The following is a 288,358-nucleotide window of genomic DNA, read 5'->3' as shown; positions in this document are numbered from 1 at the left end:
CAACGCTCGAGCTATAAGAGGCATCATACAGGGTGTACCAGCTAACGTTAGCCAAGCTGTTGAAAAAAAAAAAAAAGAAAGCTTTAAGAAAAACATGGCGCAGGGTACGAATTTAAAAGCTATACGATGCTCGTCTCGTCGGACCTCTGCCAATCTAACATCGCAAGTCTTACAATCGCATTTTTCATCGCGATTTCTTAATATTTTTTTAACAGCTTGGCTAATGTAAGCTGGGACACACGGTATAGTGAGTGCAGAGTTTCGACCAACTAGTGTCGCATGCACGTAGTGCGAGGAGGAGCACAGCGCACTGGTAAACGCCAACCATCATCAGCCCATTTTTTAAGAATATCTACTGCGGTAACGTTTACATAACGTTTGCGTAACGTTTCTACACAGGTTGCACTGCAGGACGAAGGCCTCTCCCAGCGATCTCCTATTACCCCTGTCATGCGCTATAGCCGATTCCAACTTCCGCCCGCAAATTTCCTAATTTCAGCACCCCCACCTAATTTTCTGCCGCCCTCGACTGCGCTTCCCTTCCCCCCTCGGCACCCATTCTGTAAATTCCATTCCATTCCATTCCACCCATTCTGTCCACCGGCCGGTTATCTGCTCTACGCATTATGTTGCCTGCAAGCACTGTAAACGCCAATATATATACCGCAGCTCCATATAGGTTCATTGCAGCCATATAAAATCACCTTTCCTATATTCAAAGATCCACCGAGTCCCGACATCGTGCGAGTCGGGTTTCAAGGGAAATCGAAACCTTAGCGTGACACTCACCCCGCGCTATACGGGTCACGTGGCTCTGAAGCGCACGGCAAGAAAGGCTCCGCGCGCGCGCGCCGTTTCTACGCTATTACGCGATGAGGCGCGCCACTCCTACGCTATTACGCGATGAAACAGCTTCGTATATTTCTGCCTGGCTTTCTTTCTGCCGAGCGCGTGAGCGGCCCCGGAAATGTGAAACGTCACGCCATATCGCCGACGTGCTGCATATACCATATATACCGTCGTCCACGGAGAAGCGCAGTCTATCAATTGTTGGCTTGCCGACTGAGACATCCGATGATGCAGCAGCCTCTAACACGCGAGGTGCTTTTAGCTCGCATTGCGCGGGGTTCTCCAACTTCCACGTAGAACTGCGAAGGTCCATATATATAATGCATATACAGTACAGACATTCTGTGCGCGACTGCGTGCTCACGCCGCGACATATACTGACGGCCGACTGACGCAACGAGCGACCGCTCCGTAAAAACGGGGACAGTCGCTAATAATAACAAAAAAACATCAACAACCTCAGACTGAAATTAAATTTTCCACTGTTGCAGCAGAAAAAGGAAAAAAAAAAGAAATGAAAAGCCCTAATTAAACATCCAGTCGACCCACGGCAAAGTCTAAGCACATGGAGAGGTCTTCAGGCGCACATATTTTGGGTGCACCCGAATACCGCCACGCAATTCACAGACTGCAATAAAGTATACCGACTTCGTTGCATGCGGCAGCAACGTGGAACGTCGCCCCAAAGGGTGTCCCAACTATCACGCACCAGGATTTTTTTTAAAATATATGCAAGTGCCACGTGGCTGGATATAACCAAGGTAGTATACGTTGTAGCCCGCTTAATTGCATTAATAGTATTGATTGATTAATTAATTAGCTTCTAGAATATTATAATCCAATGAAAAGTGTCAATGAGAAAATTTTAGGGCAACATGAAAAAAAAAAAACTCCCGCTACAGTTTTTGTTGCTCAATACGTTGTCGCGAAGACAATGTAACGCGGCCTTCTTTGCTGTCTTTCGGGGAATTTTGTGGGGTCCTTGACGCGGGGCAAACCTTTGTACCTCGACGGCGCCGCGGACAGTGCTGCCGCGCGGCCGCCGCCCCCGCCGCACCTGCCGTCACACCTGCACATGTCGCGTCGTCTTCTCACGCTCGGCTGTCAAAGGCCAATTAGTTATGGTCAGAGCGCTTTTGTGCACGGAGTGTTGACGCGACCATTTCTTGACCCCTTGAACTCTGCCGCTTATTGGATGATGTCGGCTTGCCTGATTGGTCGGAGTAACGAAGTAGCCCATTGGTGGAGAAAAGTGTCTCTTGGATGCTGGGGAAACTTATTTAAGGAATAGTTTGGGGTAGTTTAGGGTGAGCAAGTAGACAGCAGCAGACGGCGCATCTTCACCAGGGGGCCGGTCAGGCAGGCCGACGACGACGGGTATGACATCGTTTTGCTTGTATATATTTTGTACAGTTTAAACTTAAGGTAAATACCAAGAGAATAAATCTAGTTCAAATGCTACTCTCGTCGTCGTCCCTGCGGATTTGGACTTCCCCTGCCGGAGCTCATCCCCATTCTTCCGTCTCCCTGGTGAGTTGATGCGTCAGATATCTCACAGCTGCGTCACTTCGCTACAACGTGCTACATGAGAGTTTTTCCGAGCGCGAAAGAAGTTCGCGAATACACGCAAAATTACCGCGCGACTGGCCGCTTGGAGGAACTCTGCGGTCTGCTTATGAGTGCCTCATAATCATATCGTGATTATGGCACGTAAAACCCCAGAATTTTTTTATTATTATTATTTCTATACCTTGCCTTGCCCCCTCCTGCTCGGGTCACAAACAAGGCCTGCGGTATGCGCTGCGAGTAAACGTACCATGACGCATCGCGCTACCGAACACGAAGTTGCGCGGGTTCGACTCCCGTTGAATAACCTCCCGTCGCGCTCCCGCTGGATCACACTTTTTTGAGGCGTAAGCCTTTAGCGGCTCACGAGTGTCCGTGCACAGTCCGTGGTGGACGCAGGAAAGCGATGGCCAGCGGCGAGGGGAGGAGGCGCCATGTTAGTAGCGCTGTGCGAGCGGGCGCGTGGGAGAGCGCGGACTTGCGCATTGGGGTGCGCGCACATAGGCGACAAACCTTGCAGCCGTATGGCTGTGATTGCATCCCATGCTCGCGGTCACGGCGCCGTCCGTCCGTTCGCAGAACAGTTCAGACAACAGCAGCAGAGGCAGTCGTAGATAGGCTTTCGCCTATCGCAGTTCAGCTCAGCAAAGTGCCCGTAGATTTCTTTTTTTGACACCTTCAGGAACCCGTGAAAGCTCAAGAGAGTGCTGACGCTGCAGTTTGCCCGCGTTGCTGGCAGTTGGGATTTCGTTAATCGGACGTCACCGCACAGGGTCGCCGGCGGCTACACGCTAGCGTATACACGCACTTGATTATGCGCATGCGCGATCGAGATTTCGCGACCAACCGCCAACTCGTCAAGCTTTCCGCTTTGTACCATTACAAAGCTGGCATCATTCCACACCACACTAAGCCAGTGTGCTTTATATATATTGTCGAGCGATTTTCACCTTTATTTTTTGTGCTTCCTTCAATTTAGACGCCTGCAAGCTTCATTTCGCATTCATAATCCTCCGCCCTGGTGGTGCAAACACGAAATAAACTTTTAGCGAACAGTCCAGGGCCTCGTAATAATTAAAAAAAAAAAGGTTCGTACTCGGTAAATCGCAGGCATGCGACCCCGCACACAAACACGCAAATGCAACTTCCTGCGTTAGCAATTTATTTCAAACAAACGACCGGGATATTTCTGGAAGTTTCCATCCTCTGGCTCGCAACACCGCGTGAGCGCGTCGAGTGGACGCAGCTTACCTCCACCATTTCTTTTTCTTTTCTTTCTTTCTTTCTTTTTCAAAAGCAAGTGCCTCGCTGGAAGTCTGAAACAGCTGCGCAGGAAGAGAGGCCTCCCGAACGCTGCTGAATCGTCGGAATAGACTGTCCCGCCGAGGCTCGCAATTACTCTTCTTTTTTTTCCCCTGCTTATCGTGATGCAACAATGCAGCGCCGGAACGAAAGGCCAGTTTTCATTCACAAATGAGACAGGAGGCCGCACAGCTGCACAAGTTGTAGTGACACCGCAGTGGGATCGAGAACCGTTGGGTTCCACTGAAAATTGTACTGTGAACCGCAACAGGCGCCACGTGGATATATATATATATATATACGCAGGAAAGAGACGACGAACTTTTTGGGAGACTTCTTTTACTTAACGTTTTCGGCTGGTGGACCAGCCTTCGTCAGAGTACAGTAACTGTACAGTACAGGGTTACTGTACTCTGACGAAGGCTGGTCCACCAGCCGAAAACGTTAAGTAAAAGAAGTCTCCCAAAAAGTTCGTCGTCTCTTTCCTGCGTATGTTACGTCGGGTCCTGCGTGCTGAACTTTGAAGAAAACCTATATATATATATATATATATATATATATATATATATATATATATATATATATATACTCTGACGAAGGCTGGTCCACCAGCCGGAAACGTTAAGTAAAAAGTCTTCCAAAAAGTTCGTCGTCTCTTTCCTGCGTATGTTACGTCGGGTCCTGCGTGCTGAACTTTGAAGAAAACCCCTATATATATATAGTCATATCATGAGAAGCCAGCAAACACTGACACCAAGGACAAGATAGGGGAAATTACTTGTGCTTAATAAATGAAATAAAGAAACGATAAATTAATGGAAATGAAAGCGGATGGAAAAACAACTTGCCGGTTCCCACCTGCGGCAAGTTGTTTTTTCATCCACTTTAATTTCCATTAATGTATCGTTTCTTTATTTCATTTATTAAGCACAAGTAATTTCCCCTATCTTGTCCTTGGTGTCAGTGTTTGTTGGCTTCTCATGATATGACTATATCTATCTATCTATCTATCTATCTCTATATATATATATATATATATATATATATATATATATATATATATATATATATATATATATATATATATATATATATATATATATATATATATATATTCGTTGTTTCTGTGAGGACCTCTAAGTGATATTTAGAAAAAGATCACGTCTGGCAGCTAGACAACACAATTCTAAACCCTGGGCTGTATTGCTCAAACAGGCGGACATCATTTGCACGGGAAATCGAAATGCATAATCGACTGATTAACGCAAATCCACTAATTAAGGCTTTGACTAATTACCTTAAGGCACATATCGGAATTTCTCGATTGTAACCAGGGAGACAGGAAGGCGGAATTCAATAGGAAGCAATCTTCAGGATGACGCTACTTTCGAACTTTGATGCGACGAAATAAGTTTGCCAGCTAAATTCGAGTTTCAATGCATAAAACGATGTTCTATTTAAAAAAAAAAAAAGGTAATTGAAACAACAGTGCATTTTTACTGCAAGTACGATGGCGCATATCTCGAAAACGTCATCCAAAGAATTATTTTCACGTGGATATTCTTTGCAGGCTCACCAGCTATAATTGGTAAATTGCAATACGTGCCAGCACGTAGGGCAATTAGTTAAGAACAGAAGTAGTCATTTTTGTTGTTGTTGTTGATTAGTCGATTATGCATTCCGATTTCACTTACATGCAATTCCCGCCTCTTCAAGTAGACCAGCAGAAGAACTACAATTGCGCCATCTGCCACAGGAAATTTAAAAAAAAAATGACTTAAAAACTTTCGCAGAAACACCTGGTACATTTACCGCACGTTCTCCTATCACCACGTGCATCGATATCTGTCCCAGCGGCTGTGACGACAGCGGCGAGCGATGAGCAGCGTTTCTAAGACTTTGGTAGGTAAGAAAAAGAATTTATCCAGTTTATCGGTCAGGCTAGCGGGCAGCGCAAAACGATGTGGGGTCAAGTGCTGCGCTTGAGCGCTGCTGTCAGCCTTGAACGTGTCGGGTCGCTGACACGCGCAGACGACGGCATATAGTCTCAAAATGTCATGGACTTATTGCAGACATCGATCACCTGGAATTAAAACACATCTAACGATAGTTACATATGAACTTAAACAGCACACGCTTAAAACGTGGTGGCACACGCCACCGCCCCACTTCAAAGGGGAATTTACTTTTACGTTGATCATCATCGTCATCGCCGATGGGTGTGTCGTAAAAGCGCCTACGTTCGCAGACGACACTGTCGAGTTTCACACGATACCTAAGTGTCATTCAAACGTGCCGAGAAAACTGAGCGCTGTGTTTCTAAAGTCGCAAGGTTCAACTCTTGGTTACATCGAAGATGTAGCCGAAAATACGACCCACGTGACGTTGGAGCAAGTGTTGGTTCCCCCACAAAACGAGAACCGCAAATAGTTTCAAAAGCGACGCGGTTCTCGCTGCGCCGGGACATGTGGCGAACACATGCGTCGCCGACAGCGCGCGTGTCATGAATCCCAGAACGATGCAGACGGCACTGCGAGAGGAGCACACCCATCCGGTGTTTCGCATCCAGAGGCTTTCAGTAGCAACGCGACCAGAAATCGTTGCGTCGAGACGCTGTACGCACATAAGGATCGCTGTCAACTTGACCTCTAATAAGGCTCACATCAACAAGAGCTCTGACATTGAGGAGACTCCGTACGCCTTAATTCTTAGTGACACCGTATACCAGCACGGACTGTACTGTGCCGTGCTGGAAAGCTGCAAGAGTCGCTGTGGAGCATCGTTTATGTGTATATATACAATATACGATGGTGCTGGGTTTCACCGGAAGCGCATGCAGCTAGCTATCCGTTTGTGCGAGTCGAGTTAACGCGGCCGCCAGACGGAGGCGAAAAGAAAACAGCAGCACGCAAACTCACCTGTCGTAGAGGCGGTTGTCTGCCTCGCAGCGCTCGTCGCGACGCTCCATCCACTGCTTCCCGTGTCGACAGGTGGTGAGCAGGAGCACGTCTCTGCCGTTGTTCAGGTGGTGCAGCGCGTTGCGCGTGTCCGACCCTATGCCGTAGACGTAGCGCTTGCCTTTGAACACCAGCAAGTAGCCCTTGTCAACGGGGCCCGCGCCCTGGATGGCCGGCTTGCCCCCGCGCTCCGGGTGAGCCCTCGGGAACAGCGGCAGCGCGATGTCAAAGCCCGGCCGGAACGCCGACTCCGGGATGCTGCTCTTGGCGAGCATCGCGAGCCCGATGTCGAGCCCGAGCTCTTCGCTGTAGTCGGGCCAGGTGCCCGAGAAGAGGTTGAAGATCAGGTGGTTCTGACCGCCGTTCCACAGCGGAGAGTCGGTCAGCCGGGCCGTCCGCGCGTAGTCGGGACTGAGCGGGTCGCGATCCAGCGTATCCACAGCTGGCACAAACACACATGCTTCCGAGGCGTCCGTGGTCGCGTAGCTAGACTGGCGGATCACCCTCAAGATTCGCTGGTAGACCGCCGACGCGGGCGGTGCGTCCGACTCCGAGGGATAGACGTACACCTTGAACTCACGGCCGCGACACCGAGAGAAGTCAAAACACGAGTGCATGCGGCAGCGACGGGAGTCCGGCGGCACCGTGGCGGAGTCCGTCGACGTCCCGCTGCTGCCGCGGAGAGCCTCGCGCAGGCGCCGCCGCGACACCGACACGTCCTCGACGTCGCCACTGTCCGCGTACGGTCGCAGGGAACCGCTCCCGTACGTCTCGCGTCGTCCATGGGCGCTGAGTACGAGGTGTCGGTAGCAGAGAACCACCAGGGCCGAAACGCAAGCAGCCAGTAAGAGGAACAGGTAACGCTTTTTGGCTTGCATCAGGGGCGAACACCGGGGGCCCCCGGCGTCCCGGTTCGCGCGCGCGGCACCCCAATACCGCAGCCGCCCCGGCTCACGGCATCCCAGTTGTCAGCGGCGGCCCACACGGCCTCGAAGTCCGAGCGCGAGACGCCGCCGGAGACGACGTCGCAGCCATCTTGACGGCGCTGCTCCTCGCCGAGCGAGCGGTAGCTGCTGGCGCGCGCAGACGACAACGCCGGCGCGGACCGTTCGCGACTTTTTGCTCGCTTGCCGCTAGGGGCGACACCGTCGAGGCCGCGCCGCGCCGTCCCTGCAGCACAGCTCGTCCGTTCGTTCGCGCAGGACGTCAAACTGACGGCAAAAATGCGCGTGAAATGCTCAAATCACGTCACAACAGCGGCGGTAGCGGCCTTAAATAAGCTAGCCTGCGGCCGCAGCGGTGAATGTGGGAACGAAAAAAAATAGAAAAGGAATACCTCATCTGGCGGGACAGCACACGTAGTTCTCGCTAATAGGCCGCGTTTCTTAGCTTCTAACAGCAGGGGCACCGCTACGGTGATGAGCTCATTTCTCGCCCTTGAAAAAGTCACGAGTGCCAAGGCGTCGGTTATCTTAGTACACCTCTTTTCCTGTAGACACTACTACACTGTGCCTGCTGTGTTACCCGAGGTGCTTGACTCGCGTATCGCTTTTGTCTTGGGCTGACAAAGATGGAAAGCGAGAGCACGAGTTTCCGCTCTTTGTGCCAAGTCGCAGAGTATCGGTTTCAGTCTAGACGACGTGCATACGGCCTCTCATATATGGGCCACAGATGCGCTTGCACTAGCTACAGTACAATATGCCACTAAAGGCACATATTGGGATCGTCTTTTGAGAGTGCATTCAAAGCGCTCCGATGATCGCGTAAAATGACGATAAAGCTGTTATTGCGGTGGCAGATGACTTTAGCAGCATTAGTCCGAATTTGTTAACACTACGAGAGCGTGCTTATGCCCATGATAAAGCTTAATTACACTGTTTATGACATTTCATGCTTTGCAGGGGTGCTCAGAAACAACCAGTCGAAAGTGGCACAAGTAATGCGTATGCAAGCTAGTCCATTAATGACTACCGTACCATGCAAGTCAGCTAACGACACAGTTTCATGAGATACTCCATTTATTTCTCTTTTTTCCCCCCAAGTACAAAATCCCCTACGACTAGAGTTTCTCACGCACACACACATATTTTCTTCACTCATGCGTACATGCAACCTCTCGCTAGAAAAAAAGAGAGCACACAACTTTGACAGATATCACAATGCTATGATATCGCACAACTATGGCACACATACGAAATAAACACACCGCAATTACATGTTGCCAAACACCTTTAACAAGAACTTATGTCAACAAGAAGTGTATATGTCAACGTCGATTATGCTGAAAACCACACACAGTGCAAATCAAGCATGTGGTCATGATTACAGTAAAGAGCACCACTTTTGACACTTTTGTTGCTCAGCTTCCCAAGTCTTTGTTGCATTTCTGGTAAAGCATTACAAATCTTACAACAAGGTTTGTCCGCACAGTAGGCATGAATAAACAAATCACAGTACACTGAGCCTCGAAGCAAGCAGTTCAATAAAATTCACGATGCGGAAGGACTACTAATAAAATCAATAAACTTATACTGTATATTTATTTACCTTAATAAAAGCAAAACTGGTGAAATAACTATAATAATGACACTGTACTATGAACATTTTTTAATACAATGTCCATGTGTGACCTTGATAGGTCAGGCACTAATTTGCTCAATAGATAAACTTGCTTGTGAAACATCATGCCTGATATTTGATCTGTAATCTGTCCTGCCAACAGCTTGTGGACCGACAAAACTTAAGTATAAACAGGATGGACGCAGGGGCTGTTAAAGCTGAAATAGAACATCAACTTGTTTCAGACTAATCATCCTTGTTTTTATCTAAAGTTCAAGAAGTCACTGTTAACCACTTTAATATTAACGAAGCACTTGCACAAAAGGTGCAGCTGAACTATGTAAAAATGCACATGCATGATAATTCACAGCCATCACACAGGCATTACAAAACCTTGTAAAACTGTCGCCTCAGCTTACTGCTTATTGTGGTTTAAATGCTTCCCTTGAGGAATGAAGGCTACTTCTTACAGAAATTCTCCCACAGTTAGCAATTATTAGGAAGTCCAAATGTCTAAAACAGCCAGAACACAGTAATTTAACAAAAACAAAAGGCAGATTCAAATTAAAATGCACAGCTCAGACAGACACCCATATTGAGTAAAATGGCCTGTCAAGTCAGCATTAAACGCACTGCGACCAGACTATAGGCGCCGCACGAACGGCATTTGCCCTTTGGCATCTCAAACAACAATTTAATTAAACTTCATTAAGGCAGTGTTGCACAGGAGGAAAGGAAAATGCTATCAAAATTCAGAAACACACAGCATCAGAGCCATAACTTTACAGACTGGAGAATCAGAAAAGGGAAGGGAAAGAGAAAAAACACAATTATATTTCAAAGTGCTTTCTTATTAAAAAGAATGTCCAGACATTCAGATTTGTTATGCAATTTACGTGTCAACTCAAGGCATGGAGAAGTGAGTTTATGTGTTGGTTGAAAATGGCTCGGATGACCGAGGAGACCAGTAAAAAGCCTTAAACAATATAGGACACTGCCTATTCCAGCCATTCTACCTTTCGCCAATGTCTCTATAAAAGAGCCACAGGAACTTTACATTAATGCAAGTCACTTGCATTACAGCATTTCTCTGCCTATGTGTTACAATAGTGTGTTGAACTTCTTAAAATTTTATCACAAGAGTAACTACAAAAGCAACAAGCCATACTATGGTATCCATTTGCTACCACAGTTTCAGGGACCTTGGTGTTTACAAGCACAAGGCCCTGGCAAGCTTTCGATATTTTCGCCACAGAAATGAAGCGGGTAACACAGACAGTGGGGATGCCACAGTTGCGTGGCAAAGCAGAATCACCGCAGATTTTGGACGTTTTTATACTGCAGATAATTGCACAATATGCAAAATCAAATTTCAGCAGCAATACAGAAAAGTTTATGGATATCTGCATTTGTGACAGACTAAGAGATTCTCTTAGTTCAACTTGTTATAATAGGTACAGCTTACCTCTTAACTGAGACTAACTTGAAACACAGCTTTTTTTAAAATTTTCGACATAGGAATATGGGACCGCAAGTTTCTTGAGGGCCGCAGGCGTCCGCTGCTGCCCAAGGCGCTAATACAAAATCGGCCATAGCTTGTTACTTTGTTCAAAACGTTTGTTCCAGCCAGTGTGTTCATTAAACATACATCTGCACTGTGACATGACGGCATTAGCTGGAATGCCTTACTTTAATATATGAGTAACAAACCTGAGAATCATCATAGAGTCCTGAATTATTGGAAAATCATGTGTTCAGAGATGCTAAGCAAGTCCATCTTCTAAACAAGCCATAGTGCTGCAAACTGAAGGGCGTTCCTATTAAAGGCACATCCATATAAACAATGTTACATTACACAGAACTCGACACAGGCAAGAAACGTGTGAGCACTTAGAATGCACGAACTATACAAATGCTGCTGAAGACTCACAGCAATGGAACACCTACAGCTCTAGTAGTACACTGACCAGGCATTGCTTGAGCACAGTATTATTCAAGCACATCCAAACAATATTGCCTTGCCCAAAAAAGCTGTTCACTAAATGAGTTGTCTGTAGCAAGGATGTAGGCAGTGACTAACATCTTGCAAAACTGTCAACCTAAAAAACAAGGAATGGCAAGCAGCTTGCTGTGCTACGAAAGGGTCTCAACCAAACGTTGCAGTGCATTGCCGTTGTAAAAGAAAAAGGCAAAAAAAGAAAGAGAGGACATTGAGACACATAGAACACCTAGCGCAGAAATACAGTAAATTATTTAGCATTTTGCAAATCATGCATCATTTCTATAGACAAAGAGTGCAACTCACAATGAACTAGTGTCTCAATCATTCATCATATGCGTGCACAGGCGCAGAAGATCGTTATGAAATCTAGCTAGAAGAGCACAAAACAAATGCAAAAAAACAAAACAAGCTTGACAGCTGCACACCAAGCAGATGCTGTACACGACACGTATCAAACGACATGGCAACATACACATTTTACTATCTTAAAAACTTTCAGCACACATACACACACAAAAAAAAAATACCTCTTTTTATGCAGACGCTTTCTCCCACTGTGCCCAAGGCAAGCAGAAAGATCAAAATTTTTAAAAAGACACTTCTATACTAAATGTTTCACAACTCGCGCTCAGTTACACAGACACGCGGCTACGAACTAGCCACGCCATTCTACGCACAGGAACAACTGGCATGATCTGAGGTGGTACTTTATCACACAAGTTTTGCAGTTGCAAGTGGGCTTTACACGCCACACTGCTGGCAAATTGGACTAGCTTCTGAGGTGCACCCGTCCCTGGCACACTGCACACAACCTTTCAGCCAAGAGGTTAGCTAAAGCAGCAGCTTACAACGAATTCAGTGCATGACCGGGCATTGTGGGATGACATCCTGCTAGGGCTGCTGTAGAACTCAAGCCCATAGGCAAGGCTTAACTGGTTCAATGCAACCTAGCATGCAAACACAGCCTAGAGGGGGTTTCATATCGATTCTGTGCTCTGTCATAAGGCAATGAAAGGAATGAAAACAGCATTCAAAGAAATCATGGTACAGCCGAACCTCAATATAGTAAACACGAATATTCAATTCGATTTTCAATTGAGCTTTGTTCAACATCCACCAGATGTTTGGAGCACCGACAAAAAGTCTAAGAAGGCCTGACTGGGTCCGTGCATACTACAAATTATCTGGCATCATGAAATAAACCTGAAATGTTTCTAGCCGATGCCAGCGTGTAATGAACATATGCTTATAATGAACATCAAATATAAGAAGGCATTTTCACGTCAGCTGAGGCTTCGTTATGATGACGTTCGACTCTATACGTAGCTATGCGCTGCACATAAATTTGCCAAGTATAATGTGGCTAATTTAAGTGTAATGAAGAGCATTTTATCTGTGACCCCATTTTCACACGTCGGTATTACACAATACATGTGAGCACATCGAATGTATAGTGACAGAGGTGAGGCAGTACGAACTAGTGCGATCACAAAGAGCTGTGAGAGTGCAAAGTTCAAAAGGCAAAAGAAAAATATTAATTACTATCATAATAAATAAGCACAGCTATTCACTCGCAGCTATTTTCACTCTCGAGAAAAAGAGAACAGGTGCACATACTAAAAAACCCTTCAAAGTGCATTTTTCCTGCTGCGAATGCATTGACCTTGACTATGCGTGCAGCCTTGATTCTTCAACAGGAAGCAAAGCTCTCGCACAAGGAAGGGCATGCAGGGTTTTGTCTGAAATTTCAAATTTTTTCGTGCGGTGCAACAGTCTGCCACTTTGAAGACCTGATCGCCAGCATGTCATCTGTGCACGGCACTTGTCTATTTGCAACGACCAAACTTAGTACGGGGTCCTTTATATACAGTACGGTGGTTACGTGCCAAAGAAGAAAGTTCGAGTTTATCTGCGTTTTGGCAAACCCTATTTCTGTTTGTGCGCTTTATATGCCAAGGCTCTGTGCTGCGATTTCACAAGCTGACGAAAACACGCAGGGCTGGGCAAAGATACTTTGCACCTGAATCATGATACGATACAAGGTACTTGGGCAACAAGTATTTGAGATACAGATATAAGATACGACTGTGATTATTGTATATGATACGATACTTCCCATTTGTATCCAAAGATACTTTGATACATTCGCAAATTTCTTATTACAGATCTATTTAATGCAGCAGCAAACGAGTATGAACGAAAATGTTCGCCCCTTAAAATTCTTTAACTCCGACAAATCTTGTTTCATTTGAATGAAATACCTGTTAGCATATAAAAAATTTTTTCTTTTTTGCTCAAGGTATAATATTTTTTTTTTTCGAAACAATTTAATGGGGTTGCCTTAGCTGCTTAACAACAAGAAAGCTCTTCATATGCTGCGACATCAGCGGTTTTTGCTTGTCACTTTTGCAGTTGATAGGAGTCGCTTCTCTGCTTTGCGGCCAGCTAGTGGGTCGCCATCCAATTACAAGAACGTCAAAAAGAAGCCTCTGCACGATGGCGCAAATACCGTTGTGGAATTTTACCCCGTACTGTAAACGTATTACCGTTTGTAGAGACGGCGCGAGCGCCACCGCGCGATTCTGCTCTACCAATAGGCACGCGCATACCTCATCACTTACCCTCACAGGAGGGCTCTGGCGGAAAGATAAAAGAATGTCGCTGCCTTTAGTTTTATTCAGCTAGCTTAATGGCAGCGGCGTCACCTTGAGAAGCTGAGTCCAGTCAATGTTTAGTTTCGCACGACGATGTTGTGATAGCCCCCAGTATCTTGTATCTTAAGACACGCGATACATTCTTTCATGTATTGGAAATACAGATAGTGATGCACGTCTTCCCAGACGTATCATGATACTGGTACAACATACCCAAAGAATATCTAAGATAGTATATAAGATACATGCGTCTTCTATACTGCCCAACCCTGAAAACATGGCATTTACAATCCACAGGTGTGCATGAATTCCACCTTACATATTAGCATAACTCAGAGAAGAAGGTAAAGAGCAGGCAAAAATGTTATGTGCTTATATATAAGAACTAAATTTTTTTTAAAGCGAATAACTTTCTTTGGCTCCTTCGCCTGTTCTTGTGGTCGGTGGAGGTTGGACTTTCACCACTTCTACAAAGGCACGAACAAGTATGGCGCATGCATTTGCGTGATTGAGTTGCAGCGTGCATTCTTTGCTGAACATTAACTACTACAGCTCCTTGAGACACACATGCTGTCCACCTATATTACGGCTAGAGACGTGCTGTTTCTGTTCTCTGTGTAATTATGCAACAACGCTACCTAAATATCCTCAGTGCAACAAAAATATACCATCAACAGTACCGTTCCTTTAATAAGACAAATAGCTTTTTTGAAGCATTCAGCAAGCCCACTTACATTCACAATCCTCATCGACGGTTCCTTGACAATTAATTCTAACATTTCCTTTCGTTTTGGCATGAGCCCAACAAACAATTTATTTGCTCTAAATAGTGTATACCCTTCTAACAAGTGTCGAATGTGCCAATGTTTGTGCTTCACTATTACTTCGATATAATGAGCCATTAGTGTCCGATTTGTCACCAACGGTGTCATGAAAGCGAAGTGCCAGTTGCAGGTGAATGGCTGTGCAATTGCCCCCTTCCACCAACGCCTATGTTGTCACGTGTTGAATATTCAAGAGGGCCTGTTACCATAATAGCCGAACTGAACAAAATACAATGTGATACAAAACACACATGACTATGCACGAACCAAAGGAGCACGCTTTTGTGGCACCTCTTGGTTGACTCGTTCAAGTACAAACATTCGTCATAGTGTTTTTTACATTCTACTCAACACAACTGGTTGTATTTTGTACAAACTAGCCCCGTTCTTCGCTCTACTGCTTCGAGAGAGGCCGACTTTCCACACGGGCAGCCATTGAGCCACACTAGCATGCACCTTGGCTGGAATGGGTGGGATGGATTGGATTGGCTCCTCCTTCCAGGAAAGTCGGATGGGGAGACCCCAGCAGTGGTCAGATGCTGCCCTCAGGTATGCACCCTGTTTTTCAGGCCTCCATTAGACATCCCTGTGCGATGGTTGCCAGTCAGCGGCTTCACAGCCACTGATGGTCGGGGGCGTGTCTCGAAAAGCGTGTCTGAATCCGAATCCGAAGCCATCAAGCTCGTTGTCAATGTCTTGCCTGCATCAGTGCAAAACATCACAAACAGCTTTAATGGAGCAAAAGGCCCTGTTAATCTGCAGTTATTTCAAAAAAAAACGAACAAACAAACAAAAAGACATGGAGGCAGAGGCTCGCATACACTCTGCAGCCTTACGGTGATCATCACAGAAACTGTAATGAACTGTGCACATTTGAAAATTGCAAGGTGCGATACGTATAATGAAAATGGCCTGAAAAGGTACTCATAACCTTGAGTGGGAGATTTCGGAGCAACCCTCGTATTTAAATAGATGAATGCATCGATGTGCCTATATTTAGCAGCTACTGTGCCCATTAGGTTGGCATAAAACATATAAATAAAGTCAATTAAAATTTTAGTATCTGTAAATTATCAATATTTCACTTTAATTGTGATTTATTTGATTTTTTTTAATACATAGATGCAAGACTTTAGACATGCAATGGTAAAACTTCAACTAGAAACCGCCAACATTACAGACACTGCACAGCAAATAAATGCACATTAAAATTAAAAATAATTTCCACTCGGCCAAATAGTACACACAACATAAGCCAGGGCCAAAGATTCTCTTATCAATCAAGACATTACTGCTAACTCAGGAGCATACTTTAGGTTATTAAACTTTTGCACTAATGCAATATGCACTACATGCACAAATTTGCTGAAAATTTGCTAAAATTTGGTTACAAAAAGAAAAATTTCCAGTTACTCCCCTCCCCCACAACCTAGCACACTATCTCGCAAACCATATTGCCCAGAAACTATATCCCAAACTTGCAGCACAAAATGAAATTGTGAAAACTTCAGCTGACAGGGGCTCTTTCTTTGATAGCTATGCGAGCACCAGCCTACCTTTCGGTATGAGGTCCAGACTGTCCTTCTCAATGTCACGGGAATCCTTCAGCAGTGTGTAATTCCTCTTGATTCTTGGCCGCCGGAATTGCATCCTGTTGGGGAACAATACGTTTACCTGTGAACCTTTCTGCAGTACCTTTTTTTTTTTGCTTGCTTGTTTGTTCTATCATGTTCAATGGTCATACCTCACAGTGCAAATAAAAAAAATGAATTAAATTCTGGAGTTCTATGTGCCAGAACCATGATCTGATTATGAAGCACGCCTTAGCGCGGGACTCTGACTTAATTTTCACCACCTGGGGTTCTTTAATATGCACCTAAACCTACATACATGAGCTTTTATTGCATTTGTCTTGATTTTGTCTAATTAGGGTTCTCCCCAAACTAACATATCAGTTGATAAGCACTGCAATTAAAATCGAGAAATGATAACATTTTCTTCCAAATATTCTGATGTAGTATAAAATTTTATAGCATTCGCTACAAAACTTACCACCACCAAAAGAAATGAAAAACAATAAGGCTTCAGTCATTTTCAAGAGACAGCTGACAGCAATGTCAAGGTTTGGGGCCTGTGCAAAAATGAGCCATGACTTCCCATTCCTAAAGAAGTGAAAATTTGATTTAAACCTTTGACTGCCATGTCCAAGTGTACTCATTTTGTGTTTTCAGTGCGCTCCCTGCCTCCCTGCAAGCAACTCGTGCAAAAAACATTTCGTACCCGTCACGCCATCTATCGAGAAGATGAGCAAAACGAGAACGAGGTGAAAGCAGGAGCCAACGTTTCAACAAGTGGACTTGTCTTCTTCAAGCTTTCACCTCGTTCTCGTTTTGCTCATCATCTTGAATTTCCATCTCCTTCCTTCCCCATGTTTTCCCTGGGCATCTATGAAGAGGTCATCTAAGCACACAGAAACCTTGTAAGTTAAGTTTCTAACTGCAGGTGGTGCAAAATGGCTCAGTGCTCTGTTGTTTTGTCACGACAGGACAGTCATGGCGAACCAGTGTGATAGGTTTGTCCCCGCTTTGACAGGGGTACGAGATTTGAGACTACTAGATGAATGGCGAATCGGAAGAAACCAACAACGAAGAACCAGTCTCTATGTAACACGAAATGTTCACTGAGTCAGCAAGAAAAAAAAGGATGTCCGGAGTTGAGTATCGAAAGGGCAGTTGTGGACATGACCAACATGGCTTGTCCATCCGTCCAGACTACGAAAGATGAAAGTATTTATGAACTGTTCACAAGTACTGAAATTGAAAAAAAAAAAAAAGAATGGCGATGAAAAATCGCCTTCTACGAAGCATGAAATGTCCGCTGGTCCAACACACATAAAAAAGCTGGCAGGGGCTTAGTATAAGTCGGAAAAAGAAACTTGGCAGTAAAAGCCTTAAAATCCAACAAGAAGCGCACACCAGAGAAACTATCCCTGAAAAACCAAGCACCTGCTACCACAGCCTCAATTCAGTCCAGCAAACACAACGATGACTGGCAGAATTTGCAATGGCAGCAGCTGCAGCAGCACTGCGTGCTGGCAGCCTGAATAAGCTAGGCAGGCCTGAGCGGGAAAAAAAAAGAAAGGAACACCTTTGACAGAGTGAATAAATATCAGTGTCAAGTGGCTACTGGCATACATAGGTGGCAATCTGTGGTGCCAACCCTGGTTTGTTCTCCATCCAGGATTACTACTCTGGACATTTTCAAGTTCTGGCACATTGTCAAATCCCTGTAATGGTGGCATTTTCAACCAATCAAAGAGCCACAGAGGGTTGCTATGGTTTCTTTGATTGACTAAAAATGCCACCATTACCAAATTCGACAGCCTGGCGGTATTCAACGATGCCCAGAGTAGTACCTGAGGTGCATGGTAAGGCATCTGCTTTTGCCATCCAAAGGTCGGCCCCGACCCTACAGCCGGAGTTCATCTGTGTCATCCCTGTTTTGCATATTTTTGTATTCAACTTGCTTGGAAGAAAATTTTGCAAATCAAGTTCTTTGAAAGCTCGTTCTTTTTGCTTGATATGACAAAGACATTTTTTTTCCTTTTGTCCTTCACTTCATTAAGAGATAAAATAAAGGAGAGGTATGAATAGTGAACCGCTTTCTAAGGACACATTGTAATCTTTGATTTTTCACGTACATTTCTTTATCTGTGCAGTGAAGCTATGTGAACAAATACAAATGCTAGCCCGCTTGCATTGCATCCTATATGCATAACTCATGTCCCTCGTCCTATAGCACTTGACACTTTACAAAATGGGCCGCTGTCGACCAGCCTAGTTTCTCCGACTGTTTTCAAGTCACCAAAATGCCTTGACATAGCTGCTGCTTCGTGAAACTCTGCTTGAAGAGACATGCGGCTCTGGTCGAAAAACGTCACACTGCTCAATTTCTGGACACTGCCTCTGCAATTGGGTTGAGCGTGTTCACCTTGAACAGAAGCAGGCCAGGCCCCACAGGGATGTGGACAGGACGCTTAGCAGCAGGAAGGCAATGATGATGACATACAGGACACTCCAGTCTGCAAGGGGAAAGGAGCGGGCGGGGGCAACTACTTAGCAACCAATTTCAACATGCAGGCTCGATATTCATTAAGGTAAGCACACGTTGTGCACAAAGTCCAGGTAAATTCGAAACCAGTTTTTGCTAAAGCTTGCTAGACTGTCGTGTGAGGAGAGAGTGACGGCATAAGCGAACCAAGAGCTCTAAGTAAGAAGAGGCAAGGTGCAATTCTCGGAGGCCATGCACGTGGTTGACTGTAGTTGCCAGGCTAGGTGACTGTAGGTGACTGTAGGTGACTAGGTGGTGTGAGTGTGGCGGCGAGGCAAAAAGGAAGGCACAGGCAGCGCAAGAGTTGGTGTGGTGCTGTGTGCACGAATGGACAGCATGGCAGAAGAGTCGCGGCATTCAGGAATAAAGTGAATGCTTGTGACGAGTGTTTGTGAATATTGAACTTTTTCTGATCCCATTTAGAAAGCAGACATACATAAAAGAAGTTGTTGCTGCTGCTAGGTTGAAAATTCACATAATTAGTAATAAATTTTGGTGAAATAATTCCCATAAGTCCCAAACCTACAGCTGGGTTATACAGTAGAAGATAATGTACGATATTAGGGGGTTCTGGATTATTTTCAAGGAATCTGACTTCTTTCAAAACATGCGTGTGAACCTCAAGTAGTGACCACATTTGCCCACCAATGTAGCAATCTCAGCAGTAGAATGCCAAAAGTACTGAGCCGCCACAGAAAGCGGGCGAATCTATTAAATGTTCTACGGAACTTGCCAAAAACCACGTGCTAGCATGTCACAATAATAAACACCGAACTTTTGTTGCTGCACACTGATAAGCGTAAAAAGAGCAATTTGTGCAAGCTTTTAATAGTATAAAGCAGGTGCTTTCAAATGCAATAGTGTGTGCTTTCTATTAGGGGAACAAATTATAGGAATTTTTTATTATTATTATAGTTAATGTTGTTGTTGTTAGCAAGTTTTAGCTTGTCAATAAACACGTGAACCTTCATACAATACTGGGTTATCGGAGACATGAGCCACAGCAACAATGATGGCAGTGACGCCTTGAGGCACTGTGTCCAACCACAACATGTTAGACACATTTTTGCGTTACATGAGTGTTCTTGTAAAAAAAAAGTGTAAAAAGTCTGTGCACAAACGATCACGTGACTGCCGAAAATTTACACCAGCAGCTATGTAGAATATATAGCTGGTCACTGCTATAATAGCTCCAAGTCTTCTCTGGTTAAACTCTGTACAACCTGCAAGGATTGACTGACAGGCTAGTCTGTTCATTAGCACAGAAAGAACAGCACTTCAAGACAGGACACAAAGGAGGAACCACACACACTGCGCTGACTAACAACTGCGTGTTATTATCTCGCTGAGCCTTATATACAGTGCCTATATACTGCCTTAGTACACTGTATATAAGGCCTAGAAAGATAATTAACACGCAGTTGTTAGCGCAGTGTGTTTGTGGTTCCTTCTTTGTGTCCCGTCTTGAAGCGCTGTTCTTTCTGTAAGACCAACCTGGCCGCTCATATTTAATTTTCCGGTAACCCAGGTATTCTGCAAAAGACAATACGTTTACGGACAGCCTAAAACTCTCTATTAGTATTACATTCTCCACCTACGTTCTCTACAATGAGCAGCTCAAAAGCAACATGGAGTAAATTATGTGGTACTCACCGCAGTTGCTCTCACGGTCCCCTAGGCTGGCACGGACAAAGTCCTCCATCCAGAAAGCTTCGCAGACACAGCGCTTGCTGTACATGTCACATGTACCGTGCCCAGAGCACTCATTCTGGCACACTGCACAGAATTATCAGGGGAAAAGAAATGGGCATCAAAACGATGTGGTATGTGAATATGTGCACACACGCACACACAAAAAAGAACACCAAGTCATTTGTGTGCAGGCTTAACCATCAAAGAAAAGACACTGCCTTGGGTTGGAAGCTATACAAGGCCTAAAGCTTTCTTCTTTTCAAGCCAACAAAATGTACCTTCATAGCGGTAATACTAGATTTGCAGTACTATAAACCATGTAGGAGGATTCGGGCTTTTTGACAGAGAGTACAGTGGCAAGGCTTCAATATACATTATGCTGTGATAGCAATTATATGGACACTCCAAGCACATTATTGCCGTCGGCATCACCGTGAGGTTCCGTATAAAGTCCAAGGGCAATAAAATTGTCACAGCGCACCATATGCTGTATGTGCGAGTGAAAGGGCGTGAGGGTGAGCTGGTGATCATAGCTCAATCTCGCGCATGCAAGGGAGGAAAGCAAGGAGGAATCATGCAGTCTTCCGTCACGCACAAAGCTCCGGGGTGGGGGGGTTCTACTGCGGGCAATTCTATCTTGAAAGCCATCTGCAATGTGGCAGAGTCCGCCTTGCACTTTGTTTTCGCGGCTTGGTTCACGTTGATGCGACAGGCAGCACGAAGGTCAATTTGCTCACTGCTGCTGCCGCACTTTCTCACTCCAGCATTTTGACAGCGAGTCTGCGCGGTCATCGAGTGAGATGTGTTCATGTTTGCTTGTGCGTGCGTGACACCATGCTTGTTAATTTATTTAGTATGGCTATGTTCACAAGTTTATACGGCCAATAAAACTATTATCCTTATTTGGTATAGCTGTCCAATAATTTGCTATCGCAATCGATGCTTCACCTTTTGGGCAAAACTGTTACTTTTTCTTTTACTCAACAGTTTTGCCTTCTGCTCAGCTGTGAGGTCATTCAGGAAAGGAATATTTATGCCACTGCATATTTCTTTCTTTTTCTCACAAAATATGTTGGCACACATCCCTGTTTTTGCAACAGTGCAGCCACGTGCACCTTAGTTTTTAAAACCGAGACATTTAATCAATTGCAATTAATGCTTGACTAATTTTTAAACCCGAGGTGCATGTGAAGTGTTGTGCAATGTGACATTGCTGAAACTTGCTCTCACCAACTGTGTCCACCGAGATGACATCCCAGTCAAGCAGTGCACTGTGCGTCCGCAGCCTCTGCTTCAGTCGAGCAACCATGAGGGGACCCCGACACAGCACCCAAGAACCCTTGGCATTTTCCTTCTCCGCCACAAAGATGATTCGGACCCTGCGATGATCGGTCATGGGAGCGAACAAAGCCACTCTCAATCATAGCAGATGTCATGCCACTACGGAGGAGACAGGTATAAATGGCTACCTCCACTAAACTACTTGCTCATTTGTAATCGAATTTGATACACAAGCAACATTTGGGAGCCAATTTTGTTTATTCCATGTTTGGGTTTTGCCCTTACACATTTTATCCTGAGTAAATTGGAAACATGCATTGTATACTCAGGCACCAAACCAAACAAACACGCTTCCTCAGTGGAAGCCATAGTGGTGCTACCAGGGAGGTGAAGCCACTATGTATTTCTTATAACTGCAAGAGGAATTTCACCGTAGGAGTATAGATGGCGCCACTGCTTCTTTCAGTTAGCAAATCTGCTGTTTACATACAGCCTGTCCTCGAACTAAATATATGTCTCATTTATTGTGGACAAAACTGCCAAGTACTGCTTCTAGGCTTAGCGTCAAACGACACACATTGCCAACCCTTCTCATGCAGAATAGTCAATCATAACTACTGTCTCCCTGAGAAATGCGACGTTCGGTACAACAGTCAAACTCGATGAACAAGTGCAACTGGCAAATTAAATCATGCAGGAATCGCCTTTCTTTTTTAAACTGCTGTGTACAAATCCAGAACCTGCCTATTTCATTATGTGGTGATGGCTAATGCAAAGATTTGGCTGCAGAAAAAGGACAAGGTTGAGATGCACTTCTGAAGTCTCTTAACATGAACATAGAATCAGAGTGTGCTAAGCGCATGTCCGCTAGAAGGGTCAATAAAGTCGGCACATAACGAGCAACAAAACGCGACTTATCCAATTCATTCCATTTCAGAGTTGCATAAAAATCTAAACACAGGTACCAAAGAAAAAAGAAAGTGAAAGAGAGAAAGAAAGCAGACTAGATAAAGAATAGTAGTAAGACTAGACGGACTAGATTATGTTGTGTTTCCTTAAGTTCACAGTTCTTTCTACACAGCTTGGCATCTACTTTCCTGTGCCATGTCCATGCGCAAGCCCAGCACGCATATGCACACTTCATAAGTTCCTCAACGTTTATAAGCTTGAAAAGGACTTTGCTACAGGAGATATGTGTGTGCTAAGTGGGTAACACACCTAACATGATGTCTGACATTAATAATGTTCATAATTCAGAAATGTTATGCTTGCTCTACGTATCACCCTTAATGTGGCTCATTTCAATCGAAATTAACTCAATATAGTTTTCACAGGACTTTGGGAAACATTGTGAATAACGGCCCCGTATAATACTTTTGAGCACTTGCTTAATTTAAACAGATACTACCTTCGGGAGTCTTGTTGGTAGTTCAGGTCCACCAGGTGTACTCGCAGCGACTCTCCGTCGTGCAACAGCAATTCAAGCTGCTTCAACACCGTGTCCTGTAAGAATAAAATGATTTCTACATCCATCAAGTGCATCACCTTGCCTCACACAAAGGTGAACCAAATACTTCAGAGTGCTGCAATGTTTTTTTCTTGATTATCCTTTCCAGCATGCATAGCTGACAGGAACCATGTTTCTGCCTCTATAAGTGACATTCATCATATTTCACTAGTTCTGGGAGCTACATTTGTTTATGACATTTAATTATGTGTGCCTTCCAACATATTTAGGGGCACATAAATGTCACTGCTCTTTTGGAGTGTCCTCTCAAACATGTTTGCAGATGAAACATACGCCTTTTCACCGGTACTTTTCACCGGTACTTTTCACCGGTACACAGGCACAGCAGCTGGAAGATCAAGTTCACAATTTTTCAATGGATAAAGAGCACTAAGCCAATGCATGGCAATGTTCACCATCTGCTTACCAACGGCAACAACTGTTGCTGCCTGCGTACACATGTTGCTGCCATATTTCTTCAGGGTTAATGGGCCTAATGAAAAACTGCAATTTCTAGACCAATGCGCGTGACATTTTCACGTTAAAAAAAAAAAAGCAATAAACTGAGTCCCCCTATATGTACTCAAAAGGAGCAGGGGATGAAAATATGGATTTTCAATGGTATCTTCATGGGGGGACAAAGGGTTAATATTGAGAAAGACCAAACACGATTCTGGTTATTTGGAAGCTAGTGGTGGGTGCACAGAGTAGTGAAACTAAGCAATGAGGCAAATCAGTAAATGGAGCTAGTTGGTTAATGCTGCTTCTTAAAACACACTGAATCGAAGAGCCCAATCTGAAGAAGAATCACAGAAACACAGGCGAATGCAGAAACACAGATTTGGCGTGCCTTAAGAAGCAAGCGAGGAGCAGCTCAACATGTTAGCAAATACCAACCAGCTGCTCCTGGGTGAACGTCTCGATGTCGACATCCAAGAGCAGTTCCACCTGTTGTGCCAGGCTTGGCGTTGGCTTCACAATGAGGGACGCGGTGTCTTGCCCTGTTGCACCTTGGGCATCGGACACAGTCAGTGTGAACATGTATCGGCCAGGGATCAACTCCGATAGACGCAGAATCGGCGAGAAGCTAGAGTTCTCCAAAATGTGCTGCAGCGAAAAGACGGCACACATCCTCGGTATGAGTACGCCTGCATTTTATGAAAGACGAAAACACTACCCGTAAAGTTTTACATCTTTTAGGGCACAGTTTTGTCACACAATTGCCATCATTGTAGCAGACATCTCTTTTTACCACGGTTGGTGTTTTTGGAATACTTTTGCAGCATTTAGTGTCAATGACAGAAATGCAACACACATTGCATGACGAAAGAGCAAGCTAAACAGATAATGATTAGTGTTGTGGGACAAAAGTTTTGAGAATAAAGAAAAATGAAATCCACAGGCAGCACTGATTCTCAAATTAGCACTGCTGCCCAAGCACTAAGCAGGCAGCACCCTCCTACAAAAAGACACCTAGCCTAGATGACAAATACTTTATTTTGTTTAACACCATTCCAAACAGAAAAACAACAATAGAGAAGCAGTACGAAAAGTGGGGGATATCAGCCACAAATGCTGCCTTGTCTGGTGACTGAATCCAAACAATGGATCACCTAAATCAGAACAAAGTTTGATGTACATTAGTTTAATTCTTATTAAAGAGGCTGTCTGTGTTTTAAGGACTTCCTATTTTGCAGCTATCATTCAAAGTGTCTAAATGTGTGGCGGTTTCTTCGGTAAGACAAAAGAAAATTTTAAACAGAATTTTTTAGCTGCATAATATCTCCTTAAAGCTGTGCACGAACGCCCGCAACCCTGAATACTGGACAGGATGACAATGCCATGCTGGTAAAGAATGAGAAACTGGAAGTCTTTATGTGGGTCCTTCAAGAGTGGATCATGCAGTACGCCATGTATGAGCAAACCTAGAAAAGAAGCAGCATGTCTATTGCCTCTACAGCTATATGCTGTACCCTTATTAACCCCTAACAGAGATACGGACAGCGTTTAAACAGTTCATGATGCAGTAATTGTATATAAGAGACCAGAATAAATAAGCTTTGAGAGGAACTCTTCAAGAACCTAAATGGTGGAATAAGGAAGTTTAAAGGTAGTAGTTACACTTATGATACAGTTGTTGGCAGGGGCCAAAAAAAAAACAAACAAATAAACGGGCATCACCTCACACTAGGTAACAGCCTGTAGGTTGCCGTCAGGATGGTTACTTTTGTCTATACTGCAACACTGCTCTCTAAGCGCAAGGACAGAATTAGTTTATAGTACTTTTATACCTACTGTGTCAATAATAACTGTGTATAAACATGAAGACTGCCGTTTAAAAAAGACTTTCTGCTGTAATTGCAGAGAGTTCCAGTTGCCACTAAAGCAGTGGGAAACTCTACAGGCACATAGAATAATAAAGGCTGGAAAATTTACTTGCGGTTATTTCATTTTCCTAGACTGCAAAACGATAAATGCAAGCAGATTTGAGAGACACAACCTACATTTCATAAAGCCCATTCTTTTAACTGAGGAAAAAGCCAGGTGTAGATATGAGGGGCAATAACAAATCAATGCAGGAGTTATGTTTTCGACATCCATCCAGCTGTTAACATGCACGTTTGAAGCCAGCCTGAATCCAAAGATCTCACCCCCGCTGCCAACGATGAAGGCTCTCGTGTCCAACGCCACGAAATGATCTCCACGTCATCCGCCGACCGCGACCCATTAAGGGAGACAACATCCACGGGAAGGAAAACGGTACGGTCGCCGCCAGCGTCGGCCTTGGGTGGAGCATTTTTGTCTGCAAATGAGCGCAGGCAATTATCACGAGCATCACTCGTGCAAAAGCTGGTTGCAAAGTGGAAGAACAGCACAGCCGACACAAATACACAGCGAGGGTCACAGAATAATGGCTTCCTAAGCAACAGCAAACCAAAAACTAAGCCGCGATGCAAACTGGCCGAATAGAACTAACCTTCAACACTCGGCCTTGGTCAGTCAAACTCACTCCTCATGCAAAAGTGCCTAGAAGACAGGAATTCCCTATACAGTGCTATATCAATATAATATGGCTCACTGTTTAAAAAAGAGTGACAATAGAAACACATCACCATATATATATATATATATATATATATATATATATATATATATATATATATATATATATATATATATATATATATATATATATAAAAGTAAGGCCACCAATGACAGCTCACAAATAAAAATATGACAAGCAATGCAAACATCACCAAAACCTAGCATCCTGCTCTCGTTCAAGACAAAATGAGTTGTTCTTTCATTTGAGCAAGAGTATTAGTTGATTGCTTCCCACTTTTCTAAACTAAGAGTTGCAAAATGGCTTACTCTGGGTAACGATGATGGAAACGTTGTCTGAGCTGGTCAGATTGTTGGCGTCCACGACTTCCAGCTTGAACACATACTCTCCCGGACCAAGGTTTGAGACTTTCGTCACTGAACTGTTAGGCTCTTGAATCAGGCTTGGCTTGGGGCCCCTGGTTAATGGGATAGTGGTTGAAAAGGCAAGAAAGAGAGACACAATATGCTGAGGCTTCAACACAATGGCACCCTCCACACAAATGACTCAAGAGTATGCTCTGGAATGCCTAAATGCTACAAACAACCAACATGAAATCAGTTTAGACAGAAAATAAATTCTCTCAAAAGTTCATTATAAATTTTTTTTTCAAATCCAGAAGAAGAAGGTCAGAATTCCATGCTTAAACTATAGCACCCATATGTCACAGGGGCACAATGGATTTAGAACTATAATTTTTTATTTTAGCTGTTTTGGCACAGGAAAAGTTCTCAAAATGTGCTAGGTAATGTCCTTGGTTCCTTTCAAAATGCAATGCACTTCTTCTTTAGTGGTACACAACTAACTGCTAGCTCTTAGCAGATGCTGTCAAAATCCATGTCTTGGCGAGATGGTGTGGAAACTTCTGGGCACCATTGCCACCCATATTTTGCCTCCGAGGGCTCCTCTCATAGTAAGAGTTGCCATTTTGCTATTTCAGAAAATAATTTTCTCATTGTTACTTTCCTCTTTGCATCCTTTTAGATGAAGCTTTTCAAAGCCCTGACTTCATAAATGAAGTGCATGCAAAAAACAAAAACAAGAAGAAAGACATAGTCACACATAGCACTATATGTGTCTCCGCCTGTGTTTTTTTGGTCCTCATTTTTTTGTGCGCTACATATATGAAGTCAGGACATACCACCTCGCTCAAACCACGACACTTTTCAACTCTGAGCACTGACAATAAACTTAACGTTATAAAATGGAGAACACATGGGGGAAAAAAGCAAGGAACAGTCACTTCGAAGGAAAGGTACACATGGAAGCATGCAAGAAAACCAGATGAAGAGCTGGAAATGATCTTTGAATATTAAAATTATTTATTCTCGCAATTACAAATTGCAAATGCAGATAAAATGCTAGTTGGTGGCACAATAGGAAAAAAAGAATAAATTCCGATGTTACATAGTATATTCAGCAAGAGGGACACTCAGGTGTAATTTGAAGCAGATGCGTGATGTTGCATTAAGTTTACAAATGTTAATGAGAACTGAGCTTAATGATCCTCACACAGTGGCAGCCATAAGCAGAGAGTGGAAACCACAGCGCGAGCAGTGCGGGATATTGGGCCTAGTTGGCATTGCATGGCTTCTGAACTGCAAGGCAGCACAGCAAGATGAGGCAACACAAGTGACGAGATGTTATTTGTTCACAGCTCATCATGCATCCTCTGTCTTGGCTGAACTGGCATAGATTAGCTAGGTTGTGGCACCCAACAACCACTTTCGTTGCCTGCCTTCCAACCTGTCCTCATATTGCTACACTGTCTCGCACTTTAGAACCCAGCATGGGCTGCTTGTAGCTTTAAAAAAAATTTAAATTATGGAGTTTTACGTGCCAAAACCACACTTTCTGATTATGAGGCACGCCGTAGTGGAGGACTCTGGAAATTTTGACCACCTGAGGTTCTTTAACGTGCACCTAAATCTAAGTACATGGGTGTTGAGCTGCTTGTAGCTGACTTGTTTCCTTGCTGCGCCAATGCCTCAGAAATACACAGTTTTTTTTTATGTGACACCATAAAAAAGGCAGACAGTCAACAGCCACAAGAACACTGGATGAAAATCCCAAAATATGGCCTTACTGAATCTGGCTCCAATGCCACGATGTGATGCCCACGTCGTCCGAGCTGTGGCTGCCGTCCAGCACGAGCGGCTTATCGATGGGCAGCGAGACGCGGACGTCCTTGCCAGCATCGGCCGTCGGGGCCTGGTTGGAAGCTGGCTTGACAAACACGTGCACCTCAGCTGTTGCCGTCTGATCGGCCGTGTCGGTGACCTTCAGAAGGAACTTGTACACGCCCACTTCCATGTTCGACAGGTGCAGGTATGGGCTGGTGGTTCCCTGCACACACCACAAGTCAATTAAAAACACAAATAGCAGCAGCAGCAACCGTGCCAGTCTAACAACATGGGAAACATTTAAGGCATGCATTTTCACTTTTGACATCCAGAGCCACACACCCTTTCAAGGCACAGTTTCCGTGCGAGTGCAAGTGCGAGTGTTCCAGGCAAGTGCGAGTGTTCTGTGCAAGAGCGAGTGCAAGTGAGAGAAATCTGGCATGCGATCGTTCGACCATCGTGCAAGTGTGGGGGCTCTGGAATGATGTCTCGGTGACCCTCTTGCTGTACCAGAAACTCAATTCATGCATTCGGCAAGTTTTGTTAGCCCCTGCTCTGTCATAGCTCGGCAAGTTTGCATTGTTGTCCTGCTGCAGTGCAAGAGCAGATAAGTGTGCTGATTTCCTGCACGACTTTCGTGAACAATCTTATGATGATGTTATAATGGCCATTGTCCTGCAAGATGGCAGAGCTTATAATTAAAAGCAACTGCTGACAAGTTTGCAACTCCCCGGCATTTCAAGTAGCAAGCAGAAAGCAGAATTTTAGAAACTTCGTCACTGAATTGTGCATTTCTGTAGCTGCGCGTTCATTGGGGGCTGAATGATAAGCAATGCAAACTATGACATTTGCACTTCCCATAATTTCCATCCTGCGTGAAGTGCTACTGGAAAGAGAATCCCAAATAACATCAGCACCGTGTCCACCATTTGGTGCCATGTGCATAGTGTGAGAGCTGGGTTTAGTTTCAGTGCAGGTTTTCTCCTTCGATGTTCAAGCATCCTTGAACATCCAAGTGTGCTAGAAAGCCCCATAACACCGAAGACACAAGATGTATCAGCATATTCTCTGCCTGCGCATGATGATGATACAAGGAGGACTTCGCAACAGACCTGCATGATGGCAGCGTCAAATGTGGTGCCAGTCCTCAAGTTGCCAAAAATCATAAGCACACAGACTTTACCTAATAAGGTGATTCAATTTTGGTTTCATCACAGATATTCATTCTTAACTTGTTACAATATCCACAAAGCGCATGTACTTTTCCAAAAAAGAAGCCTAAACCATAAAAGAAAGCAAGAGGTGACATCGGAAGACAATAATAAGTTGCTTCTGCAGTACCGAGGCAGCCCCTGTATACAACAATGCTATTTAACTCGCCTGGAACTCCAGCAAATCCAGCAAATTTTTCGTCTATATGTAGTGGACGCTTGGAGAGTAACTCCTTTGGCAGTTGAGCTCAAAAAAGTGACAATGATTCACACACACACACACACACACACACACACACACACACACACACACACACACACGCACGCACGCACGCACGCACACGCACACACACACACACACAGGAATCACAAAGCACTTATTTTCTGGCTAAGTTTAACAGTCCACTCCATAAGAAAACTACAGTGAGTCAAGGAAAACTCAACAAAGCTAACTGCATGAAGAACATACTTCCATGTCAACGTGCTTGTCTGTGTCGGGGCTTTTTGTCCATTCCCAGCTCTTGATGCCCTTGTCGTCAGTGCTCAGGTTCCCATTCAGCGTCACTTCGTTATTGGGCATGTAAACAACAGACTGTGGTCCAGCATTGGCCGTTGGTGGGTAGTCCATCTCTGCATTCAATCATTTGTTTCCTAACATTGTAACATTAATACTATTTAAGAAAAAAGAGGTGGACTTACAATAAAAAGCAGCAGGCACCAACATGTGTTGCTGTTCGAAGTACAAAACCTGATGGGATACTACAGTTTGACTGTTAGTATTTTGTTTCCTTTTATATGTGTGTGCGTGTGTGTGTGCACGTGCATACACATGTGCATGTGTGTGTGTGTGCGTGTGTTGTTACACTGGGGCACAATGAAGTAGGCCAGGCTAACTTGACTTTACAGTAAAATCAGTTTTGCTCGACAACAGCACAGGCATTTATAGTAAGAAACTGCAAAATGAGTACAATTTGATTGCACACTTTCACTTTTTTACCTTTGCATTAACAACCAACAAGAGTTAATAAGCTGGTAGAAGAGCAATTTACTAATACATAACTTTATGATTATAATACTTGTCATAACACTTATTTTTCACTTTAGCATTTCTAAACTTCCCAACATCACTTTTCAAGATCACCCCACAGAGGCCTAAGAGAAACACCAACAGTTCAAGAAAGTTCCCTAACTGGTTTACAGTGTTACAATCTGAAAACTTCTCTATGCAAAATCTTATCTGACACACGTACACTAATTCACGTGTACTGTTTTCGTCATCATACTGACTGCTGTCATTGTTACTGTTCCCCCAGTTAACGAGCCTTTATGTTTCCTGCTTCTTTCACATCAGAACATGCCATAGGCCACTAGAACCCTCAGGGTTTAGCCACAAGAACAATGAAGTAGGACAACACATGGTATTCATGCCTGCTCGGAAATATGACGTACCTTTTAGCACAGTCACATTTGCACTGGTAGTGTTTGTGATACCATCAGAGTCTGTCACCTTGAGCCTATTGAAAAAGAAAAAAAAAATTCAAGAACCTCCAGTTGAAGCCATCCAAGCTTTCACATAAAAGTTATCAGAACATACAATACTTACAACATGTAGTTGCCTTCAAAAGTAAAGAACAAAGAGAGACCTTTACGATAACCCCAAAAGTCCATGATAAAGTAATAGTTTGGTCCTATCCTTTTCTCATTAATGTTATTATCAGATATGACAATATATTTTTCTTGTGCTTCACATAATGTTCCAGCTTCACATTCATTCCTACACAAGACCTTCTGAACTAACTCTAAGTCAACATTTTTTTTCTTTTTAGAAATAAAGCGCAGACTGCACTCTCATTGCTCCATTAGCTTCTAGGTGGTGAAAAAAGGTGCATACATGAACTGGTAGAATCCGGGAATGAGGTCTTTCAGCTGGACTGTTGGAGTGTCGTTCAGCTTGGGACTGTAGCCAATCGGAATAGTCACTGGTTCCCAGTGGTACTGCACTATTTTGTCGTCATCTGTGCTGACTGCACAAGAACATTAAAACCCTTGCAGAATGAGCAGACCCCAAGAAACAAACAGACGCATAAGCCTGACAAATAAGACTCGTTCAGTAATCATCATGTCATGACACCAGTTTTTCAATACCAGTCGGTAGGCATCATGTAAGCACACACCCATTCTAAGCATCGAAGAGATTGCCAAGCACAAATACACCAACATATTTTTGCCATAGCCATCAAAGTGCTTAGAGAGCTAGCCTGAAAGCTGTGAAAAATTAAAAGCTTAAGTGGTCTTCGTACACAACACTGAAACAAGACAGAAAATGAGGTGGCTGCCACACATGTCCCAAGTGCACTTTTAAACTACAAGCTCCATTTGTTTGCCATGCAAAAATTGGGTTTTAATCATAGGAATTATTATTGTAGTTAGTAGTCTTCTATCTTGGCTGTAGAATGGCAGCACTTAGCAGACTTACTCATACTTTCAGCTGTCATAGAGGCACATAGAGAACTTGGCTCTGTTCTCACAAGTTGTTCGGGAAGCTACTTGAGTATGGTTTTTTTATTACTGTTTTCATGGTTACGCAACGCAAGGAAGAATATGCCGGCAACGTCTGTCATATCTGTAGCTTCCAGGTTTGTACTTTAGGTGTGCACTATGCATTGCTTAATTATATACATTCGAGATTAGCCAGTCACAGACAGTTGTTAGCGGTGAGAAGCACACAGTAGACTGAGGTTGCTGATGTCATTTTGAATTAGCCCTTTGACAGTCAAAGATGCAAATATACAGTGCCGCAAACAAGTCCCAAGCGGTCGGTGCTGCATGTTTACGGGGCCGTCTGTATGTTTCAAAAATTCGCCAATCTTTCCTACTCTCTGTTACCCAGCAGGTGCTGTCACCCTGTGTGAACAGTGGTTACAAAGACTTTTTTTTCTTCCCCAGTCAGTAGCCTTTTGGGTTCCTTAAACTGGCACGTCCCCAACCGCTCGTGCATCCGCACGTGCGTGGGCACGTGGCCGTTATTTTTGGTTGAGTCTCACTGGGCTGTTTGTTGGTCGCACTGGAAAAAACTGATATCTGGTTTCTATATCTCTCAAAAGGCCAGTACTAGATGCTTGCTTGTTTATTGATCGCAGGGGTGTGATTACATCCATTCAGGGGCGTGCGCTGGTATATACAAATGTGACACCGTATATGGACGATGCTGCCCTACCTGCATTTCTTTTCTTGAGATTCGCAGAAACTGATTGCCCCCTCGGCAATGGGATGAAGGAATACTGCAAGTTTCTGTCTCATTTGGTCTTTCTTACGGATGCACAACCATAGAGTTTTCTTGCGTGCACTCACATACACAGTTTGATTACACTATTGACGCACATGCCGGTTGCTCTTCTGCAAGTTAGTTGAGTGGCAATTCCTTTGATGCAGACTACTGCCTAAGTGTCGAATAGGAATATATCTATTCTATTGTATCTACTTTTTTGTTTTCGTTATAAGTATTCATACAAGCCCATCTGTATTCACGAAAAAACAATGCATATTTAGTTACGAAAAGTACTTTTTGTCAATTCATGGTTACTAAAACTTTTTTATTTTTCAAGCTCATTCTTTTTGAAATAGATCACTCTGAAGATATTATATCTGCAATAAAAAAAATCGGTCCTGGAGGGACGGGGGGGTTTCATTTGGCAAAAAAAAATTGACCCTCAAACGGTTAAAGACAAAGTTCCATGTTTGGTATGTCAGCTCTGCTTTCTCCCTTTATGCATTTTTGCCCTCAGTGATGTAGGTAAATGTGGAGAGAGAGAAAGCGACAAAAGATAGGTTAGCAAGACTGGCAATCCTGTTGGCGACCCTGCACAGGGAAGAACCATTGGAGATAGAAATAAGAGAAGGGCAAGGGAAACCAAACTTGCTCTCACAGTAAAAGATACAGCATCTGTATAAGCAATTTCCCAAGTCTGTCAATTTTCAAAATGCCATTAATGCAGGCGCAGCATTGAGGTAGTTTTATTCTATCTATAAATACCGCAGAGTCAATTGAGTCCAAGCTGGTATAAACATGCAGAAAATGTATGTGATACTGAGAAACAGTGGGGACACAAGCGCTGAAAAACAAGATTACACAACTCAACAGCTGAACATTTTAACAAAGCTACATTTCCCTTGTCAGCCACTTTCTTCCAGTAATTCATTTCGTTCTTGAATAGCCTTGGGGGAAGTAGTAGTTTGCATATGCTGAATATTTATGTACGACTATTAGTGGGACAGTGTACCCGGGATATACGCAGAGCTAGGCACCCAGTGAGCTTAATTCACTCTGAATGAAGAGACTGACATTGGATGTTGAAGCAGAGGTAGTGACAACATGGGCTCTACGACCTGTGTACATGTACAATGCTCGCACATGGAGGAACCTGTCATTCAAATGAGCAAGAAATATGAATTAATGAAGGCTACCTATTCCCTGCCATGTGCAACACAGCACTGTTGCATTGCACAAGACACCTGCTGGTATTTGAAGCCAAAGTGAGTCATCAACATTGCACAAGCAACGAGTGAAATTCTACCAAGTGTTCAAGAAAGTAGATGTGATGTACAATTAGGTAAAGCTCCTTGGTTATGCCTACATGTGATAATGGAATAAGTATGAACTGCGCATTTTCATGGGCAGATCAGGCAGCTTTGTCAATGAGACAACTGTCGGCAATGCCACAATGACTAGGCAAGGCAGCCATTATCACACAGACTTATAGTTATTACACAGACTACAGCATCATGTTCTTCTTCAAAAACCTGATAGTAGATCCCGTTATGCTTGACACTAATTGCTAGTTATTCCCACCATGTGGTACTGTCCGCAGGCTTGCTGCTTTGGGGCTGAAGAATGCTGGCTATACATATAGAAGTTAAGCAGAGAAGTCATCACGAGTGACTCTCCAGTCTTCTCACTCAATCTTTCAATAGGCAATGCTCACCAATGGGTATCACTAAATTAAAGCAGCCCTGCAGATGCTGCTAACCTCTCCAAGAACTGTTGGGGGTCTGAAAGACCACAGTTTCAGGGAAACTACCCTGGAGGCATAGAGGAACAACTTCATAAAAGTTGTTGATAAAGCAAGAAGCCAGAAATTTAAAGATGACAACTGGCATGTCTTGTTTATCGTTCAGTACTAGACAACAAAGAAGCACTAGGAGGTAGCAATAATGACAGCCGATGGAGACCGTGATACAGCTATCACTAGTGAGACTTTGGCACACAATGTGAAAACCCGTGTACAGCCTGTTCTGACCAACACGTACTACCCTCCATCAGTTGAAGAATGCAGAGTTTGGAAACTGTTAATGTTGTCTAAGTACTTACATGAGCCATCCAAGACAGTGTCCTTACTGGGAAGCTTGACAGTGACATTGTCCGGCTGAATGATGGCCACAGGAGGTTTGTTGATGCGTTTTGCTGCACAAAAAAAATTTGCTGGAATTCATGCGAAGCAAACACTCACAGAGACTGGACTTGCAAAAAAAAGAAAGCCAAAGTTGAAATTGAGAACAAGAGCATGTTTCAAAAGAAGAGATCTTGACATCGACTACTAGTAGAGTGTCAGATATGTAAAAATTGTCTGCTAACAAACATTTTTGCAAATGAGCTCAATGAAATGATAAGGCAATCCTTAATGATTACACTAGGATAGTGCCAAAAAGCCGACACAGCAGTGTATGATGCACACAAAGCTTTCAGATCTTTCCTTTACAGACTAGTGAAGTGAAAGAGTTGCAATGCAAGTGTTTACTTTCTGCCAAAACATGAACGCGTTGCATTCAAAGAATTTGTTTTGCCCATAACGCAGAGTGCAGTGATGCGATAGTGTGTGAAATCTAATGTGCTGTAACCCTAGACTGTTTTGTGCGATGTTGGTTGTAGCGAACACTCGCAGGCACAAGTCAGCAAGCTCCTTTCAAGAAATAAAATAAGCTTGAGTCGTATTTGTTTATGAAAGTTGCATCCACGGGTGGTGAAGTCAAAAGACTTGGCGTTTCTTCTTCCTCTTACCTATCTGGAATTAGTCGCTCATCTCAACCAAAACAACCCTTTCGCTTCTTATTGCTGGGTTCATTCAGCTTTTGTCAAATTCATATTTCATATTTAGCCTCGAAGAAGAAGAAAAGACGACGTCCATGCTATCCAGTAAACTTTAGAAGAAGCCAAGCGTTAGAAGAAGACTAATGAAGATGAAGCAGAAGTGCTCAATGATTGTCACTACATGAACAAGAAAACTTAATTTAGGAGTGCCTCCACAACTGAAAAGGCGAACTGCTAGAACATGAAGGCATGGATGCAAGCTCTATCCAGTACATAGATGTTGTACAAGCATCAACCAATCATGGCAAGCTGCTGGGTTGATCGCACTCTTGGACCAGGATTCTCCGCTGCTGTAGCATCAGCAGAATGGCTAACAGGTAGAATCCTGGACTTCCAATCTCTTGGTCATAAGTTCAAATCCTCAGGACACAACGAGAATTAAAAAAAAAAATTTTTCTCGCAACGGATTTTCGGATTCCAGTGACTTGACGGTGGTGAAAATGAAAACAAGCAGGGAAGTGAGCTCACAACAGCTATAGCTGGAAATTGTCTGGTAAAACAAAACAAAAAATAAAAAAATAAAAAAGAAACTCTGCAACTCACGTGGCAGAACTGTCACATTGGTTGTGGCTTCACCGTAGGAGTTGTTTCCCGTCACTGCAACACGGAATGTGTAAAGTCCCTCTCGCAGGTGTGACAGCTTCAATGCCTGGGTGTTCTGGTCCTGCATGACGCCAGTCTCCTCGCCATCGGGGTGTGACACCAGTGTCCACTGATACCGAAACTGGTTCACTGAAAGGGAAAGTCAACACTGTCATCCCACTGCCATGCATCATTCATTTACTTTATCGGTGTTCATTTTCGCGGGATTATCACTTTAAAAGTCTTTGCACTGTGCAAGATGCAGCTACAGTAACCTGAAATTTCTTGAACATTGTTGCAATTCACTAGTAAAGAAGGCATATCTGACCAGATGGCACACGTGTTGCAAATAGTATTGTACATTCTAATGGGACAGGGAACACGAAATGCTCGCTTTCCTGTCCTGTTGTTTTTCTTTTCATATAGTTTGTTGCGTTTTGTACACTACAAGAAAATACACAGCAACTAGCTCAGCAACAAGCAGTAATAATCCCGGTATTAAGAAGAAAGAGATGAAATACATAAGTATCTCATCGCTTTCTCTCTTTAGTATCTCGTCTCGGTAAGTGCAGTGGCAGCATTAATTTTGTTGTCGAGAGTTCGATGGAATACCGTTCGACCAAGTGAAATCCTCATAAGAAGAGCCGATCACAGACCAGAGCCAAAACAAATTGACTTTTGAAGAACTGTAAGTTTATTTACATTGTGAAAAACAGACCTGCACACAGATCTTGAAACATCTATTTGTTTGGCTGTGGTCAGTGACCTGCTTCGTTCATTACGTCAGTTTTGTAGCATACCGAGCCTCTCTTCTGCCACAAAACATTAATAAACCTGGCACCAATAACATATTATCGATGCCATCTGCATTTTACACTTAGCCACGGACGAAGACAGGTACCAGTACGAGTCCTGTACCACCATCTTGAAAGGGAAAACTACCATCCACCTGGCTGTAGCACAAAGAAACAAAGCTACAAATTCAATATGGGTTTCTGAGAAACCCGTATTGAAGTTGCAGCTTTGTAGCTTTGTGCTATAGTCAAGCAGATGATAATTTTCCCTTTCATGAAACTTTCTCCGACTCGCTGGTTTTTACACTACATTGGATAAACTATGCACCAACTCATCCAAGAGAGTATTCTGCTATTCCGCAGAAAGAACTCATTTGCTGTATTGCCATCCTGTCTACGAATGACATGACTAATGCAAAAAACAGAATTTTTATTTGGAAAGGTGCCTCAAAAATAGGCGTGAAATGCTGACCTAAGTGAGGAAAGGTTGAACACGGGCAAGGAATAAATGCTCTTTAACTGTCCTTGTTATTAACAGACAGTGGCCTTCCCAGTTGTTATGTCAATGGCATGACAACTGAACCATGGCAACAACACAGAGTTCACGGAAGCAACTGCCTTTATAGCCCGCCAAAGCACCAGTGTCTGAGCGCTGGTGCAAACTTTAACTACACAACTTAATTTACGTACGTTACACATTACCCTACTGTTTATTTATTCGCTATGATGTTTTCTTCCAGCAAAGAGGCAATCTCAGTAGTTAGTGAGGCTCTGAAGAACTTCCAAGTAGAACCACGCTCCAACATAGGAAACACTCAGCTCCTCCTCAAGTTACTCACTATGAAGGGCTTCATTGTACTAGAGAATTTATCAAGCCGACTTTGTTAAGCGCACAACAGGTTTGATAACTAGAGAAAGCAAAACTTCGAGGCGATTTCTGCAGAGGCCTTTAGCGACATTCGCGACTGGACTCACCATCTCCACCTCCTTGGAGAGCATATGCCGAGAGAACCACCTCATTCTCAGGAAGGTGAAGTTCCTTGTTCTCCCCGGCTGACACAATAAGAGGATAGGGTGTCGTCGTGGTTGGCGAGACGGCAGCCGCTGTTTTTGTTGTGGACGATGATAATGGGGGTGTAGTGGGAACAGCCTGCAAATGGTGAAAAACCAGTGAGAAAAAGTATATGAACTGCCCGGCTTGCCGAAAAAGCTGAATTTATTCTTAATTCAGAGGCATAAACTGAAAATGGCAAGTGCACTGTAAAGTCCGCAATTCCAAGATCGGAGGAGCAGTCCTCAATTTCAAGTTACATTTGTAGGCAGAGAAGAAAATTGGGTTTATCGTGGAATCTTTAGTCCAATACTTTTGCTCAGGGGAGTAGATCTGGGTGATTGCAGTAGCATGATAGACAAGACATTTGATGGAAAACAACTTTCTTGCGAGAAAATGAGAAATGTCACTGTAACAGACGTAACTGAATACACTACAATCAGACTGCACTCTTCTGACAGAAGTTGTAAAACAGATGATTGCAACAGCTAAATATGTCAAATATGAATGCCAGTGCATAGTCTGTGAAAATTCGAACCTATCACAGAAAGTTTTTGTAACTATAGCACATAGCTCAAAGAACATAACAAAAAATGAGCACACTAAGTAAAAGACAAAGTAGAAAATGAAACAACAATTGAACAAGTCACAAACACTGGGTGAAAACTGGCAGCTATTGACTGATCACTTAGCAACATACAGGAAATGGGTTTGTAACCTAAAAGTTCTGGGGTATGTATGCTTCAAAGATTGTTTCCAAATTTTGCAGTGGTATGCCTTGCATTCAAATGTGCACAGTGAAAAAAGAAAGTTAAAAATCCACTGCTGACAGATTCACAAATTACATGCTTAGTCGACTCATCATAAATGAGCAACCGGCAAATGAACCGATACCCCTCACTAAATTTCAGTGCAGTGCACTCGAAGCTCTTCTGCAGAAGACTGTCTTTTCTTCAGTTCCCCAGCAGACGCCCACGTACCTGGTTGCTAAGGGAGATGTTCCGGGGTTCCATGCAGGACCCCGAAACCGGATCCCGGCTGAAGCCCTGCCGGCAGCGGCATGTGCCCGTGCGCCGCCGCTGACCAGACGTGACACATTCCTCGTTCTTAAGACACTGCTGCAGTATCCCGTAGACACACGTGCGCCCAGTGTCCCCCACCACCACTTGATTGGCGGAGACCTTCCAGTTGGCATGCAAGACATGCATACAGAAATTAGACCAGCCAGACCCGTGCAAGTGATGCACGAAACTCTTCATGGTTTTTCCTTAATATGTTGACGAAACGTGCTGACATATGCTCACTCTATATAAAATAAGGCTGCAACGCTCGTCAAAAATATCAAGTTAGCTGTCCATAGCAGCTGGATCGATTAACTCGCAGCATGAAAGCTGCAGGCAAAGCCACACCTTGAAACAGTAAAGAGAGACAATGTGCCACTCATGCCATCACACAGTTGTCCCGTTAGTGGCATGTCGACTTCAAACCATCGAGGCTAACTTTATGCAGTGTTGAGGAGGCCACTCAGGTTATTTCCAATGCCAATTATACCTCACTTGTTGACTTTTACTAGCATTCTAGAATCCATACAACTTCAAGGGTGAACTTTTGATTCCAAGCATGTAGCTGTAGAAGCTGCATCTTGTGTTTCACAAAGCAGTTATAACTGTTCAAAGTAAAAAGGTCATCTAAACGAATGGATAGCCATATACTCGACAGCAATATGCAAGGACTATTGTGACCAGCATTCAGTTTCTCTCCAAAATTTGTCCATCTACCTTTTTTTTTTCATCTGTGCACCTGTCCTATGCAGTGCTGACTACTTTTTGCATGCAAAACTTATGTCCAGCGTAGTAGGTCATGCAGCTGGCTCAATCCACAGCAGCAAAGAAAAAAAAACGTTCGAAAAGAACAACGTGGGAGAAACCATACCAGTATACTTGAGCTGTTCAGCGCTCCTTCGGATGAGTCCCCATTTCCTTTGCTGCTTTTCCAACCATGCGATTTAGATAATCTGAAAAAAAAAAATAAAAAAATGAGGGATGTTGAAAACCAAAAGCATATCAGCCAAGCATGTTGCTACAAGAGATAAGTGTGACATTTACAATCACGTTTAATATCAGCTGCAACACAGGTCACAGAGGTTCCAAGGTGGCACGATGGTCCCGACATGCTATACATATGCCATATATATATATATATATATATATATATATGACTGTACATATGCCAGTGCGCAGATAACACAGCAAGACAAGACAAACAGGAGTCAAACAAATATACAGGCTTACGTGTCTTCATCAGAGTTTGGCGTTGAATGAGTGGTCCATTCATGTGAAGAATCTGATGAGCCTTTTTCTTCAAGAGAGAAAGAGATAAAAAGAAAAAGATGTTATAAGTATAGGCACCTGCAGTGGCAGAGAACCATGTATAAATCAAGTTTAATCTAATCTCGTAAATGTGCTACCGACTAAACACTTTTAAGTGTACAATCAATAACTCAAAGCTAAGACAAGCAGAGAGTAAGACAATAATCACTGAAAGAAGAGAAAAGCAAGTCTGTGCCGTTCTGGGTTCTCACATAACAAATCAATCAAGGGAGGGCAGCAAGGCAACAACATCTGCAAGTGCTAAAAAAACCTACAGCTACTGAAAAACGAAACATTTACATGAAAATAAGTAAAGCAAGGGAGGTGCAAACACAGATACTGCATGCTGACTGTTAAAAAAAAATTTACAGATGGCAAGGATGAAGCCAACCTCTCTCAGGCAGAAACAAAAGATGGGGCAGCAAAAAAGGAAAATAAAAAAAGAAAGCACGAGGAAGTAGCAAACATGTATTCAATAGGAAATACAGAATTTTTCAGCCACCTGCTTCTGAGCTTAAAAGGAAAAAAAAAAGGGGAAACAGAATAGCAATTCACGTGACGCAGAACACAACAAAAAAGTGTGAGTGCCTGATCACACAAGTTACCAGACAACAAAGGAACCAAACAAGGAGGCCTACAACGAGAAAGCCAGCAACATAATGCACAACTCCACAAGGAAAGTATGCAAGAAGTTGAACGAATTGGACTGTGTGTAACCAAGGAAGAAGACACAAACTGAAGAAATTCAAGTGGAAAGCAAGAAAGCTGCCAGGCATAAATGCCTGTTGCCAGGCGGTGAGGACCAAGTCAACAAACATCCGCACTTCTGCACACAAGTATCTCACGCTCTGATGCGTACTACAGACAACCGAAAACATTGAATTGCTCAACAAATGTCCTCAACAGATCCAGACACCAACCATGAATATGTTTCAAATAAAGAAATATATGCAGGGAATGTTAAACCAAAATAAAAACTCAGCATGGAGATAAACAGAACAGAATGCACCGGCATGCCCAACATATAAACCAAGTCCTCATCTGCAAACAGTGAGCACATATGTAATGCAACAGGAAACTCAGGAATTACACCGAACAAACTAAGCAAATGAAGATAAAGGTGGATGCAAGGCAATCAACCCGCCCCACAAACGAACCAAGGCTAGATGAGACCATTGCTAAAAGTTTCAAAGCCACTGTCCTGCCACCACACAATGCCAACATAGTATTCAAGACATTAATATGATGTTCTTGGAACCAGACAAACAGAACACAGTAACAGAGAAAACACATTACACAAAGACAGCGAAAAGTACTATTAGCAGTGCTGAGAACGGTCTTCAGCGACGTTATAACCGAAATATTTGTATTATCAAGGAACTCAGAAGTTAAATTCTAGTGTAGGGCAGCAAAGAAATGATCCTTCCACCCATCGCAAATGTGCTACCCTATATGAACACTTTTTACTTCGTTTCCCTGTGTTCATGCAGCCAAAGTTCATTTTTGCTCAAGGTGGCGTTCGGACCACTGAATGACAGCTGCAGTATTGCATGCAGCGGCTTCGAAACTTTTCGCAAACTCTGTCCGTGTGACTGCCGCAGTGACTTACGCGGAGGACGCACTATCACCATAAAGCTAGAGTCAAACTTGGTGCTTGGCCGATGCTGAGGTTGGCACAGAGCTGCTGAGTGGCACCGTACGAGGAAGCATGAACTGCCGTGCAGAAAAACGAGGTTACACAAAGCGCCCTGCTCGCAGCAGGCCTTGGTGCAGTCCGTAAGGCTCGAGGCGTGCGCGACCTTGGTGAACCGGCCCGCACTGGCATTGCCTCGCGGAGTCACATGCCGCAGCAGCGTGAGCTTCGGGAACAGCGAGTCGGGACAGAACCCGCCACCGGCGTCGCCCCCACCGAATTCATCCTCGTCTTCTTCCTCTTCCGCTGCCAAGTCCTCACCCTCGAGATCATCTAGGGGTCGGGTGAGTTGATACACAACAGGGGCAGGTAGGAGGAAAATAAAAGTGCAGTCACCAACCAGAATGCGCTGCTATGGAGAGCTATACGTTTTGCACCAGGCAAGCATAGACAGAGGTATTCCAGACCCATGGGCAGCAACTTAATTGCAACATACAAGAATATTCTCAAAGAAATGAAAGGTATCACCAGTAACAGCATGTTTTCCCTCCAAATGAAAGTTCTCTGAGCATGCATTGCGTGCCTGCAGTTTTCTTGCATTTTATGCTGTACCCGATTGTGTAGCCGGGGGGGGGGGGGGCACAACGGGTACATGACCTCCCCCCCGGAAGAATATTTCTGAGTATAGCACTGGCTGTATTCTCTGGTAGTAAAACCTCCAGCTTACAAAGAGAGGGAGCATGTTAACATTTCTTGCACTATCACTGTCTCCCAAGTGCAAATGCTATAATTTAAATATTTGTTTACACAATTTTTTTCATATCATGTTCACAACACTTTGATTGGGAATTGAAAATGACAGGTAAATAAAATGAAATACTTCACAAGCCTTGAAATACCAAGGTGTGAGGTATCAGCAAACACCCAGGTATGAACACACATAAAAAGCATTTACTAAGCATAGTTAACCAGTTTGCATTTTAATAAGCCACAGACAGAGTTCAAAGAAATTATTCACTGGGATCACAAGCAAAAATTGTACATTTTATAATGCCCCATTCCATTTTCCATTCCTTTTATTATGCATCCCACCTGCTGATTCCAGGGATAACAGTGGCATGTAATTGTCTGAGCTAATGACAAAAGGCAAAAAGAATGGAAAATGAAATAAATCATTAGAAAGTATAGCCCGTAATGTATGAATGAAAATCATGATAAGTGTTTTTCATTAACACTGCTATGTGATTCAATAAAGAGTGCGAACGTGTACATTCAGCATGCTGGCAATAAAAAAACCACAGACCAACTAACACAAAATACCTTAATATGGATCTACAGAGTTTTGGTAGCTAGACATGATACAGTAAATGATTCATGCACTTATGAGCAGATTGCCAGTTACATGACATTTGCACATGTATACTGAAACAAACAAAAGCAAGCCATGGAAATCAACCACAATTGCAGCCACGACATAATTAAAATAAATTGCCTATTCAATTTTTTACTTCTGCATTAAGATAGCCTATACGAAGAACTATTTGGGAATGTGTAGTTATTAAAACCAAACCCTCATTCAGATCGGTACTGACAGACAATTCCAAACACAACCATATCTTTTCGCTATATCCATTATGTTAAAATTAAGTTGTGACGTATATTGCTGTACTAAATGTGCAACACTGTACTGATTACAAACTTTATAGTAAAAGTCAGGATACGCGTGTGAGTTGTCCAGCAATCAACATCAAACATGCCGAGAGCTTCCAGAATGACCGACATGACGTGCCAAATAACGCGAACGAAAAAAAGAGAACAACTAAAGGAACTTCACGTGAGAAAACACAGAGAATAAACATGTGTGACCACCAAACTCACTGTCCAAAGTACTGCTGACGACAAGCAGTGACGAAAGCCAGATGATCTGTAGAACTCTACTCCGGCACCTCATGTTCCAAAAAAGCATTGTTCTTGCTAGCCAATGTTCACATCGACATTAAAATAGCGATATCACTGGTTATACTCATGAAATGAGCTCCACTTCCTTCGCTTCACTTTTGAACAGACGACAGTCCTGCAAAGCAGAGGAGGATGCACGCGTTAAATTACCGAAACGTACGTAATGTAGAACACACATAAGCAGCTTCAGCAGACTCAGCAACTCAATAGCTCACTGCAGAGAAGACTTCATTTAACTGAAACTTAAAACACTGCACGCAAGCAAAGAAATAAAGTTTTAAAAAAATGTTCCCAGTTGCTGCGTGCTGGTATAAGCGAGCCAACAGCAGCACCTTCTTCGAATATTAGCAGAAAAATACTGAAGCAGTGCCAGAAATAGAAAAATACCCAAATCTCTCGCCATATGGGAATTGGGCGCGCACTCGAAAGTGTACCAAGGACGCGAAAGACACACCGCTAATACCGGATTCCTTCTACTATATGCATATTTTAATTGCGGCAGCGGGCGCTCACCAAACCGCGATAGAGTGGAACAAACGTTCTTTTGGTAAAACGCACTCAAATCGGAATTTCTGTCTGCTGGGCACGAAAACGACCGCAAGAGAAAATGATGCGGTGGAGTTCGCAGCTCTAGGCTGCTGCGATAAGTGCCAGTCAACATGGCAAAACACTCGACAAACGGCAACCGCAATAATTGTTCCCATGCTGCGCTGCGATGCTGCATTTGCTTTTGCGCGTCTACCACGTAGCATTTGTGAGTGAAAGCGGTTAGCTCACCGTTCACGGCTTCAGAAGCTGAAGAAACTTCTCGTTCCTAAACATTAGCTTGACAGAAAGCGCAGCAGATGATCACCGCACGGCTGAGTGAAATCGCTATGAATGCTTTCCCGCAAAGCTTTCCTTTGCTTCTTGCTGCACAAACCGCACAAAGCAAATATCGAGCACTTTCACTTTACAGGCAAATAAAATTACCTGTTTGTTGGATAATTCGACAGTATATATTGTCGTTGCAAAATGACAGAACATATATCAGTCTTACCTTTGGAGTCTCCAGCAGCATCGGTAGTAGCAATATGGCAGCCTCCATGGGAGATACGTCAATCGAATGGTCAACCGCATGCACCATCAGGTAGTACTGGTAGTAAACCATGTGACTGTGTTCTTTGGTTACGTGCGAAAAGTTATCTCAACTCCAGAATAAGTGTGAAGCATCCTTCCATTGCAAAGTATGACCGAGACATCAAACAGCGGGTTGAAAGGCCACTACGCGCGGACGCTCACGCAAGAGGAAGCCGCCAAGCTCGCGAAGGATACGGTTTTGGTTTCAGAGTTCAAGAGACTCAAGCTCGAAGCCGAAGCTCAGAAAAACTGGGACCTCTTCTACAAGCGAAACGAAACTCGCTTCTTCAAGGACAGACACTGGACTAAGCGAGAGTTCGAGGAACTCGCCGCCAGCGGTTCAGACGTGCCGGGCGTTTCGGATAGCGGGACGCCGGTGCTACTGGAAATCGGCTGCGGTGTCGGCAATTTCGTATTCCCGCTCATCGAGGAAAAGACCAGCTATTACATATACGCTTGCGATTTTTCACCGCGCGCTGTCCAGTTCGTGAAGGCGCACTCCTTGTACGACCAGCGCGCTATCAAGGCTTTCCAGTGCGACATCACCAAGGGGCGCCTCGTCGATAATGTTCCTCGCGAAGGCGTCGACGTCGTCACCATGATATTCGTCCTGTCTGCCATTCAACCCGATAAAATGAGCGAAGCGCTGAGGAACGTGCACGAAGCGCTGAAGCCCGGGGGCCTTGTTCTATTCAGGGACTACGGCTTGTTTGACCAAGCGATGCTGAGATTTGCCCCCGGCCACAAAATAGACACCAATTTCTACGTGCGCCAAGATGGTACAAGGGCCTTCTACTTTTCAGAGCAGTTTCTAGAAAGGCTGTTCTTGGACGCCGGCTTCGAAGTAGTGAGCAACGAATACGTGTGTCGTGAGACGGTAAACAAGAAGGAAGGCATATGTGTGCCTCGAATATTTGTGCAGGGAAAGTTCAGGAAGCCACGAAACACATCCCAAGAAGAAAGTTATGTTGCCGCAAGCAGCTGAGGTGTCAGTGCTGTTGTAGAGAGATATAAATGCGTTAGAGTTCAAGTAATGACATTTATTAAATTTTCATGACGAAGTGCATGTGTTGAGCGGATTTGTTGATCAACGCAAAGTATGTTAAGATTGTGAGAAACTTGAAATTGTGAAGATGTGGTGTAACTGCTGTCAGTGTTGGTGTAGGCCAGGTGTTCCCTAGCTTTATGGCCTTGGGGTGTTATAAACGGACTATGATGATGATGATAATGAATTGTGGCTAACCCCTTGTAACAGGTGGGTTATTTTAAAGCACCCTAGACGGAGAAAATATATATCTGGCAAAAAGGCCAGCATACAGCCAGCGTACCAGACCAATCTGTACTTCAGGCATGCGTGTGTCTGTGATCCTGTGGAAAATAGGTGATCATAGCGGACACTGTCATATGCCTTTGATACGTCCTGAAACCACCCATAGAGGCTTCTCGACTTCTTGCAGGCTGCTTCCACTGTTTGAGTCAGCATAAAAAGATTGTCCTCTAGGCGCCTGCCAGCTAGAAACCAATTTTGTAGTTCTGTGACCGCATTGTCATTCTCTGCGCATGCACTCATCCATGTCTTCAGGATTTGTGCGAAGATACAGTGCAAGATGCTTGTCACTGCCAACAGTCTGTAATCACAATACAACAAGAGTTAGTACCCTCTATCCAATGAAGTCATGGGTGCGACATGCCCGACTACGCCTGGGGGGCTTTTGGACATCACAGAATTAAAACATGTCTGCCTGTAGTGCGTTCTGCATGTGTTCTTCACCAGCGGTAATCGAAGCCATCCAATGCGTCCCGGAGCGCGTATCGCAAATTCACGCATAATACGGTGTGCCCCACCTGTCCCCCCAGAGTGCCTCTGAATCTCCCAACTCCACACACACACATGCTTTTTCCCACCGATGTGCTTATCCAATGCCTCATGATAATTGTTGAAATGAATGAATTGAACAGCTTAAAAAATTGGAGGACGCTTAAGCTTCGCATTCAAGAGTGGAATGCGACAGCGTTCCCGTCAACCCGCCAAGGGGTGTAAGACAAAGGGCTACGGCGCAGAGACTACGCGCCCCGCATCGGATGCGGTGAGCGTCCAGCAACGCAGCGTTCGGCGCGACAACGAAATGTGCGCCTGAGCAAGCAACGCACGCCTGAGCCTTAGAAACAGCTCGTTTCTAAGGCAACACCGCGTTCACTAGAGGCGCTTTTGTACCGCTTTGAAGCATCGAACTCGTGGCTCAGTGGTAACGTCTCCGTCTCACACTCCGGAGACCCTGGTTCGATTCCCACCCAGCCCATCTTGGAAGTTGCTTTTTATTTGTGAAGTGCCAGCCGTGATTTATCGCTCACGGCCAACGCCGCGGACGCCGACACCGGCTTTTCTGCGACACGAGCTCCTTAACGCTATCGCGTTAGAATGAGAACAAGGGAATGGCGCAAATTATCTAGTAATTTAAACAGGGGTAATTAATAATCCACCTAAGAAGGGATGTGGTCAGATTCGTTTTGGCCACTCATGGAACCCAGTTCGGGCACTCCAAGTTTAAGCAAGAGGGGTGGTCATCTCCACTGAACGAGCGACTCACATGAGCTCGACAGCGACAGTAGCAGAATTATTGGCAACTTTACTGGTCTGCGCATCTACTATATAAAGCTATCGTAATATATTTTTTTTCCTCGGACAATATATTAAGCACAATTTAAAAAATGGACTAGTACACTGGCAAATAAATTGCCTCTGGACATTTCTAGCTAGAGTGGTGCACCGAACTGCCACCTCCATTGCATGAGTGACCCAAATGTGCTCCCAGGCAAAGTTAGTGCAATTATGGACACCTCCACTGGGTCTGTACGTCTGTGACGCGAGACTGTCGACATATATGACAATAAAAAAAAAAAAAAACTAGTATGCAGGCAAACAATCACCTCTGGGCATTTCCAGCTAGAGTGGTACAACACTTTCCTAGAAATTCTACTATGTCACTGTTGTCAGGATTGCTGTCCTTAATTTTCTTGAATGTTTCAGCAATGTCACTCTGTAAAAACCGCACACCACGAATCCTGTCAGATATCACAGACAGCAGTCGTTGGTTGTGAAGGCACGGTGTTATGTGTATGTCCTCCAGTAGGCCGTGGTAACTCGTCAGCGCTACTTTCAGCACCGCATTAAGTCCCAAGGCATCGCCAAGATCAAGTGAACTGGCCTGTGAAGCAGGAAGCGGGAAACTTTCACTGATTGTGAACTTGGGTGTTGTTCCAAATATCCACTTCCAGCTCTGAAGCTTTTCACACATGGCATCGATACCTGGGAAGTGTTCTTCTAATGGATCAACAAAGTGGAGAACATGATTCTCTGCTCTGTTTGTTGCTTCGTCTTGATGCTGGCGGTTGAACCTAGTAGCAAGCGAGGCCGACAGGGATTCCACAGTCAGACGAGGGCAAAGCTCTTTGATGTTCTTGACAGATGCTCGCACGCTTGGACTTGCCTTGCTCTCAATGTTACTCTAAACAGTAAAGGAAGAAAAAAGGTAAAAAAAACAACAACATTATGCTGTCTTTCATAGTGCACAGCAAATCTCAAGTATTACAATGATCCTAAATCGTAGATTGCCTAGCACACATTCTACAATTGCAGCTTTTGTGGCTGTACTACAATCGCTCCTCGCTTAGAATGATGTTGCCTAATATTCTTCAGTATATTTGAAATGCACTCTATTGCTACTTCATAGATGTACAGTAGCTTCGAGGTCACATCAGAATGTTCTTGAGAGTTGCTTGCACCATATACAGTAGAACCTCGATATAAAGAACATAGTTATAACGCATTACTGGTTATAACGAAATAAACCTAAAATATTTCTTGCCAATATCGCATCTTATGAATACTTATAAACGAATATCGGATAGAAAGAATATATTTGCAGTGGAAGCAGCATCGTTAAAACGAGGCTTGACTGTTTACAAGGCTGCAGATGTACATTACGTCATTAGCATCTGCACAAAAAAAGTGCTACACATCTGCAGCCTCTTAACTGGACATGACATTTAACAAAGCTAGCAAATATTACCTGAAGCTGAGACATAAGAGATGCAGACAGACTGGCAACTTCCTCCGGAAGGTGCACAACATTCATCTACATCAAAGGGGAGGGGATTTGAAAGGCACGGGAAAGGTAGACTGAGGAATCGCAAGTAGAGTCGAACCTGGTTTTAATGGGAGTTTCATCCTACACAAAAATATCTTGCTTATATCCGATGTTCGTTATATGCATAAATTCGTTACCTGCTGGAAGATATTGTTCAGAAACATTTTAGATTTACTTTAATATACCCATGTTCATTATGTCGAGGTTCACCTGTAATAGGAAGAGAAAAAAAAGACACCAACAAGTTCACCAGGGGTGTTGAAAATGACACCAGGTAAGTCAGTAACTCGAACAGAGCAGAACTGTACGAATATGAAATCGAATAGCATGTGAATAACATGGCGACAGATGACAGGACAAGACTGTACAGTGCATATGTTCCGTCGTTCTTGTCTACACTATTTGCCATGTAGACTCGCAAACATGATTGGCAGTGAAATACAAATAGCTCTTATAATGACCTTAAAAATATGTGCTCCTTAGCACTGCGCAAAGCTGAACAATTGGCAAGATGACTTACATAGCGTCCTCCTAGGACTTGATGCATCACAGTGGTGTTCGCATTGACAAGCACTGTGCAGTGATGGTACGCCTTTTGGTGGCCTATCTTGGCAGCTGTGCCAGATACCTGTAGAAGGACAAAAACATGGTTCCCTTGATAACTGATTCCCAACTGAACACAGACTCACACGAGACTTCTTTGTACACGCTCCATAAGCTTGAGCACGGATGACCAGTTGCGCATTAACAATTACATCTGGGAACCTCAGAAATGTGCAACCAATAAGTATATTGTTTTCTTTCTAAGGGCTACTGAATGGAACAAGTTTATTCATTTTGCTAATGAGGTTTCTAGCCTGCACTTTGTTTATTATAATGACTCCCTAAAAAATGAGAGTTCGCTTTTGCAAACAACGCTATAGAGTATTTTATTTGAGTTTGGTGTCCTGATCCCGAGAACACACTTTAGTTTCGCCTGGACACTGTCCTGTTACCGTTCGGTCTTACTGTTTAGACTAGCTTGAGGCTTCAGCAACTCCACTTTTCCACTCCCATCGGCTCAGCGTCGACTAACTACAGTAATAAACCTTTTTTTTTTCTTTTTCTACAGCAACAGAGGTGAACTTGACTATCGCAGCTCTTCTTGCACTCGAGCCGTGTCACCTTGAAGGCGTTTTGGACGAGCACGTCGTCCCGGCAGTTGATGGTGCACTGTACACCCCAGACTGCCTTCAGCGTGTCGGCGATGAACTGCAGGTTTGCCTTGCGGTTGTAGCCGCGCTTGTGGCCCATGAAGCAGCAGTTGAGATTGCCGGCATCGTGGTAAACTGTGCCGCCGCCGCTGTTTCTCCTCGCCAAGGTGACACCGAGCCGAGCGGCCGTGCTGAGGCTGCACTCGACCCACGGGTTCTGGTGACGCCCGATCACCACCGCCGGCGCGTTCCACCACATGAGCAGCACGCCTGGTGAGCCGGGCGAAAACGCGGCATTTTCGTAGAGCCACTGCTCCAGAGCGAGATTGCGGTAGATGCACCGCGACGTGGACACGAGAGCCCTGGCTCGGCTGTCGTCACTAAGAAACGCCGGCGACGTGGACAGGGAGGTGTAAGAACGTCTCAGAATGCGAGCGACTGAGACGGGAGTCCTCATCTTCGATAAGCCGATCGCGAGTGAACCAACGAAAGTTGGCGATAGCAGCAGGCGTGCTCTCCCTCATGGGCGCTGCCATTTTGGTTCGACCTTGAGACGTATGCGCACGGGTCACATGGGCTTTGTAGCGAAAATTGATCCCCGTATTATTCGCATAAAAGCCAATCAAAAAGAACTTGCATGTTACAGTCTGTCTTGTTGAAATGCATTTGACTGCTTTGGTATTATTAGAACACCATTAGTTTTGAAATCTGCTGGCTAAATGCATGGCCAAAAGCAAAACTAAAACTTGGCGCGGCGTTTGAGTAGAATAGTAGCAATAGTAGTTTTATCAACACGGACACAGTTTTGAGAGGGGCTTTTTTTGCTGGCAATAATTAGACATAGCGTTTTAGAGCCTGCCTGGGGCTGCAGGCACTGAAATTTGCTACTGCTTCGTGGGCCGAAGAATATTTTGAAACTTATGCGGCGAATATGCTTGGTGAAGGACAGGAATGATAGACGTCTGTCACGAGGTCAGATAGGTCGTGTTATAGTTTATATATATATATATAAGAGGTTGCCATAACTGTTTTGGTAGAAACGCGACCGTTTGAAATCGAGCAAACACTGTATTTATACTGGAAGCAAGCAAGAAAAATGCGCATCACGATGACCAAGTACACAGCATGGAGAGAAACAGAACTTCTAGTCAGTCTTTCACACAGCCACTTTCGATTGCGATCGAGCCCGATCCGGATCGAAATTATCGACCGCATTGCGTAAAAGAGCCAATCGCGATCGAAAGTGACCGGGCCGAGTGTGGCGAGTCCACCGGGTCGTGCAACAGAGGCGCCAGAGGCACAGACAGTCGACGCTGTGCGTCACTCATCAGGTTGGTTGGTTGGTTACAAACTTTATTTCTATTTACGAGAGAGCCGCGAGCTGAGCCCTAAGGGCCCAGCCCTTACAAAGTCTAGGGGGCGGTCCCTAGTCCGGGACCACCGTGGCTTCTGCAGCGGCTTTGGCTCGGGCAGCGGTGACCGACTATCGTATCACACGATGAGCACGGTGGAGTCAGAGAACGGCCAGATGCCCTTTCTGCGTTCGCCATCCAGAGCTTGGGCACGGCACTGGACGTACGCCGTGCCACCTGGTTCGGACGTCCTTGCGATGTTCGCCAACCGCAAGCTACAGGATAAAAAACTACGTGGTTTCGTTCCCAGGTAGTAGCAGGACGATGCGAACTTGGGTTAACTCGGCAGGCCCGCTGCTCCCGCACCCGAACCATATTGTCCATCCTGCCACGCTCGCGGTCTTTCTCCGAACTCCTAGCACGCGGCCTAACTCTCTCGACCTCCTCCGTCGTATACCGCGATGTTTCATTCGCAGCCTGTCCAAAGTTTGTGTTTGTCCGCCTCGATGGGTGACTCATGCTCACTATATATGGGGGATTGGCCAAGAATCGGGTGAGTTAAGAAAATCGTTAGTCGAGTCTAAAATGCACCACTGAGAAATTTCGAATATATAAAAATAATGAATTAATAAGCCAGATACAAATTAAAGACAGCAGTGAAATCGTTCCGATCCTCACAACGGCTGCACCAACATCCCTATGATAATGTACATGCACCTGTGAGCAAAAGTATACGGACCATACAGCCGCCAAAAAACATAATTTCTTTGTAATTAACATGCATAAATGGAAACTGACGAATGTACTGGAAAAGTCATAATGCCAAGTATGGACTGCAGTCTTTCATTTCAAGTTTCATTCACAGACTGGAGAAAGCTTTATCGTGCAGTCCCTGGTCCATATACTTTGCTCTCGGGTCTATGTCTTATAGCAGAGGCATCCAGTGAAAGAATATCGGAAATATTACATTCAATCCAGCACTATGAAATTGTCCTTCTAAATTATGTATCATTAATGATGAAAAACGACGACGGGACAAGAACTATCCTCACCACAGTACGAGCACAAGGAGGAGGGCATCAGACCAGATTGATGCAGATAATAGTTTAATGTAGGTATTTGACATTGCAATTTGTCCAAAGTTCGGCATGCCACTTCTTCATCTTCACATCATAAGAAGCCAACAAACGAAGACAAGGAAAACATAGGGGAAATTACCTGTACTTAATAATTGTATCAAAGAAATGATAAATTAATGGCAGTGAAAGTGGATGAAAAGACAACTTGCCACAGGTGGAGAATGCTCCCACGTCTTTGCATTACGCGTGCGATACTGAATTAGGTACTCGTGCGAGAGCATCGCATGCGTAATGCGAAGAAGTGGAATCATTCCCCACCTGCGGCAAGTTGTTTCTTAATTCACTTTCACGGTCACTAATTTATCATTTCGTTCATTCAATTATTAAGTACAATTCCCCCTATGTTTTCCTTGGTGTCTTTGTTGGCTTCTCATGATATGATTAATAAAAATCGGGCCCCTCGGTTAACCTCCTTTCTTCTCGTTCACATTCACTTCACTCACAGACAGCGATGCCAGACAGCAATGTCGTAGCCACGGGGTGACACACCGATATATAGATGGCCTTTCAAGCTCCCCTCCTGGCTACACCACTGCCTGAATGAATATCGCACAGACAGTACATCTGCACACACGACAGTGTCTTTATTTGAACTATGAGGCACAATGCTGCCACAGCCATTTGACCACGACCCTACTTTCCCCTTGGGAGGCATTACTTCCCTTAACGACTAGACAAGGACATCGCCTAGACAGCACCTGCGATCGTCTCTTACTTTTCGTTTTTGTCAAGCTCTTGTGCTGACAAGTCATGGAACACACTTCAACTCACCCAAAACATGTTCCTCTACTTTAATTGGGGGTAGGAGAGCACTTCATCGCTTGGCGCTCTGTGGTGGCAGGAAGAGGGTGAGGAGAGTGCAGGAGGAAGCATAAAGAGGGGCCAGCCACACCCACTCCTCGCCCCCCTTTGCAACGGCCCCTTCATATGCCTGTGATGCCGTCGCCATGGCCAGCCAGGTCCGACAAATCGCTTGCAATCGACTGTCTCTTTGCCATGTTCAGGAAATATGTATTGGTAGTCTAGGTGGTCGGCCATTATTACAACGGCAGCGCACTTGAGACATTGAACATACGCTCAAACACGAGCGCTGAATCACGCCTCACACAAGCATCAGCAATCATGTTGGTGCGATTTAGTGGTTGTCCATGTCTCGACAAATGCGGAGACATGCACAGTGGAATGATCACTGCCTTGTGAGGTACCAAAATCTCAATGCCATTTTGGTCGCTCACATCAAGACGCCAATTTCTTGCCAGTCTCTCTTCTGCTCTTCTCGACGCCTTTGTGTTGTATCAGTTTGTCCAAAAAACTGCTTTGTCGTTGCAGGGGATCTAGCGGATCTTGTGCAAACTTTCTGAAATTATGCAAGAGTTCGCTCCAACCGGCATACCGTCCCTGCCTCCGAACACAAGCAGCAATGTTATTTGCATCCCCAGACTCAAGCCCAACGTCCCCTCACCATACACACTCCATAGCTTGCACTGGGATGGAGCAGCCGCATTGGGAGAGTGGCGTTGTAGTGAAGAGAACAGACAGTACAACATGGGCCGACAACGAAAATTGTTGCTCCGTAGTGGGCTGCCTGATCGCGCATGCATCAACTGCCATTGTAGATACACTCCTATATTTCGCATGTAAACCTGTTTCGTTCTCAGTCACCACAATATGAAGCAAGGCTTGGCTTCTCTACATAAGAGCAACTCCAGAAGCGTAACTGCGAAAGATAGGCACACAGTGTAATGCTGCAATCAAGTTTTTATTCTTGCTTTCATACACAAATGTGCTAGGCACATTTGACACACTGGGAGCACAGACTGGCAGGTCATAAGTGGTTTCAAGAGGCATGGATTACTAGACAAGGACAGAATGCTAGATTACAAAATTTGTTCATCATTGCATAAGTTATAATTCTGTCCCAATTCTCCTCGGGGTCCTCATGTTCAAGTAATATCCAATGTTGTGCACATTTTCCTTACAAACCTGTGTCAACATACGTATCTCCCAGCTCATAATGTCCAAAATGTTGTGGCCGACATATGGGGCCCATAAATAAGTAGACAAAGGTACAGCCATGTGATTAAAAAAAAAAAAGAAATTGCGCATTTTTGCAAGATATTCAAAAACGTATAAAAAGGGGGGGAGGACAGGGGCTGAACACAGGAGTGATAAGCAATACCGCACTGACTGCTAAAGTTATTATATAATAATTATTATTTTTGCAGTCTTCTCTCACCAGCAATCATACCAATATTTCAGGAATGTGAACAATGTTCCATCCCACCCAAACGACACCATCAGTGCCTTCAGACAGTGTACCAAATTTCTTGTGAACATTCCTCACTGAAAGTGAGAGCTCCAATGTTTAGTGACCAGCTTACTTTAACAAGACATGCCCAAACATGTAAGAACAGCTCAAGATTCTAGTGAGTTCAAACAATCAGAATACAGACAATATTTGAAACAACCGATCATCAATCCAGAAAGCCATACTTTCAAAGTTGGTACCCTTGGATAGGCGAGTCATTTATGAAACCTTCACATTCCAAGACAAAACATGTAAATGTTTTAAGAAACAAACGTAAGCAATCTAATCAAAGCCAAACTTAGCTTTAAACATCCCAATTAGAATGTAGACACTTAAAAAAAAAAAAAAGAAACCTTGATGGACCCTAATCATCCTAGCAATCCAACCATTTAGAGACCAGCAGACTTGTGCAATCCCAGGTGTTAGCCGATCATTATGTCATTATAACATTAGATATTTGACGCGCGTCTCGCAGGTGAGCAGTGAGCTACTGGCTTTACTCAAATATCGGCACAAACTGCAGAATGACAGCTTCGTGCGGCTCCAAGATGAACTCGTTGAGCTTGACCTTGGACTGCACCACTTTGTTAGAATTGGTGCTCTTCACTTCTATGTGCCCGGATTCGGGCACGTGACTGCTCGCTTCAGCAAGGTTCAACGTCACCTGCACAGGGGGAACACAAGAATGCTTGGACGGTGCCAACCAAAATGTGTCACTTCTGTTCTCAAGAATCAAACGTAGTATCTTGCAGAAGTTTAACCTCGAATCTAGAAGAAAACTGAGAGATTTGTTTCTTCCCTGAACTGTTGCAGGTGCCAGTATCACCAACAAGAGTTTCGAACACCCAAAAGCAACAGAGCCCTAAAATTGCTTGAAAGTAGCAAAAGCACATTTCTTGTACTGCTAGGATGACTTTGTTTACAAAGTTACTGTTCAAATTTCATACATTTTGATGTTGCGCACATGCATTTATTGAGGTAAATAACTTTTTTTTTTAAACCAAATATGTGCCAAGGCATGGCAACTGCTGCCATCTGAAGGTCTTGGAGTTTTCAAGACAAGTTCTGCTCCATTTAATTGGCTCAATTGAAGAATAACTTAATGGCTACTGAAAGTGACTTTAGGAAGTGTCCACTTGGAGATCTAAAGTCAATTCTACACTGGTGAGGCCTTTTGCAAGTTCTCCAGGCATTAGAAATGTTTATGACAAGGAAAAATTGCCATACACCCTACTATAGCAAGAAGCTGCAAAGCTTTGTGCAGCAGCTGGGGGGTGGATGGCAACATTCCGTTTCATGAACCTTCTTCCCATCCATCTTGCAGGCTACTGCAAAACCTACATGCCGGAAACATTTGCGTCACACAAATTACTGGTGTCGGGACAGGCAGTCAATCAGCTGTAGGTGTCGTACCTTCTCGTGGTCTCCGTTGACCACGACCATGTAGCCCGGCGTGCCCTTGCGCACCCTGAGCATGACAAACACTGTGCTATTGGCACCCAGCACAGACGCCACCGTGCTGCCCAGCCGGACTGCAAGCTTGTCCCGCAGCGCGGTCGAATGACGCACCACCTCTAGGTGCGAACTGTTGCCCGTCTGCGCCTGTAAAGCAAGGCAGCATGCTCAGCGGCAATGCGCACAACACGCCACGGACCTCTCAACACCGAGAACTGAGCATGCAGAGCTAATGTGGTGCATGCGAGAGGTGTTAGTGTAATGAAGGTACGTGCTCCAGATCGCAAAGCAACAGCCGTGCTACAAGATACCACACTGGAAAGTAACAACAGGGCTGGTATAATGTAACGATTCCTTTCGCACAATTCTGTTCTTTACTAACCATTCACCATGGCTGGCCAATCAACAATTTAATGGGTGTGATCACTTCTTGTACCACTGAAGCATGAAACGTAATGGCACTGTAATAGGATTGTTACATTATGCTGGCTCACTCCAAGACAGTTACTCCAAGATGTGTAGATGCGATTGGTTAACCTGAATACCGAAATTCTGAACGCATGTGTATGAATTTCTGTACGAATGCTGCTGTATGGGTGGAAGAAGCACAATCAAGCTGCAATTGAGCAACTTTTTATCTTGCCACCCGTTTTCGCTAAATGTTGTGCGCATAAGACAAAAATAAAGCTTAATGTCTGTCTGTCGATTGATTGACTGACTGATTGCGTATGTATTTTCGATTTAGCGACCTGGATTGCCGGGGACTTCTTAAAGTGTTGCTTTCAGCCAATGAGTGTTGGCGTATGCGGCGCCTTGGACATTCCTGCGCAGTCCGGGATGACAAACTGGACAGACCGAAAGTTGTCGCAGCTTTCAGCTAGTTGGTGCGCTATGAAGGAACAAAGGGGCACCCACTCCCTGTCAATTCACGCTAATCCAAAGACGCATACCAGACTGGAGGGCTGTATGCCAAGGCTGTCCACCTGGGATCACTTAACGTACACTGAAAGCCCAGTACACATCCATTTTTGCATTCTAACCCCGTCAGAGCTGGTCAAGGCTGACGACGGCCACGTTGAAGGCAAAAATACTTATTTCTTTTATTTGCACAAAAAGAATTACAGAAGAAATGAAAACAAGAAATAAGACAAGTTATATTAACATAAACAGTTGTTGGCTATAGTGTAACCACTTTTCTAGACAATGAGATTTCCCAAGTCTCATTCTGCGCAATTAGATAAGGTAGACAAGTAAGTACACAGTAAAAGCAATCTAGTGAACATAAGCGCACGAGAAGACAGCTTGAGCACATGGCTAAAACTTGTTGTGCCCTTCTATTACTCAGGTGTTAAACAATCCAGTTCAACTGTTATCAGGCTTGACTGCAGCGCCAGAGTAGTTAACAATCGCTTTAGGCTCCACCACAGTGGAAGCCTCCACGGACAACCCGTAGCTGCGGATCTGTGGGCCAAGCATGCGCCAGGATTAGATTATGTGGAGGCATTTCCGACATGGGGGCTCACTGACCTGCTGCAGAGTGCGCAATTCAAGATTGGCACAACATGTTTGTTAGCCACATTGCAATCGCAGCAGGCCCCTGGTGACAAAGGCTAAACGCAATCAGGTAAGATTCATTGATGCAAAATTTAGTGTGAAATTTGATAGGTACAGGTACAGTGCTCAGTGAATGAAACAAAAAAGAACAAGAAAATAATAATAATAATCGTAAAAAAAATAAAAAATAAATAATGGCTACCATGCGGCCAGAGTATCACATTTAAATCACCGTGTACTGTACATGCTCTCATGTGTAAATTTTTAGCGTGAATAATGTCAGCTTCTATGCTATGCAGACATGTGCCCAGACTGCAGTGTGCACCCTGATACTACGTCGCAAGCAGATTGAATTTTTGAAAAGTATGTATATTTATGCCGAGTACTTCAGCCATCCCAAACAGCCATCATGATGAATCGTGCACGACTCTCATAATATATTTAGCTGATCAGTGGGACAATCTATCGTAACATCCTGTTATGCAGTGAAATCCTGTTGGTACATATCTAACGGAAATGTGACATATATACAAACTAAATGGTCATATATACAAACTAAATTTGCGTCTGTTTAGTTGAGCTGTCACCAAATAAAGACGATCAAAAAAGAAAAGCGATGCCACCGCAAATGTTACCTAAGTTACCACAAAAAGTTTTTTTTTTCTCTTTTTCATAAGACAGTAAAACTTCATCACAACAGATCTGCGTTCAACGTTAAAATAGCTTCATTACATCCGATGTTCGTTATAAGCATACATGCTTTCCCCCAAAAAATTACCTAAGTTTAACTATTCAGCCCAAAAATTACACAGACTGAAAGCAGACCACATGACTCGATAGTCAACTATCAACCGAATGTTTATTTTGAAGGGAAGGGTTAAGGAAAACAACAATAATGGATAATAAGTTCTTGAAGAGGGAGGGCATAGGTAGCATTACAAAGGCACCAGAGCCCAATAAACACCATTTGCAGGGAAAAAAAAAAAAAGATAAGCATGGACTTCTTGCTATCCTTTATTATCCTGAAAGGATACCTGTTTGTCATGCAAGGATATGGAGGGCTGGTTCGCATGTCATCCCATTCTTTATGTGCGCTATGCCTCACTAATTTCTCTCGTCTATTACATCCGATAGGTGACTACATCGAGACTCAACTGAATGTAAATTATGCACAGGCGATGCTTCAGTGTAAGGAAAAACAGCTTTTCACAGACGCTAACGACCTCTGCAGTTCTTACCTCCACACTGATGCCAGGAGTGGCTGCTCCTTCCTCAGACCATGGCATTGGGCATGGTTTTGCCTGTTGGAAGCAAAATACGACGGGGAGCGTGGTCCACATAAGTCTTCATTTCGCCCAGAACAACGGCTCAGCTAACACAGTACCTAAGCATTGGCAAGGTAGCCAACATGATGCATAGGATCACTCAAGTGAACAATTTTTTTCACTTCTACTAATAACTTGAGATCAGGACACCTGTGTCAGGCATAAATATGAGTTTTCCAGCATTGAATAAGAATCATGCTGGCAGCCCAACAGCTGTATGCATCAATTAAAAAAAAGATGCTGCAAGTTCTTTTTGGCATTGTTTTATGTACACAAAGTAAGTTACAAGGTTTGTAGCAGCTTTACGGAAAAATTCAAGGGACAAAGCAGTTTCAAGGATTAAAGCATCATAGGTACGGGCAGCTTGAACATAAAATGCTGTATTAAACAAAGAAATGTTTTTTTAAAATTTATTATTCCACAAGAAATGAAAAAAAAAAAAGCATGCTCACCAAGCCTTTCTCGCAAGCCATCACCAGCCACCACAAATGAGATGGCTTCCTACCACAAAGATGCAAAGCAGATTGGATTGGCTAGACTCTTGGCTTGCATAAACCTTGCGGTCAGATACACAAATAAAATTCCCTAAGCCTATTTTTAAGACCCTCTTGAAATTAATTGCATTCAAGGCCTTGAAAACGGTAGTTTCACATTCAGGCGTTTCGAGGACTACCACGGATCTTGCACTCGTAGTCGTTGAGCCAAACTTCTGGTTGCTGCAACACCTGGAATACTCCTTTGCCTGATGCTGGATTAACCTTTTCTTGTGCTGTTTGTTACTTTTACCACCCTTTTCTCCAAGTTCTACCGTCGCTTCCACAAACGTGCCTGGGATAGCCGACACAACTGTGTTTGTTGTGCCTTGTATGTGCCGCCCACAGAATCGCTACCAAGCCCCCGCCAGTCGCCTGAACAACTTACGCTGCACTCCTGTCCGACTTCATCGCCGTTGTAGAAGACGGGCGTGCCTTGCACCAGGGCCGCCACCATGTGCAGGCCATCCAGAAGCACACCGGCACGCTCCACGAGGCGAGCAGAACTGAAACTGCCCAGCTGCACAGACGGAACGCAAGCACCGAATGGCCTCAGCTAACTGTATTAACATGTACATTTAGCATTTATTATGCTGTAGACCATGTTCATCGCTTCGCTCTGTTCTCTTGCAGATGAAAGAACTGGTAACGCATCTCGTGGCCCTGCTGGCTCGCAATGTTGAATAGCTTAAAGTCAGAGATTCAAACCATGTGTGTTTACTTTATGCCAAACTTGGCAGACACTTGTTTTGAGCATTTTGTCTTCTAGGCACTTTCTGTTTCTGTCATGAGAAGAAATCAACACAAAATAATTGAAGTAAGGCCTGTTGTAGTTGGTGCACTTGTACACACTAAGGCGTTCACTACTGAAATGGCAGTTTTTTTGTTTGGTTTATTACCAGCAATTGCAGTAAACTGCTCCACATTAGCCGTTGATGCAGATGTGTCTGCAGAGTTGGATTTTCACCAGAAGTAGACATAAATCGATTCAGCTCAGTGATTTTGCAAAAATGACGACAGGCATGTCTTGAAACAGCACTGTAACAAGAGCAGCCTGCGAATTCTTAAAATATTTGAGGCGCTACCACCTACCCTCCAGCAGTCGCATGGAACAGTCAGCTAAATTTTAAAGTTTTGGAAGAGTTGCAGCCTCACACTGTTGCCGGGAATATGACATGTGACCCGAAAAGCACAATGCAATTCTGGCATGTCACGGTCCTGTTTTGCTCTACCCAACCGTGCGCCTGTGGTAAGGCTTGCAATCATCAAACGATACTTCCTGGCCATGCCCACTCGAGTCCGATTTCACAAAGCACTCAAACAAAATGCTTCTGAAATTCGGGCACCTTTTGGTTTATATACTACATTCATAACAACAAACACGGGCCTTGGTCAATAATTATCATAGTTACTTGGTCGTGACACACGCTTGTTTTTTTTTTTTTTCAGAAAAATCCCCTAAGATAGGCCTCGCCACTGTTAAAACCAAGTGCGAAGCCAATACTGCAATAGGAGGTGCGCAAATCCCAACCCGCCCAATCTTTAATCCCGCTTTCCTATCTCAAAGGCCACGCTACACCGTACTGCAGGTTCTAAAAACTGCAGCAAGCACTGGAAGTTTGTCATCATTGAACACCACCTACAGCTGGCATCCACATCGCACTTCCAGCAACCTCAGAGTTCTAAATTTTCTTTTTCCTTGCAAAAACAAATCGCTATTTCTCTGGTGAGGGAGCAAGCAAAGGCGTAGTTCCTAGCATTTTACTAAGCATGAAAATTACGGTATGCATTGCGATCAGTGGCATTGCAGCTTTCATTTCTAGGCACGAAAAATTGGCCGCACATTAGTACTGAGTAACTGTGCTACTTGCTTATAGTGTCACGTGTACTTGTCTTTATCGGGTGACACGTTTCACCGCCTAACAAATGTTATCACATAGCGCAGGACGTGCTTGCATGTGTCGGAAGTTTCTGGAATGTTATCGATGGTTCCATCCGCTGTCTGTTGTCGCCGAACCTTGCGTAATCTGATTGGATGTATGCGCGACGCGAATGGCGTAGAACTTTGTGGAAGGCATGCGGGTCCCAGCGATTACTCTGGAACATTCGTTGACTGATCTATAAAAGTCGACATGCTTGACCCGCTGATCAGATTTTCGACGATCGCCGACCGTGTTCGCTGCTATTGTTGTGCTATAAGTGTAGCCTGTTCTGTGGGCACAGGTTTGCCCAATAAAAGTTAGTTTTGTTGTTCACAGTATTGCTACTGTGTTCTTCAACGTCACCACCACGTGACAATATTAAATAGTCAAAACCCCATTATTAATCTTGTTGCACAAAGCCAATGAGGCCAAGCAAAGGCCACCAGACCATGCTGAGTTTGCAAAGAAAAATTTGTAATTGGTAGCATGGTGCCATCGCTGCAACCCACCAGTTCTAACTCAGTCGCAATGTCTGCACCGTGACAAATCTCACCACAAATGATGGCCACATGCCCTCTGGCGTCGCATTCAGGGTTCCCTGCACAAACACTCGGAGACTGGCGGCGTTGGACTTGTCGACAAGCCGCTCGAAAGGTTTGCTCAGCACCAGGTCGGCTGCACGCTCGTCGGCCAATCCATACAACTGCGAGGCTTCAGATGCTGTTTTGTCCACTTGGACTCCAAGCACCCTGGACAGATCGAAGGAACAGAGCTTTGCACAAAAGAGGTTGAAACTTGTTTGACGAATTCATTAAACGATACAGTTAGAAGCTTGCCTAATTTTCTTTTTTCTTTAAACACACATGCATTTCTATATATAGGCCAGGATCTGTTACTCTCATGCATTCATTTAGAGCACTCACACTTGCTTTTACCTTAGTAACCAATTGTCTGCGGAAAGGGTAGAGATTAATAGGGTAATAAAACATGATGTTAGTTTATAAATTAAGGGCATAAATTCATAAATAATTTTTTTTAAAGTGAAGGTTCCCTAATTTTGCAGGTAATTAGCACACGAAAGTTACCCTAGTGGCAGGAGCAGACTGATGACTGATCACATTAGGTTTCATAACTGTAGCAGCTTGTAGGTTCCATAATTATTTTAGTACCCTGCATATGCATGTGTGTATGTATGTGTATGTGTGCACACACACCCAGGGCGTTCCAGCTATCATGCACTAGGTTAAAGAACAACAACATATTCTATGCAAATGAAACCAATGGAATATTATTAGAATCTTCCTAAAGAAGGCTCCAGTATTTGTGCCTTATTATCATATTAGTTTCTAACTAGTAATAAACTTTTCAATAGCAACAGTTACAGCAGATATGTCAATACCAGGTGTTGCACTTGTCTGTGTCACCTTTTCGTGTCCCGTGTCCACTCTTGCGCTAGTCACTTCATCATCAGGTTAGAATGCGTTTGAAAACTTCAATTTCAATTGTTTGCGGCGTGCTAACATTGGCGTGGCTCCTTTTCACTATTTAAAAGAAAGCCCGCGAGACAACTTTAAAAAACCAACCTGGCTTTGCACTTATGTGCGTCATAGTGTGCAGCCAGTGCTCACCTGTGCTCAGTCTCGTGGGCGCTGGAGTAGTTGCCAAGAACCTGTCGCCATTCCTTCAGCATGCTCAGAACATCTTGTTCCGTGGCGAGGGTGGCCTGCTTGGCCGTCTGACAAGGAGGCAAATGTTTTAGAGTGAGCGCTTCTCTCCACTCTCATTAATACTAGAACACTGAGGGCTCAAAAGTATTCTTTTTATTTTGTTTAATTTATGAAGCTACACTGCGAGTACATCTCTTAAGAGGCACAAAGTGGGACCACTGTGCTAATTACTATAAAGTCACTGTCACAGACATCGGCCGCCGAACATTCTCGTGTACTCGTGGATCACCAAGAAGCAAGTCCCTACCGCCACGATCAGACCTCGCACCCCCTTTCGCAGTCACAATGACTTGTAAATGAAGCACCTGTTGCAATTTCCACATACTGGGGCAGTATTATTTCTGCCGAACACCGACAGATCTCTGGCAAAAGCTCAGAATCCTGAAGGAATCCAAAAAATTCCCCCATCCCAAAGAAAACATTTCCGGTTACTCAAGCCTGTTATGTCAGGTTGGCCATTTAGGGCTTAATGCAAAGTAGGCTGTTGAACTGCTGTGATGCTACTACAGCGAAACATTGATATGACCAAGTTGTCCTTGCAGTGAAAGACTTTGTTAAAACGTGAATATTTTAAAGTTTCAGCAGTAAAAATAATTTCACAAATTTCGAGAACATACCACGTGGATAGTATCCTGTCAGTAGGCACTCATAAACGACTTGCAAGAAGGTCTGCCCTTAATAGCGCCATTATGAGCGTCAACGCATGCGGTGCAGATCGCACCGAAAGCAATGCGTCGGTGGGGTGCCATATATCTTGGACGACATGGCTGACCCTGCTTAGTGACCACAGCAGTTATCAAATGGTGCCCACAAATTAAAAACAAAGGTGTAAAACAATACAGGTATTCATCCCAAGAAAAAAATTAAATAATAATAATAACAATAATAATCGCAGCTCTGCCAGAAAGGCGAAGCATTGATGGCGATAGTAAAGGTACAACTACTACTCGAAGTAAGGTTTGTAGTTTTATGGGTGCACGCATGCTCATAAAACATGAACAGATCTCACTCGATGACCACGAACACTTACTGTCGCAATGCGAGCAAAAGATTTGCACCAGGCCTTGGAAACTTGGCATTACGGGACCGCCAACACTACAATCACAGGAACACCACACGCATCAGGGCACAAACTGTCCCGCTTGCAGGTTATCGATTAATTTCCTGCAGATTACTTTCAAGATACAGCGTGTGTCCTGCGCATGGACCGCCGTGCACAGCAACAACAAAGGTAGAGGAGGAGGTACTAGGGAAAGAGGGCAGACACAAGCGTTTCTGCATACCCCCCCGTGCATGCCTGATCATGTTACTAATAAAGTTACCACTAACACGCGTTCACCCCCTTCCATGGAAGAAATCATCAGCTCTCATGTATGCACACCCTGCAGACTTTGCAAGTTGTTTATGCACGTGAGAGATGGAGCAGCAGTGTTTTCTGCATACCGCGTCCCGGCACGCTCGTTTCGACGGTGTTTTTGTCATTCAATCTTTTCACATGGAAGGACACTTGGAAATAACTTTTGCCTTGGCCAACATTGTTGTAGTATTTTTGTTTTGCTAGATTTACCAGCTATACAGGCTCCAAGTACATGCTTGAAATGGTCTAAAACTTCCAAATCAAAACCACATCCCGAAATTACTTTGTTAAATCGTGGAAAAAGACGCAAGGCTTTCAATGTGACTAACACTGGGCAATGGAAATAGTTCATTACATTGCAGATTTCACTAAATTGAGGTCTGCTATATCGAGGTTTGACTAGGTCATTTCTGCTATGTCTGTGAGAGCTTTGCAAGTTGCAGCTCAGGTTATCACTCTAGAACCATCATTTGAACATTCATTCTAGGAATAAACAATTGCTTGTTTGCTCTGGTGAGACTGACAAGAATGTAACAACATGCTCAGACAAAGCCCGCAGACGTTTGTTTTTTTCCCACTTTACACTTTCTGATACCCTGTTTTTACTATTTTTCAGCTTGGACACCAGGTTGTTACCCAGCTTACCAATAAGCTCTTGCATGCATACAGTTGGGGCGAAGTGCAGGTAGTTACTCTGAGTATATAATGGCAAACAATGACTGAATATAATGGCAAGTGCGCCTAGCAGGAGGCCTAGTCTCATAGTTGTGTCCAATCGAATTCAATCGCCGAAATAGAAAATAAGCAAAAATAATGAAACCAGCCACAAAAAGACATGCAACTTGACACATCAAGAATTTGCATTACGCAACTTACAGAGGGGTGGTCCAGGTAAGTGTGGGTCACCAGGAAACCACTCACACCTCGTTCAAGCCAGAAGCGTAGCACACCCTGCAATGACAAACCAAAACACAGTGTGCTTTCACATGTACTGTAGCATTTCTTATCTGCACGATTGACCAAGATATGTTGATGTACTGTAGCATTTCTTATCTGCACGGTTGACCAAGATATGTTGATCATAAAAAAATTAATTAAATTATGGGGTTTTACGTGCCAAAACCACTTTCTGATTATGAGGCACGCCGTAGTGGAGGACTCCGGAACTTTTGACCACCTGGGGTTCTTTAACGTGCACCTAAATCTAAGCACACGGGTGTTTTCGCATTTCGCCCCCATCGAAATGCGGCCGCCGTGGCCGCGATTCGATCCCGCGACCTCGTGCTCATGTTGATCATAGGAACAACCACGAAAGTAGCATTGGAGATGCCCTGGTATTATAAATTTGTACTGCAAGAAGGATCACAAAAATAACTATAGCCAAATGGACTACTATTCCAGGCTATGTGATTGTTCTGAGTGATCACAGGGCAGGGAAGCTCCAGATCAACTTCACTCACCTAGGGTTTTTAAGCAAGTCCAAAAAATCTCAGACCACAGCACATTTTAAAAAATAATTTCGCTGTCTACCTAACTATACTGATACGATACATAGGAAATCTTCATCCTGCCCCATTAAAATGTGCCTGCTGCCAGATTAAAAATTATTCAGCAAATTTCTGTACATCGGCACTGCGCCACTGCAACTACGAAAGAAAAGACTGAGCAATATCTCTGATTGCAACTTTGCCGTCCACAGTGCTTTCATATTCGCAGTGAACACGCAGCAACCCAGACAAGAAAATAAAATGCGCAAGTTTATGTGGAACGAAAGCCACATCATTGAAGCAGGAAACAGGGCAAATCGGTAACTTGGAACATCAACCTCTGTGTATTGATAGTTACTACATTTGCCTGGTCAAGTATGCAGCTGCATGATCTTAAAGTTTCTGCAATTCTGCAACATGAGGAAGCAAGCAAGTTGCGTTGATGACTGTGCATGGATGAGCAAAAGTGCACAATGTGTTCATTGCTGCTAAACTGGTACATCTTATCTATGTTCTGCGCGCACTGTAACCCTGGTGATATGCCAAGTTGTGCCAAGATGTACCAGTTCCTTCAGTCGCTGAACTTACGGTGAAAAGCTCCAGAGTCTTGGGGCTCTTCCAGTTGACATCGGCTGTGTCAGAGGAAGTCTGATGCAGGTAGAACATCTTCCGGCCAGCGTCAAAGGTCCACGCGGAATCACCAGACGCCATCTGCGTTACACCAGTTTTCGATTATTTGCAGCACATAAGCACTTAGGAATCGCTAGAACACACTATCGTCAAACGCTAGTGCAACCCATGTGCCATTTGTAAATCAACAACCTTTAAAACATTGTGCGCACGCAGAGGATGCTAGGAGCATCTCCAATGCATATGCAAGACAAAGACAATAAGGGCACACGGTGTTGTTCAGTCAACGTTGCACCCGCTAATCAGCCGAAATGATTGCCCAGGCAGCAGCCGCTGCCTTTATCCTATCCACAAGACATACGGTCAAACCTTGTTGTAAGGACACTGATTATAATGAACTGATGGATACAACATACGTAATCGTAATTGCCCTTGAAGTTCCCATAGAAACCCACACTTAAAATCTTGTTTTAATGAAGCAAGAAATTTCTCATAAATGGACATATTTTGGCTCATAACAAAGATAATTTCATGCCAATTAGGCTGAAATCTGGCGGCTCGTAATACCACTGGCAACCTGTCCAAAGCAGTAGTCAACATTTAAAAACTCCTGCAAAGCAGGAGTTAAAAACTCCTGGAACCTGGCAATGTGCCAAGCAGGCTGTACACTGCCGAATCGGCGGCAGTGCCCATACTCTGCCACTACTGCCTCGCACACTGCATTCTCCAGAGATCTGTGAACACAGCAAACTGCACCTCGGTTGAAGGCCTGTACTTCACTTTAACCTTTTTATAGTGAAGCCACACCCGACACGAAAATGCCATTGTTATATCCAATAGCACTCATTGCAAGCATGTATTCGTACATGTTGATATCACCGAGAAACATTTTGAGTCTACTTTATTATATTCAATAATTCGTTGAACCTGCGTTCGTTATATTGGGGTTTGACAGTGTTGAACTAGAACTAAAGGCAAACAATAGACCAAATGGCTTGCAGTCCTCGGAGGAAGGATTCAGTACATGCCGCGGCTGTGAAAAATTATTGAACGTGCACAGTAAAGGAATTTTCCATGTACCGAGATTGCATAGTATAACATTCCATTTAGTTTTCTGTTCTTTTCAACCTTCATCACTAGCTCAAATGAAGCTGCACTGACATTATCGCAGGGATCTGCCATACAACAGAGTGAATGATAAGAATTCAAAATGAAATGGACAGCTGCAAAATATGACCTCTGCTCTCATGTTCTCAGTGACTGCTCAGTTTACCGGCAACCCGTGAACATGCTGGCCAGGTGCTGCAAGCCTCCGATTTCATGCAAAATTCGTCACAGGAAGCCAAAAGCGTAAATATTGTTTGTTGTTTAGAAGCATCCGCCAGGCCTCCGATTTCATGCAAAGACCGTCACAGGAAGCCAGTGTAAAGAAATGCCATATGTACGTTGTTTAGAAGTGTCGGACAGGCCTCAGATTTCGTGCAACGCCCGTCACAGGAAGCCAGCGTAAGAACATTTTTGTTGTTTAGAAGCGTAGGCCCACAAGCAGCAACAAGCACTGCACAAAAGCAAAGGCTCGCAGTACTCTGTCAGCATGCTCACAAAAAGCTACAGGACCTGTTATGTCGCTACTCCTGGGCACACAATAACAGCAAAGATGAATTCGCATTAATGGCAACAGCTGCATTAGAGAAACGAATGGTCCCACTGACTAAGGCACAGAATAAACTATGTGTTCCAGTCCTTCAGCAGTGTGCCGCGGGCTTTTGCATCTCTTCACCCAGAAGTAACTTCCTGCTCAAAGATTCAAAGGCGACATCAAGCATACAGAGAGCAACGGCTTGAAGCCAGAACTCACCATGCCTTCTGGTGGCGCAGCCTCTTCGCCCTGCTCCCAAATGAAAATGTCCTGGAATCCCTCCTTGCCCTCACTGCTGTCTTGGAACCACTGGTGGTCTCTACTAGTGTAGGCAGGGTTGATCTCCAAGACCACATGGAGTTCTGCAATCAGAATGTTGCCACATCAAAATGGTGCCGACAATGCATGGGCAAGGCAAGTTTGGACCTGAGCAGCCAGTTGCCCTTCTGCTATCTTTCCACTCTTTACAACTGTTAGCAATTAGGTGTGATAGGAAAAAAAAAAAAAAAACGAAAGACACAGGAAAGAACAGCTGCTGAACAGACCTTTCTCCTTGGTAGAATTGAGCAAAGCCTCCACGTCGGTTAATGAGCCGAGGCTTGGGTCCACAGCCAGGTAGTCCTTTGTGGCCCCAGTTGCATCCTTGGAAAATATGTCACTCAGCAGCAGAGTGCCCATTCCAAGCTCTTTGATGTGCTTCAGCTTGGATGTCAGTCCTGAAGTGTAGAAGAATTAAATCACTATATCACTCTCTAAAACTGCGGTGTACGAGCATACCAGAGAATAGCAACTTAAAGGCTACAGGAGTCAATCTAATCTACAGCATTCAATCAATCTAATTCAGTTCAATCTAATCTACAGCATTCATTTCAATATATATATATATATATATATATATATATATATATATATATATATATATATATATATATATATATATATATATATATATATATATATATATATGTATTATTTTTTTTTCGTTGAGCACAAGACTTCCATCCTACTGAGATACAATCTGGCAATTCTGTGAGCCAAATCAAGAAGCTCAAGTGATCATCACATGGTAATCTTGTATAGCTGCCTTCATACTAGTGCCCACATGTGTAACTACACATAAATGAGCTCTAATTGGCTCGTGTTAAAATTCACCTAAGCAAACCTGTTGCTCCTGCCATGGACAGAGGTTTGAGCTCTAATTTCAAACTGAGTAAAACAGGAATTGCCTACCATTACCAGCAATTATTACCTGCATATGCTACCTGTCCCTTTAAGGGCAACGCTGTTTCTATTAGTGAACATAGAAGTGAATTTACATGCTAGGAATTTTCAAACACCATTCTTCACACTCAATGCACTTCAATAAAGGCAGGACAGCGACCAAAACTTTCACAGAGCGTCTACATAAAACTGTTCCCAAACCTTAAAAAAAAAAAAAAAAAGCTTTATTTATTGTGTGTCCTGGTCAGATAATATTTTAATCACATAAATTATAGCATGGGCTTCTTTAAAGAAGAAATTAACTAAAAGTGGCATGCATAAGAATAACTTGCCAAGGCCAAGACTGCAATAGAAAACACTGCATTATCACAAAATTTACACAGTGGTACTCACTGTCTCTGCTGTACCATTGCATCACTGCTTGCATTCTCAGACGATAGGTTCGTAAGATTTATTTGCATTGCATGTGTTGCAACGTTAGCTTTCGAAGCTTGGATTAATTTCTTACTAAGTTTCCACATCTCAACGATGTTAATGAAAGGCCAGCAATGCTCTGTGTGTTCAGTACAGAGTGCAAGTGTGATCAGCGTGAGCAGAAATGATTAATCAATTTCAGCCAACGGCTGTGCTACGAATTAGGTGCCCCATTATTTTCTCCAGTCATGAGAGCTGAGTGTGCGCTACAATTGAGGCTGTCCAAGAGTCATGTAAATGTAAATATGTCATGTAATGCATTTGTAAGGGAAGTCTTCACCCGAGTCTTTGTGCACTATTCCAGAACTGCTGCAGAGAAAATAAAGTCTGCTTCCCTGAACCAGTTTTCAAATGCGAGTTGATTGATCACATCTGGTTTCTGAGTTCTCTCAGTAAGCTCTGAAGTTGCTGCAATCTCGCAGTAGCAAGGAAAATAATGCGTTTAGTATGAACAGTTGCCTTCACATGCACCACCCAAGAGCTGAGTTTGCTTATCACAGAACAACTGCTCCTATGCTGTAAAAGATGTTGTACCAACCACCTTGTCTACTACATACTACACCTGTATGTTACACCTTCAGGGCATATGGTGCTCTGCGAGAGATTTACGATATGCTCCTGCATGCTAAGAGGCAGTGTGTGCACGCTGCGAAACCCCGATCCAGCCGACTCACCCGCGATATCTCCGCGACCATCATTGTCGTCGTCGGCATAGGAGCCCACTTCCACATTGTAGACAGGCGAGCTCTGCCACCACGCCAAGCGTGGTGGTGGAGCACACCGCGGTGTCAGCACAATGATGGCGACGGCACCCACCAGCATGGCCAGCCAGAGGACCCAGAAGAGCACAAACATGGTCATGCGCAGCCGCACCCAGAACGGGTCGTTGGCGTACTTCATGAGCTCCTCCTTGCTCAGGCCTACAAACTGGCTCTGCAAGTAGGAAGAGCAAGACACAGGACAAAGTATGAGTCAACCTCTCCGGAAGGTATTATACTTGAAAGCAAAACTGTTGGCCAATGTGATGGGAATTCTATACCCCTACATTCGAGAATGTTCGTTCACTCGATACTCCAGCTCCACCTACGAGAGTGGATTGCAGCGCCTGCACCTCGACAGAACTGAACACTACACTTCATTGACATTCTGCGGCAATATGTGGTGTAGTCTCCAAATCCCGGCCCCCCGAACGGCCACCTTGGTGCCATGAAAGCCAATCTTGAAGGCCATGCTTTTACCTACTGCAAGTGGCAGAAGAGGTTCCTGGAGTCTGAAGTATGTCACGGTCAACCATGTTTTGGACACCCATCTAAAGAGAAGCGTAGCATCTTTATCAGTCAAACGGCGATGCTGTGCACAACTAGGTGGAGACTAGGTGGAGTGGAAGAAGAGGTTCGAATCGAGGATCGTTTGAGAATAAAGGGGTTACTCTTTCATGCATGGTGGCTAGCTGAAATTGCCACCCCTTTGCCCGAATGGTCGTCTTCATTACTTAAGTCTCAACAGTAATCTCGAGGCCTACTGCATGTATTTTTGGGCATCACTGACCTTATGGCTCTTCCCTGATGCCTGTACAAGCACATTTCTTGTTAGCTCGACAAAAGCTGCAGACTGTCTCTTGCATCCCTAATGTGAAGGTGGTGCGAAGGACGCTAAGAGTGTGCAGAACTTAGTGTTGCTCCCTCTTTGAGGGAACATGAAAACTGTTCGTGGAGTTTCAGCAAAATGGCTACATATGTTTGCCATCTCATATCTCCATTGCTCCTGATCGAAAATTTCATCTTTACTCGAGGATGGTTTCTTATAGTCTCTCACTGAGTTTGAAATAATATTAGGATTTATTATGGAAACAAGTTTCTGTGCTTGAATGAGTTGAGGCCTTGCTAATCTCCTAAAGATTACACAGTGGATTTCCATTATTTCAACTCCAGTTAATTTGATTTTTCATTTAATGGTCCCGGCCGGTGACCATGCACTTCTATGGGCCTAAACTTTTGTTATTTCAATCCTAAATTGGCATTCGCCAGAAAATTTGAACTTGACCAGTCAGCACACACGCTTCACCCTATGGTCACCCTATGGTGACCTTAATAGTGATCCCTTTAGTGGCAGCGCCTGCGTTAGCAGTGCACAGGGGACAGTCAATGCGTTGAACACATATCTCCCATCAAAAGTGCCTATTTTCAGCCTGCCCTAAGAAGATTTTCAAGCAATAACTGTAGCTCACAATGTCTGATTAAAGTATTAGGCCAATTTCAATGCACGGCCCTCTTTTTCCCTGGGAAAAGTGAGCCGAAACTGGCCTGCGTAGTGCATTCTGATATGAAACCAAAATTGCATAAAAATGCTGTATTGCGGCGAAGCCAACTTTGTGCAGCTGACATTAGACCCTTCCTTACCCACGTTTCTTACTAAAATATAGGGTGCACATTATATTTCTACTTTGTTTAGTTGCTATAATGTCATTTAGAACATTGTTTTCCAGTTTCAACATATATAAAGCACGTGTACTGGCATTTTATTTGGAGGCATGTTAAAATTGTGCGAATACTGCCAAATGAATCAGCAGCGTGTTTGGGCTTCTTTTCTGAACCTTCCTTAATTCGTTCTACCAGATAATTAGATCAATTTCGTCAGTCACATCAGAGTCGAATCAACAGAAGTCTACTGTAACAGCAAGCCTTCCCCTCGTCCTGTAGTGCTAGAGTTAAGGAGAAACAGAAAAAGCCTGACTACACAGCTCAGAGACACAGGTTGTTAGATCTTGAAAACTGTACAAGCTGAAAAGACGATGGCATGTATATTTATTTAGGATACCTCACAGGCTTAAGTGTCGCAGCACTATTGCATAAGAGGTGTACTGTGCGCAGATAGATATAGAAGCATTTTTCGTATGTGAATATGCAGAACATTAAAAACAGAAAAAGCAAGTGAACATAGTACACTATAATTATATTCTTGGTCACTAAATAAAGCCTTCTGTAATATCTGTACCTAATACAGGTTGCATAACATGGGCTCTGTCACACAAAGTTCTACTACAGCTGCACACTGACCTGCACAATTTAGGTCTGGCAGCAGCACACACTATGATTTCAGCTTCAATTGTGGCTTAGGTTTCTTGAGCTTCAAACGCTGTGGCAACACACATTTTTACCATGCGCTTCAACTCTCGTCAAGCATGCTGGAAACTATAAACCTAATTGTAAATTTACTGACAGCAGTCTCATTTATCCAGTACACACATATATAAAGCAACAGCTGCAAAAAATCACTGGGTCTCATTTGGCTCCCCAACAAAAGAAATTAATCTATGATGTGGGAGTGATAGTGTGATGCAAATGGGTCACGATCTTGCAGGCTGACAAAGTTGTTCATACCTCAACACCTTGAATGTCAATCTTGGCATCGCCATTTCGGTCCTTTCCATCAGCCTTGCTGTTGGTGAAGGTGATCTTGGTGCCATCACCTTGGGCCACCAGCTTTTCGGTGACCGCTTCGTCCCTCTCGAGGCCATCCTCGTTGGCGTGGGGTGGTTTATAGTTCTCGTTTTCAGCTGTTTCCATGATGCCTGCTTTTTCACGCAAATTTCCTCAGCTAGCAATTCAGCACTTACTGCGGGAAAAAAGAAGATGATTTTCACAACAACAGGTGAAGCACAATCTTTTTCAAATTTTGATTTGGTAGCTAGAGAGCGACTTCATTTTCCTTTGGATTTGTGAATTACAAGGTCAGATCACAAAGACGTCTAGGATTCACAAATGGTGCAACTGACATAGCACAAAGCTCCTCAGTAGCTATTTTTCGTTACAAATAATGCAACCATAACAGACAAGAAACAAATACAGACAGGCATAATGCACTCAGGATGGTAAAGCACCAACTAGCCTGGTATGTTGCTCTGTTGGAAAGTTGACACAATGGTTCATTGCAAATGTTAGGAGAGAAAAGTCATATTAACACGAAGTCGTAACGCTACACATTAAATACTTTTGTGTTTTAAATTTTACACCTTTATTGACCAGAATGGCTTGTATTATGGGTAATGGCCGGTGCACACATAAATGCTAAACTGGCCTGCAATGTGCATGTGAATTAGCTGTCAGGTGAGAATTTAAGAATCTTATTCCTGCATTCCCAAGCTACAAATGCCCTGTTCCAGCATCTGTTGGATTCGCTGATCAGCTGCCGTACTATTGCCTTTCCTTATGAGATAGAAAGAGTAACTGTGCCCATCTGCGCAGAATTTCTAATTACAGACGGGGAAGAGTACCATCCATTTAACAATTTTCTACTGGTATACAGTGATGGTGATGTTATGTGGCACACAGGAATGTTTTTGCTGTTTACTAATAATTCTTTTTGCTTTCAGTAAAGAACATACATTTAACAAGCAAGCAAGTTATTTTTTGTGTAGAAATCTGAAAGGTGCACAGGGCCTAATATGTTTGTAATCCATGTAGTTGGGTGCTTATACGAATGCTGGTCACATTTACACAAATACAGACTGCTCAAACAAAATAACCATATCTTAGCCAAACCTAATGTTACCGTTTTACACAAGCATGCGTTCAAAATTCCCAATTTTCTTTCTCTGATTGCAGCTTTCCTAACTCAGTAGATTCTCTGTGGAATCACATCACTACACAAAACTAATTTATCTGGCCCCATCTGGAAACGTTTGTTCAGGTAGTTCAGTAGCTGAATGCTGCAAGTTTCTACAGCTACACAAGTGCCACATACGTGGGCATAAGGGCCAACGATGCAGATATCACCCAACCTCACTAAGATTCTCACCAGAAAACAAAATTAAATACTGTAGGAATGACATGCTCAATTTCCAACTCACTCAAGCTATGAAATGCATGTTATATCTGAATAGGTTTAAGATATTAGTCCCGTCTACGTTTTTTAATGCTACAGTGCGGGAGTGTAAAGGTACTACGCAGCTGTTCTCCGTTTTACAGGGTCAATTCGGAACGCGCAGAGAGACGAAAAAAAAAAAAATAAGAGAAGCATTGCAGCACCTAGTCACGAGACGGTACAGATTGCCCAACTGGATGGCTCTCTAGCGAGACATACGGGCAAGAAGGAAAACCTAAAGTGGAAGCTTACACTGCAAGTGGAGCTCTTTTAGCTGATATAGTCATTCTTTTTAATATAAATGTAACATTTCAGTCAAGCCACCAGCTGAACCCGGCATACCTCAATGCATTCCAAGGGCGTAGACCTTATTTGGTCTTAGCTCTGCGTATACTCCAATGAAGTTTATGCTTACGAAATTTGCATGCGAGAGAAGCGTTCGGAACAAATATATATGCACGAGCACGAGCGTGTGGAAGCTCGGAAAGCTTCAGAGACAAGTCCTAACATCTACGGCCTCACTATGGAGCTCGATCGTCGTAATTATAACGGTTTGGTAACATCACTGATACCATCTTTAGCTCCAAAGAAAAAGCTAAAGCGCGGAAATGTATGGCGCACTCACCACGGCAGGTAGATCTTTAAGCTTGTTTAAGTACGACCTCGCTTTGAAGCCAGCCGGTGGCCGCCCTGAACCAGTCGAGGTCTACAGCCGTCTACGCGGGCCACGGAGACAACCCAAGGATTTGCGGGCGGATAGGCGGAGAGATGGGGGAGAGCAGCAGCAGCATGAGAGCACACCCGGCGTCTGATGCAATCGTCAGCGCCAAAAGTTCCCTAGGCGCCTAGGCTACGTGCTTCGAATGCATATGGTATACAACCAGAAAGCAACCAAATAACTAAATGTCGTACACATCTACGACGGCCGTTGCAACTGCATATTGCCATTTACACGATCGCGAGATGCTTTCTTCGAGCCAACGGCGTGAAGTAACGTCAAAATGAACAAAAGCACCACACGTGGTCGCCCCGCAAGAGTTCGAGATCTAGGGAACTAAGCGGAAACGACCTTTTTAAAACCGCCGTGCAAGAACGGTGCAGCTCTGCAGACATGATGCCGAGCCGCCTGTAGCACCTGCAGTCAGCCGTTCGGTGGGCAGTTTCACATTGCATAAAATCGCATTATTGGGCAGCGGCTTATCGTGATCACCGCCTATCACGACTAGCACTGGCATACGATCCCCCCCGGCGCGTGAGGCTGGCCTTGCGGGTTTGGCGGTGCGACCCACACTGCACGCTTTTAGTGAGCGGCATCACGGAACACATGCAGCGTGCCTCTTATCACCGGTCATTCGAGTACGAGCGGGCGACGGTCCGGCGTTAGCTCTATCAGAAACCCTATCGCAGCTCCCGGCGGGCGCGCTATGTCGCCAAGTGGACCACTTAAAGGTGAGCCGTGTTGTCGACAGAGGAAACAGTCGTAGCATCTAACGATCGCCGAGAAACAGTCGCGGGATTCTGCAGCGACTACCGTTCACATGCAGTTAACTTTACTATGAAGCATGGTTATATACTTTTCAAAATACAGAATCATTTGCTTGCAGGTGAAATATCTCATCCTTAGCATATTATATACAAATATGAGTCGCTGAACCTATAGTTTACACTTTGACAAACTCTAGCGATAACAAGTGACAATAGTCTCTAAACCTCACCAGACTGCATACTTTAAGCGCAATAAAATATGGGGTGGAGGATCAGACAGATTGAACGCTATAGTGCTCGGCCTGTCTGGTCTTCCTTTCATTTGTCCCCACGGTTTCTTGCACTTCAAGTCAAGTATGCACTCTCAAAAACTCCCCCAAATTTCAGCTCTTATAGGTTGACCAGACTTGCACAGTGGATTACAGCTGCCTGCACATTTTTGCAAGCCTGGTATGTACACAAGCACATATGCGAGGTGACACAGAGCATATACCACATATTGTGCTGAAGAAAGAAACTTTACATATTTATACTTGCCACTGCTTCTTTGCAAGGCCTCACCACTCGTGCTGTTGCTCATCCATGAGCTGTTCCTGCATGTTCATACTTGAAGCACATGGAAGCATGGGCACGTCAACAGATTTACACGCAGGCCATTTCCTCTGCATAACTTCTGCAGTAGTCATGCGAAAGGTTTTGTTTTCCCTATACATTCCAAGCATAATCTTCATGGCCGGCTACTTAATTGTACGTCCCTTTAAGCTAGGGCTGCACGATAAAAGCCCAGAAAAGGCCAAAACCAACTTTCCTTGGAGCCACACATACTTCAGTGAGAATTAACATTGCAACTTTTGCTTGCGGAAAGGCAGTCTACGTTTGGCATCATCGCACTTGTTGCTGTCTTCTGCACATGTTGTAACATCACGTCAGTCGTTGAAGACAGAAGGTGGCTCTTGTTCAGAGGCACCAAACATAATGTCTGCTCACACACATAGACGCTACCGAAGAGAGAACCCAGAGGGGATTGGACGCATAGAAAGCTTCACTAAAAAAAAAACACCATCCACATTTAAGTTTTTAAGTATGAGATAGATTTCTAAATTGTGTCAATGAAGAATGGCAAGCTGTTTGTATCGGTCTAGTACAAAGCCTTAAATGATGTTGCTTGCGCAAATGTTACTATATATATACAAATGATCTTCCAGATATGTTGCTCTGTGATTTGCCAAGGTTGAAAAGTAGGGTAATCTTGCCAATCAAAAGCGTCGGTTTGCTGGCACCACCACCTGCAATCATTCAATATGCTGGGAAAGCATGCATTCTATTTAATTATGAATGCTGTTTCAGCAGTGTAGTTTTGCAATTAGACATAGCTTGATGAAGATGTTCAGTGGTCATGCGCCCTTCTTAAATATTTGTTTCGAAAGGAAGATTCCACACCCCCACATCTGTTTGCTTGTGTTTGATGCCAGCAATAGTTCATGGCATGTATATATTGTGTTAGGTGGAAGAATAGTTTTTCTCGTATTGCGACATGCTGATTGTAGCTCCAGTACACCATATTGTGTAGGCTGCTAAAAATCCACTTGTGGGTCACATCCAGCTTGTGGGCCATATATTGCACAGCCCTGCTTTAAACAGTTATACCATTTCACCAGCAATTCATGTGAGAAGGCGTTAACTGCATGAATTTTGATCTGTCCAGACCAGAAATGTACAATGGTCATTGGATCCTTAAATTGGAGTTCCAAGCAGAATGTGTCGTGGCACCACGATATCACGGTGCCACAATATGATCAATATATCACAAGACCATGATATCAATATATATGGTGGTACCACAATGTAAATATATCGCAAGACATTTATGCAGAAATGATGATATAACAATAATTTCTGCTGGAGCAAATATAGCTTGAAAGAGAGATGGACACAGTTGGACACACTGACTTTATAGGTCAATTGGAAGTGTCTAAAACAAGAGCACGGCCTGGTGAACTTGCTGCATTTTAAGCGCCTCACGACCAGCAGCCAAGAGTAGAATATCTGTTTCTTTGTTTCGTCACATCATTTGCCTAGTGGAACTGTAAAATTATTCACTTGTAAAAGCATTAGTAAGGTATAGCAATTTTTGGCACACCAGCATGGCTAGCCCTGGCTGTCTCGTTTGAATTTCTCTTTGTGGCAACTCTGGAAGCATACAAGTTTATTCTACAGTATGAGAACCACATGATGGGAATGCTAGACACTGTCTTGTCCCCTAATGCTTGTCTTCGCTGCCTGTCTCTTGTGTCATCTGGAATTTGGCTTCCCCACATGACGCTACTGAGATGGTGGAAGTTGGTGTGTATAATTGCACAGCTACAATGAGATAGCCACGAGTGTCGAAAACCCACGGCAGCAAGATAATTGTAGTGGGCAGAACTGTGTCCCAATGAGACCTGTGAATCATACTGCTTCTGCCTGAACACGTAGCACACCCAATATACCAGGTGTTTCTGCAAAGGCTAAATAATATTTAAAAATAACCTGTGGCAGCTAGTGCAATTCTAGTCCTTAAGCCGGTCCACTCAAAAAGGCAGACATTACTCGCACGATGACTTGAACTGCATAATCGACTAACTAACAGAAAAGTCAGGAATTAAATTTTTAACTAATTACCTTATGGCACACATTGTAATTCAAAAATTACAGCTGGTGAGACTGCAAGGCATATCTACTTGAAAAGAACTCTGTGGATGACACCATTTCCCCCAGATATTTGGCATCAAATGTGCATTTGAAATGCGCGGTCGTTCCACTTACTTTTTCAACAAAACACTGTTTTATGAATTGAAACGCAAAAGTAACTGGACTGCCAATGTATTTCTTTCAAATTTCGGAAACTGGTCTCACCCTGAGAATTCATCTCAAGTAGATTCGCCCTGCAAATGCCCCAGCTACAATTGGTAAATTAGAATATGTTCCACAAGGTGATTAGTAAAACGTAATTGGAAATTTTTTGTTGACGAGTCACTTATGCATTTAGATTTTTCGTGCAAATAATGTCCACCTGTTTGAGCAATCCAGCTTAAGGATTAGAATTGTGCTATCTCTCACAGGCAATTTTTTGGTTAAGTATTTGCAGGAACACCCACTATATAAAAGCGACACATTTACATGTTCGTTTTAGAAGAGGACTGCACTGTGCATACATCCACAAGAATCATTAATGGTTACATAATCTTACAAGATACATAACATAATTATGAAAGGAATGGAACAGCATTAGCATAGAGACTGCATCTCTGTTCATGTTGTATCGGCAGTCTCATTCATTTATTCAATTATTTATCAGCCATTACATGTGCAGCAGCATCAAGGCATTGATTATTATTGCATGGGAAAATTCATGGCTTTCAGAGGTCATTGAAAGAAGAAAGCTTGAACGTACAAACTTAGAAACGGTGGGAGATAAAGAAAAACACAAGTTGATAATTTAGGCGCACAAACAAAACTTGTATAAACAAATAACTGCTTTCATGTTATTGTATTCTCACCGTTCGTTTGCAATTGTGCTGTCGCAAACCACACTGCAGTGAACAAAGGGGTCATTAGGTGCAAAGCTGCATGCTTTCTCAATCCTAAGGCAGGAAACATATATCGTGTGAAACGGCTTGCTACTGAAAAACTAAGTATGCGCAGTTGGCATCATACGTATCCCAAACACTCCTTAACTAAGCACCTTTTCGCTTCTCCTACGGTTGGAGCTGGATATTTCTGGTTGGGCTGCCTTGTGCATGCTAGCGTAGCGAGACTTCCTTTCAAAGCATTCAATGCTTCCTCCTCACAGCCAGCACTTGTTGAAGTTAAAGTGCTATTGATGTGTCTTTGTTGTTTGGGTTAAGTCTGATGGCGGCTGTGCCTGCTCAAGCTGCAAGAGGTCATCCCGAAATATGGTAGTCCAAAATCTTCCTGCTGGGCCTCAATAGTACATTGGCTAAGCTAAATTGTCACTCTGTGGGTAATATTTCTGTCTCAACATCAGCTTTGCATCTGCAGCTTGTCACCCTTTTCCAAACATGTATCCCTGCAATGTAACATAGTGTTCTAGCTTATGCTAAGCATAAAGTCTCCACGAATCAAGGTACAGTTTCATTGCTTTTTTATTAGCACAATGTGTAGGTTTCATGCCAAACAATGCAAACACATGGTCATGAGATAAAATGGCCCACTGTAAAGGCAAGGCAATTATTTAAAAGCTGCAAAATCAGTAGGGCAAAGTTTGTACTGATCTACCATTAAAAGCTGCAAAATCGATCGGGCAAAGTTTGCACTGATCTACCGGATATTTATATTTAAACTGCTTTTCATTAACGCAGTGTGTAGGCTTCATGTCAAACACACTGCCCAACACGCAGTCACAAGATAAAATGGCACACTCCAAAGACAAACTGAGTCTCTGAAAGCTGCAAAATAAGCTGCGCAAACTTTGTACTGATTTATCGGACTTGTTTCTTCTCAGGCGAAGAACGAGGAGTAATCCTTGCGCATCACACGTTTAAAGCACAGGGTGTCGAGGCACTTGGTGCCCGGAATGACTGTGAGAAGGATGCGAGCTCGCGTAATGTCACGCAAGTTCTGTCAAAACATAATGCCACATACGCCGAGCATTGCACTAAGCTTCGATCACATCAGCTGGCGAAAGCCCTCTGCAAGATTTCCTGGCACTCCTTCTGGTGCACTTGACCCACCCCTACAGCAGGGACACCCAAGTTCGTGCGACCAGCATACTTGATCTGAGAGGGGGGGGGGGAGAAAGAAAGAAAGAAAAAGGGAAATTGCAATACACAGTTTGTCAGTACAGTCAGAATCCTAGAAATCTAAAGAGGCTCGTGTCATAACATGGTTGTACTGTGGTGAGAGCCAAATCAGTAGTGTTGTAATGCAAGTTGTTCAGGTAATAATGCGAGCACATTCTGGCACATACTGTAAGCAGCACTGCTGGCAGACCGTGCATCACGCTATGCAGTCAAGCCATAAATGGCTGCACAAGAGGACGAGGACAGTTCCCTTGGAAAGATTTTGAAATGTGTGCTCTCTCTAGCCAGTGCCATTGTGCGTATGTTATTTGTCCCAACCGCAGTGCTACTAGATGCTGAAATTGTCACCAGCATTGAACACGCAGTGCACACACCAGTATTCTGGTCTATACATAAAGATAGGAGCTTTACGGAATATCAGGTTACTGGAGCCATGGACAGTAGTGGCAATGTTGGTAGCGACATCTTGTGACGCTTTGTCCAACTACAATGTGTTGGAAAATATTTTCTATTTCGCAGGCGTTCTCATTAAACAAAATTTAAAAGGACTGAATATTAATGATAATGTTGCTACAGACGCCTTACAACAGCAGTCAAACCAATTACGGTAGGTCATTGCAATACTAACAGCTCTGTGCCCATCTGGTTAAAGAGCGTGCCACAGATGGTGCCACCAGTGTGGCTGTTCCCGTAAACGTAAGCCAATATTTCGCAAAAGATAAAACGACCAAGGACGAGCTAAAACTCCCTATAAATGTCCTTTTGGCAACCCATTGTCTTCATGGCCCAATCAGTTGAGTGCTCGTCTAGGAATGAAAAGAGCCATAGTTCTGTTCCAGCTGATGGCCCTTGGTTCAGCATTTAATTTAAAATGATAAATGCATAATAAGTATCTATGCTGGTTACACATACACACATATAGTTCTAATGCATAATGAGCTATTGCACGTAAACGATGGGAATATGTGAAGTCGGCTTCACCCCCACAGAGCCCCTTCTTGCAGAGCAGCCAACTTTCAGGTACACCAGAGAAACACTTGAGGTCAACTTTTTACTTAGCCCTGTCACCAGTACCACGTGCACACTGCTGTCTGTAAAATCCAGTATAACTTGTTGCGAGTGAATTGGCTGCAGGTGTGACCACTGCAAATAACTTGGCAGAAAGACTGTTCTCATAACTCTCATAAACTACCACACACAGAGCCGAAGATTTCTGGTGAAAAGGCACTCGGCCACACTGTACATGCATTTGCAGCCTTTTACTCTTGCCCAGGGGACATACCTGCCTCCCTAGAAGATTCTGGAAACGTGGCTGTACAAAAAACCATGGCCCCATGTTTCTGTGCTCCTCTTGGCACCAGATGAACTCTGCACAGGTCATTGTTAAAGAATAAAGCTCCGCTTGGAAGAACAAGCATGTTGAACTGTACAAATCACAGTAAACTGGCCTTTCTTTTTACTCAAATCTAACAAACGTTGGAGCTTCTGTTCGATTTGTCATCCTGAACTGCCCAGGACTATTCAAGATGCTGCGTAAACGAACACTCATTGACTGAAATCAGTATCTTGAATTGCCCTGGGCAGCTTGCGATGACAAATTGAAGGAGCTCAAGATCATTCCTGTGTCGTGGATAAGCCTTTGAGTAATAGACCAATATTAAAGAAAATAGAAAAGTGTCATGCCACGTCAATACACAAAGTAAAAATGTTGCACAAAAGGTCAAATGCACACACAACAAAACTGGGTTCCATGGTAGTCTGGCCTTTACAAACTGTCATTTTTCTTGTAAAATGACAAATGGTATCTCTCATGATTTTTTAATGTTTGTTGAAGCCTTCATAAATAAACTTCAGAAAGCCTTCATGGTGCTTATTACTGCTTCATTTGAATTCGTGTGGCCAATTACACAAAAGTTTGAGATACCACAGTATTTGTTGCAGCTGGTATCCTTTCAAATAATAACAAAGAAAAACAAACATAACAAGAAGCATCTAACAATCAGACATAGTATTGCAGTGAGGAAATAGTTACGGTAAATGTTATAGCCCCTTGACAGTTGGGCATGTGCTGTGGCAAGTTAGCATTCCAGATAGTTGCTGTAGTAGGAAGCAAATCTATGTGTGTACGCACCTTTTGCCTGAGTATACTTGGAAAGCTCTTCCGCAAGTTCTTTTGCCGGAAAAGGGCACAGAGCCTGAAAGCAAAGTTCTTATTCATAAAGTTGGTGAAACAAACAAGATTAATTTGCTCTCAGAACACAGCACCTCATCAAGTTTGCTTTGCAAAAGTTTGCTTCACTTAGTCAAGCCCACCAATAAAAGCATATCACTTACAACAAACTCTCTCATGATATAAGCTATTTCGTATCATTAGGCAAATTTTGTGAGAAGGCTGAAAGAGGACAGCCAGACTTCACTTTGGTTGGACTGACTGGAGCAAACTGTAAAACAGTGGCTTCACGACAACCCGATGAGGAATGGTTAGAATGAATGTTCAATGGTTAGAATGAATGGAACAAGCTCTAAAACAGTGCCATCACAACTCAATGTGGACACTTACATACACACAGAAGCACAGTAGGGTTGGAGACAACAGAATTGGCAGAAGAGCATCTTCTAGGTGCAAGAAGAGAAAAGACCTTTGGCGCTGTTTTAAATTTTAGTCACATAATACCTTGTGTACCTAGACCCATCCTTCATTTAACCATCTCCACAATTTTTCTTCCTAAGGGGTGGGAGCCTATATAAATCGTTCCACGGTGGCTGCTGCTTGTCTTGCCAAGGACAACAGCTGCGCGGTCACTATAAAGCTGCTCGGTCATTCAGCAAAATCATTTAGCATAGTCACTATACTAAGGCCGCTGTCTACTTTTTTCCCATTTGGTTCCTTAAATTCAAACATAGACTAATTTGTTGCGGCTTGCTGCAGCGGCTGGGGCTCACAAGATGTTGAAGAATCAACATTTGGGCGAGTTGGTGCTGGTTGAACGTCTTGAAGGGGCAGTTCAAGACGACAAAGACAAAAGGCAGGAAACACACAGGACGGCGCTGAATTGAATTCGTGTGGCCAATTAGATTAAACTTTGAGATACCACAGTATTAGTAGTAGCTAGTATCCTCTTAAATAATAATAAAGAAAAACAAACAAACATAACAGGAAGCCTCTAGCAATCAAACATAGTATTGCAGTGAGGAAATAGTTACGGTAAATGTTATAGCCCCTTGACAGTTGAGCATCTGCTGTGGCAAGTCACCTTACCATGTCATTGACAAGTCATCCCACCAGCACTGTCCTGTGTGTTTCCTGCCTTTTGTCTTCGACATCTTGCCCTGTCCCTTCATGATGATCACAAGATGTTTCGTTTCTCCATACCTACATAAGCTTGTAGCAGTGTATGCACCTTCTTTATGGTACTTTGTCTTGCTACACTCCAGTCCGCTGAGACTCTCTGCTTCTGTGGCCTCTGCTGTCACACTACTGATGGATGGCAATCGGTTACTCAGGATGAAGGATCAAGTACAGGTTACCACGAGCAAAAATCCAACGGAACGCTGCTGTTCTTTTTACCTCTAGACGGATGATGGCGATGTCATTGTCTCTGCCTAGTTCAGCCCGGTGCTTAGCCAGCGCATAGTAGTGCTTGCCACTGCACAGCAAGACTCGGGAGGCGTTCAGCCTGGGCTCCGGGTCCGAGAGGACAGGCCTGAACGTCTTTCCGGGTGCCATGTCTTCGAGGGAGGAGGTGGCCTCGGGGTGACGCAGCAGAATCTTTGGAGAAGCCACCACCAGGGGCTTGCGGAAGTTCCTCACCATCTGCGGATTGCACCAGACCACGCAATTACAGCTTGGAGTCAAACACTTTCAACTTGCAATCCCTTCCTAATCCTACCATACACAGACCAGTGGGAAGTAGCACTGTCCAGCTCAAGCTTACACGATCAATTATGGCTGGTGGAATGGGCATGACGGGCGGTGCCTGCTGCTGGACTTCTAGGCTGAGGAGTCGGCTCATCGGCAGGTGAAGACCACCTTCTATACCCAGTTCTTTACCTCTTAATGGTGTAATAAAGTTTACTGCTACTGCTACTACTACTACTACTACTACTACTACTACTACTACTACTACTACTACTACTACTACTACTACTACTTCATATTTACTGTTGATAATTCTAAATTGCAGATGCTGATGCCCCTGTATATTTTTTCTTTATTTCCTGTATTTTTTATTTTTTCGATTTATTGTCTTGGTTTATTACCATTGATGTAACCACTCCTGCTTGGGCCCGAACAGGACCTGCATTATTTGTACTACTACTACTACTATAGCTTGGAACCACTGCCATATCTGGCAAACGAGCTTATTTCCATAGTACTAGTCTGACCTTTGTCATTTATGTGAAAAGCACATTAAAGGGGTACTAATACGATGTTTGTTACTTTTCGCTTTTTTTGTTAAGTTTCTGTCTTGGTCCTAAAAACCACAAAAAAAAATAGTGGCAGCCCTCGGAGTGGCCTTAAATAATTAATATAATAACTTTCTACAAATAACTTTTGATTTCATTTTGCAGGAGATGTGTGTGTGCGTTACGAGATCATGATACGGAAGTGTCACGTGGCAACACGGCATTGCAATGTTCTGGTGTGTGTTCTGGCTCCGGTTCCCTCATTTAAGTACGCTGCTCTAGTCTTTATATAGGCTGTGACAGGAGTTGGGACATTACGCACGACTACACACAAATGCATGTTCACAAAATTGAAAAAAACAAAAAAACAAGTGGAAACATCTAAAAAGTTAGTTACTGTACCTGTCTCCTCAAAAGGTGGAAGTATTGAGCTGGTGTTGTGGGATTCACAAAACCAAAGTTGATATCATCACCGTCCACGGCATCTTCTTTACTGTCAGTCATCTGAAAGCACAGAGGCAAGCCATGAGCCAATCCGCACAGAACGCGCTGAAAAGGCCAGCAGGGCAGACAGAGATGAGTAAAATATTGTGCTACACTTGTAACGAGCTGCTGTGCGACTGGGCAGAAGTGTTGCAGCTTTTAGGATTTTGGGCTGTAAATTTTTCTTTTGCTTTTGTGCACTGTGACATTGTGTGAAAGCAGAACGTCACTCTTGCCGCGTTCCTCTGAACATTACATATTATGGTACAATCCTGCTGTTAGAGTTTATTCATTGTTTTACTAAATGCTATCAGCATAGTTGAGTGCACTTTTCTGTCAAGTGTCACATACCTCCGAAGAAGAAAATAAAATTATTAACACCAGTGCTTTGCGTACCAATCTGTGCTTAAATAGAGAGAATTTGTAGTAGTTGGCTTACAAATGGTATACACTCCATTTTGCCAATAAAGTGTAACGAAAAACTTTCAATTTAAGTTCCACAAACAAATTAAGTGCACTCTACCTGCAGGAACCTCTCAATGCGGCATGATGAATGCTCAGGGCCTGCTCCATCAAAGCCGTGTGGCAGCAATACAACCATTCCACTTTGTAGGAACCACTTGGCTGAAAGCAGATAACAACACCACAAAGCGCTTGCTCATTTATAGTTGGAGCAACCTTGGTTCACTGATGTCGTAGAGGTTGGAATGAATAAAAGAGAGAGAGAGAGAGAAGGAAGAATTGCTTTACCTTAAGCTTAAAAATTAAATTCTGGCATTTTACGTGCCAAAACCACAATCTGATTATGAGGTACACCGTAGTGGGGGTTTGCGGATTAATTTTTGACCACCTGGGACTCTTTAACGTTCACCTAAATTGAAGTACACAAGTGTTTTTGCATTTCCTACCCACCAAAATGCAGCCACCAGGATCGAAACCGCAACCTCAAGCTAAGCAGCGCAACATCGTAGCCACTGCGCTACCGCAGTGGGTAAATTGCTTTAGCTTGTTAGGGTTATATGCTGAAGTATAGAAAGACCTATTCTGGCACGCTTTTCCTTATTTGAAAAATCACCTTTAGTGCATCTGTTAAATACAACAACACAGCTCTTCTCTCGTGTATCAATTTAACACCGCAACACTCAACGTACATTATTCGATGTGGCAAGTTTGATACCTCAAAAAGATGTTTTCGTGGGAAACATAACACAAAAGCTGCAGTAGCATTTGACATACTGGAATGAAGTTTTGGTTATGGATCGCTCAGCAAGGCAATTATGGAGTAATTAATTAATATGTTAATAACTTTTTACTTAAATACCATTTTATTGTTTTTTGGCATGAATGTGCTCTCTATGACCGGAAATGAAGGTTATCAAGTTGTTTTAATTTTCATTCATCTGAAATGGGCTTCCTAGGTATAAGCTGTCATCCCACTGCAAAAATGCAAGTTTTGTTTCATTTTATATCTTAGCTTCCTTAACTGTATTAACTTAGAACAACTCCCTGGTGTGGGTTTACAACTTGGCATTATGGCAATACAACCTGTATTGTCACGAACCCTATCTAAAAGCAAATATTACACATAAGCTTCACCCCATTTTGTACTTCAGTTTCTGAATCTTTAGTGTGGGTTATATGTGAGGCACTGTGATATGTCTGAACTTGTCTGTTACCAAAATCAAAATAAAACAAATGTGTGCATTCAATGTCTACATCACGAACGGATTATGCAACCATGTCAAGGAAGGTGGTCTCTGCGAAGAAGACAAGCTTGTCATTTGTGCAAGAGGTCTACCATGTGTCTTTCATCGTGAATTTAAGGGTATGCCTTAGCCATGAAACAATCAATGCAGGGAAAATGCATACGCGATAGAACATGGGAGTGGTGCAACAAACTACCCTACGTTGTTTTGGTTTCATGACATATTGAAACAAAGCAGTCTAACAAAGTTGACAGTTGGATGAGTTGGTGACCGATCATCTTGACGTATGAAGCAGCGCATGGAAGCATGACACAAAGGAGCAGAATACACAGACGGGACAGCCTCAGCACTCGCAACCATTAATTTTGAAAAAAGCAGAGTTAGTGTACACACATGAACCGGAACACCATGGTGTGATGACAAATGGCACTCTTTGGCAGAAAAGGAATAAAATATTCCTGTTCGAAAGCAATCCTATTACCTTTTTTGCTGGTCTTCCAAAAATGACACTTTGGTGGTGCTCTCGTGTGTGTATGTTAACTCCGCTTTTTCGAAATAAAATGTATCTGTGAGTAGAGTGGTTACACTGTCCATTTATTTTGCTGCTTTGTGTCGTGTTTTCATGCTCTGCTTCATATGTCAAGATGAAAAGCAGTCCAAGATACAAAGTTTCCCTGATGCCCACCTTAAACTGACAAGAAAAAAATGAATAAAAATACCCCAGTTTACATGTACTGTTCCCCACAACATGATATTGAACTAACCTTCACCGGATGTAACAAATGTGTCAATGACGACTTGTGCACTATTGTGGAAGTCGCCAAACTGCGCTTCCCATATCACAAGGGTTTTCGGAGTCTCCAGGCTGAAGCCATACTCGAAGGAAAGCACTGCTTCTTCCGACAGGGGACTGTTCACAACCTGCACAACAGAAGCAATTTTACTGGGAGCTACCGCATAATTGCTGCATTTTGAGCTGCTTATGCAAAGCTCTCTATCTTAGCTACGTGGCATGCCCGAGTATATATCCATCTGACCAATGATGCATACTGCTGGTTGTCCTTAAGATAATTTGTGCATGTGAAACATCCACGGACTCGTTGCACCATCTACTCAAAAGTTGGTTAAGCCAATATTTTACTGTAGGTTACGTTTTTTATAAGACAGATAGCTTGAGAAAGCTTATCAACTGTCAGTGTTGCTTGCGTCTCGTTTTCCAACATGGCGGACTGACGCAAAAAGCCTGCGCATTTTTTTTTAACTGTGCAGAAATTCAAGGGCTTCTTATGACCTCTGATTCAGAGGACGTCGATGTTGATAATGAAGCACGTTTAAGGGATAATGACAGCGACAAAGAGGACATCGTGCCTGAGAAACACTAATAACACTCATTAACAAAATTAGCATAAGTCCTAAATCTTGCTTGAATTTTCAGATTTAAAAGAATTTTATAAGGTTCAGCAAGATATATACATATATCATGCTTTCCAATAAATCAGCACTGTGGAGTCATCTTTGCCTTTATCCATGTTTGTGGTGCAATAAAAAGCTTTTATGGTAATATAAAAAGGAAAACGCCCTACTTCGTAATGCCCTTGTGGACCACGTTCAGGTGGGAGGTTCAGGTTGTTGAGGGGAACCAGGCGTTGCTCGTTGGTACGGTCAACAAGGATGGCGTGTCGTTGGCTGAATGTGCCACGACCGACATCCTGGCCACAGATGCGAACATTGAAACCTGCCAGCAGAGAAGGCAAAGGGCGGCACCGTTGCAATAACGGTGTTCAAATGATCACTGCTGAAGAAAATTAAGCCACTTCAAACAGGCTCTTTGTGTCATAAATTTGAAAGTTCTGGATGGACTTTTTCATAGAAGTGGAAATTTCTAGGGCTGCGATTTAGTAGCGATGCCTTCTGCTCGATTCTACGCCACTCTTACTGTTCACGGCCGGCTGATTCTTTATTTTAACTTTTCTATCCCCTGTCTTTGCTCTTCACCTACATCTTTCTCATGGGCACAGGGCAGTTCAGATGTCCACCTAGAAGTGAGACAATTACAATGCTTGTGGATCTTCATTTCTCGTCCCCTTCGGTCCTCTTTACAACAAGCTACTGCTGTTACTACAGATTCCATTGATAAAGTGGGTAGGGCGTCGTTCTGACCACTGACGAAGCGCAAGAAGCGCAAAAAAGGAATATCGTGGAAAAAAGCATTACCCCAAAATCCTGGCTTAGGGTGAACTTCATCATTGAAAACCCGACGACATTATTATGTAATATTGTTATTTGCACAAATTTTTCCCTCTGAGCAACTTCTATGCTAAGCTATGACTTAGAGCAAGTGCACTACTGTAGATTAAATGTATAGTCGCAAGCTAAAGTTTGAAAACCAAAAATGCCGTGAAAATGTTTTTTTTTCTTCGCAGCCTGGGCATGCTGGCTGAAATCGAGCGGTGCAGCCAACAAGCGTGTGTTTGACCAAGCAGTTACATGCTACGAAGCTGTGCTAGAAGAAATTGCGTTTTTTCCGATACCGTGGTCCACAAACTTTTGCTTGTGATTGCACTTTAAAGAATCTCTCAACAAACACCATTTGAAATTGTTGTCATAGTATGCAGAAAGCTGTAAAGCGCTATCCGTGGAAAATGTTCTGCTGCGACAGCTTTAAAGAAGGGCTTAAGTAATAGTGGGGACAGAAGCAAATAAAATGTTACTAGGCAATGGCATGGGGATCCAAGCTGCACTCTACGCAGTATGGGCTTGCTCTCACTGTCTTAACCAGTGCCTGCAAGTGAACATCGTTTCCCTGCCTTCTCCCATATTGGAGCTGAGAGCCCATGTGATGTTTACAACACAACCCCAGCATTAATTTCATTACCCGCTCTCTTTTCCTTGCCACGCGGTGCATTTCAGGCAAAGTTTTGCACATTTGACATTTTACGAAAGTCCCGAGCTAGTTTTTGTTGCTGCTAACAATTCGTGTACTGTAGTAGGACTCCCAATGTGAAGGCAAGAACTGTCATCTCTGCAGGCGAGGAGATTGGCTGCTCTCGAAAGAAGGGCACAAGAACGTTCAAATTTTTAGCTGTTTTTGTGTGTAACATTAGTGCAAAGTAATTTTCAGACACGATCATGGCTATGCGACCTACACCCTGAGCTTTTTTGTTTGCAATGCTGGAATCTGGCGAGGAGGCCTGAAACATTCTTAGAACATTCAGCAACCCACCCTGATAAAGCAAGGAACCCAGAGCGAGTGCTTCTGCAGTGGCCCATTCAAGGCCTCTGCCTTCTTCAATTTTACGAAGCCGTTCATTGACGAAAACTTTGACAAGGTGAGGATGAACTGTCTGGAAGAAATAAAGCAAGGCATTCATAAGAAATTGTGAAAGAAGGTGGTGACTAAGGACGTTCGCTCATGGTATTAAAACTTACTGCTTCAGGAGGCACTTGCACCGACCTTGCACCCACATACTTTAGCACATTTGGGTCTACACCCGTGTCCCAATAGGTGACAGCTGAAGGAGCCTGGGAGATGCCACTCCACCTGCCTTGAAACCTGCTGAACTAAACATAAGAGGTGGTTTACACACATGTGCCATTAAGCTGGTTAAGGACATACTTCAAAAACATAGATGTGTGCCATCAAAAAAGATTTTGCTCTTAGCACTGCTCTTTTCTTGCTCAAATGATGCAGCAAGACAGAATTTTATGGTACGTATCATTCAACGTAACACTTGGATACATGAAATAGGTAAAATATAAGGTAAGGAATGTTCTACAAACTCGCCAATGAAGTGAATCGCTCTACCCAGCGATCGGCGGTGGACGTACCGGTGGAGTGTGACTTTCAATCAGCTTGAAGTGTTCACCCAGGAACGCCATGTGGTCGGTCACAATTTGCTGCTTCTCAGTGGCATCGAGGCTCCCCTCTTCCTGCACCAGCAGAAGCATGCATGGTACTGACTTCAAGGGTGCTGCTTTCGATTAGCAACAAGTGAATACATGTAGCTAAGCACTAGCCAGCTTCAAGGTGCGGGAAATGTTGATACTTCCTACAGCGAATATATTAGCCCTTGATCGACGAGTGTTTCCTACAGGCAAAATACCAGAAAAAAAAGTTTTTTTTTGCTGAGTTTCAGTATTGAGTAAGAGGTTTCTTGCTACATGTCTTCGGCCAACACTGAATGACAGGCAGCAAGCGCCATTTGTTGGTTTATGAGCCAGCAATGCAACCTGCTTCAGAGTCTTGAATCGGTGCTTTGAAACATTATCATCAATGATCATAGAATGAAAGTTGCCTTGCGTATACCTAACTCAAATACGCAACTCCACCTTTGTGCATTTCTTTTAGCCAGCAATCTGTAATTTTTGTTCCTCACATCACATTTCATAGGCTCCACGTTAGAGGTCAGCTATGAGTTTGTGTGGATGCAGTGGCAAAAGCTGACGGCATGGTGATGATGTGGTCAGTGTTAAATGTAAATTGAAGAGCAGCCAGCAATGCAGACTGTATGGAACCCCGAAGTCACCACATGACTGGGCCGTTGTTGAGAGCGGGCAGGCGGTGTCAACCATGAACCATCACTAATAACAGCCAGCAAACAGACTCCTGGCGCTTCCGATGAAGTGTCTGCAGAACTCCCTTAAACAACTTTCCTGCCTTTGATGTAGCAGTTGCTCAGATTAGCATACTACATCTGTGAAGGATATGTCACTTTGCTATGTAAAAGAAGCTTGAATTTTACTGAGCTGGGCTCTTTTACTTTAACCACGTGTATTACAAAGCACTGATCAGCACCATGAGTAGCAGGGGAACCAACAGGCTCCATTATTTTTCTTAGATGCAATCTTACGAAAGCAACAGACAATTAAGCCAAGGGGAAATCAACTGTGGCTTTAACTCCTTCCTTAGCATGCCCATTGAGCGTGGGTCATATATGTCCCATATGCGCTGTGCAAAAATTTAAAGGGGGCACTGAACCACACCTCAGTCTTGGTGAAATAACATAGTCCGCGGATAGCACACGCTGCTGTGAACATCTCAGTCAAGTTTCGCTGTCATATGCGGTGCAAGGATCTCACAAGCAGATTGCGAAGTCACTTTTCTCTCAAATGCTCTCTTTTCAACAGATGGCCCTGTCCTCACTCTCTTCCAGACACACTATTTTGCCATCGGACGCATTATTTTGTCATTCCCTTAAACAGCTGCTATTGGCCAATAGCTGACATCACGCTGCGGTCGGCTACATGGCGCAGATTCTGCTGCCACCGCGGGGTGCCGCCACGAGTTCACTGGTTAAGCGCACTGTGGCTTGCTGAGGACAACCACATTTAGCTTATGTTCAGTGTATTGTAGGCACCAAAGACGGAAGTCGTGGTGTCTACGTTAACGTCCAAATTGAAATTTGAACTGCGCGCCACGGTGAAATTTAGAAGGCAGAGCGTTGTGAGCACACCCCACTGCGCCATAGCCTTCGCAGTGCAAGGCATTGAAAAAGGAACGAGAACAGAGAGGAGGCCGTGTTTCACTGCCAATAACTCCGCTCCTGCTGAATGCATTGAAGTACTTTTTGCGGCAAAGTGTTTCTGAAATAGTCTATTTTCACTTCAAATGCCTTTCTTCACTTCGATAAAAAGTGGGTCAGGGCCCCTTAGTGGCCCTCCTATGGACTTGCTTTTCCACCTAGTTTATTGTCTAAGAACTAAATCTTTGTTTCCTGAGTAGTACGTCTTCTTCCCAAGCGGCGACGAGTTTTAATGGTGGTACAAAGAGAATGGTTCACATCATTTGATTGTGAAGATGGCAAACATTTCGGTCGCCGGACCTTTGCGCGAACGAAGCTGTTCTCGCGGTTCTGTTGAATCCTCAAGTGATTTTTTTGATGTACCTAGCAGCAGTGACTCTGAGGACGAATGGAGTTCATCAGATTTTAGTTCGAACGACGGAGGAGACCCTTAGATCCACTCGGCAGCTTCCACTAGGTGGAAAAAATTTTTTTTTTGTAACTCATATTCCTTATGACTTTTCACGTGTTATAGGCAATTGATGTGAAAATACTTTTTATGGTTCAGGTTTATTCCCTCGCTTCTTCTTTTTATGTTACCAACACAACAATGCAAATGTTTTATTTATTTGTCAATAAATTATATTTTTCACAAATAATATTACATATTATGCCCTAACATTTGTGTTTAATATTAAAATATTTAGAAAGTACAATTATTTAGCTTTTGATTGATATATAGCCTGACATTGTAGCCATGATAATATTATTTTAATAAATCATTATGGCCAATTTTCTCATGGTAAGGAAAGAGTTAATTGAAATGTGGAAATTATAATATAAAAATGATTTCTATGCTTAAAGAGATGTTTTACTTCAGCTGATAGTGGCCCTGGCTGAGTTGCACTGGGTAACGCTCCCACAATCGGACCTTGTACACATGCACAAACACCCAAGAAAGTGGATGTGAAAACGCCTCTCAACATAGCTCAGTTGGTAGAGACTATAGCACATGAAATATGGGAGATGCAGGTTTGGCTCCTACTGGCAGCAAGTTGTTTTTTTCGTAGACTTATTTTCCTTTACGTTATCAATTCTACATTTCAATGAAAATCCACACGTAATTTCTCCTATGCTTTGGCTTCAAGATCTGTTGGCTTCGTGTGGTTAGGTCGGTGTGTAGGGAAACGCCAAGTCCCAATTGCCAGGCACTTGTGACAACGATACGTGTTGGCTGTCCACAAGTTAATTTTGCCTATTTAGTCTGCGTGAGGCCTGCATGAATAGTCTTAACCACATAGCAAGGAAAATATGTGTATAGGAACTGCTTTCCGGTCATTGACAGCATGCCTCGAGTGACTCGGAATGCGTCGCGTGCTAGCATCACATCAAGTGGCTGAAACGAAAACTTCCTGATGCCAACACATTCCAATGGTAACAATAAAATCTTAGCATCTCCAAGTTAAAGATCACACAACTAGGCCTAGCTTTCCAATTCTCCCTAATCCGTGTCTTTCTCTATGTGCTCTTGTATGCTCTATATAAAATTAGACTCTCACGGTGCTCCTAATCAGAGGTTCCTTCTCTTGATGAAATGGTTCTGTGCACAGGGCAAAGAAAGAACAGGCACACAAAAACACGTACTCATGAGAGAGCTGTTTTTTCCTGTGTGCTTGTCCAAACAAAACATGGCTCACCTGCAGTTTCTTCGCATAGTCGTTCGGGATGCTGTCCCTGGCATGAATTGCATCATACATGAGTGGGTTGGTGAACGTGGGGTCATCCATCTCGTTGTGCCCCCAACGTCGAAAGCATAGCATGTCCAGAAGAACGTCATCATTAAACCTCTGTCGAAACTCCATGGCCAGCTGGGTTGCTAAGGCCACAGCCTGCAATAGGAAAGATTTATTATGGTGTTGTTGAGGCAGCAGTGCTAGGAAATTTAGAGCTCACTCAATCAGCATGGTTATTTGCAAAAAGGGCAGGGAAGAGAAGTAACTAACAAAAGAGCTGGCAGTCAACAGCCAGGCAAAGTATAGGTGATTTGAAGCAACTTTATTTGTATAGGGTTTAAGTCTAGTTATTTAAATGGTAGGAAATGCCAGAAAGGTTTAAAAAGAAGAAAAAAAAAAACGAGAAAAGCTTTGTGGCCAGTGACACCAGCCCAGTTCAAAAGAGATGCTCATATGATGGTGATGATCATGTTCATAATTATCTCACAGAAAAATGGACAGAAAGTCGAAGAAACAACAATGCACCACCCATGGGATCTGAACCTGCAGTTTCGAAGACGGCAACAGGAATTTTGATGTGAAGCACTGTAAATGGCATCACACCTCGTGTCAAAAATATATCCTGAACACATATGCAACAAAAGCCTGCATAAATAGCTCTGTACTTTTGTTAAACAATGACTATATGTCTGGCACTGTTAAACTTTTTGTTTCTGAGACTGCTGGAAAAGTTGTGCATACCTCTGGATCATCGCCATTTACATGTATAACTGGAGCATCAATCATCTTCATGATATCACTGACATAAGCTGATGACCTGTCATAAAAGAAAAAAAAAGAAACAGTCGTTTTCAGGGCACATAGCAGAACGCGAGGAAATCTGGGCTGCTATTTTGTAGCGATGCCTTATTCTAGGCTAATACCTTTTCACACAACTCGCATTCATGAATGGTTGTGTGCAACACTTGCCAACCCAGGCAGAGCGTCTCTCTGGCCACTCAAAAAAGTGAAAAAGTGCATAGAAAAAGGCACCGCTACTATAAAACAGCGGCTCCGCATTCCAATTCAGAATATGATAATCCCAAAAACTACAAGCTTGCTCATCCAAGTGTGCATATGCATGTGTTCCAAATGCACTTCCGATGCGACGCACTAGCCAAGATGCAAGCACGTTCCGACTATTTTTGACAATGACAGTGGGGGAAAAGAGTTTGGGCTGTATGTGGGTCTCTTAACTGCTCTGAAGCATTGTGGGCAGCTGAGCTGTCCCTGCGATCTATTAGTGTTCTTCCTGGAGTAGGATCGACCACCGGGTTGGTCGGCTGCAACGCACACTTGGCTAGCGGCACCGTTTATATGGTTATCAGTCCCCTGCGCTGTTCTCCACTAGGCCACATTACATTCATCACTTAGATTGCTCAATACACATCGGATTCACATGATATTACATAACACCTTAGATTACACATTAGATTTTTGCCAGCCCTAGATTGTTTGCTACCCTAGATTGTTTGCTATATTTATCACCTGTGACAACTAGGCACACTAGACACCACTGTACCCTCATTCGCTTGCACCAATTCTCACCAAAACAGATCTTTCTTTCTTCTCGTAAATGATAGCAGATTGGAACCAACTGACTGAAGCATAGCTCCGTGACCTGTAACATACAAAACTATCTATTCTTATTTACACAGTGTTTTGTTCAATTCATGTATTTTGTAACACCTTCCCTGCTTGGACTTCATGGTCCACAGTACCTCTATAAATAAATAAATAAATAAATAAATAAATAAATAAATAAATAAATAATCAAACAAATAAATGTCTGCTAGCGATAATGAATATTATGAAAGCAATAATGTTCTACTGCTGTTTCACTCGCTCTATTTCCTAACATTTATCTGCGTTTGTGGCTTACACTGAGAAAAAATAAGCCAGAGCAATTGCCACAGCACCTCACAAGGTAGGAAACTAGTCACCTGCCATAGGAGGCTGGTGTGGTAAATCCAATCTGGTTGTTGACCACTAAATGGACGGAGCCTCCCACGGTAAACTCTGGCAGCCGTGACATGGCCACAGTTTCCATAATGACGCCCTGGGCGGCAAAGGAAGCATCGCCATGGATCTGGACGGCCAGCGCTGGAAAGTGGCCACCCCAGGCAGCCTTGGCGTACTTCGCGGGATCCAAACTTTGCAGGCGGGCTCGTGCTTTTCCCACTGCCACGGGACTCACACCCTGATCCACAGCGAGAAAAACGAGGCAGCGATTTGTGCTCGCACATGCGCATGGTGTTTGGAGGAAATGAAGTGAATAATAGGCATAAGATGGTAGGCATGTTCAGATTAAGTTTTCTGGCAAATCTTTGGTGCAAAAGGCTGGATGCATTTTCTTGCTGGTACGGCTAAAAGTGCTTGTCATACTGCATACCTGCCAGTCTATGAACATTAAAATTGATAAATAGCCCGTGGAATGCAAGGCTGGCAGGGAAAATTGGTGAGGAGATGAACAGCTAGCCTTCTTCCTTAAAGCTTGCCTTGAGCATTCACCTTTTGCAGGGCACATACACGCTTTATTAACGATAATTTACTTTTACATGCAACACTCAAGCAGCAGCAAAGATGGATCAACAAAGCCTGACAAGGAACACCTTGTTCTTAGGTAACAGTGTTAGTAACCTTGCTGTTAATGATTTTGCATGATTCAGGAACTTTTCTGCATGAACTTGCTCAAAGCAAGTGCCCCTTTGACATTCTTTCACCACCTGAACACTTTCAATGGAAAGTTTGGGGACCGATAAACCAACGGTTTCGTGAACATAATTTATTTTTCTTAAAGCTTTGTGCAACATTCGCAAATATGAGCCCAAATTTGCAAAGTTGATGGAAAATTCGGGAGAGTTGGCAGGTACAATACTTGGTAGGTTTGTTGTGAAATTACGGTAGTGTTTTCATGTGGCGTGAAGCACAGGAGGATGCCACTCCTCTTCAGACTATAAAAGCATAGCAAGACAACAAACGAAAAATGAAGTCATGCGGCTAAGACTGTCCATTTCCTCAATGACCTGTGTTTACCAATTTCCTAACTTTCAAGCTCTGATGTGAGAGAGATGAAAATGCAGCAATGCAGTGGATGCTAGCAGTTACTAACCGGCACAAACTACAGAAATTTCATAATGCAGCTGTCTTCCTACTCATTATCACAGCCTTTGTGGCAACAATAGTGCTGCTCCATAAAGCTACAGTGCACTTCATCCCAAAGAACAACAATGCTAAAGAAAAAGCAAAAAGAGACAAATATCTTTATGAGTGCAAATGTTCACAGTACTTGAATAGCACCGCAGAGACACATAATACATGCTAGCATAAGCCCCGATAACTATTCAGATTACCTCCAAATGTGATGGGTTTGGCAGCAAAGTCGCATGGACGGGACCAGGGTAACCTTGCAAATCCACAGATGTGCCTGCAATGAATGGAAAACATTGCTGCTGCAAATCAAAGACTCACACCTTCAATTTTGACGCCTTACTCAGGTGCGAAAGTACGTCTCCAGAACCCTTGATGCCAGCAGGAACTTCAGGCATGCCTTTCATCTGTGAAAACATAGAAAGGTGCGGGGAGAGGAGTTAAGGAGAAGTATGGCATGCAAATAGCACTACATTTAAACGATCACATGTACAGAGACCTGTTTCTCTGAAAAACAGTTGTAAATATTTTATAAACCGACAGAAAATTAAATCTGCATGTACACAGCTTTTCCTGGCCTTCTCCTGTATTATGTCTGCATATCACTTAAGCTATGCACTAAATATGAGATAAACATCAACCTATGCTACATTCGAATTCTTTTTAAATGTGATAAAAGAAGAAAAAAGAAGGGGGGGGGGGGGAGAGCAAAGACAACAGTAGCATAGGAAAATTTTGGGAGCACTTTTCCAGCAGACTGCCTGCATCCAATCAATGTATATGGATCAATGTAGCAGCCTGAGGTATTTCTGAAGGGTTTGGAGTGACATCTCCTTACTCTGCCACCTCTATGCCTGCACCACTGAAAGGCAAGCATGGAGAGGGGTTTTCCAAGTAACATGGAATATAATTCATATGTCAGTCTCAATAGCTGTTCAAAAGGAATAGTAAGAAGCTTGCTATCTAAATGCAGTGTAAGAAATGAATGCAGATGCCTTCAATGCAATAATTTATTATTGTTTTCTTTTTTGATCTCATGTCTGATATCTTCTTCTTCCAAGGCCTATAGCCATGCCCTATTCACAACAAAGTTGCAGTGATAAATTCAGCAAACATATACAGGAGTTTACGAGTAAAAGAAACCACCATTAATGACTCTGTGATGGTACTGTTAGATTGTGATGAAGCTTTCCTTGATTTTGCATAACAGGATGTTATGTTATTTCATAACAGTATTGCTGCATGGAAACATTCCTTTTGTTCACTGCTGTTAAGCCCAAACCCCATGAGACCGATTTTGTGCGCGACAGCGATTTGCAATGGCTTTGAGCGGCAAAACAGACCGTTGCGTGAACAGATAGCTCATTTTTGTCTCTCGATTGCTCAGTTCTGGAAATCTGGAATTCATTGTTCGTCCCGTGGAAGTGCTATGAGCGACTAGCCATTAGCGCGAAGCTGGAACTAGGTGTACATCAGCCAAGTATTACTGATTGTCGCACGGAATGAGCAAACAACTAAATTTTGATATGTGCGAGGATAAGAACCTACTGCAAGACCAGAAATTTTTTACGCCGCTCTTTACAGTAAAACACATCAACTTAAATTAATAAAGCATGCATCATGGCATTTTCGGCGTGAATTTGCTACCCTCATATTGGCAACACCGGGAAGACGTCACTCCAAGTCATCACCCGCATAGGGTAGGACTTGTAGGCGACGGCCATCTCCATCACAGCGTTTGTCGCAGTTGCATGCAAGATTTGCATGGGGTTTGTGCTTTAACTAAATGTATTGAGCGATGGCAAATGGAATGAGGAATAGCTTTTCGCATCTGGACACTTCATACCTTCTGAAACACTTGGACTGGTGGGAAGTGCAGGAGTCCTGTGAGTAAGTTAAGCCGACCCCTGTGAGGCATGCCCACAACGATGTCTGTTACTCCAGCTGCGAATGTTAAACGCCACAATGTATGCCCATGCTGTAACCTTTCTCAACAAGATTAATTGCAAGATTGAACTAATTAAGTGGTGCTCACTTTTTGGTGCTTGGCAAAACAGTTCGTAGAAGAAAGTCATCATGCTTTCGGCACCTTCTCCACCGTACCTTTTCACAGTCGAAAACTTTGCTGCCAAGAAATTATCGAAGACCTGAAAGGTTGAAAAGAAATTTCAATGTACTGCATTACGGAAATATCTGTGTATATCTATTCTCTGCATATCATGCCCCTTATGGAATACCTCCTTTCTAGAGTGTCTTTAAGGTCACTCAATGACATGAAACAAAAGGAAATAACATCAATGGCACATTACCTGTGACTTCAGCAAGATCTCTGCCATTTTTTTGCGCCTTTCAATAGGTGGTCTTCCTTGACTAATGAGACTCTCATAGCGATCTGCAAGCCATGTTCTTCTCTCTTCTTCCTAAGCAAGGGATAATGGTTAACGAATGAACATATATTCATAGCTTGTTTCACTTGCAACAGTGTATAGTTAAATATCCACATACCATGTGCATGAACTCCATGCCAAGTGGACCACAGTAAGCTGCTCTCATGTTTTCCACAATACTCTCAACTTTTTGTCCAGATACAGTTTCTGTAGGAGTGAGGTTGTGTGTTTGCAGTTCGAGATCCTTGACATACCTAGGCCAGACATAATGTACGCAGTTAGCATAAACACATTTCAAATGCTAAAGCTAGGTGCTCTTACTGTGTTGAAGGTCTTGTGTCAATGGGGTTGATGCTTGCAATTTTATGGCCATGCCTTCTGTATGCATTGATGAGTGCATAGATCCTCTGATCCTCTTTAGCAGCTGTATCTACAACTGGAAAGTTAGATGGAGTACATAACGAGGCTGAAGTGAGCAATGACAGCTGCTTAGCACTTTTAAGCTTTGTAGCAAGCTAGAGAGTATGGTGACATTTGCTTTAAACCATGAATGTGCGTAACTGAACTAAGTTAATTGCCATATAATGGGTTATACAAGTGCAATGTCCTTGAAAATGTGAGACTGTCAAAGCTTGGAGTATAAGCGTGCTATATATTGCACCATGCATGCAGCAGGTCTTTGATAAAAATATATTGTTTTAAATAGTGAGATTGAAAGCTAATTAACATGTTATGCATATTACATGTATATACTTGTGTTTCCCAGGTACAACTTTGAGCTATAAAGGATAGTTCAGATTAGAAATTAATAATGCATTGCACTGGCAAAAGAGACTGCAATATGTGTTGGGTATGAAAGTAGTGTGTGTGTGTGTGTCTGTTAACTTGGAGCTAGAATGCTATAAGTACACGCTACTCGAAGCATTCTGCAAAAAGTGATAATAAATTTGCTCATTCTCTTGTGAACCCGTGAACTTAATTAGCAACAATACAGACGCTTTTTACGCGTACACGTTTTTCACCTGTGCTTACAGTCACGACAGGTGTAGTACAGAAAGAGGCGCAACATATAATGCCGCCCACAAACGAAGCGCGCCGCGTGCTTCTCGCCGGCGGGAAGGTCGCACTATCGGTCATTAATTTCGAAGCGCTAGTCAGAGCTTCGCGAATCCGCGCGGTTCGCCCATCATGTCGGTACATACGTGACACCTGTTGCGCACGCGTCCATAAACGCGCGTGGCGGATATACACAGTGTTGCAGGTGTTCTATACGTACGATCTTTGGAGAAGCCCCCCGTGTAGTTCATTCGCTGCAGCCTGAAAACGTGCCATCGCAGCAATCGTCTGCTTGCCACGTCTAGGCGCGCGAATCGGTTCATGATGACTGCTTGATCACTCAGTGGCTCATTCCAAGTCGCTTCAGCAGGCTGGTCAGCGAAGTCCCGGCGTGGCGTCAACGACCTCTTTTGCGGCCGGGGAGTCGGTCACCACTATAGCAGTACGGGAGCTGACGATCGTCGTCGGCCGCCGCCGCCGCCGCTACACGGCTAGTTTTCCCTCTCACACACGTATACTACCGCAGAAGGAGGCGCGCGTCCTTGGGAGCGCGCAACCAGTGCGGAAAGCCGCAGCTTTCGTTTCTTGTCCTGCGATCGGGACGAACCTTATCAGCGCACTTATCTTTATTTGCGTTGTGGCTTTTGAAACCTCAGCTCCCGAGGGTGGAGGTGGGCTTCCATTGTCTGCGGTCGCTCGCTCAACGGCGCGGCGGGCTGCAGCAGCCTCTACAGCTGCACGCATCGACATAACTTGGGCACCCACAGATGTATGATGTTCGGCGCATGTATTCATGATTGCCGGAGTTCTTCCACAATTTTTATATGCAACGGGGAAAAAAATTGGCTTGCGGCTGCTCGTAGGCGAACGATAGGCTGCATATACATAACGGGTTTATTAGCGGGTCAACCGAATGAAAGGACCGGTTAGCGTCAGCACACGCGAGCTTCTGCGGCCGCAATCAGAATTTAAAAGCTGCGATTAGAACTGACCAGGCGTCACGTTTGTTATAACCGTTTTGACCTGACAGGTAACGCCCGTGGCAAGTATGAAATAACAAGAAACATTTAATCACATGAATTCTATACACAACTGTCCTAACAGTGGCAGCGCAAGAATGACACGGTACAGAACCAAGACAACCACAGAGCACGCGTCATTTCTTTCCGGCTCATTTCTTTTTCGCTAGCACTACGAACTCCACTCAAAAAACGTCGCTCCACTCTGCACCTCCGTAGTACGTAGCTACCGTAGCCGTACAATCCGTACGACCATAGAATAAAGAAGTACGACTTCGGCGCGATCCTCCTCTCCACAAACTATGGTTCTGCGGACGCCGCTCACTGGCGCTACTTGTCGGTTCCTCAGCCAACATGGACGATGGCAGTACGGTTTCAGCAAAAAGGGACGAAATTGGCGTTTACTTGCCATCGATCTGAGCCTGAAAGGTGGAAAAGTACCGCAAGTTCAGGATGGCTAATGGCGAAGAACTATTCCTCCAGTCCCCACTAGCTGCGTGGGTGAGTGATCTAGTTTTGCGTGGTGCCGTCTCACGATCGCGATCTCGGGGGGCTGCTGCTCGAGTTCGCGAAAAGAAAGTACATAAAAAAAAATCGCATGTGATCGAAATCGAGACCTTACGTGCTCCTGAGGTCGGAACAAATGCCTTCTTTGGCAAACCAAGTTCTTGCACTTCTGTGGCCGCGATTAAAAACTAGAGCAAGTTGCTCCTGTCACAACGGGCTGTCAAGTTTAGCGTCAGGTGCAGGGTTTGTTTATGTTGTTGTATACCCATTATTTCTCCTTTGAGCTACGCGTGCGAGTTTTGAGAAGAAACTGAAACGAGCGCAGCATTGACTTCTCCAGGCGGGATTATGTATGCGGAGCTCTGTTTCTGGTCGGTGTAGTTGCACAAGAAGCTGGTTCCGAGTTACCGACGTGGTGCGACAATTAAAACAATGGCTTCTTTCAGGCGTGGTTTTTATTTATTCTTTTCTTTCTTGAAGGCACCTTTGCCGTAGGTGTGCGACAAGCACACGGTGCTTTTCGGGTTTTGCAGGCTTTTATGCCTTTGTCGAGCACGGTCGCTGCACTTCTTTCGTTTACAACTTTCAGTTCCAGTTGATCATCATCTCGCCGCCTTCGTTCTCCGCGGTGCGATCTGCGCTATCCTTTCGCTGATGCATTTTACTGATTGTTCCTTATGCAGCAGACGTGCGTTTGGACTGCCTTTTAATGCTGTGAAAAAGAAATATAGTAGCGGTCGGATGTGGTTTTTAGACAGTGTTCTTGGCTTATGCGAGCGGATGATGCTTGCGCCGTTTCACACGCATCGGCACCCAAGTTGGGTACGCGACTTTCCGAGCTACAGGGCCGCCGCCTTCGTTTTTTTTTTTTAAGACAACGCGATTCTCCGACCGATGAGTTAGCGAAAGGGTCACTTGCTAGGCGGTGGATTACGCCTGGGCAGTGGCCTGGGTTAAGTTCACGCTTGGCTGAACCACTCGCGGTTTTGTTTGGTCTTCCTTTTTCGATGGCGCATAACCACTACATTGGGTGATTGGCCAAAAGTCAGATATGGCATTAGAAAATTCGTTTAGCTATCACTAAAGACAGCGGAAATGCTGGAAAATTGAAGGACTAAAAAATAACATATGAACAATGTATCAAGAAAATTGTTTTGAAGCTAATAAAAATTTATCCACGGCTGAGCAAACATTTCTATGAGAGCATCGAAGAGAGAAGGTTGCCAGAAAAAGAATATCCATAATGAAAAGATTTACTCAAGGTGTCCAAATCGTGAGTGTCGAAGAGAGCAGGCTGCAAGAAAAAGAATATCCATAATGAAAAAATACAAATAAAAAAGATGGTGTCACAATAAGAAAAAAAAATTGTATGTCTCATCCATTGTCTCATCGTCTCAACAGAATGGGTTTGGGTGGAAGGTGTCAGACCAGCCTAGTGGTGATAAAACTTTGAGACACATGTATCCAACAATGTAATTGGGTAAAAATTGCTTCAAATTTTCGAGGGTAAAATAAATTTTTGCGCCAAGAAGATAAGTGTGATGCTCAATGAAATTAGCTATTGCTGGGTTTTAAAAGTTTCTTCTCATTCTTTCTTGTGACTGCAGCATGTGGTTGTGTCAGAGCACATGGTCAGAGCGACTTGCAAGATTAAAGTGTTAAAGGAGCACAAAAAAGAAATAGAGAAGAAAAGAAAATGCGATGCTTAAAACAGATGACAGCATTGGCACATCGTGCACTTTCTCTTCTCTTCTTTATATATATATATAACGTTTCGGCCGTGCCACGGCCGAAACGTTAAAACATTAAAGATGCAATTATCGTAAGTGTGCACCTTCGCTTCTTCAACTATATATATATATATATATACATTTTCTTGAATGTTTGATTTCTTAAGTATAATGAACCAACTTGCCATACAGCTGTTCAGTTTACATACCAAATTGTGCTAACAACTTATTGAACGTAATGACCGCAAAGAGATGAAATGAGCAATTTTTACGAATGACTGCTAAAGCACTTCACTGCCAATTAGCTCTGTAAGGTGGGAAGACAGTCTTGTTATTTTAAGTGTGTTGGAGGTGGCCACAGCTAATGCCATTGAAGATGCTGTGCTGGGACCAAACAAGGGATGCCGCTGAATTTTCTATGCATTCTGTTTAATGGCTTGAAAGGCAGACACCTCTGAGAGAGCATGACACACACAAGCATCTGTGTGTGTTCGTGCATGCATGTGTTCTGTTATCTGTGTTGTGTCTGCTTTTTGTACCGTAGCGTTAAAAAGAATGCATAGAAAACCACAACTTGCCCAGGAACAAGTCTGCTGAGGATTTCACTAGAGTTAATGTTTCAACAAGGGGGCATGTCTTTTTCGGGGCCTCATCGAAGCCAATTCTCTTGTCGAAGCATTAGCTCCATGGAAATTCATTTTTTTGATCGCTCTTGATTACTTCTCCTTGTAATATAATATTGGTGTACAAAAATTATAGTGCTAGAATCTACAAAAAGGTGAAATTTTTGCAAAGCCTGGGAACATAGTCTCAAATTCAGAGCTGCAGTCTGAACTGAGAGCAACCAACACACTCTTTCATTCAATTAAAGACTGTAAACTTAGGGGAACTAGAACTTTTTTTGCAGGGTCTGCATCATATAAAAATTTGATGTTGACAGCACATATGTAAAGCTATGCCGTCCAGTAGCAAGGGCATTACACAGCAATAGCTGCAATAGTATTGCTGAATTAACAAGACCAAATCCTGACAACCTTTAACACATCCTAATTATTACTGCATATCTTGGCCTTGCTTTAGTTCGTGTGCTTGTATATACAGTCAGCTTTACTAAGCACTCCATTGAAACTGAGAAATTTATTGTTTTCAGTTTTGTTTGTGGACTTGTCAATTTGATGTTCCTTTCGTAAAAGTGGAAATGCATTGAGTTTATAGCTCTGTAGTGACAACAGAGCGCAAAAATTTATTCCCTTGCTTTTGAGCCAGACTTTCTTACTCCAGACACTTTTCATGCCAGTAAGCAGTCTTTCATTGATGCTATTTGGTATGCTATGGTAAAGTGGGAGGCGTGTAACAGTATTATGAAGGAGACCATGGGCTAAGACCTGCTGCATACAAAAACTATGAAGTTCTCATTCCACTGTTACTCATAGCTTAATTATGGAGGACATTGCTATGCTCACTCTGCTTAAATAATCCTTTGAATAATCCACTTGTGCAATTTAATAGAGCTATGTGACACTACAGCAAGTACACATTCATGTTCATGTAACTTGCTGCTTTGTACAAGGATAAAGCATTGGGCCAAGTCAGCTGTGATGAGTGTTATCCCTCTCCTTCTGCTGACAAGCTGTACAAGTGTTTGTTATGCCTTAAGGTTAGGAATCAAACACTTCCCAAACAAACATATTTTAACTGAGATTTGCAAACACCTGTTGCATATGTGCAAAAATGAAAAAGAAAAAAGGAGTTCTACAATCATCTTTACAGCTGTAGCTCCTACGCAACTACAGTAGATCTACTTTGCAATGTCACATTTTATTGCACACAAAAATTCATGCAGAAGTGTGGCATCCAATGACATCTGAGACCAATGTAAGCTTCGCCGCTGTTCTCTTGTTTATGGCTTTGCATGAATGCTTGTCTTCACAATTGAACCAGGTAACCTGTTCCTGTTGCTTCAATGAGAGTGCACATTTCAGGGAGCATCTGGAGAAGTAGAAATCTCCGACTGATTCTCTGACCGATGAGTTAGCGAAAGGGTCACTTGCTAGGCGGTGGATTACGCCTGGGTTAAGTTTACGCTTGGCTGAACCACTCGCGGTTTTGTTTGGTCTTCCTTTCTTGATGGCGCATAACCACTACATTGGGGGATTGGCCAAAAGTCAGATATGGCATTAGAAAATTTGTTTAGCTATCACTAAAGACAGCGGAAATGTTGGAAAATTGAAGGACTGAAAAATAACATGTGAACAATGTATCAAAAAAATTGTTTTGAAGCTAATAAAAATTTATCTATGGCTGAGCAAACATTTCTATGAGAGCATCGAAGAGAGAAGGTTGCCAGAAAAAGAATATCCATAATGAAAAGATTTACTCAAGGTGTCCAAATCGTGAGTGTCGAAGAGAGCAGGCTGCAAGAAAAAGAATATCCATGATGAAAAAATAAAAATAAAGAAGAGATGGTGACACAATAAGAAAAAAAAATTTAATGTCTCATCGTCTCACTACCACTGGTGCATAAGATTTTGGTGATGATATGGTATCGTGGGGGGGGGGGGGGGGCGCATCAGTTATACTGGAAGCTTGTTATCAAAGCTGTTGCCCTGAAGGGTTTGCAGTCAAGGTTTGAAGGGCAGATGTGTTACAAAGTCTTTCTGAAGAACCGAGACATTTGTTAATTCAATAACTTTGGAACTACACAGTTTCATTTGCTTTACTGGAAAGTGTTTAAGAGGCCAACATGTTTTCATGGTCTTGCAGGTCAGCTCACAACAAGGAGAGTATTGAAGCCACCTTATATAATCAGGTGGCTTCATCATAACTGTGGAAGGCAGCCTATAGACAGTGCAAGCATTACAAGCTAGCTGTTCTTTTCTGTGTTGCAGGTCAAAACATTTTACGATGATGATGGAAAGCCATTGGACTTCAAGCAGCTCTGTGATGGCGTCTTTCTGCACACCGTCTGGCTGCAGATGTAAGCAGCTCACCGTTGTTCTTTTGTTCTTGCTGTACTTAGTGGAAAAGTAGCTGAAAAAGGCTCAATGTTTGTTGAGCAGAGAACTTGAGGAAAAGGGGCAATTGAGGCAATTTTTCTTTTTGTCTTTGCATCTTGCACATTGCAGTGACGCCCATCCCATGTACTCCGGTGTAATAAATCCAGCTACTGACATGACTGCTCGACTACGAAATCTCAACATGTTGCTGCACAACATCAAAGTGTTTTACGAGGTAAGACTTCACTTTTTGTGGAAAAAGCAGGGACACAAAGCTAGGATGCAGCATAGGTGCCGTAAGTTAAAGAAGAGTATAAAACTTCCCTCTGTTTCGTTCCCACTGCAGCCAATACCAGAGTGTTTTAGTGTGACAGGAAAGCACTTTGTTTGACCCTCATCAACATGCTTTGCAGCCCCAAGCTCAAGCACTAGCGATGAAAGCTTTAGTGTAGTTCTGCATGTCGCACGTTGCAAAAGATTAGATTGCCATATCCTTGTGACAGCGAAATGAAATACTCTTGTGTGCTCATACGAAATAACTTGCTGTCTCATTGTTGCCAGTCATGCTACCAAAATTGTGAATCTCAGAAAAAGTATTCGCTTCTACGCAGAATAATTCAAACTAAAAACACTACAAAGACAAGTTCATTTGTGCCACCCTGCGTCATGGTAGTTATGGCGACATGTCCTTCATTAGACTTGGAAGTGCTTCCAATCAAAAAGAAATGTCACGAAGAGCATTAAATTAGCTCACATACTTCTTTTTAAGTGAAGCAAAAGCCAGTGCTACCAAAATTTTTCTGAGATTGAACTGAATAGTATGCTTACTACAAATGTTTGTGTGCATTAAAGTTTGTCACTAAAATCTTAAAATTGCAGCCACCAGCAATGCACAAAGCTAGCTCCGCATTTTGTTATAGCACTGTGGGATTCTGATGTTACTTTGCATGTTGCGTGCTGCTGCTTTATGACATAAAAAAGCTCTCTATCAAGCTTCTGTCATCCTTTTATCAATATTTCATAACAGGCTGTGCATCGATGAGTTGTAAATCATAGAAAATTGTAGAATAGGTGAAGTGTTCTCTTTGAGCAGCTGTGTTAATTTAATGCATCAGTACTTTCTATGTTTACCTCGATATTGCATGCATAAAAAAAATTTACAAGTACTGTTAATTCAACAGATATCTTGTTGTTTGTGCAACAATTGCTCGCCTAACCTTATAACCCTGTTCATTGGTGCAGGAGGTCCTGGAACAAGTGCTAGTTATGCACCTGCCTAATGTGGTCAGCATTGCCAAAGCAACCTTTGATGGTAGGTGACAGCTGAGATGTTGCTCAGTATCGTTACCTTCTAGAACATGTGAACAAAATTTTAATACAGCATGAAAATCTTGTTTCAGTGAATCATGTTTTAGGCATTTACTGCTCTTTTCTTTTTATTTTTGCACCAGGAAGTACTGAAAAAAAAAGCCAATATCAGTCCCAGTTCTTTTTGTGATGTAAGGTACAGATGAAGACTATTAACAAAGAAAATGGATCTTTCAGAAAGTTAGATAAGCTGAATATTTTTGGAGGTGAACCTCCGCGACTGCTGCACAGCAGGAAAAAAAGAAAAAAAATGTCTGGGAGCTTAAGTCATGGGCACAATTTAACCCTTTCAGACGCCACTTTATCCTGTTGATTGAAGACTTGCTTTCACCACATTTCTTGCATCTTCAGAATCACAGAAAATGTACAGCTGCAGAAAAGGTTAAGAATTTTCAATTGTTTAGTGAGTTTTATCAAGTTTACAAAAGTTGGACTCCATGCGAAAACTCATTACGGGAAGATCAAATGTGAGACCATATACTACTTCATGTTTTGAAAACCTTGAAAAGCACCTATTTGTCCTGCCACTTGAAAATTATGTCTAGTGCATGACATTCTGAAAAACAATGAAAGAAATGAACCGCTACATACAACATACTGACAAGAGTAAAAACACCCAACCGTTTACCTCCCGACCCATTTTGCTAAAACTTTCTGCACATTATTCAATATTGCAGCGCAGTTCCAACAATAAGTGTTTCAAGATGTATGAAACACATTTCAAATATCATTAATTTCATCAGTGCTTTTGATATTCATGCACTACCCTGCTGTGCACAATTGTGTAGACAACGTCTCAGAGTTAAACCCCTACACTCGGTACATGTGACTAGTCATATTATAGCACCCTGTGACACTCGCAATGTGCTCTACGTTCGTCTGGTACCAATTGAATGCTTGGAGCACATTTGTTTGGTTAATTCAAAGTGGCATGCTCCAGCTTGGAGTACTCATCCTAGTAGTGTGACCAATACCCAACAGAATTTCAGTCACATGGCTGCTGCAGTTTCTGTTGCGACGGCGTCTGAGGTGGGAGTTATCCATGGGGCCTTGCGTGTCCACCCTGTTTGTTTACAGCAGAAGTTGCTAGTGGTGTGTTTCCATTTTCCGATTTCAGTTGCTCTGGCGAGCAGCTGTACATATCGCTTGGGCAGGCTTTCTCTGGCCTTGATCTTGAGCAGGTTTTGCATTGTTGTGGTCCAAAGAGTATGGTAGGAGCCAGTCAAACATGCCATTAGTGCACACACCACATTTTACGTTACTTTCACAATGTGCAGATTATGGAGGCTTATTTCACTTTATATGTAGAAGCTTTATGCACTTCATGTTGGCTATTTGCAATTTTCTATGGTGTTAGGCTGCTGAGCACGAGGTCGCGGGATCGAATCTCGGCCACGGCGGCCGCATTTCGATGGGGGCGAAATGCAAAAACACCCGTGTGCTTAGATTTAGGTGCACGTTAAAGAACCCCAGGTGGTCGAAATTTCCGGAGTCCTCCACTACGGCGTGCCTCATAATCAGAAAGTGGTTTTGGCACGTAAAACCCCATAATTTTTTTATTTGCAATTTTTCCAACTGGAACTTTACTGTTTGCCAAGGCCCATATTGCACATCTTCACGGGGCAAAATGTAGGCCATGAAGAACTTATCGTCGTCGTCATCATCATCATCATCATTATTATTATTATTCGAACTTGTTTGCGCAGACAAAAACTTGGTGGTGGCCACAACAGCAAGTGCATTTCGTGGTTGCCAAGTTTAACACTTAAGATGGCTTTCATTATTTCAGTATTCTATATTATCATTACGCAGTATGGCTGAAACTACATCTTGCAACAATCTAAGAAAATTTGTTTTTGGCATCTTGGGCAAAGAACAATATTGAGAGTGTGCTGCATCTGTATGCAATTGCGGCAGTAGAGTGCATCTCAAGTGAAAGCAAAAGGAAGTTAGGTGTGATGCAAGTGGAATCATCTTTTGCAGAGAGCAGTGAGCAGGAGCTGAGTCGTCTGCTCCTGCTAATGCTGGGCTGTGCAGTACAGTGCGGCCGTAAAGGACGCTTCATTGAAGCCATTCGAAGGCTAGACTTGGCCACCCAGGCCTCCCTGGCCGAAGCAATCGCCTCCATCACCGACAATCCAGATTCAGTCTGGACGAGGGACTGGGGCCGACTGGAGACCCTGCCTGAAGCTGACCGGCCGCGCATGTATGCCACTCTAGTCCGTCATGTAGCCACTCTCTCTCGACAACGAGACAGCGCAGCACAGGTTTGTGTGAACTGAGCAGTGGAGTTAGTGCGTTGACTGCTTTGACTGCTTGTTTTGCCTTTTCCATTATGCTGTGTGAAGCCTTTGCTGGTTTTGAAAATGGTAACGGGCACTGAAATGCTCACTGTGTCTTCTTCGAGATACTGTATATGTGGTCATGCATTACAAGTTGAAATACGGAAAATTCCAGCTTTCCGCGATTATTTGTACTCCTGCGTTTAATTTTCTTCAAATACTGAATGATTGCTATCATGAACAGCTATCATGAAATAGCTTAGCATTGAAACCTTGCAAGAATGGCGCAAGGTGTGGCAACTCCATTTCCTCTTTGCTGGCAAGTAAACAAGCAGAGAGTTCATGGTGGTTCTACAAATGTGGAACAAAATAGTATCACCACACGCTGTCTGTTGTCCCATCTAGTACAAGAACAAATATCTTTTTAGTGCTTTTGCTCTTAAACAATAAAAGAACAGAACAAACTGCTACCTGAATTCTTAACACTAAAACCATTGAACTTTTCAATTCTTGAAATTTGACTTATATATGCTATGTGTTCTAGTTTGCGTCCTTTATTGTTTACGTGCACAACACATGATAAAAGTGTTTTTCTTTCCTCCATCTGCTGTATAACACACACATACACACACCATTTGTATTTCAGCATGCCAGATTAATTAGTGCCCACAATATTGTTAAGTGGATTTTTGATCCTCTGTGCTTCGTACGCATGCCCTCATGCACATTTTATGTTAGCGGCATAATCTAAAATGATGATGATGATGCTTTATTGAGAAATTGAATTGTACAATCTTATTTCATCAACCCACAATGCCTCTGAATATGTTACTCATCGGGCTTTTATCAGTAACGGCACAAATCATTGGTAGTTCATAGCCATTGTAGCAGTAAAGTTCGTTGCCTTTGTCCTAATTACAGTAGTTGCAGCAAATCAAAGATGTGAGATGAAGGTCGCATGCACAACACCTATGTGGGTAATTTGTGCTTTGCGTGTCTTCTGCATTGCTGCCCACTCCAATTAACTTGCCCAAGCATACAGCTCACGTCGCCTTGTCTGGCATTCCAGCGCCTTGTGAACCTGACCTTGGAACAGGAGTCGAGTGGCAGTGTCGATGGCGCAGGCGATCAGGTATGGGGCGGCTCTGATGCTGCGTCGCCCCAGGCGGCTGACTCAAGGCTAGGCGTGGAACTAGCCGACACCAAGGCCAAGCTTCGCCGCTGTCAACAGGAGCTGTGAGTTTACGACCCTCTTACCTTTTTACCTCATCGCACTTATATATTCAGCTAAATGTATCATTGATGTTTACTCCCTACTTTATGTTGGTATACACCATTAGTGTGTACCATTAGTACATTAGTACCATTAGTATATTAGTGCCATTAGTGCTTTAATTCCTTCCCTGCCATGGACAAGTTGGGTCTGTCCATGTGTTCCTGGTAAGAACAGCCAAGGACGAGCTCAGCTTGTCGATAATATTTTTCATTTTCTTGCAGTTTGGATTTTCTTATAAATGATGCGCTTAATCTTTTCTTTTCTTGGATAGTACTGTTACGCTTCACTTTTGCAATAAATGGTTGACATTTTGTAAAGATGAGCGCCTAAAATATTGTCGACATTGTTTTTTGTGAAAGATTCTGCAGTGAGAATATTTGACCATTTTTGATCAGAATTCGGGATAATCAGTTAACGTGGCATGGAAGGGGTCAAGTGTGTTAGAAAAACTGGGCACTGAAAAAAACAGATTTAGCTAAAAGAAGCGAGAAAACAACGCACTGTCTTTGCCAGCAGCTGGGAAAGTACACTACATTTTTTTTGCACGATCTCAATGTATCAATGTATGTAATCAATGTATTACGCATTAGCTGTCTTCATTGTCCCTTGAAACCTCCCGACTTGTGATGAATTTGTGGGGTGTTGAGATTGTTAGGATTCGTGAAAATAAATGTGAGTTGTCAGTGTTTTTCTCAGTAAGGCCAGTTTTTTTTATAGCCACAAACAAACTGGCTTGACCATTGTAATGCTTTTTCTGGTTGGCAGCTGGTTACTGGCCAATCAGCTTGCTTTCCACTTGCAGAAATGCTGGCTTGTGGATAACTTGGTATCGTAACCCTGAATGCAGAGTGGTAACAACTAATTTATTAGTTCTCATGGAGGCGATTATTGCAAAATTACTCTGCATCATCTTTATGCTATTTGTTGCCTCACTGTGTTCTGGGCATATGCGGGCCACATAACAAATGACCGGTGTGCTGTCTGTTTTATTCCTGTTCCTTGTTTTGTTTTGCTGTGGTGGAAACACCATTTCCTGGCAAATACTCATGTGCTTTCTGGTTAATAGAGGAAAAGCGGCAGCCAAGCATTTGCAAGGCCTCGCTGAATCATGTTTCGTCCTGGTCTTCTGTGAGAGTTGTACGGCGTTCATCGATGGTCTTTACCTGGCACATGCTTTGAGCTGTAATTCGTTTTGTATTGCAGAGAGGAGAAGCTTGAAGTACTGTCCGAACAAAAAGAGGAGCTCAGTCAGCTGAAGGAGGCGATTGCAAGGTTGCGACAAGAGGTAACCAGTCATGTCTTTTCTCCCTCTTTGTTAACACTGCTGTCATGTGTAAATGAGCTGAGGGAATTTGTGTAGTATACATGTGTGCTTGTGGGTGTTTGGAATTCATGTAGGGTGGGAAGTTCTCAAGCTCAACATGGTGAACAGCACAGACAATGGGACAAGTGAACAAACAGGGCAGATGCACCCTGTCCTGTTTGTCCACCTGACTGCACAGTTTGTCATGTTAAACGCAAAACAACCAGCTCAGTTTTAGAACCCTTGTGTGCCCAAGCTACCTGTGGCATTTAGACTAACATTACTTCTGAAGTCACAAGCGGCCGTCTGTGGTGTGTGCTAAGTGTTACCACGCTGTTGCGGCTCAACCTACTATGGGTGTCACTTGGTGCATCTGCGATTGGGATCGAGCCCAATCGGGATAACATTTCTCTATCGCAGTTGGCTCATTTGCGCAAGCTGTGGAAGAGAGGTAATCTTGTTAAGAAAGGTGATCTCGGTTGAGAAATTTCATCTGAATCGGGCTCGCTCATTATTGAAAATGCACTGTGTGACAGCCATATTACTTGATAACCCTGGTTCACAAGGATGCTTGGCTGCCTTGCTTTGTGGTAAAAACAGGGGCCTGCATGCAGACTGCTTTTGTGTTTCTACTCTTGAGCTTCAGTTTCTTGAGAACTGCACTAATTGTGGATGAATATTTTTTTTTAATGTTCCAGAACTTGGAACTTGTACAAGATGCAAGAACAGCCAAGGCCTACAGGGATGAGATTGACATTCTCAAGGAAAAGGTCTGTATTTTTGTGGGACAGTTTTGACTACAGGAATGTTTGTGGGAAGTGGAACAGCTGTAGAGTGAAGCTTGTGTTCCCTACAGGTGCTGAAGCTGGATAGGCTTGAAAGTGAGATACAGAGGTACAAAGATAAGATGAGCGAACTCGACTTCTTTCGGAGTAGAGTGGAGGTGAGTGGAAGGCACCATTTTCTTATGGGGGGAGGAGGGAGAAAGAAGGTAGGGCAGAGGGTTCAGCATGGCTCTGCCCTGGGTGGAGTTGGTGTAATGCCAGTAATTGATGGTTCATTATTGCTTGTTTTTCTGGAAGTGAATGTTATTTATGACATTCTAACACAAAGAGGACATTGTTGCCCACTTAATATCTTGTTCAAGTAATGAATAAGAAAAAATGCCAAACATTTTTTTATTCAGGCAAGTTCAGGAGATTCAGCACATCAAATTTGCGATTCTATTAAGGCTAATAACACAGCAATATGCAATTTTTCCTTGGCATATCACTGTAACTGGAAGGGCAGTATGTAAATGGGCATACTCAGGAAGTGTCGCAGTTTAGAGTGATGCCATACATGTCATGTGTGTTGTGAACTGGCATGTCATACTATGACATGCCAGTTCACAGCAAGCAACCCAGCGTAAATAGTTGTGCTGGTAAATGTGACAGACTAGCAGGCAGTAAGCCAACCGTAATGTGTGCCATTATGATGCACTTGTGAACCGTGTGTGACACTCTGCTGTTTTGCTAAAACAAAGCGAAGCTATTTCCCTGCTCAAAGGAAAATAGGTTGGCAGCTGCTGTCAGGTATACAGTGTGAAGCTTTCGTTGTTTTAACCTGGGTAATGTTACTTTCTAATTTTTACGTACGGTTCGGTTAATCTAATGCTGTGCCTAACGTGCCTGTATTGCAAGGCTGTAATTCACACATGTGTTATAGCACATTTAGCAAGTTGCCATATTAGCATGACAAGTATGCTTTTATACAAGTAATAAATATTTGGAAATATTTTAGATTATGAGTGTATCAGGGCAACTGTGTTAGTACTGCATGATGCAGATGCGTCTTTCGAAAGCAATAAAGCTTCAGAGCGTGACGTCATGACAGTTTGGCGGCAATGTTTACATTTTGTGCAAGCAGAAAGAGCAAAAGAGGGACTATACTGGTATGAATTTTCCTGGAATGCAAGAATAACCCTTGGAGGGCAACCATATGAAGCCAAAGAAAGCACAGGGGAAGCCATTTTTAGATTTAATTGAAGTGTAGAAATGACAAATTAAAGGGAAATTACACTATTTGCGGTTGTTCCGGTCACAAAATATTTCAAATGTTTTAAACACTGCACAGAAAGAGCTTTCGTCTGATCAAACATACAGTAAGTGAATTATTTTAGAAAATTTTCTTTATTCCCGAGGATCTCTAAGAGTGTACAGTCTCCAGCTAGCATCACGTAGGGGGTGATCAAAACAGGAACTGTTTTTGCTGGGGTCTTCAACGTCACTTTTCTCCAGTGCTCTCTTTTGAGGACGTTTGCTGGTTGTCTGACGGTAGGCTATATTGCTCCTCGCAGCTAAATTTGCTAAACTTAAGCTAGATTTCTTTTCTAAGACGCATACGGAGGAAACATTGCCATCCTTGGTGCTTTGCACCACAAGAAGAGTGCCTCAATTCCTTGAAGTGTGCTGACAAAAAACTGTTGCTTTAATATACAGACACTGCGAAATGCAATTGTCAACAGTTGAAAAAGTTTCCAAGAGGTGCTGCAACAAACAGAGAAACAACCAGCTGACATGAGTGCACACACATATCTTGCACTTCCAAACATCTGACCAGAACAAGTATTTTCGTATGTCGAGAGAGTCTTAACACATGTATGCGAAGAGTTAATATATGAGGCTAAGGTTTGAAACATTATGTGGCAAGTATTATAAGTTCAGAGCAGCGCATAGCAAGAGAAGAGAGGTACCAGTGTTATCTGATCTTTTTTGCATGCGCAATGAGTTTGTATATAGCTGACTATCCTTTGCTAAGCTGTGCCATGGTGGTGTGATTAATAATCTGTGTGTGCACTCAGGAACTGCGCGAGGACAAGCGCATCCTGGGTGAAACGAAGGCCATGCTGGAGGAACAACTGGAAGGCAGTCGGCGCCGTGTGGAGCACGCTGTACAGCTGGAAGCTCAGCTGCTGAAGGCTCGTGCTCGTCTCAGCGAATGCACCTTGGTACGAGCAGTCAATTTGCTCTCCCTTGTTTGTCTGCTTGATTGCTAGTTTGTCTGTTCGGAAAACGTGGTCTCACGTAACTACCATGTATGACCACAGATGTCACTAGTGGTTGTCTGGAATATGGCCTTGCCAGTTGTGAATTCTGTTTACAGCTGCTTGCAGACGATAATTTTAGCCACAGTGGGATACACAAGGTGTTTCGGGATAGAAGATCTTTATTACTATACTGTTCTGCTCTCGCCTGCTGTATGTGCTAGCAATTGTGTGCCCTGGAAGCACCTATAGGTTGGCATACTCACTCACGAGTACACTGTCCAATATACACTCCACACCCGTTTCACAAGTGTGAGACAAAGGATTAGCATTAGCGAGTGACAAAAGGTGTGAACTGACACAAATACGAACAGGAGTGACTGCTGATGAGTTTAAGTGGACGCGAGTACAGTCAATCCCAGATACATTGAACTTGAAGGGGATTATGAAATAGTTCGACATATCGATAATCGGAAATATAAAATGTGACTGTCTTAAGCTTATTCGAGATCTCCACACATCTCGGACAGTTTCCCAAAATTGTGAAAAGCAGGAACTTACTGATTTGCTTCTCCAAGGCTGTGTCGATAGCACGAAAGTTGGCCTATTTTATGCTTATGAACGTTTTAAGTCACTCACTCTGTGGAATGATTGTCGTAACCCTAACCCTAAAAGCCCACATCGCCTGGATGCAAGATCACAGTGGGCCTTGCGTGCGTCGAAGTGCTTGTTATGTGTTTTTGCTCCAGAAAAGGTAGAAATGGACGCACCATGGAAGCAAACTAGCCTGTATGGTTATGTGCTGTGCCGCCATCAGTGCACTTGTATTGCAAATCGTACGTGAACATGCCCGGCCATGTGTCCTTTACAATACGCTGCGTTTAAACGGCAGATCATCATACATGGGCAACGAGCCAGGCGGACTGTTGTGTCTGGTTTTGGAACAGAGTTTTTGTTGGAACCAGTTATCCTTGCTTCTCGATCATCCTAAAAAGTCCATTCGCACCGCTTCTTGCGCACTGCTCAGCACTTCAATGCCTCACGGCCGGTAGGTCCCTTCATTCTTGATCCTTCCCCTCTGGCCCCTGCATCGGTGACTGCTGACAGTACATACACACGCTGCTAGTCTTGAAAGTGGCAGTCAGTTTTTAAAAACATGCAAGTTCATTCCCACTGACGTGTAACTGTGTGAGCATGAATGAAATGCATTCAGCATGGACGCACGAATTGCGCAGTGATGAGCTTTGTGTGCCGCTGCCGCAACGGGTCTTTTTGTGAAGTGCAGATGTGGCTCATGGTGGTTTTGTTAAATTCAAACTAATATAAAGATCCGTCCAAATGGAGGTTGAGGTCGGATTCATTTTGGCCACTCGCAGAATACTAAAATGCCATTTGTGAAAAGCTTTAATTGTCTACAAGAAGACAAACCCGGCGGTGCAACATCTTCAATTTGGCATCCCATGCCCGGTGCCACTCAGCAAAAAGATTGCGTGTCATCTACACTTTCTTGTGGAAAGCGCATCGGACAGGAAAGCCTTTCGCATTCTTCAAGCAGAGTGGCAGTCTATTCTTGCTGATAACGAACCGCCACAGTTTGCATGAGCCATTGACCCATATGCGCTCCGAGCTAAACTGATTGTCCTCAGTTCCTCCACGGCATGTGTTCATTTTTCCTGCTCATTTTTCCTCCATGGCATGTACTGCCTTTCAGATTCAACATCTTGTTTCACAGTATCCACGAAGATAGTGCCGTATCAAATTTGTCAGCATTAAATATTTACGACGATGCGAGAAGTGATCGCGTATTCGTTAGAAGCGCACTTGCAAGGCCGTAGTGTTCAGTATATCAAATGTGGCGGTGAAGGGAGTTCAATGTACACATAGTACATTGGTATACTTTTGCACGGGATTTTATAGGAGATTTTGCAGCTGTTCGATATATACAATAGTTCACGATATCCTAGTTTGATATGTCTGGGATCAACTGTACTGAGAGGAGTGAGTGCAGCAGGTTAATGTGAGTACGAACGAAAGTTAGTGACGGGGAGCATAAGCGGATATGAGTACAACGTAAGTGGCTGTCGGCGTGTTTAAGTGGACGCTGGTGAGTAGGAGTTAACACGAGTATGAGTGCGAGTAGGTGTCGGTAAGTATGAATAGAAACAACTATGCATGCAAGTGAGTGTTGGTGAGCATGAGTATGAATGTGAGTGAGTGCTGACAAGTGTGAGTATGAGTGAGCACATACCTTACAAGATTACTTGTATAAGTTAGCTTTGTTTTGAAACCTTTGTAGTCATTATAGTGTCTAATGGAATTAACAGGTCTGGAGCTAGTGGCATAAACATGAGGCTCTAGCTCATTGTTAGCTTCCACCAAATCGTGTTTGACTTCTGGCGGCACATTGGATAGTTGACCTCCAGTGGGACCATCGGTCATGTCTTCCTTCAGCTCATTAAGATGTTTGCTTGTGACTCTTGCTTTTAATAATGTTTTATCTGATTTAGGTATAAATATTTGATTAATTTAACCATGCTCTCTACACAAGCGCCAAAGTTGAACACAATCTTTTGTCTCGTATTTCTGCATTGTCCATGACTCACTACCACACAGCACCACAGGAAAAAAAAAAAAATGCCTCTGTGACGTTAGCGAGAAGAAAGGGGGTTAACCGAGCGGCCCGATTTTGCGAAGGTTGTGGGATCGTGCCCCACCTGTGGCAAGTTGTTTTTTCATCCACTTTCATTTTCATTAATTTATCGTTTCTTTATTTCATTTATTAAGCACAAGTAATTTCCCCTATGTTGTCCTTGGTGTCAGTGTTTGCTGGCTTCTTTGACATTAGGTACTTGTAAGTTGTTTGCTTGTATGGCATGGTATTGCAAAATTGCAGATTTATAGAAGTACTTGTCAGGGTCTGGATGATGACAATGATGTGCCAGACAGTGAAGGAATGATGTGCCCTGTGGCAGGAGCGTGATCTGGACCGGAGCCAGGTGCAGAAGCTGCTGGAGCAAAATGCACAGCTGCGGCTTGAGCACCAGGCCACCCTGGACGAGAATGTGCAACTCCAAGGGGAGCTGCAGAGGCTGCGAGCACAGGCCACATCCCCACGTGAGTGAAGTTTCAGTGGATGCTCAGCTATTAGCCTTGAGAACGACTTACAGGGGTGCTGCGAGTGCCGCTCACGTGATGTCAGGGCACGGACTTGCATCTGTTGTCTGCTGCCGTTTGGGCACTGCCCAGGCACCTTCTGCAGTGTTTTCGTTTGTTCACTCTCATTCCCTATGCTTGTATACTTATGACGGCTCTCTCAAATATATATTTTACGACACCTTCATTCGCGAAAATGTATTCAAAGAGCTTATTTCCTAGATGACAATATATGCCACTTGAAGGAGCTCAGACCAGCCCATTGCGAGTTTTTCATGGGTAGATCTACACTTTGCTAACAAACTTAACTAACGCTGCAGTTTAGATTCTGGCAGCACCACTTGCATCTTTAACTGCTTGTCAAAATTAGGCTGTTCTTCACCTGTTAAATTTAAAGGGACCCTGAAACGATTTTGACGATTTTCTACAAACGTACTGAGTCGTTAGAGTAGGTCCGTCTGATCATTAATTGATGCATCTAAGTGCTCCGTGTAAAGTGTTTAATTTATTATAAGGTTTTAAAAATGTACATTGCTGCCGATCACAGCACACTGCTCGGTGGGATTTTCAGCCCCCCCCCCCTACCCATATAACGTAAATCACCCAATTGATGTCATGTGGGCGGGCTATCCGATTGGCTGCGCAGGGCGCGTCATCTATAATTTTTCCACCTTTATGGTGAACAAATGATGCTCATAATAGTTGGAATGTTAGTTAATTTGTTTCTATAAAAATAAAGTAACAGAAAGAGAATGCACAAGAACAAATTCTCACTACATTTAAGCACTTCCCGCACACAGCAAGCGTCATCTGCTTGTGTTACAGCGTGCTCCATTTTGACGAGAGTTCCGCGGTCAGAGTCGGTCTTAGTCTTTTCGCAAGTACTATGATTCGACTTTGTTGCATTGTGGACTGCAAACGTAGCGACTGGCAATATGTCAAGTTGTGACATCGTGTCCCTCTGCAAGGCAGCAGACGAGCGGACTGGCTGCAGCACATCGGACTGCCGCTATCTGATTGGCGCCAGGATTTGCGTATTTGCGGCCGTCACCTTACACCAGAAGATTACTAACGCAATACCATTTCGTGAGTCCGGTATTAGGGTTAACGCAAGCGCAAGGGGACAGGGCCTGGCCTTGTCCCCTTGCGTGTCATTTCACGGGATGAGTAGAGGCGCAAATGTGAATGGTCTGCACGGTGCAGCCACCTGGTGGTACAGAGCTCAATCACACAGTAGCAGTAACAAAATGTGTTCTTCTTTGCTGCTGGTGTAAATTTTTTGCAGGAGTGTAATCATTAACACATTGCTTTTGTAAATGTTTAAAATGTTTTACACTTGGTTAGAGCAATATTAGCTCTTTGTTTGGCTGGTTAACCTCTGCTGTAACGGGTGGCTGGACCGTGGAGACCAATCAGGCAGCTCGCGTACATCTATGCTAAAGTTCCTTCATCAGCTTGAGTTTATGCCTCCACCGTTTCGTCGAAACGCCCAGCTAGCCTGTGGTTACTGGAATACCAGACACGTTCGGCGCTGTGACTGAATGCTCGCAACTCACGCTGCTTTGATAGCTCTCGCTTAGGGTCGACTGCCAAGCAGCTGGCGGAGAGCTTGGAGAGGCTTCGTGCACCCGCTCCTAGAGAACTGGAAGTAGACGACACGACGTGCCATCATGACGCAGAGCCAGTGAATGCGGAGCTTAGCTCCGATCACTCGGCGAACGAGTTGAGGAGAAAATGCATGACTATGGAGGAGAGTAACTTGTAATGATCGGTAGCTCTCTTAATATGAGACGTTTCACACAAATTGTGGTGCAAATGATTAAGTTTAGCTGTACCCTATGCATCTACAAAATTTGTCCGAACCGTTTCAGGGGCCCTTTAAGTGGTGATAACTTGAAGTAAAGCTGATTGAGGCTTACAGCTGTTTGTAGCACATGGAAAGAAATGTACCAATATTTATTCTCTTTCCGTGCTACATGTTCAACTTACTTGAGCAATTGCTGGTGCAATTGCAAGCACTAGTGCTTCTTGCTTGAGAAGCAGACATGACAGATCTGTTTGGAGGACTGACGCAGGCTGCTGGGAACAAATATTTAAGTGAAATATGTCTTTTGGACCGTATGGCTGCAGCCACCAAGAAGCTGAAGCCTCATTCATTATTAGTGTGGGACATATTGAAGATATCATTATTCTCCAGTAGAGGTAAAAAGTCAAGTGAATTCATGTGAGCCTTGTAGTGTCTTCTTTGAGGCTGGTATGTGTGGTTCCCTGAGGAAGTAGTTCTGAGTTTGTATAATTAAACAACACAGTATTGAGACACGGCGAGGCAGAATGTGTTTGAATTTTCCTTTTCAAGGCAGCTTCGAATATACTTTAGGCATTGTCATTGGCACTGTAAAGAGCTACTTCATTGTTTCAATTCGAAGCTGTAGTGAACTGCTGTGTTTCGCGAACAATGCGTGCCTCACCATAATGACAGTTGGTTGCTTCCATTGCGGGATGGGTGTACCATATTGACGATAAAAGCTAGTGAGGGCCACTATGAAACATTTCATCGCTTACAGCTGAGTGTTTTTCGATCTTAACCACAAAACTATGTTATTTTATGTCTGTGGAGCAGTGTGAACCTGACCAGCAATGTGAAAAAATTCCTTTGCACTTAGAAGCCCTCCGTTTCATGCAGGCACAGAGAACAGCCTGCTGGAGCAGTTGAACACAGATTCTGAGACCAGGGTATTGCATTTTGAGCTGGAAAACAGGCGCCTGCAAGTCCTTCTTGACGAGATGAAAGCACAGGTCTGTTCTCGTTTCGTTTTGGAGTTTATATGAGGAAGCAATTTTCTTGTGACCTGCCTTTAGCTCAGCAGTCATAGCTTGGCTGCTGTATATGCTTGACATCATCCAGGTTGACTGAGGTTGCTCGTCGGGCATGTTGGAATGGCACACTGAAGGCTTCAGGCATTGCAACACAGAATACACATGCACAGTGTATGTGTATGTGTTCTGTGTCACTCTTGTGTCCACTGTCAGGTGCACTATAGTTAAGGCCTTCAGTATATCATCCAGGTGCTCTGTGTTGTGTGTTTTCTGCTCATGAAAATGATAACTTTCATGCTTATACCCATTTTTTATTGTATTCTTCATGTTATTTTAATGTCTATGTACCGAAGGGTTGAAAATTTTTTTTAAGCAAGGTGACAGATACAGGTACAGCAAATGACTGAGTTTCAGACTTAGAAGGGGTACTGAAAGTGTGTTAATATATCAAGCAGTCTGAAAGAAAAAAAAAAAAGAATTTCAATGCATTTTATTCCATCAACAACTGGGAAGGTTGTTAACACATTTAAAAAGCACAACAATATCAAATTTCTTCGTTAATAATCCATTTCAGGTTTTCTGGTGCACAGTTCAATGCATGCTGTTGCAGATATGCCAAAGTGAGGTCTTCGTAAGATGCCCGAGTACACCTCACCAACAGTCCACAAATTCATTTCGGAGCTTGTCGACAGCGCTCGAGATTTTTTGCCATTGTGCCTTTAGGGCACACAATCCAATTTACATTTAGTGCTGTGCTGCACATTGGCACGTCGTTTACGATAAGATGAAGGCACCTGCCAGCTAGGCATGTGCACACATTATCAACAGTCTGATTTCCTGAAAGAGCCGACAGTGCAGTACTCTAAAAAAGCAGGTGTGGTTGCCATCACTAAAATTCTAACCTGCACGGCTTGAGCGCAAATCTTGATATTGCACACGTTTGAAAGTCTTCACTTTGGCTGTGGATTAAATCGAAATCGCTTCGTGACCCTTTGAGGGTCAAAGATGTAAAAATATATGGCGCCGCAAACAAGTCCCAAATTGTCGATGCCTTATATTTACGACGTTGTCTGTACGTTTGAAAAACGTGCCATTTTTTTCAACTCTGTTGCCCAGCAAGTCCTGCCACCCTGTGTGGATACGAGTCAGAAAAATTGGTCTGTTACTGCCGCTGCATCTGAGTGAAGAAAGCAGGACGATGCTTGGTGTAATAATGTCTTGTAATTCTGGGTTTGCATTAACCATAATTATTTCCCCTGCTTTGCATCAGCTTGGTGTGGTACCATTTAGGCTGTGTAATCAGGTGGCATCTTTCCTTACTCAGTATTCTTTTTTTCTTTTTGCATGTGTACTTGTGTAGATGGAAGAGAGTCCAACAAAGAAAGAACTACAGACACAGGTAAGGGAGCACCCACAAGCAAAGTTTTCATTGAAAAAGTGGCTGTAGCAAGCAAAAGATGCAGTAGAAATTAGGTGAAAGATACAGATACAGCAGTAGCAGACAAAGACACTGTTCAAGTTTAGTGCTTTAAAAAAAAAAATTTCCATATTAGTTTCTAGCTTTACACATAAAACTCATAACATTGCATTAAGTTGTGCAACTTCTTAATACACCTTAATGCACCTTTGTGTTGGCCACTTGGTGAATTACAACTGGAGTTACCGTAATCTTACCTCATAATTCATTTTGTGCTCTTAATTTTATTTCTGACTTTCATGGCTTGATTTTGCGTTACTCAGATATAATCTACTGTTATCCACTCACATCTTATCATATCAGACCTGGTAGGTTAATGTCATTCTTTTTCAGTGTGCAATGACCAACGAGCGACTCGAACAACTTGAACAAGAGAATGCAACAAAAGAACAGCAACAAGAAGCCGATCGTCATCGAATAGCAGGCTTGGAATCAGAAAAAATAGAATTACAGCGTCAGCTTGAAATCAGCAAGGTGAATTTCTTGTCCTTTCGATGTGGCCTTCCGATGACATGTGTAGTGGTGTCAGTAAAGATCTGACTCGGTTTATTTTTTGTCAGTTTAGCTATGTTCAAGGCTTCTAAAGGGCATCCATGCTTGTTTGAATGCACTTGTTAACTCTGGATTACTCGAAGCAAGCGTTTAATGTCCTGTGAAAGTTGAGTTTATGTAAGCCAACTGTGATGGGCCATAAACAGCTTCACCGAGCAAAATCATCTATTTTATGCCTGCAGCATATCAACTTCGCTGGCACCACAGTTCCTAAGTGCACAATTAGTTAGGCACTGTCGCTGCAAGTTCAGCCAACAGCTGTTCACGTAACATTGCACATGAACTAGATAGCTAGCATGAAAAAGAAAAAATCGTCGTCCACCTGACAGTAGCACGGAAGGTACTACAAGGAATTGAAGAAAAATTTGTTCTGGTTGATAAGTCTAACCTGGGACCAATGCCTTTCAGGGCCATCACCCTACTTGGTCACTCTTTTCAGGGCTGTCGCTTTGCAGCTTTTTGCTACTGTCAGGTGGATGTATTTTTTCTCTTTCATCAAACCTCTGCCCTATGCATTTCCACAGAACTGATTTGCCATGTTCAATGTCTCTGCACTTCAAGTTGTCGGTTAAATTTGGCCTCACTCTGCAATCTGCTAGACTCCTAGTTAGCTTGGATGGTAGAGCGACCGCCCTGGTAAGGCATTGGTCTCGGGTTTGAATCCTGGACCAGGTCGAATTTTTCTTCAACTGCAAAGCTTTCAGAAAAACATATGAAGCTTTGAAATATGAAGCTTATTGTACCTTTGCATTGCTCTTGGTTGGAGGACAGTTTATGTTGTTTTCATTTCATAACTCTTTTGGATTTCCACAGATCCGATTTGCCAAGCTAGCTAGCACATGAGGCTGCATGATTTAAATCAGCGATCCGAATGCTAATTTGTTTAGCATGAGAAAAAGAAGCTTTGTTACTGGAAGGCAGAGATTTGTGCCGGCATACATGTGACCCCTGACCTGCTACTCTTTACAGGGAGGAGGAGGGGATCAAAATATTATAGAGAAGAGTAAAAAGCAAAAAAACATTCAAGATCAAACATGCGAGTAACGCTTTCGCCTTCTGCTTTCTGAAGATGTAATTGAGGAAACAAAGCCAGCACCCGAACTGCCCATTATATAATCATTACACGAAAAAAAGCTTGTGCCCGCTGAGATAGTTTATCTGGCTGCGGCATTCTGCTACTAAGTATGAGGTTTCCAAATCGATTCCCAAACACTGTGGCAGCATGCCAGTCAGCTTGAAGAGAGCACTCATGTACAGTGCTTTGGGTGCACGTTGGCTTTAGGTGGTCAAAATTAAATCATCCCCCCTTTCCGCCCTTTCCAGTATGCCTCTCATAGGCCATATGCATTGCTTTGGGACGTTAAATTCCAACAGTCAATCAATTGACACAGTTTCTGCGTGTGTTCTGCACACATCCAACAAGGCTTGCTAAAAATGCGAAGCACTGCCCAATTGCTGCTTTTGCTCCTCTTTCAACTACTACAGTGGCGTAAGTAACGTCTCGGTTATCAGCACAGTTATGACAGTACAAGCAATGCCTCTTTCACAGTGTGCGCACTGCTGGTGCTTTCCAATTGTCTGCTTCAGCTATTACGTGTGCACTCGAACCGGGACGGCGCCACACTCTTGTCGCATGTTTCTTACGATGTATTGCTGTGAAAGCATAATACCAGACGAAAGGAAATGCTGGCCGCCACACTATTAGGCATTGTATGGTTGATTTGCAGCTGAAGGCTTCATTTGGAGGCCTCTTCCCTGGACTGACGACACAGTCTTGATGCCACATTTTTGGCATAATGTAGCTAGTGCTACATAAATTGCCATGTTGAACAATCTTGGGAAAACATGGGAAAGGAATGCCACATATGAAACTCTTGCTAGGCTTTAATGTCTTTCATGTAAATCAATATGCAGGGAATAGGGGCAGCACAAAAATATGAGGATGGAGAAGGCAAAGTAATCACTTGTATCCATCTTGACTCCATTGTTTTTTGCACCATTCCTAGTAGTCATAATACTGGTGTCACACGGCACACTTTTGATCAGGATCAAATATTTTTATCACTATTGGCTCCTTTCCGCAGAAGCTGTGGAAAGGAGGTAATTGTGGCCCAGAAATGTTATTTGGATCGGGCTCGGTTGTGATCGTAAGTAACCATTTGAGACAGGTGTAAAACAAACCAATTAGCCCAATGTTGCGCCCTTTTGCAATATGCGAGGTCTGGTATTTACTGCTTGTTTCAGAGTGAGTGCGCAAAAATGGAAGAACTGGAAAAGGCTGCCCTGGCATCAAATTTGGAAGCGCAAAGACTGCAGAAGGCCCTCGATGCATCACAGAACAGGCTGTCCTCGTGTAGGACCGAGCTTCAGGTAAGGCAGCAACAGCCTTTACAGCAATGAGATTTGCAGAACTTGCATAGTAATTATGCACTTTCTTAGTATAGAAATGTGAAGTCATTGTCAGCGAACCTTACATGACTTGTGAGGGTTTTTTCAGTCCTGTTCGTAACGCGGTGCTCATGCTTCAGGCGGCAGAAGCAGAGAACGCGAAGCTGCAGTCAACGTTGGAGTCGCTCAAGAGCCAGTTACAGCGGATGCACAGCATTGAGTTGGAAGGCGCAGACCTGGAAACATGGCTTCACCGGGTTGAACAGGAGCGCCGGTCCTTGGATCGCGAAGCAAGTCGGCTTCGGTCATCACTTCAGGTTCGTGAGCATCCTTAACTTCGTACCACAGGGCCAACTTGGAAGTTTTGTACAAGCTGCATTTCCCGATAAGTACCATAAGTAGGTGCTCAAACGGTGCTCGCAAGCGTCTGTGCTAAATTAAAACTGCCATGGTCCAAGGTGCACCATCAACAAGCTAGTTTAGTGATATAATTCAACGCTTTCTGAACTGATGTGAAAACTGCTGTAACATCAAGAGCCACAGCCATGCGAGAAGTGATCACCTGCACAGATTACTTTATCAATTTGGCAGGCCAAGGATCAATCGCTGGATGAGCTGTCCTCGCGCGTGTCCACCCTGGAGCGTGAGAACGAGCAGCTACGTAGGGAGGCCCAGAAGGCAGCAGCCGCAGCTGCGCACACCCAAGACCTGGAGCAGCGCTGCCAAGAGCTGTCCCAGAAGGCCTCGCTGGAAGCAAAGGCTGTCAGCGATCTACGACAGGTGCGCATTTATGCAGGATTGGGCGCTGCTAACTGGGGGTGATCTGTAGTGCTGCTTTCAGTATAGTTTTTAATTTATAGTTCGTACTTGGCCAGGAGAAAGCACTTGGATATGTAAACCAGTATTTATAGTTCGTACTTGGCCAGGAGAAAGCACTTGGATATGTAAACCAGTATTGTGACCCTCAATTTTCACCTTAGTTCACTTGCATTGTAATTTCTGGCTTGTGACTTGTAGGTACACTTGCAATTGTTATCGCATGGCATCCACCAGCAGCAGGATTAACAGAACCGCTGATCACTGTCTACACCCAGTTCAATATCATTGTCCTTTTTATCTTCCATTCATAGTAGGCACACTATAGGAAATACCAAATGAAGCATTTTCTGAAGGACTTTCTGCCTTATGTAAATTTAGCTTTTATCTGATAACCACTCTTGCATTGATATAATACTAAGGCATGTATAATAATTTTAGGTTTTATATATTTAGACCCCACTGCCTACAAAAGGCATCTTTGAAAATTCAGTAGACAACTTTCCTGATATGTTTTTCACTGCTTATCAAAAGACACATAAGATCACATAAGCATTAATACAGTACTATAGAAAGCGTTAGATTGAGGCCAACTATGCTCCTGCCTATTCAGATACATGTAAAATGCAGAATTGCTTTTCTGAGATAACTCCTGGGCCATATTTAATGAAATTTCTTGCACATAAGAGATTCAAGTTAAATTATAGTCAACATAGACAGTGGAAGTTTGATTTAGAGCTCAAAATCTTTTAAAGGAATTACCTTAAATTGCTAAGCTTAAAAAATAAAATAGAAGAACGAAGTTTACACATCGTAATTCTGCACCAAAAATGAATATCTCAGTTCTGTAAACGTCATCTGTTAAAGCATACAAAGTAGAAAAATTGGCTACATAAATTTACAACTTACGTAGATTGGTCACTATTTTCACAGTCGTTTTGCAAACGTCATCCACACAAAGTGGTATATTTCAGAACAGTGTACGATATATCAATTTTATCTGCTTAAAATGCAGTTTACAGAATCTTCATATCGTTTTTTTTTTTCATTGCTGAGTTGCAGTTATAAACTTGATAGACTTGTTTGTAAAAATTTGGCAGTTTTCAACAATTCTTATTAAGAAATTGATGGCTGGAATTGAAAATTTGCTTCCAGAAGTTATTAACTTAATTTTTTCTGTTAATGTAACAAACATCATCAAATTCGATTAACGGTTACCGAGAAAAACAGTTTCTTATTTCCTATGTATTTATATAGGAGAATCCAAGCTAAAGCTTCTTTTTAAGACATTGTGAGAAGCCTTAGGTTGCATATTTCCATTTCCGAGCAAACGAACAAAGCTTATAGTGCTCAAGATGAGTTTAGTGTTTATAATTGAACTCACTAGAAGGCACAGGATGAAGGGGGGAGGATGCAGAGAAGAAAAAAAAAAGACGTTGACTGATAATAGACAAAAGATGAGGCTACTATACTTATCATTAAAATTGGTCTACACATTGCAGGAACTGGTAGAAGAGAAATTGCGCAATGAACAGCTAACTAGCGAGCTGGACCGTATTGCCACAAGTTTGGAGCTGACGACAAGCCTGTGGAAAACACAGAGAGAAAACAGGTAAGCCCAGCAGAGCACATTTTTTTTTTTACCACTTCAAGGGAACCCTGAACAGCAGTCAGCCAAACTTCATTAGGTGACAGTTCTGAGGCAGAAAATAAGGAACATTCTCTTACAGGAACTCTTTAAAAGACTGCAGTAATAGCACGGGTGCAGATATTAGAAGAAGGAGAAAGAAAAAAATTGCTTCTTTTTTTCTGGTGTACCCTTCCCTCAGCACTTGAATGTTACTGTTATACATGCTTAGCCAAACCAGCACCGAGTTGCTCTCTGGCCTGCACTGGCCTCTGTGGAAATGTGTTTGTGCCAGAACATTGCATTGCCATGCTGCTTTCTTTTACTTCAAAGCTTGATTTGGCTAGGGTTCCGCATATTTTTGTTCTCTGTCAACAAAAACACAGTGTGCGCTCTGTTTGTCTGCGCTTCAATCACTTGGATGGCTAGTCTCCTCCAGCTCCCCGAGGTGGCGGTAGTCGTCCATGCTGGAGCACAATAGTAAAACCAGCAGTTGCCGAGCAGCGCAGTTCATTTGTGCTCTCCAGTTGCTATGGGAAGGCCACATATAGCTAGGACTCCCGAAGAGCAACGTTGCCTACGAGGCAAGATGAAGGGATCAGCAACAGGAATGTTAATGGCAGCGACGGGTGGCAAGCACCACCGAAGATCGCGCTGGAGAAGCGGATCGTAAGCGGCGAGCTATGCAATGCGACGAACGTCGTGAAGCACACATTGCAGCAAAAAGACACTGGTACCATGCCGCTAAATTTCAAAGGGACTTTCTGAATAGACACTTTGGTTTCAGTTGTAGGGTGTGTGTGCAAACCCCACCACTCACTACCGGTTGTGCATAGATTTGACTCATGCTAAGAATGTGTCCAAGGTTGTACCCGAGCTGCTCAGTTCGTACCATAGTGACCACAAGGCCATCGTCACCACCATCATGACCAAAAAATAATGACCCACCGATCAAGACAAATAATGACCACCGATCAAGACAATACATGTGTGTGCATACCTTGCGTCATGATGACCACCCATCAAGACAAAAAATGAGTTCGTACCTTTGTTCAAAATTCAGTGTCACCTCTGTGTCGTGCGCTGAACAGCTTTGCTGGCCACCCAACTTCACAGAGTGGAATGGCTCATGATTTTTTTTCTTCTGTTTTTGCTACACGGCAACTGGGTGCCTCTGGCTCCTGTGGAACACATAAATCCTATGACACGACTCCTATGCAGTCATGTGTTCTTTCTCTGCTGGATCCAGCTCCTGCTAAGTTTCTTGTGGTAACTGAGGGCAGAGCACTTCATAATGAAGCGTGTGTTCTGGTGCTGATTTTTGTGTTTCAGCACTGACAATGCTTGTGTTTTGGGCTTGCCATGGTGTGTCACGCTATAATTTCGAGCCTAGGTGATTTAGATCTGTGCCTTACAACCCTCAGTAGGCTTCAGCAGTGGCTAAGTTTTGGTTCAGTTTTCTTAGGCCTTTCTGCAGAACGAAAGGCACCACTAAAACAGTGGACACATGACTGCGCATGCCACGTCATGCAGTCATGTGCCCTCATTGCTCTTCTTATGTCACCGTTTTTTCTGGAAGAGCAGTGCAATAAACCTTTACATACATATTGTAAGCTTGCTTTTTCATAATTTCCAAATGTTGTTGTAGCCATCTTAGCTATGAGCTGTGGCAACTACCTCTGTAGTGTGTGGCATTCGCGATGTTCATGTCTTGATGTGCAAATTTTATTTTGTTCTCAGCCGCGAAACACAGGAGTCTCCGAGGGAACCAACTTTCACACCTCTTTTCTGCCTCGAGAAGACCAAGGCTGTCTTAGAAGAGTACGTGACTCTTACTATTTTGCAGTCTCTATTCCTGTCTGAGTGCCATAGTGTTGTCAACAGAGTTAAATAAAGATAAATGAAATACGAAAAATAAAATTCTAAATAAAAGATAGTCTACAATATGTAACATAGTTAGTCGTGAACTGTTGATGATGATCTGTGATGGTTGACATTGGCAAGTCTGCTAGTGTGCTTTTTTAGAGCAAAGCTGTGAGCCTCTTGGTGGTCGGTGTATTTTGTGTGTGGACAAAAATTATCAGCAGCAATGGCTTATACCCCTCTAAGCTAACAAAGATGTAATGGCTCATACCCCTCGTGATGGCTACAAGCATTCAGCGAAAAGAAGCGAACAGTGCTTACATCCTTTGGAATGATGCATACAACATACAGAAGAGCATGCGTTTCAATAGAGAACAAGCTCAAAACAAGCATCTATCATCATCAGCATGGCTCATACCCCAGTAAGCAAGCAAAAAAATGCAATGGCTTATACCCCCGTAATGCAGAGGCGACAAGCACTCAGCAAAGTGAAGCAAACAGTGCCTACATTCATTGAAATCACCCATACAACACGCAGAACAGCATACGTTTCAATAAAGAACAAGCTTAAGACAAGCATCCGAACCATCAAAGCATTGAATATCCCCCCCCCCCTTCCCCCCATAACTGTAGTGGTGGTTTTGCAACAGCTTCGCTGGACATGCGCTTTCGCAGGGCCGGGATGGCGAGTGAATTTTTTTTTTTATTGTGCAAACCGTTTCGCATGTGCATAAAGAAAAAGCCATGCAAGGTTTCTAGAAGCAAGCAAAATCACTCTTAAAGGCTTTGTGCATGTTGCATCTGTCTTTAACACTGTACGTTACAGTTTGCAACGATTGTTATGCATGACTTGATTGTTTATCAGTGCAATGCCCTCCCGAGGGTGCAATTGTCTAAAATCTCCCAATTTCTATTATGTCCTTTCCAGTAAAGGTGGTGGCTTTGTGGATTAAGCCATGTGCTAGGTTTCTGAATTGGGAAAAACTACAACCTAGGCAACTTCGGAATAGTCTTCCGTCACGAAGGAAGCAAAAAAATGAGAACTGAAGGCGCAGTCTTGCAACTTGCAAGTGATGTGAAACGGCAATGACTTGGCAATATGTTGATTCACATAAATGTAACAAGCTTTGCATAGACCTTGCAGAAGTGATAGCAGTTCCCTCTCACAGTGGAGGGATGTTTGGCTTTGGTGGTGTGCCTACTTTCGTGGCAGTGTCTAGCCATGGTCAACCATAAGAACTTGTTGCTACGGCATTTGTGTTAAGTTAAGGGCAGCATCCATGCCATGGCCTGTTACTATTAAGGGTTTCAGAACTGATTGCTGTAGGCGAATTCCCATGACAGCATGTTACCTGTGAACACACTAGTGATGATTCAGCACAGCATCAGTTGCGAAGAATGCATGCAAGCCTGTATTAACCAATGCTTGCAATTGTTGCAACATGCTATTCATCATGGCTACATGCAGTCAGCACACTGTGCTATGACTCGAAAGAAGTTTTAGAAAAATACTGACGTGCCACTCATTATTTCAGGGTTGAGAATCTGTCCAGCGTGAGCGCAGAAGACAAGCGATCCAAGGCTGACCGAGAGGCTGTCCTGCCCAAAAGTACCGAGCTGATTGAATGCGTTCCCGAGTTGTCCAACAGGTACGAACCACAGCAGTTATGAAGGAGTGACATTATTGCAAGCAGCATCATGTTCCTTAATATTTTATGTCCCTTAGCTAGATCATCACAATACGGTATTGGCTCGCATTCACATTACTGTGCTGAAAAAAAAAAAAGCAATTGCTACAAATTTTTGTGTTAGAGACTACACTGCAAAGTTCTACACATGTTGAGCAAATCTTTATCACAGTATTGAGAACCCTGCGCAGACTCTTGACTTTTGGTGCAAGGAGACCATTTGTTTGTGCAGTGTGGACAGAGACAAGCTCATCTCAAAGAAAGTCTTGGAACTAAAGGAGAGCATTCTCGCTCTTGAAAAGAAGGTGCGTATGCATGCAGGTGTTCTTCATAGGGACCATATCGATAAATGTAGTTTGCTGTACATTATGGCTAGGCAGCAATTGTTAAAGATAGATGCTTTCTTTTTTTACTCCTGTGGCCTAACTCAATACAGTAAACCTTGTATTGAACAGTACTCTTTTTGTAAAACACGGTATTCTTTAAGTACCCTTTGTAAAGCACTATATTATTCAGGTTAGTTCCATGTACAGTTATAACTTGTGCTACTAATAAAAGCTTGGTTTAGTGAATAATACTTCTTTATAAACGCTAACTCGACTAGAAGATAATGTAACAAAGTATTATACATTCAAACTGGAAGACTAGCACATAAAGTGCCACATTAATTATGAAGAACAAATGCTTCAGGTTTTGCGACCTAAATTACTAAACACAATTAGCAAGGAACAGCTTTTCAATATTGCACAATTTCACTGAAAGGACTACAAAGTGCATTACTGGAAAGGACACCATTATTATAAATGTATTTGTGCCTATGCTTGCTTCCACTGTTTCTTGCTCTCTCGCTATTTTTATTTTTGTAGCACTGTCTATATGAAATGTTGGTTGCGTAACTATGTATGTAAATACAGGGTGTTCCATTTTATCATTAACATAATCTTTAAAGAATGCCTGTAACATGTAGCACAATTCTGTTTCTTGAGCTAGATTATTCTCAGAGGCAGCTATTATTTTCAAGAAAAGTGAAAGCGAATATTTGAATAATTAACAAATGTTTGCTAATTAACTTTCAAACAGATTACATATAGCCACATGTTGCAAATTACAAATTGTAGGTGTTGACTTTTAAAGTCACATTAACTTGGAACGAATTCTGAAGATAACACTAGTTTCGTGATATGCATTCCCAATTTGTGTAAAAATGCATTGGCATTCCAGTAACTTTCAAGCTTTACTGTATAAAAAGGCAGTTTGTTAGAAAAGTAAGTGGAACAACCGTGCATATTTACGGCAAGTTTGCACTTATATCAAGACAGGTGCTAGTTTTCTTTAAGTGGATGCGCCTTATTCGTGTATTGCAAAATGTGTGCTGAAGTAATTAGTTCAGAACTTCATTAGTGAAATCTTATTACTTTGTCAATTACACGTATTGATTTCCAGTACAATCAGTGTAGACTTCTTTTAGTATTCCAGCTCAATAAGTAGATTTGTGCTAAATGCCGCAGGCAATTTTTAAAAGCTCTATTAACATTAAAACAAAACACGTGGTATATACACCTATGCACATCTCTATTGCTAAATGCCGCAGGCAATCTTTAAAAGCTCTATTAACATTAAAACAAAACACGTGGTATATACACCTATGCACATCTCTATCTATGTCTGTACATGTGGCTATGCAAGATGCATTTACTCAACAGTGTATCAGCTTGTACATTCTTTCCTTAACCATTGTTATGTCGACGTGTGTGTAGGCCAGGTCCTCTCAAGCTGTTTATTCAGCTTTTTTTACCTGGTCTCTCACAGCATTGTTACAAATAAGGTTAGTTCAATTCAGTAAAGAAATGTGTCACGGTATGGGCACCATTTTTTGTTTTGAAGGTCTCATGTACAGCTAACCCCAAAAGCTTTCAGACCACAAAAGTCCTGAAGAAGCTTAACTTCCTCACCACTTCACCACTCTGCTTAGAATTTAGCTGTGTGATGTGGAAGTGTTATAGGTCGGTAGCCATAGAAAATTTGCATTTCTGGGTCAGATACATGGGATGTGACTGTCACAGTCACATGCTCCGAGAAGCTTTTGCCATCAATAGTTATTTAGAGAATACCAGTTTTCCGGTCCTGGGAGCCTCCTGGCATCTATTGCGTGAGGGTGCACATAGAAACATAAAATAATTTGTCCCCTAACCAATTCAGTGTTGGTATTCTTGGTTTGTTGACAGTTCTAAAAGCTGAACTTTTTTTATTTCTTAATTTTACTTTTAAGCAAACAAGTACCACCTGTTTATAAGTGGCAAAGGTGGCCGGTGTAAATGCTGTGCTTATCAGCTGCTGGCTTTCCCTAAAGGCCTGGAGTCCTCCACAACCAGATAGAAAGGCTTAAAGGTGCATGCTTGCAGAAGTATTCAAAGTTGCATTGAAAAGTGGTCGTATTTGCTTGTAAGGGAGTACTGCTTTCATATTTTCTCATACAGTTGAACCACGATATAACGGAGCTGCACCCAACGTGAAAATACCTTCACTATATCCAATATTCGTTGTAAGCATATATATTCATCGCATGCTGAAATTGGCAATAAACATTTTAGATCTGCTTCATCATATGATATAATTCGTTACATCTATGTTTGCTGCATGAAGGTTCGACTGTGTTTGATCAGAATATTTGCTTGTACCTGGCCTTTATTCTAACTTCCTGACCTCCTGTGCCCTGGCTTAGAATGGCTGTCTTGAGGAAGAAGCGTGGCGCCTGCGAAGCCAGCTGCAAGCATTGCAGGAACACACAGCCTCCCTGCAAGGGCGAGCAACGAGCGGAGAGCAGCGCCACCTGGGGCTGCAGGCTCAGCATGCTCAACTACAGGTGTGTGCGTGTGATCCCGTTGCCCCAGACATGCGGCATGAGTGCCGATGTCCATGAACCTTCTTGCAGATATTAATAGGAGAGTTGCTGCATTCATTCAACAAATAGCTATTGAGGGGTTTTTGAAACTGTACGATGTGTCAGAGAGATGCCGTAGTAGAAGGCTCTATATTAATTTACACCACCAGGTTTTTTTAAAATCTGCCTCTAAATGTGAGCACAGTAGACTTATAAGCACAGCTAATTCGACTGGCTATTTCGTTTTCCGCCCAAGATCTTGGCCTCGCCAATGCATTTATATGGGCCCAAAATTTCGTTATTTCGATCCAAAAATTTGCCTTTTCTGGATAATTCAAACTCAGCTGGTCAGCACGCACACACCCACCTGACCCCTATGGTGACCGCGACAGCGGCCCCTTTAGTGGTAGCGACTGGTGTGTTTTGGTATTTTTTCTGCATCTTGTTTAATTTGAGCCGTCAGATGATTCGATGAATTTCGTAAGTCCCTCCAGGGCTGAATTAACAGAAGTTGACTGTACATGGAAGATTTTGCATCAAGACTGGTCGAAAGTTTAGGTGAATTTCATTTGCAAGAAACACTGAAAGACTGTTAAAGTGACCAGTTTTATGCTTAATGGTCGTGGGAACCACAAAGCCAGAATAAGACTAGTAGTTTTAGTGAGAAACTTGCAACTTACTCCAGTTTCTAGAGTGCTTGCCTGATAGGTGTTCTCAGCTCCACCACAGAGAAGCACTTCAAGGAACAAACCAGTGCAACTCGACTTCGCCTTTACCTTGTTTGAGAATGGGTTTGTGGCTTCCTTCAGGCTGTCACTTGAAGTCTGTCTACTACACGGCATTCCTTAGAACATCTGAAGTGTTGAATATTCAGAATTCTGTTAACAGCAGACAGAATTTTAAGTGCATTAAGTGACAGATAATGCATGCATGTTGCTAGATCTAAACATTTCAAGAGTAACACTTGCGGAAGGAGCTTTTACTTCTATGGTTTGAGGCTTATCGATACAAATATCAAAGAGGTTTCCAGAAAAGTTACTACTTTAGGTGATTTCTTCTATTGAAATTTCTAGGAGCAGTGCAAGTTAAAACATTGAGCCTAATTGTAATTGTGTTGGGAACTTTTGCTGATTTAACTGCCATAGTGGAGTCTCTTGCAGGTACCAGCAACAGCAGCAGTTCTCCCTCCAATATTTATTGTATGATGCTAAATTGTGCGAGTGCTCTTGCATTTCCAACAACTTGTGTGATGGCTGAAGTATTTTGTTTCTGTAGAAGAGCTCAGTGAAAAATACATATGACACTAGTTTCAACTGTTTGTTTGCAGCAAAGACGCATCGGCATGCCACTACTGGGAAGCACATTAGATATGTTTGACTAATTGAGCAGAACTGCTCAACCGTCTTGGCTGTTAAACCTTGCAACTGGGGAAGTGTCACTTATGTTTCATGCCCCAGAAGCATAGTACATGTTCAATTGCGATCAAGCTAATATGGTTGAGAAATTTGATCCCAATCGAGCTCGTACCCAGCCCAATCGGGATCGAATTTCTCAATCACGATCGGAAGTGCTTTGTAAAATCAGGGTATGACAAGCCAGTCACAAATTAATGACAGGTCCTCTATGCTCTAGCAGTGCTCAGAGCAGCATCGTTTCAGAGTCTGTTGGTGTCAAAACCGAACAAATGTTGGCATGGGACTGTGCTGTTTGTGCAGGTGGAGGCAGCCTACCTAGGATCACAGCACACAGCTCTGCAGCAAAAAGTGTCAGAGCTCCAGGAGCAGCTGCTGAAGGCAGAGACTCAGCGAGATCAGGCAGGATGCTGCTATTAATTTTTTGTTCTCTCATTGTGTCTTGCTCAGGTTGTGCTAAAATGTACGTCAGTGTAGGCATATTACTTCATGAAAACGCATAGGAAACTAACCATATTGCACACGCCATCTACAGAAGTGCAATTGCTCCCACTTTCCACAGTGTGTAAAACTTGTATGTTTATAGAAAGGCGCACAATCGCTTGACTAGTATAATGTGCAGCCATCAATTTGTAGCTTCTAATTCACATGTCTTAATGTAATGTTAGGCCAGCGCAGTTATTTATTCCGTACTTTGTACCTTTTATGTTGTTAAAATAAGTTGCCTTGTGCCACCAGAGTGCCACTGTGACTGCCTATGCATTCACAGATGTCCAGGAGGTAGTAATGAGCCTCCACATTGTGAAGATGAGAGAGCGGGAAGGGTTTCAATATGGGAAAACAGTGAAAGATAGACTGTGCTAAGTTATAAGCAGAACTGTGCAAATGCCTTTGCCGACCCCCTCCCCATTTGAATAGAAAAAAAACAGAAAGCATTGCTCTGAAGTGCTATGGAGCACATAGTTTTCGAAAGCCCTACTAAGAAACTAGGAACAAAACAGCACATGGTTATGTTAATAATCCTTTGTCCACAAACATTCAATGAACTGCATGCAATATTTCTCGTTTTGGCTGAGTAGGTAAAAGAGATGGAACAAAACAGCAAAATCACGGTTAGGCATGTCTCGTTTACCTACTCAGCCAAAACGAGAAATTGTGCATGCAATTCATTGAATGTTTGTGGGCAAAGGGTTATTAACAATGTTATGGTGCAGGGGCATCATGTTTGAAAAGTGTCAGGATCAGGAATCTGACCTGTAATGCTACATTGATTGGTTCTTACTATGCTGTGATATGAATTGGAATGATATGTAGCCTGGTTCAGATCAAAACTGGAGGAAGTCTGCCAAAGCCAAATGTTCGGTTGCTCACCACAGCACCCCGAGAGTGTCAATGGGAACACATCAGCACTGTTCCTTTAGTAAACAAACTTTGCGGATGCACAAGGCACGCACACAGAAAAAATTCTGTCAGAAGGGCTGCAGTATATGCCGTGCCAACAACTGAAATTGTAGCAGCCATGTGACATGTCAGTGAGCTTCCAAGTATTCACAGCTGGTGTGTGGTGCTGTGAATGAACAATGCGAATGCGTTCCGAGCGTCTGATTCTGACCGCCTGAATGTAGAGCATGCCACGAGAGTGTTCTAGAATGTTCAAAAGTGAAAAGTCGAGCGTACTATAAGAGACGTAGGCTAGAGTTATTTCTGTAACTAACTTAAGTGAGAAATGTTGTGAGCATTACTGCAGTCTGTTCAATAGGATGAGTGGCACCCACAGAGTGTGCAGTATTTAGGAAAGGAAGGACGTGGTTTTTGTGGCCATGACGAGGGTCTGAGAGCAGCCTTGTATGTCATTTTTGTTGTGAAAAGACTTCGAACATTGCCCAGAAATTGTTTAGCCCTCGAGAAAGGCAAGGAGCAAAGTGTGGTATAGTGATGTGCTATGTGATCGTTTGCATCCAGCTCTCTGTAGAGAAGACGGAACTTGGCCAGAGCAAGGATGCCCTGATGCGTGACCACCAGGTGCTGGAAAAGCTGCATGAGCAACTGTCTGCCGACTACCAGGCCCTGGCGTCAAACCTCAGCTGCGTCAAGGCCTCGTGCAAGTTGCTCAAGCAGGAAAATGCAAGCCTCAAGGTGGGTGATGCTTGCCATATTACTTGCTGTTCATTCTCCCAGCTCATTGCTAGATGCTTCGGAGGGGGAAAAAATAACCAAATGGAAGTCATTTGAAATCCTGCAGAAGCTTTTTTGCAACCCAAGAGGTGCTACTAAATATCCAACACAACACAGGAAGCCATTGTAGCGTAACTAAGACAGACGCAAAGAACAGAACACAGGACTGCAGGAGTGTTACTCTCACAATTGATGAGTGTAGCACACCTGCTCTCCTTTCTTTTGCTCTTTGTGTCTGTTATTTGAGCTACAATGGCTTGCTCAAGTATCAACCAACTTGCCCAACAACAAATTATTTTGAAAAGTGAATGGAGTCCATTAAAGTCAACGTGCCGTCCATTTACTAAGCAACCAAAGTGAAGCCTGCTTCCTGGTGGAGGCAGGGTACAAATCCAAGGCACAGTGTCTGGATGCAAGCCTCGGCTGCTGCTGACCACTGAGCTATAAGTCAAACAGAACACACCAGGTGCTTGATGCTTGACATGGATCCTACGTGACATGGAGCCTACACGACGTGGAGCCTACACGACATGGCGCCTGCATGACATGACCCGAGAGAGCTGTACCGCGTACACATCTGTCTCTGGGCATTCATGAGCGGCTTTGTTACGAAAGGGCAGTATTGATAACATCTTCGGGGTTTTGGTATGGAAGTTGCAAAGCCAAAGTAACCAGAAAACGAAATTGAACATGCAGAAGAATGTATTTACTGTGTCTGAAATGTCAAGAGCTATAGATTATTGATGGACTTAACAACACAAATGCCATGAGAGGCACCGCAGTAGAAGGTCCTACGTTAGTTTTGACCACCTAGGGTTCTTTAAAGTTCATCCAATGAATAGCGTACTAGCGTTTTAGCATGCTGTTCTCATCATAATGCTGCCTTCCTGGCCAGGAATTGAATCCTCGGTTATGACTGGCAAAGCCTTTTACATCTGCTTGACATGTGGTGGCTCATTATTCCAATATTCCTTCCTTCATTTCAGCCTCATCTTGTGGCATCTGACATTACTTAAATGGGTGCTTTTTGTCAATGGTGATGATACAGTGGTCTCACACAAAGTAGTATCAAATTATCTAAAAAAACCTGTGGAAACAAGATGATTAAACCATTGGTTCATCGTGCCGTATGCATATGCCTTCACGCTAAAGCAATGTTTTTTTCGCTTAAGCTTAAGCTTTGCTTTTAAAAGGATAAAAGCAGGTGTCCATGGTGATGGACAAGGGATCTGAGGATGCTATAACACAAGTGTTGGTATTAATTTCCTAGGAGCAACTCGAGGATGCGACCCTTTCAAGTGAAGTGCTCCGGCTGGCCCAAGATGAACCAGTGGCAAAAAACCTGCGCTCTGAAAACTCCAAACTAAAGGTGAGTGCACCCTTTGTAGGATGCTGCAGAGTGTTTAGATGCAGCTGTAAGGGGGCTGGCTCTGTTCTCATGCCCAGCTACTTGTGATGCTGTTTGACTTTCACGACGGTGGGACTGTTTCAGGCTGGGCAAGACACACGAGCTTGAGATTTCACTCGTACAGATTCATATGAAAATTGCTAGACGGAAGTGTGACATGTAGGAGCTGCCAGTACTGCATATTCAACACGAGTGTATGTGTGTATATGTGGGGGGGGGGGGGTAGAGTGGGGAGGAGGAAGTGCACAGCTCATGACCTTTTGCTTTTGACATAGAGTCAAACTTGAATATTTTATTAACGAACACAGGTATAAGGAATCATTCAATATAACAAAGTGAATATAAAACGTTTCTTACTAATATTAGCGTGCAACAAATATGCAATTATAACAAATATTAGGTATAGCGAAGGTACTTTCATGTCGGATGCAGTTTCGTTATAACAAGGATCGACTGTACTTATGTTTCCTGAAACAAATTTCTCACTGCAATCTCAGTAAATGCCACTAATTAAGCTACTCTCTCACTTCACTTTTATGACCATTTCAGACACTAAATAGATTATTATTAAAACCAGTTTATGCATGATGCAACATGTCCAAATAATACATTTAACGTAAGGTGAAACACGCCCTTCAAACCTTGCCTAAATTTAGCAACACATGCATGCCAAGTGTCTTTATTGTACCACAGCAGTTTGCCCCAACCTGTGTTCGTGTCTTTGCTGAGAATCTTGGCTTGTAAGATTTTTCTCAGTAGTTTCGTGCCATTTATCAGGCTGAGCCTACGCATTGAGAACTCCTCACTGACTAACTTTGACTATAAATGTTGGATATTTTATTACTGCTGTGCAATACTGTGATTGAAAACAGATGAAAAATCTGAAATGATTGGGAAAGGATAAAAAAGTACTGGCTTGAATGAAGCTCTGGGCCTCGCCCAATGACATTGCCGTTCTCTGCATGATTTCTGTGGTGGTTGAGCATTTACGGTACCAGAGTGGCCTCCACTTAGGTGAACCTCGATTGTTTAACTGTCTTAAATTATGTGGCCTTGAAACCGTACTGTGGTTTATGAGGGAGGCCGCAGTGAAGCGCTGCAAATTAATTTTTGACCGCCTGGGGCTCTTTAATGTGCACCTAAATCTAAGTACATATACGAGTGTTTTGCATATCGCCCTCGTCAAAATGCGGTTGCTGCTGCCAAGAATCGAGCCCGTGACTGCACGCTAAGCAGCAGAATGCCACAGCCACTGTCTGTCTTGCTGCATGTGAACCTCCAGGAGGAGCTGAATACTGCCCGACAAGCTGAGGAGAAATTGCGTGCTGAGTTTGATGTGCTGAAGACTCAGCACCGGGCGCTGAAGGAGTCGCACAGCAACCTGCGCTCGGACCACAGCCGCCTTCGAGGGGACCTCGAGGAGAGCCGCAGCGACCTTGTAGCAGCGCGGGTGGACCTCTCACGACTGGTTGCCAGTTACGAGGCAAGTGCACGGGTGTTGCAATTGGAACACGGTCTTGCGAAACATTAGTAACACTGCTGCTTTGTACTGTTCAACTAGGGTATGAGCATGATGTTATGCTACAGTAAAACCTCGTTAATTTGGATTTAACTTAATTGTATAACTTCAAATTGTAAACTTCAATTCAAATTGCAGAGAAATTTGCATGGAAAGAACAATTTTGCGGAGTTCTTGTATATGGTGCAGTGCATGCAGAATGCAGAGAGAAACGACACAGATGTCCTCCAAAACATTAAGTGTAGCATCGGCCTCTTTAGCAGTATAGTGCAGCAACTCATCACATGCGTTCACAATGGGTACATTTTCACGATCAGAGTCGGTGTATTCATGGCTGAGTACATCATCAAGTATTTCGTTGTCGTCGAAGTGACCGGCAACGTCACTGTCGATTTGGATGTATTTGCCCAGCGGGACCTCCGGACGCAGGAGTCTGTCGAAGTGACTGTTTTACTCGCTGTTTTTGTAAGCATCCAAATCCATGGCTTGCAAGGCGTTAGCATCATAGATGACACCGTTGTGTTAGGAAGCAGTTCGTAATTACCATAAGCAATGTGCTGCTCCACACATGTGCCACCATGTGCACTGCACAGAGGAGAGTCGCGACATATTCTTTCCCTGCATCCGCACAGAACAACACGCGCTCTAGCACTTGTGTTCTGTATCGACTTTTCACGTGCTGAATGATCCCCTGACCCAGAGGCTGCACGGAATCTGTTGTGTTCAGAGGCAAGAAACGTGTCTTTATGTTTATGAGCTCTGACACGTTGTTGTGTGCACTGCAATTATCTAAAACAATTAGTGCTTTGTGCACTTTTGCAGAAAGGTGGCGGTCCAGTTTGCGCAGCCAGGCTTGAAATATCCCCGAAGTAATCTACGCCTTTCGGTTGGCGTGACAGTTTACGGGAAGTTTCTTGGTGCTCTTGAAACACCTTGGTTTTCTGGCTTTGCTGATCACCAACAGTGGTAGCTGATCTATGCCAGTCACATCGGCAGCCAGCAAAACAGCTATCTTGTCTTTGCTATGTTTACCACTAACGCACGGGTCCCTCTTAAATGTGATGGTTATATCTGGCAAGGCTTTGTCGAAGAAGGCTGTCTCATCTGTGCTAAAAATGTTGCAGGTATCATAATCGGCTAGGGGCACGCGTAATCCAGCCTTCCAATCTTGGACAACACCTTCAATGACAGCACCCTTCTCACCACACTTGCTCGGAAAGACCAGACCGTGTCTTTTCTTCAATTGGCCGATACAGCTTTCCGTATATTTGTCATTGACCCTGAAAGGTAGTAGTAGTGAACTGAAGTAGTAGTGCTAAATAGTAATTCTGTACTCATTCTAGTACACGTGACTTGCACTATTGCACTGCCATTGAAGTGGGATTGCTGAATAGTACTGCAGTACAGCTTGACACATGATGATGATGATGATGATGATGACAGCTTGACACATAATGCGGGATTTCACTAAATGTGATGTTAACGTAACCAGACTGGGCGCCATCTACAGGTGCTTGCACAGGCCCAAGGAGAGCTGCAAGATGAGAGGAGGAGGCTCCTGTCTGGAATCTCGTCCCTCTTGAGTCGCTGCAGAAATGTGCTGCCTGAATCGTCACTGCCCGGAATACAAGAGGACAGGGTCCTTCTGCGCGAGCTTGAGTCGCTTAGAGATGACCTTGAAGGCCGCCTGCGAGATTATGCACGGAAGTTGGATGGGTGAGCATTGACTTTCCTGAATTTGCTCTCTGCAGCCCACGTTGTTTTACATGTCAGCTTGCCAATGATGCTGTGTTTAGCCAGTGCTATAAAGTAGGGTTGTGTGAACACAGAATAGTAGATTTCGAATCGAAAAGCCAATCGAACCAAGCGAGATAATAAAGCCGAATATCGAATTTCTAATGTCAGAAAATTTAACACAAAGCTTTATGCTTACAAATGTTGTGCAAAAAAAAAAAACACGGTGCTGCACATTGTCAAGTGGATACTCACATTGCGTAACAAGAATGTTGCTAGCTGTCGGTAACTTGCGTACCTAGGAATCAAGATGTACAGTATGCCAGCACTGATAACAGCTCAGTTTGTATATGAAGGTCTGAGAAATATTTTTTTATTGATAGAATGTCTGTTAAATACTACGAGCTGAAGAAATACAGAGGTTATGTTGTCCTGGATACCAATGAGGTTTTCAGCTTAGTAGTGGGCCGTACTGTGCTTAATGGCAGTCTTGTATTACTTAGAAAGTTTTGCTTTTCATTTTTATTCCAGGAAACAAAATCGTTTTTCCATCTGTATGGCATGTTTTTTCTGTGGGTTATCGTCGGCTTATCTAAACCAGTTTGCGTGACAGACAAAAACGGAGACTGCACATCATGCTCCGCGCTGTCGTCGGCGACGCATGTGTTGACTGTGGTCAGCACCGACAGTAACGCGCCTGCCGTAGTTTAGGTTCTCAAATTGGGAGGCCCATGGAAAGTTCACGTGACGTGACCCCCCTTTCTTTTACCCACATCCATCTGCCGTCTGTGTAAATGCGTCTGCAAATAGGGGTCAGCGCACTACTCGCATGACATTTTCGAGCTTGTCATGTAAATCCAAAGCTAGTCATGTGACTGGTCGCTCGAAGCTGTGAAAAGAGACCGATGTGCACCAACGAACAACGTTCATAACAAGGGGCCTCCTTACGGCTTTCCGAGTTTCGTGCAACCGCCGTGAATACATCTGCGTTGATTAGGTCTGAAACCGTAGCTTTAGTCGCTGACACCAGACCATGCAGCTCCGATTAGGCCTAATGGGCTGAACAGTGTGGCAGCCATGACGAAAATTCGTCGCCAACCGACGCGATAGTGGGCTGCAAGCCGTTGCAGAAAGCTTGTTACTAATATGTTCCTACCGTGATCGTTCGTTGATCGTTAATTTGTTCTCATGAACGATCAGTGATCATTCATGAGATCATGCATAGCGGTGTTTGGCATTCGGGTCCGTGGGTGACCAGCTGGTAAATACTGTGAGCATGCTCTCATGCAAAGTTCATCTGTGTACTTTAGCATGCTGGGTAGAAAGCTCCGAATTGCGTGAATATGTGTTTTTGAACACCTGAACATGTGTATCCGATACAATCTGTCTGCCTTCCGGTGGCTAAATGTCCCAATCTTTGCACATGTTTTCGGACTTCTCATACGTGCTGCTTTTGTTCTTGCCTCTGTCCACGCCGCGCTATGTATTAGTTTCAATTGGTTTTGTTGACCAAAACGAACCTTGTGCCGATAGAGATAGCGTACCGTGGAGATGCTGTGCTTGTCAAGGCACAAACTACAGCCAGCTCTTTCACTGAATATTTGAAAAACCATATGTTCGAACGATAGAATACAGTAGTAGATATTCGATTTGCAAGTTGAATTATTGGAATGTCCACTATTTGATTCGAAACCGAATATTCAATTATATGGGCACACCTACTATAAAGCTTTGGTGCATGTCAAGATTTCAGAATTGCTCCTTTGGTATTGTGCGCTGTTTTCTTTGAGCAGCGCATTGCCCTTGTATACTGTGCCATGTTGCATGCAGTGAGGCAGTGTTGTGGATGTTAAAAAGCTTCACGCCATACGAGTGCTGTGTAAAACCGTTAGAGTAGAAAAACTTTCATGAAAGGAAAAGTTGGCATCTACCTGAAAGCAGCAGAAAGTTAGAAAGGAAACTCAAGTTCTTGCGGGGTGAGTTTCCTTCTTAACTTTGTAGTTTCCGTGGGATGAAAATTTGCTGGACCTCAATGAGTTTCTTTTAAAGACAAAGCTTTCTTTCTGAGCAACCTGCACAAGTTTCCTTTCTAGCTTTCTGCTGCTTTCAAGTGGATGCCGGAAGTTTTAAGAGATTAAATGGTTGATGTTCATTTTGCTCATGGGGTGTTATTTAGTTGTAGCTCAAGTGCCTTTGGCAGTCGCTTTCTGTGTGCCATGAATTATCCAACATCTTTTAACTTGTGCAGTAGTTTAATATATTTTTTTCCTTTCTTTTCAGGAACTTATCTCTATCAAAAGAATCTCTCTCAAAGTCAAGATCTGGGTATTTGAGCTGTAATGTGTCTCAAGTGAGTGTATGTACCTTTTTTTTTTTTGACATGAACAAAAAAAGTAAATTAAAGTGACTAAGTTACTTAGTATTTGTGCCTGAATTTCGTGTGAAGTTTCATTCCCATTCGTAGCCTACTGCAGCAATGTTTGTAAGGCGGTCTGCAATTTAAAATCCAGTCTCGGTCGTGCAGTTATGAAGTTTAATGCAACTCTCCTCAATAGAAACGATTGATATGTAAACAGTGGTTCACTGTGTCCTTAATTCTACACTTTTGTACTAATGCAAGATGTGGTATAAATATTAAATTAAACATCCACAATGTTTTGCATGATTCTGCAGCATTTTTGACTTGGAAATGTGTAAGTGGTCAGTGGTTCAATTTGTAACACATCTGAGCTGACAGTAATGTGGTGCCAGTAGTGCTGACCTTACCCTTGGCATGACTGCCTGTTGATTTTGCTGCACCTTGGAGTGGTAGGCAAATCAGTAATTGGTGGTAACCCGAGAATTCAGAAGCGAATTTGCCACTGTTGTACTTTATAAACTTACAGTTAGGCAATTTATAAAAACTCACCAGCCAATTAAATTAGGTCATCTCCTCGATATCACAGGAAAAACAAACTTTAAGATGGCATGGTGCCCTTCTAAATAGGTTTGTCTATGACACTGAAAGACACAGAGATGCAAAATGTTTTGTAAGACTTCTTGTGTTCGTGTATACACGATTACGTAGTAGCCTAACCAAAGATTTAAATTACTCTATAATATTTATCATCTCAAAGTTGGCATTCAAATAGAGAAATACCTTAATGCACCTATATATGTCGAAGACAGGATTATGTATCAAAAATAAGAGAATTTCCTTCTAGTGTTGATGTATTCCTTAATTTTTTTGTACTTACCATCAGCGAGTGAAATAGCCTTCTCTCCCAAGTTATTTCATGTTCATCAAATGATGCTTTTTATCACGTGCTATATGTTTAATCTTTCCTTTGTATTTCCTTGTTATATCCTCACTTTCACGAATTTTGTTCATGAAACTTGCCTTTTGATGTAGTGAATATTTTGCGATTATTTTGCTTTGGTGTTGCCACAAGCTCATGCCCGTGATTGTGTGTTTTGCCTATTGTTGCTCTGCCTGTGTAAGAAGTTGCAACATACCATGTGTGCCTCTCATATCAGTTGACTATTGCACACATATTTGTCAGAAAATCATGGAATTCACTGTATGTATCTACTTAACTACTCGTTGACTGAATCTACTATTCCTTACACTTTAAACAGTTTTGTTCATCATATATTTAACACAACTGTTGCATCATGCGCTGTGCTGTTTTGGAATTCTACAGCAGCATAGTTTTCCTGGCAGATAAACTACAGGCACTTACTAACTATGTGTTTTGACTTTGTGGCTATACAGAGAACAGTAACAATATGAGATATGCTCCCCTACTATGTGGAAACTATTGCTGTACCTGGGGAGCGATGCTTTAGACTCTGGGGGCAGGTAGAGCTGGTTCAGTGTGGTTTTGTAGAAGAAGCCTTTACTGAAATCTTAGGTTGTCATCAAGTGCTGTAGCACATCCCTACTTTCATCCAGCCCACCCTTTTTAACTCGGCAAATATGCACATTGTAAATCTCGCGAAGTGTGCAAAGGTCGACATGCCTCATGACTTGTTTTTAGCCACCTTTACATTACTATTCCAGGAAAAGTCTATGTAGTTTCGCAATGCTTTAACTAAGTTGTACTTTTCAGACGCAGTTGTTCACTTGTGCGCTGAACTTTCCTGTATGAAAACCTCTGATGGCATGTGTGGTTGTTTTTGTTGTGCATAGATGAGTGATGTCCTCGGTGTGCCCATTGGCTCCATAGGCAATGGCCTGTGCACTCAGAGCCGTTTTCAAAGCGAGTACGGTGACTACAATGGCCGAAATCCCTGGGGTAAGCCAGTGCATTTATAGTACTGATATTGACATATCTGTATGAAACATAAGAATGCTAGTAGAGGATGGGGCATCTGCTGTGGCGGTTTAGTGGTCGTGGCTTGAAGTTGTAGGTAGAATTCCTGGGGCTATATTTATAACTATCCTTTTCTTTTCGTTTTCTTCTCTTATCGTCCAACATTTTCTGTGCTTGATCCCAGCAGTAATGGTTGTTTTTGGCCGAGGCAATGATGAAGGGCAAAAATAATTGAAAATAAATTATTACAAAATACAGCCTCTGGCCGTGGCAGCCCTGTTGCTGTGGTCCTTGTGGTCATAATCAATCTACTTAAATTACGTTCCGATTAATTTTAAATTAAGACTGCACAGTGTGTTGTGAAGGATACCCGTAGTGGAGAGCTCCGGATTAGTTTTGACCACCTGGGGGTTCCCTAACGTGCACCCGAAACATGGTGCAGAAGTGTTTTTTGCATTCTGCCCTCATCGAAATGTTGCTGCTACGGCTAGGAATTGAAACCACAACTTTGTGGTCAGTAGCACAGCGCCATAGCAACTGAGTCAACACAGTGGGTGATCTGGTGTCCTTAAGCTCAGGCCCACCCTTAGTAGAAGCAAAGTCAGTTTGAGAGAATGAGTGAAATTCTTTCTTGATATTTGCTTGTGCACGTCTTTAAGATCTTTCTTTGTAGATGCAATTTTCCCTTCACTTAAGCGCAGTAAAGAGGTGAAAACAACTGCTGCTCTTTAAAAGGAAATTGTGTTTACTCGAATAACTATAGCACCTTCTTGTTGACAAGCCAGCAGAATACTTTTGAAAGGGTGACTGTAGGTCAATGAAATTTCTTCTTTCAGCTAAAACAGGATAATCAGAGGCATTTGGTTTTCTCCGTGACAAACCAGTACCAATAGAAGTTTTAATGAATGGTGTTGAAGTCATGAACAAGCACTTAGCCCTGCGGTTAGCATCTAGACAAAATGGGTGACATGAACAGGATGCTGTCACTGTACTCTCATAGGTAGGCTTGTGTATTTTTGAACACTTACACCACAGTGCTTGTTTTGGTTGCTGCCTTCTGAACTGTATTAAATTAAATTATGGGGTTTTACATGCCAAAACCACTTTCTGATTATGAGGCGCACCATAGTGGAGGACTCCAGAAATTTTGACCACCTGGGGTTCTTTAACGTGCACCTAAATCTAAGCACACGGGTGTTTTCGCATTTCGCCCCCATCGAAATGCGGCCGCCGTGGCCGGGATTCGATCCCGCGACCTCGTGCTCAGCAGCCTAACACCATTCTGAACTGTATTCAAAACAGAGTATGCTTGGGCCAAGAGTTGCACCGTCACACCTTATAAGTGCTGACCTGCTTGCATCTGGCCCTCTCTCAACATAAGTATCTAACGAGAGTGTACATTGATGGCACAACTTCAGTATATGCGTCTGCCCACTTGGAAAGTCAAGAGCTGTTAATGAATGCTACCACGCTTTGTAAGTTCTTGATCATGCAAAGCTGTCCAAGTCATGGAAGATTGGAAGTTGAAGCCAGTGGTAATTTTTAGTATTTGGCAAGGTGAGAAGAGGAGGTTGGTTGCATGCTTTTGCTTAGGCTATCCTAAACAAGCAATGGAGTTGGCGTTCTCTTTCAATTTAGCACCACAATCTCTGTATGCTTCTGTTTGTTCCTGTGACTGCTCGCCCTCTATTGAATCTCCATTTGCCCCACTTTTGTAGAGGTCATCTAGCGCAGCTTTGATTCCAAGGTGTCTGCTACCGTATTGAGCTGAACGTTAGGGAAAAATAGAAAAGAGTACATGTGAGAACACATGAAGCAGTAACCATCTCTGCTCGATCACCTGAGGAGTGCTACATTGTTTGACAAGGCATGTTTCTAGGTAAAGTAGGCGGGTATAATTATTAAGATGAAATTTTTTACTCCTTTTTGAAGATTTGTGGCACAGGAATACTTGGACAGTTTAAACGAGTACAGTTCAGGCGCATCCAGCAAGTTACAAGCATAAAGAGGTGCTTCGCTTTCAGAGCTTCTCCTAAGCCAAAGTTTTATATAAAATGGCTCTCTGTGTTTGCAAAGTGCTGACTTGTGACACCAAGTTTCCCGTCAGCAGGCAGCACGCCTCAAGACGACCAAATTCCTGTGCGTGATGTTGGACCCCTGTCTCAATCTGCCCGTTGCCACGGCTCGTCGCCTGAAAGCAGCCTCGCCCACTTCTCCAACTCTTGTGTGCTTCAGGATGCGCCGCCGACCTGCTCTACGCCTTTAAGCACGCCAAAGGTAAGCTCAAATTGCAGGCTCCATCTTTATCAGTTGGAATGATGGCTGTGAAGCTGCCATTATTGACAAGTACTGAATCAGTTATTCTTTTCTGGCAGTTGAGACTGCATAAAAAGCAATTGCATCACAATTTAAGGCAAAAGCCTTAAGTGGCTCGCTGCGCGATGGCCTTGACAAAAATGCGACGTCTAGTTAAGTGGAACAAAAAAAAAATTTGACCTTCTTCAAGTGAGCGGCGGGTAGAGAGGGAAATGAGCATGCAGACGGAAAAATAAGTGTTGAGTCACTGACGTCGTGTGGCAGTGGTTGTGGCGACAGTTGACTGCGAAGCGAGAGAGACGGCGATGGAGGACACTCGCCCGGGGCCTAGCGGATTGCGCAGTAGGCCTCTGAAGTATGCTACAGCCGAGGATGCTCGCCTAGTGAGAAATGAGGTGCGAAGTGCCGGGTGCAAGAAATTCGACCGTGAGTGCTGCTTTCCCCCGCTGAGAGGATGAAATGTAACTGTGTTTGGCTTGCGTTACGCGTTTGTTACACTTACTGGCGACAAGCATGCTGCACCTTTAGATAGTGCATTAAATGCTCGCATATGTCGTTGAGGAGGTCGACCTTGACACTGCGGCTCGTTATGTCTTGCAAGAAGTCTGACCCCTCCGATCGTATAACTTAATTCATTATCAAGTGTGCAGCAGGCTTTCGCCTTCACGTATTACAGGAGTGCAACACGCTGCCGAACTTTTTACACAAGGTCTTTATTTGCTATACTGTAGCAAAATTTAGTTTTAGCCCAGGCTGCAGTAAATCTGGGTCATTTGGTATTTGTGCCCAGTGTTTCTGATATTACACTTTCACGCAGCAGCTTTGAGGTATGCTACAAATGAGGAATTTAGGTGCAGAGACTGGCGCTGTCATCAACACATCAGGTGATAGCTAGAATCTCGTTCACCATGTCATGTGCCACCTTGTTCCCTTGGAGACGCGTGTTGTGATACTGGTGTCGGTTATCAACAGTTGTCATTCTTGTTTGATTCAGTGGGTCAGATGACTCGTCGCTCCTTTAGCTGATGTTTACGCCCGCGTCACTGCTTGGCCATCCGTGAAAATGTGAAGTGCAAAAGAGGGCGGCAGTTTGGGTTGGTCACACGTAGGGCTTTAACAATCATTGTTAGCTCTACAGTGAGCATGTCCGGGGTGTCCTCCATATTTCAGAAGTCTGCTACACAGCCAAAAGCGTGTTGTAGTGTTGCCGTCCGATCTTGCGAGGAGACTATGTGTGCCATCTAAAGGGTGATATTATCCCTTTATACAGTGAACTGGAGGCCGCCAACGCACGCAAAGTGTTATTTAGCTGTGCCATAACATCGAACGAGTTGATGGAGAGTATTTCTCCTTGAAGCATTCCAAGACGATTTGGATGTTCTTGTGCTCAAGGCTGGGAGCTTGGATACCCTTTAATAAAGGTTGCCAAACAAGGTGGTTTTCCTTGCAAGGTGACAGTTTGGGCTAGTTGGTTTGGTCGTGTAGACTGTGGCCAGCAACAAACATGAAAAATAGTACAAATACTAGTGCTGGTTAGCGCTCGTGTTTGTCCCCCTTTTCATGTTCTGTGCTACCCAGTCTACAGTTTCCTTGTATCAAAATGTGTTCCTTACACATAGGTACATGCAGGACATATACATGGAACAATGTAAATCTTTTTAAGCACTTTCATGCAAAACGTCTTTTTTTTTATTGCCATGCTGCAGCAACAATCCAGCCCACTGCCATTGCCGGCCCCACACGTCACCGTTGAGAACCACACCACGGTGAACCTGGTCACTCACGTCAATGCCTCGGAGCCTGCTGCCGCATCCCCAGCCTCCACATCACAGCCACACATATCTACACCACATGGTTTCTCGCGCACCCCTGCTCTGCGGCACTCCATGTACTCACGGCTGCGTGGGAGTAGCGTCGGCAATTCGCCTGGCCTGCGAGCCCCTCTCAGGCTCTGCACGTCACAGGAGAAACTGCTTCTGGATGACAACACAGATTTTGACGCCTCGCAGAGCTCAACTGACCACGCCAATCAGCCAGGCAGCCGGGAGAAACGAGCAAACGCCGTTTGGTACGAGTATGGTTGTGTCTGAAGGTGACCTAGCTGGGCACTTGTGGCTGTGTTTCTTCTTCCTGCTACTTTATTAATTGCCACTGAAGCAATTTTTTTGTTTATAGCAGCTTCTGTCGTCACTGTTTGCACAACTGCGTGCTGTGTAAATCAGTGCCAGCTGCAGTGTTGATGCTGAACGCACACAAGTGAACGGCTGAAATCCTGGCATCTGCTTGCACTCGGTACTTATTTGGAAGTCCCAGTGATTTATACTTGAAGTAGGCTATCATGTTGAGCCTTGCAGCTGCAAGAAAACTCCCGAGTGAAATAATCATGCGATAAGAGTAATGCCCACCCCCTTGGTACAGCATTCATAAGGGAGTCACTGAGACTTTGGGCTCAAGCAATTTCACCTCTGCTAACAGGCGGTCGGTGATGTACTAGTGAAAAATTGCATAACAGGTTTGCTCACCACAACAAAGCATTATTAAACATATAAAGTGGAAGCTTCGGAAAAGTTTGTACATAGCTGAATTAAGGTGTAACAGAAAACAGAGTACACGCCCAGCTACTTAAAAAAAAAAAAAATGAAATGAAGCCTACTGAACCGTACTGGTTTAAGAGAGTTTCCACACTGCGCCAAATCGTCAACCACGCAATTTGCTTCTTATATCCAGATCCCCCAGCTTCTCTGACTGCCGTTTAAGAGCGAGTAATTTCTGTACCCACATTTTGTACACACATTTACTTCACAGACAAAAACAAAAGACACATTTTATTTCAATTTTGCGAGGTGTGGCGATAAATATCTTTTGCTAGACAGCAAGGAAGACGCGATTCACCGTATTGTGCAACCCAGATGCCCAATCACGTTATATCGTAAGCCTTCGTGCGTCACATATGCCCTGCCAAATTGTGGCAGCAACCACATGCCTATTGTCGTTGCTGTAGTTTGTATAATGTGCAACTTTTCTGGCTTAAACCACTGGCTCATTTACCTTCAGAACTTCGCAACAGACGTGGCATTTCACTGTAGATGCAGTTTGGTATCACATTTATGTGCATTATCTGCCCTGCTCATCCAGAACGATTAAGAAGTGCATCTAACCTGCGGTGACGCCCGACAGCAAATGCACAATTTGCAGGAACACAACGGCAGCACTGTTTGCCATTGTTGGGACAAAATGCCAGTGCCTGATTATCACTGTTTGTTCATACCATGTGGCTGCTTGCCGTTTTCTCAGCATTTTCAAGTGAGAACTGTTCCACAGTCAGTGTCTAAAGCTCAAGATCAAAACGCCATGGCACCGTGTGCTTCTGAATCAAAATATGTGTAGGTGCGTGAAATGACAACATGCTATGTGGTACAATCTTGTGCCTAAGCAGTTTGTTTTGTTTGTAATGCAAGAACTGGCGTTTGCTCTTTTATTCCCCACCATTTCTTGCATGGCACGGTGAGCTCGTCCGTGGGCACAAAACGGCAGAACTAAAGATTTTAAATTCGTGAAATGTGCGACACACCAATCAAAGATTAGCTTTTTGATACCACTGGTAACAGACATGCACAAGGCAGAACAGAATGTGTGCTGTTTGTATTGAAATTGTGTAGCATCCTAGGCCGTTACCTTAAAGATCCTATATAGTGCTGTACAAGTTTGGGAATGTACATGTGCACGTGGACTCGGGAAGCAAAAGCTAGGAAGTGTTGCAACTAGTGAAGCCGAGTGCCTAGAATTAAGTGGCTTGTGGCTTCTCCAGTGGATAAAAAAAGGAAAGTTAGTGGCACATGATAGTTTCAGGAAACATTGAAGCAGGGCCTGGCCGCTGGCAATATCCTTAATTTCAAGGTCACAATTTATTCTGGAAAAGCTGCATTCATTACGGTTCCTAAGACATTCAACAGTTCATTTATGTGCGACATACTGTGTGTATTTCGTCAGTCGGCTCATTTTACTGCACATGCTATGTGTTCATTGCTATGTTGTGAAAGCTCTTGATTTAGACAGTAGGTAAGCGAGACACTGGAGGAGCCTTTTGGTGTCTTGGTTTCCGGGTTGTTGCCAAACTTCGTGAAAAGCCATCTGTTGTGTTGACCACTGAAGTGTCCAGTGTCTCGAGCTAAGAGTGAGATGATTTGAATGAATGGCCTAATCTTACGGTTAAGATTAAATGCCAATTATCAGGTTCATTTAGGTTTGCACCCTGGCTCCTTGGCTTTGTAAACTAATGGCAAGGTGCAATTCATGCTCATGTAAACCCTCGTTTTGTTGAGCCATTTGACTATGTGCAAGGTTATGCCCTTCCTCCGATTAGCTGAGGGGAGGAATTTTTTTTTTTAAAGAATACAAGCATGCCGGTAAAGAAAGGTGCAAGGTTGGTTTGTAGTGTGCACTGAACCATATCATGACAACAGTCCCCTCACCCCCCCCCCTCCCTCCCCTGTGCCTTGTGTGTTTGTTCAAGTGTATATGTGTTTCTTAGCTGAACCTACTTATTTATTTTTTTCATGCATTTTAAGTTTGCACCACCATTTTGCACTTGCAAGGAACAATGTGTTCAGACATGCATTGTGTTCATTTCACACTTATAGGTTGGTCCTGTGTTGGGAAAGCCTCATTACTTTGCCACAACGAAAATTAGCTTACTTTCATGTGTGTTGTGAGAGTGTTGTTGTGCAGGATAACAGAGAATTCAAAGTTGAGGTGAGGCTTTTATTGCTGCATATTCTTTTTTTGCTTGCTATGTAACAAGTTAAAATGGTGCACAACATGTCATGAAAGCATGTTATCTGCTGCTCATATCAGCTGACTTTGACGTGGCTACAAACTTTTATTTTGCTAACTACCTTATGGAGTCGGACCTCGATATAACAAACCTCGACTTAATGAAACTCGCTATGTTACAAAACATTTTCGTTTCCCAATCTTAGTTTTATTGAAAACTACATATCTATTTTTTTGCAATTTAGCAAAGTATTTCCGTGACACTGTTTTGATTTAACAATGTTTTTGGCCATTTAAAGCATGTAGTTGAAGCCTCTATGGCTAGAAAATCTTGCAGAAAACTATAAAAATGTTGGCTGAGGCTGAAGTCATCGCTTGCACGCACCTTTCCGCACGAAAAGCTCGAGCAGCAAAAACACTGTTGTGCGGACAGGATAGTTGGGATCCTCAAAGCATGCACGCAGTGGCGCAGTTATACAGGAAACACTGCTGCGCCATGTCGGGTTGGTAAAGAATCTGAGGAGACCGTGAGGCATGCAAGCAGCGCTAAGTAATGGTAGCCAATCTCGAAGGCCACGTGAAGGCAGCTATGAGCTGTAGCCAATCTCGAAGGTTGTGCTTTTGTATGTTAAAAGGGCCAGAAGCAATTTTTAGAGCCATAAGCATGCACTGTCAGCCATGCTTCACTCCAGCAATGGTTCCTACAGTGTGGGGGGAGGAAGGTGAGCGTGTGGAACATGATTAAGCACATGCTAAGGTGCGCTAGAAGATGGGGTGGCAGGGGCAGGTGAGCTTGCGAGCGACCTTTTCTAGCCTGGCCATGCCGCGTGGCTGTCCACACGGCTAAGTGCATACACGGGCCTCGCACCATATCTTGGGAGCTAATCTGTGGTGCAAAAACCTTAGCCTTTGAGTCGACATGACTGGTGCCTTGACGCGCATTATGTTCCTGCTTGCCTAGTGTTGGAGGTCATGTAATCTCAAGGTTGCGGGACATGGTGAAGCGAGAGGCAGCACAAAGCATTTACCGGTGCTCTTCATCATGCGATAACTGTGACAGCTAGCGTTTGTTGTGATAAAGTGATATCTGTTCATGTTTGTTTGTGTGTGTGGTGACACCATGCTTGTTAATTTAATTAGTAAGCAAACGTTTACTGCAATTTGTATGGCCGGTAAATCCATGAACCTTAGTTCGTGTAGGTGTCTAATGCTTTGGTATTGCTATCGTGCTTCACCTTTCAGACGAAACAGCGACTTTTCTTTCGTATCTCAGAGGGGACAAATCTCTGTATGAATGACAGCTATGGGCACTAAGCGCATTTAACAATGGTGTCCAAAATTTACATCGGTGCGCGATGTAACAATTGCTCATCTTGCATATCATGAGCCATATCGATGCATTGCTCTTGGTACAATGTGCACTCCATTTGCCTGTGCTTGTAATCGCGCAATCATGGCACGACCTTTCTGCAATTTGTTTATAAGTGCTCACTGACAAGATGCTACCTACCAGGAATGTTCTGGGAACCTATGAAATTATTTTTACTGCTAAAACTTTAAAATGAAATTCACAGTCTAACAAAAGTTCTTTGCTGTAATTTCGGCTTCGTTATATCGAGGTCTGACTTTGTATAACATGTTGAGACGGTACTTACGACTTCTTGTTGCACATCTGCTACCAATATAGTTAATATTCTAAACTGTTGTGACAAAGCTATGCCGAGTGTGGTTACACAATCTGTGCAGTTGGTTTTAACAAACAGGCCTGGTCTGTATGCAATTGACAGGAGTGTGTCCTCGAGTGACAGGGGTTCAAAGCAACAAAATTTTTCTCTGCGCTGTTGCATATGCTTTTCTCTTAGTACTTGTTTTCACACCCGCCTGCGCCTGGCACCACAAGAGTTTACAGAAATGAAAGTGTTCATGTGAGCCCAACGTTTCAGTGGCACTCTTCTCAATCTTTGCTATTATAGGGCGGTGGCTCAGGCAAGTGAGTGATCCAGGATCTTCTATGTACAGTGCACAAAAACACACGCACACAAACAGTACTGTGTATATGTGCCTTTCTTTGCGTCTCGCATTTGCTATGCTGACAGCTCAGCACCAACTCCCATAGAGTCCCGCATGACTGATGGCCGAGTGGAAGCCGCAGAAATATCTGGTGTCCAAAGTGCACAAAGCAGCCTCTGGCACTTGCATCTGAGGTAAACCTAATGCAGGTAGCTTCAAACGTGCAGAAAGTGCGTAACAGTGAAACAAGCCAGGGAGTGGCATTATGTTTTTATTAAGTGTTTTCGGACTTAGTAACAGCATGGTGTAGCTTTCCAAGTGCTAAAGTTCCATGCGGCCTCGGATTGCAGCACTGTGGTGCTGCCCTAGCGTTGACGTGGTGAACCTCTGGAAGTCAGAATTTTGACATCCATGGCTGCAACTGCTTGCCGTTTACGGGCAAAACGCCTTGTTCACAAGCTTCAATGCACTGTGAAGGCAGAGTTCTTGTCACTGCATAAACTTTGCAGCATCAAAGGCACAGCTTTTCAAAAGCAACCCTCAAAACTTGCTGACATCAATGTGTCAACGCAGCGATATGCACCGGTATATGCTGGTAATGCCCAGGCGCTGGTGACGAAACGTTTGGTGCACTTCTTTTGGACACTACCTGTAAAGACATCGCTTCCTGATGCAAAGTGTGGCTGGGAAATCCAAATATCTAAGCCGGTTAGGGGTCCTTCGATATCTTTTGCCAAGTGACATAGGTGCTGCTGTACTGTAGCATTATTGTGATTTGGCTGCAATTCATGGAACTTCTAAGACAGGATTTGTTGATGTTAAAATGCAAACTTTATTCAAATCAACCCCTAGCGAAAGTGCAGTATATCAGGCTGACACTGTTGTGTCGTGCTTTTGCTCTTGCTATTTTTAGAGATGAAGCAGTACGCACAGATGATGTCGCCCACCCCTTTTCCCTTGTCTGAGGGTCTGCCAATTGTTGCTATATTAATAAGATATATTAATTGTGGCTATTGCTATGTGTTAATGTTATGCAGTTAGGAGATACTACACTCAGAAAGTCAAGTATGTGTAGTAGCGTGCATGTTGTAAGCTTGTCACTGCTTCGTGAACAAAGGTCTGCACTGCATTTATTGAAACTGCCCGCAGCTTCCCCCAGGTTGTGCCTGTATGTGTATTATGAGGCAGTAAGTATGTGTATTACGAGGCAGTAAGCATACCAGTCAGCCTGTAGCGAATGTCCGTAGAACAAATGTAATTTATTATAGGAAACGCACAGTGCTACAAGTTTAGACCAGTTGCCTGCTTGTGCCTGCTGTTTAGCTTAGTAAGTGTACTTGTACCCCCCTCGGGTTGTCTGCGCTTTTTAGTCTACAGCAACTCTATGCAATGATCTTTTGGTTAGTGCTTGCTTTCCTTGAATGGCAGACAAATTTTTTTTGTGCTGGTGGAAACGCGTGGTCTTTTTGCTGAATGCTGACAGCTTTGGGTCCTTCGATGGGACTGTTTTCCATTTAATTCAATTTGATTTCACAGGGTAATCACATGAACAGACAGTGTTATGGTTTTTGCGGTGTTGCAGGTTCGAAGCATTGGGAAGCACCATTTCGTGGTGGCTTCTCCTGACCTCTAAAGTGCTCCTAAGGAGGCAATATATCACTGCCATAAGTTGCACGTTTTGAATAGGGAAGGGCTTCTTCAACTTCAATAGATGTGAGTGACTCCGAAGAGTAAGGAGTTTTTTCTTTCTTATAGCTTAGAAGTGCTGTGCCTCAGTTTTTCTGATTCCTTGCTGTGATGCTGGCTAAAGCCTTGTGCTTAATATGCTTAATACATATATAGAAGCAAAGAAATTTACTGCTCTCATCTGAGCATTGTGCCTGTGTAGTCCATCAGGTTGACCTGTCAAACATTTCTTGTGATGCAGATTATAATGCGCGTCTGCCTGAACGTTTCATCCTCAAGGCTGCAGTCTGCTTCAGCTTTTGACCAAATCATGTTATTTATGACAGCTTCACATTATACATTTGTTTTTTGCATTTATTTTAGATTTTATATGTAAATAGATGTACAGCTCATTGTCGTTAGTTTTGTTGGTTGTCATGTTTTCTGCTTTTCAGAAGCCTGTGTGAGAATTAAGTTGTTGAGCTCAGAAAGAGAACTTCGTTGCCTTGTAGGTGTTGCCTGAAGATTTTTTTAAAATGTATTTTCATGCTTTGGGTCTTCTGAGAGGAATGAACAGCAAATAAAAGTCTTCTGTGGTCTGAACAGTGTTCTGTTTAATGTCATGGCACTCTTTGTCAAAGAAGTTCTCAGTGAAATGGCTGCATTCGTAAGAGAAAAAGTAATATAAGTAAAGCAAGTGTTCACACACGCACACACACACACCCCAAGACCATAACAAACAGCTGCAAGGATTACCTTTCACATGCAGCTTAATTATATAATTCACAGTCCATTACCAATGACAACAGTTATGGTGCTTGTTGGAAACAAGGATGCTGATGTCTGGTCCAGTTGAAGACAAAGTTTGCCATATAGCTAAAGATCAATGTTACCTGTTATTTAACCTGGATCAGTGCAGAGAACACATTTCACCAACGACTTGCCAGACCAAATTTTTTCATATGGATGATGCTCATCAAACTCGGCTGAGCTTTGCAAAAAGAATAGAAAGTTGAGCGAGTTTGAGTGGATTCATATTGGCAGCGAGGAGTTACGGAGTCGCCATCTATCGGAAGCGCCTCGCCGGCGTAGTGTGAGGGATCACGTGGCGCACTCCTCATAGGTTTTGCTGTCCGCGCTCACTGAAAGCACCACGCGCGAGCTCTCCCGGACATTTCTGTAAGTACTTTCGAAACGAGAGAAGTTTCTTACTGTCTAAATAATAATTTTAGGCAAACTGAAAGCACACAATCGTTCACAGACGCTATCTCTTTACCGAATACGTACAGTGAACGCCACTGCGCGCGGTCGCCGCGATGGAGTCTCCCCAACCCGCTTCTTGCGTGAAAGGTAGGTAAACGCTGGGAGCAAACTATGTGAAATATGTTCTTATAGTGTTTGTACAACTAAATGGAGTGTAATAGAACGAAGCCTCAATGCAGCGATCGCGCAGATTCGCAGCGACCGACTGCGCGTCTGCATGCTTGTCCGCGCACTGTGTCGCTTTCTCCGCGCGCGCGTTTTCGCACCGTGCCATGAGCTTTAGGCCGCAGAATATGTGCATTTGACAGTATACAAGCAACCATTGTTGCGTGGGCGCTATCAGAGCTGTTCAAAAATAATTTCATTGTAGAGACTTCGACGCCTACGGGGACTGTGATGTGCCGTGGCGACGATTCAAACTTTTTTTTTCTTCTAAATTCTTTGACCTTTCAATACTATTTCTCGAGTTGCGTCGCACTGTATGTTTATCGGTGTTCTCAGCGTGCAATTTCCCGCTGCTGCTTTTTTGTAATCCAGTGCATTAATTCATAACACAAACATGACCATATGCCATGCTTTTTTTTTTTAATGTGCTTCTTACCGCTGCCTTTCCACACCACTGAACTTGCCAGTATCTATAGCATCGACAAGTTCACAGACCAAACCGTCATGACATTAGTCGGGCAGCGGACTCGGGCGAGCGTCTCAGTGCGCGTTTTCAGAACATCGCAGACCGGGCGCCGTAGCAGAAATCTTCCTCGCGTCTGTGCTTGCTGCATACCCGAGTACTAGCCGATGACTGTTTGCCGGTTTTATGTTTCGCGAGCCAAGCTTCACGCAGCTTCTTGTCCCGCGGCTACGTGTGAATAAGGCTGACACCGGCCTCCGTTACGTGCGTCCGGCCCTGCGGCACCGAGCAGTGGCCTACCATGTTGCGCGCCTTCAAAGGCAACCACTACCTATTGTTGTGCTTTCAAGCGTTGTAAAGGAAACCCTCGAAGCGGGAAAATTTCGCCACTAAATGAGGACCGCAGCGTACGTGGGAATTTAAACTCGTTTTCAGCTCGCTTCGGCGCCCCCGAAGCAGCCGACGCGGCCGCTATGTCCACGTGATCCCTTCTAGCACGTCGCGCCGACGGTGGCGCCAGCTTTTCCAGTGGCGGAGCTCGAGGCCAATACACGAATCCACTCCAACTGAGAGAGGTGACAGGACAGTTCAGTTCACGCTTGCTTTGTCTTTGTCCTGTCGCAATACCTAAAACAGCCACGATTCCTCCGAGCTTTTACATCTCGGTGTTTGTAGAAGCTTGAAAAAAATTCGTCATAGCGGGACCTCCACTCGGCGATTTGTGGAGCAGGAAGGCAGGGAATGTGGCATAGAAATTTCACAAGGGCACCGTACCGATTTACAGTACTCTCGATCGCACGCAACACCCTATGGGCTGTACAATGAAACCTCGTTATAACGAAGTTCTGCAGCTTCTCTGGAAAGTCCCCGCAAACAGTTTTCACGAAGGCGCACTTATTTTGCGCTGCAGGTTAAAACGAAAGCTCCCGCACGCGAGCTTCGGCAGCCTCCGCGACAAGGACTCGCCAAGAAAATGCATCACTGTACCTTTTTTTTTCAGCTCGGCACCTTGCTGCGGTGGCCTGTACTATGGCCGAGGTTCGCCAGCCTGCGCTCTATCCCTTTGAAATCTTCGGTGGCTCTGTCTGTGCATGTTCAGAGGTTGGGTTCAGCAAACGCTGGTGCGGGTGGCAACGACAGAGGGAAATCGGAAGGACTGTAAAACACGTTAGAATGCCAGGCTTGGCCAGGCACGCTTCAGACGGCCGCAACACCGGACTTAACATTTGACTTCGTAACACCCACTTTGACATGCTTTGACGTTGCCGCCTCATGACGTCACAAACTCGGTCAAAGCACACTTTATGTCGGCAGAAAAAAAGAGCAGAACTATTTAGACATCTTCGACTTCAAGACCCTTTTAAACAACTTTCTGGTAAATTTTAACAGTGTTTTTGTTAAGACCGAAAACAAATAGTGCGAGAAATGATGCCGAAGTCATTCCGAGCCTAGTCAAAGCAATCTAAGCTTGATTGTTTACAAGCGAATGCGCACGTGTGTTTTGACGTGTTCGTTAGCCGTGGGTAATCGATACGCTGTCATAAGCAAACATCATGGTGGAAGCCTGTTTAAAGCAGTGTACGAAAGTGTTTTCAGCCGTAAGTACATATACCGTATGATGTGAGCGTTACCCACGGCATCCTGCCTTTTTCTTTCTAGCTCCTAGAGGCCGGAGTTGTGCATTCGTTTCGCTTCGAGTACGACACTCCTTGTGTAGGAGCGTCAACAGAATGCTCCGCTTCTCTGGGATCGGCGTTAGACGAGCTGATTCGTCGCTTTCAGGAGTACAGGGTATGTCGAATGGCGTTTCAAACACTCGCAGTTCCAACGCCGTTTTGGAATGACGCGAATCTTCTTTGAGTTCCCTGTAACTGCGATGTATGATGGGATAGTGAAGGAGATCGGACAAATTAAGTTTCGTGACTTAAGTTAATGCTAGTTCGTTTCATGTGTGTGTCACAACGCTGGTAGTAAAAAAAGCTCCCGCACGCCATCACACTGGACGCTGTGTACGTTAAGGACTCGAGATTCTCGAGTCGCTTCCGCGTGTGATATGGGCCGCCTGGCGTGAGGGAGTGCCTCTCGGTTCACTCTTGTTTTGTCGTTTTATGGCGTTCACATAGGAAAGTGCCTAGGCTAACTTCAATGCTCATACGTCAGAGCGCATACACGCACTGAGCAAAGAAGATACAGAACCATGGTCTCACTTTGAGAATATATCATTGCAAAAAGAAATACAACCAAGGGTTTACTCATGCAGATTGCTTGAGTGTTGAAAGAGAAAAAAAGTATACACGCACACGAGGTCTTCTGACCTTTCCTTCTGAACAGGACAGTCTCCCATTCAACACACAACAGCCCACCCCGAAAGTTGATCCCAAGATTGTTCAAATCCAGGTTGACCGGAAAGTGGTAAGTGACTAATGGTACGCACGACTGGTGCGTACCATAGAACTCTGACAGTGCCAGGAAAGTTCTGCAAGAAGGCTTTAAAGCTATATTAAGAGGTTAAGTAAATCTAGTTGCATAAATACGGTTTTGACAACACCACTGGAGCATTTTTATGCATGTAGTAAAGCCTGGCAGCTGTCTTTAGCGACCTTTTTGGAGTTGTCGGAACACTTCCAAAAAACCAGTCAAATATGCCATTAGTGACAAGCATAGCAGTTGGAATAAAATAAATTACTTCTTTGTTGGCTGCAGATCAACGATAGGATTGAAGCATTTATAACCAGAAAACGGAAGGAAGTTGATGAATGGAATGTCCAGGAGTTCTGCTGCTCAAAAGCAGGCGAAGTTGACGGCGATGCAGGTGAAGCGACATTTCTCAGTTTTAATAGTCAATATTCACTTTGGCAGCTTTGCACCATGGTGCCATCATACTTTTATTTTTCAGAACAAAGTTGTGCCCGGGTTGATTCTGTCTTTGTGCCCAGGTCTGGTGGAAGCAGCCATGTAAAAGGTTGGGCTACTCTTATTAAAGCGAGGGATATGTTGGTACATCTTTCATAAGTCCATCTGCATTCCTTCAGTAAAAGGAAGATGACTTATTAGTCGAGGAAATGAACCTGAATTGCAATTTTAATTGTGTGCTTAAGGTGTGCAATTGATATCAGTTTTACATTGCTTATCTCGCAGCATTTTTGCACATTTGGACCCTATTTGTGCAGCAACGTCTTGGCAAGATTGATAATGTATAGAGCATGGGAGAAGCCTTGTGGGCCTATATTCTGGTTTGATCACTGCTGGGATATACCATGTTTGACTTGATTTCTGCTGCTCCAATTAGGTGCCACACTATATGTTGTAGAAGTGAAAGTATTCTTAAAGGTGATTAACCAGGATACTGGCCCAAGTTGAGTTTTCATATATTTTTCGAAGCAGTGCTGCTACCTGTTCACTAGTAAACTGACTGCTCTTAACTAGTACCCCACTCTATGCTGTCATGACGAGTTGGTGCGAGAAATTCAAAATGGTGACAACGCCTTTCTCTACTTTGGTGTTGCTTTTTGACATGCCAAACCACCACTTTCAGAAATGTAATGCATCCAATTTGTCTTCCTATCTTTATCTAGCATCACTTAAAATGCAGCCTTTGTTGCACAAGCTCCTAGAACAGCGGATACAAATATTTCCTGATTCCAGTTTCCAGGGTTGTGAACCAGTGGGGTCCGATGACTAAGCTCATGAGGCCTACAACTAGCCACACGCAATGCCCTGTTAAACAAGAGCATTCGGCCACTATACCAGAAGGAATCGAAGAAAGGTTGCGTAACATGGAGTCCCACTTGAAGCTGAAATCTGGTAGGTCTTTTGCTTACTGGGTATGTTTGCTCGATTTCCAACACAACCCAAATTGTAAACTGTGTTTTATTTCACAGGGTGTGCCGTGCCCCACGATGTCTATGCTCGGCTCAAACAGCTGGAGGACAGAATCTTGTACCTTGAAGGAATATCGCCAGACTACTTCAGTACGACGGTAAGGCTACGCTAGCGAAGTGGTTGGCATCATGCATATTATGTCATGTGGAACCTGATAGCAAATGGCATTGGTAAACAAGGCCTCGTTTAATGGTATCAGAATCCTCAGTGCACTAAGCTAATTTTGGACATCAAACATGGTGACAAATGTAGGATGATTTGGAAAATATATTTGGAGTAGCTGAAAAGACAAGTTCGAAAGTCTAGAGCTGTCATAATTGTCTGCAGGTTGCAACAAAGAGATATGTTTGCAACTGTTTTGTGTATTTGTTGAACTCTTAGTTACCTGCCAGTCTATTGTTCTTTATTGACATACCTTTTGCTATTGTTCTGTGAATGTTTTTATTTAAGTGAGCCAACTTGCTTTCATTTGTATATGATAATTTGCAGGCTCATATGGCGCCTTCTGCTCAAGCTAGTCAGTCCAGTGACGTTTCAAGACAGTATGAGGTGAGTCCACATGCATTCAAAGCTTAGTTTGTTTCATATTCACTGTGAATGCAGATTCAGTATCGCCAAACACTAGTGCTCCAACAGATTACATGCAGCATGCAAATTTTTCTATGTGGGCGTTGTTCAAATTGAATCTTGGCTTTTCTGCTATAAGTTAGTTTTGAGATGTTTTCTTAGTGTTTTGTTAACTTCAGTGCCACAGGTGAACTTTTCAGAGCTCGTTGCATTAACTCTTTCCGTACCGCCCCCATTGTGCATTGTTAGCCCGCTAACAATGGTTTGAAACGCCACTTTTCAGACCTTCCGCGCCGCTCACGGAGACACTATGCCATTGGACGTGAATGAAGAGAACTATATTCTTATTTTCTATGCAGTTTGCTTTTTTTTCCCGCCAGGTGATTTTTGAACGCGCTTTGAAGTTTCGCAATCGTCAAAGTAGCAAGCATGAATGGCCGCCCGTTATCAAATGTTTGAAACACCGTTTTCGTGACCTTCAGCACCGCGCATGCATACAATTCGCCATCGGACGTGGAGGAGGAGAACTATATTTTTCTTTCCCAAGCAGTTCTAGTTTTTTCCAAGAAGCGGTAATTTTTGAATGCGCTCTGAAGTTTAACAATCGTCAAATTACGAAGCGAAAATGGCTGCCTCCGGGAGTGGCGCGCGCATTTCGAAAGATATCGCATCTCCTGATTCCGCCGCGTCTGTGGCTCATTTTATTGATGGCTCTAGCAGTAGCTAGTCTGAGGATGCTGCCTTTTCGTCGGACTTAGACTGAGAGCGACGCCGGCGAAACCAGCCTGGAACATCGGCGGCTACCGTTGGTGTGCAACTACAACTACCGTTGGTGTGCAAGCTCCTACCAACGGTAGTGCTTGCAGATGAATACCTGTTCAGTGAAAAATTTTGATTTTTTTGCAGATAGGGCCTATTAAGTGGCAATATATTTTGTATATCTCATAACTTTTGTTACATATTTTTCTTAGTAGATACAAGCGTGTCTTTACAAACGTTGATCAATGTTATCCCACAATCTTGATTCTGGCAATTTATATCTTTTTTTTATTACATATATCTTGGCAATGAAGCTTTTATGCATGATAAGAGCAGTCCTTCTGCTTTTTCGTTATGTATTGCATAACATATTCAGTGCAGTAGTTCCTTCAGATAAAAGGATCTGGCGTAACCTACAAAGAAGACCTATTTTCCCCATGGTATGGAAAGAGTTAAGGAGCATCAAACATTGTGCCAGTCAAGAGCTTCTTTATGGTTGCTTTCAAGTGCACTTGAAGCCTGTGTTGCTGGTTTCACACATTACACTTGAAATTCCCGGAACACATTAAAATTTTTTATTAGCATGCTCAAACTTGGTGCACTATAAATAGCCACCGCCAAGATTTGTTAAGTGCTTTTTCTGTTTAAAGTGCAGTAAAAGGTTAATTGTGCTACCAGACGTGTCTTTTCAACAAGCATTGAAATGGAGAATACAGCAGTCGTGTGCTTTGATGATGCTTGAAATTCCTTCAATGAACATTGACAACACCTCGAGTGGCAGGAGTCCAAAACTAATAGTTACTACAGTAAAACCTTGTTTACTCGACACTCGGACTATTTGGACTCATCCTTTTGTTCATGCAAGGGTATGCATTATTTAATGCAATGAAACTCTCCTTGATTCGGACAACTCTTGGAGCTCGGCGATCGCTGAAGCACCGCAAATGGTCAATGCAAAAGAACGAAAATGGCGTTAGCGTCCATCGAAACGAAGCAGCGAAGTCCGCATTGCCATAGTTACCATCGGAAATCGCATGTGAATGACAACACCACCAGAAAGTTTCATGCTTAGTTATGCCTCTAAAGCCTTTATTCTTGCGTTTACCGTTGCATCGGCCGCGATTTCGTCCACAGCGGTTGTGGCAAACGATACTTTCATTTTGATAGGCTTTAGAGGACGACGGAAACCAGCTGCATTGTGATGTATGGCGACCAGCTCACTGGCGAAAAAATAATCGGAATGTGTGGGTTGTATAAAAAGTCCGTCTTGGATGAAGACGCGCACCACGGCTGCGCTGTGAAGGAAATTGCGAGGGCTAATCAGCCACGAGATGACTGATTTTGTGCAGAATAGAGACAGGATTGGCTCATTCATTCAGTAAATGAAAGCGTGTTGACGTAGTAAGCATTTGTTTATTGTTTTCTTGATACCCTCGATAATTAGACATTCGGCTAATTTGGACATCTTTTTCGGTCCCACGAAATCTGAATTAACAAAGCTTTACTATATATTCTTTAGGCTATAATCATGCATGTGCGATTAACATGCCAGAATTTAATTATTTGTTTTCCTTGCAAACAGGATTGGAGCATGTCCCAGATTGAAAGCAGGATCAATCTCCTCCAGAGCCGCCTGAGAGAGAAGGCAGAAGCAGCATCGGAGCCATCCACTTCATCTATGGCACTGTGATTCAATGCAGCGAAGACAGGAAACATCATTCTGTACAGTTTTGTGACATTGTATTTATTCTATTTTCTATACATCTTTCATAACAATTAGCCACAGAAAATGTATAACAGAGATATGCTAGGAGGCCCTTTTTGAGCACCAGTGTACCTACGTAACAGCCTACATTAGTTGCAAATAAATCCAAATACGTTTACCACAATAAAATATGTGCAACAGACAGAACATCTATGGTTTGGTTTCTTTTAGGGACTGGCTCTAATACATAACTAAAAGGGGAAGTATATTTTGGGTGAAAGTGGCACGCATTTACGATATATTCTAGAATTAACATTCGCAATATAGGTACCTATAAGGATCTAAACACAGTAAAGCTGCATTATGTATATCAGTTACGTAAAACTAACTAGTATAATGCTAAGCAGCAAAAACGTGTTGTTCACACCACACGTTACAGGAGGCAGTGTTGAAAAAAAAACCACGAGGGTGTTTTTTTAGGTCACGAGACATCGACAATGAAAAGGGGCTGAAAGGTTAGAGAAATGTCATCACAAAAATGTAGAAATTTCACAAATGTGTCCGACCAGCAGACCAATGTATGTTAATTATATAGACGTCATTCTAGATATTGTAATATAGTTGCAAATGTGAAGGATGTACACCAGGAACAAACAAGACGATTGTGGTCATCTTCAAAAGCCTAGACAAGTTTTCTCTTAGGAATTAAAATTGTGTGCTTTGCAAGGGTCTTGCTTGGGTGCCACTGGAATTCTCCAGTGGTACTGCTGCCATTTGGGACTAGCCACAAATAACACAGCTCTTGGTTGTTGGCACTGCTATTGCTCTAGCACAAGATAGTTTGCCTCTGCTTGCACCAATGAAGCGCACCTGAAATGAAACAATGCTTGATCAATTGAAGTACTATACATGGTATGGTTCTCAGGTCGTAGTTTACTGCCCAGAAAATTATGTGTTCACCACATTAAAAGACATGTTACATACACAACGGATATTCAAAACACCTATGTTCAACAACTAGACACAGTTGCCGCTGAAACAACTGATACTGCAAATGACTCGGCAATTCTTGCAAGCATGCCCTGAACACATTTCTTTTGAGGGATACATGTGAACTTTATCAACGACAATTTACTTTTATAAGCAGCAAACTCACAACAGTGAAAACTGACAAGCAGCACATCCCCAGATTGTACTGGCTTATTCAGTGACTTTGCTGTTGCCCATTTCACCTGCTTCAGGAATTTGTCTTGTATAAACATTCTCAAAGCAAGTAGCTCTCTTGTGTCCTTTCACCACCAGAAGATGAAAACTTCCAACAAGAAGTCCAGAGGCTGACAAGCATAACTTTTTCGTGAACAGAATTTATTCTTCGTAAATACTGGCCCAACATGCACAAAATTGTAAAACAAGCCCAAATTCATAAACTATCAAAGGAACTTGGAGAGTTGGCATGAAGGTATGAATGCAGCTTGAATGAAATATATACAGTTATCAATATATCAACGTGGAACGTGACGTCTGTGTCAGCGATACATTTGTGGCTTTATGTAGCACTGAACGACAGTTCCTGCACTGTATGACTGGATAATGATGCAAACTTGTCTGAGTATTGTGCACAAGCATATGTGCATACCTGGCCACCTTCGCCTATAAATATGATCCTGTCTGCTTTCAACAAACTAGTTGCAAGTGACGCTCTTTCCTGTGCTAAAGCTTTTTCTTCCCTTAGTTGCATATTAACTTCGGCGAACAAGATGAACCAACTAGCCCAGCAAAGCAACAATCATTGTTACATTTTAGGTGAAGCTTAAGTAGTGCTCAGTAAGCCAGACGCCCACTTCTATTACAGGTTTTGATATCTTGTGCTTGCAATAATTCCTCTGAAAGAATGTTGTAAAGAACACACATGCAGATGATGGTTCTTGAATATTTACTGGCATAATATGCTTTTATGTCTTTGATGTGTGCTAAGCAAATTTGTTCAGTTGTAACTTGAATGACATAGTCTTTGTAATTACTGTCCTTGCAAAGGCATTCTACTAATGCCTGCATTCTGCTGTGCTGAAGCTAGGCTAGCTAAAGCCTAACAAGCAATGCCCCCTGAAGTTTAGCCAAGTTCCCACGAATTCACAAAATATGGCACAGAGGCTCGCTTAATAGAAAAGAAAAGGGATGCGAGAGCTGCCAGTCTTATGCCAGCAACTTGCCAACAAACAAAACTCTTACTGCACTTGAAGAAGTGGTACCGATGGGCCCAATTTTTCTTAATCACAACCACATGAAACCAACAGACAACGAAACCAAAGCAAGCATAGGGTAAGGCTCTTGCTTTTTTAAAATTGTAATGTAGAAATGATAAGACAAAAAGCAGTGAAAGTGGACAAAAGAAAGATTGCTGCAGGTGAACCACGTGAAATCCACGTCTTCGTTTTATGCGTGCGGCACTCAGACCAACCGAACTACTATAGTGCTGTTTTCCTATCCACTTTTTGGGGTATTATATGTGTACTAAATTTAGGCCTGTAGCCAGAACCACAACTCACGGCCATGGTGACGGATGTAGAACATCCTTTCTACAGCAGGCATTGCGTAGTACATGAACTTTGGAGAAGACAACTGACCAATAAACCCTCATTTATCATTTTTACATTTCAATTAAAAAAAGAGCAAGTAATTTGCCCTAGGCCCTCCCTGGTTTTGATTGTCTGTTGACTTCATACGATTCTTATCGCACCTGTCATGCGCAGTGTCGGCATGTCTCAGCCAGTGAAGTTGCTGAAGTCTGTTTTCAGCTTGATGCTGGGAGCACTTTGGTTGTTTGGGATTGTCTTCGGCGTCTCCGGTCTTTCACCCTCAGGACCTCTGCTGCCAGATCGCACAGCACTCTCAATCTTGGACTTCAGCTGGGGCAACCGGCCAATGACTGCGCGAAACTCCTGCAAGAAACACGATGGTTGACTTGTCCGCAGTGCCGGGTGCTTATACAATGATGCAACAAAGTCACAAGCAGCTAATAAAATGTGCTAGTTGTCTGAGCAACAGCACTGATTTCCTAGAAATTGCTTGGTGTTGTTCACAAAAGAATCCACAAACAGCAATAATACTATATGCTTCCTTTCGCTGAGATTGCAATGTACACATGACACTGAGAAGTGCATATAAACAATAAAGGAAATTTACATTTAATTTAATCTAAACACACCTCTCATGACTTCACATCTTTTTTTTTGTCTCATTTACATGTTTACAATGCCTTTACGTATCACTAGTGCAGAAGTTCGCATTTGCTTCCCACACACTGGAAAGGGGCATGCATTAGAACATCTGCATAACTTCCGCAAGTGATTGAACCAGGCTCTGAACCAAGAGTCGCCAATAACCCAAGCTCGAGATTTTTGCCACAGCGATGGCGGCGCTCACAACGTTGTGTGCATCTTCTTCACTACACAACAAATAAATAAAAGCAGCAATGCAATTCTACACCAACTGCGATGTATGTAGTGGCACCCAGTGTATGGTGCGCAGCTTCCACGAAAAAAAGCTGAATTTTGAAGCAGCCTGCAAACGAGCAGAGCAAGTGTACCAGTCACATCATACTGCAAATAAAATTTCAGCATGTGTGCTCAGGCTTAATAAAAATACCACCATTTCAGAGATGCCACACTGCACAAAATTTCAAGGGCCGACAGCCAACACAGGGTTAAATGCGCATGAAAGGACACGGGTGGAAAGAGGTGCGGGAATACTTATTTTTGGCCTTGTTGGCTCGTTGCAGTAATTGAGGTCGTAGCACTGAATTGAAAACGGACAAGACAACCGGAGGTGCGCTATGAATCAGTAGTGCATGCCCGGTCGTCTTTCTTGCTCGTGACAATTCAGCACTGTGACCTCAATTACTGGAAAGATGTGCCACTTTATACCTGCGGATACTGGGGCCCGACTCGAGTGAGCCGGCCGAGAGCTGCCTGGTGAAGCTTCCTCCTGGCGGTGGAGGCAGCTGGGTGAGTCACAGGGTCCAGCAGCAAGTTCACTAGCACCGGCACATACAGCAGCATCATGTGGGCCTCTGCAATTCAGAAAGGAGAGCCGATCTATAATTAGAAACAGTGTGGTTCAAAAACACCTACAAAGGGGCAAACTTGCCATGCAAACCACACCAGAATGACGAGAATGAAAGACGTTCCCCCCCAAAAAGCGATGTAAATTGTACCAAGTAAATTGACAGCCCCAGAAGCCAAGGAGAGCACGAGATAAATAAGGGTAAATAATGCGTGTTTGGTTGTAAGCAGACTTTACCTTCCTGGTTTAGCTTGGGACTGAACACAAAGAAAGGCAAATGCAACCTGTCGCCAAAGCTACTGAACTCAAATTCCACATGGTGCATGCGGTGCTTTAGAAATCGAGCTACAGTGGTGGCCATCATTCTCCATACTGTCATGGGCATTTGTGTGTGCAAGCAATCCAGCCTTTAAAGCGCCCTAGCAAAACGTTTTGTGAAAGGCGTGAAATGGGTCTGGTAATTAAAAAAATCCTTGTTACAAATATTTCTTAAATGAACAACTGTTGAACGCTCACTGCATGAAAAGAGTTTGCCACAGAACTGATTTGCCACTGAATGAAAAGCGTTGTCAGCATGCTAATATGCTAATGTATGCTAATGATGCTGCACCCTTGCAGCCTTCTCCTCCTTAAAGCGAATAGCTTTCTTTGGCTCTTTTGCCCGTTTTTGTGTTTGGTGGTCAGACTTTCACCGACGATACATACAACTGAGTAGGAGGGCGTGCCCACCGCCGAATGCCAACGGCAAATGTATAATGTTAAAACATCTTCGATACGAATGCAGTTCTCACGAACTTGTGAGCTCAAGATATGGCATTTGCAGCAGTAAAGACAATATTTAGTCCAATTTGATTAAACATCCATGGTTATTGGGAAGGTTGCGAAGATCAGCAACGGACGAAAATGTCAAAGTGGAACTTCTCTCCGTTGAAGGCATGCCTTCATAGCATCGTGTATAGTTGTGCAAGTGAATAGCAGAGCCTGTCGGCACGTGCTGTTGCGCTAGAGCTATGGGGCACCTGAAAGTTTAGGTGCTGTGCTGAAGCACTTGGGAAGGATTGTCCTTGTCTTCTCCTACTGCCCTTTGCCCTTGTGGCAGCTGCAGGAAACAAGCGCTACCTAAACGTCCTCACTGCAACAAATGAAGGCCTTCAAGTGCGTCATTCCTTTAATAAAATGGATAGCTTTCTAAAGCATTTGGCTATTATCTTACACTGACAATCATTGTCGATGGTTCCTGAACAATTGTTTTTTTCCCGTTTTTTACTGCACGGAAGTAAAGTATATTGCACCCACGCAGTAACAATGCCAAACCATGCTCCAGCATCACTGCACCAAGCGTTCATGTGGGGATGAGCTAACACGATTATGTGGCATGACCCTCTACTCCAGGAGAACAAAAGAATCAGTGGCTCACTTCCGTCGGTTGGTGCCGCCGCTAGGAGCGTCTCCAGGGTCTGAAGGCACTCCAGTGCAACGTTGAGGCGCAGGTCGCTTCCTGTGGAACTGCCAAGGTTGTCTGCACAGTGAAGAAGCGTCTCCACCACTCTTGGCCCCAGGCTATGAATGTACGGCGTTGAGATTGATCGATCTTGGTGTTGGAAGATGGACCGCAGGGTCTGGACGCACCATAACTGGACCTAGGGATCACATGAAACGAACAGCTCTTGTAGCTCCAGCATCACTTACAGCGGGAATTCCATTGTATTGAGCATTGTTTTATAGCAGTGCAGCATAGCACAGCATGGAAATACATAGCACAGCACAGCAAACCGCTACACATGTACTGGTGTGATTTGTGACAGGACCTTCGATGGCAACACTTATCTGTGAACATGTTGTACACCATGCAATGCCAAGAAGTATGCGGATGCAGTGAGAGTAACAACATGCAGCCAATGAAAATTTTAGGAAAATTAAAACCGCAGCAACCCTGCATTTAAGCATTTAACCGAGGCATCTTGTGCTTTTCTTATCTTCGGTTGCATAACTACAGCATCTTCTGAACAAGCACTTTGAAGAATGAATGAGAGCCGAGTCTTGAGTCCCTCAATCTTTTGCTCACAAGCAAATGTACTGCCTGTACTTTCAAAGCTGAAACAATGCACACAACAGATGGAGGCCTATGAGGCACAACATGAGGCAAGAATGAGGCACAGACAACATGATCCAAGAAGAGGGCTATGCACCATGTTTGCAAGCCATCTAGGAGAGCAGAGACTAATAGCGTAACACCAATAAGTCTAGCCAGCACTTTGAAAGCAGACTTGTCGGTGACCTTGTGTTGGGAGCGTAGTCACTGCAGTGGAATGCAAGCATCAGCTGCGTGGTCACTTTTTCAACTGATATATCCCAAAACAATGCCATATCAGATCCCTTTAAACACATTTCAACAGATATAGGTAACTGGACAGGCATAATCAAAAACGCACAAGAAAAAAAAATGCCCTTGAGCTACACCAGACACAAGCTTAAAATCTAGCATACTGGCTGCCTTCTGATTACGCTTATTTTTTTTTTATCACTTTACAAGACACACTTTATAAGCTTAGCTTTTGAGAATGGGCAATAGTTCAGGAGAAATTTCTTGTTTTAAAATAGATACACTGCATGTGCGAAATTGAAGTAGAAAATGACTACAGGACTGGTGTTGCTAGCTGAAGCGTATATGTGGATTTGTGAAGTCGCATATGGCTTGTCAGCTATAACTTGGCTATCTCAATGCTGATCTTCAAAAGTGGGGAGGGGGGGGGAGCAGGATTGCAAGAAAGGGAAGATGAATACAATTTAAAATACTGCTTATCTTGTGTCTCTTGTTTCCTGTCATATCCTTTTGTTCTTTTTTTTATATCTTCAGTCATCACGATTACGTAACAACTAGCCCAATAAGAAACACCAGCGCTAACAGACAGGAGAGTTAATCAGACCATGATAATTGGACATTTTGTGCCCAGTATAGTATGGCAGCCTAAGTTACTTAGATGCCACATAAAGTGATTATAGAGCAAGCCTTGCTGTTGCCACTTAATGTCACTTTAAGGGGATGTCATTTAAGAGGAAGGTTTAGCTTGCGAACTCCTATCTAAATATATGGGAACGAAGAAATTGATTTTCTAAGCAACCACCGCACTGATTTTGATAAAGATTCTGACATTTAAAAGAACAAGTTGAGATCTAGTGACTGTGGGAAGCAGATTCTTTATTTAGGCTGTCAGTTTATTTTAGAAAAGTTTTTGAAAATTGGAAAATTTCAAGAATTTACCAAGTTTACAACTCGGTAACTTTGCAATGAAACACAACATCACAGTTATACAAAGTGCACCCAATGATACATCTAAAGCAGATAAAATTGATGTATTATACACCGCTCTAAAATATATCACTAATTTGTGAACAGCACTTCTACAAAGCCATCATAATCATTGTAACTGTTTGAAGTAAGCTGTAAATTCATATACCAAATTTGTCCGCTTTAGATTCTCTAAATGGATGTAGTTTACAGAACTGCGGTATCTGTTTTTAGTGCACAATTACAGATTTGCAAACAACGTGCATCAATTTTTTTCAAACCTACCAATTTTGGGGAATTGAAAAAACAAAAGAATTGCAAGCCCTTAATCAAAATTCTGCTTCCCAGAGTCACTATAATATTTACCTTTCTCTCTCAAATGTGGCAAATTTTATTCCTGTTGGTCCAGCAGTTGTCTCGAACAGGGTAGTTAGGGATACGAGAGGGATGGGGAGGGAAGTGGAATGACACACGTCATCACACGGAATGGTTGGAGGATGGTTTACAGTGAACGAGCTGAACACAAGAAACGAGACACTAGCATAAGCCCGTTTCCGCAACGAAGTCTTTTATAAAAGCAAACGTAGGCCGAGGTACTGCTGATGTGAAGACCCACGATGAATGCGCGAGAGGGCCGAAGCCTGTCAAGCACACAAAGGAACCCACCATGTCCTCCTTGAGCAGTCCGTGCTTGAAGAGGTTGATGCAAGGGTACTGGAGGTTGGCCACTTGAACCACTTCTTTGGGTGCATTCAGCACAAACATGGCGATGGCCAGCAGCATAGAGATGTCATCCAGTTTGCCCGTTTCCTCACCTGTGCCCAACACGACACGTAGATTTGCGTGATGGTGGCTATAGTGCCTCACGTTCCCTTATCACCCTAACAACCACACACATCATTAGACAGTTTTAGTTTAGCGTATGCTATACCATTGCATATGCTATAAAATAGTGGATCGTCACTGCGCATGTGCAGAACGCTAAACAACTCATAGCATATAACGTATGCACACTATTTCTCAGACTTAGCGTTAGCGTCTTTGCGTGGTTTGTGGAGTTTGCGTGAAACATGGTGGCAGTCCCGGCTGCCCGCTTTGAATTGAATTTGGCGTTGCTTTTGTAAAATGCACTTCATTCATAGTAAATGACTGAGTAAACGGCTTTCTCTTAGTCTCAGGCTGCTTCGACTACAGAGTATTATGGATAACCCTGTGGTGTTTTCAAGATCGCTTCTCATTTCGAACGAGTTGAAGTCTGACGAAAGAAATGTTTGAGATGTCAGTGCCACCTATCGCTACAGTCAGGAGATAGCCGTAACGACGGCACATGACGCCTGAGATCCAAAGATCTCGCAGGCCAGCTAAAGCTGCCAAAAATGTGCATTGCTTAGCGTCCGCTATACTATAGCGCACGCTATAGTTGTGTACGCTAAACTAGAACTGTCTATTAAGCAAAAAATAAATATAAATGCATGCTAAGATGTGTTTATCTAGTATTCTGCTTGCATATGCTCACTCTTGTTATATAACCAGCTGGTTGAGCAATGTATCATGTCATCGTGCCCATTTGTGTCACGGATCCTCAAATGGTCTGCGAGTCACTGTCAAGCTTCATGTTGAACAGCAGGAATCAGCAGCTGCTGAAGCTCTGCAGAACCTCACAGTTATGGCTGTGCTTAAAGAGTACTGGTACGCATATATATGGAGTAGCACTTCGTTGATGCAATCCCGTTATGTACAATTTCTCGGTGCCAATGTTTGCAATCGAGAACACAGAAAGTGGCCCACTACAGTTAGGCCTTTTTTTTAACCAGTTCGTATGTTCCAGGAAAACAAGGTTTCTCGGCACTAACATTCAGTATGTTGCCAAAGTGTGATTGTATGATATGTTTTCTGGCTACTAGGTCCCATGTATACGAGCAAAGGTGCAAGGCGCATGCGATCGAGAACGGTAGCCGCCTGCCGTAGAAGTTTCGCCACAATACTCGCCCACCCATCTCACGTGAAAATGCTGGCGCACTCAGTTTCCTAGTTCGGTACCGGAAAATCTCCTCGCGAGTTATTGCACGTCGCATTCACAGCCATCGCCGCCGGCCTTACTGCGATAAGCAACTTAACCCATCTGTTTCACAGCATGTGGGGCGTAGTGCCATAGCTTACTGCATGCCTTTAACAGGTGATAACCCAAACGCATTGCCATTTTCTGCTACTGGTGGCACGAAGTGTAATGTTTCCTTCTGGTGGCATAGTATTCCCTAGTTGCCCACCAGCTCGATTTAGTTTTGGTTTTACGTCGCCGTCTTAAAACGCCACATAATATGAAAACAATTACGAGCGTCTTGGGTAACCTGGGCTCCACTACGTGCGTCAGCGTCTTGTGCCGCAGTGATTCGTGAGTGGGCACATCAAAACTTCTTGCCAAAATGTCCCAGTTGAAGAATCTGCTGGCTCAGGCCAAATTCGAGGAGTGGGAACTGTAAGCTTGCTGACAATGAGCATTTCAGACAGGTGGGCCTCATCATCTCGGTGTGCATTGGTATCTCGTGGTGAAATGATTCGTGCAACGCTTTGCATTGCGTAGACGTCAACCACTGTTGAGTCAATTTTTTTGGTGACTGGATTGTAAATTTTCCTGGTCAGTACTTTTTTTTTCTCGTGTTTTTCCCGGAAACGTTTGAACGAGGTTCTACAATTTAGGCAGCATGATACCACAGGGGTCATTCAGTATTTTTCATATCACAGCAATACAAGAACTGGTATAGTTTGCATGGACCCACTGGGCAGATAGATGCAATGTTCACACTACACGGTTAGGAGATTAAGAAGTTTTCTGCATGCAATCACCTTAAAGGGACACTAAAGGTTACCAGAAACTCAAGTTAAAGTGGTAGAGCAATGTTCTAGAACGTCTAAGGCGTCAATATAATCGCGAACAGAGCTTTAGTAACCGAGAAATTGAGGTAAATGCATGACACGATTTGAGACCCCCCAGCGACATTCCGGTACTAGCCCGATGACGAAAGGTCTCCTCATAATTTGTGTTACTAATACTCAACTACTCGTATTAAAAATATCATTTCATTCGATTATAAGCCGGAAAAAATGCTACTTGTCTACGTCTATTCGATTCTAGGAAAAAATAACATTTTGACGTTACCCTTCAGTAATATGGGTGTTCGAAAGGTTTCGTTTTCGCTCGACTCTGCGCCGCGCACGCTTTGGAGTTTCAGTAGTTTCGTTATCGCGTCGTGCTGTGAGGGTTCTGCTCGCGAAACTTTCATTTGGAACAAGCAGCGAGAATGCCACGTCCATGTGATGTCGTGGGAAGCCCTCGTTGCTTTCCCGCTCCGGAGAGCCGGTGTCGAGGCCGCCGTCGTAGTACGCAACGACGCCGGCAGTGCGAGCCCTCAGAAGCAGGTCGCGCTCGTCGGTGCTCAAATCGCTCAAGTTGAGCCCACCATCGCGAGCCAATCTATCGGTGTCAGGGTCCATTGCGACGAGCGTCGAAGTTAGCGTCATGGAATGAAGTACCAGCTTATGGGCGTCTTGCGCTGGAGTGTGAGGTATAGTAGCGGCGCCTGGTGGCGGTGCGGGAAACGACATCTGGGTCGTGCCAGCTTGGGTCGTATTGAGCCCTGGCTGTGGCGAAGCACGTTTCTAGGCCGAGTTTTGCGTCGATTCGCACATTTTTATGCCCTGTTGCGAGTGCGAAAAGGCTCGTCGCTTCTCATAGACCACGCCGACCACGCTGCGAGCTCGCTGCAGCCTATAGTTTAACGAAAACGGACTCTCCGTGTGCCGTGGGACGTAACGTGGGACGTAATTCGTTTCTCCTTCCGCTAGCCACCATACTCCCGCTTTCGCTCTGCTGTCGGCTCTGTCTTGGCTCTGTTTCTGGCCGCGCGTTCGCGTTTTGCGCAGAAAAGCCGTAGCGCCGTCTGCGGACGCCGTTCTACTCACCGATGGCGCAACGTCACTATGAGACCATGATGTCAGTTCTCCTCGATCGGAGGGCGGGCGATTTGAACTGCGCTAGAGGTACGCGGACGCTTCAGAACGCATTTTCTCTTAAAATAAGTCTCTCCTTGGCACGAAACAAGCGTTTCGAGGTTTCTGGGATGGTATTTCAACAGTCCACGTTGACTTAATAATAACCTTTAGTGTCCCTTTAACCAGCATCCAGTTGGCTCGTTCATTAATCGCAGCTCCATTAAGTTAATAAATTCCACCTCTATGTGACAACAGATCTGCCAATTACAGAAACGCTCGGATGTGTGTTTCATTGGTTGAAGAAAACCTGCTTACCCATTTTGAGCCTGAGCTCAATTCCTTAAGACAGCATGCAAGAAACACAATGCAACAAATGAGAGGTGCAACATGCTCTAAACACAGAAGAGGCAGGGGCACTCATAAAAGTGGCACTTGGTACTCAATAAATGGGCTCAATGCGTTCGAATTGATGTTGACACGGCACTAAGGCGCACATTTATGCTGACTCTGCATTCATTGCCGTTTATTTGCCTTTTGTTTATAAGTAGTGCGATATTCTTAAGCTAATAACAAGCATTTGTGGTTAACACACACTAAATAGTGAATACACAATAAATGAATAAACAACAAAATGAATGAACAAGTAACCTGACACCACTGGGAGCTCTGAAGCATAGCCTAGAATCTTAGCATACATATGTTATGGCTCATTATCAATAAAATATAGTTCAGTTAATAATGCTACACCATGACGATACACCTTCTACACAAAAAAGCCAATATGGAGAACACACACACAGCAAAAGCTCCGAAGGTGCAAAAGGGCATGTTGAGCAATTCACTGTGAAGGCAAGCATGATACAGCACATTTGTTGTGCATCTTTCCTATCACCATCCTTTTGCGCTGTCCAAGATACTAAATCTACTACACTCCCTTTAGTACAGACACGAAGGAATCCGAAATGCAAAAAAATCTGCTTGGCTTATCACAGGCTCAGCTTAACTGATGTATACAGCATCTACAGGAACTGCACAACAGTTCCCAAGCTGTTCATCTTGCACAAGAGTTTGCATTCACTAGGTTCATTTCATATGATATTCGGTGCTCAATACAGCAAAACAGCAAGTGCGCTTTGTTGAGGAGGAAAAGGAATGGCCCAAGAGCTCACTGGTCTTGGTGAAGTCAATGATGCGGGACAGGGTGCTTCGCAAGAGAGCCACCCACTGCTTGGAGTGCTCGGTATTCTGGTGCAGTGGCAGCAGGGCTAAAGCCTTGAGCCCCTGCAGGACTGAGTTGACAGGTGCCATGGTGACCACTAGGCCCCCCGTGGAGACTGGCTGACCGGGCTGGACGGCCACCTCCTTCAGCACGCTCGTCAGAAGAAACAGGATGGTGGGCACCACCGTCATGCAGCCTGCGCCACATCCAGGCAGGAGATCAGAAAACACCATCGCACCCAACTTGTCATACGAATAGTAGACTGTACGAATACTGCAATCAAACCTTGTTACGCAATCGTGCAATGCGTAATTCAAGCTCGAAAAGCGCAAATGTTGATGGATGCACATAATCCTTACCGGCAGGGGAGCAGAGCTGGGGCAGGTCTGCGACGACTCCCAGAGCAGCAGCTATGAGCTGACCCGACTCCGAGTCGAGGGCCCGGGAGCCCAGCGCCCTGTGCCGTACACCATGCAGCGCCGAGGACAGCTGCGGGCTGAGCTGGGGCAGTTGCCGCACCAGCAGGCACAGGCACACCTCTAGCAGGGCGTGCACCACTGACTGGCCAGCCACTAGCTCTCCGCTCTCACCACCCTCGCCCACAGTGGCCAGCACTGTCTCGGCCAGGCCGCGGGGCTCCTGATTCGCCGGGGCCACCTCTACAAGCGAGACATTGCAAACAGCTTCAGTTTCTGCTGTGTTTTGTGGCAAAAACTGGTTAGTGCTATGCTGTCAGTTTGAACACACAGTCCAAGGTCCACATTTACACGTACTACATTTACATTTACTAGATTCTATCGCGAGTTCGATTTTTGCGGCTAGAAATAAAAATTGTAGCCCTCGATTGTAGCATGCACCCCGGTTTTCGCACTTGAAGAAAAATTAATGATGTAATGCCTTTGATTGTTCACTCACCAGTTTTTTATATTAAGAGACAGTAATGGCAATTTCTTTTCATTTTCTCATTGTACTCAGCTACAGTAGACTGAACGTCACTTATTGTCGCTGTTTAAGTCCTCCTTATCGCTGCCAACTGACCACAGCCCCCTCGTCTTCTGTGCTGCTTGTAGCAATTGAGATACTGTATTTCTTAAGTGCCTTGAATACCATGGCAGCCTAATTATAGCGTTTAAAAAATAATATAGCATAACAAACTTGTGGAAAAGGCACAGAGCTACTGCAGCTTCCACAATGGCAGTGACGTGCAGGTTGGATTGGATTACAGAAACGTTAAATGCCAATGATGATAGCCTGCCAGTAATGCACTTTTTGTTTCGTAATCGAAACTAACGTGTACATTAGTTTTTAGCAAATGTTTTATGAAAAAGAGGAAAAAGAGAAAATGTGCATTAGAATAGAGTAAATACAATACGTAGGCAAGTGTGAAACATTAATCAGCACATATTTGTTAAGGAGGGACTGAATATGGAGGAGGCAGTAAGGCGTTTTGATTTTATTCGTCCGACAGCAGTGGCTATGGCTGAAAGAGTTCACTGAGGGACTATGTCATTCACACTGATGGCAGATAATGCTACCAGTGTGAATATCCAACCCTGTCATGTCTTTGCAGATCTGGAGAAAGGTGGTCAGTTCTTATTCATTTACCTATCCATTCTTGCAGTATAATGCAGGGTGGGGATAACAGAAGGATTCTTCTCAACTAAATTCTACTGCTTTCTTATCATTCACCGCCCTCTACCAGCTGATCATGATAATGTGAACAGAGCACTGTTTAGACCACTGATAAAACATGAAAAGAAAAATAATTGTAATAGAATCACAACTTTCTCAATTATCTCAACAACATAGCCATGACTGGTTGTAGGTACAATGGAAAGAATGCCAATAGATGGTATGTCTATTCTATTTGTCACAGATTTGTTACCCTTTAAGGCGCCGTGACCAGGGACCACACAAAGACTTTGAAGTCCCAGTTTATGTTACAAATCCAGTTTCTTCTTCAGTTGTGTGCTAACTACAGGGCCTGAGATTACCTTCTGTTGCCCTGAAACAGCCAAGTCACTGAAGTTCTATCACAGTACAAAACACAGCATAGTGTTCCCCGCCCCCGAGCTACATGTACATGGACCGCATAAATCCTTTGTTGAAACACTGGATCTAGCAACATTTCTTCGACTACTGCCAATCACTTCAAGTCTCCGGCCTAGTGAACTTCTGTCTTGCTTGAAGGTACTACAAAATATTGACTCCCATGTGTGTTTAGTTCCACTTTCCGTTTTTCACCTTTGACAAGTGATCGGGGTTATCATGTTTTTGCTCGTAAAAGAAAAAAAGAAAATAGCAGTCTGTTAGTACCACACAGTTCCTTCGTTCCCAGTGTAGTTACTTCTAGAGTTGCCACCCTGGTGCAAACGGGTCAGACTCGGTCACAGTACAAACAAGCTTCATTCACTACTTAGCTTATGCTGCCTTGTGCACTCTGATGTGCCATACAGATGGAGCTAACACCTCACAAGGTGGCATTACAAATCCCACCTTCTCAAGCAAAGCTGTGGACACTGAAATTCTGCGTGTAATGAGCCACCACAATATGCAACAAAGATGATGCATTAACATAGTCCAATGTGAAACTACCCTATTTTAGAGACCCGATGTTCAAATATTTTGAGCTTAGAAGGTGCGGCAACAGCCTGAAAAATGAGAACAAGGGCATTTTTTGCAGTATTTAGAGCACCGACTGGTAAAACAAGGCAGCAGGGGGAAGCTCTCACCTCTCAATTTTTGCTTTCGTTCAGCATCGTAAGACTCTTGCCAGGCCGCCACAATGAGCTTGGCTATCTTCATAACCATCAGCTGACACTCCGCACTGTCCCTGGCAAGCAACATCCTGCAGCGACAAGGTTAGATGCATGCTAAGCAAAGGAAATTACCGCACTTTACAATTTCAACAATGAACCGGAAGCTTCTATGCAAGCTTCTGACACGCAGACCAAAAACAAAGAGAGAGAGAGAGAGAGAGAGAGACAATGGCAGTGTGTGCTTCCTGCCGCGATTATTCAGTGGCTGTGACATTTCTGTTCAGCAACAGGCCGCCGAATAACATTCGACAGTCCAACTGGGGCACAATGCAAAACTGCTTATTTCTTATTAAGAGCCGAGTTCATGTTAGGGAATCACAAGTAGACAAAAGTTAATCTAGAGATCTCTGCTATGGCTTCTGTCATAGCCCAGCACACATTTGGTACACTTAAACGTCCACAATTTATTTACTATTTAGTCTATATGTATCACTGAGTCGTAAGCAGCGATGCAGGGGCTGTTTGCAAAAAATTACCTTCGGGAACTCTAGCGATGCAGTCATTTAGCTACCGAGAATGATGGGGTAGTATACAGATTTGTCTAATTGCCATGCTTGTGGCTTCACACATTTTTTAGAGCATGATTTAATTACGGTTTGTGTTTCTAAGTTTTCCAGCAATTTCATTTTTCTGAACACATGAAGGTAGTAAGATGCTAGTATGGGCACATTCATAACCGTAGTGAATTTTTTCATCCAAAAGGCAACATTTTGTAGAAAATGATCCATTTACAAAGTCACAAGGCAGCCGTCTGATGCCAGAAAGACAAAGTCTAAGCAAATCCACAGACTGTCAATCATTGCCATGCTGGATGAACCACCACACTTGCAGCTCCGGTCGACACAAGAGCCAGACATCCCACACTTCATCCCTCTGGCTTCAAAAAGCATAGCCACTTTGTAAATTGATCATTTTTGACAAAGTACAGCATTACAGACGCAACAACTCACAATGGTTATGCATGTGCGTGCAGCGTCTTATTGGCTTCATGCATTTAGAAAAATATGATTACTGTGAAATTTAGGAACACGAACCATAATAGATAACGCTGCAAGAATTTGTGAAGCATGATGATTAGACAAATCTATGTATACTACCTGTCATTCTCATGGTTGCTGAATGACCGCGCTGCTACAGTTCCCTGTAATAACTTTTGCAGGAAATATTTTGGTAGGCTTAGAACTTATGGATGATTCCCATTCACTCAGAGAACTTGAAGTTTACACCACTTAGGGCATATCTTGTCCCCAAACAATAATCGTCATCTATCTTGCACGCCTTTTTTTTCTTTAATGCTGTGTGCCCGGTACATCCAGGTCATGATCGGCAAGTAGAAAGCGACTGTACTCTCCCTCTCCCCCACTCTTTCTCCAGCCAGCAAACACTTTTGATGCCCCTGATTGCAGGTCTCCATGGTCCACGACCACAGAGACTCCTGCTAGGCCCTTGAAATGTTTATGATGTAGCGGCACATATAATAGACGCAGACGAAAAAAATCGATAAGACAAGCACCTGTGCCCTTCCTTCTTTTTCGTCTGTGTCTCTTATTTGTCCTGCCACATCACAAATGTAATCCAGCTTGCCCAGTTTTCTATCCTTGCAATGTGTGAAGAGCCACACCTGTGGAGAACGTGACAGAGCTCCACCGAGAGCTGCAGATCCTTTCCCAGGATCTCAGTTGGCAAGGGATGGCTCAGAAGCTGGTACAATGCTTGCAGGCAGATGGGAACGCACTCAGGTGTGTCGGACACTCGCTGCCCGCACAGGGCCTCCATGCAGATGCCTGGAAGAGACGACAGAGAACAAGGAATCAACATGGCAAGCATCTGCTGCTTCTTTAGCAGACCACTACCTGAAGGCAACAGACTTGAGTGCCCGACTATAGACATCCTACACCTAAGTTTGGTTTTTCTCTCTCTCTCCATTCCCCTCCCCACATGTAGGGTAGCAAACTGGACTCTGCCTGGTTCACCTCCCTGCCTTTCCTTCTCCCCCCCCTCTCTCTCTCTTTAGCAGACCAAGTTGGCATCAAAGCCAAACAAGGATGAAAGAAAGCCATACCTACATTTCATTTTCCGTTATAGGAACACTGTAGGCAAATCAGGCTAAGTTCATACATAATGGTGACACATTCATTTCTAAAACAAAAAATACCATTAGGAAAACAATTTGAGGCGAAGTTTTCGAATTTACCTCGTCTTTACCGTCATAGTGGCATTCTTTTCATCCTTGTTTTGGGCTCCTGTACTACAATAAGAGCCTGCAAAAGTGGCCAAGCTGAATCCTTTTCTTACTTGTACTGTTTAATTAATCGGAATTATTTTTACCAACAGGAACTAAACTCCCATCAGCTGGTCACAATGCCACAGTATCTGAGGTCACCAGACCTGGGAACTTGAAAGTGAAGGTTATGCCACCATATACCTTCCACATTTGCTTATTCTCCAGGTAATCCAGATTTCTACTTTCGCTACCCACCGCAGTGTCTCAGTGGCCATGGCGTTCTGCTGCCAAGCGTGAGACTGTGGGTTCGACTCCCCGCCATGGCAGCCATGTTCCCAGTGGCGTAGCAACAGGGGTGGCCGGGGTGCCGTGGGCCCCGGGTGCACGGGGCCAGTAGGGGGGAGGGGGGGTGTCATATACGTCGGAAGACACCCGAAAATTGTCGATATCCTCGCCTTCCTCGACTACCACTCGGGGGGGGGGGGGGGGGGAAGGGGGTTGACAGAAGCGCTAAGGGCCCCGGTTGCCAGACGACCTAGCATGTTCCTACAGGGGCTGAATGCAAATACACTCGTGCACCACATCTTTGGAGCACATAAAGACAGCACATCTTTAAGCAGTCCCTGACTGCTTCTCACACTTCCCGGTAACTGCAATGTATGTAACTGTAATGTCTACCGAGAAACGCTCAAGGTGAACACCATGCACAAAGGCAAGCTTTCTGGTAGAAATGCGGCCCCTTGCATGGAATGCGATGCGGTGGAGGTGAGTGCCATCTGGAAGTGTTTCAAGGGAGTAGGGGCACCACTACGTGGACTTCAAGATATTCACGTGCCGGCGCGCGCGAATGGTGGATGCCGTCAGCGGTCTATGAATTGTAGAAATGCTGGAAAAAGGGTTTGTTTGAGTTTTTGCGTAACAGAATGATGTTTTCTCGCATATTCAAATGACAATCCGAGAGCTATCATGTCTGTAGGATGTGTGTAAGTCGTACTTTACGATTTTTCTACATATTTTAGCTTGAGAAATGCAGTTACTTCAGTAAGTTCCTTGTCCCACATGGAGGGCCTGGGTATGGGCTGCTTGAAAGTCTTTTTGCCAAAATGGCATCCGACGCCGACACCGGATTTTCTGCGACACAGGGCCCTTAACACTACTGCGTTAAAATTAATCAAGAGACTTCACCGAGGAGTCCCCATAGTCCACTGTGCATCTCTGGGACATTAAACCCCCACAATTTAATTTACACTCTCCTTTTAGTAAGATAAGTTTAAGGGATGCTATTCCAAATGTGCAAACAACCCATCCAGTCTGAACTCGTAAATAAGTAAAAGCCTACGGCACAAACATGCAGAACAAAATAAGCTGTAAGCCTTGTGCTGTCAATGAGAGCAACAGTACTTTCTTTGTGTCGAGCTTTACCCACTCATATTCAACATTACCTGTTCTTCGAAATCTGCAGTTTTCATAACCCCTTCTACGCTATAGTATAATTAGAAAACACAGGCAAAATACATAGTGCTACTTTTAAACAATGCAGGCAATGTAGGAAAAAGATCATGAAGGCCACTTGTTTCGCATGCAATAAAGATTCATGCAATATTCAGCCATGACTTTGTCTTTCTCCAAGGGAGCTGTTTTGTACAGCAAGTTGTACAAAACGATGTGGGTGTGTATCACTGGATCACTGGATCACGGCAGCTGCAAACGCATGCACACAAGAAAGAATTTATCTTCTTTACCTGCAGTGCGTGCATTGTTGCTGCCTCAGAATAATATGGCACTGTTATTAGTCAAGCCAACATGTTTAATCTAATCAAGTTTGACTTAATTATGAGCTCACAGATTATTAGTTACGCCGACATGTTCAGTCTAGAATAGCATCATTACGGGCTCACCGTAATTCAGATCCAGTCCATTCTGGAGCTTTACGCTAGCAAGCCCTATACAAAGCCTTCTAGCGTCTCAGCTGGTGTAAGCAAGTAAACCACAGACTTACCAAAGAGCAGGTAGAACCAGTCACGGTTGATTTCCTGGGGTGTCTGAGATTGTGAACTGCGAGATAGGTGCAGGAATGATGCTCCCCCGCGTAATCCTCCTGTTCCTAGACCGTCCGGTGGCGCCTCCTGATGCAGACCACCTTCAAAGCCACCACCTTGTGTCAGCCACAATGATGCAGCATGCAGAATAGGCGGCCATGCATCCCGGTAGTGGGGTCTTGCGGACTCCACCGTGTCGGAGGTGTAGAACGCACCGCCATCATGAGGCAACTGGCTTGAGAACTCTGCGAAAGATGACATTGTGTCTTCTAAAATATCTGGAAAGAAGTGTGGCATTGGTCTCTACGGTACAGATAAAGAAAATACCAGTGAGCCCGTTGTGTTGCCCGCGTAAGTGACTTTCCGATTCCTTGCAACACATGCTGCAGGTATAGTCTAAAACATGGCTGCCATAACATGTTTTCGCCTGTGCAAATGCTGCTGGCTCCTGTAGCCAGTAAAAGCCAAGCCTTTGAGGTCCACTTCTGTTGCTAAGAGGAAGCCGCCACTGCGGCGTGGATTTGAACACCACCTATTGCTGCATTCAGGCCTGGCATTTCTGTGAGCTGTTGCTGACAGCTTTTATTTGTGGCCTGAATCGGGCACTTATCTAAGATTCTGGTTATGAGGGGCGACACAAAAGCTCTCCACCGGTGGGGTATCGTGAAGCACCTTGTTGCAGGAGGCTTTCCGCTGGTGTATTTGTCTGTGAAGAACAAGCGCGTTTTCACAAATTCCACAAGTGGGCGGAAATAGTTGCGTGCAGTGTACTGCCCTCCCGCATGTATTGCCACGGCAAAGTACCATGTTGTATTTACACCCTCTAGACAAAATTTGCTCAATTTCTTAATCTTTATACACTTTTGATCTTTATACACAATTGTGTTTCCCATAATCTGGCACAGGATGCTTCGGTGTGCTATGTGGCTGACGGTGTTTCGGTCCTTGTGCCAAGTTCACTATCTTTGCAAAGTGCCAGGAATGCAGTCAATCGTATACTTCGATGCAGCTAGTGCCGAGCGATGTGCAATCTTGCGAAAGCAGTCATATCCAAGAAAATTATTGCTCAAGAATGTCAACATCAGCTTGCATTAGACAAGGGACGACTACAGAAACGAGGCACACAGGGCGGCTGTACGTTAGCGTCCCGTGCGTCTAGTTTCTGTGGTTGTCCCTCGTCTAATCCATGGTGGTTTACCCACTCTGCAAGACGAGCTAGCCCGTATTTCCATTTCGGCAAAGTTGTGCCACCAGCTGGCTCACCCGCAGGAAGAGACAGCAAAGCGTGGTCCTTGAGTGCCGCCAGCCAGTAGCGGCTCAGGCAGAGAAGCTCGGGGGAGACCAGCTTCAGCAGCGACTCCCTGCCTGCTGTGTCGTCTTCGCCGGCATCGCACTCCTCCTGGTCACTCGAATCGCCACAGGTACGCTTGGGTGCCCCTCTCTCATGCTCTTTCTCCATGGCAACTATGTACACCTGCAACGCCATCACAGAGGTCGCCATTAGCGATTAGTGTCTTTGGTAAATGGTCCATGCAGTGAATATTTAGTCTTCCAGCTGTGTTTTTTGGCTCTGAACAATCTTTCAGGAGCATTCCAGGAACAGTTAAATTGGATGTACATTAAAGGCTCAATCTCAATACATGTGGCACTTTCTTTTCTCTGATGTTTTACATTTGAATTTACCGCTGCCAAGGCAAAGCGATCGTGCTAGTCTTTTGGCAGAGCAAATGAACAGACACACTGATGCAAGAAAAATCCATAATAACTACCACGGTAAACTTGGTGCCTCTGGGTCAGCTCACCTCGGCCCATGCCTTAAGGATGGCCAGTTTCTCGAGGGTGGAAGCACCCTCGTTGTACAACAGCGAGTTGGCCCCCTTCTGCAGTTTGGTCAGCGATGACACCAGCAGCTGGTGGACTCGTCGAAGGTCATTCAGATCGCGGGCCACACCGCTACCAATCCAGGCACTGCAAACCTGCACATAGACAAGGCATGGGGGCTCAGGGCACTTCTCTTTTCTCTCACTCCTTACTGTTCACAGGTGTGGGTCCTTGCATGCTGCCATCACCATTGCGGTTGGCTCTCTGCCGCACTTTGCGCCACAATGCACTACACAGGCGCAATAGTGTTTAAGTAATCTAGCAGAGCTCGATCAGGGTCCAAGGACACTGCCTCAAGGACACTGCCATCTTTCTGAAAGAAAATGAAATTCTACCTTTTCTTGCGCTCAACGTCTTCATCGTCCACTACAGTATACACAATCACACTGGTGTGCGCTCAACCAAGAGGTCATTAAGGTTAAATAGGTTGCTTAGAGTATCACGTAAATGCGCAAGTGCAAACCTCAAGTTACAGACGAGGAACATGGCTAAAGAAACCAAGATCTAAGTCAATAGATGTCTCCTGAAATTTTTTTTAAGAGTTCATGCTTTAGGTTTTTACACTATTCAAGAGTGTGCTGCAAGGTCTTGTTCCATTGGTAATATAAAAAAATAAATTACATTTGTGGCTACAATACTGAGCCTGCCTCACCTGCATGGGCCTGATCAAAGCAACAGACTTCCAAAAAAAACGTCTGCAATGTAAACAGTAGCCTGACATACTTCCATGATTTGAAAGTTAGTTTCCAAACCAACACGATGCACTAAGCATCAATGTTGAAAGCGTAATAAGACTAAGACAACATGAGAACAGTGACCATGCATGGAGGCCAATAGAGGAGGCTCACCAAAACGTAACCCTTTCAGCTTCACAGATGAATCGGTACGTTTCCTCATCTGTCCCACCATGCCACTGATGTACCAGTACGTCCTCCACTCCCTCCAGTTGTATGAGCGCAGTAACAAGAGAGAGCTCCGAGATAGTTCCGCCATCTGTTTCATATTTCATATTTTCTGGGTTTGCTCAGTCTGGGTTCTTGTTAGTGCACTGTGGAACGCGCATCCACAGATGGGAGGGATGGCTACTGGAACTTTGTGCACCGCTACCGTCGTGATTTTCCATTCAAATATTCGCGCCATAGTGCAAGGCCACCACTCTTGCGCGTTTCTGCCATCTGTCGTACATGTTTATAGAAGGTTTTATTTTATTATATTTAATTTTTAACCTTGACATGGCGGTGCTATCACAGAAGCTTGCGCATCAGTACGAAACTAGGTAGAAGATGCAAAACAAAGACAGGAATGTGACAGCCATGTTAAAAATGCATTAGCCATTATGCATATAATTTGTTCCCTTCTGCATAACTGAAAGTAGACTCAACTCCACTGAAAGAAGCCATTACATCATGCTCTTCCCTTCACAGATGCGTCACTGCACAGCTGTGTCATAGCATACCTGACAAGCCATGGCTGTGACGTGAGACGGTGTCTCAGGTGAGAATGCAGGACGCAGAGCTGCTCCAACCTGTTGCCAAACGTTAAATAAAAAAAAGAAAAGGGCAAAGAGTCAATGTTGGCCATCACCAAAAGAGCGAGCCTTGGCACTAGTGATGCATGGTAGTGACTCACCTGTGCCTGGTATTGCTCCAGAATGACGTGACCAGGAAACTCTGGCTCAGGTACTTGCGAGAACTTGTCAATGATGAGCTTTGGGAACAAAGTACAACCATGCTCATGTCAGGCAGGTTATCTTTATGACTATGTGTACGCCGGAATTGAGTCCGTTCAGAATACCAGATGGCTCGCCCACTAACCTGCAACGTCTTTAACCCTTCCAGGCGCAACGGGTCACTGTCTGAAGTGGCAGCCATAAACGCCATGCGGACCAAGTCAGAGAGGTGGAGCACTAAGAAGTCCTCTGCAATGAAATCGACAATGCTGGTTGGCAAAGATAAGCGTGCACTTTACAGAGATTACCTAGAAAGTTCGGCATATTGTGGCTACTGGAAGACTACTCTGCAATATGGCTGTGTTGACAAAGAAACAGTGCAGGCATTGGCCATCTCAAAGGCAAAACTGTGACTCGCACACTTTACGATTAGTAATAGGGTAGGCTGTGAACTAGAAAGCGTGCCACAAAAAAGAAGAAGAAGAAGAAAAATATGTTATACAAATTACTTTGAAGTTGCAGCACACTGTTGACTCAAGTGTGAGTTGGTGCAAATGAGGTAACATGCTACAGCCAAGCCTCCCAAATAAAGCAAGAAATGCAAACTCGTAACATGACATTGCAAGGAATATAAAAAAAAAAGTATAAATAAATAGAAAGCAATACACATCAACAGTAAACGAAATCACAAAAAGCTCTGTGTACAGGCTTTCAAGAATAGATATGGGATGTTCCCATTAATTCGACGTCAAGTAACATTATTCACACTCTACTTTCATTTTTCCTGAACATCTGCAATGTTTCTCTCTCTCTCTCTCTCTTTTTTGCTTGTGACCAAAAATGGCCTCTTATTTGCTCAATTCAACATATCCTAGAGCATCTCTACTTCTTCTCCTGTGTTCTATACTAACTGCTTTTCACTTGACTTTAGTTGGCAGAAGCCAGCAAGCAAGGAGTCCAATGTAATATACGTAAATAAAGCAACAAGTACTCAAATGGCTGCACTGGTATGTATATACAGTTGAGCCTCAATGCAATGTACACGGACATAACAAGATGTCACATATAATGAATTAAATAAAATGTTTCTTGCTAGTATCAGCATGTAACGAATATTGGCAATAATGAAGGTACTTTTGCGTCGGATAGAGGCTTCACTACAGTGGAATCTCGATAAACTGAAATTGCTTAACCGGAACTGCCTCTTAAACAGAACACCATCCTCATGCTTGGTCGGTCCTGTGCTCATGCAATTGTATTCAACTTTGCCTCTCAGTAAATGGAACTCCTGATAAACGGAACCAATTTCCCTGGTCCCTTGAGGTTCCGTTTAAAGAGAGTCCACTGTATAATGATCTTCCACTGTTTAATTTCGGGAACAGACACAAGACCTGACTAACAGCAGACCTTGAAGCATGTGTGAAAATGCTTACGTTTTGGATTGAGGGAGCGCTCTTCGCGTGCCAGGGCGAGGTCGAAGTGTGCCTTGTGGCCCTCGCAGAGCGTGATGATCTTGTGCAGTGACTCGGCCGCAAACACCTTGGTGGGCCATCGTGGCCCAACGGCGGGGTGCGAGATTGGCTCCTCGCCCGCTTTGATGGCCTCTTCGTCGTCGTCAAACTCGTCTGCACCTTCAGCGTCTACTTCCCGCTCGGGTGCGGCAGTGACAGTGGATGCTGATGTGTCTGCAGCAACATTTCAGATGCATTGTGGCTTGTTGGGTGTACGTCACCACACGCGCACCAATTCTAAGGCTTCTTTTGTTGGTGTGACACACACAAGACATACTTCCTGTTGAGGTCTAGAGCTAGATCTCCAGCATATCATTAAAGCCTGTTTCTCTCTTCATTAGGGGAACCAAGAAATTGTCAAGTTTTTTTGTTGGTTAATCTACAATCAAATTTATTTATAATGATACTGGCTTTAATAATACGTCGGATACAACAATGAGCAGTCCATGCACACTTCAAATTTTATGTGTTCTTTGGCGAAATAAACTACTTACTACAATGCTCCCATGTCGCCTTATCAGCTATAACAGTTACATGTGGCTACTGGGTGTGTGCGCCGAAAGGAAAAAGAATGTGAAATCCTCAAGAAAAAAAAAAAAAAAAACAGCCACATTGCTACACTTGTCCTTGTGCTGCGCACCCCACATGGCACGCTTTTGTTGCATTGCCTCAAAATGAAAAAAAAAAAAAAAAAAAAGAAGGAGGCTTGCCCTGCAGGGAACTTGGCACAAAGGCTGGTGTGATGAAGTGGCTAGCATTTTTTTTTTCTTTTCCTGGATATCGGGTTCTTTTTCTTTTCGGCAGAGACGCTCAGAAGACAGATTTAATTGTTATAACCAATAATTAGGCATGGGAACATCATAGTAAGTGGTTTATTTCACCATAGAATACACATTAATGTTCACAGTGCAGCAGCTGCTCATTGTTACATCGGAGCAATATATAGTTAAAACCAGTAATGCTACAGATAGGGTCTGTCGTACTTCTTTCTGTCCAATTAAAATGCTTAAATGTTTGTCTTCACTGCATTTTTTGTGCGACTTGGTTATGAAAATTATTGGTTATAACAATGGTATTTTCATGGCATTTGAAAACTGTTATAAGTGGGTTTGACTGCACATAAAGCCAAGAGACAATGAAGCCAATAAAAGCACAGGGGGAAATTAACTGTACTTTTTCATTGAAAAGTAGAAATAATAAGGAAAAGGAAAATTAAATTGAAGGAACAACTTCAGTAAATTACTCAGCCATTCAGTATTCAGACAATCTTGAGTCATTCAGTATTGTAGCAATGTCACTGGAAGCCTTTAGAATGATTACTACTGGTATTGCAATGAAGAAAAAGTGCTGAAGCAAGCCGGAGATCATCAGAAGCTTCCACAAGTCACCCTCCTCCAATAGGCGATTTTAACACCTCCGTTTTGTGGCACTGTTTGGTGCATGCTTCTAACTCACTGAACAGCTAAGCAAGCATCAAAACTGAAGTTTACCATAGCTCAGTGATTCATTCTTCTCTAATTTTTCTAGAAATGGAGACATGTCGATCAAGTGACTCAGTTCACTATCTTTCCATCGAATGTTACTTTTAACACAACTGATGCCGTTATCCTACACAAGGCCAATTCGAAGAAATCAAAACCTCTCAAGGGACGCCAGTCACCTTACCGGCAGCTGTCAGGACATCCTTGCAGAGGCCCAGCCACTGCCCAAGGCTGTCGTCCAGCATAGCCTGCAGCATGCTGGTCAGCGAGTCGTGCAGGTGGGACACCAGCCGCGGGTCGGTCTCACGGTCGAGCAGGGCAAACAGCACGCCAGGCAGCTCGGCTTCCCAGGGCAGCGGTGCCCCCTCACTTGCCCAGCGTTGACGCTGCTGCTTCTGCTGCTGCTGGTTGGAGCCACCTTTACCTGCACGCAAAGCAGTCAAATTACAAGGTCTAAAGACTTGTTCCAGGGTTTGCGGCGGCTTTTGTAGAAATAGTTCGAGGCTTTTCAAGGAATGCCAAGGCACTGACAAAGCATTTATAAAGAATAAAGCCCCATGACAGATGACAGCTTGAATACAAAACAAGTCTTAAAAAAAAGAGCAAACACTTTTTTCTATAGCACATGGAACTAGAACAAAGGTGCTCGCCAAGCCTTTTATTGCATAGAGCATCAACAGCCACTAAAAATAAGGTGGCTCTCTACCACAAACGTGCTTATCAGTTTAGATTGGCTTGACTTGGTTTAGATTAGCTGATTGGCTTGCATAAACCTTTGCACACAGATACACAATTAAATCAACTAAGCTTAGCCGAAAGCAAGATTCAAGAATTTTTAAGCACTTTGTGAAACTTATGTGTTTTCAAGGCCTTGAAAATGGCAGTTTCACACTAGTGGGTTTTAAACAGATTCAAGGATCACTGCGAACCCTGTAGTTCATACTCTGTGTTTGGTGCACTATATGTACAGCGATCGCAGAGTAAGCTTATAGCATATGACGAAGTCAAAATCTGGAATTTTCAGAAAGGTTGAAAAAGAGAGACTTAGAAATGAGCAAGTGCCCAAGAAGAAGTATACTGCTAAAACTTTTTTAAAGTGTAATAAAACTAACGCACCTGATGCTTGCCTCAATAGAGAGGCTGCAATACAATACAAGAGAACCTTTAGCATTCTGCTTAAGTAGGCAAAATATGTTATGCTAACAAAAAAATCAAAGCTGTTTCTTTACACAAGCTAAGAATATTGGCATGAATTTAATACTGAGCCATTGTTACTAACACCAGGAGGGCTTGTGCAAAACCTCAGCTTGCAGCAGCTTGCAGGTACATATGCATGCCAGCAACCTTGCTGCTCTTCCTGTGTCACTTTAGGCTTTCTTGCAGTGTGGGCTATCTTCAGCTATTCATTACAAAATGCCTTTCACACAAAGGGACACACACAAGTGCTGCCTCTCTTCATTGTCTCTTGTGTGCACTTCAGTCTGAAACGTGGCGAGACCAACTTGCCTATAATAAAGTCCTGTTACTTGTGACTTCATCAAAGAGGAAAAAAACAAAAAAAGAGGATGGCAGATCAAACGCAGTTTGATGAAGGCAGACCGGCCACCCCCCTGATACCTCTGGCTATTTGCATTTCCTCCCCACCCCCCCCAGCCAAGAACTGTTACCAAGCAAGTTTATGTCATCAGCACGATGCAGTTGTTAAAAGTCTAGCATTTATACTGTGCAGTTCTTGTATCTTGCACAATATTTTTTGCCAGTTTTTGCGTTGGCTGATTGTGTGCCAACTAACCTAGCACTTAGCCTTGTTCCTGCACATGAAGAGAGAGGTTCTCTTACCACATAAGGTTAGAACTGTTTCTCATATGCCAGTACAATTCTTCAATGTTCCTTCAAGATGTATCTTTTTTTTCTGTTTGAGTTTGTAGGTGCAGCAATCACAGGAATGTAGAGACCAGAATGTTTTACTCTTGTACCTATGCTTGCAGCAAGCGTACCTAATCTCGTCCCCCATCACCCCGACTTGCTCAGGGGCTGCGGTATCGTGATGGGGCAGCTGATGACAAAGCGATCACGAGTTAACCCTGGTGGCAAGCGTGCGATAAGAAAAGGCCAAGCACTATCACAGCCATTCGTCCCGTCAGTTCTCGCAGCCGCAGCAAAACATGACTGCCACCTACAAGTGCTACAGATTATGGTCTATACCAGGGGTGGCCAGGCATGCATATGCAAAGAGACATAAAAAATAATCTCTTTAGTCAAGAGCCACAGTAGAAAAAGAGCCAAGGCAATTTTTTTTTTTTTTCAGCCAACAAAGCTGCTGGTCACAGTGAATGCCATTCATGCAGCAATTGCTCAGTGTGCCTCCGCAATTGTGCTTAGCCATTCGTGAAGCCAGCAACTTGAAGTTTGGCTGTCTATGTGCGTGTCACTTCTAGAACATAAAGAAAGCTGGTCTTTAGAGATGGAAATATGGGGGAGAAGGGGGCACAGAAGCCAGAGAGTTGCAAGCCACACTTGTACCTGTGAGTAGCCGCAGTTTGGCCACCCGTGGTTTATACGGTGAAGAGAAATGTTTTTTCAGTGACCGAAGAAAGAACAAAACCCACCGGCACCACCATTGAGTGTGGCATTCTCCTTCGCCCAAGAGCTGGCATGCTCGCACACTTCTCGGGCCTCCCGCTGAGACAGCTGCCTCAGGCATGCCACGGCTGCCCTCCTCAGCAACAGGTGTGGGCAGTTGAGGGCACTCTGGGGAAGTGAAAGAATTTTGCTTCTCAGTTTAGCACAAACTCCTTTAGACGTTTTGCACTTTGCTGAAAAGAAAGCGCAAATCGACAGAGTCATTTTTTACTTCTTTTAGTATCCTCAGTGAGAGCTTTGAAGTTTGATACAGAGAAGTGGCTGTCACTGACACAAATATGGTTGTTTTTAAGGTAACTGCAGTCTGCAAGTAGTAATGTAGCTTAAAGGGATAGTAAAGGAAAATATTAGGTCAAGCTAGATTGAAAGATTAGGCTTCTGTGGTAATGGCCTGGTCATTCGTAGCAAGGACAAAGCTTTTGTAAGTGACAAGAATAATGAAAATGGAAAACCCTAGTGGTATCACCTGTTATGGACTATGGTACCTTTTATGTGACATCAGCAGTGGAGATTATGTCAACTCGCCATCTTTGCACAAGCGGTTCAAATTGAGGTGCAGTAACGGGACCTTCAGTGGCAATTTTTATGTAATAAAGTACTAATACAGTTACATAGTAATAATTTGAACTCGAAGGTGCCTGAAAATTTGTTGGAATTGAACGAAGATTGAATAAAGGAAACTCCTTGAATGGAGGACTTGCGTGCAGTACCAAATTAAACAGTGCATGTGCACTGAGCTAACACATGAGTAACGAGTTACGAAAGTGTGGCTTCACGAAAACGTAGCATGTGCTGCCGTGAAGCAGCACCTCAAGGCAAAATTTGCATGCAACCTGCATGGCAAATTTAAAATTTTTGGAATTTTCGGTGCGCCAAAGCACAATACTTGCAACGGGAGATGGGAGCACCAGCCGGAGCACAGCTGCACTGCTGGGTTGGAGACGGTTTCACATGAATTCGCACTGCTGAGAGCATGAATGACAGCGCGATAAGTTCAAAATTAACCATCGCAAATGCTTACACATTCAAATTACCAGGCCTTTGCGCTCATTGAATTGCAGACAATTTTGACAGGACCACAGTGTCCGCTCGTTTAAACTGGGAGTTCTAATCAAGTGGCTTCTAATTAATGAGATTCCACTGTAGTATACAGACGCACAGAAAATGATAATAGACATCTAGATGAATAATCTATTGATGTAGCTCAATATGTTCCTTTAATATTGATGTAGATCAATATGTTCCTTTAATGACCACTGCTCAAATGAAAGATTTATTTATCACCACATTTAAATTTTTGGGAGACTAAATGAGATGTAGCAATGCGAGTTCAAGAGCTCATATAGCTCATATTGTAGGCCAATGAAAATTTTATCTTCACCACACAACTACTACTTATTTGTTGCAATTCGAAAATACACACAAAGAGAGCAGGCACTCCATAACAAGTTGCTGCATCTTCTTAATTAAACAAGAGAGAGAGAAAGTTACTTATACAAGTGGCCCTGAAACTTAATACCAAGCTCGCACAAGCAGGCATTTCTAGTAATGAAAACCGCTGGGCCTTCTGATTGCATCGCAGTTCCTTGCGATGAGCACAAATGTTCAGAGTGAAGTTATTGCTATCTAATCCAACTTTGACCCTAAAGATATGTTTCAAGTTGTCCCAGTTGCCAGTGAGTTGACAACACATCGCAGTCATGACACGTGGGAAAGCACCTACACAGAGCACAGGGACGAGGGACGACAGGTTGACGTGGCGAGGTGCAAACATGTGCAGCTGCTGCAGACAGGAAATGGCTTCAGTCTGCACCAATGCGTCGCCGTGGTCCTGCATGATGCTGCAGGCGACCAGTAGGGAAGACCGAGCTGTGCTGATGGAGTTGGTGTTGCCTGCGTGCAGAAGGAGCACAGAGTCAGCACCGAGTTAAATTCACCGAGTTTCCACCGAGTTGAATGCACAAGGCGTGGCGCCCTTGAATGAGAGGGGTATGATACCAGGCATTCCATGGACATTGCCTCCATCTGGACTTTTCAGATAACCATGAAAATACTAAAATTGAGGTGCATTATAAGAAAAAGAAAGAAAAAAAGAAAAAAAGAAAAGAAATGCAAGTGTAAATGACAGAATGAACATGATAGATGTCAAGCATGATTTTGTGGGGTACAGTTTTGTTCACCATATAACAAACCCCAATGATAAATATTTGCTTGCAGAGCTTTGCTCCGAGCAAACTAATACTGAAAGGAATGAAGACCTCCACAGCTCCTGTTACGACAGTCAAACATTGTCTAATGATGTTGCATCTGACATAAACATAATTTCGTTATACCTACATTTGTTATAAGCACATACATTCCATTATACGCTGATATCAGAAAAAAAATTTTAGAAGTACTTTATTAGATATGATAATTATATCAACATTCACTATATTGAGGTGTGACTGTACATGTTGACAGAGATAAGTGCAGAAATAAACAGAGGAAGGCCATTACGTTGACAGAAACTTGTATTTTATTTCCAAAAACAGGAGAAAACTAATTCGAGGTTTCACGAGCCAACAACATGACATGATTATGAAGCATGCTGTAGTGGGGGACCCCAGATTAATTTTGACCACCTGGGGTTCTTTATTGTGCACCCAATGCACGGGTCATGGGCATTTCGCCATCGAAATGCAGCTGCTGTTTCCAGAATATGATCCCGCAACTTCATGCTTAGCAGCGCTACATCATAGCTGCAAAGGCACTGCGGCTGTTTAGAAGTGGTGCAACACTTTGCTGAGTGACAGCAGAATAAAATGATGCTGCAGTGGATATTTTGTTAATCACGTGGTGTTAGAATCGCTTAGACGTTTCACTGAGCTTTGGCCTTTCCTGTTCTGGCCATGCCAAAGCCACTACGCCACCACAACGGGTCAAATAAAGGAGACAATGAACTAATCAAGACAAGACTGATGAACGTCCACTGCACAAGTGAACGTAATGAAGTCAGACTGGGGGTAATCCCCGAGATAAATATAGTACCAGTGAACAGACCTTGCAGTTCAGGGCCGATCGTGGTGATCACAGCCGAGAGGCACTTCCCAATGCACTGGTGCACGTCAACATGAGTGGGCGGCATGCTCAGCAGCAATTTGAGTGCCAGCGACAGCGTTGGCTCCACGTAGCTGCGGAACATGGGCCCTCCGGAGTCCGCAATGAGGCCCAGGGCATGCAATGCCCAGACCTGCAAACACATGTGATGGTCCAATATTCCAACCAAAGAAACAGTTCAGGCTAGATGGTATGTCATAATAGTTTCCAACTGCTTTATTTTGGGTTTATTGCTCTCTTTTATACACATTGTACGTGTTGGAACGATAAGAAATCACTTAAGATGGCCCAAAGTGCATGAACATTCAAGAAAGCTGGCTCCTTTGTAGATTGTAGATAATAATACAAAAACAATGCTCACACATTCGTCACCTGAGTTGAGTATAATCTTTGCCACTCTAATTATCTTGCGTGTTAGTTGCTCTTGGCGTACTGTCACTGGCAGTTCGTCAATGTTGTGGCTGCAAATTTAGAGAGTACCTACTGCATGACATAATTGAACTGGTAAAGATATACTCACTTTACGAGACAAATGTGTAAGTACTGCTTTCATACCACTACTACTTACCAAGGAACTGACCTTGAACTCTAATGCCTGAGTGTCACCTTCAGTGTGATGTCACGGCTGTGTTACATTGACTGTGCGCAGCATATCCAATATAAAGTGTACAAAGATCGAAATGATGAGTGTGGAGATAGTGCCACATGTTGTCCTCCTATGTCATAATCTTCGCTGCACTACTCAGCTGGCGATGTGCAATGTTTTATGTGCACCAGCACCAGATAACAGAACCAACGAGCTGCAGACCAGTTTTGATTCACAGTTACATTTCAGTCAGTGGTGAACATATGTGGCGTGTCCAGTCATCTGTGAGCACGTTATGCATTTAGAAATGCCAGAGAAGTTGGTTATGGTACATAAACAATGTCGATGTTACATGGAGGCAAGGCCAGAATGCAAAGGTGCAGGTGATGCTACAAAGCCCTACCTGAACCACGGGGGCATTCATGTCCTGTGCCAAAGCAAGCAGGATGCTGACGCTCGTGTTGAGATGCTGGCCAGAGCCCATGCCGCCGACGTAGCGGTGCAGGCAGCCAAGTGCCAGGGAGTGCCCCGTGCGTGACACAGCGTCTCGGGCAGTCTTGAGCCTGCAGCACGAGCCCTTCTCTCCTCATCGCACTGGCAGAATCGCAGTGCACAGAACGCCCCATAATGTCAGAACTCTCGTAGACTAACGTGCTTGCTCGTGTGAGGCCCGCGCTTACTTATTCTTTTTCTGATTTTTTGCAGGGTGTAGGGCTCGCACGAGGCAGGCTTATGGCCGCCTCGAGAACACTACACCCTGTGTCTCACCCCACTCAAGGTTTCTCACCGAAGCCTCTAACTGCACTCAGACTGCTATGCACGACAACGCAACCAGTGGCGACCCACTATCAACATTTCTTTTTCTTTATTTTTTTCTTTTTAATTTGAATGTTTCAGTGTCCTCCTAAAGCTGGTCTTCCTCTGTGCCATCCTAAACTTCAAATCAGTAGCTTCAAACCACAAGGGTACAGTGTTTCTGGCAGTAATAATAAGTGTCATCATGCAAGAAGAAAGCAGAAATGTAGGTAATAATAAGAGTTAACAGTTCTTTACTCAACATCAGCGGATGTTAGGAGTGCAGACAAAAAGCCAAAAGTAAATGGTTTGATGGGGTTCTGCACCCCCCATGGCAAATGGTGCCGGCTCAACACAGCTCGTTTTGTGTTCTCCACAGCTGCTCCCTGTAAAACGGGCCCTCGGCTAACTGCCCTCTGCACTGACCTGTCGAAGCTGTCCTGAGCCATCTCGGCCACGAAGCGGCCATCCCCGACCACTTGGGCCATGCGGCCCAGAGCTTCTCCGGCAGCACAGCGTAGGATTGGATTTGGATGGCTCAGAGCGCCCTGCAGCGAGACCAGAGCAGCCAATGCTTCACTCTCAGCAACAACGCCAGGAGAAGTGAACTTGGATCCTCCTTTTCTACAAGAACAATGAATTTCTGGGATTATAAGAATCGAAAGCTTTGAAGAAAAAAGAAAAGCTAGGGGTTTTTAACTTTCATATGCATGAGAGAGAATTCGCTGATTTCTGTAATCCTGCACTAAGTCACTTATTCTCATCCTAAGCAAACATTGCAGTGAATTTTTTTGCCAGACACTGTTCCTAAGCAAATCACTGTGTACTTTCCTCATTTTATTTGCACCATTCACAAATATAAGCTCCACTACTTTTTCTTCTCGTTCAATCTGGCGTAAACCTTTTCGTTAAGTTTGGTAACCATGCTTAGAAAATAAATTAAAGGTTAACAGCATGACATAAAAAAAAAATTATGACTTTTTTTGTCCAGTTCTCAAAAGCACTGTGTTATGAACTGAATGGAGGAGCGTTTGTTACCACTTAGTTTCAGCTTACATGGATAAGTCCAACTGCTGCCTTGCGAACGTCTTCACCGCCAAGCGATGTCTTTGCTTCGGCCAGTGCCTGCACAGGTTTACCAAAATGACTGCTTAGTACTAGCATCTTGTGGCCATGTGAGAAAGAAAAAAAAAACATTTAATGAGAAACCACACTGATTGATTGATTGATTGACTGACTGAATGAATAAATGTTTCATTTATTGGATAGCTGTTTGGCCTAATACAGGTAATGTGGAAGGGGAAAAGTAACTGTCATAATTGTGCTTGACAGGGTTTTCATCGAGCCACTTTGCCCGTCTCCTCAGAGATGGCACTACCAATCAGCCAAGTTGTTTGGCTTCTCTTTGTGCTACGCTTATACTGAATGCATGGGGAATGCGGGAGATGGAAATTCAAGACGATGGGCAAAATGTGAACAAGGTGAAAGCAGGAGCCAACGTTTCGACAAGTGGACTTGTCTTCTTCAAGGCGAAGACATTGTTCATCGCCTTGAAGAAGACAAGTCCACTTGTCGAAACGTTGGCTCCTGCTTTCTCCTTGTTCACGTTTTGCTCACTGCTTATACTGAATAGTATTGCATGCAACAAAGGACCCCCCAGTGTAATGTGCTCTTCTGGCTAGGCTTCCATCTTGTTTGTACTCAAGTTTTGTACAGGGTGTCTATATGTGTAGGCTCTTTTCCATTAGTACCATGTTTATTTATGTATTTAAACATATCTTTCAGGGCCCCTATATGGGGCATGAGTAGAGGGGCTTCGTACAAGTTATACAAATAAAAGTAATTTAAAAAGATAACACAAAATACATGTACAAGTAAGCAGAAATTGAAACTGAGGGAAAAACTAGGAGACAACACCCGCAAATTATACAGTACTTGCAGTACTTGTCCCCATTAAGTCCAGAATAAATCAGAATTGTTTATCTTCTGCAGGAATGTCAGGCTATTTTCAAAGTGGAAGGAACAACGGTACGGTCCATCATCCAAAGGGCAAAACTGTCACACATTCCACATTGTTAAAGCGAGCATTTTGCATTCCTTGGATGGACAATGCCCCATTTCCTTCCCTGACGAAATCTACGTTTTTCGTTCAGGAACGACTACTCAAGATTTATTCTCCGTGAAACAGGCGGATCTTTGATGCACAAATGTCATTCAACAAAATGCACAGTGAAACGAGCATAAATGAGCGGGCTGGGCCACCGGACGAGCCATTTACATTGAGCGAGGCTTCATCGTCAACACAAGGTGTGATATGTTGCTAACAGGCGCATAATTAGCTGTCAAAGGCCATGTGCAAGCTATCCCTAGTAAAATCAGACAGAGCGCGTATGCGTGGCGGCATACGCACCTTGAGTGCGCTCAGCAGCGCGGTGAAGATGTTGATCTGAACGGCCTCCTGGCGGGTGGCCTTGCTGTGGCGCACACACTCGGAGAAGTGGTCCAGCATCTGCAGACGATGCTTGAACGCCACGTGGGGGAACACCAACCCGTACAAGACCACCGACATGTCGATCACTGCCACTCCCAAGGGAAGCGGGCCCGGCAGAGCATCACCCTGTGCAATCAACTCCTGTGTCACCTCTGCAGGAGTAGCCCCCTATGTCACCTTTCTCTCACTATTCATTTCTCTATTCCCGAGCAGTGAAGGTAGGCAGGAGGCATGCAACTATATACATGTTCATGTCTGAAGGGACCATGAAGTAACACAGCTTTTAATTGAAGCCTGTGTGATTTAAATATTTCAAGAGAGCCTGAATGGCTTGCTTCATTGATATCATGCCTGACCAAATGCCTAGTAATACTTTTTCACTCAATGGCTTGTTGTTAAGTGATGTTAACAACGGGGTCAAGCAACAAGTATGTGTTCCACTGTCTCTGGTGCTCTGCAGGTATTGCAGCCTGATGAGTCTGTCCGTTGGATTGAGAGCAGCAAGTAGTGCACATAGTAGTGGCTATAGCTGGTATTTGAGAAAGAGAGAGAGAGAAAGAAAAGAGATGACACATCATTGGGCAAAGCATTACGCATGTTGGTGAAGGGTCGTGGCTTGCAGGACGCCAGGAATAATGAAAAGGCCAGAAATGACTTACAGAGAGCAATGAGCTGGTTTTGGTTTTTCATGACACTGGTGGTTCAGATGCTTTTGAAAAGCTTTTGCAGTGGGAGGTCCATGATGTGGTGCCTTTCACACTCTAAACATTCTGCAACTTCCTACTTCATTAGAGAGGTGTTACGTGGCTGATATGGTAGTCAATAAAAAAAAGTGTTAAGGCAGGCTAGATTGGTGGGTTATGCCTCTGAAACGGCAATTAAGAAATAAAAATTCTGGGGTTTTGCATGCCAAAACCACGATGTGATTATACGCCGTAGAGGGGGGGGGCTCCACATTAGTCTTGACCACCTAGGGTTATTTAACGTGTATCCAATGCACCATACACCGGTGATTTTGCATTTCACCTCCATCGAAATGTGACTGCAGAGGCCGGGATTTGATCCCGCGCCCTCGGGCCCAGCAGTGCCAATGTCACAGCCACCGTGCCGCCATGGCAGGTTGAAATGGCAATTCAGTTATCGTTACACAAAGCAAACATATTGCACGTCAGAAGGTGACTTGGTGGTGAGAGGTGGGCGTTGACATCACCTCCAGATTCCCAAGGCACCAAATACCTAGGTACCAGGCTTTACATACCAAATATAAACAATAGCTGTTCTACTCAACCCATACTCCATCAGCAATCAACCATCTTTTTGCTCACCTTTGACGTGAACCGACATTATTATTGCGTGCCCAAAATTTACTGTAATTTATGGTGTACTCAAAGAGATGCACCATCACCTTTGAAGCTTCAATTGCACATAGTGTGCCGACGTTATTCAGCTATTTGGAGTCAACAAAGAAATGCCTGAAAAAATATTGACATGGGTCACCTGCTTGCGAAGCCAAAGTGACAAACATTTCGCACTTGAGGGAGTGAACAAGACTTGTTTTTAAAGGGACACTAAAGGCAAATATCAAGTCAAGCTAAAGTGATAGATTAGTGCTTGAGAATCTCTAAGGCATCAATATTATCATAAACAGAGCCTTAATAATCGAGAAATTCAGGTAAATGCAGGACATGATTAGAGACATTGCAAAAAACATCATTATATTGTATTATAAGACGAAATAAAATTTTATTTTGAGAAAGAAGAACTCATTGAAATTACCCTTGACAACGACGCGGGTGGTAGAAAGGTTTTGTTTTTGCTTGACTCCACACCCATGCTTTCGCGTTTCAGTAGTTCTGTTTTCGCATGGTGCTGTGCTGGTTTTGCTGGCTCACTAAACTCGCACGAACTGCAAGTATCAGAGAATTCAACTTCCATGTGACGTCGCGGGATGCCCAAACGGTCCACACCGCTTGACCAAAAGGCAGATGCAGCGGCGAGTCCACCGTTCTGTCTTGGCTCAGTATTGTCGTCTGTCGGGGGCTGTTTTACTCACTGATGGCAACAAAGCATGGTGACGGCGTATGCAATGTCACCACTCCCCCGGTTACGTGGCGGGAGATTTGAATTTCAAAAAAGGTATTGGGACCCTTCAGGTGCAATTTTCTCATGAACTAAGTCTCTTCTTGGCACGAAGCAAGCGTTGCGAAGTTTCTGGAATGGTATTTAAACAATCCACGTCGACTTAGTATTAGCCTTTAGTGTCCCTTTAACATTTAATGTAATTCACTTACAGTTGACTCATGATTATACAAAAACAAGTCTTAAACATTGGCTCCCCCGACGTGTTTTCAATGCATTTTTATTTTTAAAACTGACCGATTCAAAGAAAGCTTTCAGTTCAGTCCAACTTCTTGAATTCCTTGGACAGACAGGCACAGTCAAAAATAATTCATGAGCGTACATTCATAATGCACTAGTAGCCAAAGTGTGCCCACATTTGATACTTAAGTTGCTGAACATGTTTTGCAGTTGCCACTACGAGCAGGCGCTGCCAGCACAGTCATGTGTTCCTGGCTCTGACATGCAGGATATGCAAGCATGGTGCATTTCTCTATTCCCTGTGCCATGAAAACCAGCCGTGGCCAGCTACCTTCAATGTTGTATGGGCACAACTTATATTGTGTAATGCTTATAACGTAACCACTTATAGTACAGGACCAGATATAACGCGATGTTTTCTGACTCCCTCTTACACTCCCAAAGAAATTAATGCACACACATTATGCATTCCAGTAATAGTGCAGCCGTACATGACGAGACACTGGTTATAATGTGGGTGCTGGAAAATCTCGCCAAAAAGCAAGGCAGTGGGCACGTTTCTCAAGGCGATGTGCTAGCAGTGGACGGGAGAGCGACTAGGGCAATCCAGAGTATGCAGAGGACACGCAGAGCAAACAAAAAAAGAAAAAAAAAATTAACAATACAGTGTGCCTGCCTCAGCGACAGCGCGCTCTACCAGAATGTATGGACTCTGTATGTTACGCAGTACAAGGTGCTTTGCAGAAGTGGACATGTGGAAGTTGCCTAGGCGATGAGGTAAGCCCATTCTTGCGGCCTCTGAGATCAAGCTTATGCACACGGAATGATCTCAGAGGCCATGCCCTGCTGTGGTCGCTTGTCGGCAGCCTGCACTCAGCGCCAAACTCCGCACCGGATGTCTATGTGTTGTCGCTCTTCGGTTTATTTAGTTTGTGTGCAGAAAGTAAGTACTTTTTCTCTTTTGCATTCTTTTTCCATGTTTGCCTGCTTCATGTGACGACCGTCTGTAAATGCTGGTCCTCGGGTGGTAAACTTTCACCATTCACAAATTAAAAAGAATGCAACCATCCAAGTCGCATGCTTCGATTGTCGGATACACACGGCCTGCTTGGCTTACATGTATTGCACCTGCTGGCTTTGAAGATTTTTTGTTTATGGTGCAGCACCACTTGTAATGCGGATATTCGAGACTCTGCCGACTTACGTTATAAGCGATCTACGCTGTATATCTGCTGGTATATTAACCCATAATTCTGCTTTCATGAAATGTTATTAACCAGTTTTAGATACTAATTCAAATAAAGACCCCAGAAGTTTGAATTAATATGAGTCAACTGTAAATGAATGCATTCGTGTCACGAAATCATGAAAACTACGGCATGCAGTGGTGGGTGAAGAGTGTACCTTGTTAAGCGACCTATACAGTGCAGTGGTGTCATGCTCCAAAGCCCCTGATCCCGAAGCACTATTCGGCTGCAACTGCAAGGTAAAAACACAAGAGGTGAGCTGAGAATCAGAAAAAGAAAGGCAAGAAAAGAAAACTACTCGCACATGCATCTTTGCCTCATCCGGCAGTGTAATAACTGTGCCCTCTGACAACTTATCACGTAACATCACAGACAGATAAAAAGAATGCACTAACACCCCAAATGATACCGCAATGATGTATTACCTAGTAATCTGTTCCTATTGGAACAAAAAGGAGAAACCAACTGTCAACAGACATTAACCGCAACAAAGCAGAAATACACTCTGATAAGCATCCAAGAAACAATGATAAAACATGAGCACATACCACATTTACACATTTGGCCAAATGCTACAAGCTAAATGGTCCGACAGCAATAACAACAAAACGCACTGACATTTAGCTCAAGTTGCAGGATGCACAGTATGATGAGGAGCTGCACTTAGATTTTAAAAAAAAGAAGAAAAAAAAACATGAATGCACATGACACCAGGCCATGAGAAAACAACCAAGCACTTTCTCAGTTAATTATGGTTATCACGAAGCAGCACCATCATTCGCTGCTGTCAGGAGGCACAGGGCAAACAACAAAATGCTTTTCTACAACAAGGTTTGCGACGTTATGTGCAAAAAAGCCTGTTCAGCATGCATGGCACGTGCAACAACAACAACACAGCATCCACGTCGCTTGCGCAATGCAGGGAACCACATGCTGTCCCAGTGGGCCGGACAGCGACTAGCAGGAGCGCGCCTGGCGAGCAATCGGCCAATACTCACAAAGGACTTGTCCGACTTCCTGTGGGGTTCCATCTACAAAGTTTTATTCAATTGGTCAAACTCTTCCCAGTGGTATTAGCGTTACAACACATGTACCTGCTCAACACAGCCGTTTGCCTCCTGGAGTCACATGATTCAGCTTAGCAAGTTTAGGTAAGCAGTACAGATCTTTACAAACTACAGTGGAACCTTGATTACACAACTTTCTTGGGGCCATGTGGAAACGTTGTATAATCCAAGCCACAAAAATTATATCTGTGATACATAGTTCTGTGCGACAGAGTTGCAAGGAGCCTCAATTTTAATTTATAGGCTAATACCCTGGAGGACTCCGAAACCAATGCCGGGAAAAAAAGCAAATGCGAAAACAATGCTGCAGTGCAGTTGTCAATCACACTTTGCTGGAGGGATTTAGCATACCGTGCCCGGCGATCAGTGCCTGCTAGAATGCTAAAACGTTTTTTTTCTCACCTACAGACATATTCGACACAAGCTGCGTTTCTTCCGGCAGCTAATCGGTTCGATTTCTGCACATGCTATCGCATTTTCCAAAAGCGTTGAGGCAGTATTCCTGGGTGATCATTTTCACAGGTGGTTTCACTTTTGCGAGATGGGGGAACTGACAGTGTTTTTGGCACTGTGTGAAGACAGCGAGCTTGGGACAGTGCCAAAAATGCTGTCGGCCTTATACATGGACGCATTCGGTGACAGCAGCAGGTATTGCCAAGAGAAAACATCAAGAATGAGAAAGTGCAATGAGATGGCAATGAAGGCGCTGCTGAGAAGACACATGGAGGTGCCTGGGTGGGCAGTCAACACAAAAAATGATGAGAGAGAGAAAGCGCAATCAGATTTAAACGAATGGACAAAGACAAGTGGCAGTTGAGCGATGTGAAGAGAGGGAAGAGAAATGAACAATGAGAGGGCAGGGAATGAGAGGGAAGGAAAAAAAAAAGACTAAGAGGGAGCCCGGAAAGCAGTCAGAACTTTCTGCATGCGAAGGTGCGCTCTTCCCCTACAGACAGAGGGGATGGTGGCACGAGGAAGCTGCTTGAGGCTGGTGGCACTTCTCATGTGTCTGTTGTTGGGTTCGCTGCGTCGCGCGGGTTGTCACATGCCTACAGTATGCGACGGGACATACGTAACCTCACATAATATTTAAGGTTTTTAATGGATTGTCTCTATGAGGAGTTCGCCGGGACGGCACTGATCCGTCATAAGAACTGGGATGTCATAAATTCGTGGGAGGCGTAACCGGGGTTCCATTGTAGCTGGAGGCAACGGTGCAGTTTTAAGAGTACAAACTTGTCTGCCTATGGATACCAAGTAGTCGACAATCACAATCACTCAAATTCTTTGTCTGCAGGATACAGCAATTCATGTTTGCTGTTTGTGCTTTACTTACGGGTATAGCAGGTGAAGTCGAAGAGTAAACATTCTGAAAAGTAATCATCTAGCTTAGTCATCTTTCTTCAGAATTATTTACCAGCTTCAAACATTCTGTCTCCTGAAGTTGCTTTATCCATCTGGTGCTTACAAACAGTTCTCTAAAAATCACATTTGCAAAAGCATTTTTTTTTAAAGTTTCACATATATTTAATTCTTAACGTGTAATTCTTGTGAGTACAGTATGGCAAAAGTTTCGAGGATACTTCACAATTGACACGATGTGGCAAACGGCCTTGTTACAAGATGCATGTCATGTGCCGAAGTTAAGGTACACTGTTCTACTGAGACAACTGAAAGTGTCCCCGACCACTGTATCTCTCAATGTTTGACACTTTGGAGCAAAACAAAGTTCTGCAGGGACCCTAGCATGAAGCCTAATGATAGCATGTCCAGGTTTTGTGTCGTAGCGTCAAAACTTTTGACAAGATTGTGCCATGCATCATGTGCACAAGTGCCTGTGAAGTTAAGAAAGAGGTGCATCACTGAATATGTGAACCTAAACTGCAATACAAAACGAAAAAGTTCTATGAGAAAGCCAGAAAAAAAAAAATTATGGGTATAAGCAAGTGCAAGAACAAGCAGGTCAATTCAGTCAACCTCCGATTTTTCGGACACCCTAGGGGCCACAAGAACGCATGAAAATCGGGGAGTCTGAAAAAGTGAATGCATGCCTTTTATTACCCCTAAGGGCTCAAAATCCCCACAGGGACATCTGTAATAGATATAAAGGCCTGCCACTAAGCTTGTTATGCGTGTCGGTGCTTGTAACGTGATGGGAGACGGCAGACACAAGTGTGCATAATTAAGGGCCACATACTGTGCCACGTAACGGCGGCCCCCTTCAACTTTTGATATGCTTCACCGCAATACATCGCGTATGCTTCACTGCGTAACCCCGCTGTGTTGCGGCGAAGCTGACTTTAGGGAACCGGCATTGCGCCAACGCTTGCCGTGTTTTCTGCAACTTGAAGAAATCGGCGAGGACGACAAAGGTGGAGCCGGCGCCGTTGCTGACAGTGGCGAATTCTTTCAATGAAAAACAAAAGCTAGGTAGCGAAAGTCGAAGTAGCTGGGCGTAGCTCTGCTGCTGTGGTGGCCAGAGGAGCTGCATGCGGGAGTGCTGGTTCGATGCTGCGACATAATCAAAACGGCGGCGGTGAAGGTTTCGATTAATGCCGTTTCAAACCTGCGGTCACCGCAAAGAGTGCGGAATATCCGACGGCGAAGGGTTTCAGCATGCGAAATTTCACATGTTCTTATACATTGACCCTATGGGGTACATGGCTGTGCTGCAAAGGCGTCCAAATTATCGGGCATGTCCGAAAAATCGGGCGGCTGTACTAAGTTTAATGAATTGGCGAGAAATCTGTCAACAATGAGCCAGCAGCAAATGAATGGGTAAGTAAATAGTGAAGTCCTAGTGGTGGCAAAATGTGTATGCAGTCAAAGGAACACACGAACAGGAAGAGCAAACATTACTAGGGTGGTTGCTTGGGCTAGTTGGTAATTCATGATCAAAAATAACGTACAGCGCGAAGGACAAGGACAGCGATAGACGACATACACAGCGCTGACTTCCAACAATATTGTATTGCGTTGCCACATCGTGTGTATATATACAAGAAGAGGCATGCGCAGAGAATGTACGACAGTCACATGGGGTGTTCTAACAGCAAGTCATCGAACTAATAACACGATTACCTGAAAAAAAATAAAAAATATAAATAAAAATATAAACAGATAGAAATCGTAATGCCCATATTTTTATTTATATATTTTATTTTTTTCAGGTAATCGTGTTATTAGTTCAATGACTTGCTGTTAGAACACCCCATGTGACTGTCGTACATTTTCTGCGCATGCCTCTTCTTGTATATATACACACGATGTGGCAACGCAATACAATATTGTTGGAAGTCAGCGCTGTGTATGTCGTCTATCGCTGTCCTTGTCCTTCGTGCTGTACATTATTTTTGAGCAAACATTAAATATGAACAGGGAGGGAGACAAGGTAAACTTTTAGACCCTGTTCTCAAGAAGCTCAGCTAATATCTGTTATTGTTTTTGTTTCAATTTGAGTTAATTTTGCCAGACCCCCCCAATCGTTCTGGACCTGGACTTGCCCAATAATGTGCTGTCACTCATAGAAGCTGGCAAACCTGCTGGAACACTCCAAGGTTCCTAGGAAGCCAGAAACATCAGGATGTTGGCTGTACACCACTAAGTGTTCAATACAACTTATTTTACGGCTTTTCTCTTCCGTGTTTGGTCAAATGCAAAACCACCGTGTGTGGGGGCTAGGCTAATTCCTGCATCTTTCCCAAGCAATCAAAAGTGCTGTCAAATGCTGCCGGACACTTGGCGCATGAACAGATGTGCAGAAGCTCTGCCCCCTGTAGCTTCTCCGTCATTGCAACAATAAAGTTTTCCACGAGTACTATAGTTATAATGCAAGACCCTATTCCGACAGTCAGTCCTTCTAAGGAATGTCATCCCACCTGGTCCTCGATGGCCTTGTGGTCAGTCTCCTGGAGCCAGGAGCCCAAGATGACGCTGTCGTCTGAGTGGCACAGGCTGCGCAGCAGTGACGTCGTCGTGTTGGCCTGGTTCTCTGTCAACGTGAACTCGGCCACCAGCAGCCGCAGCAGGTTGTTGTAGCTGCCTGCAAGCGGGACACGACAGGCTGGACACACCGCCAAACTGGACGACTACATGACAAAACGAAAGCGGAACACCCTCCGAAGATGTCTTTGTTCGTGACACATGCTACAAAAAGACGCTTCGTGAGTTGAGTAAAAAAATAAGACTTCCACATGGAAGCTGAGAGATCCATCGATAGTTGTTCACCAACACAATTTTGATGGCCACGCTGATTTTATTTTCTAACCTGAATACGTCATCTGCAACGGCACTTCAGTTGTTGCCGAAGTTGTCAACTGGACAACATCCCAAAGTAAAAGCAAGATGCCAAATGAAACTGTGTTGCTGACACATGTTGGAAGATGCTCTGCAAATTTAGTGAAAAAGACTTGCATACGGAAGTGAGAATATCGTTGAACACTTGTTAACGAAACAATTTTCGTTAATGTACTGCTCTTATTTTGACATGATTACACTGTTTGCAACAGCACTTCTGTTATGCCAGCTGCATGTTCTACTAATCAACATTCAGCAATATTATGGTGGCAATGGCCAACAAGATGCCGTCCTCTTCACCAGCCCATAGATCAGGTTGAGCTTTCTTCCTTGAGAGATTAGGGGAGACTATTCTATATCTAATCCTACGGCACAAGACACACTGCTCAATGTTTTCCACGAAGAGGTCAGGGGTTTCTTTGTTTTAAGACAGGTCGTGTGAAAAATGCTATATCCGTACAGCAGGTTGATCATTAGCATCTGTGATTGTGTCACTTAATCAGACTAGAAGCATTACCCTCATCTTTACATGTGCTTTGAACCATAACGCTTTTATGGCCTCACTTGGTCTAAACACTACTGGTTTGATTAATACAGCACTGAATAAATGCATAAACAGACAAATTAATGAATGTATGAAGCCCAGACAAGGTGCCCACGCAAATGTGTCCAAGTTGTACGGGCAGCAACAGACAAAAAGATCAACAGGCTCACTTTCGTATGACTGTGCTGGCAGCAAGGACATGGTCTCGTAGAGGCGCAGTCGCACCATGGCGGCACTGGCCTTCAGGTGCTGGCCATATGACTTGATTGTGGGGCCAATCCTAAGCCAAGTGCAAGACAAAATAAGAGATGGAAGTCCCACAATTATTTCATTTCAATAAGTCTGATCTGATTCAGCCACTCTGCCACAGGCTATTGCGTTTAATGGTCTTCTTGACATTATTACAAACACTGCTGATTCCAAGATGTTTATAAACAAATTATGTAGTACGCTTTCTTAGTTTTCCCTAGTCCCTACATTTTCTTTCATTCCTCTTGCCTGCATTGTATGCAGTGCACCTGAACGATGAAGTGATACTTTTTTATGATGAATTTGTTTAGGCTGAAAACACTGACACAGTGATGATCTCTTCATAGTTCTTTTTTTCAAATTTTACTTTGAATTTGGTCGCCCAGAACCTAAACAAGTAAAATGTTTCAATGGTTCGTTTTTCCTTAACATGTTCATTCCAGTGTGAAGCATTACTATAATATAAGCACTGCATCCCTAGCATAACAATGACTTAACTACTGCACAATGTGCAGCTAGACAAGTCAGCCCCACGCAACAGACGAAAACAACTTTCACGTCATGTCTTACCCAGATAGCATGAGCAATGCAGACTCGACAGGAGACAATATTCTTCGCACGATGTCATCAGAAGCCAGCTCCTTACAATGTCTCAGGAAGCTTGCCATAGCTTGCAGGATGAAAAAGAAAGAATGGTTGCATTGAAATGAATCGAGAAAAGGAACCACAGTAGAGCCTTGGCTAAGTCGGATCTCATGGAACAGAAAAAAAAAAGAAGAAAAGCAGACAAATTATAAGAGTGTCAAATTATTGAGGGTATCTGAAAACACTAAATAAAAGCTTGCTACCCCAATCAACCTTTATTTACTGAATAAATTTACAATCCTTGCTTCTGTTTCACACAAAATTAGTGAAGTGGCAGTTCTCAACACTTCGTCACTGATTAGTGCTTGCAGCAAGGCCTTGTGACTTCCTTAGCAGTGCAGCCTGTTTGGCCGTGGCACAAGACCGACATATTCATTCGAGTAGACATGCTTTTCACTATTGTGCACACACCTTGATTATTTTTTTTTGCCAGTGAACTGGTTGGCAACAGATTGTCCATAAATTGTGATGTCGCGGGTTTGATGCCAGTGTGCGTGCCATGGTAGTATTGGCACATGTATGAGGCGAACTTAGTGTCACATGCAGCAGTGAATATATAAATGCACAAATGCACGTGAAGAGTTCAGGGTTTCTGTTCTTCTAATATGGTTTTCGCTGATGACTATGGCGACGCATACTGCACCGCCTTGTTTCAATTGGCCACGAGCGCTGCTTTTGCATTTTTGCATAGCACATTTGGGGCGCTCTCCGCTCTGAGAGTTGCTCGAATTAATTGGTGTGCAGTCAGATACATCCAAATTAATGAGCGTTTGATGTCACTAAATGATGCATATGCCTGCTGGGGCCAAAGGACAAGTTCAAATTATTCTATTTTTCCAAATTAATGAAGGTCGAAGTAATGATATTTTACTGTACTAAACACCGAGGTCAATAACTCAGCGAGAAAGTTGCTAAGTTTAATTAGTTCTTTGGAGCCCTAGTGACATTTTTCTTAGTGATGTAAATAGCCAGTATATTGTGCAGCTAAAATTTCTCAAGAGACCCTGCCTAAGTTCCATGCCACATCCCCATTTAATATGAAGACGGAGCAGAACACACACCGAAGAGCTTATTATGCATGAAAGCTGCCCTTCCAGGCAAAGCACAATTTTGAGATCTGATACCATAACAATAAAAGAAAAAAAAAGGGAAAAAAAGATCGGACTTATTTTTTCCTTTTCACGTTCTGACCACTGACCCACCAATGTAAAAGGTAATTCACTGCTATAGAATAGAATATAATAAGAAAACATCTGGGAACACTTAAAACATAAGGAAGACAAAATTCTGAGCAAGTGGTCACCATCGTTTAGCAACTCCTCACTAAAGAATGGAGTGCTTTGGGGCTACGATTAGTGACTCTGTTAAAAAAGAAAAACCTTACAAACACTGCTACACGCATGCCAAATGGGAATTCCCACTCACCACTTAGTGCTCCTGAACGCCCTTCAAGCGTCACCTGCCAGGTGAACGCATCCCCGCGCACTTTCTCGGACTCGAGCTCCTTGGTAGAACGGGGAAAGCAGTTCTTCCACAGAAGCAGCATTCGTGGCAGCAGACTGCGCACGACAGGCGGGCCTGGACACCAAACAAGAGCGACAGCTCACAAATTAAAGGAACACTGGCATGTATACTTTCAAAGTTGCATATATCCTACTACAAGCTTATCACACGTAAATTGTTGTGCTTAACGAATGTGAAGATCGGGAAACTTCTGAGATAGCTTAATTTATATTAAAGTTGGTTTCTAAGCACTTCACCAGGTTTCACTGATGTCTTGACGTCGTGACAGAGAGCAAAATTAGTTGACATCGCGTAGCAATAAGGCTAGGTACAATGATGTTGCTCATATAAAAAATATAATGAGTGCGCTCCACGTATCTTTTCTGTGGGAGCGCTCACATGTGGCAACTGTAGTGATTTAAACAAACGAGTATGTCATGATGTCATGATGTACCCACCCCCTAGTACAGAAACTGAACCTAGCTCATAGAAACAAGACTATCAGAGTAAATTATTTAGTGTGCTATGACGCTCGCTAGAGTTCTTTTTTTCTTTTAGGGCTGTAAAACTTGGACCTCAATTTGAAGCAAAAAGAAAAAGAAAAAAAAGAAAGAAAGAAAAGGAGAAGCCGGAAATGTCATGCTGGTCAAAAAGTATAACAAACACCAGTAGCATAACAGAGTGAATGACATGCTGACAGCATCATAGAAATCAGGCCTTACACAGAAACCTGTAATCTTTCCTCCCGTATAAGCAGCAATATTTATTTTGGGCCCATCACATAACATGCATGACATAGATGGAGAATATTTCAATGGTGAATGCAAAAAACGACGACACACAGTGAAGTGAAGGTGCACGATTAATAGCATAACTAAATGAGGTGCGCAGAGAGAGGAATAACCGTGTCATGCAGTTATTATCAAAACGACAAACCAGTTGATGGCCTTTAAGGCTCAGAAACGCCGTCAATTTTGACAGCACTGCCTCATCTACAAAAGAAAGCTGATGGCCACAAAGACACTGTGTCAATTAGACAATGTACACTTATGACATCACCTATGACAGGGACAGTTTTTGCATCAACAAAACTGAATAGTGTAATATGGCAAAGCAAGTAAAAAAATGTTTGTTTAGAATACTTATTCTTTAATTACTTTCACATTTTACAGTTGCTATTATTGCACTTGTGAGCTCATTGCATGAGCTACAAAATAGTGGCTACGGGGATAATGGGTGTTGACGTCACCAATACGGGCATTTCATTAGCAATTAGTTCAGATGACTTCAAAACTTCCATATGACACAGATGTCACACTTCATGGCAGAATTGCTTTCTTATACCCATGTCACATGACTATTTTTAATGACTACTGAAAACAATGCTTGCTGAAATTGCGTTCAGATCTAGATTGCAACAGCTTCAATGATTGAATGGCCATTGCCCGAATTTTCAGTGGCAACTGGTTTCAATGATTGATGAAAGTACGTATGTGACATGGGCATCATTGTTCTGGAACACGCAGTGAAGGCACTACAGAGAGATAGCGGAAAGAGGAAAGCAAATGCGTGTCAAGTTATCAAATTTGGCAGTTTACCCAATGTCATTACGGCACCCATCATGAGCCAGCCAGCTTGTGTTCGCTGAAGAGACAGTCGACTGTTCTGCGAAGCGCTTCGCAGCAGGTCTTCCGCCAAGTTGAAGATCATCTGGACATTTACCACAGCAGCTATGACAATGTGCAATACGTCATTCCCACCTCTGTCTACAACAGGGGCACAGATACCATTTTAACACGAATGTATTGTGCATTCGACACCAGTGAAAATTTGGATGGCATAGCACAGGTTCCAGGACCTACATTATCATGCACTAATGAATGCTGCTAGCACGGACGTTAAACACAAGCATGACGTGAGATAACTGTAAACTGCGGTACAGAATGAAGTGATGCTCAATACATGGAGTGACGCTTAATGAAAATCAAAGCTGGAGACAAATCCACATGCTGATTGCCAATCTGAACTGTATGTATCAAAAGCAAAGCGTGTCATTCTCCATGTTCCAATTAGCTCAACCTGTTCAATCAGCTTAAGTTCAACTTTTGCTGCGAGTACACACCGTATAGCTTTCTTGCTGAACGTTTCGTCCTGTAAAATAATTTTATGTTCTATGTGAATGTTAAACTACCATGGCCTCTTGAATGTAAATTTGGCTGTTGCAGAATTTTGTGTTACCAGAATTCTTATATGCAGATGCTCCCTGCTCTGTTAGAGCTGTTAGTGCTCACTAAAAACCAACGATGCAAGAGAAAAAAGAAAAGTCATAAATTACTTTTCCCTTGTTGTGGGGGAGACCCAACGGCGTGTGACGTGCTGCTCCAAGAAGGGCAGCAAGCGCTGCCGAGTAGCCAGCGATCGCGTCTGGTGAGGACTTCATCGACTCCAGCTGGTCGAGGCAGCGGTCGAGTAGTGGTGTCAGCTGAGCGGGCACCGCAGTCGCAATGCACCGGAGGCACCAGGCTGCTGCCAAGCGTGCGGCTGGGCTGGTGTGAATGAGCACCGACACCACTGTCTCCACCAAGCCTGCGATGGAGCCAGTCATGCGTCAGTACACTCTTAAAGACTGCCCTCCACCTCCTTAAGGCAGAGTTTTGGTGCGAAACGTCATCCGTCATCAATCATATGCACATTTCCTTCCTCTGCGGACCGGGTACTTTCTTGTCACTGATATTAAAGAATGCCGAGACACTCATGGTATTACTAACAAAAATTGCAAGGTGTGCAATTTAAAAGAAAGAAAGCACACTCAATGTTCGCGATGACTGTTGTTGACTGGCGGAATTATACCCCAGAGCGCATACAATTTTGAACTGCATAGAACCAATACACGTGAAGCCTACGCCTTCCTCAATAGCCTACCTTCTTTTGATATATTATAACTATACAACACATAATTAACTTGAATTTAAGGTCTAAATTCAAAGCAAATGTGCCAGAAGAGAGGCTCTTAAACCAACTGAACTGGGGAATTACACTAACTTTTAATTTCTAGCTCTGCTGAGGATTCCATGTCCATCCACTTCCCCTCAGTCTATGCATGCCAGGATCCTATGTGAATATCTGCCCTGAATCAAATAGTTATGCAAAGTTTACTATATTGAAATCATGGCAAAAGCAGCCCTCATGCTGCTGTGAAAGGTGTGTCTGCCTTCTCTCAAGCCCGGAGTTGCCAAGTGAAAGCACAAATCTCAAGTTGAGTCCTATGCTGCCAGTTGGGTCTAGTGATTAATTTTCCATATAGGCAAAGGCAAACAATGCTTGCACAAAAATAATGACTAGGGAAGACTCAGTTGCTAGCAACGGTATGAAGTCTTCTACAGTGAAGTACATCACAACCTTAGTTGTTCTTGCACTGCAAAACTCTACATAACTAACCTTCCATTATAGTAGTTTGCATCAATGTGTATGTAACATGGCAGATGCATGCTGATTTAATGTAGGTGGATTCACTAGAGTAAAGCATTGGACACTCTGTATGAGTGGCTCGGTTGTGAAGATCTGTAGTATTTTTAATATATTCCTGAGCTTTCTAATCAGTTGCGTTTACACTGAGCTCTTAGACAAATGTTCGACAGGTAATTAAGAGCAAGGTGTGTAATGTGGTTGTCAGTGCCAGTCACATGGAAGGCTCTGAAGTGCAAGTTTCTTGAATAAGTTTTAAATCGCACACTACCGAAAAAAAAAAAAATATCTAGTTTAGCATTACATTTGTACCGTCTCGCACAGCGCGTAACATCTAACACATAGCATAAGACAGTACGAACGGAAACCAACAAGCCTTATTTATCATACTGCTGAGCACTGCACAATATTACATTGCTCAATAAGTACAATGTTTGAAAAAAAAAAAATACAGTGACCTACCTAAGTGCACTTTAAAAATGATGAAGCAAATGAAAAATGCCAAGTACCATAGCAGAGGCCTTACCTATAGAAGAGTCGGAGAGCGTTGAGACAGCAGTCGTGCCCAGGGTCTCGACCAGGCAGCCAAGTTCTTGCAGGGCGCAGACCAGGATGTGCTGGCTCAGCGCCACTTCTTGCTGGCCGTCCTTGCCGCTGTTGCTGTCTAGCACGGCATCTAAAGGGGCACAAGGAGGCACAATGCTCCAAACATTCACTCTAAAGAAGCACCAAACAGATGACTGCTTTTGCAACTTCAAGCAAAAGCCTGCGTAGTCCCTCACAGTTCCTTACCAAGTTAGGTGATCTTTCATCTGGAATGTGCACAGTGAGCTATGGGGTACTTTCAGCATAACCTCAAATGCTAACAAGTCGAAAACAACCGAAACGTGTCCTTACATTTCCATGTTTGTCTGCATTTGTAAAGCTTGCTTAATTCATGCTCCAAAACGTGCATTCTGGACTACAAAGCGCTTAGAAACCGGCTACAGAGTGCTTGGACGTCACATTTCCATCTAATTAAGGGTAACAGCTAAGGGTGCGCGAATGCCGAATAGTACATTTCAAATTGAATATCGAATCAAATCAAGAAACAAAAGGAAACTATTAAATCAAATACTGAATATCAGAAAATGTTTCAAAAGCTTTAATGCTAACAAATTTTGGGCAAGCAAATACAGTGCTGTACATGCTAGGGAGTTCCTAGAATTGCGTAACAAGAATGTAGCAAGCTATCAGTAACTTAAGTACACAGAAACCAAGATATACAGTATAGTCTGCTCTTATTAAAGTAAATACCAAATTAGTATGGTAGTACTAATTACAGTATGTGAAGGTCTGGAAAAGAGTTTTTTTATCAATATATTTCTGTTGGATAGAACCAAGTGCTTTTCTTCCTCTGAAACTAATGAAGTAGTGATGCTCTGTAGTACTGAATTCCAATGAGGTTCTCAGTCTTAACTTGTGTTTGCAACAGTATTTTACTTACTGCATAGATGGGTGGCTCAATGTACAGGTTGCTCATTGGTGATCGGTTTAATTTAATTTATGGTGATGCTACATCACAGTTGAAGGCTCTGGCTCAATATTGACCATCTGGTGTTTTTTTAATGTGCACCTAAACAGAGTACAGAAGTTCTTTTTTAATGGCGACAGTCATTCTATAGACCACAAATGGGTCTTTGCATAAAGTCTTCCTTCGGTCAGTTGGTGAGCCGAACCCATTATCCCATGTTCAGCAGTGGAATGCTGAAGACACCCGACTACCGAGTAACCATGATGGGTACCAAATGATTTTCTGCAACCATTCGGTGATGCCATTGATTGACAGGGCTTGACATCAAAAGCAACAGAAGAGCTACCAAAGATGTGAAGGTCCCCAGAAAAATTTTGACCCCCTGGGGTTCCCTAATGTGCGCCCATGAGCATGTGAATGTTTTGGCACTTATTTCCCAATTGCAACATGGCCAGTGTGTCAAGAAATTAAACTTGAAGCAAATTCAAGCTCACTAGAGGAAAGCCAAGTCCACTGAACCACCTCACTGAGTCTCAGTGATGTCATTAATATGGAATACATCTGCGGTGGAATCATTTTGCTCCTTGTTATGACGAACCCTGTGGGAGCTGGCAACGCTGGTGGCGACACAGCCCTGGAAGGATGTCGGAACTGGAAGGGCATGCTTATCACATAGCACAAACAAGAAACAAAAATAGTGCAAACTGTGACTCAGGGCTTCAACATGGCTTGCAGATGATATCATCCGCTGGGGTGAGGGATAGGCAATGAGGCAGCATGGAGCAAGATTATGTAGTTGTAACCACTTGTTACTCAACTCTTACTGCACAAAAAACAAAACAAAACAAAAACATAACAACAACTTCGGGGCAACATTAGTCTTCTTAGAATGTGCAGCCGCAAACAAAATTTTCTTGCAAGACATGGCTTATGTCCGTTTTAGCTTTATTTATATAAAACACGCAGGTTCCCCTAGGTGGTGAACACACAGTGAGCAGTTTTTTGTAATCAGCTGCCAACAAGGGACCAAACAGTGAATGACTGAACTAATGATGCTCACCCGAATTGAGGTGCTTTACAATGACTTGAACGAGGTCCTTGCAGGCCGCTGCCTGGGCCTTGTCTCCGAGCATCTTTCCCAGCACCGAGCGCAGTGCGAACGAGACGCACTTGCGGCTGTACACGGCATCCACGTGTGTCTGCACGGCCCGCGGATGGCCCACCAGCTCCAGCAGGTGGCTCAGCACGGCTGGCAGATGGCGCTCCAACCACAGGCCACCCAGCCGCTGGAACAGGACCACGTATGCCTGCACCAGAAGTTGGGGGAGGAGGAAGGGTGCAATGGTCTCAGGCTTAATAAACGCACACAGTACGAAAGAAAGCAGAGGACAAACGCTAACTTGCAAATAAAGTTTATTTAGTGTTGACAATAAAGATTTGAATCTATGAAGAAGCAAGAACAGGATGCAGCCTGCAAAACACCTAAATAGAAAGAAAGATCGCAGTCATTTTGCAGCCACATATATAAACAACCAAATCACAGTCGTTTTCGTAGAAAGTGTTCACTGTTGCGAAAAATTATAGCTGATAAAAGCCTTCGTATGCTTTCTGCTGTAAATTTCTTCCATTAACTCTCCTGCAAGTGTGTCTCCACTTTTACCCAAAATTACCCGCTAGCCCAGTGACACATATGAAGGATATAGTGTGAATAAGGCCGATTCTGATTTTAAGGTGCAGAAGAAGTTTGTTTCGGGTGGGCCAGTTCATGCTGCAGATAATTCATTATACCATACAACAGAACAAACACTTGAAAGTAGGAGTGTCTGAATGCCAAATAGTAAATTTAGAATCAAATCAAGAAAAAGAATGCAAAATATTGATACAAATATCAGAAAATTTTTCACAGAACGCTTACAAATTGTGGGCAAGAAAATATGGTGCTGCATGTGCTCAGGTGTCTCCCAGCATTGCATGACAAGAATGCAGCAAGCTATCAGTAACATAGGCACATAGAAATCAAGATATACAGTACAGTATACCCTTATTAAAGGGAACTCCATATTAGTATGCCAGCTCAATTTTAGAATATGAAGGTCTGGAAAATATTAGTGCGATACCAATTATACGGGCACACCAAGAGAATTTCCACCGTCGTTGTCTGTGTCTCCATGATGTTCTGTATAAAGTCAGGGTATGATAACACTGCAACCGCACACTGTATGCTGTAGATGCGAGGTAAAACTTGCGAGGGTGAGCCGAAAAAGGTGGTGGCTGGATGCGGCCGTGTCTTGTCATGCGTCACCTTGTCACCTAACCAAGATGGCTGCGTTCTGGCTAAATTGCACAGTTAAAACCTTGGATGGTGCAGGGAACAAACGATGATGTCAATGACCCCCATGTTGATACTTCAATCACGATTCTAGCCCTAGGTCTGCCATCTTGGTTGCGTCAAAGAAGAAGCGTTGAGAAGTGCACTTGCAGGCTTTGCATAATGCCTATTGGTCAAGGGCGCCACGCGTTTCCCACATCTTGGCAGAATGCATGGCCTAATGGCTGCATTTAATAAGGTGCCAGGGCTTTCTATGAGCCTTTGCTTCAAAGTTGGGAAGAACTATATAGTGATGAAGCAAGCAGAATAAAAGCGGTATTTTAGCCTTTTAAACAATAAGTACATCAAGTAGAGTTATAAAAGCTACAAAAAATGACAACTTCAAACACAGGTAGCTTGATAACTAGCCTGTCTGCATTTTACCGCAGTGCAAATATTGACTCGGCCCCATCTAGATGTTGGTTAGGAATTTGGATGTTTGCATATACTTCTGTGTGATAACTTTTTCCTGAATAAACGATGATGATGATGGCATGGGCAAGTCGGTTAATTTTATTTAGCCCTTAACCTTTAAACAGCATAAACAACAGGCACAAAAGAGTTCACAAAAATATATGTGGACACAACAATACGTCAGTTTACAATGTTATGATTGCCTTTGTGCCCACTGTTTGAAATGCTGGATCCACATTTTCAATTCAGTGACGAGAATTACAGAAGGCACAGTTATACAATCTGTGCCATGACATGCCCAGTCTCTTCACAGCTGCTGAGAGCAGAACAAAGGTGTCAGCCTAGATAAGGCAGCTGTGAAAAATCATAAGCCAAATCACCAGGTGTGCTAAGGGATTCACTGGTGGTGACTTCAGCCCACATCTATACCTTAGTATAATTTAGCAGCTAAATTTCATTTGATGCCTATTGCCCTGCAAAAGCGCTTCTCCATATGCAACATTTGATCACTGCCACATGTATATGGTGACAATCCCATTGTTGTAAGCCGTACATTTTTGCGTAAAGTAAATATAAAAGCTAACATCTAAGTGGCTCGATGTTATGAGCTACTATCTATATGCGGCCCCTTTACAAACAGACTGCACAAAATCACTTGCTACTCAGTGAAAAAAGCTTTTTCTACTTTCTAGCTCCTGTATTTCTAACTCCGAATATAAGGCGAGACTTTCCCGAGGATCTTCAGCCTCGAAGTTACCCTCTGCCTTACACAAGAATTGTGCCTTTAAGTGTGGCTTCATGGCAGCGAGATTTTCACCTTATAGTGTAGCTTCACGGCAGCACAAATTTCACCTGATCGTGTGGCTATACGGCAGCGCGCCCCACTGTGCAGCGAAGCCAGATTATAAGGCGAAATTCTCACTGCCGTGAAGCCACACCTAAAGGCAAAATCGGATATAACTCGCATTTCGCATGTTGAAACTCCCTTCCCCCTAATTCGCGGTCGCCATTTTGCCTTCTGGCGGTGTCGGTAATTCAGTATTTCGGCCGATCCCCGCCAGCCTGAATAATTCGTTTTACAAGTGTAAACCAAAAAGTTCAAACATATCCAGATGTGCAACTTTAGTAGCATGTAGATACAAAACATGTTAAACAGTGATATGCACCGGGGGCTTCATGCCAGACATAACCACAAAGATAACCAAGAAAGTGAGCGCTCACATGAGTTACGCCAACTCGTATCTCACGGCTGACAGACGAGCCACCCTTGATCATCTCGCCTGCGCTGCCTTTGAGGAAACCGATGCCACCACGAAGGAAACCAGAGGCAAGCAGGCCCAACACCTCATCCAAGCTGGCCAGTCTGTTCTTTCCAACTGTAAAAGTTAGCCACAACCAATGGCCGCACACGATTAGAGCAAGAGTGAATACTCAGAGATGACATGAGCCAATGTGTCATGAATAAACGTGGTATATTTGAAGGCAATACATAAAGGGTCCCTCGAGTCCTTCTCTGCTCGCAGTGTAAGTTTGTTACCATGATCTACTAACTCGATCCCACACTTCATTCTTAAAGGAACCCTGAATAAGTGTGGTATGTAAGCAGGTAATACTCATGACAATGTACGGCAATTGCTAGTATTGCACAATGTGTTGCAGGAACCGTACAAGTTCAGCCAATATGAATGGTGGCACAAAACATGAAGTTGTAGTTCAGTGATACCATTATGGTTTCAGTGCTTGCAACAAAGGCACTTTGTGACTGATCTCGACAACTATGTGGGAAATGGTGCATTGCACCACTGCGGTTGGGAGTGTAATGCTCCATAGCAAAAAGCAAAAAAAAGAAATGGCATTATATTATGACAAGGGCTTTGGTGCATTTTTGCATCACCATAAAGACGAGTGAGTGAGCAGGACCAAGGTGAGGATAAGCACCGAAAAAAAAAAAAGTGCATGCCCGTCACCTGTCTGTTACTGCAAATTTTAAAAATCATTGTGAGAGAGTGCTTTTTCCAGCTGCTACTTGAAAACAAAGTTTCTGGACAGACGTGATGTAAAATTTGACAAAAGGGGACTGATGTCAGATGAGTATCGTTCTAGGTTAACTGTGTCATAGTCAGGTGCTTTAAGCAATTTGGGTGTATCAACTGACCCTGTGCCTGAGAGGCCTGCTGGGTGATGGCCACTACAGTTCCAAGAAGCCGCGCTACAGTGCAGCGGACCTCGTAGTTGGAGCCTTCGAAGGCCCGGAAACAAATGGAGGCCACCGTCTCCAAGTCACTTGTGTAGAGAAAGGGAGCGTGCCACACCATCTCCAGCAAGCACTGCATAGGAGAGGGTACAAGGTCATCCTACTTATGCAGATGAACACGGCATCTGGCGCATAATTTAAGTCAAGCCAAGTCATGTTTGAAACACTGTACTAAGCATTGGTTTGGCAAAATAAACAAAACTCTCTCAGACTCACTCACAAGGTGTATTTTTTGCTTAGGACTCACCAGAATTCTACTCAACCGGCCTATCTCAGACTCCCGGGTCAGTCTGAGAGTGTAAGTCGACTTGTGAGTGAGTTTGCCGACCTATGGTACCGAGCTAACAGCTTAGAATCCACTGCAGCCAAGGCAAGTGATTCCCTCAGTGATCACCATAACCATGAACTTAAGTGAGTATCCAGCAGGCCAAACCCCTTTTCCCGATGCTCCTGATCCGTGCCCACTGGACCTCTTCGATTCGTCGCAGTGAACAGTCCAGGACTGGCCAAGACGTTGCATGCGCAACACTCACTGGCTGAAAGAACTGCCTCGGGCAGTGTGGGACTGTCTGGGCCAAATAATCGAAGAGCTCCACTGTATTAACTCTAAGCCTGCTCCCAACTCACCTTCCCACAATACCTGCTCTATGTTGAAAAAGATGCTGAAAGTATCAGCAGTGGTTGAACAAGGGATGTCGATGAAGCCAACGTTTGACAAGTGAGCATGCCTTCAACAAGGGTAACAACTGCTTTTCTTGACAGCATTTACCACCCTCACCCAACCCCAACGGTTGAGAAGAATAAGTGGGTTTGTAAGCTGAATGAGTAAAGTCAAAATGTTCATAGTGGTGGGTGGTGGTGGGAGAAGGGGGAGAGGGTTCAACTGCAATTATTTAAGACATAGGGGCAACAAAAATGAAAATGAATGTTTGCGTGTGCAAAGGCATTTTTAATCCGATGGGCTTAGTCTTTCAAGAAAACAGGAAGGAAAACAGGGACAGGAAACAGAAAACAAGACAGAAAACAGAAACACGAAACAAAAAACACATGACTATTTGTTCTCCGCGTGTTTTTTCACCCTAATTTCAAACAACAACGTGGTCAACTCATGCCTAGTCTTTGATCCATGCTGCATTCTGAACACAGATGGACGCTAGTGCTACATTTTACCGCCAAGGTAAGTTCTAGAAACGCCACACTAGCGGCAGGTGCTTCCTACCTTGGCAGCAGCGCAGCGCACCGCAAGCACCCGGTCGGTCATGCAGTGGCGCACAGCCTTGAAGATGTCCTTGTGCACAGGACTCGCTGCCACGCCCATCCCTGCCACCATCTTCTCCATGGTGTGCATTGTCTCGCAGCGTGACTGTGACTGCACCATAGAGAGCACTGTTGAGCACACCAACGTGCCAAGAGGGCCAAGAACGCTAGCCCAACCCAGAATTTCATTAGCACAGCACGCAGCTTCCTCTAACATGAAAGGAGGCAGCACAGATCTTACCGTTGAAAGGTGATGCAGGGGATTTTGAAGAAGTGCAAAGGCCCTACTACCTGACTACCAAGGATGTGACAAACAAAAATTACTAAAGAATGTGCTGTTTATGATGTGCGTGCAACTAACGCACAGTTGTCACTGATACAACAAATTTCTTCTGAAGTTTTCATCGGTCACTAGTTCTATACACAAAGGCATGTCGTTACACAAAGGTGGTCTTTGAGAGCGAACTCTGGCGCTGTTTTCAAAGGACCGGTATCAGACTACAGAAATCTACGAGACAAGGATTTCAACCCTTGTTGAGCTATCTGATAGACAACTAGCCCATGATTAATGAAATAATTAATGACAACAAATTAAAAGATTAGGACCAATGCAGAAATGAGCATTCATGCTGCTTGCCTGACTCTACGTACTTCTGTCCTCATCTTTGAACTTAAGCTTAGCGATCTTCATCAGTAGAGAAATGAGTATAAATGGCTGCTGTGTGCTTTGACTATGTATTACCACTTACTTAATCAATTAAACACTGCAGTAAGAAGAAATGCAGAAAAGAGTAATACTGCCCACTGAAAAACACCATACACAGGATACAGTAATTGATCTGTGACAACTGACTGGAAGCCATTCCATGAGAAGAAGTAGAATGCCAAATATGTGAGCCAAACAAACAGTTTCAGGAACATAATTTCTCAATTATTCAATTATTTGCAGTCACCAAATCAAGCGATTCAGTTAACTTCCTACACAGGCCTGTGTGAGGCACTAGGCAATATAAAATGACTTGATGGACAAAGGAAAATATATGTAAATTAATAATAACAGAAAATATTCTGCATTAACAATATGAAAAATACATAAACATAAAGCAAGATAAATATTATAGAGAGGCAACTTGTGTAGCAGTGAACAGCAAGAACATGAAATCAGACATGTAAGAGCTGAAAAAATATTTGCAGCTGCAGCAGCAGCATAGCAAAACGAAACAAAGGCATATGTTAAGAAACAAGTGCTAAATGTAATAAGCAACAAAATAAACTGCACATAACGAGAGAAAGACAAGCGGCTACATAATATTGTTCCATGACACATCTGTTTAGACGGTGGCCGAACTTTCAGCATATGTATTAACAACTAATTATCATTACTCCTGCTGCTTCCAGGGTGTGGGCCAGGCCAAGGCGTTTTCATGTCTCCCAAGTTGCAAAATTTTTTATGGCACGAAGCAAAGAAATGAAGATGTGCACAAATACTACAAGTGTTTTTAACTCCATTTAAACAAACTCAATCATCAAAACAGAAATGTTTTTTCTTCACAGATGTGGGGAAAAACAGCGATCCTACCTCAGCATTCCTAAGCGACTTCAGGAGAATGTGGACTGTGTCTTCGTAGCTGCGGCCCATCATCCGACCCAACTTCTCATACATAGCACCCGTGCTTGTAATGGCGGCCCTTGAAAGATAATGACATTTGACACCACGTTTACTATGGGCATCGGGAGAAACGTCTGATTAGCACTGGTGCTGCCGACACAGTGCGAACAGTGAACCACTCATGTGCTTCAGCTGATACAGATGTCACAGTAACATCATTCATTTGAATATCCTTCCTGAAAAGCACAGCCACCCACAACCACTGTCTGCAGTTTCCAGTGTTTCAGACAAGACCATAAAATATGGAAGAGAAGTACTCAAACAAATATATGCTGAAGTATGCAGAACAGCTAGACCTCTGAGGAGCACTTCACATTTGACAAGTAAGGTAAACATTTTGTATTACTCACTGTGTGACGATTGTACGGATGACAAGTAATCCTGCAGACACAAATAAAAAGTGTAAAACAAGAACACGAACAAAGATATTTTTCATATTGTGCATATTCATGTCATATGTAAAGGATGCCAGTGATGGTGTTTTCAAACCTAGTAGTACGACATCATTGCAGAATGTTCCAAGAAATCTGATGAAGTGATACAAGCTTTCTTATATTATTGAGCCTGGTATATTAGTAGAGAAAGTCTAGCTAGATATCACTATTAGCGACGGCACCCATGCTTGTGTCATAATATGTCTGCTGTGCAATCCTTCACCATTTCCTCTATAGGTGTGCAAAGAAACCATTACTCTAGGAGGAGGCTTTGCAGTGGGCACTCCTATCTAAGTACAAGTGAACAGAGAAGTTGTTTCATATGGCATTCAATCACCCAAACTTGATGAGCTTTACTGCATTTAAAGGAAGCTCAAATCTACTGATTGCAGCAGCAGAATTTTTATTCAGGCCATAAATTTTTTTTAACAGAAATACAGCTAGAAATTAAAAAAGAAAGAGCTAGAGAAAACTTAAGCATCACGTTTGCACCTCTTATTCGGCAATTAAAAGCGATATCACAATTATGTAAACTGCATCTATTGGAACATCAAAACAACAAACAAACAAACAAACAAACAAACAAAAATCTGTGTATTACACAATGCCCTGATATGTATCAATAATTTATGAACAGAAGTTTCTGCAAAACCCCTATAAAGACAGCTGTGAACACAAGCTGTGAGCCAATATATCACACATGTTTCCTTGAAGCACTCTAGTAGATGCAGTTTACAGAATTGCAATATGTGTTTTTGGTGCAGAGTTATCAAATTGTAAACGTTGTGCTTCAACAACAACAACAACAAAAAAAGATGCTTACCAAATTCAGGCAACTTTTTGAAAAAAAAATCTGCAGCCATAAATCAATATGCTGCTTCCTACAATTTACTATATAATTTTTCACTCTCTCTGAAATACTATAACAAATTTAATTCATATATTCATATCAGTTCAGGCGTAGTCTAAAGACAGCACTTCTGCATTTCACATGTTTTGTGAAAGCTCTGTCTAAAGGCATTACTGATTTGAAAACTTGGGCAATCCGTTATTTAATTTCATTTCATTTTATCACCTTAGTAGTAACACAACGAAACATTGTGTTTCGTTGTGTTACAAACATTGTAGGCTCTGAGGAAACAGTCATCAACCATTGCTGTCAGAACTTGAGTATAACAATTAACCCTGAGAACATTGAACGCGCCCATCGCCTTGGGTGTTGCAAATCTAACCACTCGTCCAATCATCATCAAGTTCACTTCAACTAAGATTAAAGACGCCATATTATTGAATGGTCATAAGTTTAAGGAAACTAACTTCAGCGTCGGCGAGGACTTTTCCCTTAAAATACGAAATGCACGAAAGCACCTAGTCGCTTTCGCTAAAGAAAAGTCAACAAAGTTTGCACTGAATTTTAAGACATTACATATTGGTCCCAAGCGCTACGTGTTTGATTATGATCACAGTGGGTTTGTGCTAAAGAAAGGTGTGGCACTCACAGGCGAGCAGGCAAATAGCTGGGCGAATCATCTCGGTTGCGCAGGATGTCATTACACTGGTTGACGGCATCAAACAGCAAAAAAGTGTCTCCAACGCTGAACAGGGTTGCCAGGCACCGGCCCAGCATCCGACGCGTTGGGGGACCAGGCGAACCCTCACGCATCTGCCGCACAAGTTGCTCCACCAGCTGTTTTTGGCATTGCTTGATGTCCGACTAGCCGCAAAAGAAGCAAAGTAAGAAAGGGTGTCACGGGATATTTGGATTAAGCGAGACGGGAACATGAGCACATCGATATCTGACCAGTTTTGTACCGTACATGACAAATTATGCAATGTGTGCACACAATGTGCAGTCCTAGCAACATTAATTTCCAGCAATCTCACCCACTCATGATGCATCTGCCAAGCTGCATTTCTTACCATTTGCTAGACGAAAGAAAGTGCATTCATTTGCTTCATTCTCTGTGCTGCCAGGTTCCTTTTTTTCATCCCACTACTTCAAACTGTCATTTCGCAAGTACACAAATTGGCGCTGTATGTGAGAGAAGTCAAGAAGTGAAGATGGCATACATAGATGATTTGAATTAGGCCAGTGACATCTTCAGCTGGTAATAAAAAGCTTTTTTTCCCAGCCGCTTGGACCTTTCTGATCGTAAACATCAGATAATGACGACACAGAAATGTAATTTAAAATAATTTTGTCTTTTATCTCCAATAAATGCTCTCATGCTAATAAGTTCTGAAATTGTGATCTCTATGCATGACATTACCGGGAGTCAGCAAACTGCACAATGATCACTCGGACAAGTGAAGAAGCACATGGAAGTAGAAACTCAGTGTCATCATCATGTAAGAATCCAAGCCTTTTGACATGGATGAGGTGATCATCATGTGAAACTGAAATGACCTGTACCTTGCATGTAACATGCTGTAATACAAGCACTGACAGGTAACCGTGCTTCACTTTAAGAATTACTCTACAGTTATTGAAGTGAGTCCCATAATGGTAATGGCAGAACGCTCAAACACTGCAAAACGCAGGGTGCTTTACAAGGGCTGGTGGAGAGCACCAAGATACCTTTTGCGCAGCCACAAGCACTTTGTCCAGGAAACGTAGCCATTCAAAGACAAAGACTGGGCGCTTGACTTCAGGAAGCTGTGCCAGGACCTCTTCATTGAGGGTGAGGCTGTGAGACAGTTCCATCATCTTGAATTCTGCGAAACGACAGCAGCAGCAGTTTTTAAAGCTTGTGTGCGGTACTAGCACGTTTGCCACTATTGAACAAATATTTCTTCAGCCAGCTAATATCTGCACGCTATACGCACAGGCCACCTTAAGGTATATTCGTTTTTTTCCAGTGGCGATTAACGGGGCAAGAAAGCTGCATGGTTTGGTAGCACTTCCGCCACCTTCAACATACAGTTTCGAATGGTGATATTGGCGTACGCCAGAGTTAATTACTACAGCTTTAGGTGCGCTTCGGCCAAGTCATACACACAGCTTCGAATGGCGATACCGAAAATATGTTCCGAGTGTGGTGACCATTGCAAATACATCGACACTGCGTTAACTGAAAGCGACGACATTGAGACATCGACGACACGCGAATGAAGCGCAAGCTAGCAGACGAGCACATTGATTTGCATTCGGCAACAGTTCCGGGATTCTTATCCTTTCTTTGTCCTCTTCTTTTTAAAGGCCACTGACAATTACGATTCACAATGAGCAGGTTAGCGGCGACATCGCCCGAAAAGAGCTGTCAAATATCTACCGCTTGCTTCAGAGTCCTACCGATCAATTCCGCGCAGACGTGCAGTGAACAAGCAAGCTCAGCAGACTATCCTACTCAAGAAAAACCTACAAATAACGTCCGGCCAGATGCAGGCTGAGCTTATAATAGCTGCATGTGCTATAAGGCTAAAGGAAATATATTCTCGGCATCCGGCAAGAGCATGCGCTAAGCTCGGGTCGAATCACACGAACCATGGTCAACATGCAGAGACCTCGAACTTATTACGATCATCATGCGGAAAGCATGAAACTACGACCGCATATATGACGCCTTCTTACGCCTTTGCTAAAATTCCGTGGGCGTCTTCGCATCTCAGGTGTGAGGATTCGCTCTGCTTTCGAGAAACGATGTTCTCCTCTCACGAACTTCACGAGTATTCACAAACGTTGGCGTCCACGATGGCTATAAAGAGTCAAAATAACGGCGCCAGCGGACACTCGGCAATCTTCGGGCTAACGTTTGCGAGAATTTTGTTTGTTTATTAATGTCACACATGCAGACGACTACCATCTGTGATAAGCAACTCGAACGTCAACTAACAAAATCGTTGTTTATAATCAAGGCAAGTTCTCCTAGCTTTCATCTAAGTTCCCGAAACAAATACAAGCTATGCGGTAGCAATGAATGTCAACGAGACATACCTTTTATAGAGGTAGTAAAATTAAAATTGCAACAATTAAACTAAACGGTACAGCAAGCTAGCAACTTAAGAAGGAGTCCATTTTTGCTTGGGACGGTACATGGCTTCCCGTCGTGCAAAACGTTCAAATCTATAATAATGGCGCTAGTGTTCAATGTTGTATTAATGGGGTCCTGAATATTTGACTGCGCGTGTTCGAAAAAAGATTTTGCGCTGCTCACCGCTGCACTGTTCTCGCTCAAAATTTCCATAACGATCAAATTTTGGTGTTTACTTTGTTTAGTAAGACACTTGGCGCAGTTAATTGCCTGGTTTTTAAGGGAAAAGGGCGAATTTGCCTGCGATCATGGGAATTCAAGCTGCTGCCGCGACGGCGCAAGCAGAAACTTGTTTCGCCGCCTGCCGTCAACTGCAGAAAACAGCGTTTCAGGGAGGGCAGTACATAGAGTTAGACTACTAACTTAGCTCTATGGGGGTCACCATTAGAGTGTACTTGAATATGGCCCCTAGAACATATGCCCTAGCGTATTGGCTAATTTTACCGTCCGCCGACGGGAGCGAGGACTGTTGTTGAATGACGGTGGCGCTGCTACCAGTAATTCTACAATCAGTGAAAGAAAAATAGGAAAACGAAAAAAGAACGGAGACGTACAAAAACACAATTCACAATAGGGGATCAGAAAATTTGGTTGTAGGAGTTCATAGTGTTTTTTTTTCTTTTTTAACCTAGGTAGGACAAAAAACAATATAATAGAAAGAGCTTGGTGGCGCAACCCACCGCTTTGTTTCAAAGAAAACGCTTGTAACATTTATCCACTTATCCTACAGGATGTATGGATGGATGTATAGTAGGACTGCTCGCAGCGCTCTCTGCCATCTGCGCTTTCATTCGAAAAGCGTCCCGCCCGCTCGATACAGCGCGGCGCTCGGACGGTAAACTAGGCAATATTTTAGGGATCATAACTAGAATACGGTTAAGTGGCACCACGGTGTAATACGCCTGTTACACGGGCACTTTAACGGCCCTTAAGGAAAACGGCAGTTGGCCTTAACGGCCGTTAGGCGGAGTTACGGCGCATGATTTGTAGTGAACCGCACAACATAGAGTTATAGAGGCTAGAAAGTTATCCTAGTGTCGGGAGCGGGCGCCCTTTTCCGAAGCGCCGGAGAAACAAGTTTGGATGCTTGGCGGGGTAGTTCGAAGAGGGCGCTGCGCTCCTGTGGCGGGTTACCGACGCCAGCCGAAGGAATGCAGACACAAGTCGTCGTCAGTTTTTGGTAGCACGTGTAACGACGTAGTTCAATTTGTTGCAGCCTTTATTTTCGTTGAGACCGTAGTGCCACGGCTTGGTGCGATGCGACGTTGAACTTCTGTGATAATGCCTTCAAAAAAAAGAGAGGACATGTTTTGTTCCCCTTTGTAAGGGCGGTTACAAGTAGTCTATAGAAAAGGTGTCGTTGTTCCGCGCTTCATCCGACCCTGTTCGCTTGAAGGCCTGGGCAAGGAACATCAAGAGAGGCGTTGGAAAAGGAAAGGCTGACCACCTAACAGAAATTATTGATGAGCTATTGGATGATGGCAATTTGGAGTGCGCAGAATCTGTGTTGAAAACACAAGGCAAGCAGTTTGATCATGACAACTGTGTCGAAAAGCACAGTGACAGTAGATTAGTATATTATATAGCCGGCTATGTTGTCAGAAAGTCTTTAAAAAAATTTCCATGCCCAGAGTGTGCCTCTTGCCTTTGTATTTTGCCCCTACAAGCAGATTCTGATGTAAATTCTATACTAACCAGGCAGTTTGATCATGGGGGCTTGATCTACCCTTCCAAAGCTGTTGAGGAGCTTGTTTGTAAAGTTGAGGACACATTTACTCTGTATTTCAGCAGGAATCAGCTTCATGCTGAAAGCATGGTCTGCTTTTTGCATTTCCTTCAGGGAGCGAAGCTTAAAGAAGTGGGTTGCAGTGAGCATGGGCGGTGTTTGACAACAAACATAATAAAGTTCTATGCACTGACGAGGCTGCACTTCTTTGCAAAAGCAAAGAACATGGAACGGAGCACTCAAAGAGAAAAACAGAAGCTCCTGAAAATGAGGCGATGCCAGTAGAATGACAGTCGCGAGAATGCTCCCTGCTTTTGTACATACCTACCTTCGTTGTGCAATAAAAAAAAAAAAAAACTTGTAACAGGTTTTGAAAGCGCTCCCCATACAGCGTTTTTGCGGACCATAGTGTGCAATTTTGTAAAGCTGCAATAAACTATATGCACAAGAAAAACGGAATGCATTCCATTTTCTCTCCACGCTTGTGGGCTGATTAGTGTCGCTTATCCCGTAGAAAAAAAAAAAAATATACCAACCCCATTTTATTACGGCCGCTTGCGTAGCTTCCGTCACTCTGGTTAAAATGGCACCACAACAGGGACGAAGACAAGGCACATAGAAACACATGACAAGTGCACCGTCTAGTTTCTGTGTGTCTTCATCTCTTACGCTGCCATCATAACCAGCTATGGGCGAACTAGCCCAAAACGAAGTTTTATTTCACCGCTCGTCACGATAAGCGTACTGGCCAATATTGTAAGGTTGACTAGCCCTCATAGATTATTGCGTGCCTGTTTTCTGAACTTGCAAATCGGCGGAAAGCGCCGGTCACTTGCGAGCGCCCGCTGCAAAGCGCGCCGGAGCCCGCAAGAGCAACCCGCCAGCGAGCGCTGGCGCCATCTGCCGGAGCATAGCAAAGTATTTCACGTCGGCACGCGCCTTCACGACACTAGGATAACCTTCTAGCCTCTATAATAGAGTTTGTCACTGGCGCGCGACGACGAAAAAATACTGTGGCGGCGCCGCAATCGAAGTGTATTGGGCCACATCATCTCTATGGCCACATCAAGGTCGCGCCGTTCGAAACAGCTGGCGATACCATGGCGATACTTCTCGGAAGGGCCATTCGTATTACTTGGCGCGCTGGTCTTTGCGTTCAGACTGCTCAAACGGTGTTTATAATTGCATATGACACGTATTTGTGCCTCCGGAATAGATACCTTTTTTTCTCTTCTTTCTTTCTCTTCTGCAATCTCCTCCCGGTAATTGCGCGTGCATTGCGACCGCAGTGTCGGCTTTCATTCTACTATGCTATTATATGGTTCCCTTTCGAGAATAAATAGTTTTTCATGTTCTTCAAGCAGTACGTATCTCTCGTGTGTACTTTTGCGCATATAGTTTTCCATTATTGCGAAACGCAGAGGGAAGAAATATGTAAACTTCCTGCTTGCTGCTTCAAACAAATTAAAGAAACAAATAAGACATATCTACCCCATCCGGCGCCCTGTACTGTGCGGGAAGTATTTTTACAGAAAAAAAAAAAAACTGCAGTGCCACATTCCATTCATGTTTACATCCTCCTCGCGTAACAGAATGCGGAATAATCGGTTCGGGTTCTTTTATTTCGGTCGGACCTCGGGCGCTGAAAACAGTTTTAGGTAGCCATTATATGTGCTAATCTTTGGCCCGTAAGTCGTGTGAAACTTTTTGTCCCCCCCCCCCCCCCAGTCGATGCTTAAAAAAAAAAAGAAAAAAAAAAGACGAGAGGCAGCGCGGTAGTGGGCTACATAGTAGATATGACATTGCGCTGCTAACTCGAGCTCACGGGTTTAAACCAGGTTGCGGAATTCGGCGGGAACGAAATGGAAAAACACTCGCGTGCTTCTGTTCAGCTGCACGTTAAAGAACCCCAGACGGTGAGAAGTTAACAGGGAGCTTCATATCGCCAAACGTAAAACGCCAGAATTTGTTTAATTAAAAAAAGAAAGAAATATATAAAGAAGGTAGCTGCGGCCTTGGGCTTTTTCGAGGGGTGTAAACGAATGAGATTATTCTGGAATCTGACTTCTGAGAAAACATATTACACTTATCTTATATGTCATACCTAAATGAAATGCAGTTCCCAACTGTACGACCGTTCAACTAAGCAGCTTCTGTATTATGAACGGCGGCTTTCGGTTATCCGGCGCACCATCATAAGGATATTAATGAAGCAATTAAAGGAGCGGCATGCTTCACATACACGTACACATATTTGTAGAGCTGCTGAGTTCGTTGAAGAAGATAAGTTAAATTATGGGGTTTTACGTGCCAAAACCACTTTCTGATTATGAGGCACGCTGTAGTGGAGGACTCCGGAAATTTCGACCACCTGGGGTTCTTCAACGTGCACCTAAATCTAAATGCACGGGTGTTTTCGCATTTCGCCCCCGTCGAAATGCGGCCGCCGTGGCCAGGATTCGATCCCGTGACTTCCTGCTCAGCAGCCTAACACCATAGCCACTGAGCAAGAAGAAGATAATTGTACCACACTGGGCACCCAGTTTTAATGGGTTACAGACATGGTGAGGCTGTAAAAAAAAAAAAAGAATGTTTTCCTTGTCTGAATGAAGTTAGCAGATTTACAGGCTGCCCCAAAGTTTATATTGGATGACAGCTAGGAACGTCTTCAGCGGAACCGATTAGCACCCGGGCGTCAATTCTCTCAGGAAGTGGTGCGCCTCTGCGCAACAGCCATGACAGTCAGCAGCACAATCATTCGGAATAAGAGTCGTCAATTGCATCGGCCCTTCACCTTCGAGACTTCAAAAATGCTGTTACGCGTTACATTCGAATGGAAACGGCGATTGGATAATTTTTAATAGTGAATTCTGAAGTCGAACACGATCTGAATAGCAAATAACATTCGATTAGACTGTATGTTTCTACTTCATTTCACCTGTTGGCACGTTGAAGTAGATCGCCAGACAATTAAGCCACGGAGATTACTCTAGTAAAGACTTCCCGGTCTGCCCGATTTCGTTTGGGTACATAGGCAATATATTTTCCCTAACACTGTTGTTCATATTAACATCCAGTAATTACCTTGATTCCTTTTCTCGGAAGGTCGACTGGTTCACCTGGGGCTGGTGCAGATTTTAAAAGGAACACCATTCTCTATGGAAACACGCTTATTCCGGTCGGCAGTTTTCACTTTCTCAATCAGCGCATTTAGAATAGTTGATAATTTTTCTGTTACATATATGTCGTGGATATATATGCCTATGTACCCTTAGAAGGCTTCTGTGGCAAAAATTACGTGTTACTTTTAGAAAATAGTGTTAAAAATAGCAGTTCACTTGGCTGAAACTACAAATTGTACCGGCCGACAAGAGTCGCAGGTGTCCCAAAGCAAGTAAAATTTACCTAGATTGGTCATCTGCATCTCTTTGCGCCACGCAGTTAATAAACCTGGCTTATTTCACAATTTATACTGTTATCTTTGGTCAATTTCCCTTTTTTCTGACGTAGCTTCACGTTGCCGATAGGCGGCTTCTGTGGTAAAAATTACGTGTTACTTTTAGACAACAATGTGAAATATAGCAGCTAAGCTGGCTAAAACTACAATTGGTACCGGCAGACAAAAGAGTCGTGGGCGAACTGAAGCAAGTAAAACTATAAAAAACATTTACTGCACAGACTTTCTGCGAGGAAAAAAAAAAAAAAAAACTGGGCGTCCTTACAACGAAGGCGCGCTCGCTAGCAGACGACGCACTTGACAACGATAGCAAAATCGAAGATGTCATGTTGCATAACCCATGCATCAAATATGTATGCGTAGCAAAAAGGTGTCAGTATAACTTTGCAGTTTAAATAAGGCACCATTATAGGAGCGTACGCGTGCAATCGGTCTCAGCGCCCGCAGCGAAATTACGTTGAATATGCCGGGAAGCCGCGTTTCCGCCCCATTTCGCCCCTCGCACAATTTTTCCACACGCGGCTCCTCAGCTGGAGAGCGCCGTTGCACCCACTAGATCATTGTCTAGTACCATAGAATAAATAACCCCAGCATAATATACCGGTAAAAATTTGAATCTAGGCAAAAGGTCACGTGGGCGGTCGATGATGCTGAACGTTATTTTGCGTTTATAATGGCAAAAAAAAAAAGCAAAAGACAGTAAGTGCACAAGCGTGCAATGTATAATTGTGAATAATAATTTTGTACTCTTGATCATGTGTAAAAACGCTTCTATTAGTGCAGGAGAAAGTTTGTAGTAGTCTAGTACACTCTAGTTTGTAGGTTAAAGGGACACTAAAGGTTACTATTAAGTCAACGTGGACTGTTGAAATACCATCCCAGAAACCTCGAAACGCTTGTTTCGTGCCAAGGAGAGACTTATTTTAAGAGAAAATGCGTTCTGAAGCGTCCGCGTACCTCTAGCGCAGTTCAAATCGCCCGCCCTCCGATCGAGGAGAACTGACATCATGGTCTCATAGTGACGTTGCGCCATCGGTGAGTAGAACGGCGTCCGCAGACGGCGCTACGGCTTTTCTGCGCAAAACGCGAACGCGCGGCCAGAAACAGAGCCAAGACAGAGCCGACAGCAGAGCGAAAGCGGGAGTATGGTGGCTAGCGGAAGGAGAAACGAATTACGTCCCACGTTACGTCCCACGGCACACGGAGAGTCCGTTTTCGTTAAACTATAGGCTGCAGCGAGCTCGCAGCGTGGTCGGCGTGGTCTATGAGAAGCGACGAGCCTTTTCGCACTCGCAACAGGGCATAAAAATGTGCGAATCGACGCAAAACTCGGCCTAGAAACGTGCTTCGCCACAGCCAGGGCTCAATACGACCCAAGCTGGCACGACCCAGATGTCGTTTCCCGCACCGCCACCAGGCGCCGCTACTATACCTCACACTCCAGCGCAAGACGCCCATAAGCTGGTACTTCATTCTATGACGCTAACTTCGACGCTCGTCGCAATGGACCCTGACACCGACAGATTGGCTCGCGATGGTGGGCTCAACTTCAGCGATTTGAGCACCGACGAGCGCGACCTGCTTCTGAGGGCTCGCACTGCCGGCGTCGTTGCGTACTACGACGGCGGCCTCGACACCGGCTCTCCGGAGCGGGAAAGCAACGAGGGCTTCCCACGACATCACATGGACGTGGCATTCTCGCTGCTTGTTCCAAATGAAAGTTTCGCGAGCAGAACCCTCACAGCACGACGCGATAACGAAACTACTGAAACTCCAAAGCGTGCGCGGCGCAGAGTCGAGCGAAAACGAAACCTTTCGAACACCCATATTACTGAAGGGTAACGTCAAAATGTTATTTTTTCCTAGAATCGAATAGACGTAGACAAGTAGCATTTTTTCCGGCTTATAATCGAATGAAATGATATTTTTAATACGAGTAGTTGAGTATTAGTAACACAAATTATGAGGAGACCTTTCGTCATCGGGCTAGTACCGGAATGTCGCTGGGGGGTCTCAAATCGTGTCATGCATTTACCTCAATTTCTCGGTTACTAAAGCTCTGTTCGCGATTATATTGACGCCTTAGACGTTCTAGAACATTGCTCTACCACTTTAACTTGAGTTTCTGGTAACCTTTAGTGTCCCTTTAAAGGGGTTGAGACACCAAATTTTGAGGCTATAAAAAGCATGTTGTAGGCTGCTTCCGTATGCAAGGACACCCAGAACGAGGTATTGGACGCTGTAAACATTTCAAAATAATTTTAATTGAGCTCCAAAGAGTCATTAAAAACTCCTTCTCGTAGTCGAGACCCATCGCTAGCGCGGCAGTTACTACGTCACAGAGGAGGAACGAAAATATTGACGTCATAGCACACCAGCACAAAAACGTGACGTATGATGAGTAGCGATGAAATGCCGATTACGGAGCCTGCTGAGCCGAGCAACCGAGCATAGCCTCCACTACGACCGAGCTACAGGCATATAGAAATCCTTTCTAAATGCAAAGAAGGGGTAAGGCGTGCAGACACGGACACAAGAGGAGAGAAGTGGACAACACGAACGCCGCACGCCGGCCCGCGAACGGCAAACTGCGTGCGGCGAGTTGCCCTGCGGACGAGCCTTTACACGTTTGAGTGTAACACTAGCCGGCCGACTCCGAAAGGGACCAGGATATGCGGCGTTCGTGTTGTCTGCTTCTCTCCTCGCATAGTCGCGTAGTTCGGCAGCTCGGAGCGGACTCTCCTTCACTTGGCCTTTCCACGTTACCGGCCCGTCCACGTTACCGGCACGGAAACTCGCCGCACGCCGTTTGCAGTTCGCGGGCTCCCGTGTGACGGCGGTTTTGCTCGCGAACGGCTGGATTTCCTTGCCGTAGAGAGGACGGGCCCAGGACCCATTTGTGCGGCAGCCGTACAGCGAAGCGGCCAATCAGCGACCGAGGAGTGGTCGCTCTGGCATCGACGGCAGCTTCACCGCCTCTGATCGTTCGGCGCCGCCGATATCGTCGCTAGGCCTTTTCCGGTTCACTTCAAAGCTAGAGCTTACGGCGCTTCGTAATGAATCACCGACTCTCACAAGCCGCAATATTTTCTTACCGTTGTTGTCGCTCTTCGCAATAATTATAATAATCACGACATGCACTTCAAATCGCCAGTGGTTGACCCCTGCTGGCAGAGCACGCGTATGCGCGAGCAGACGACGCAGCATAGTTTTACGTCACTATTTTTTGTGGGCCACGTGACCAAGCCATGTTGGGTTTCCTCCTCTGTGACGTCATAGCATCCCCCGGAGCCCAGAAACCGAAACCGAAATCGCTCGGTATAATAATGCTATTATTAAATTATTTATCGGATATATATGAATCCCGCTGTGTGTATCGTGCTCCCTGAAGCATGACGCAACGTTTGAATCAACAAACGCATGAACGAAAATTTTGATGTCTCCACCCCTTTAAAAATATCGCTTACCACGGCGCCTCTAGCGGAGGATATTGCGCTCACGGGGGTACCTTTTTTGCCCTCTGTGACCATTTATTGAACTTGAGCATGGAGGAAGCTTTTTTTTCCTCCATGAACTTGAGAGTACGCGGGGCCTGACCCCAGGCTATTCGGCGGTTCCGCGAGGTGGCGCCACCTGTTCAGCTGTCCAGTGCTAAAAAGCCATGGATACGACGTCATGCTGTTACCATAGGCGGGAGGTCATTCTTTTAAAATAGCTTTGTTACAAAAGTTTTACAGCACCGCCAGAGCGCTTCGAATCAGCACTCGAATATATATATATATATCGTTAGACCCGCCGTGGTTGCTCAGTGGCTATGGTGTTGGGCTGCTGAGCACGAGGTCGCGGAATCGAATCCCGGCCACGGCGCCCGCATTTCGATGGGGGCGAAATGCGAAAACACCCGTGTGCTTAGATTTAGGTGCACGTTAAAGAACCCCAGGTGGTCGAAATTTCCGGAGTCCTCCACTACGGCGTGCCTCATAATCAGAAAGTGGTTTTGGCACGTAAAACCCCATAATTAATTATCGTTAGTTTCGGTCAGTGGTTCCGGTGCGTGGTTTCGGTAGTTTCGGCGTTTCTTGTGCCGAGGCGCCATTTAATAGTTGTCATATCGGAACAATTTTACGTTATTCCGGCCAAGGATTCCTTTCGGTTACCGATTACCGAGCTGCTGGTCTGTTGTTAATAGCGTCAGGGTTGCGCCTCCCATTGAGCTTTAGGGCATCGCACGTTTAATGCCAACACGTGGGATCGTTACCCCATCTGCGGCAAGTTGCTTTTTCATCCACTTTCATTGCCATTAATTCATCATTTCTTTATTTAAACGAGTAAGTACAATTAATTTCCCATATGTTTTCCTTTGTGCCTTCGTTTGTCGGCTTCTCATGATACGATTAATAAAAATCGGGCCCCTCAGTTAACCCCCTTTCTTCTCGTTCCCGCTGAGTTTGACACACTAAGCCGAGTCCCTAGACAGGCGGAGGAATATTCGGGCAATAGAAACAAAAATATTCTCGCTGCTTTTCTAGCACAGGAGGAATGTTTCTTAAGCTCGCGCGACCTTTTCGGGTCACCATTCCCCGACATTTTAGTGCTGGAGTAAATGTGACGACGTCGCGTTCAACAACTGGGGGATGGGATGCATGGCTTCTGCTTGCTGCGCCTTGCAGAAAGAAGGAAAAAAATTGAAAGAAAGAAAGTAAAATGGTTCTGGGCATCGCTTTCTCTACAAACTATCATAAAAATTCGTACGTTTGCTGTACTCCTTGCGTTTGAGTTAAAATTACTGTTTTCTGCAGTCAAGGAACCATATGCATCTGTCCACAGAAGGCTCGCCGGGAATGCAAAATGCCGGCACCGTCGATCTGCCGCCGCGCGTCTTCTTTTTGTTTTTTTTTGCTTCTTTGTAGACATTTTCTATCGCTTTTTAACCTTTACGGACGCGGACAGCTGGCCGTCGTAGCTTCGAGAGTTTGATGACGTGTCGAGCAAAAACGCAACAAAAGCCCCACTCGGCACATTAGACGATTTCTCTCGAAATGACTGCCATGCTAACAGCTGCACAGTTCTCTGACACAATCAAGCTTCTCATCGCCTTCGCAGCACCCTGGGGCGTAGTGTTTGAATGCTCGCCAAGGGATCCGTTTCCGCGAGGAAGTAGACGCAACAAGTTGGCGACTTGCCTGGTATCTTGAGTGCTTCTTCGTGTCAGAACACTTGCGTGATGGCCGAAGAACAGTGTGCGAAGAACTCTGGACACCAGGAACTCTCTCCAATGCAAAGGTTAGGCGATCACGTTTAGCGAAAGCGCGCTCGCACTGCTGCACGTCTTTTTCGGACGATCATTTTATTAGAAATCCGTGCTGTGCTTAATTTCAGCACATTTACCATCATTTTTTCTGAAGTTAACAACAAATCCAGCATTCCGTATAATTTCACCAAGCTTTGCCTTAAGGAAGCACGCACTTTGCTCGTCATATCTAATAGGAAAAAAGAAAAAGAAAACTCGGACTAAAAGAAGGCAGTGGAACAAATAAGCCACGTATGTGCACCGTTATGTTTGGCTGCATTCTTGGCAAGGACAATAACAGACAAGGACAGCGCTCGCTCTTGTCTACTCTTCGGTTAATGTCCTCGTCTAGTGCAGCGCTGCTACATAGTGAATCATGCAGAATAAAATAACCCAGTGTTTGACGTTACCGCTTTATGCTTGATGAGGAGACACAATAATACCAACTTCGTCGCGTTGTTGGAGACATTACTCTGTGCATTTCCTCTGTGTGATTCGCATGTTCGAGCACCGCAATTAAGCTTACGCTGAGCGAGGCTCTGCCCGGTGAAAATGTGTCCAACATAGTCGTGAGCTCTATGCTTGTAAATTGACGCTAAACGAGAGCAGCCTTCTTCGCAAACACCAGTGAACTTCGCTTAAACCCATTCCCACTGCGAATATGGGATCCACGTTTATGCATTAGCAGAGCAAAAGCTCCTGAACTGTGAGCGGGTCCATCTGCAGCTATCGGGGATATGTTTCGGAGACGAAGTATGAACGAAGAGGAAAAAAAAACAACTTTATTTCCGTCAGATGTTAGAGTTCTTTGAATTGCTGGGTTCTTTCTTCCGCCTGCAGGGTGAACTGGAAAGGGTCACCCGGATACAGCTGCAGACTGGCTAATTTCCCAACCCTTACAGAGAGAAGAGAGAGAGAGGGAGGAAGAGAGAGAGAAATAGAAGACAGGAAAGGCAGGGAGGTTAACCAGACGCACGTCCGGTTTGCTACTCTGCACTGGGGGAAGGGCGTGTGGGGATGGAGATAGATAGATAGATAGAAGATAGATAGATAGATAGATAGATAGATAGCTAGAGAGAGAGAGAGAGAGAGAGAGAGAGAGAGCACAGTTTCGCGCACAGTGGAAGGTTCCCACTGTCTACACACGGTTCCCAAGACCTGTCGACTTGAGGTATTTCAAGAGCGCTTCTGCGGCTTTCTGTGCCATCGACGCGAACGGCCAGGGTCCAAGGATCTTCATTACAAGTATTCACTAATATATGCGGGCTGCTTCTCACCTAAATGCAAGAACTGCGACGCCAATAAAGCGGACCTTGCACATATATTGAGCGGCTGCACCGAGCTAAAGCCTAGGGCGGAACTCCGACGTAATAACACTTCCGACTGGGAGGTAGCGGTGTCCAGCTCGGATGCTGCAGTGCAGCTGCGGACCGCCAACTGGGCTTTGGAGATAGCCGAAAGTCAAGAGCTTGGGGCCACCTCACGAAGTACGGAAAGCGCATCAACGCGCCCGTTGGTCACGCATCGCGCATTATGGGACAGTATGTGTCTCGTGTAATCAGAAGTCAACAAGGCAGCACCTCGTCCAATCAGAAGTTGCAGCGCGTCTTCTTATCATTGGGACCACGCGAGAGGTGTGTTCGGTATGAAATACGCTGTTGTCAGTTGAAAGAGACCAGCAAACTCCAGCCGCAAATTGTGCAGCAGCGTTTTACCTTTTAACTTCCGGACACACCCCACCCGAGTGCGTCCACAATAAATTAGTTTTCGCGCTGCCGTTCTGTGAAGTCTGCAACAGCACGACGTAGGCACGAAACAAGAGTAACGATAAAACCGTGAACTTGGAGCGTTCCTGTCCTAAATGCGACGCACGTAAGCAGAACGAGCATTTTATAAGAAAAAGAGTACGACATTGTTATGTGTGCTGCATTTAGGGCAGCTAGTATTGTTCTGAGTTCAAGCCTTTGGGCAGCTATAGTAAACGGACAGGGGGGCGACCTCCTAACCGCATTTCAAGTTCTCCTTTTCAACTTACAGGTGCGCGACCCACTGTCTGCACTTGTTCGTCTGGATTGCCGTGGTCGCATACGCAATGGTGCATTTCGCCACCAGCGAAGTCAGTAAGTTCAAAATTTACAAGTTGACGCACGAGTCTCGGTCACATGTAAATTGTCGGTGTTCTTGTTAATATTGTTTGTTGTTGTAGCTGTCGCGTAACTGCCAATGCACAGGATTAATTAAATGTGAATTACAGTGACACCTGTGCTTCGCGATGATGCAAGCGACATTCGATAGACACAAAATGCTGGCTCTCCCGTAATCGAGAGCAGATGTATGCATGAAATGGCTACCAGCAAAGCAGATTGTATGGTTGGAGAAATTACGAAGATTACTCAGAACCATCTCACAACCAACCGCAGCACGCCGGACGCTGCCGGCTTGGTCACGCAGCGTGGCGCCATCTATCGAGGCGCCACAAAACCCGCGCCGCGGAACTCACGGACCGCTGGCGTTGAAAAAGCACATGTAATTCTGTCTCAGCGCCACAAGATGACAACCAAGTGCATGGTGCACTGTATTTGCCTTTTGAACGTCGCTATTGGGAATGACAAATTAAACTTTAGCGTACAAAAAGTTACAGCTTGAGTGGTATTGTGAACAAACATTAGGAAGAAATCGGAAGCAATATTTCTTTTGTAACATGTTTGGGCAGTAACTAGCGTATGTAATGCGGTCCTGTATAAGGGGTTGTGGGACAGCTAGAGACAGCATTTTCTTAAGTTTTGACTGGTTGCCCCGGATGAACTCATTTTAACGATGCCCAGATGTTCTCGTTTCGTTCTCGCCCCATTCGCCACTAGAAGAGAAACTTGGGCGAGCTGGTGGTAATTCATGTTTCGGAATTTAACAGCACTAAACAGACAAGGCCAAAGGAAAAGAAGAACACGACACTGGCGCTGACTCACAACTGAAGTTTATTTTGAGGAAAGTCACACTTATATACACATGCCAACACAGGACAACGTGACAACATCTAAGCGACTGCACATGCTGTAGGAGTTGAGGAGGACGTCGGGATGAAACACTTGGGAGGTTTATTTACATTATTTGCAGTGAGAGTCAATTAACAGTCTTAGAGTCATTACGGGCCGGCAGCAACTCGGACGCTGCGGCCCGTGGCAAGAAGCTCGAAAGAGATCAACGAAGGAATGCTCTAGGAATGCTCCTCTGCTGCTCCCGGTCTGTGTCTTTTAAGCCCTTCGATGTCTCGAAGACACGTCACGTTCGGCCAATGAGCGAGCCCGCTCAGGTGACGCCATTTTCGGCCAATCGGCGAGCCCGCTCGGGTGTCGTCATTTTCGGCCAATGGTAGGCGCCCGTGCGATGGTGTCACACCCGGCGAAGAGAGTCGCTAATTGGTCCCCCATTGTCCGAGGGTTTACTTCTCCCTGCGGTCTTGCCTTGCTGACTTGCAATGCACCGTCACAATAGATGGATGGGGGCGACGCCGCCCGGTTTTCACGGCGCATTACAGCCGTCTTGCTTCGGGACCCACTTTACCCGCAACAGTGCCAGGCTCTCGCTTCACTTTCGGGAAGAGTCAAGCAGTGAATAGCTCCACCTGCGGCACACGAAGTGGGGGCCGCCAACTTGTTTGCACGTGCCGCTCCTCAGGAATGTGGTATCCGTGCTTCTGCGCTCCCTAATTAGCTGTGGTGCGATTCGATGTGGTCTGGTGAACTCGAAGTAGGCTCAGGAAACGGTCCCGTATCGAACAATGCGTATTAGGAGCTATCCTGGTGCCTTGTCGAAACACACGTGGAAACATCAGTGCGTCATTACGTGGACAAACGAGTGCGTCAAAACATAAAAAACATAAACCCAACAGAAAACTTCCCTATCAGACTTTAAAACAATCTACCGCGAAACACTTTCTTCAAAATATCTCAATTCTTTTTTACTAAGTGTGACAGACGGTCTACTGACGCACATTTCACCATCCCTATCAATATGAAAAGCTTCCATAATCTCCCTTGGGATTTCTTCTTTATGCCAGAACCAACAAACAGTTTTTTCCGCTAACGATCGGCAGCCAATCTCTCTACGATGCAAAGGCAAGTGCAAAGCTCCCGTACCTTTCAACTATGACAAGTGCTCCTTTAATCTAATGTTCACGCGGTGGCCGGTCTGGCCCACATAAATCTTCCCGCATGACAGAGGACTTGTACACAACGGAAGATCTACATATAACGTATATATGTTTTTTAACCTCTGAGAACAGGAACTGAATTTCTTGCCATGACCCAATAATTTGTTGTGTAAACGGGAACAAATCGTACCAAGTTTGTTGAAGTGGACATGACCACACGTACCACATACGTACTAGCCTCGTTCTTCAAGCAATGTGAAAATTTGTGCAAATATGGCACTATCACCGCTTCTTTTTCAGTGCGTGTGGAATCACTTGATTTTCTTTTTACCCTATCAGTATCATTTTCCAAGTTAATAAGATTATGACAGGCCAACAAGATTTCGCTTGCCGCGTAACCAGTGTCCTGTAATCTCCGAATCTGGGCAAGCAAACCCTCCCTCAACGAATGCTCATGTCTTCTGTAACACCGCACACAGCACGGCGTAAACAATACGGGTTTTTACTATTTTAGAGTGTCCTGTGGAAAAATTTTAAAGCACCTTTGGCGAACGAGGCTTACATATCCAATGCAAATAGTCCTCCCGAAACCTCACTCTAACATCCAGGAAGCGAAGCTCATCTTCGGCAAGCAACACAAAAGTAAATTTTGAACCTTACCGCTTTCCTGAAAAATCTTTAAAATACCTGCTACTTTACTATTTAGGTTCTCTCTTTCAGTGATGATCAAGAAATCATCAACGTTCCTAAAGGCATTAAGGGCCAAGCTTCCTAACCTACTGGTAACACAATTATCAACTTGACAAAGGAAAATATGGCTTAAGGATGGGGCCACCTTCGACTCTGTACAAATTCTCGACTTCTGTAAGAACGTGCGCCCTTTCCATTCAACATACATAAAGCGCCAATAAAACGACGACAATTCTAAAAACTTTGCGCAGATGTTCCGCCATTCCCAACAAACTTGGATTCGTCGTTATCATTAACTACACAAGACCTGACAGTCTTCCTGAGCTCATTATGCGGTAGCGAATAAAACATATCTCCAACGTCTATACTAAAAGCCAAACATGATCCAGGATTCTGTCTTCAGAAACTTAACCATGCTGCCTGAGCTGCTAACATAAAAAGGGTCAACAACGTTAAGAGCCTCAAGCTGTTTTTGCAAATACCCTGAAATTACGTATTGCAAGTCTCCCTTTAAGAAATTATGGCCCTCAACGGGAAATATGGTATATGGGTTTTAACTGAAAACAACACCTGCAGTTTTAAACCTTTAGTCTTCTTGACTCGAGACGTCAGGCTTTCCAGATTTCTATCCTGTAGCATTGCAAGTACCCGTTGCTTAACTTTACATGCTTTCACATAACTCCGGTAAAAATTCTTCAAAACTGCCTTTTCGGAATTTTCCGCAAACACACATTCCGACATCCCTACAAATATTCCTTCCTTATCCGAAACACACATTGTGAGCTTGTTCCCCTCCAAAACTTGAATAATAGAATTCACAGGCGAAGTGTTATTCCGAGTCGAAGAAGAGTGAGCGGAAAAGTCAACACATTCAGACAGGCATCTATCTTGCTCACCATCAGGAACAAACTGGGTGACGCACCTTGAAAAAGCAACTTGCAATATGCAGCAAAAGCAATATGCCGATACATATTACCCAGAACAGCAATCGTTATCGCTAGAGGTATTGACATGCTTATTTGCTGAAACTCGCGCAAGGTACTACAGATCTCGGTTCAATAACAGAACTCTATGCTGACTTCAAACCTGCAATTGCAGCATGTTCCCTGTAAATTCATAAACTAAAATGAGAATGAGAGAGATATTGTTAATTCATCGTCGTATTAACAATTATTGCACACGTTTTTGGTATGAGAGGCTCAATATCAGAAGAAAAGTTGAAAATATGCAGTTTAGAGATTCTCAGCCCCTTGCCGTCAAGTGCTTTGAGTACATATGTCAGAGATTAAGGAAACACTCTCGCACTGCGAGTAGGTTAAAGAAAATTCGATGTCAGGAGAAGAACATAATTCAATAGCAGTGTCTACAGAGAGCTTAAGATTTCCTAGAACTCAAAACTTGTCGTGCATTTCTTTACTGAGCTTGAGACAGTTAAAAATAAGATGCAGTGTGTTCGCATCTGGTTGTGTGCATGCTCGTGATTAATATCCAGCACGTCCAATTCTTACATCGGAAGCTGGTTGGTGCAGGCAACCTATTCAGCATGGTCGAGTTGTTAAAAGCTCTTGCGCTTAAAAAAAAAAAAAGAAAGACGCCATTCAGGCTCTGCAGGCGAAAGTGAATTTCCAACGAAGCTGCTGAAAACCACCACTACAACTGCACATTCCCAGGACTCTTATCATGTTCCTCTCCGGGATGTATTGCCCCTCCAGTTTCACCTCGAGTGGTGCATCAGTGGGGTGTCTTCCTACCCTCAGTAGCTCAGACTTCTCTGTAGAATTGGCTAGTCCTCTTTCCTTCACGTATCTTTCTACGCAGTTTGCTACTTGTTGTAGCTTCTCCTGTTTCTCTCCCAGGGATCCATGGTTCACCCAGACCATGATGTCGTCTGCGTACATAGCGTGCTGGATGCCCTGGATTCTGTTGAGTCTTTCTGCTAGGCCGATCATCGCCACATTAAAGAGTATGGGCGAGATGACCGAGCCTTGGGGTGTGCCTTTGCTTGGGGTGGTGAAGACATCACTACTCAACTCCCCTAGTCCCACTGAGGCCGTTCTGTTGGTCAGGAAGTCTTTGACATAGTCATGGATTCTTCTCCCGCAGTAGGTGTTATTTAGCCCCTCCATTATAGCGGCGTGGCTGACGTTGTCAAAAGCCCCTTTTATATCAAGTGCCACGACTACGTTTTCCCCATTCTTGGGCATTGTCTCCAGGATCTCTTCTTTAAGTTGCAGAAGCACGTCCTGCGTCGAGAGGTTCGCCCTGAAGCCGAACATGGTGTCTGGGTAGAGCCTCTTGTTTTCTGGTGTTGCTGGATGCGTTTCGTGACGATCCTCTCGTATAGTTTTCCCAGGCGAGAAGTGAGGGAGATTGGTCTGAGATTCTCGATCTGCAGCTTCTTGCCTGGTTTGGGAATCATGACTACTACAGCATGTTTCCACTCGCCTGGTATCTTTCCTTCTTTCCAAAGCTTGTTGAGGTAGGCCGTCAGCTGATCTACTGCCTCATCGCTTAGGTTCCTTATGAGGAACCGAGGAGGGGGAGGGGAGGTCGTTCTACTCCGGCGGCGGCTGCGCGCACGGACCCTAGCGATCTGCGACGGGGACAAAGTGCGCCTAGTGCTGATAGCTTCGCGTGTGCTGTGTTCGCGCCGCTTAGTTCGCGTTGAAGCGTAAGACAGCACGAAGGTCAATTCGCGCGTCGCTGCTGCCGCGCTTATTCACGCCAGCGCTTTGACAGCGAGTGTCCGCTGTCATCGAGTGAGACGTGTTCATGTATGCTTGTGCGCGCGTGACACCGTGCTTGTTAATTTAGTTAGTAAGCGAATGTTTGCAAATTTGTACGGCCGATAAAACTACTATCCTTACTTCGTATAGCTGTCTACTAATTTGCTATCGCAATCGATGCTTCGTGTTTCGGGCGAAAGAGCGACATTTTAAAGCTTTAGCAATTACGTATTCAGATCACAGTCATGATATACATATACATATATATATATATATATATATATATATATATATATATATATATATATATATATATATATATATATATATATATAATGAAAGAACTTGCATGCACTCCCTTCCCCTCCCATTTTCTTTCCCGTTGATCTTCCAGACACGAGCCTTCCGGAGAAGCTGAGCCATGTCGTGAGTGGCACGCTTACCAAGAGTTCGTACTACGGCGTCACAAGATACTGGGTGAGACAGCCTTCTGCGATTTCCACAACGAAAAGTGAGGGGAGAGGAAGTGGGGGGGTATTATTTTAGGGTCATCATCAGGGCAGTGTATATGTGCTTGATTCGGAGCCTCGGAAGTCGTGCACAAGTTTAAAGCAATCCTACTGGGAGCGTTTAAACACCGACGAGACGGCGCACGCCCTGAAAGTTATCATTCTGCGGTGCGGTTCTCTCGAGGCGCGGCTCTTTAGATGCTACCACGTGCGCGGGCTACCGGCTGGCGGCGCCGAGGCCCTATCGCTAATTTTGGGAAAGAAGAAAAAAGAAAGCTTCGCTGAAAGAATTGCAGCAGGCGACAACTCCGCGAAAGTCAGCCTGTGCATCTAGGTGAACATTTGAAAAGAGCGCTACACTGAAATATCGAATACAAATAAATGGATGCACACCACGGGACAGAACTTGCTTTGCGGTGCATACGGTTTTTTCGTTTGCAGGGGAAGAGGGATTTCGTGCTTGAAGCTGAGGTCAAATCGGTGTCCCGAAGAAAGGTTGGTTGATCGGGCCATTCACTGCGCGCTTTCGAAACAGTTGCACCCTTTGGGGTGCATACTTGTCCCACAACAATAATCGTCATCTGCCTTTGCTTGAGCTTCCTTTGTTGAAAACGCTACGATCGCTAGTTTCCTGTCGAGAGTGCTGTGTCACGCTGATAACGCGCATGCCGTTTGTGACTTGAAAGTACCGGGCTCGCAGCGTTAAAGAAAGGATAGGCGGGCAAGACAGCTGATGATTGTCGTTGTGGAACGAGACGCACCTCAAAGGGTGCAAACACCTTTAAGGGCGTAAAATAATTTGCACCCTTACAAATGAAAAAAAAGGAGTAAATCTGTCTATAACTCACATCCTAAGCTTACAGCATTTTTGGGCGCAAGAGTGTGAGTTAGTTATTTTCAATGGTGTAAATTATTTTAAAATGTCAACCAACCCAGTCAATCACCTTGTATGTTTTTCTTCACGATCACACACAAAAAAAAAAGAACCCCTCATCCCTTTTCATTACTGTATATACACGAGGGTCGCGTCGAAGGTGACGAGCAAGGACTTTTTTTTTCGCTCAGTTATAATAGAGCACAAGGTAAAACGCTTGGATTCACGCGGCGCCATTTATTGTGCAATGATCGAGTGACATTCAGCTTCCCCCTAGTACCACGATAAGTAAACATTTCCACAAACGTCAACAACTACTCCTTTCGTCAGCGTGGTGACGTTATATTCCCGGCACATTGTGAAATTCTAGCCGCTTGAACTTGTCACAGACTTCACGCTTACATAGCGACGCTTTTGGTGAATGCCAGCCACGTCAGGTCATGACTGCGAAAAAATTATTACACATGGTCGGACGGGCGTTAACGACAAGCCTCGCAGACACGAAAATTATTGAAGGTTAGAGTAGCTTTTTTTCACACAGACCTGTCTTGTGGAACGCCGACGGCACCGCTTGGACAAGTTTCTATAGAATTTGGGTGAACTGCACATGACGTTCGTTGTAGCTATATATTGCAGTAGCAATGAAGTCTAGGCTTTGACGAAAACTCGTCTGGCGAGGAAAGAACATGGCTGAATAAACGTACACTGGCCAACTGAAAAAAAAATTCAAAACACAGATTGACATTTCGGCGCCCAATACGGGTACCCTGTCCACAATGAACGAATGCATGGTGCTCTTTATTATATACGCGTCGGAAGACGTAATGCGCTTGCGTACAACTCAGGGAGGGGTCCCCCCCCCTGACAACGCACCCGTATTGGGCGCCGAAACGTCACTCTGTGTTTTGAATTTTTTCAGTCGGCGAGTGTACTACTTTTATTCAGCCATTGCAGAAGCAACGTCACGCATTTCCCTATACAGATGACAGATCGTCATCTTCGAGGGCGACAGAGCGGGTCCTCGGTCAACTCGTTTAAGCTTGAAGGTGGCTGACAGAAATGACGTGGGGAATTGTTGATCCGACCCGGCAGCGTCCTTCCTTGGTCCGCCTGCATTTGCTCACAGATTAAACCCTACGCATTAGAAAAGGGTTCTACTCAAATTGAGGACGACACAACGAGCTATGGAAAGAAGAATGATAGGTGTAACGTTAAGGGATAAGAAAAGAGCGGATTGGGCTAGGGAACAAACGCGAGTTAATGACATCTTAGTTGAAATCAAGAAAAAGAAATGGGCATGGGCAGGACATGTAATGAGGAGGGAAGATAACCGATGGTCATTAAGGGTTATGGACTGGATCCCAAGGGAAGGGAAGCGTAGCAGGGGGCGGCAGAAAGTTAGGTGGGCGGATGAGATTAAGAAGCTTGCAGGGACGGCATGGCCACAATTGGTACATGACCGGGGTTGTTGGAGAAGTATGGGAGGGGCCTTTGCCCTGCAGTGGGCGTAACCAGGCTGATGATGATTAGAATGTGGCCTGGTGTTACGTATTCGACGGTTACACGCCGAGGGCGGCAGGACGACCGGCCCAAGGAATAGACGGCCCACGCAGCGCTAGGAAGACAATGACATTTAATCTTTCAGCGACGCGCTTTTTGAGCGCCAAGCAGCCAATCCGGGGGTGGCAAAATAAAGAAAAGACATCGAGGCAAGCGGGGCCATCTTATCTGCAGATTCCAACGTAGAATGCGACCAGCGCTGCGAATTTTACACTGGGCAACAGTGAGTCACTGCAGTCAATTTAGAGGGGGAAAAAAAATAACTTTCAGACAAACGGAGTTGGCAGACGTTTACGACTCATTCAACGAAGGGCGAAACTCCCGATGAAAAGCAACTGAGTAGCTTGAGTGACTGAAAGGCACGTAAGTCACGAAGACTGAAAAGGCACATAATAGATAGACAATCTTTGTCGCCGTGGGAAAATCAACTCCAGACATAGCACGAAAAATTGAGGCATAGGACAAGAGACGTTATACAGGAAAAAAAAATAAAAATAAACGAGATTTGCAGTACAATGGTGCGCTTTCGTTTTTAGCATTGCACTGTAAGGAACACAGAAAAAAAAAGAAATGTAGCTTTTAAAAGGATTATTTCATTTCAAAAAGCACAGTTTAAATCACCTTTATTTCGGCATTGCCTCGGGGACTCGAGAAAAAAAAATAGGAGAACGCCCTTGAGAGAGGAACGCGATAGCATTCAAATATCCCCGAGTGCTTCTCACGCTTCCCGGAAAATGCAGCTTATGTAACCGTAATGTTTACCGGGAAGCGCTCGTGGCGAACGCTATGCGCGAAGGCGAGCTTTATGGCGCTTTTTTTTTTTTTTTGGTGTGCAAGGAACCGAGGGGGCCGCGCCGGTCCTAATAAGACCGATCTCAAATGGCAGCTGCATGGAAAACCCTGTCGCGTTAAAAGGGGTTTGTGTTCGAGTTTCCGCGTAACAGTATTATATTTCCTCGTATATACAAATTACAGACCGACGTTATCACGTCTTAAGGGATGTGTGTAAGTCGTACTTTACCATTTTTTCTGACGCATTTTACTTTAAGAAATTCCATTATTTCAGTAACTTCTTCGCGCTACATGGAAGGCCTGCGTGGTTGGGTATGCGTGGTTGGGTATGTATGGTTCGGAATGATTATTCCCGGAATTCCCGAAAACCCGACGCCGGGTTTTCTACGGCACGGTGCCCTTAACGCTAACTCGTTAATAGTCCCGCCGACGCGACTCGGCCCAGTTCAACCAGCGGGCTGCCATGTTCTCCGTCGGCGGGGTGACCGACCGTCCAGCTCATGACGTCAGCCTAGAGGGTCGCGTGCACCCGCCTTTGAGGGGCAGATGCCGCTGCCTTGTAAAATTGCACCCGACTATAGGGCACGAGCTAAACGCTCGAATATTCGGCTTGACGGGGCCTGTACCCCGTAACCAGCATAAAACTACTCGTTATGAATCGCGGACAAAATCTTTTATTGAAACATATAGCAATTTCAATGTAGAACAGACGGCAATTCGGTCGAAGAATCGACTTGCTCAAGCACCCGCAACGGCGTCAGTGGCTGTAGCGTTGCACCTGCTGATCGCGAGGTCGCGGGTTCGCCCCCCTCCGTCCCCCACCCCCACCGTGGCAGCCGAATTTAGTTGCAAGCAGATTGCGAAGACGCAGTGCACTGCGCTTTAAGTGCCCGTTGACTGGAATGAGGCTAAACAGAGACGTACCAGTTTGGAGTGATAAAGTATTCTTCCAAAAATGTATTTACACTAATTTCGCCGCAGCAGGTCTCTCTTGATTCTCTCTTCTTTTTAGAAGAGAGCATGAAGCTCCAAGTTCCATGTTCTGAATTGCGGGCCGGAACTCCAGCGCTAGCGCGTCAATATGATGTCAAGGATTTATAAGAAATCCTTTTTTTTTAATTTAGATGTTGTGGCACAGCAAACGTTCTTGAAACTTGCATAAGTTCAGCATATATGGCTCTACTGAAATAAAATGTAGTCCGTAGTTGCCGATAAAAAGTCTGACTATAGGATCGCACGGACCGGCCATAAGAATCCGTGACATCACGGCGATGTGGTGCGGGAACGTGAAGACGGTGTCGCCACCTGTCCTTTGATTTCGTACCTTTTCTGGCTCACTTTACGGTAAGAGTGGCTTTTTCCGTGTTGCGAAGGTATTGCACTTTGCTGTCCCTTTAAGTCTTTCCGGTTCGATTTTCGCAATGTCGTAAATTTTTTTTATATTACGTGCATTCGAACGACAAAAGGAAAAAAAAAATAAAAGCTATAATAACTGGAGCTTTTCGCAACGAACCGAAGTATATTGCTCATGAACTGTCAACAACTCAAGGAGTATGTAAACAGCGTGTGGTTCTTCAGAATTCAAAATCACAGTGGCGCGAAATTAGCTAAACATTATTTGAAGGCCATTTTCGTGCCGCCCAAAGCAGGTGATGCGTAATAGGCAGCAAGCAGGCTCCAGGTACACAGCACACAGGCCTAACCTCACCGTTACGCGACGCGTGGGACATTGCGAAATGTCAGAGAGAAGCACATTTACGTCTGCGTCGCTAAGTCAACAAGTTACGTAATTAGCCCCGCTGACACTCGCATTTCTCAGAATAGTTTCGTTATTTGTTTTTGCCGATGTAGGACATTTCCAGCGATACATTATGACAGCTGCAGGTATGATTGTCCCGTAAAGGGTTTTAATTAGAAGCCCAGGAGGTCAAAGTTCATCTGGAACCTTCCACTACAGCGTCCCACATGAACCCGTTGTGCGGTTTGGGGATGCTAAGTCCCAAAGCGCGTACACGAGAGGTTGTGCGCGCATGTGAGAACGGTTTCCAGCAGGAAGCACTAGCATGGGAAGAAGAGAGGACGGCGCACCGCTGGATGAACAGAAGGGAAGGGAACAAGAATGAACAGGACGAACAGAAGGGATGAACCTTTCGTTCATGTCAGCACTTCCTGCAGGAAATCTTTATTCTTGGTATGGTCAACCAACGAGCTCAGGCAAACACTGTCACCGCCGCTGCAGGACCTCACTGACCGGGAGTGGAGGGAGGGCAGGCACTTCCTCGTCACGGCCTGGCCCTGGCTTCTGCTGCACTCTGTCATCGGTCGGGCACTCGCCCACCTGGTGCCGTCGGTGAGTACTGCGGCTTTTTCAAGAAGACGGCGCGACTTTATTTATTTTTTCTCCTATAACTAAATTCTCTTACAGTGAAGTCCACAGCTGCGCAGAGCCGTGTAATCATTCTGAAAGAAAAAAAAGTTTTCTCAAACAGCGACGCTGAGGTCGGGGACCACCTTTCGGAAGTTCGGTGAAGTTCTTGTGTACGTCAACACGTAAGGCGTGTACTGGGGCCGGTGTAACTAGCTGAAACGAGACGCTTAGCATCCGTCGCGCCGGATGGCTTCTTACACGGCTTGACACACAGCTTGCAAGTGATTGACCGCCGGGTGGTTGAGAACTGCTAAAGTGCTGAAATATTTCACTTCGCCCTCATCATCCTTTATTCATTCAACAATTAATGCTGTAAAGAAGCCGGAAACATTCTGAGCTTAAGAACATATTAACAAACAAACAAACAAACAAACAAACAAACAAACAAACAAACAAACAATAACATTGTATGCGGCTTAGGCGACTGAGGCTACACGCTGTTCTTACAGTCCTTTTCCATGGGTCCGAGCAGGGGCAAACAAAAGATAGGTGAGGAACGTTTTCAAAACAGAACTTTATTAAGTTACTATTACCAAAAGGTAATTTACAAATCATTAACCTTCGACAAACGAGGCCTACTCGTTCCGCATCCGACTGGGGGATACGCCCATGTGCGACTCTAGTGGAACAGCAGAAAATATTGAACACATTTTGTGTCTCCGTCCTCGGTGCGACGTCGAGCGTGAACATCTCCGGACAGCATTGAACCGGCTGGACTCTAGACCATTTTGGGAAATGAAGGTCCTCGGACCATGGCCGTAAGCGTCGGGGGCACAGAAAGCCAACAAAGCGTAATTGTAGTGCCTCAAGTCGACCGGCCTTGGCAACCGTTTATAGAATCAGTGCGTGCCTTCAAATGACCGTGAAACTGTGTGCGCTCTCTCTCTCTCTCTCTCTCTCCTCTATCTTCATCCCTATATCGCCTTCCCCCAGCGCAGGGTAGCAAACTGGACGCGCGTCTTGTTCACCTCCCTGACTTTCCTCTCTTCCCTTTCTCTCTCCCTCCCTCGCTCTTTATGTTATACTGAGCTTTGTCATGCGCGTATAAGGGTTCATGTCAATGAGAAACGAAGCATGCCGGTTGCGTGGAACGAAAACCAGCTTTAGCAGTCTGTCGTAGTATGGTTTAAGAATAAAGCTTATAGACGAGAGGGCCGACAAGGCAGAGACGGACTGCCGCAGTTTGTTGCTCAGCGACGCTTATATAATATCGAACTTGTAAAGGTGCCCTACAAGCACTACAGGACCGAGGTAAAGAAACAAGTACAAGGAACACGACGTCGAACATGTTCATGAGCGCCGAGTTTTGTTGCACTTGTTTCTTTGCCTCGATTCTGCAGCGTTCACAGCGCACTTAAGCAAGTTCACTGAACATTTTTCTGCCAGCCTCGCCACAGGTTCACATCCCGCTATACGCATGTGTAACGCGATAGACAGAGCCTTCCATCTTCCTCACCAATGTGTTGAACTTCGTTCGGCCACGCTCGCGGTGATATATGGGAGAGAAAGAGTTTAATGGAAGCTAAAGATGTCAGCCATGCTATATGCAGGGCTTGCTAGTTCAGACGAGGTACTTGAGATGACGTGAAGAGGAGGAGGGGGAGAAGGTGACACGCAACGTTAGTGGTTAGAACACCCAGAATTCGTGCCCAGAACACCGGCGCCACCACCGACCAAATCGTTTGAACCTCTCTGGTCGCCACAATGATCTCGTGTGGGAGCATGTGCGTCTCAGAGAGCTACCCGGCGTTGACAAGAGAGAGAAGTATGCGTGTGCGATTGAATTCACCTAATCCCCTGACAACCAATATGAGAGAAAGAGCCGACACGGTTTAGTAAATGAACGATGCACTCGGAGGCGCCTATTTGTCGCAACGAGGATATTTAGGCAAGCGTTTGTTGTCCCATTGCGAAAATACATAGAAAAGAAAGCCAGTCGCCGGTACGTTTGCAGGGCTTGTAGTACAGAGGGCTATACCTATAAGCAGACCCTACGCAGCAGTAGGAATGACCATTTTGAGATCTTTAACGTGAACACGAAGGTGGGTTGATATTCGATTTTGAATTCCATCCGTGTTGGAACGTGGTCGCCGCAAACAGGAATCGAAACCGCAACCCCGGGCTCACCACCAGAGGGAGTGAATCACTTCGGCGAGTCCGAACATGCTGTTAAGCAAAATGCACCATCAAATGCCACCCGTACGTTGGATCTGTAACATTTTTTTCTCAGCCGTCTTTGTCTGTTACAATTGACTATTTTGCTCGTTGGCCTCGTCTCGCCCACGGAGAGCCACTGGCAGAGGATTTCTCTGTTAGTACGCGGCCTGCACAGCCACTCCTCACCCTTCCTCCCCCCTAAAAAAAAAAAATTCTGGCTACGTCACCACCCGCTTGCTCTTGGTCTCTCCCATTGGCTGGTACACAGATAAGTCTCTTGACGTGATGAGCATACGTCGAGAAGATTGGTCCGAGCCACGGTTCTCGTGCAACGAGTGCACGAAGTTTACGCCCACGTGGCACGCGATGCGCAGCTGGTGCCCGGGTACCACGTGACCTACTCGCTGGCCTTCATGTCCTTCAACTTTGGCTGGCACAGCGCCATTCTCTTCGTCTTAGAACACGGAGTGTTCTTCGCCCTCTCCTGGATCGGCGTTCCCGCGCTGTGCTACGTGGCGGCCATGGCCATGGTGACACACTACGACGTGTTCAAGCTCGACTTCTTCGAGGTGAGTGGACCGGTCTCTGGTCGGGCCAGTGTAACACCGAGGTGGGTCACCGTCAACACGCGGCAGTCGGGAGATTTCGAGCGGCCTGTCGGAACGGCTCTAGAAACAAGTGATGTAGGAGAACCGTCTGGGTCTGTTTAAAGAGCGAGCGATACTTCTGGCGAGGCTTTATGCGAGAAATATTGACCCCACGTGTGCATTTGAGTGTCTCGTTCATGAGTGTGCAATAGTGTAATATTCTTGTTTTATTTAGAAATTATCTATTGGAAGAATTCATATGTTTTTTTAATCTTTTACCTATTTATAAGCAAGTCAAATGAAGTAGCCATCGGCAATGGGACGCGACAACTCCTCTATCCGTTTGTAGCTGCTTCTTTAACACTATGTCCGTCGAGCTGTAGATAAATGCAAGGAGCACGACTAATATTGAATCAGATTTAACGCGCCGTTTAGGTTGTCGTATACCTGCGGTGACGTTGTCACCCCCTGTTACAGCACGAATTGTACAAGTTAGCAACCGCAAATATCACGTTTTTTCGAGCCCTGGTTAACGTTTAATCTTTGCATGTCCTTGTACAGAAAGAATGTGGTCAAGGGGCTTTTCGAAGCAAGAGAACTTGACAGATGACGCACCTTTTAATGTGCAGGCAACGTTATAGTAACTAACGATGAGATGTTCGTAGTTTAAGAAACAGTAAAGCCTTCTCAAAAGTATAATGGGGAGCCAGAATTACTTCGTTATATCAGTTACTTCTTGATAATATTATTGCATGTGCTGTACTAAGAACTTCTGTGGGGATTTTAACGGTAATTGAGCTTAGTTCTTTATATTAATTATTTCATTGCATGCCATTTTGTAGCAAAGTTTCGTTGTGACAAATTATTGCTCTGGCCGCCGACTTCGGCACACGGGTTGCTATTACGCAGCATCACTCCATCGATTAGTGGCACCGTCTTCATTCAGTCTTGTGCGATAAAGTATTATTATTAGTATAGTTGCAGAGTTGGGGCGTTCTATTTATTCGTCTTGATTAACATATAATAAAGAAAATACATGATAACTAGAGAAACAGACCAGAAGTGGTAGAGACCGGAAAATTTGGAACAGTGTGACCTTGGGTCTTACTGAGCTTTCCCGGTATATCTTTCGGTCTCGTTATGCAATACAGCCAAACCCTGAAATGTTTCTCACCGTTTGGCACTGGCTAAAGGGGTCTGTAAGGACGAAAATTATATCAATCCGCTTTTCAGTAACCATAGAAATGGCTATTGCTCCCATCCCAACACCATCTTGTCAGCGTCATGGCGAGCCTTGTGAATGAATCTGAATAACTGGTAGACGTCACAAAGCAGAAACTGAAGCGAAACTCAGGACAACGGCAAGGACAACTAGGAAATATCAAATTTTCTTGAACCATGTTGGGAATCAGCAATTAATTTCAATATGTTACGCTTGACTGAGCCCGGTGCTGTGTCTCCTGATGTTGACCGATGCACAAGGGAGGCCGAACACATAATATGCATGCGATAAATTCTAAGCATATCGTACGCTCTTTGAACCACGAGCCAGAATTTATATCCAGGAATCAGGTCAGCGTCAATCAATCAATCAATCAATCAATCAATCAATCAATCAATCAATCAATCAATCAATCAATCAATCAATCAATCAATCAATCAATCAATCAATCAATCAATCAATCAATCAATCAATCAATCTTTTTTCATTAATTTAATGAATCAGTCATGGGAAAATTTTGAGGGCATTTATGCTTGGTTCACTTGGCTCTTGATACACCCTCCTCCTCACCTGTCAACTTTAAGCCTAGCATGTGATTCTCCTTTGTTAACGTCTTGCTGCATTTATCCACCTACCGTGGTTGCTTAGTAGCTTTGGCGTTTGGCGGCTAAGCACGAGGTCGCGGGATAAAATATCGGCCACATCGGCCGCATTTCGACGGGGGCTAATTGCAAAAACGCCCGTGTACCGTGCATTGGGTGCACGTTAAAGAACCCCCGATGGTCAAAATTAATCGAGAGTCCCCCACGAGTACGTGCCTCACAATCAGATTGTGGGTTTGGCACGTGAAACTCTATGATTATTTTTTTTTTTTGCGTTCATCTGAATGATTTTTCAAACTTGAAGGCAAAGCGCGCAGATTAGTCACATCCCGGAATCGGGAGACGTTGTCAGCGCAGAATTTTGGGCCCTGAGGATTACCTGACACGGAGATTAGTCATTCAGCTCCAAACAGCAGGATTCAAGATGCAAGTTTCCACACAACTGAATTGCTTAATTTAAAGACAGGCGGCAGCTCCGATGCGTTTTCCTCCGAAGAGCTGCCCGATCTTTTGTGTAACCGCACGCGAACCGGCTTTAACAGCTGATCACACGAACCGCTTAAGTTCCACAAGATGTTTAAGGTTGCATATAGAGGAAGGCATGAATCTATAGCCGGGTGCGATGTGCGTACATTTCTCCCGGTGCGCCGTCGAGATATAGCGAATGACTCTGACGCCGCTAGGGAAGTGTATCAAGAGCTCACAGAAGAAATGACGCAATTAATAAACCTTCAGGAGTAAGGTACATGGCGGGGTCGGCAAAAGAACGGGGAATGTACTCTGTGCCCTACAGGATTCGGTTCAGATAAAGATGACTATGGCGGTGAATCACCACGTTTCCCTTTGGCCGTCTTCAGATCGTGTACGAAAGGAGCGGTGAACATGCCTACTACGTCACCGCCGTGGCCTTCTACTGGACGGTGCTGCGGTGCTTCAGCTTCTGCATGGACACCATTCGGCGGCCTCCAGATGAATCCACTGCCAAGAGAGGGCGTAACTTCTTGGCCGACTATTGCAAGACGCTGGCGTACGCAGTGTACTTGCCTCCGCTCTACCTTGGGCCCGTGCAAAACTACAGTGACTTCGCTGCTTCGGTGAGATTGCTTTCTTTTACTCTCACAGTTGCGAACCAGCAGTTTGCTCGTGGAAACACCGTAAAACTTAGTCATGACGAAGTCGAAGGGGGATTCATAGTGCACGTATTGCGCTATGAGTCCGTGAGTCGCTATGGGGATTTCAAGGGGAATTTCATTTACTTCGTTATGTAGCGCCTCGTTATAACGAGGTTTGCCTGTAGACATTTACAGTGCAGAGTTCCCACGTGATGCTTGCCTGGTCAGGATTGACATCTGCAGCTGTTTTTCGTGGGCGCCTGCAGGTCGAATGAGTAGTCGGGCTGAAACGATAACATTGGTTTTGGGCATCTATGCGTTAGAAAAAAAAAGCATGCCCATCTGGTACCACTACAGTACGTAACAACTATGATGGGGCAATGTAAAAATAACATAACGAGAGAGTGAGATAACCGAACCCCACCGCGTTTAGGCGAACGCGATTCTATTGGGCCTGAAGAGCCTCAGGCGGAATTGTGGATTGGTCTGCATAGCCTGAAAGGATAGCTTGTTCTACAAGTGCACTTCGCATTCGGTGGCATGATATTGTACAGCAACAGGGAGCCGGGCGATGTCATAGTGTATCGGAAGGTCGCACTTGAAAATTACGTTTTCCGTTCTTCTATATGTACTGTGGACATAGAAGGTTTTTCACTGTGCACTTCAGTTTTCGACAGCTTGATGGCATGGCATTAGTGCCGCCCTCTGAATTCTCAACAAATTAGACAAATATTACGTAAACTGGAATGTTGAATTCACTTCACACACACTGCTAGGGCTGTTTGATTCATACAAAGCAAAACTTATTCACAACAAAATTGCAAGGGGAGTCAACATTGCTTCGTCATAGCCATTGATCTTCGTTATATTCTTTATGCATGTACTAGCGGTAACATCTATATCTATGAGGATTTCAAGAGTAATTTCACTTACTCTATTACATCCGTAATTTCGTTGTATACCGTTTCGTTATAACAAACTTTGACTATCGTTCACACTGTCCTGTCGCGACCATGCGCAGATGGAGAAACCGAAGCCGTCGCTAACAGTTCGAGAGCTCGCGATGCTCGTCGCCGGGCTTCTGCGTTCTGGTGCTCACTTTCTGCTGATGGACTTCCTGTGCCATTACTTTTACAGGTAACGAAATGATGGACAGCGCAGGCAAACAAACAACCTAGACAACAGGGAATTAAAGGTTGAGGGTTTGTGCGCCCAGAGCTCTTACACGTGATGAGTGCGCATGCCCAGTAGGCAGGTGCCCTAGGTGCACGTCTTTTGTAAGGACGGTGGCTCCAAACGCTTGCGCTAACCGCCTGAGGTCGCAAGGAGCACTTCGCGGAATTCTCGCTAGATTATTTAGACCAGCCCCCGGTGGCGCAGATATAGCAAAATTAAAACTAACCAAGCGGGCGGCTTAATAGGGAAATGCTAGCACTTTGTATTAGAAAATTTTAGTGCGTCCAATATTCCGGCAAGCGCTGGCGGTTTGCCGGATGAGCGGGGCGTAAACTAGAGCGGCCAGATTGGTGGCGCCAGCTGGTGGTGCAAAGCTGAACCACACAAACACAGAGCAAATTACTAGACTCTGCTTAGCTGCTTGTGTAAATTTCCGACAGCGGCGTAATCGTGTTCACAATTACGCCGTTGCAGTAAATTTGCACCAGCAGCGTAGCAGAATATGGGAGGTTACTGCAATTTTAGCACTGTGTTTGTCTGGTTGAGCTCTACGCCACCAGGCGGCTGCACCGCTCCGGCCGCTCACATTCACGCCCCGCCCATCCGGCAATCCGCCCAAACCATGCCCATTTGCCGGAATAGCGGACAATCCAAAAGCCCCTATTGCTATATACGGTGCAGGATGCCGCAAGTGCCGCTCATTTGGAATACGTGCCTTTAGGTATAGAATGGAAGCGCTTCGGCAGTCTAAATTATAGCATGCGCAGCGTTTTTACAATCCTCATGCACGCGTATCTTCTACGTACAGTGCTCAGCGACTGAAACGCAACACTTGGAGCGCGCGACTGCACTTTTGGGGCACCGGTGGGCGCATGTTATCCGACATGCACCATTGCTATTCGCTCCCCCGACTTCACTTCGAAGAAGAAAAAAAAAACTGATACTCACAGAAGCCTAAAGAATTGCGAGACTCGTTGCCTGGAACAAGCTAATGGATTAGTTTAGCTAATGCTAAACTAAATAATTAGCTAAAATTAGCTAATGGATTACAATGGAACAAGCTGGATGACCTGCCCTTCATCTGTATCTGATATTGTCGTGCCGCGCAGCGCCGCATTAACCAAGGCGCCTTACCTGGTATCGGAGCTGGACAACGCGAGCCTGCTGGGATACGGCGCCATCCTGAACATCATGTTCTACTCGAAGTATCTCATACAGTACGGTGTGTCTGGCGGTTGTGCCAGAATCGAAGGCCATAACCTCCCGGCACCTCCGAAATGCGTCAGTAGGGGGCACCTTTGTTCGCACTTCTGGAGGTAGGTCCCTGATCTTTCTTTTTTCTTTCTTTCTTTCTTTCTTTCTTTCTTTCTTTCTTTCTTTCTTTCTTTCTTTCTTTCTTTCTTTCTTTCTTTCTTTCTTTCTTTCTTTCTTTCTTTCTTTCTTTCTTTCTTTCTTTCTTTCTCGCGAAAGTGGTGCAGGTGCTGGCTTCGCGCTTTGCTCACAGGGAAGACATCGCTGTAGTAAGAGCAGCTTCCAGGAGTAGCAAGCGTAGATCAGCGGCAAGGGCGAGAACGATAAGCAATTGTCTAACAGTGTTTACATAACTGGACGTTTAAATAGACACCAAAGAAAATAAAATACGAAATAAGTTTAGACTGACAAATTAATCTTTCAAAACTATGTATATTATTGTTAGTTTCGGGGTTAGCAGGTTGAATATATCAAAATAGAAAATGAAGGTTAAAAGTAGTTTGCGTTGAAAGCCATCTGTTTGCTCCCCTCCCTGACCCTCCCTTCCACCCTCAGCACACACTAACGACTCTTCGAGGAAGTTTCTAATCGCATATACGCCAAACCTCGTCATAACGAAACGGATATAACGAAATAATGGATATTTCAATTACACAGTGAATTCTTCGGTGCTTTCCACGGTTGGCGTGCTGAAATACTTAGGCATACGTATATCCGCAAATTTAAGCTGGGCAAACCATGTTATAAAAATATGCGAAACTACGGTAAAGAAGCTGTGGTATTTGAGACGGAAATTGCAGTTAGCCTCACAGTCAGTAAAACTAACAGCTCATTTAACGTATGTTTCATCCACGCTAGAATATGCTAGCATAATCTGGGACCCTTATCAGTCAGGGTTAATTGAGAGACCGGAAAGAGTTCAACGTCGAGCAGCAAGGTTTATTCTATCACGTTACTCTCGCAGAGATTCTGTTTCCGAAATGCTCAGTTTGCTGAACTTGCCTACGCTCGCTGAACGCAGGCACATAGCTAGGTTAAAGTTCTTTTTGTCTTCTCAATAAAAACACATTCAACATCAATAGTGAACAGTATCTGATATCACGACAAGGTAGAACGCTACGGAAAAGCAAATATAATACTTTTCAAGTACCTCAGAGGCACATTAACGCTTACGCATTTTCCTTCTTCCCAGGAACCATTAAAGAATGGAATGAACTACCGGTGTTAACGCGAGAAAGCACCAGTGCAGAACAATTTGAGAAAAACTTAAAGCTACATTGAAAGATGCACGCACGTATACGAGCTCACCGCCTTATTTTTTCAGGGGGGGGGGGAGGGAGTGGTGTATGAGCTCGTTTGTTTATACTATATTTATAGTCTTGTATTATTGATCGGAATATTTCCAGCATATTTCGCTTATGTATCTTTTTTGTTCGCTTATGTTCGCCTATTCATGTACTGTACTAATTGCCGAAATACTGCTATTGACCTGTTTTTTGTGCTATATGTAATATTGGAATATTCATGTATTGTACTAATTGTTGAAGTGCTGCTTTTGACCCACCCTGTAACGGCCGACAGGACAACAGCATGAGTAAATAATAACGAAGTGAAATTCCTCTTGAAATCCGGAGAGTTTCATATTTCAGTAAACGCAGTAATGGCTACAACGAAGTAATGGATATTTAACGAAGCAATTCTGGCTCGTCCTTGAACTTCATTATAACGAGGTTTTACCAGCTAGTTTCATTCAGAGTGAAGGCTTCGCTTTCTTAGGACTTGGGGCAAGCTATAGTAGGGAGATCCTGTGCATATAGAGCGTATACATATGCACTCAGGGCTCTGTGAAGTTTTCTGACGATGATCACATGTTCTTTTGGCGCTCTGTTTCAGGTATTTTGACCATGGCCTCCACCTGTGGATAAAAAAGTAAGACAACGTTTACTGTGACTTTTAACTGATTTAAATCTCGCAGCTGGATCGTGCATGCATGGTGACGATTGGCAGCCCGAAAGGGCCTCGTTTTGTTTTAGGGCGCGGGCTTTTGACAAAGGGCGTAACAAGGTGGTGTCGCCGATCGCCTAAAAAAATGGCGCCATAAACTGAAACCACGCCTCACCCACTAGTCCAAGTAGCGTACCATAAACTACGTGACCCGTAATATTGATCTGCAACCTGCGTGGTTCCACTGTCGCGCTCGAATGCATGTATGCGCGTGAACATGCCCTGCGGCGTATTAGCGCAGTCTTGGCGGTTCAAAGTGCATGCCAGTGATAGGACACTCCGACACTATCCGTTTCGTTTGAGATAAATCGATCAATCGATCGATCGATCGGTCGGTCGGTCAATGAAGCTGTATCAATAACAAATATATACATGTACATGGTGTAAATTACAGAAGGTGGTTCCATGGTCAAAGAGCGACGGAGCACCGCCTGTACAACTCCATGACAAGAACATTAAAAAAAAAAAGACATTGCAGTACTTGGACTATGTGCGAAACTGTACACACATTGTAATATTTACGCCAATTGCAAAGAAACATTATATATATTTATATATATAATAGTGTAAAACTAAACTAACAAACACCCAACTAAACTAACAAACACCCGCTTCATCCGCAGGTACGTATACCTGCCCATAGTAGGCACCGAAAGGAAGGTGCACATGCGGCTCCTGGCCATCGCTGTGGCCTTCACGTTCGTCTGGATCTGGCACTCCATGACCACCGCGGTCACCTTCTGGGCGTTGCTCAGCACCATCGGCGTAGCGGTCGAAGTGGCGATGGCTCAAATCAAACGGCTGGACTGCGCCAAAAGCTTCGAGGTGCGTACGCCGCCGCGCAGTTTGAAATGAATAAGCAGCAAGGGCCGTTCGATCGAGGAAGGACAGAAACCAGCAGGGAGAACTGCGTCATTCGCGGCCGCGGGCCTTCGCAGGCAAACTCGCCGTGAAACCGTCCGCGTCGCGTTTTCTCTCTGCCAAAAACGGCCGTGGCTTAGCTTGGTTAAGCCTGGTGATTGTGAAGCAATAGTGTGTTATTCTCGGATCAGCTGGTAGTATGGCTGGTGGTAGTCTTGGGTTATGCTAGTGTTACGGCTTACAGTGAATCATCTAAGAGGTGAGAGGAGCGGGAGTTAGGCCGCCGTTGGTGGCTACCGCCTCGCCTCGCGACGGCGTGAGATGGGGCCCCGTTTTTACACAACTGGTGTGACGTCACACCGACCGTAGCGCCCCTGGTGAGAGGAGCGGGAGTTAGGCCGCCGTTGGTGGCTACCGCCTCGCCTCGAGACGGCGTGAGATGGGGCCCCGTTTTTACACAGCTGGTGTGACGTCACTCTAGGTCACGTGGTGTGACGTCACGCAGCGAGGTCACGCTAAAGGTCAATGGTGCCTAACACCGCCTCGCCACGGAACGGGCTGAAGTGCGACCTAAAGTAGTATTGCTTCGCAATAAAAGTCGGCTCAACACGTGACCCTGCACCTGGTGGACGGGGTCCGGCGTGCTTGTTCGATTGGCCGGTAGAAGCTCGTATCGATGCACTATTCTTGGGGTGGTTTTGCGAACCCCTCTGTGTGAAGCTTGGGTCGTTTGTTGCAGCGTATAGATAGCTTGCCCGTGACCTCACGGTCCGCAGCTTCTCGCCGTGATGTTTCCGCAATATGGAGTCTTTAATAAAGGGAAATGAGACATCCACCCCAACGTAGCTAAGTGCTACAAAGGAAACCCATACGGGCTCCCCGAAAGAAAGGCTTCGCAGTTGAAGAAAAATTCGTCCTGGAAGCGCACCTAGAATCCAATATTGAAACGCGACGTGTCCAATGCGTTAAAACCCAAAAAAGATAAATTTAGGTAGTTTAACTAAAGTAAATTCGTGTTCTCGATGAGATTTAATGAAAGTGCAAGAGGAATTCATCATCATACTCTATGATGACTGCCAATGTGCATTCGAAGAATGGTGAACACATGCGTTAAGCAAAGTTATTCTACGGGTGATGAGGGCCTGCCAGAGACAAGAAGCTTCGCGACGAAGCGGGATGGTGGTCATCGTATGTAAGATTACCAATTAACCGGGTCGGTCGTCCCGACTGCGACTGGATGTTGGAACTAGCGCCGAACAGATGACGCGAACGAGGGCAGATAAGTCGTCATTCTGTCATTAGCGTCCGTGTCTGTTTCAAGCAAGTGCACTGTTTAGTCTCAGCCTTTAGAAGAGGGGATACAAGCTTGTTAAAACGACAGTTATTTCCCGTTCCTTCTCTCGCGCACGTGCTACGTAGTATAATCCTCAGTTTTCTGTGGCAACGAAGGAATACCTAGAGGGGGCGTAGCTATTGCACACATGTTAATGCCCCGATTGGTCCGACAGAGTTTGACAACGCTTTGCGTGCCTTCAGAGTATATAGCTTCCATGGCGACGGTGTCGCATTTGTCGGAACGCGGAAGAGCAAGACATAAAAATGAGTTCACCTTCACTGGTGTATAATATAGTTTTAGTTTGCTTAGTTTGATCTTTGTTTGGTGTTCTCTTGAATTCGAAACTGAGATGCTTACGTTATCTCGCCCCAAGGTTAAACTAACGCGACTGAATAATGTGGAAATTCAGGAGCGATATTGTTTGTACACGCTTTGCCTCCGTAATAGTTTTGTCTTCATTGCCACGAAAAAAGTTGTCCGGGACTATAGCTTCACGTTTGTTTCACTCTCCGTTTTTCCTGACTGAAAGGAAAAACGCAGGCTTCCGCAGGCTTACGCAGGACCCTTACAAAGTTAATATCGATGACCATATAAGCACAAAATGAGGTTATTAGCTCATAGGATATGGGCACTACGTAAGATTATTTATGCACACTAACCACTTGCCTTACTGCAGGCCAAATACCTGAACCCCGAGCGAAGAAGAATTGTCAAGGCCATCCTCGGATCGCCCCACTACCTACTTACCATATCGGCCTGCATGTTTTATTTGGTAGACATGGAGATCACGACCCTGTTCCTCAGAAGGGTCATTCTCGGTAAGCCTTACATTTTGCATCTGGTGCTTGATTACCTCTCGCGTTATTCTAGTACTGGAGTACTTGAAGGGAATGTGCGGGGCTTGCTAGAGCGCTCGAGACTGACCGGGTGATGTAGTGATGCGGACAAGACACGTGTCCAGTAGCGTTGCGCGCATTCACATGATTACGTTCTTAATGCCTGCCGCCAGCTGAACACACTGGTTTGATTTCCTTTAGTGATGGCGCATTCCCCCCAAAATTTGAAAGACGCATAAGCTTCGCTTTTAACCCTTGACCTACCATAGACGAACTGACCTCGTCCACACGGTTTGTACCACGCCCACCGAAGACGAGCTGGGCTCGTCCAGGCTGCAACAAGCGCTTGGGCACTACCGCAGTCAAACTACCCTAATGAACTTTGTTTAGTTCTTTTTTGCTTCAACAGATGGCACAGTAAAAAAATTAAAGAAAGCTCATTCAAAGCTTGCATTTTGGCCGAGTATAACGCTTCAATGCTGGCAAGTGGGATTTAAAAATGGCGTGACCTTTTCTGTGTGTGAGCGTGCCGGCAACAGCGCCGCTCCAGAAAAAAGAAAAAAATGAGAACGTTTGTTTGCGGAAGATTTGGCGGACTCAGACAGTGAAGATGTTCAATTTTGCTCCGAGAGTGGCAGCCTCCATTATTGGATTCAGTCACAGAAGTGTTTACTTGGCAATCCAAAAATGTCAATTGAAACCAATCGATTACCATGTTAGATTGATCATCCTCCCTCCCCTCCATAGCTTTCTTTTATTTATTATCTATTATTAGATTTTTTATACACGGTTTTCTTCTGATTGTTGTCTTATTCCCCCCACACGAAAAGCTTACTTTTTATGGTCCGACGTTCAAATTGTTAACTGCCTTGCTTTTTATCCACCTAATTCAACCACCCGATTCATGGCCAATACTCCACTGTGGGTATGTACCACAGCCACTCAGGACAATAACAACAACAACGACGACGATCCCCCAGGGCAGGTTGCGCCATTTCACTAGGGAACAAGAACAAGAACAATACGATACTGAGCAGCATATCTCCTCTGAGTCATCGGATTCGGACGACGACAGTGTCTCAACGTGTCGGCAATGGACAAGGTTTGTTTTCATGACCGCGCCTGGCATAAAGGTACCTGTGACAGAGGACGGGAACTGTTATTTCGAATTCGAATGAACTAACAGATTTCATTCTCCTTGAAACTAAGCGCTATACGTACCTGGTGCGAGGAATGTGGAGTACCACTCTGCACTATTCCATGCTTTGAAATGTACACCAAGTCTACAATTTAGAGATCTGATAGCCCTTGCCACAAGCATGAGCCCCGCTTGTCACAGTATTCTTTTTTTATTTCCAGAGACGTTTTTTTTTTTTGCAACGAGGAATACAGAAAGTCGGCAACTCTCCCCTGTGCAGTGCAGTGAAGCCAATCCTCTCCTCATACTTAATATTTTTGCACATATTTTACAAAGAAAGTGCTTTTAAGAATATTTTTTGGTTGTTTTAAAATGAGTTAAATTATCTAGGCAATTACAAAAAATTCGGCATTTTGGCATCATTTTTGGCCAACAAACTCTCTAGGGAAAGGGTTAAGAGTGCAACGCCCCGATAGCATCCAAAGATCCCTGTCTGCTCCTCACGCTTCCCGGTAGCTGCAGCTTATGTAACCGTAATTTTTACCTGGAAAAGCTGGAGGCAAACGCTATGCACGAAGGCGAGCTTTCTGCTAGAAACGTGGCCTTTTGCGTGAGCCGCGATGCGGCGGAGGGAAGCGCCATCTGGAGACGCAGCAAAAAACCGGCCGCGTCGCTCCGTGGTCTCCGAGATTTGCCCGCACCGGCGCGCGCAAATTTCGGACGCCGTGGCCAGTCTATGAATGGTAGAAATGCTGGAAAGAAACGCTGGTAGAAACGCTGGAACGCTGAGTTTCCGCGTAGCATTATTATGTTTCCTCCTATATTCAAATTACATACCGCCGCTATCATGTCTGTAGGTTGTATGTAAGTCCTACTTTACAATTTTTCTGAGTTATTTTACTTTGAGAAATTCAGTTAGTTCGGTAACTGCGTTGCGCTAGATGGAGGGTCTGCGTGGTTGGGTGTGCGTGCTTGGGTATGCATGATTCGCAATGACATTTGCATGATCGACGGTCGACACTGGACGCCGGTGTATTTTCTGCCACACGGGGCCCTTAACGCTATCGCGTTAAACGATCGCTTCCATTTTAATCATCGTCGTCATCAGTATCATCGTCAGTCTACTTACTCACACTGGAAAGCTTCCGACACTAATTCCCAGTTACTCCCACCCTGCGCGCAAACTTCACAGTCTCATAGAGGCAAGTAATGCGGGCAGTGCTGGAAGACAGGATACATGTCAACTATCAGATCGAAAATGTATATAGGTCAATGCTCCCCCAAAGAAGCTCCGCGCGCAAGCTGGGATGTATATTTCCGCTGCTCAGGTTCCTGAAGTTTTAATAGACTTTAAGAACTCTGCCTGCTACCACCGTATAGCGCACAAAAGGGGGGGGGGGCTTTACTCTCTCTCTATTTCTCTCCATTGGCGCTTTCCTTTCTTTATCCTGCTATCCTCTTCCCCCCGTGCAGGGTAGCCAACCAGAACTATCCCTGGTTAACCTTCCCTGCCTTTATACATATCCCTTCTCTCTCTCTCTCTCTCGGTTGTGTTGTCTCAGCTTGTCTTCGTCAGTAAAGCAACTGACCGTTACTGCCCTGATGAAAACAAGTCTCTCTGTCGGAACGTTGGCTTCAGCGACATTCTTCGTTCGGCTATTGCTCATCAATCACGTCAAGCCTTCGTATTCCTGTGAACTTCTGTCTTAATCGGACACCCATTCCTCATGCCGTTCTAGACTGTGTTTCCCTTTACATAGCACGCATTCTCTCAGTCAAATAGACGGCCGGTTGCCTGCTCTGCGCATTACATAACCCGGTCAATTCACCCTTCTTTATCTTGATCGCAATTAGAGTATCAGATAGCAGCGTAACGTCTTTTTAAGGTATAGTATTTCATTGTATCATCTTTCTGTTTTATAACGTTACACCGATCATTTTCCTAATTGCGCGGTTCTTAAGTTGCTTTTAATATTCTTTTTATGGAAGTCTCGGCCGTATGGATGCGAGATGCCGTTCATGAGCTGGAAGTGCCTGCAGGGTGATGTATAACAAATTTTATTTTTCGGTAGGGTTTCTTCAAATTATATGCATCTGCTGGTGACTACATAGGCTAGATGAGCGTACTATTTCACTAGTTGAAGACGCTGAGCACCAATAATAAGGTATTATTCTTTTCGCCAGGTAGCTAAGAATTACCTTAAGTGTTCAGCATGAAAATCTTCGCATTTACCAACAAGATTTTACCATTTCAGGTCCTGAATCGTCTATCATAAGTTATCTGCAGCGTTGCCGAACAGGAATGTGTCATTTGCAAATGCAGACTGCTAAGAAAGTTTTCCGTAAATCGTTACCTCAAACCTTAATGCCGCATCCTATAATTTGGAACACTCATCCCAGATATGCAGTCAATTACCGATATTAGATGTATCACATATATCACAGATATCACCGATAGCAGAGATATGCAGTCAACGAAGACTGCCCAAACTTCCAAGATATAATTTTTAACCATTATTTTTTCACATGACGCATGACTAATATTACGGAGGCTGTCGCAGCCCTGTAATGTTTTTTTTTTTGGATTAACCCTGTGCGCCTCATTAAAGCTCTGACCCCGCGATGCCTCCATGGCTGTTGATGGATATCTTCTGAATCGAACACTTCTTCGTAATTACTGAAGGCCGTTCCCTGCAGAGGAGTTACTTACATTCGACAGGCTCGTCAAGAACCTGAGTAATGACATACATATGACTTACTGCCAAATATTCTTTTCTGAAATGGGCTTTATTGCCGAGTTTCATAAAGTTAAGTTGCCGAGTTTAATAAAGTTAAGTACAGCCTTGATTCTATTCGAAATTATATCTTAATGCATATTCTGGACAATATAGACAGAACGCTAACGAAGATTGAAAATTTTCAATTTCTTTACATTGCCGTCATTACGGGCTTTGTACCTAAAAGGGACACTAAGGTGAAAAATGACTTCTTCTGCATCAGTAAATTACCGTTATACAACAACAAAAACGCCACTCTTACAAGGATAAGAGGTTTGGTAAGCCAGAAAAAGCGCAAAAACGAAATACGGGTAGCGACACCTACTTAAGTTCCCGCACCTGGGGGCTGTGACGCCTTGTATTTTGATGGCATCTTCTAGGGCCTACTAATTATATATAGTGGTACAGATTGACTACATTGTGTTCTAAAGGAACCAAATATTAAACATGGCAACTTTCGGGAACCTTTATTCAGCCAACGCGGCCCAAATGCGAAAACATACTTTGGAATCTCTGACGCCACGCTGACGTACCGGCGCTGGGGTTTCGGCGTGAAATTCAAATACTGATACTTGAAACTTAATTTTCTCATCTAATAATCAAACTATTTTTTTGAAATGACTGTCTGCAGGGTTCTCAAACAATGCTTCATTAGTGTAAACTGATTGATTGTTTCGTTTTAGTGTCCCTTTAAGTCCGAATCTGAGCTGGTTGGTAAGGCCACGTCTCTGAACTAAATAGAGTTTACAGGTGGGACTCGGCTCGTAGAAAACGGATATGCAGTCAACGAAAACTGCCCATACTTCCCCGATATAATTTTGAACCATTATTTTATCCCATGACGCATGACTAATATTACGGAGGCTGTGGCAGCCCTGTAATATTTTCTTGTATTAACCACGGCCACATAATTCAAGCTTTGAGCCTTTTTCACGCCCGATTAGACCAATAACAAGAAACCGCACCTGCCTACTATTTCCCAGTGCCTTGTCCCTCTGTTCATTGTAGAATTTATAGCCTCTACAACGAAATGACCTCTATAACAAAGGAATAATTACGTCACGGTCCGATAGTGAGTGGCGCGGTGCGCGACCTATACAACGAAGTTACCTGTATAATGAATTATTTGGGAGGCTTTAAGCCCTTCGTTATAAAAGCGTTCGGCTGCATTTCGCTCATTTTCGCAGGATTTCCGATGCCCCTGGTTCCGGTGCTGGTCTCCCTTTACTTCGGAGCCTACGCGTCACAGGACATCATGGAGTCGGAGGCAGCGTCGGCTGCTCCAAAAGTCGCAGAGTCACCAGTCGTTTGAGGTGCACGGATAAACTGCCTCGGGCAGCTTTCACAGACGAGGCATGGCGGCCGCGCTCGCAGTGGACTGCAACGTCAATTTTACACGCGTGTTTGGACATTGTTCAAGGCGCTTACGTGTGATGTGAAAGGACTGACGAAGCAAGAACCTCTACGTGAATCGTTCGTTTCCCAATCTTTATTTCCTTGGTTCCTTCCTTCGTTCCTTGTTTCCTTTTTTCTTACCTTCTTTCTTTCCTTCTTTCCTTCCTTCTTTCTTTCTTTCCTTCCTTCTTTCCTTCCTTCCTTCCTTTCTTTCCTTCCTTCTTTCTCTCATTCTTCCTTCTTTCTTTCTTTTCAGCCAGCTTACCCTGACTACAAGAGTCGTGCTAGTGAAGGGGAACGTTCAGCGCATTTCGCCGCATGGTTAAGGACAGAAATGTGCGCTTCTGTATAGCTGGGGAACAGACGAATGTAAATAAAAGACTCGGAAGTTGGATCGCTTAAGGTTTTTTTTTTATTTTACTCTCTATGATGCGCTCACTTTAGGAGCAAGAATAAAGTGTCATTGATCAGTCAACCGCGCCAGGTAAAGAAAACAAAATTGTTGCGCGAAGGTACTTGTTCACGAAGGTAGCACAATGTCAAAGAGGCCGCCTTCTGAAACCCAGCGCGAAGCTGAAGCCCTGTCACACCCGACGTCCAAATCAGACTTGCACACGTTACAGAAAAAAAATGGCAGCGATTACAACTACAATTACTTCAGTCAAAAATGTAATTCATTACACTTACCAGTTACTGCCCCACTAAAATACCTGGGTAATTATTAAAAAAGGATCGACTACATTTACGTTACTTCCCTGCCAACTTTTATTAATATTGCATGGATACAGTAAATATATACAACGAGCTGGCTTGGCTAATTCAGTGCGCCGTTATAGCCATTCACACGTTGCTTAACATTTTTTTTTTAAATTTTCACCCCTCATATTTTTTCTTTATTTTTTTCTAATGACATCAGCAACGGCACTGTAAGCTCGCTCGATGTGAGCGCTGGCAGGAATGGTGGTATGTAGCGTATGAATACCTCACGCACGAGACCGTGGTAGCACAATGCCGCGATGCTATTGTCTGGATTCTCTAGGAATCGTAACGCTTCATTGTTGTTGATGGAGATCGGAGAACATGCTCCTGGTAGGCAATGCCTAAAGAGACTGTCTGCAGGGGATTTCCTGGCGACAACTTGCGAAGTGGCCAAACTCCCAGCAACGGCAGTTTAATTCGTCGGCTAATATCTGGCGGAGATCTTGCCGGTCCTCTTCACTCGTTAGTCATTTAGACTCCAAACCGAATAACTATTAAGGGACGCCCGCAAAAGTTCACGTTTTTCGAAAAGGTGGGCAAATCTGTGCTGTAATTAAAAAAAATATTAACTGCTTATCCTTCAGCCCTCAGAATACTATTTTCGCTGAATTGCACAAAATAAGTGTGCGCGAATCAGGTACGTTTCAGGCGGACAGACAACACTTAGCGGCCAAAAAGACGTGTTTATGTGAGAGAAATCAGAGACAGCGCTAAGCGAAAAATTGAGTAGCGCAACTCTTATCGCCCATGCATGCCGCGCGCTTAGAACCGCCTCCAAGAGAGGTGTGCAAAACTCGGGTTTGCATACCTAAACAGGGGCATCCGCTAGGCTACCGCGTTGCACGACCATAGACGTCCTGAAAGCACGACACCAGTTATGTTTAATTATAGTCTTCTTGGCGGAAAAATATCTCGTGCTGCCCATGTGCGAGACCTTAGTGTTATTGTTGACTCAAAGCTAGATTTCCGGTTGCATGCATCTTCAGTTGCTTTGCGTGCATTGAGACCATATTGCTATAATTTCTTGCTTAAAAAGAAAATTTCATCGATACGAATGTATGCGCACTCTTTACTGTGCTCTTGTGAGACCACGCCTCGAGTTCGTTACAGCAGCCTGAAATGACGTCTACGTTAGCTATTCCAATCGAATCGAAAGTGTTCAGCGTAAGTTCGTACGCATACTGTGTGATATATATATTCGTAGCCGTCGTTTTTATAACATGGTGCTCTCGTAGTTGACTTTAGTATGTCTATTCTTCACGACAGGCGACTTGTGCGTGACATGCAGTTACTTCATCAAATTGTGCGTGGCTCCGTTGATTGTGAGCAGTTATTGACGTCGCTGCGAATTTCGTGTGCCTCATGCAAAAGCCGCCAAATGTTGCGATACATTTTATCATGAGGTGCGTGTCGTTTGTCCCATGACTCGTTTGCAGATCACCTGTAATTTATCCTTTCATAGCCCGGAAACATTTGCCTAAACTGCTGTTTTTCATCACTCTTTTTGGATTACTGTTGTATTTTCTCTATTTTCTTTGTGATTATATTTTTTTCTGTAATGTGTCTGGTTCATGTCATGGTGTTTGTGTCTGACATATTGCGCACTCGTTTAGGCCGATGGCTGTTGAGGCACACTCAAAATTATCCATCTATCAATCATCCATCGTCCGTCCATCCATCCATCCATCGTCCGTCCGTCCCTCCGTTCGTCCGTCCGTCCGTCCGTCCGTCATGTAGTTCCTGCTAAATTAAAGTGCTAGAAGCTGCGTCTCGTGCTACAGCATGTACTGCCAATAGCGTAACTGTTTACACGTGATTGGTTACTGGAAAAATGTAATTGAATTACACTGACCGTTACCGAGTAAAAAGAAAGTAATCGTTAAAAAACAAAGTCACTTCGAAATGTAATAGATTAAAAGTAATTAATTACATGTACTTCGTTAAGTAGAAGTCCGGTCCAAATGAAGATGTCGCGGCACAGATAGAAAGTCGAAAGGAGGCCGCTAGGTTTTCGACTAGCCCAATAAAAAGAAAAGCGTTGGCGTTATTGCTCCGTCCCGAGGAACTCCGCATCTACTGTAATATTTGGGTATCAGCGCTGTTATAATCGACCTGTCAAATGTGAGAGACATTCAGGCGTTCGTTCTCATGACAAGATGATTTGCATCGTCCCAGAAAAAGCTGTTGCGATAAGCATGGACATCGATGGTGTCAAGTGTGAGAAACGTTCAAGCGGACATCCCCATGCCGACATAAGTACCCACTTCTCCGAAACAACGTCACCCCTTTTATTCCACGAGCTGACACAAAGGGAAGGACGAAGAGAAGAAAACCCGAACGTCAGGAGGTTGTCGATGGCAGAACCTGACGAAAGCACTAATACTTCCACAGGCTCTCCAAGAAGACAGCGACATACCACAACAACGCAAGGGGTACGTTACTTAAGGCCGTCCTGGCCCCCGTGTTAATGAGAACCGCTCGAGACTCGGATAGGAGTCACCACCATGTACCAATAAAGTAAATACAATCTTTTTTCCTCTTTTTTCATCACGATACCCAGATTCGTCGTCGTTTCCTTATTCTTGCGGTGAAGACCCACTTCACCCGGTCGAGATCACATCAACTGGTGGCAGCGGTGGGATACTCCACCCTTCGTCCTGGCTTCAGCATAATGGTGAGCACTTCACTTTCTTTGAGAATTTGCCAAGTTTTAGCTGGTGTGTTTTCTAAAACTGCAATTTAGTTCCTGTACGTGAAGGCTCACATTGAAAGCTTCCACTCACGTTTACCTGACGTGAGAGTCAGGTATACGTGAGTGCGAACGTTAGAGTGTGCTTGCTGGGGTGAGTAGATGTGAGGGCGGACATGAGTGAGGCTCGGTGAACGCGAGCGGACGCGAGTTTGAACGAGCGTGAGTGTAGAGCAGTACGGGTAGATGAGTACGACGCTCATTTTGAGGCTCCGAGGCTCAAGCCTAGCATATCTTCCAAGGGAGCCCGTATCTCACATGGCTAATTTGGAGCGCGGCGCTGACATCGGCATTTGCGGCGCTCCCGAGCACTTATGACCACCGTTTTACGGGAATGCGGTCGCACCGGCACGTCCAGAGCGAGGACGTCGCCATCTACATCTACAACAAAGTACGACTCGTGAAAGCTTGCGGCCTGGCCTGGACTTCTCCGGCAGCCGGACAGTATGTAGTCGACGACATGCATGACTCGAAGTAAGCCGTTGTGGAGTAAGCCACGTCGCACTTCGAATGCTTTCTATGGGTATGGCCAGGACATGCGTATGAGAACTGCAAGCACGCCCTATCTCTAGTCGTTCGTTACCAAGGGTGACCACTTCCAACGCAGCGGTACGCGTCGACGACATCGGGAACTCACGCTGGACATTGGAGCTGGGTGTACGGCACTGTTTCGATGCCACGCTCCAGTCGCACTGCCGTCCTAGACCGAGGCAACCCCTCGTGACCTTGGCGGCACCGGGATGCCTATCGGGGCGCTTGGCCTTAGCTTCACGTTGAATCGAGAAGCAATTTCATGGCTGCGGTTACCGTCTTTGAGGACGTGCCCGCCGACCTAATTCTGGGAGCTGCACCATCGAGGACGGTGCAGTAAACCGTCGCCCCTTTACCTTGAGCCCTAGAACTACACAGGGTTCCCAAGGGCCCGAGGCCGCCTTCTCCACCACAGCAGTCCTTTACGCGGCCTTCACGCTCATAATTGATAAGGTACCGGCTCCTCTGAGGGCACCAGCTCATGTCGTACTAGACGTTCTAGCAGTCCAGACTACCGACACGCCCACGGACCACGGAAACGAGACTCCTCCTGACCCCCCGGTACCACATCTCCGGTTCTCAGGGCAGCCATTGGCTCAAAGCACGGCCTTTCCCGCCGTATTCAGCGACAGCTTGCCCAAGGAACCCGAAGCGGCCAACACAACGGAGATAATCATTATTCAACACTTTCCCGTGGGGCCCAAGTTTACCTGTCAAACGCGCAAGAAACCACAAGAGACGCTGCTTGGAACCAACCACCTATGCATGCGCAATAGGGCCCTTGCAGTCGCCCACGATAAAGCGACCAGGAGCTGCCTTTCGTTCCATCGTCGTACATGTTTGATTACGAATGAGTTCGTGGCTCAGTCTTTTTTGGGAACACTTCCACCTTCGAGGCGACAGAGCGAAGGCGCAAAGAGAGGTCCTGCATTAACAATATGCGGACAAATAAGCTACAAATGAACACTACAAATGAACGCGTGCAAATGAACACCGAACAAAATCGGCATACCGCAAGAGGTCAAAGGGTTATCGTCCCTTCCCTTCGAACGTATAATTTTGTCGTTCGTGTCTATTACAGGCGAGCCACCGCGGTTTGCCCGTACACGTAGTGACACGAGAAATCCATGAGCAAGAAGTGAGCAGCTGAGCGCAGAAGACCACCGACGCAGGCTTTGATCTCGTCCAACGACACCGGATGCTTCGGCTTCGTCACCTGCACGCGGATACCGGCGATAGAATGAGCCCATACGTAGGAATTACTACATCTACGGATGTATATGGATATCTGCAGGTTTCTCCAAACGAAGGGGCTTGCGCAGAACTCCAGATATCTCCCAGTTTTAGTGCAAGAGCATGCAGCAAACGACACTTTACTTACGACACATAATGCACACACCGCACAAGCTACAAAGTATTTCGTTGAGTCTTCCGTCTCGTTAAAAGTTAAAAGCGTCTGCTTAACATGGGACGCACAGGGGACACTAGTTCACGGTCCAACTACATGTTGTAATATAAAGAGTAACGCTTGAGGGACATTGAGTACCAACATCAGTATGGTCTTATGGTCTGCAAAGAAGTTTAAATTGCCGATTAGGTGTGTTATGCCGTTTCTCACATTGCACGCAGGGCACAGTGGCGAGCCTATTTGCGTAATTATACAAGAGAAGTATTAGGATAAGCAATGTTCGGAATAACTTTGTTCACGTGCGCGATCACGTCTGTCAAATCCACACTCTAGTGTACTTTAGTGGCGCAGGCTGGAAATTTCATTTTCTTGTGTTTTTAGAAGTCCCTTACCAATTTCATGTAAAGAACATACGGCATGCAAGAAATCACAGGTTGGGTCTCAAGTGCAAATAGGCGGAAACCGTTGCTCTGCGTCCGTCAAGGTAGCACGCCTGGTCAAATGCAGTAGAGTTGAATAATTTCTGTGGGATATTCGAGTTCGCAACAGCTGATGCGGTGTGCCTCACCGCACGAGTTCTGCAACGTTGTAAACGTTTTCTTGCATTATTTCTTCTTATGTTTATGATGGAGAAAATCTCGTTCAAGCCACCTGAATGCAGTAGGAGCGTTCACATTTGACAAGCAGCAGCGCTACCGAGACGAGGAAGAAAAAAAGAGGATTAAAAAAGCGCCGACAGCTCTGATGCTTCCCAAACATGAAGTTGCACTAACTCGCCCGACTTTGTGTACTATTGCGATAGGAGCGACAGTGTTCGAGGTGTGAAACGTAGTTTTAATATCAGCGCTTATTAATTCTAAGGAAAGTAGCATAAGTAATAATAAGCGTTGAGATTGATTTCTTTGCCTGAAAATTGCACAATATTGATCTATTGATGAAAAAAAATTTTTTTGAGTTTGTGGTGCACGACACTGTCGTGAAAATTTTGAGATTTGCTAAGCGCCATAAGCGTTATTGTGCTCGTGGGTGGACAGTTGACATATTGTACAGTGCCACGCATTTAGCAAGCCCAGGGCGACTCCAATGATCCGTTGCAAAAAGATTCTACGCACCGTTTGATATTAGCCCTTTGACCGCTGTGCTTATAACGCTGCTAGCGTTCCTATGAGATCAAATATCAACGTCATTTGAAATCAAGACTTCGACGGCTTCATGTTGACTTCATTTCTACGTCAATGATCTTTGCGTTGGCTCCACACGTATCATCTGAGATGGCGGGAAGGAAGTCCTCTTTCGCCCTTTCGTGAGCACCTCTTCTTTTGGCCTTCGATTGAGACAACTGTGGGCCCGCAGTCGCGTCGACGCTTTATTCTATGTTTTAGGGTAATAGAGAGGAAAAATCGCCTTGCAACGCATGAGCACCAGCAGAAGTCCACCGATCCGTTTTATAAGCGCCTTTGTATTTCGTTGAATAAACATTCTCCCTTGAATGTCAATGTGGTTATGTCTGGCGTTAATAACATCATTTTCCGGCATGCTCAACTTAAACGTAATCAGAATTATTATTTCAGATGTGTGGTTTACTATAACCCAGGTTCACCTTACATTCCTTCACTTAGCGGCGGAGGCTTTACGAGTTCGACCTCACAGCCACATAGTAAAAAAAGAAAATGGTTTATAACAGAGGACCTAAACCGATTTTGCCTGGTATGACATAGACGTGGTTAATATAACTGCTGGCGACAGAGCTTGCCGAACTGGTTTTGTCTATGTTGAAAGTATTCCACTTGTTTGGTCTACAAACGTTTTTACAGCGGCATGCAATCACCGGGAAATATTTGTTTTTTTTTTCTTAGAAAACAGCTGCTCGAAACAAAAGCACTTGCGTGTCATAGTTGATCCCGGCGCCGCAAGAAGTCGCCACCAGCGCCTACACGCATTTCAACATGCTTTCCAATAAACGTCTGCGCTGGTCAATCTCCGCTACGCTATAAAGGAAACAAAGGGCTAGGCGCATACGGATTCATCGAAAGTCATTGTTGTTCTGCAAAAGTCCCTTCAGCAGTGGAGGCAGGTATAGGGTATATGCTAGTGTCATCCGGTAGTCGGGCAGGCGGCGCTGCTTTTCCGTGTTTTGTTAATCTGCCTCTTCGCTCCGCCAGAGGAAGTCCATACAGAAGCCGAGGCACCGCAACGCCGTGCAGCAGAGGGCCATCGCGGTGAGGTAGCTGGGTGCCTCTGCCGTACCATTGGTACTCGCCATGTAGGCGAGCGAGAACGTTTGTCTCCGCCCCGTAACATAGCCAAGAACCTCGGAAACTGCTTTCGTACGTTACGTAACGGCAGACATAACTCCTAGTTTCAAACTCTTCCAGGAGCCTTTTATCCCTCTCGCTACTCTGAAATAAAGATGTCAAAAAATCATTCTGCAGTGACAAGCGGTTCAATGTGTTGTAGATAGATGAAGGTCGCACGTTGCAGGTTATCTGACCGAGAAACTTATTGGTTCATGAAAAGGAACCGCAAAGCAAACTCCGGATATCCTGTCAAACCGGGTAGATGAGCATCGCACATACAGACGAGCGCGTGAGGACCAGTGTATTACAGTTTCGCTGAACATAGTGCTAGTAAAGAAAGCAAACTTGGCTATAGTTTTCAAGCGTTTGTGCATGAATGTCTATATGACATCTTAGTTGCTCGATTTTGTACGCCGAATTTTTCGATCTGAGGAGTAGCCTCTAAAGAAAGTATGAGTCCCTCCTCCAGAAACGCTGAGAAGTGTGAGCGATATGGTAGTCCGCCTCCTAAATTGTGAAAGCCGCCCATTGTTTTGCTTTCATAGGAGTGAGTGCAACTGTGGTTAACCACCTACACTTAGACCTTTCAAACCACATTTGTAACACAAGGCTGGTGCAATAAGTTTACGTTGTTATACCGACCTTTCTGGTATTTGTACTGCGTTTTCCCCCAAGTACACGCCTATGTTATGGCTGGCTGGCATGCGTCGTCATTGTTCTGTCGATAGACGAAGCCAACTGATCCAAAAAGAGAAGGCAGCGCCATTTTATGTTAACTGCAAACGAAGGCCTGTCTGCACATTGTAAGTTATAAAGAGTTATAACCGCAAAAAGTGTGCTACATTTCAATACTAGTAAGACCAGGAACTGCGTAGACTATTACAACGTCACGTGATCGAAGAGATGCCGGCGATTATCATGCCAACGAGATCAGGCAAAAGGAAGCAGACAAAGCATGTTTCCTGAGTAGGCCTGCACCCCGGTTCGTAAAAATACGGGTCAGCAGTGAGGTCGGCAAAGAAACGTTCAGCAACAGCTGATTTGAAATATATCGCATGTATAAATTCATCAAAAACATTTACCAATTACATGCAAACCTTCGCAATTAATGTAATAAAATACAACTAATTCTATCTTGTGTTACGTATATAATCAATGAACATAAGCAAATCAAAAGTGTATGGTGTTGGGCTGCTGAGCACGAGGCCGCGGGATCGAATCCCGGCCACGGCGGCCGCATTTCGATGGAGGCGAAATGCGAAAACACCCGTGTACTTATATTTAGGTGGACGTTAAAGAACCCCGGGTGGTCAAAATTTTCGGAGTCCTCCACTACAGCGTGCCTCATAATCAGAGAGTGGTTTTGGCACGTAAAACCCCATAATTTAATTTCTTTGAATCAAAAGGTGAATACTTCAAGAAAATTTTCATGTAAGACTAAACGATGTGCATAACGTTACATGTGGAGTGTATTGCAGTACACTTAACTAAACAGAGGTAGACATCGCAGGTGGTAAGACACGAGCACACGCAGAAAAATACACTAAGAAAAAACACAAGAACCCTTAAACCTGGGTGAAAAAGTAATCTTACTTTCTTTTTAAAATGGTATACAGATCTGCTCAATTGTGCAGTTTCCACTACATTACATATTTCTAATATTTGATGATCTAGTGATTGAGTGCCATAATTTGTTCTCGGTCTAATCGGAAGAAGTGAAATTGTTCGTAAGTTATAGTGAATGTCACGGCTTAGGTGCATATTGCTGAATGAAAAAAAAAAGTATTGCTTGATACGATGATAGATAAGGACCATTAATTTGAACTTGTAGCACTCGGTAAAAGGCATTGCGTGAAAAACAGAATAACTTAGTATGGCTACCTTGCCTTCTCGTTAATAGTTTCAATGCTGCTTGTTGCATGTTTATAAATTTTTTTGCATCGGTCTTATTACACGTGCCCCAAATTAAGTTGTTGTATGTGAGGTGCGAATGAACAAGTGAAAAGCATAGCTGGTTTGCTTCAGAATATGGAAGAAGATGATTAAGGCAGATAATAGCACCTATCGACCGAGACATTTTCATTTAGACAGGAGTGACGTGATCAGACCAGCTCATATCGTTGCGGAAGTGTACAACCAGAAGCTTGCAATTACTATTACGTGCGATTTCTTGATCAACGAAATAGAGCTTTTGGTTGCGCTTTATTGCTTTGTTTTTTCGCGTGGAATAGTATGAAATTACTTTTTTTTAACGTTTAATGTCAACTGATTTACAATCAGCCAAGCATATCACTTGTCAAGCCACATATTCGCTTGCTGCTCAAGTTTTTAGGTCGGAGCCAGAAAAGAAGTTCGAAGTTGAAGAAATGTTTATGATGTCATTTACATACGTAGTGAATAGGGGAGGTCCTAATATGGATCCCTGAGGTACACCATACTTTAATGTTCCATGGTCAGAGCAAGTGTTGTTATGTAGCCTTGTGTACTGTTGTCTTCCTGTCAGATAGCTTTCCATTAGATGTTCAGAGATGCCACGAATGCCATCAATTTCTAATTTTGTTAGTAGACTATCATGTTGGACCGAATCAAACGTTTTGCTGAAGTCAAGAAAGAGACCAGTAGCAAAAAGTTTCATTCCAGTGTTTTGAATGAAGACATTTTTTATATAATGTAAGGCGGTCTCAGTCTACTTGTCGGGTTGGAAGCCACACTGATGATCACTTGTCACATTCTTGGAGGAAAAGAAGCCAAAAACAGGCGTGTAAATTATACTTTCAGCAACCTTAGATAAAGTGGCAGAACTGAAATTGGCCGGTAATTGCCGAATTCTGTTTTTCTTCCGCATTTGGAAACATCAGTAACACGGGCTACTTTTGGTCTGTCCGGGAACACTCCAATAACAATCTGATTAAATACGCAAGATAACGGTCCTATGAGGCATCCAACAGAATGTTTAATTGGCAATGGCGAAAGGTCACCATCCCCAGGAGCATACGTATTTCTTAGAGAACCAATAATGGTCGTAATTCCTACCTCTGTTGTTGGTGTCAGAAGTATCGAGTCAGAATTTGACGTGTGCGTGTAGACGTAAGGGAGGTATTATTTGGGAAGGGCCTTGACGGTGTATATTTGCCTGCTTCCAGGAAATGCGCATTAAATTTGTTTGCTAACGCAACTCCAGTATAAAGAAAAAACAGTTATCAGCATTTCAAGAGGTGTAGTGTTGCTCTTGTTACCTCTGAGAGTTTGAATTTTTCCCCAGATCTGCTTAGGGTTGTTCCCTATGTGCGAGAACTTATTTCTGTAAAAGCATGACTTCGCTTTCTTTAAATCTCTGTTTAATGCAATACGAAACTTTTTGTACTCGGCTAACATCTCGGTACTTCTTGCGTAAGGAAATCAAAGAGCACAAGGTTTTTCTTATTCATTATTACGAAAAGAGCCTTAGTTATCCAATCTTTCCGAGTCTTTGTGCTTTCTAATCACTACCACAGGAAAAACGACATTATAATGGTAAATAATTTTTCCTATGAAATTA

At 44.1% G+C, this 288,358-nt stretch overlaps 10 protein-coding genes across 21 annotated transcripts in view; 4 read left to right on the top strand and 6 right to left on the bottom strand.

The window, feature by feature from the left end:
- ttv (exostosin glycosyltransferase 1 ttv) overlaps positions 1 to 7,928 on the bottom strand; it is a 185,183-nt gene extending 177,255 nt beyond the window's left edge. Inside the window, exon 1 of the mRNA XM_075699699.1 lies at positions 6,636 to 7,928. Within this exon, the coding sequence (XP_075555814.1) occupies positions 6,636 to 7,552 (917 nt within the window). The 5' untranslated portion in view covers positions 7,553 to 7,928. The remainder of the gene's footprint in view (positions 1 to 6,635) is intronic.
- Positions 7,929 to 10,816: 2,888 nt separating this feature from the next.
- Positions 10,817 to 45,395, bottom strand: LOC142588179 (dyslexia-associated protein KIAA0319-like protein). Of its 4 annotated transcripts, none has more exons than XM_075699693.1 (22): positions 45,313 to 45,395; positions 44,193 to 44,388; positions 42,291 to 42,647; positions 40,604 to 40,670; positions 40,245 to 40,326; positions 39,293 to 39,493; positions 38,237 to 38,411; positions 36,429 to 36,617; positions 35,109 to 35,201; positions 31,632 to 31,764; positions 31,190 to 31,254; positions 30,210 to 30,370; positions 28,493 to 28,752; positions 26,676 to 26,824; positions 25,955 to 26,106; positions 24,201 to 24,410; positions 23,205 to 23,299; positions 21,746 to 21,894; positions 20,477 to 20,599; positions 18,704 to 18,794; positions 16,270 to 16,364; positions 10,817 to 15,413 (listed from the first exon to the last, which is right to left on the bottom strand). In XM_075699693.1, the coding sequence occupies exons 2-22, from the start codon at positions 44,278 to 44,280 to the stop codon at positions 15,259 to 15,261; spliced, it is 3,090 nt and encodes a 1,029-aa protein (XP_075555808.1). In that variant the 5' UTR covers positions 44,281 to 44,388; positions 45,313 to 45,395; the 3' UTR covers positions 10,817 to 15,258. The 4 variants fall into 4 exon arrangements, with proteins under 4 accessions (XP_075555808.1, XP_075555807.1, XP_075555809.1 ...); XM_075699692.1 differs by lacking the exon at positions 45,313 to 45,395 and adding an exon at positions 45,051 to 45,285; XM_075699694.1 differs by lacking the exons at positions 39,293 to 39,493; positions 45,313 to 45,395 and adding an exon at positions 45,051 to 45,285.
- A 105-nt stretch (positions 45,396 to 45,500) lies between these two features.
- Positions 45,501 to 46,453, top strand: LOC142588181 (tRNA N(3)-cytidine methyltransferase METTL6). The gene has a single exon (XM_075699696.1). The coding sequence runs from the start codon at positions 45,502 to 45,504 to the stop codon at positions 46,375 to 46,377; it is 876 nt and encodes a 291-aa protein (XP_075555811.1). The 5' UTR covers position 45,501; the 3' UTR covers positions 46,378 to 46,453.
- Positions 46,454 to 48,687: 2,234 nt separating this feature from the next.
- Positions 48,688 to 51,294, bottom strand: Lipt1 (Lipoyltransferase 1). The gene is made up of 4 exons (XM_075699698.1): positions 50,705 to 51,294; positions 50,061 to 50,168; positions 49,716 to 49,750; positions 48,688 to 48,898 (listed from the first exon to the last, which is right to left on the bottom strand). The coding sequence occupies exons 1-4, from the start codon at positions 51,188 to 51,190 to the stop codon at positions 48,823 to 48,825; spliced, it is 705 nt and encodes a 234-aa protein (XP_075555813.1). The 5' UTR covers positions 51,191 to 51,294; the 3' UTR covers positions 48,688 to 48,822.
- Positions 51,295 to 54,964: 3,670 nt separating this feature from the next.
- Positions 54,965 to 76,503, bottom strand: LOC142588178 (amino acid transporter heavy chain SLC3A1-like). Its single transcript, XM_075699691.1, has 13 exons — positions 76,345 to 76,503; positions 74,237 to 74,471; positions 71,531 to 71,789; positions 69,707 to 69,877; positions 69,381 to 69,523; positions 67,481 to 67,603; positions 66,282 to 66,356; positions 63,950 to 64,056; positions 62,875 to 63,070; positions 60,788 to 60,919; positions 59,780 to 59,842; positions 56,946 to 57,134; positions 54,965 to 56,196 (listed from the first exon to the last, which is right to left on the bottom strand). The coding sequence occupies exons 2-13, from the start codon at positions 74,420 to 74,422 to the stop codon at positions 56,029 to 56,031; spliced, it is 1,812 nt and encodes a 603-aa protein (XP_075555806.1). The 5' UTR covers positions 74,423 to 74,471; positions 76,345 to 76,503; the 3' UTR covers positions 54,965 to 56,028.
- Positions 76,504 to 81,331: 4,828 nt separating this feature from the next.
- LOC142588177 (2-oxoadipate dehydrogenase complex component E1) lies at positions 81,332 to 103,185 on the bottom strand. Its single transcript, XM_075699690.1, has 22 exons — positions 102,689 to 103,185; positions 101,734 to 101,848; positions 101,531 to 101,666; positions 101,335 to 101,445; positions 101,061 to 101,172; positions 100,872 to 100,969; positions 99,369 to 99,432; positions 99,229 to 99,302; positions 97,819 to 98,075; positions 96,578 to 96,653; positions 95,801 to 95,992; positions 92,431 to 92,532; positions 92,032 to 92,163; positions 91,826 to 91,946; positions 90,186 to 90,337; positions 89,367 to 89,523; positions 87,420 to 87,520; positions 86,816 to 86,917; positions 85,575 to 85,820; positions 84,138 to 84,201; positions 83,289 to 83,374; positions 81,332 to 81,982 (listed from the first exon to the last, which is right to left on the bottom strand). Exons 1-22 carry the CDS (start codon positions 102,789 to 102,791, stop codon positions 81,878 to 81,880), a joined length of 2,706 nt encoding a protein of 901 aa, XP_075555805.1. The 5' UTR covers positions 102,792 to 103,185; the 3' UTR covers positions 81,332 to 81,877.
- A 641-nt stretch (positions 103,186 to 103,826) lies between these two features.
- Positions 103,827 to 161,146, top strand: LOC142588174 (uncharacterized). 4 transcript variants are annotated; one of them, XM_075699686.1, is made up of 31 exons: positions 103,827 to 103,988; positions 108,613 to 108,701; positions 108,850 to 108,955; positions 109,963 to 110,032; positions 112,072 to 112,355; positions 113,440 to 113,606; positions 114,850 to 114,931; positions 115,648 to 115,719; positions 115,806 to 115,892; positions 117,792 to 117,938; positions 120,947 to 121,088; positions 123,811 to 123,923; positions 125,305 to 125,343; positions 125,755 to 125,895; positions 128,218 to 128,343; positions 128,502 to 128,678; positions 128,953 to 129,141; positions 130,680 to 130,789; positions 132,545 to 132,625; positions 134,203 to 134,316; positions 134,588 to 134,660; positions 137,078 to 137,218; positions 138,952 to 139,050; positions 140,611 to 140,784; positions 142,094 to 142,192; positions 143,514 to 143,714; positions 145,261 to 145,466; positions 147,765 to 147,834; positions 149,656 to 149,761; positions 151,890 to 152,056; positions 153,802 to 161,146. In XM_075699686.1, exons 1-31 carry the CDS (start codon positions 103,941 to 103,943, stop codon positions 154,183 to 154,185), a joined length of 4,104 nt encoding a protein of 1,367 aa, XP_075555801.1. In that variant the 5' UTR covers positions 103,827 to 103,940; the 3' UTR covers positions 154,186 to 161,146. The 4 variants fall into 4 exon arrangements, with proteins under 4 accessions (XP_075555801.1, XP_075555800.1, XP_075555799.1 ...); XM_075699685.1 differs by having other exon boundaries at positions 151,887 to 152,056; XM_075699684.1 differs by having other exon boundaries at positions 147,765 to 147,840.
- A 2,745-nt stretch (positions 161,147 to 163,891) lies between these two features.
- On the top strand, positions 163,892 to 169,360 carry LOC142588175 (MAP3K12-binding inhibitory protein 1-like). Of its 3 annotated transcripts, XM_075699687.1 has the most exons (9): positions 163,892 to 164,032; positions 164,094 to 164,225; positions 164,766 to 164,846; positions 165,138 to 165,246; positions 165,331 to 165,396; positions 166,080 to 166,238; positions 166,316 to 166,413; positions 166,806 to 166,865; positions 169,225 to 169,360. In XM_075699687.1, the coding sequence occupies exons 1-9, from the start codon at positions 163,988 to 163,990 to the stop codon at positions 169,330 to 169,332; spliced, it is 858 nt and encodes a 285-aa protein (XP_075555802.1). In that variant the 5' UTR covers positions 163,892 to 163,987; the 3' UTR covers positions 169,333 to 169,360. The 3 variants fall into 3 exon arrangements, with proteins under 3 accessions (XP_075555802.1, XP_075555804.1, XP_075555803.1); XM_075699689.1 differs by lacking the exon at positions 164,766 to 164,846; XM_075699688.1 differs by lacking the exon at positions 165,331 to 165,396.
- Positions 169,036 to 234,456, bottom strand: LOC142588173 (HEAT repeat-containing protein 5B). 4 transcript variants are annotated; one of them, XM_075699678.1, is made up of 41 exons: positions 234,324 to 234,456; positions 232,968 to 233,104; positions 231,889 to 232,103; positions 229,866 to 229,974; positions 228,249 to 228,398; positions 226,931 to 227,102; positions 225,997 to 226,151; positions 223,054 to 223,300; positions 221,007 to 221,156; positions 219,351 to 219,601; positions 218,614 to 218,725; positions 216,938 to 217,090; positions 215,438 to 215,537; positions 214,789 to 214,898; positions 213,657 to 213,820; positions 209,710 to 209,742; positions 208,869 to 208,943; positions 205,065 to 205,271; positions 203,711 to 203,779; positions 203,081 to 203,202; positions 202,263 to 202,422; positions 201,217 to 201,406; positions 199,898 to 200,067; positions 198,141 to 198,282; positions 195,716 to 195,955; positions 193,973 to 194,224; positions 192,685 to 192,788; positions 192,500 to 192,577; positions 192,327 to 192,395; positions 190,792 to 190,965; positions 190,253 to 190,463; positions 188,950 to 189,234; positions 186,348 to 186,510; positions 184,640 to 184,755; positions 182,267 to 182,566; positions 181,858 to 182,103; positions 177,365 to 177,513; positions 174,827 to 175,049; positions 173,271 to 173,416; positions 172,085 to 172,286; positions 169,036 to 170,217 (listed from the first exon to the last, which is right to left on the bottom strand). In XM_075699678.1, the coding sequence occupies exons 2-40, from the start codon at positions 233,094 to 233,096 to the stop codon at positions 172,110 to 172,112; spliced, it is 6,318 nt and encodes a 2,105-aa protein (XP_075555793.1). In that variant the 5' UTR covers positions 233,097 to 233,104; positions 234,324 to 234,456; the 3' UTR covers positions 169,036 to 170,217; positions 172,085 to 172,109. The 4 variants fall into 4 exon arrangements, with proteins under 4 accessions (XP_075555793.1, XP_075555795.1, XP_075555794.1 ...); XM_075699680.1 differs by having other exon boundaries at positions 169,036 to 169,326; XM_075699679.1 differs by lacking the exon at positions 234,324 to 234,456 and adding an exon at positions 233,961 to 234,064.
- Positions 234,457 to 244,618: 10,162 nt separating this feature from the next.
- LOC142588172 (protein-cysteine N-palmitoyltransferase HHAT-like) lies at positions 244,619 to 277,492 on the top strand. The gene is made up of 12 exons (XM_075699677.1): positions 244,619 to 244,886; positions 246,931 to 247,013; positions 252,854 to 252,936; positions 258,434 to 258,544; positions 261,154 to 261,348; positions 264,048 to 264,284; positions 265,324 to 265,439; positions 266,588 to 266,794; positions 268,623 to 268,658; positions 269,357 to 269,558; positions 271,607 to 271,748; positions 276,869 to 277,492. Exons 1-12 carry the CDS (start codon positions 244,828 to 244,830, stop codon positions 276,991 to 276,993), a joined length of 1,596 nt encoding a protein of 531 aa, XP_075555792.1. The 5' UTR covers positions 244,619 to 244,827; the 3' UTR covers positions 276,994 to 277,492.
- The last annotated feature ends 10,866 nt before the right edge of the window (positions 277,493 to 288,358 follow it).

This window comes from Dermacentor variabilis, chromosome 7 (assembly GCF_050947875.1).
Source record: "Dermacentor variabilis isolate Ectoservices chromosome 7, ASM5094787v1, whole genome shotgun sequence".
In the NCBI taxonomy this organism is placed as follows: Eukaryota; Metazoa; Arthropoda; class Arachnida; order Ixodida; family Ixodidae; genus Dermacentor; species Dermacentor variabilis.
This window is presented reverse-complemented; position numbering and strand designations above follow the sequence as displayed.

What these genes read in the sequence shown, in the direction of transcription:
- LOC142588179 (XM_075699693.1), bottom strand. Translation starts at nt 44,280, where the DNA reads ATGCTTTTTTGGAACATGAGGTGCCGGAGTAGAGTTCTACAGATCATC. An exon ending in CTTCATCGTTGGCAGCGGGG is followed by an intron (nt 24,411 to 25,954) that starts GTGAGATCTTTG and finishes TTTTCGCTGCAG; the next exon opens with CACATTTTGGAGAACTCTAG. An exon ending in TACCAACAAGACTCCCGAAG is followed by an intron (nt 21,895 to 23,204) that starts GTAGTATCTGTT and finishes CGATCATCGCAG; the next exon opens with GGTCCGAATCATCTTTGTGG.
- LOC142588181 (XM_075699696.1), top strand. Translation starts at nt 45,502, where the DNA reads ATGACCGAGACATCAAACAGCGGGTTGAAAGGCCACTACGCGCGGACG.
- Lipt1 (XM_075699698.1), bottom strand. Translation starts at nt 51,190, where the DNA reads ATGAGGACTCCCGTCTCAGTCGCTCGCATTCTGAGACGTTCTTACACC. An exon ending in TCGTCCAAAACGCCTTCAAG is followed by an intron (nt 50,169 to 50,704) that starts GTGACACGGCTC and finishes GTCCTTCTACAG; the next exon opens with GTATCTGGCACAGCTGCCAA. An exon ending in ATGAACATGGGTATATTAAA is followed by an intron (nt 48,899 to 49,715) that starts GTAAATCTAAAA and finishes TTTACTGTTTAG; the next exon opens with AGTAACATTGAGAGCAAGGC.
- LOC142588178 (XM_075699691.1), bottom strand. Translation starts at nt 74,422, where the DNA reads ATGGAAACAGCTGAAAACGAGAACTATAAACCACCCCACGCCAACGAG. An exon ending in GCCCACGAGACTGAGCACAG is followed by an intron (nt 63,071 to 63,949) that starts GTGAGCACTGGC and finishes CGATCTGTCCAG; the next exon opens with GGTGCTTGGAGTCCAAGTGG. An exon ending in AAGTCGGACAGGAGTGCAGC is followed by an intron (nt 59,843 to 60,787) that starts GTAAGTTGTTCA and finishes TGCTTCCAACAG; the next exon opens with GCAAAACCATGCCCAATGCC.
- LOC142588177 (XM_075699690.1), bottom strand. Translation starts at nt 102,791, where the DNA reads ATGAACCGATTCGCGCGCCTAGACGTGGCAAGCAGACGATTGCTGCGA. An exon ending in GCATTGAGAGGTTCCTGCAG is followed by an intron (nt 86,918 to 87,419) that starts GTAGAGTGCACT and finishes CTGTGCTTTCAG; the next exon opens with ATGACTGACAGTAAAGAAGA. An exon ending in CAAGTATACTCAGGCAAAAG is followed by an intron (nt 83,375 to 84,137) that starts GTGCGTACACAC and finishes TGACCTGTGCAG; the next exon opens with AGTTCATCTGGTGCCAAGAG.
- LOC142588174 (XM_075699682.1), top strand. Translation starts at nt 103,941, where the DNA reads ATGGCTAATGGCGAAGAACTATTCCTCCAGTCCCCACTAGCTGCGTGG. An exon ending in AGTCCCCACTAGCTGCGTGG is followed by an intron (nt 103,989 to 108,612) that starts GTGAGTGATCTA and finishes TCTGTGTTGCAG; the next exon opens with GTCAAAACATTTTACGATGA. An exon ending in CTGAAAACTCCAAACTAAAG is followed by an intron (nt 142,193 to 143,513) that starts GTGAGTGCACCC and finishes GTGAACCTCCAG; the next exon opens with GAGGAGCTGAATACTGCCCG.
- LOC142588175 (XM_075699687.1), top strand. Translation starts at nt 163,988, where the DNA reads ATGGTGGAAGCCTGTTTAAAGCAGTGTACGAAAGTGTTTTCAGCC. An exon ending in GTACGAAAGTGTTTTCAGCC is followed by an intron (nt 164,033 to 164,093) that starts GTAAGTACATAT and finishes TTTTCTTTCTAG; the next exon opens with CTCCTAGAGGCCGGAGTTGT. An exon ending in CGAAGTTGACGGCGATGCAG is followed by an intron (nt 165,247 to 165,330) that starts GTGAAGCGACAT and finishes TTTATTTTTCAG; the next exon opens with AACAAAGTTGTGCCCGGGTT.
- LOC142588173 (XM_075699678.1), bottom strand. Translation starts at nt 233,096, where the DNA reads ATGATGGAACTGTCTCACAGCCTCACCCTCAATGAAGAGGTCCTGGCA. An exon ending in TCACAGCCATGGCTTGTCAG is followed by an intron (nt 190,966 to 192,326) that starts GTATGCTATGAC and finishes GTCTATGTGCAG; the next exon opens with GTTTGCAGTGCCTGGATTGG. An exon ending in TTTGCTGTCTCTTCCTGCGG is followed by an intron (nt 189,235 to 190,252) that starts GTGAGCCAGCTG and finishes CATCTTTCGCAG; the next exon opens with AGTTCTCAAGCCAGTTGCCT.
- LOC142588172 (XM_075699677.1), top strand. Translation starts at nt 244,828, where the DNA reads ATGGCCGAAGAACAGTGTGCGAAGAACTCTGGACACCAGGAACTCTCT. An exon ending in TTTCGCCACCAGCGAAGTCA is followed by an intron (nt 247,014 to 252,853) that starts GTAAGTTCAAAA and finishes TTGATCTTCCAG; the next exon opens with ACACGAGCCTTCCGGAGAAG. An exon ending in CTGTGCCATTACTTTTACAG is followed by an intron (nt 265,440 to 266,587) that starts GTAACGAAATGA and finishes CGTGCCGCGCAG; the next exon opens with CGCCGCATTAACCAAGGCGC.